General features: G+C 44.0%; 1 protein-coding gene across 5 annotated transcripts; it reads left to right on the forward strand.

The window, feature by feature from the left end:
• Positions 1-13,869: 13,869 nt before the first annotated feature.
• On the forward strand, positions 13,870-240,900 carry LDB2 (LIM domain binding 2). 5 transcript variants are annotated; one of them, XM_083458404.1, is made up of 10 exons: positions 14,959-15,073; positions 99,676-99,785; positions 111,333-111,373; positions 183,236-183,408; positions 193,380-193,502; positions 196,410-196,493; positions 227,303-227,426; positions 227,936-228,084; positions 231,262-231,404; positions 238,847-240,900. In XM_083458404.1, the coding sequence occupies exons 1-9, from the start codon at positions 14,999-15,001 to the stop codon at positions 231,364-231,366; spliced, it is 984 nt and encodes a 327-aa protein (XP_083314530.1). In that variant the 5' UTR covers positions 14,959-14,998; the 3' UTR covers positions 231,367-231,404; positions 238,847-240,900. The 5 variants fall into 5 exon arrangements, with proteins under 5 accessions (XP_083314528.1, XP_083314529.1, XP_083314531.1 ...); XM_083458406.1 differs by lacking the exons at positions 14,959-15,073; positions 111,333-111,373 and adding an exon at positions 13,963-14,295 and having other exon boundaries at positions 99,676-99,778; XM_083458402.1 differs by lacking the exons at positions 14,959-15,073; positions 111,333-111,373; positions 231,262-231,404 and adding an exon at positions 13,870-14,295 and having other exon boundaries at positions 99,676-99,778; positions 227,936-228,090.
• The last annotated feature ends 47,458 nt before the right edge of the window (positions 240,901-288,358 follow it).

A 288,358-nucleotide genomic window follows, 5' to 3' on the forward strand; every position in this document is an offset into this window, starting at 1 on the left:
GTGTGGTGGAGTGTCCTTCTTTGGAGGTCTTTAAGCAGAGGCTTGACAACCATATGTCAGGAGTGCTCTGATGGTGTTTCCTGCTTGGCAGGGGGTTGGACTCAATGGCCCTTGTGGTCTCTTCCAACTCTATGATTCTATGAAATTGTTTCCCATCTCTCCTGGGTCAGCATCCACCTCCCACTTGCCTCTGTCATGCGCTTGTCATGTCCCTGATGCCCTAGCTATGAAAATGACCTACAAACCTAACATAAAAGGATTGCTTTGCTCCTTTCCCTGCTTCCGTGAGACTTGTTAATCTAAAGCGCATTCAAGGCACATTGAAAGCACACGACATCCCTGGAAGAATCCTGGGAAATTCAGTTCCCCCTCACAGCACCACAATTCCCAGCCTCCTTAACAAACTACAGTCATGGGCTTTAAATGTTTGATGGCTATTCTTTAAATATCCATGGAGTGGATCTGCCAATTGTTTTCATCCCTGGGCCCTTCTACCTGTGTTGTAGGTACCTGCTGTAGGCCAGTTCAGTGTACCGTGTTTTTTGCTTTATAAGGCTCACTTTTTCCCTCCTAAAAAGTAAGGGGAAATGTATTTGCATCTTATGGAGCGAATGCAGGCTGCGCAGCTATCCCAGAAGCCAGAACAGCAAGAGAGATTGTTGCTTTCACTGCACAGCGATCCCTCTTGCTGTTCTGGCTTCTGAGATTCAGAATATTTTTTTTCTTGTTTTCCTCCTCCAAAAACTAGGTGCGTCTTGTGGTCTGGTGCGTCTTATAGAGCGAAAAATACGGTATTTAGCCAGTAGCAGAAACAACTGCTTCTAAAATATCTTATAAAATAATGCTACAGGTGACTGAAAGTTTGAACTAACAGCTTTGCTCAATGCCTTGCAAATGCTACCATAAATACGGTGGACGCTCGGGTTGCGAACGTGATGCATGTGGGAGGCATGTTCACAACCTGCAGCGTTTGCAACCCACAGCGCCGCATCTGCACACGTGCAGGTCGCGACTTAGCACTTCTGCGCATGCACAAAGTACAATTTAGTCCTTCTGCACTTGCCGAGAGCCAAAACGTGGAAGTAACCCGTTCCAGTACTTCCAGGTTTGGTGCAGTGTGCAACCCGAAAACGTGCAACCTGAGGTGTCTGTAACCCAAGGTATGACTGTACTGATTTTGAAATGGCCATAGGTCTTCCTGTGCTCTCTTCTCTGCTGGTGCTCACTAGACCTCCCTGTTTCACGCGAGAGCCAGTGTGGTGTAGTGGTTAAGAGCGGTGGACTCGTAATCTGGTGAACCGGGTTTGATTCCCCGCTCCTCCACCTGCAGCTGCTGGGTGACCTTGGGCCAGTCACACTTCTCTGAAGTCTCTCAGCCCCACTCACCTCACAGAGTGTTTGTTGTGGGGGAGGAAGGGAAAGGAGAATGTTAGCCGCTTTGAGACTCCTTAAGGGGAGTGAAAGGCGGGATATCAAATCCAAACTCTTCTTCTTCTTCTTCTTCTTCACAGTTTGCTTTGTTTCCCACTACCATTTAAACTACCGCCATGACAAGTTCTGCTAGCGCACTGCAGTACAGGAATTTCCCTGGGTGATGTGGGTAAGAGTCCTTCTCATATTCTGGCACATCACTTAACAGGAATGTGCTGCTGGAGTTATGGGAAACTGGTTTTCTTTAGGATGCAATATCAATGAAAATGGCATTAAATCTTCTCAGGCAGAACCCTAGGACTATTGAATATGTTTGTGAGTTGCGCTTAAGTTCAAATTAAGACCTGAAACATAGTGGCCTGCTTTATCTAGCTTGTGTGAGTAAGCCCTATGTCATTCAGCTATAGAATACCACATTGCTACTTCCCACACAACACAGCTGAATCAGATTTCCTGCAATTTCACTGTGTTTTTTTTTATTATTTTCCCTTAGCAACTCCTGAACTTCTATTTGAGCATTAATGTAATGTGAGAGTAGTTGCTATTGAAGAGAGACAGAGGGAGGGAGGAAGGAAGAGAAATGGCCATCAGCTCTATATGTTGACTGCCCGCTGTGTCCTTCATGACAAGTATTTGGAGGAAAATACCTACTAAATAAGTCTATACTTTAATAGATGTTGTTTTGAACAATTAGACTAAATCTGCAGTGCAGTTTTACACGTGATCTGATTTGAGAATGCAGTCCATGCTATATTCCAGAATACAGTGGTACCTCGGGTTAAGTACTTAATTCATTCTGGAGGTCTGTTCTTAACCTGAAACTGTTCTTAACCTGAAGCATCACTTTAGCTAATGGGGCCTCCTGCTGCTGCTGTGCTGCCGCTGCATGATTTCTGTTCTCATCCTGAAGCAAAGTTCTTAACCCAAGGTAATATTTCTGGGTTAGTGGAGTCTGTAACCTGAAGCATCTGTAACCTGAAGCATATGTAACCCGAGGTACCACTGTACTGGTGGTCCAAAACTAAAGAGGCTCACTTTTTCCTTTTGCAGGAAATATCAACGGCATCAAGAGATGCTGTCAAAGAGTCAACATCTTCTTCAGTCAAGGAGGAAGGTGAGAGGTGGGGACCACTGGAGGAGTGTGGTAGCAACCACAGCATATGCACACCATTGGAATGGCAATGCCCATCAACTGTGCCCCCCCACCCCCATATTTTATGGCTGAAGTGCACACATTAGCACTTACGTCATATGCATTGTGCTCCCACCGCCAGTTTTGAAGCCACATACACATGATGTTAGGCGCAATTCATGCCCTTGGGTGTAGCCAGGATCTATGCTGGGGGGGGGGACGCGGGTGGCGCTGTGGGTAAAAGCCTCAGCGCCTAGGGCTTGCCGATTGAAAGGTCGGCGGTTCGAATCCCCGCGGCGGGGTGCGCTCCCGTCGTTCGGTCCCAGCGCCTGCCAACCTAGCAGTTCGAAAGCACATCAAAGCGCAAGTAGATAAATAGGGACCGCTTACTAGTGGGAAGGTAAACGGCGTTTCCGTGTGCGGCTCTGGCTCGCCAGAGCAGCGATGTCACGCTGGCCACGTGACCTGGAAGTGTCTCCGGACAGCGCTGGCCCCCGGCCTCTTGAGTGAGATGGGCGCACAACCCTAGAGTCTGTCAAGACTGGCCCGTACGGGCAGGGGTACCTTTACCTTACCTTATGCTGGGGTGGGGTGGGGGAGGACACCCACCAGCCATTGTCTGGCTCTGTCTAGCAGATTTGGAATGAAATGTCTCAACAACAGTTGTTTTAAATGACTGTATTTTTCTGTCTATAAGACGCCCCCATGTATAAGACACCCCCTATTTTTGGGGGACTCAGATTCAAGAAAATCCATCCTTGGCACTATCCATGTATAAGACGCCCCCTAATTTTGGACATTATTTTTTAGGGGGAAAACCTAGTCTTATACACTAAAAAAATGGGGTACAGTGGTACCTCGGGTTAGATACGCTTCAGGTTACATATGCTTCAGGTTACAGACTCCGCTAACCCAGAAATAGTACCTTGGGTTAAGAACTTTGCTTCAGGATGAGAACAGAAATCGTGCTCAGGCGGCGCGGTGACAGCGGGAGGCCCCTTTAGCTAAAGTGGTGCTTCAGGTTAAGAACAGTTTCAGGTTAAGAACGGACCTCCGGAACGAATTAAGTACTTAACCCGAGGTACCACTGTACTTTCTTTTGACCCCAAGTGCTCAAAAAAATCTGTCAAAACTCTTCTACAATTTCTACTTTTAGTTAAGTATTTTTATTTATTTACTTGACTCTTGGGGGGAGCCGCCCCCTGCCATCCCCCGGCTATGCTCATGCCCATGTCAATCCTGTGTAGTTTCTTGAGAAATACTGCTGCTTGGTGGGAGGTTTTCTCAAACCATCTCTGATCTGGATTCACTTCATACTTGAGAATGGTGTGTACCAATAGATTACGTTGAGGTTTCCAATCTTCATTTTAAATTGTTCAACTATACTTCATATATATTATTCAGTTATGATTTCACGTTAATTCATTTTTTGATATCTATATTTCTGTTCAAAAGCTTTTTCGTTTCCCTGTTTTCCTCTTATTTGTACACTGAACTTTGCTTTGGTTTTGCCCTTATAATACACACCTTTACTTTAACCCAAAAATTAAGCTGATAGCTTCCACGTTATTATATATTCAAAACAATTCAGCAAGTCTAAAAACTGATAAACTAAAATAACATTTATCAGTCTTGTTCAGTATACTAATCAGTGTTTTTCAGAAAATGTCATTTGTTCAAATTTAAGTCAAAATTTAAGGTATGTATTATAGTTATATAATGTTTACGCACCAATTTGCTAAGTCTCAAATTCTGTCTTGCTCTCTTTAGCATTTAAAAAATATTTTTACTCTCCTCACAATCTCATACAGCCTCTTTATTTTTGTCAGGGTCCAATTCTATTTCTAATAGACTTGACTCATGTGTACTTCCTTTTTTTTTTTTAGAATTCACTTCAGCAGACTCCATTATTTTTCAAGCTACATTTGCAATCTCTATTTCCAGTTCACTTTCCTTTCAACTTTAAGTGCACAGTTTCTACTAAATAATAATCACCACAAATTGTTATAATCCAGCAGTGCAGTTTTAATTCTCTTTCAGTCCTGTTTTGGTCAGCTTCTCTTTCTTGCTAATTCACTTACACTTTTATTTTTTTAAAAAATCAAAAATCAGGGCAATCTTTCACAGCCTTAACTCCCAAGACTTCTGTCACTCTTAATCACATTCATTCCCATTCAATTTAATTTAATTGTTCAGTTTAGACATGTTTTAAACTGTATGGGTGATAATCCAACATTGCAGAAATGGATTTATACTTGTCCCCTCTGCAAATACAGTGGTACCTTGGGTTACATACGCTTCAGGTTACAGACACTTCAGGTTACAGACTCCGCTAACCCAGAAATAGTGCTTCAGGTTAAGAACTTTGCTTCAGGATGAGAACAGAAATCGTGCTCTGGCGGCGCAGCAGCAGCAGGAGGCCCCATTAGCTAAAGTGGTGCTTCAGGTTAAGAACAGATTCAGGTTAAGAACGGACCTCCAGAACGAATTAAGTACTTAACCCAAGGTACCACTGTAATCTCCAGAGGTTCCCCCAGCACCCCCCATTCTGAGCAGACATGTAGAAGGGGGGCTGTTGAGCCAACGATGGGAAGGAGAAGCCCCATTAGGAATCAGTGAGAGTGGGCAGCCCCAAATGAATCCAGCCCATGGATGGTCCAGGAATCAGCGTGTTTTTACATGAGTAGAATGTGTCCTTTTATTTTGTGGGGCATAGGAATTCATTCATTATTTTCTCCCAAAAAATATAGTCCGGACCCCCCACAAAGTCTGAGGGACAGTGGACCAGCCCCCGCTGAAAAACTTTGCTGAGATGACCCCTCTTCTATATTATAAATTCCCCGATTGCACAGCAATAACTGCTGTTATTGCACTGCCCTGGTTTTATTACACGATAAATTTTGCACATGTTGCATTCAATGAGGGTGCAATCTGTGTACATCTATACACAAAGAGCTGCGCTGCACACCTGTACTGTGATTCACATGTGACTTCTAACGTACACCCTCTCACACAATCACTCATATACGCATAGAGAGAGCTTGTACCTTGCGTCATGTGTTATTTGCATAAAGGTAAAGGTAAAGGGACCCCTGACCATTAGGCCCAGTCGTGGCCGCTCATCTCGCTTTATTGGCCGAGGGAGCCGGCGCACAGCTTCCGGGTCATGTGGCCAGCAGGACTAAGCCACTTTTGGTGAACCAGAGCAGCGCACGGAAACGCCGTTTACCTTCCCGCCGGAGCGGTACCTATTTATCTACTTGCACTTTGACGTGCTTTCGAACTGCTAGGTTGGCAGGAGCAGGGACCAAGCAACGGGAGCTCACCCCGTCGCGGGGATTCGAACCGCCGACCTTCTGATCGGCAAGTCCTAGGCTCTGTGGTTTAACCCACAGTGCCACCTGCGTCCCTTGTGTTATTTGCATAGAAACTGATTATTCTTGTACCGTACTTCTTAAGAGAATAATTTTCAGTGTGGGGAATTGTTTGCTGCTGTTTTTCTATTGCCCTTGTGTGCGCACGTCCATGTGTGCCAGGAATTTGTGCACTAGCCTTGAACCAGCAACTTTCCCATGCCCTCATCCCTCCATCTGCAAATGGGGGTGATGATAATATGGATACACCTTAGAGACATAACGGGATCAAACATGTGAAGTACCCAGGGTGTTCAAATGAAAGCTCTCCATAAATGCTAAATTATGATTAAATTCATTCATTATTTCAAATGGACCGTTTCCCTTTCATAACATAAGCCAGACTTGGGGTGGGGGTGGGGTGGGGACTTGTGCTCAAAAGTTCTGGCTAGTTGGGTGTTTTGTTTTGTTTTGTTTTGTTTTGTTTCTGTTTTAACCCTGCTGGTTATTATACTGTGGCAATCACACAGGGCCCCCGGACGTTTCACAGTCTATTGGAGCCAATTTGATTCCCTCCCTCCCTCTCTTTCTTTTTTCTTTTCCCTCACCTCCTGCTATGAGGCTACATTTTAACATTTTAATGTTGTCTTTTAATTTTGTTTTTAAGTTGTAATCATTCAACTTGTTATTATTATTGCTTGTAAGCCGCTCTGAGCCCGGCCTTGGCTGGGGAGGGCGGGGTATAAATAAAAATTATTATTATTGTTGTTGTTGTTGTTATTGACCCTGTGCCACCACTGCGGTCGCTTTCTTCGCTGCCACCACCCCGTTTCTCACGGAGACACACGGAGTCCAGACAGTTGTTAACATAAACAAATGATCAAGTTTATTTTTAAAGGCAGGAAAAAGCGTATGGATACAGTTTATTTTTCTCGTGTCAGTTTCCTACTCTTAGTTCCTAACAACTCCAAACTGATCATTCCAACTACAGTGGTGCCCCGCAAGACGAATGCCTCGGAAGACGAAAAACTCGCAAGACGAAAGAGTTTTCCTTTTCTGAGCTGCTTCGCAAGACGGATTTCCCTATGGGCTTGCTTTGCAAGACGAAACGTCTTGCGCCTTTTTTTAAAAAAACCGCCAATGCATTCCTATGGGAAACCGTCAATACACATTGGTGCTTCGCAAGACGAAAAAACTTGTAGAACGAAAAAACTCGCAGAATGAATTAATTTCGTCTTGCGGGGCACCACTGTATCTATCTGACTCAGCCTAACAATTCCTCTCACTCTCTCACAGTACAACTCGACCAACCCACTGCCTATTCCACCCTCTTCCTTCTCCAACACCCAAGCCTCAACTCCCAACTGACAAACCTCAACTGCCTTTTTCAAAACCTCCCACTCTATCTTTTACTCCCCCCTTGCATTCTCACTGGCCAATCACATCACACCCATTTTAACCCTTTCCTTGACCCCTCCTAGGAGGCAAACCCCACATTCCTCCCCCCTTAAGAAGATTGACTCAGGAGGGATAACTTTACCTAGTTATTCTCCTGATCAGTCAAAAAGGCAAATAAACATTTCCTCACCTGTCATTTCACCCTTCACATCACACCTAACATTTGTACATCAAATACTGTGTTTTGGTAAAATATACATATATACAAAAACCTGTTACATGTTAGGTATTCAGTTAACCTTCAACTGCAGGTCTTCTGGACAAGGCATCTGCGGCGGTATTCAGGGTCCCGTTCACATTTTTAATCGTAAAATTAAAGTCTTGCAGTGATAGGGCCCACCTCAACAACTTACTGTTGGTCTTCATTGACCTCAGCCACATCAAGGGTGAATGGTCAGTTCATAAAGTAAAAGTTCAACCCCAGATGAACGGCCTCAGCTTCTGTAATGCCCATACGATGGCATTATACCAATAAGATTCCTTGGAGCATATCCAGGCTTCATTCCACAGAAGAATATCTAGGCTCTCCTACGTAATCCAGCCCCTACTTTGCTGATTTCCCTCAACAAGCAGTTTATGTTCTTCTTCTTCAGCTTTGAAGGATATTTACCAAATTCATATTTCCACCTGGATCTGAGCCACGGATGAACCCCCTTTGCAACTGTCACTACTCTTAATCTGTTGCTCTGGCCACCTAGACACACACGCACAAATCCTGGGGGGCTAGAGAAGATCACCTCCGCTCACCAGGTCAGATGGTGGACAGGGATTGTGGCCTGGGTTCCTGCCCAAAACTGTTTTTAAACCAGCCAGTTTGCCCCATGGAAGGTGGGCAAATTATACAAAATTCCTATAGGACTTTTATGCACAATAGAATTTTTTGATTCATTCCATTATTTTGCATGCAGATATCTGATGGGATAGGGACGCGGGTGGCACTGTGGGTTAAACCACAGAGCCCTTGAAATGCGCCAGAAGACTCCCAAGTCTAGGGGTGTCCATAGCAGAAGATTAGACAGGACATTTTGGAAATGGGGCTGAATGAAGAATGATCCAATATAGAAACATGAGCTCCAAAAGAGAAGATTCACCTGCAGACGGAACAGCAGGTGCTTCAAAGTTCTGAAGAAACATTGGGGGGGGGGGGGAGTTGGGCCCAGGGTCAAGGTGGGTGGGTTGCCATGGTGACAATGGCCTGCCCTCCTTTGTGACATCTTCTGCTTCTCCCTTAAAAGCCGTTAACTACAGGCGTCCATTGTGGGTTCGTGAGGAGAGACAGAGAGAGGTGTGTAGGTGCGGTAAGCAGAGGTTTTGGATTTTCTTCTGATTTTGACTGCTTAAATAGGAGGCGGAGCCAGCATCAACCATGAGGTCAGTTCCAAACCTTCAGGAAGAAGGAGGAAGGTTCAGCGGACTTGTTCTTCGAGGAACAGAGTGGCTCAGACGACTGAGAAGTGCAATGCAGCTCAAAAAAAAACAATAAAGTGGCCCCGCTCCAGCCCAAGGAGCAGCCTCCAGTTGTGACAAAGCTCTTCAAGAGCTTTCCAGAGCTCGAGAAGGCAATAGCCCGAAACCGGGCCCGTATTAGGCCAGCACCTGAAGAAGAGGACATAATTGTAGAAGATCTGGAATGAGTTGCCGGCGTGACGGGTCAAGGGAAGGTGCTTTGGAAGAGTTAAAAGGGAGTAAGGGAAGAACAAGGGAGGTAAGATCGAGGTAACCCTCCAGCCTCTCCTGAGCTGCAGAGGCTCAGGGCAGAGAGGCGGAGGGAACTAAGTTCCCACAGGAGGAGTGCTCGCCTCCAGACCAGGAGAGGGGAGTCACCAGAGGATCAGGGCCGCCCTATGCCTCGGGGCAGATAAAAGCCGGCCAGTCCCAGTCCCAAGTTGTGGGAGCAACATTGTTGGTTGCTAGTTCCTGCCTGAACCCTGTTCTGCTTTCCTGCCTGAGCTCCTGACCCGCCCTGGCTCCCTGCTTGCAAGCCTGTTCCTGACTTCACCCAACTCCCTGCCCTGCACCCAGCTTCAGCTACTACGGACTGCCTCCACATTGCACCTTTGGCTACGGACCGGACTTGGACCTCGCCTCTTGGGTAACCCACGGGACCAGGACAACGGGGAAGGAGGGAGAAAGGATTGAAGAGAGGTGAAAATGGCGGGGACAAAAGGCTGACTGCTGACTCACCCTTACTGTGTGAGGAAGAAATCAGAAACAATGGGGGGGAAATTAGGCCCTTTGGAGATGATGTCTATTTCTTTTTGTGTATCTTGTTGGTGCGTAAGCATAAATAAAGGAAAAACAATATGTTTGTCGGGTTGTTTTTTGTTTTATTATGTTTTTTGTATTCTCATTTTTTATTGTTACCTTGTGAACTGCCCTTTGATCTTTGGATGAAGGGCGGTATAGAAATTTAATAATGAATGAATGAATGAATGAATGCTCTCCCCAGGGAAACATTCATGGCACCCACACTGTCAGCCTCAGATACCAAGCTGAGAAAGATGTAGGCTCATTAACTGATATTAGATTAATATCATTAACTGATATTAGATTAATATCTGCTATGATGGTTTATTTTGTTCAATTAACTAGCACAAAATACAAAATCTAGAATCTAATATTAATTTTCTTCTTAACTATAAGGATTTTGGTCAATATATTGAAAAATTGCACAGTGCTAAAACAGACCAGTACATGACCAGTACTAATTAACTGATCAGGAATAGGCCTGCATAGCCTGTGTTCTGGTATTTGCAACCTATCTGGACATTATGTTAAATATATTTTTTTTTAAATTATGAAAAGTCCAGTAGCACCTTAGAGACCAACTAGGTTTGTTCTTGGTATGAGCTTTTGTATATATATATATATATATATATTTGCTTTCGTATATATATGCTTTCGTAGATTTTCACGGGTACAGGAATGCAGGTTTTGGTGTCCTCGGGTGTCTTCCCGTGTAAAAGTTGGGGTGTAGTAGAAATATATATATTTCTACTACATCAGACCAACATGGCTACTTACCTGAATCTAGAACTAAGTATATTCAGAAATGGATAGTGAACAGCACTACCTTGGCTCTTTGCAGATACGGGATCCTTTTACTTCTAGTTGCCATGCCGCTGCGTTTGCTAGCTGAGTTCTTGCTCCCACCACACCTCCAAGAAGTACAGTGGTGCCCCGCAAGACGAATGCCTCGCAAGACGGAAAACCCGCTAGACGAAAGGGTTTTCCGTTTTGGAGGTGCTTCGCAGGACGAATTTGCTATGGGCTTGCTTCGCAAGACGAAAATGTCTTGCGATTCCTGGGGTTTTTCCCCCGCTCCCTACCCCCTTTTTCTAAGGCACTAAGATGCTAATAGCCTTTTAGCAGCTAATCCGCTAATCCCTTAAGCCTTTAATAGCCGCTAAACCGCTAATAGCGCTAATCCGCTAATGGGCTTGCTTCGCAAGACGAAAAAACCGCTAGACGAAGAGACTCACGGAACGGATTCTTTTCATCTTGCGAGGCACCACTGTATTTGCTAAATTTTTATACATCTTCGATAGTCTTGAGGGGGTGAGGTACCATTTGTGCTGCATCTTGAACATATTAAAAATGCCATGAAATGTTAACCAGCCAAACATTTTTGCCCGTCACCTAAAGATATGAAACAAAGGCACCCAGGCAAGACTTCCTGAGGAGATCATTCCTCAAGTGGGGAGCCACTGTGGAAAAGGCCAGTTCTCTTGTTGCCGCCCTCTGGACCTGTCATGTAGGAGGCACACAAAGAAGGGCCTTAGATGATAATTGCAGGGTTCAGGTCAGTTCATATTGGGAGAGGTGGTCCATTTCATGAAGCAGTATCTATTGTTTTGTGACTGACCCTGGAGCTCCTAATAATCTGCACACACCCTGTCAAATCCTGTCAAACTCTTCCCGACCATGATTCTCTTCCACTTGCCTATCCTGACTCCAACCCCTCCTCGCCAAGCCCTGATTTTAACTTCATCTCCTCAGACAAGGGATCTCAACCTTTCCCCTGAGGATCCTCATACATTGTTATAAGTGGGGAGGAGAGAACTCTTGGCCATGTGCCCCCCAAAAAACTTTCAATAAATTACGGTATTTCAGGTTGGGTATAGGTTGAGTCTATGTCCATTCCCTCGTTCTGTTGCTCTCCAACCACCATTGCCTACTCACCTACTCAAGAAGTGAATGAGCAGATGACAACAAATGTTCTTTCTCCCTTGTCCACACTTGCTTGCTCCCTTTATCACTGAAGGAAAAAGCTGGAGGAGCAAACAGGTGGTGATGCCAAGCAGCAATAACTCACAGTATGATGACCATGCAGTGGGAGGGTCCTTGTTCAAGTGCCCAGCAATGCCCAACAGTGGCCTGAATCCAGTTCTCAACCTGTGGGTCCCCAGATGTTGTTGGGCTACAACTCCCATCATCCCTGACCACTGGTCATGCTGGCTAGGAATGATGGGAGTTGTAGTCCAACAACAACTGGGGACCCACAGGTTGAGAAACACTGCCCTAAGTTAAAATCTCAGCTCTTCCTGCTTGCACCAAGTTCTACTTCTCAATTACAAAATTGCATGAAATAAGAATGTTGGGGAATGCTGGAGAATATGGCATTCTGAGTCCTATTCTGAGAAATTCCTTGCATATAAACCCTGGTGTCTAGGACAGCCTAGGACTTGCCGATCAGAAGGTCGGCGGTTCGAATCCCCGCAACGGGGTGAGCTCCCATTGATTGGTCCCAGCTCCTGCCAACCTAGCAGTTCGAAAGCACATCAAAGTGCAAGTAGATAAATAGGTACCGCTCCGGCGGGAAGGTAAACGGCATTTCCGTGCACTGCTCTGGTTCATCAGAAGCGGCTTACTCATGCTGGCCACATGACCCGGAAGCTGTACCCCGGCTCTCTTGGCCAATAAAGCGAGTTGAGCGCTGCAACCCCACAGTCGGTCACGACCGGACCTAATGATCAGGTGTACCTTTATCTGTGGTGGTCTGGGGGGCAGGGCAAAGGGACCGGACCGGAAGTGAGCAGTCTTCACTCCAGTCCACTCCTAAAGAATAAAAGGCGACTTGCACTGAAATCAAGCATCGCAGTTTGCCCCAGAGCATCACCCCCCTGAGCCCTCCCTGTACTTGTATATTTTCTTTTCGGCTCACCTTTCCCTTTCTAGGTTCCTGGGCGATGGTTGCTGTCTTTCGGAGCAGGGAAGGGATTTCCCCTGCTCCGCGTGTTTTCCCTTCCCCATAGCAATTGTCACAACTTTGGCGGTTTTGGGTCTTGGGCGGAATCCTTTAGCCCCATATTCAGTGAGGGGTTGATGTGGCGAGTCATCCCTTCTGCGATATCAGGTTCCCCATCAAAGGGGTCTTGAGGGCAGCAGGGCAGAGCAAGGTGGGTGCAGCACATCCCGGGTGTCATCACCTAGGGGGGTGATATTCGGCTCGCCACCTGCCTACCTCCTGCCTACCCCAAAAGCTCAACAGCAATGACAATCACAGCCAGTATTTTTATACAGGGGTACCTCTGGATACAAACGGGATCCGTTCCGGAGCTCCGTTCGTCTCTAGAAACAAACGTAACTAGTGACGGCACGTCTGCGCACGTGCACGCCACTTTTCACCGCTTCTGCACATGCGCGTGACGTCATTTTGAGCATCTGCGCAAGCGGCGAAACCTGGAAGTAACGCGCTCCGTTACTTCCGTGTTGCTGCGGAGCGCAACTCAAACGCGCTCAACCCTAAGCGCATTTAACAGAACGTATAGTAGATCGCAGTCCCTTGGGAGCACAACTGGATTTCAATGGGGGGGGGGGGGTGCGTGACAAGAAATTTTCTGCACCGGGTACCACCTGACCCTGCTACGCCACTGGAGGGGAGTCTCTGGCCACAAGTGCACAGCTGTGGGTCACAGTCCTACGCCACTGCCCTCAGCTGTGGGCAGTGGCGTAGCGTGGGGGTGCAGGGGGGGCCGGCCGCACCGGGCGCAGCATCTGGGGGTTAGGGGGTGCAAATCCACGGGTTAGGGGGCACAAATTACTTGCCTTGCCCCGGGTGCTGACAACCCACGCTACGCCACTGGCTTTGGGGATAAAGCGGGCCAGCTGTGTAAATGCAGGTTGTGCAGTCTACACGCCCAGGTTTCGTACATGTGAAATTGCACAAAGTTGTGGCCATTTTAATCCCGCAGAAGATGCTGTCCTGTGTTTTCCTCCTGCCTCCCTGAGGGACTGCGCCTGGGCAGGCAAATCGGGAAACAAGCCAACAAACTTTGAAGGGGCAGGATGCGTCTCTCGAGGCACGTTTCTGCTTGGGGTTGCGATTGTACCGTGTGTGTGTGTGTGTGTGGTGTTGTTGGCGACTTGGCTGGGTGGGGAAGCCGGGGGAGCGCCGACCCTGTTGCCCCCCACCCAGCCCAGTTCCTCACAGGAAACCTCCTTTTGTGTCACCCTGAGGAGAAAAAGAGAGAGGAAGGGGGGGGGCAAAACCCCGCGTTGTTTTCGCAGGAGGCGGACAGGAAATGACCCCTTCTCCGCCGACGGCGCCTTGAAAAACAAGCTCCCCGCCAGTCTCGCGCCAGCCTCGCTCCCCGCCGCCCAGCCTCGCCGGGCTGCCCGCCTCGCCTTCCCCTCCCCGCCCGCCGGCCTCGCTCGCGCTCCCTCCCCGCGCAGCAGCAGCAGCAGCCGCCCGCCCCGCGCTTCCCATGTGCTCGGCGCGGCTGTCGGCTGCTGCCGCCGCCGCCTCCCGCGCGCCCTGAGCCTCGCCGGCGAGCGGCGGCCAAGATGTCGAGCGCGGCGCCGCACGACCCCTTCTATTCTTCGCCCTTCGGCCCCTTCTACCGGAGGCACACGCCGTACATGGTGCAGCCCGAGTACCGGATCTATGAGATGAACAAGAGGCTGCAGACTCGCACCGAGGTGAGTCCCCTTCTTCTTCCTCCTCCGGCTGGGGAACTCGGCGCGCCGCTCTCCGCCCGAGGGGCAGCGGCGCATCCCGGGCACTGGAAGGGGCCACCGCCGGCTCCTCTGCGGCGCAACTCTTCGCAAAAAAGCGCAGGCTGCACGGTGGGGGGAAATGCAAGGCAGCCCACGAGACGGCTCGCTTTCAAATGCCCCTTTTGTGCAAGCGCGCAGGTTTGGGCCAGGTAACCTGACCTCTCTTTTTTTTGGCATTTGCAATCGCAGCGTTCTCGAGGTGTTGCGTGCATTGAGGGAACGTGTGTGTGTGCTGTGCGCGCGTGTTTAAAAACAAACAAACCACGTTTCGGCGGCGGTGGATGTTACCTGTACTTCTTCCCACCCTGGTTATCAGCACCGAGCCTACGAAGGCAGAAAAGAAGGCTGGAGTTGGACAAACTTATTGCCTTATGCTGATGGCAGATACACACAGACCCTTCCATGTGTCTCTATTTTCCAGGGACGCCCCTGATTTAGAGAAGCCGTCCTGGTTTCTGATTTGATCCAGGAATGTCTTGCTTTTCCTTAGGATGTCCCTGTTTTCACTGGAGAAATGTTGGAGGGTAGGGAGCCATCTGATGGAAATCCTGTACAGGGAAGATTTTTTAAAGAAATGTTTTATTATGTTGGAAGCCGCCCAAAGTGGCTGGGGCAACCCAGTAAGATGTGTGGGGTACAAATAGCAAAATTATCACTAGGGAATGGGACATCCCTATTTTCATTGGAGAAATGTTGGAGGGTATGTATGAATGAATGAGGTTTCTATTTTTCTGTTAAGGGGAGGAATAAACAGTCCGGCATTTCACCCCACAAAGGATAACAGAAGCTGCATCCAGTGTTTGTCTTGCTTTGTAATGTAGAATCTGCTGGTTTTGTACCACAACATGAGTGTTTGTGTGCCCCTGTATGTGTGTTTGACTTGAGTGATGCATAGCTGAGTAGAGAATCTCTTCACTGAAAAGAAGAATAGAAACATTAGGTTTGTCTTTCATCTAAAGCTAAAGCTGCTTCTCTTAATCAAATGATTCAAAGAGGTCATAATTCCGGGGTGTTCTTACATGAAGAATGCGTGGGGTGATAAATCTAGTAGGAGGGCTACATTTCTTCCCTGTGTGCCTTCAACTATGCACAGCTACTTTTTTTGTTTTCCTCAAGTGGTTTCTTTGAATGGGCTCAGCTGGGGAACAGAACACTTCAGAGAACTCAGACTTTGGGAAGTGAAAACGGCGACAAGGTTACTGAATAATTTTGGCGTATTTTGTGAGTTCGGCTGGTGGTTATAATAGCATAACTTTTCAAGGGATCCCAAGGTTGTTGTAAAAGAAGCATACTTCTTAATTGTTCACTGCAGCTATAGACTGAATGTATGGGATCCAGGTAACAAGATGTAACCTGCTTTATGATTGGTGAATTGGTAGGCAGCAATTGAGTTCCAAGCACTAATAACATTATTGTTTGGATTACCCTGGTCCTGCCCTTTATGTTTTAAACTGAGGTTGTGTTTTCCGTTTTGACTCTGGTTGTTGCTCCTGCAGTCTAGTTAATAGTTATTAGGTTGCTGGAAGCTTGCAAGAATGAATGCTTTAAGAAGGTGACTTGCTTTAGGATGTTGTTTGTCAGTGTTCCTTGAATTTTTATGAATCGCCTCTCAATTTTCCCTGAAGTTAAATTCTGATGTGATTTCGGGGCAGTCCCTCTGACAAATTTCAAGGGGAGCAAAAGTAGTTCTGAAATTTCTCTGGGGTGTTACGCACAGGATAGCAGACTCTCCACTCCACCTCTTGGCTTCTTAAACTATAGTTTAATTATGGAAATTAAGATCAATTTTGGCTGCTGCAGTTTTCCATGATTGTAGCAAGTTTGCTTGAGTAGACCTACCCTTTCTTATGCTGGGTGAATGTTGTTGTTGTTGTTTAATAGGACTTGTAGGAAGAGATTTACCTGTAATTTGATTCATGAGAATTGATTCAAACTAAGACAGTGGCTGGCTTAATTTGTTTACTGTGTCCACAGGTGTGTCACTTTGTATTTAGGGGATGATGATAGTTTATTCTGACTTTCACAGACTTCTTAAACTTTGCCCTTCCTCTTTGTGGGATTTGAGGTTTACCACTACATCTGTTCCCATGAGCATGCAACTATAAAGAAACAAAGGAAAAACCTGACATGACATTCCCCGCCCCCCAGTAAATGTATATTCAAGATCATATCGGTTAAACTGAAGAACCTAGGAGATACTGCCCAGGTCATGAGGAAGTGGACTCAGGTCTGTTCTGTTGTAGCAACTTCACATTGCAGTCCTATATTAAATGTGTAGATGCAATGAAAACATTCTGGAGAGTCATTTTAATTTTGCATCTAGTAGTGACTCTTTAAGATACACTCAGCAGCTGTTTCTTCCATGCTAAAGAATTCAGGGTACAGTGCCTAGTAAATAAAATACAGGAGTTTTTATCAGTATCTGATCTGATGTCAGCAGTAAATTCGGTTAGAGAACTCATTGTATTTTCTATGGCAAGATAAATGTTTGTCTTTTAAAAATGAGTATCTGCGCATTCATTTTATAATGGGAATTCTCCCCTGGGATTTAACTTTGGTGAATTTCTCAGAAATCTATGAGCCTATTTTGAAAGACTGACAGAACCCTGGCTGAAATTCAGCCTCCACCCTGGTTTTTATGCTGGTTTTTATGTTAAATAATGATAAAGTGTCTTTATCAAATATCAGATAGCAAAAGCCAGCATGCATACTTCTGGAAACAAAGCTTTCTGAACCCCTGTGTCTTTTTATTTTGGGTTTCGCTACTGGCAAATAACGTGGAACGAAATCTGGCCAATGATACTTCATACTTTTCCTTAAAGTGTGTGCCAACACGGCTTGCCACCTAACTGATGTGCTAAACAATGGTCATAAACTCATTCCCCCATGGTATGTACCCTGTTCCTGACTTCTGGACTGCCATATACCGTATTTTTCGCTCTATAGGACGTACATTCAGATCATGACATCTTCTCTTGATAAGGGCAACAAACCCAGGTTTGCCACAAAATAGTCACTCAGGAGTTAGCTGTAGCCAATTTCACTTCTGGAAAATAACACATTTTGTTTGAAATATTATTTAGGTGTATATCTAAGAATATTTATATTTGCGTTTATCTACACACACACGACCGTATTTTTCTGTCTATAAGACACCCCCCATGTATAAGACACCCCTTATTTTTGGGGACTCCGATTTAAGAAAATGGGAAGAGATAGACCCGTGTATAAGATGCCCCTAATTTTTGACATTATTTTTTAGGGGGGAAACCTAGTCTTATACACGGGAAAATACGGTATATGCTCTTAAAACGTATACTCCTAAAAATGAAAAATGTGAAGAGCTTCTGCAACAGTTTGCCATGGTGATGAGCGATTCCAAAATATTACCTGCAGGGTCAAGAGCTGGTGTAGCTTTATGCCTGAGGTGTGGAACTGGAGAATCGCCAGGTTGAAGCCTGTCTCTGCTAAGTACTTACAAGATGATCTTTAGCAGGCCGTTATTCTCTCAGCCTTGATGTTCCCATCCCACACGCTCCACTGCTACATGTGGATAATAACTGATGTCATTAGAATTATAGAACCATAGAGTTGGAAGGGACCCTGAGGATCAACTAGTCCACCCTCCCTGCAATGCAGGAATATGCAGCTGTCCCTTATGGGGATCAAACCTGCAACCTTGGTGTTACCAGTGAGCTAACCAACTGAGCTTTATAGGTTTGTTACAAGGAAAAAAGATGGCATTTGTGAAGTGCTTTGAACGCTGTATAGAAGTAAAGAATTGTGATTAAGAAAGAAGTTTTAGCGATCTGTTTTAGCTAAGTATGGCACTCTTCTGAAAATTCACGGGGGCCGATTTATTCATGCCTTGTCCCCTGACAAGTAGTGCCTCTGCTCTTCATTGTCATCAAGGATTCCTCCACACCAAAGTGGGTTTTGTAGCACTGAGACTTACCATTTGTAACAGTGAGCGTAGAATTCTGGGAACCTGTCCTACAAAGTTGGACAAAACACCTGAAAACAAGGTCAGCTGGAATCAACAGGACTGGCTTCAGCCAAAGGACTTAGAAAGGAGATAAAGTTTATATTTCCTCCCCAATGTTTTAGATTTAGGGGTTTTTTTGGTGGGTATTCCCCCCCCCCGGGGGGGGGGATGTGGAATACATCAAATGAAGTATTTGTGTTTTTAATCTTTGCGATTAATTTAGCTAAACAATTTGGACATTGACATTGCTGTAAGCCCACAACGTGTGTGAGGGTTATGTTCTGGGAATCATGCCTAGAGCCTAAATCATGTATAGTCAAAACACATTGGGTGCAGTGGTGGGTGGGACTGGCAAATTCTCCCCCCTCCCTGACACCAGCCCCATTTCTGCCTCCTTAATTTTTATTTTTTATAACAAGCACGTAAAACTGAATGTGCGCAAGTTAAATGCACACAAGTTTCAGGTATACTGTAGCAGGGGTCAGCAATCTTTTTCAGCTGTGGGCCGGTCCACCGTCCCTCAGGCCATGTGGTGGGCCAGACTACTTTTTTTTTGGGGGGGGGGATGAACGAATTCCTATGCCCCACAATAACCCAGAGATGCATTTTAAATAAAAGGACACATTCTACTCATGGAAAAACACGCTGATTCCTGGACTGTCCATGGGCCGGATTGAGAAGGCGATTGGGCCACATCCGGCCCCCGGGCCTTAGGTTGCCTACCCCACTACAGAGGAATCCCTCTTTATGTAGACACTCTGTTCCCGACTGCTATGCGTGTCAGCCCGTTGCACCCCTCCCCCTTTCAGCACTGAAAACGGCTCATGAGTGCACAGTTGTGCGTGACTTGAATGCATGTGAGTTGGGACTTGCCTGTACTTGATATAAATTGAAGAAGAGTAAGTATTTTGCCTATATAGTCGTACCTTGGTTGACGAACGCCTTGCGACTCGAATGTTTTGGCTCCTAAATGCCACAAACCCGGAAGTGAGTGTTCCGGTTTGTGAACGTTCTTTGGAACCCAAACCTCCATGGCTTCCGATTGGCTGCAGGAGCCTCCTGCAGCCAATCAGAAGCCACACCTTGGTTCCATGTTTGGACTTCTGGAGCAGATTCCATTCGACCTCCGAGGTACCACTGTATAGGAATTTTACAAAGGTCTGCTGTCCAGGCTTCACAGGAGACTTGCAGGCTGTACTAACAGGAAGTTGGACCTTGATAGAGGAAATGCCGAACTCGCTACAAATTATGGGACCACTTGTCCACTAATGCGATCTTTGCAGCTCTCCTCTGGGCATCCTTGCCGTCTAGAGGGAGGTGGGTGGCGACCAGGAGAGCATCTTCTATGTGATAGCATCACATCTGTGGAATCCTCTCCTCAGGGTTGCTCATTTGGCACTGAATGTGACAAGCCTGTAGGGAAAGGGCATGGTTCAGTGGTAGACCGCATGCTTTGCATTTGAAAAATCCAGGGTTTAGTCTCATGCATCCCAAAGTAAGGCTGGGAGCAATCCCATCTGAAATATTGGAGATCTGCTGCCACAACACTGGCCTAGATGGTCTGATCTGGCATAAAGCAGTACCCTCTGGCTTCAATCCACGTTTTGCTTTCACGTCATTTTGTTGTCATTAGATTTTATGTTCAAGTTACCATATTTTTCCATCTATAAGACACTCCCATGTATAAGATGCCCCCTATTTTGGGGGACTCAGATATAAGAAAATGGGGGGAGGTGGCCCCATGTATAAGACGCCCCCTAAATTTTGACATTAATTTTTTGGGGGAAACCGAGTCTTATACACGGAAAAATACAGTATATCAAGAATTATGCCATATGGAAGAATAGCAAATAAATGGCTAACATAGATCAACAAATGAGAATGTTAATTCTCCAATCCAGGTGTGTGTGTGTGTGAGAGAGAGAGAGAGTGAAGGGTTGATTTTTGGAATGGTTACACTCACATCTTAAGACTATGCAACCACAAGAAGACTCTGGTGGATCAGACCAATGGGCAATCGGATGTAAAGCAAGAGTATGGCCTTGCATGCCTAAGATTCATTCTTCTTGTATTGCGAATAAGCTCACAAGAACTGCCAGCCTGCAGTTGTTTTACTAGGCTGCTTAAAAGCCTGCTAGCTTGCATTTCCACACTGGAAGGAAGAGAACCTTCTCTCCCCAGCAGTCACATGGAAACACAGGCGGTAGCCACTGATAAAAACATAAATGCTTCTACCGACCTGGTACAGGATTCCTCCTCTTCACTTGCATGTCAGCAGTTACCAGATGAGTTGCTAAATGCTAGACAGGCTCACACGTTTCCTCCTGCTATAGTTAAGTTTGGCATAGAGGGGAAATCTTTTGCTAGCCACTGTTCCAAATTTTATAAACCCATTAGTAACGTTTCCCCTGAACTAAAAAACCCCCACAAGTGCTTTAATTTAGGAATCTCCCTTATACTGACCCATGCCATTGGTCCTGCCCTATGTCCCCATTTAAAGGGCTGACCAGTTTGCTGTTGCTCATGAAAAATCTGTCTGGGTTGTGTGTGTGTGTGTGTGTGTGTGTGTGAGAGAGAGAGAGAGAGAGAGAGAGAGAGAGAGAGATCTTGGCAGTCCATATTTTCTTCTTTCTCATTGTTTGGTCAGCATTTTTTACAGCTGTCTTTCTGATAGGATTTGTTGTTGTTGTTGTTTAGTTGTTTAGTTGTGTCCGACTCTTCGTGACCCCATGGACCAGGCACTCCTGTCTTCTACTGCCTCCCGCAGTTTGGTGAAACTCATGTTTGTAGCTTCGAGAACATTGTCCAACCATCTCGTCCTCTGTCGTCCCCTTCTCCTTGTGCCGTCCATCTTTCCCAACATCAGGGTCTTTTCCAGGGAGTCTTCTCTTCTCATGAGGTGGCCAAAGTATCGGAGCCTCAGCTTCAGGATCTGTCAATCCAGTGAGCACTCAGGGCTGATTTCCTTCAGAATGGAGATGTTTGATCTTCTTGCAGTTCACGGGATTCTCAGGAGTCTCCTCCAACACCATAATTCAAAAGCATCAATTCTTCGGCGATCAGCCTTCTTTATGGTCCAGCTCTCACTTCCATACATCATTACTGGGAAAACCATAGCTTTTACTATACGGACCTTTGTTGGCAAGGTGATGTCTCTACTTTTTAAGATGCTTTCTAGGTTTGTCATTGCTTTTCTCCCAAAAAGCAGGCGTCTTTTGATATCGTGACTGCTATCACCATCTGCAATGATCATGGAACCCAAGAAAGTAAAATCTCTCACTGCCTCCATTTCTTCCCCTTCTATTTGCCAGGAGGTGATGAGACCAGTGGCCATGATCTTAGTTTTTTTGATGTTGAGCTTCGGACCATATGTTGCGCTCCCCTCTTTCACCCTCTAATCTGCAGTAATAAGCTTGTGGTGAACTAAACATTCTTAATTTGGTCAAGGCGGTGGCATTGTTTTGTTTATTTCGCTCAGGATTGTAGGACTTTCCTCCCCAGCAATTCTGTACTTGTATTTTCAACATTACCGTATTTTATACGTTTAATCAATGGGAGTTTATTGATCTCAGTTGGACCTCTCTAACAAGAATCAGATTTCTCTCCAAACTGAAAATGAGCAATTTGAAATGTTCGTAAATTCTTTCCTACCACATTCAGAGATTTTTTAAAAAAATAAATCGTAGCGGTATAAGTATGTTATATAGACTGAAAGGTAGTGGAAACTGGTTTTTCTTTTTTACCTCTGCATTCTAATCATGCTTGTTTCTGGAGTAATTCAGAAGCTAACAGTAATAACGCCACACTTGCCTTTCCAATTCCAGTACGTTTCATTGCAGTATGTTTGCATTTCCGCAACTTTTTGAACTTGCCTCCCCTTTGAATTTGCCTTTCCTGACAGTAGTAGCTTGTATAAGATAAAGCACACAATCTTTGAATTGCCTAGGCTTATCCCTCGTTGTACGAAGACTAGGCGGATTCTAGGAATGGGATTTCTCAGATCTTCTATTCCAAGGCTTTAGAAGTTAGTCCACGCAGTTGGGTTTTTTTGTGTGTGTGCAGCAAATGTGTGTGATCAGTTTGTGCACACAACCTGCTTGCCTGTGTAAAAATAAATTTTATTGTTGTCAGAATACACTCCATAGTGTGAGCACTGCTACCCTAGGACTCAGAAGAACCCATTTCAGAAGCTTCAGTATGGCCAGGCTTCCCTGCTGAGTAGGATTATGCGATGGCTGGTGTGCTGACACCTTTCAGTGAAGGCAGAGCTTGCAGTTGGAACACAGCTGCTGCTCTTATATCGGGATTGGGCTGGATCTAGACCCATCGATAAAGTGTTTCAGGAAAACACGTTCTAAACTTCATTAAGGGAAATCACATTGGCGAAAGACGGGACTCGCCAGCGCCACCTGGTGTCACAGTGTTATAACACATATACCGTATTTTTCGCTCTATAAGACGCACCAGACCATAAGACGTACCTAGTTTTTGGAGGAGTAAAACAAGAAAAAAAATATTCTGAATCCCAGAAGCCAGAAGAGCAAGAGGGATTTGGCTTCTGGGATTGTCGCTCGAAGCCTCTCCCGGGCTCCCCCTGCCCGGAAGAGGCTGCGCACGGCTAAGCCAGAAGCCAGGACAGCAAGCAGGATCTGGCTTAGCCACGTGAAGCCTCCACAGGGCTGCGCAGCGCTCCCTCTCTCTGTTCTGGCTTCTGGTATAGCTGTGCAGCCTGCATTCGCTCCATAAGACGCACACACATTTCCCCTTACTTTTTAGGAGGGGAAAAGTGCGTCTTATACAGCAAGAAATACGGTAAAGTGCTTTTTCTTTGCCAATGTAGTTTGAGTCCTTGGTCTAAGTCTGACTGTTGTTGAAGAAACAGCGGAGCTTTGCTCTCTGTTGGTATTCAGACTGTCGCAGAAGGTAGACTCGCCACAGAGCAGAACAGGGGGATTATTATTAGTATAATTAATCAATGAATTAAATTTGTATACACCTTTCATCCAAAGATCCCAGGATGGGTCACAGCAGACTGTGAGAACATCCAATACTTTTACTTATTTATTTGCTAATTTAGCAGCTAGAACATGTTACAGAATTTCAAGGAATTTATGAATTAAAGTTACAATTCAACTGTGATGGCAGTATTAGTATTTTTTTTAAACAGCTGCTACGGCTTAGTTTTTAAAGATGAAAAGTACCCCGAGTTTATGTTTGCCTTTTATTCTACAGATTTATTCTGTGTTCTGATTCCATCATTGTGAAACTAAAGCATCTTCATATATGGCAATGTTAAGGCTGGAATAGCATATTGTTACATAGAAAGGTGCAATATTTTCTCTAGAGTGGTCATTCGTTACTGCTGTGTTTGTTGGATGGAATGTGGTAACACAGCCACCCATTTGTTTGTTCTTGTTCACGTAATAAGTGGTTTAGCCTGACTATATACATATGGCAAAAATATATAGTATAACACGGAATGGAGAGAATGGATCCTCTACAGGTGGAGGATTCTAGTTCTGAGTGCAGCTCAGTGTTATGGTTTTGTGGGTCCCAAACCTCTCTAATCCCTGGATCCAGCAAGTGTTAAAATCTAAGTCAAGTTTATTTATTTAGTGCTCTCACCAGAGCAAAATATGTACTTCTTAATGGTAAGACAGCCACATGTGGATTATGTGGTTATTCCCCCTATGTTTGGCCCAGTTGTAGTGATTCTACACAGTGGATGGACACTGTTATGAATGATTCAATAAGAGTTACCGTATTTTTCGCTCTATAAGACGCACCAGGCCACAAGACGCACCTAGTTTTTGGAGGAGGAAAACAAGAAAAAAAATATTCTGAATCTCAGAAGCCTGAACAGCAAGAGGGATGGCTGCGCAGTGAAAGCAGCAATCCCTCTTGCTGTTCTGGCTTCTGGGATAGCTGCGCAGCCTGCATTTTCTCCATAAGACGCACACACATTTCCCCTTACTTTTTAGGAGGGGAAAAGTGAGTCTTATAGAGCAAAAAATACGGTATGTTGTGAACTGCCCTGAGATCTGCGGATGAAGGCCAGTATACAGAAAGAAAGAAGGAAGGAAAGAAAGAAAGAAAGAAAGAAAGAAGGAAGGAAGGAAAGGTGTGCAAGTAAAAGGCAGAATTTTTTTTTTTTGCTTAACAGAGTTCGTCTTGCATTGATAACAATGTTATAGGTTTCTTTAAATGCTCCCATTTCACATTGTGGAGTATTATATGTTTTCGTTTTCTCTGGAAGATAGCATGTTGGGATCTTATCATTTATTTCTAATATTTTCTTTTTTGGGAAAGATGTACAAACAGAGCACAAGTATATTCCCTTAAGCAGACTGCACAGCCACTGATCCTTCCTTAGTCTCCCAAAGATGCCCCAAGGATCCAATTTTTTAATTTATTTATAATCTCAGTTTTATACATTTCAATAACTTTACAGTCATTTTAACATTTCAAAATTTGACTTCCTCCCCCCTCTTTCTGCGGTTCCTTAATTTATTTATTTTTATATTTTCTGCATGTTCCAAATTAACTTAATTTACTCATTTTTCCATCTACTTTAAATATATACTCTTATAAAACTGCAGGTTGTTACAATGAGCCTGCCAGTGCTCTTATCTGTTTACAGTTTATTTGTAAATATTCAATAAACCATCTCCATTCTTTTATAAAAAGTTTGTTATCTTATTTTTCCGCCATTTCTGCATAATCCATAACTTTTTGTATCCATTCTTCTTTCATTGGGACTTCTTCTTCTTTCCAATATTTGGGCAATTAGCATTCTTGCCACTGCAGTCACATACATGAATAAATTTCTGTACAGTTTGAGTAGTTCTATTCCTATAATTCCCAAAAGGAAAGCTTCTGGATTTTTTAAAATTATTTTTTTACAAACGTTATTTTAAACACCTTTCTCAATTAATTATATATCATTTCCTAGTAAGCTTTTACCTTACTACAAGACCACCAACGCCCCAAGGATTCTTCTGCCAACTCACACCTAAAGGAAGACTGGCACCAAACTTTGCCACCTCCAGTTAGCCATGCTAAATCCGATAGGTATTGGATTCCAAGGACTGGAGAGAGATTTCCTGTAATCTCAGACTATCAACATGCTGCTGTGAAATCCCTGATCTTGTGTCGGGCAACATTGTAGGAATGAAAATAGATCCGTTTGCAGTAATCAAGAATCTCAACAGTGACATGAAATTCTCTCTTTGCTGCAAGTGGGCCCTCAGTTCTGTATGGCTGCTACTGCAAGGTTGTTGCTGGTCTTCTGAATTTATCCCAACACACTATAGTGTGTATACCCAGTACGGCAACCTTCACTATTGGTTTCTTTCCAGCAGTTTTGGACCCCAAACAGCCAAAGGGTCACCAGTTTGGTGACTGCCACAATACAGGAACTTCAGTTTCAGCCTGAAGTTTGACAATCCGCTAACCATTATGTCAGGGAACTGCCATCGGAGCTGGAGGCGGAGAGGAGGCTCCAGAGGGATGCCGGAGAGGGTCCCAGTAGGGAGAGAGGCAGCCCATCCGCTGGGGAAGGAAATCAGCGTAACACCAGTGGAGAAGGGGGGCAGATGGGGGAATCGGAGAGGTGGCTCCAGGACTCCTCGCCGGAGACCAGTGGAGAGAGCACGGGTACTCCGCTGCCCACAACCTCCCTGCGCAGAAGACTTCCGCGCAGGGAGAGTAGGAGAAGACTGGGCGTCAAACAGCTTTTATGCTGGAAAAGGTTCAAGAAACGCCCACTGACGGATTCTGCCAGCGACTGAGGCAGCCACGAAACTTGAGGCTGTCCAGACAGAAAGGGTTCAACCAGGTAACCTAGCCAGGAGTGGCGGCAACTTACGCACGAGCAACCCCTAGAACCATTACACATTACTTGCATTTCGAATAAAAGGTATCAAAATTCTTACATCAGGCAACTGGCAAAAATGCAGAGATTAAACAAGGACTAGCGGCGAGGGAGGGGAATTATTCATAAAGTCACAGGAGGAATCCATCAGTGGCTGTTCTGTGAGAAGAAAGAATTGAAATCTATCAAGTATGCTAATTATTCTGAATTAGGTTTTTGCTTGAATATACTTGGCACCTCAGAAGCCAGCAAGTGGGCTTTTGTTTGTCCTCCCCCCAGTGTATTTTTATAATTGCTAAGTAGCATAGCAAGAGGACATTAAATGAGTAGATTAGGGAATAGAATATTTTCTCTCCCTCCCCCTTTTAGGTCCAGTAAATTGGTTAATTTATTGATCATATATGCTAATCCCAGAGAGATTCTTTCTGAGCGTGCAGAGCTTTGGGAGCCAAAACTGCACCCGTGCGCACAACAGCCAAATATCAACACAAAAATTTTAGTGAATGGAAAGATTCTGAGGGGGCAAAACACCCGAAAGCTGCCCCATAATAATTCAGTGGCATGGACTGTTCATTGGCCAAGTGGGCAAAAAACTACCAGGTAGGTAAGAAGGGTGACTCGAACAGAGTTGCTGGATAATAATAATAATAATAATAATAATACAATCATACCTCAGGTTAAAGACGCTTCGGATTAAATCTTTTCAGGTTGCGTCCCGTGGTGACCCAGAAGTACCGGAAAGGGTTACTTCCGGGTTCTGCTGCTCGCGCATGCGCAGACGCTCAAAATGACATCATGCGCAGAAGCGGCAAATCATGACCCGCGCACGTGCAGACGTGGGTTACGTTCTGCTCGGGTTGCGAACGGGGCTCCGGAACGGATCCTGTTCGCAACCAGAGGTACCACTGTAATAATAATAATACCCCGCCCATCTGGCTGGGTTTCCCCAACCACTCTGGGTGGCTTCCAACACATATAAAAACCTAACAAAACATCAAGGATTAAAAACCTCATGATACAGGGCTGCCTTCAGATGTCTACTAAAAGTTATATAGCTGTTTATTTCCTTGACATCTGATGGGAGGGCGTTCCACAGGGCAGGCGCCACTACCGAGAAGGCCCTCTGCCTGGTTCCCTGAATCTTCACTTCTTGCAGTGAGGGAACCACCATAGGCCCTCGGAGCTGGACCTCGGTGTCTGGGCTGAACGATGGGGGTGGAGGTGCTCCTTCAGGTATACTGGGCCGAGGCCGTTTAGAGATTTAAAGGTCAGTGCCAGCACTTTGAATTGTACTTGGAGCCAGTGTAGATCCCTTAGGACTGGTGTTATATGGTCCCGGTCAGTTGTTCCCAGTCACCAGTCTAGCTGCCGCATTCTAGTTGCAATTTCCAAGTCTACTTTCAAAGGTAGAGCGCATTGCAATAGTCCATCCTGCAATACACAAAGAGACAGAGAGAAAAGCTTGTAAGAGAGGGAGCGAAAGATTGAGATTCTCTCTGTATAAAGCACCAGCTCATCTCTTCCACATTGAGAAGCTATTTTTAAATGCAGGACTGAAAGAGAGAGCTGCCCAAAGATATTGATGAAGAATGTGGCCCCTCCCTCCAATCCCCAAAAGGCAGCAGCAAACTAACCCGGACATAGCGTGAAACATTTTAAAAGGAAAGCCCTTGCTAAGGGAAATTCCAAGGCAAACGGAGCTCATTGTCCCCAGATTGCAGGTTCGAAGGGGCAGCTGCTGGAAAAGAGAGACTTATAGCACGCCTGCTGTGAGAGCTCGCAGGGAAAGCTGCAGGTCAGGTTCGCTTGTGCTGCCCAGAAGTATTAGGTTGGGTTGAAACTCGTAAAATAATTTATAGAACAAACCTGTGTTGCTAAGTAGCCCCTTAGACCTACTTCCAGACCAAAGCAAGCATTTAATTGCATGCAAAAGCCTCATGCACTATCAACTTGTTTGCCGACAAGTTGCACTATTGAAATATTCGATAGCTAAAATAAATAGATAAACTTTGCGCAATTCCCCCTGTTACTTCCCTCTTGCAATATGCATATCCTAAGGTGTATACACAGTTTGTGGAAGGTGACAGTGAGGTTGTAGAGGTGTCCCATTTCTCCCCCCCCCCTCCATTTTTAAAAATTCATTTTAAAACACAAATAAAAAACTCAGACAGAAAAGACAAACAATACGAACAAATTCTTGTCATATCCTAATTTTCCAAACATTGTTAAGTTGGCTTCCCCAAGTCCAACCTATCTGATTTTCATTTTACTTCATCTTTAGTAGTTTACATATATCATAATTTCTAACCATCTTTTTTTAAAATCATACTTAAAATAACTTCACATTTTATCACTTACAAATAATTCTATTTTAAAATACCCTATCTTCTACTTCTAACCCTGCACCCTATATCCACTTCCAAAGCTATTCTAAGGTTTAAATATTAACATATTTTTTTCAAATATTCCTTAAATTTCTTCCAGTCTTCTTCCACCGTCTCTTCTCTCTGGTCTCGGAGTCTCCTGGTCAGTTCGGCAAGTTCCATATAGTCCATCATCTTTATCTGCCATTATTCGATAGTTGGTAAATCTTGTTTCTTCCAATTCTTCGCTAACAATATTCTCGCAACTGTTGTGCCATACAGAAAAACAGTAACATCCTTTTTTGGGATTTCAGCCCCCACTATACCAAGTAAAAAAGCTTCTGGTTTTTTAGTAAATGTGTTTTTCAACACTTTTTTCAATTCATTATATATATATATATATATATATATATATATATATATATTTAAAAACAATATTTATTAGTTTTCCAGCAATTTAAACACTACAAAACAAAACAAAACCAAAAAGAACAATACAATACAATACAAAGACACTACATAACACTAACACATTAAACTAACAAAACCAAACAAAAACAATTTAAAACACTCAAACAATTTCAATATCTTGTCTTTCATTCACTTATTTCACCGACCTCCTCACACCTCCCTTTTTGTATTCCAATTTTGTCAATTGTTTCAGCAATTCCTTTCCATCTTCCTCTGTTTTCTGTCCTATAATTATCTTAACACATTCTAACCTTATTTTTCCTTTAATATTCTATTAATCTATTTATACTTAAATCCTTATAACTTTTCTACTAAAGCCATATAACTTCATTCCAACATTCTTTTAACATTCATTAATTTTGCAGTATTTCTGTAAATAATCTTTAAACTTTTTCCAGTCTTCTTCCACCGACTCTTCTCCCTGGTCTCGGATTCTGCCAGTCATTTCCGCCAGTTCCATATAGTCCATCAACTTCATCTGCCATTCTTTTTCAATTCATTATAAATCCTTTCCCAGAAGTCTTTTACCTTGGGGCATGTCTATCACATGTGGTAAAAGGTTCCTTCTTTTTCTCTACATTTCCATAGAGGTGCCCCCATTTCAATGGGGTTTGCACTTTCGAATTTGCCTTGCAATTCTCTGTAATGTGCAGGGATTCTGTAGCAGTTGTTCAGGGGTTCGTTGTAGAAAGTGTTCTGTGAAGATGGGGAGTTTGAGAACCGTTGCCCTTGCGCAGAGCTTTCAAAGTGAAATGTGGCAACTCTAGGTTGCAGGTGACAGTTGTTTGTTGGGAGGAATGACCCTAGGGAAAAGAGTAGCAGCCACACCCAACCTATGTGGGATCACTAAATTCTCTATATAGGGCTGTACATGTCTTATATCAGTAGAACTTAGAACCATAGAATTGTAGAGTTGGAAGGGACTACGAGGGTCATCTAGCTCAACCCCTTGCAAAGCAGGGATCTTTTGCCCAACGTAGAGCTCAAACCCACAATCTTGAGATTAAGAGTCTCGTGTTCTGCAGACTGAGCATCGTTTGGTGTGCCCAGAGCTTGCTGCAAGAACCCTCCTATCTGTATGAAATTGTCACTTGAAAATGGTGGGACTGCTGCCCTCCCACATTGTGATCTGGAGACGTTGAAGCAGACACAACAGTTGTGTAGAGAATTTCAGTAGGTGTGGCTTTTTTCACTCCTGCTTACCAAGCTGATCCTGAAATTGCATTTCCTTGTCCACAGCTGGCAAAGGTACGGGGAGCCTGGCTTTCTTTGCATCTGGCTGTGCTATGCTGGAGGCAGAAAGCAAAATATCACCTGATTTTTAATTGGGGCGTGGGTGGCGCTGTGGGTTAAACCACAGAGCCTAGGGCTTGCCGACCAGAAGGTTGGCGGTTCGAATCCCCATGATGGGGTGAGCTTCCATTGCTCGGTCCCTGCTCCTGCCAACCTAGCAGTTCGATAGCACGTCAAAGTGCAAGTAGATAAATAGGTACCACTCTGGCGGGAAGGTAAATGGCATTTCCGTGCGCTGCTCTGGTTCGCCAGAAGCGGCTTAGTCATGCTGGCCACATGACCCGGAAGCTATACGCCGGCTCCCTCGGCCAGTAAAGCGAGATGAGCGCCGCAACCCCAGAGTCAGCCACGACTGGACCTAATGATCAGGGGTCCCTTTACCTTTACCTGATTTTAGGCACTTACCTGGGGGACACCATCGTGTTACACAGTTTTACCTTTACACACAATGTTTGTGTGTTCCGTGGCAGTAGATGAAAGTTTCCAGCATTGAAGCATCATCATTTGTAGCACCTTCCAATATGGTAAGAATTGTACTATGTCCCTGCTGCTAACCCAGGTTCCTGGTGAGAATTCTCCTGGGGGGATGCTGCAGACAGCTGCAGACATGGAACCATTTAAACACGGAACCAGGCAAAACATACAGAGCTGACAAAGTCATCCAGTTTGGCTGTCTCGTTCACTAGGGTGCCAGCCTGTATTCTTCATTGTGACACTGCTGCTTTTGAATGCCTATAAATGTTTGCATCGCTCCACCTTTCTCTAGTTTTAGGGAAATGGTGAAAAAGATCTGCCTTTAGAAATACTTTGAATTTGTGGCAGCTGCTGATCTTAAATTGAGCTTTGGTTCTGTTTTTAAGGTTTGGCTGTTTTGATTTGCATGTGTCCCTGTGCTTTGTACCTTGCCATGGGCAATTAGTAAAGCGGAAACGCAATAAATAGAATTGGCTGTGTTAACTGGGGGGTGCCTGGATAGAGATTTGGGAGGTGAGGGAGGGAGGGTAATAGACCTGATAAAGGACAGGGGAGAGGAGAGCAAAAATAAACGCTCCCTTGAAATTTAGTAAATGCTATCCTAGACCCTTTAACAACTTTTGGATCATGTTGATCCCTGTCATAAAAGGAGATGAATTCTGTTCATCAACATCTTCTGGAGAACTTAATTTTAACAAACATGCATTAAATGCAGCATTGTAGGAAAAATTCAAGGAGCTTTTCCCTTTCCTTTAGAAAATATGAACAGTGCTATCAATGAATTGGCAAAACACTCCTCTGGATTTTTCCATCCAGCTCTGCCTGTACACTTGTTCAAATGGGATTTGGAAGGCTACGTTGCTGATTTTGCATTGGCAAATGATCATTTTTGCCAGTCTTATAGCCTGCCCTCCCTCTGCTGCCTCTCTCCCTCAGTTTTCTCAGCACAGCATCCAGACTCTCAGATATTTTTCAGCTTATTTCTAAGGCATCAGCCAGAGTAGCCTGGTGCCTAGCTGCTAGGGGAAAAGGCAAAATTCAATTAAATGCCTAGCTTCTTAGAATGGGGTTCAGACTTTGACTGGTAGTATCTACGGCTTGTTGCTGGTGCCTTGGCAGACCCACAGTCTCTGCAATATATCAGGCAATAGACACTGTGGAATTTTCTGTGAAGTTAAAAATAGATTTTAGAAAATAGAGTCCTAGGAGTATGTATGACTTTACGTAAGATAAGGGAAACTAACAAAACAAGCTGATGGTTGCAGTAACAGTTTTGAATGCATTATTGAAAGGGAGTTTATGGTTGAATTTTACATTTTCACAATTATGGGGGAGGAAACCTCCTCCCAAAATGATGCAGGGGCTTCAAGGATAACCTTTGATAGGTCTAATGCCCCCCTCCCTTCCACAAGTTCTCAGTGTGGCTTGCAAATAATTAAATCAAATTAAAATATAAACACTGAAGCAACACCATTTATAAGAGAAGTATATACACAGCAGTTTCGTGGAAAGCAGCTTTCTGTCTTGGTTAAAATAAATTTTGTCGAGCTATCAAATGACCCCGGTGTAAAGTTGTATTGCTTTTAATCACAGAACTAATCAACTGATCAAATAATGCTACACTTTTACATATATGACATTTGGGGCTGTTTTAATGAACATTGTTTTGGAAATCCTTCTACGTTTATACAGATGATTTTACAGCAAAACTTTGGAAAATTGCTCTGACTTCAAATCCATTTTTTTTACCTTACAAGTCTATTGCTAATTCATTGATCGGCGCATTTCACATTGCTCTCAATAGAAGAGAAAGGGGCTGAATCTAAAGAAATTGATGTGCATATGTGAATTAGTAGCATAATTCGGACACCATAGCTAAATGTAAGAGTTGCTACTTCTACCAGAGGGGTGTATGTGTATGCAGAACAGCCAGTGTTAATTCATTCACATTAATTCTCTTAAACGTATAAAAACTGTAACTATTCACTGACTGAAATGGTCACGTGGCAGTTCTGCTAATAATAATGATTTGGATTTCTTTGCACTGAGCTATCATTCTGCCAAGATAATACAGTGGTACCTCAGGTTACAGACGCTTCAGGTTACAGATGCTTCAGGTTACATACGCTTCAGGTTACAGACTCCGCTAACCCAGAAAGAGTACCTTGGGTTAAGAACTTTGCTTCAGGATGAGAACAGAAATCGTGTAGCGGCAGCAGGAGGCCCCATTAGCTAAAGTGGTACCTCAGGTTAAGAACAGTTTCAGGTTAAGAACTGACCTACAGAACGAATTAAGTTCTTAACCTGAGGTACCACTGTATACTCATTGAGATGGAATTGCCAAGATCATAACCAAGCCTGAATGTTGCCATACAGCTGTGGTTCAGCCACCTGGAGACCACACTGCTTGATGAGGTTCTGACATAACCTTTGTGGCTTCCTAGTAAGTAGACATTCAACCAGCTGTAAGTAGTTTGAATCGGGACCTTTAATGATTGTGCCTCTAAAATGTATGGCAGTTACACTTGTGCATTTTGGAGGGGTTCAACAGGGTAGGGGATACCTATGGCATACCTATAAAAGAGAAATGGGTACATTTCTCATTTTCAGGCATCGTTCAGTCTGGTGGTTTGCAAGGTTTTTGCACTAATTGTACCCTTTTCACATCCCTTTACCTGCTAAGTAGTTGCTGCACCCTAGCCACAAAACCTCTGCATATTGCAAAGGATTCTTGGCGGTTTTAGGGTATCGTCTCAGTTCCCGTAAAGCACTGGCCAAGATTTCTGGACCTTGCTGTTAAACAGAGAGAGCATAAACAGAGAGAGCGTCCTAAACATGCTATGGCTATGTGTTACAGGGAAGTACTATTACCAATCTTATGTTGCGCACAATCTAAGATTGCACAAAACTTCCACTATCTATTTTTGATGAAAAGCAGCCTCAAGAGGTTCTTATTCTGAGCAGGGGTGCAAATGGAAGGGAGAGGGTGTTCAGTCCCCTTCCCCACAGTTGCTTTTCCATTCAAAATCAGCCTTCCAAAACCACTTTCTTCTTGCAAGGTCCCAGATGAGTTTTCACCTCAGTAAGCATCTGAAATCCAGGCAGTGGGGTAGTCATTTGGGAGGTTTTGAGTAGGGAAACAGGTTATGGGCAAGGGTTAAGTAATCTGTCTGCCACCATTCACAAAGCCTTGGGGCTACGTTGTCGTAATCATAATTATTATTTAAAACATTATCATAGAGGCTGCATTCCATGTGTCTATGCTCTAAACGGCCTCGGTCCAGTATACGTGAAGGAGCGTCTCCACCCTCATCGTTCTGCCCAGACACTGCGGTCCAGTGCCAAGGGCCTTCTGGCGGTTCCCTCGCTGCGAGAAGCCAAGTTACAGGGAACCAGACAGAGGGCCTTCTCGGTAGTGGCACCCACCCTGTGGAACGCCCTCCCTCCAGATGTCAAAGAGAAAAATAACTACCAAACTTTTAGAAGACATCTGAAGGCAGCCCTCTTTAGGGAAGTTTTTAATGTTTAATAGGCTATTGTATTTTAGTGTTTTGTTGGAAGCCGCCCAGAGTGGCTGGGGAAACCCAGCCAGATGGGCGGGGTATAAATAATAAATTATTATTATTATTATTATTATTATTATTATTATTATTAGGTAAAGGTAAAGGGATCCCTGACCATTAGGTCCAGTCGTGGCTGACTCTGGGGTTGCGGCACTCATCTTGCTTTGCTGGCCGAGGGAGCTGGCGTTTGAGGGAGCTGGCCAGGTCATGAGGCCAGTATAAGTAAGCCGCTTCTGGTGAACCAGAGCAGCACACAGAAGTGCCGTTTACCTTCCCGCTGGAGCGGTACCTATTTATCTACTTGCACTTTGACGTGCTTTCAAACTGCTAGGTTGGCAGGAGCAGGGACTGAGCAACGGGAGCTCACCCCATTGCGGGGATTCGAACCGCCGACCTTCTGATCAGCAAGTCCTAACCCGCGTCCCATTATTATTATTACTATGTGCAAAATGTAGTTCCTCCTTCACTGAGGAGCCCAGGATTCTTAAGAACACTGTTTGAAAATTACAGTACTGACCAAGTCAGAAATGGACTGGTTGATACTAGCTCCGTTGTCTGTGCCAAGGCAATTTCACATAGGCTCTGATGTTGTACAAACACTGGGGAAAGAAGGCTTATTTTACGAGAGGATGTGAACAAGAAGCTGACATAGTTTTGCAGGCGATTAGCAATCCTTGGTGAGAAATCTGGTGTAATCGAAGGAAACTTGACATTGAGATAGGGGAAAGGAGAATTTGTGTATTAATGAGCAGCGGTTACTTGTTGGCCTCTGAGCGTTGAGGAACAGAAGCTGTGTTTTTATGGATATTGAAACGTTTCTAAACAATTGCACAGCATGGAGAAAGAGCACAAGGTTAGAATTCTACCTGCAAATGCTAGTGTGTACATTATGGAAGACACTTGTAACACAACAAAATACAATGCGCAGGCATGTACAGAATGAGCATGTACAGAATCCACCAATGTGGATTGGTGTTTTTAAATTGTAATATAAGTGACAACTTGACCTGTATGTTTTATGAATGTGAAACATATTTGTGACATGTTTGTGCCTTTATTTGCTCTCTTCATAACTTATTTCTGAAACATTGTAACTTTTGCTACAATTTTTGCTCATGTCTTGTTTTAAAAATTGTCATACTGTTAGTTTTTAATTTCATATACCGTATTTTTTGCCCTATAAGACTCACTGTTTCCCTCCTAAAAAGTAAGGGGAAATGTGTGTGCGTCTTATGGAGCGAATGCAGGCTGCACAGCTATCCCAGAAGCCAGAACAGCAAGAGGGATTGCTGCTTTCACTGCGCAGCGATCCCTCTTGCTGTTCTGGCTTCTGAGATTCAGAATATTTTTTTCTTGTTTTCCTCCTCCAAAAACTAGGTGCATCTTGTGGTCTGGTGTGTCTTATAGTGCAAAAATAAATTTAGTTGCTATTAAGTGGAGAAGGAAGAGTACAACTTATTTCTGAAACATTGTAACTTTTGCTGCAATTTTTGCTCATGTCTTATTTTAACAATTGTCATACTGTTTGTTTTAATTTCATATAATTTAGTTGCCATTAAGTGGAGAGGAAGAGTACAAATGTTGCAATAGATCAATGAAATAAACAGTGCTTAACTTTCCTAGTCTTAACAGACTTGGAAACACCATGCGGTGGGAACTTCAACCTCTTCATGATCTCCCAGGCTAGTTTACTCCACAAGGTAAAGCCCTTCACGGCCTAGGACCCTCGCACCTACGGGACCGCCTCTCCCGGTATGCCCCACGGAGAGCCTCAAGGTCCATAAATAACAAGACCCTAGTGGTCCCAGGCCCTAAGGAAGTTAGATTGGCTTCAACCAGAGCCAGGGCCTTTTCAACTCTGGCTCCGGCCTGGTGGAACGCTCTGCCTCATGAGACCAGGGTCCTGCAGGATCTGATTTCTTTCTGCAGGGCCTGTAAGACAGAGTTGTTCCGCCTGGCCTTTGGCTTGGAGCCAATTTGATTCCCTCCCTCCCTCTCTTTCTTTTTTCTTTTCCTTCTCCTCCTGCAATGAGGCTACATTTTAATATTTTAATGTTCCATTATTTTAATGTTGCATTTTACTTTTGTTTTTAAGTTGTAATCATTCATCTTGTTTTATTATTGCTTGTAAGCCGCTCTGAGCCCGGCCTTGGCTGGGGAGGGCGGGGTATAAATAAAAAAAAATTATTATTATTATTAAGGTTGTTAAGATAAAAGGATAATCCCAAAGCCGTGGTGGCTCCGGAATACAGGATGGGAGACTCATTAGGATCCTGAGATCAGCAAGGGAGAAGTGCTTTGAGAAGCTGGACCATAAACCAAGAAAGCTTTGCTTTCTAGTTTTAACTAGGATTGTTACTGACCACACTTGGAAAAAAAAATGGATGCCAAAACGGTACTCAAACATCCAAAACTGTATTGTATTTGATATGAAGCTTGGACTGCATTGTTGAACTTGTCACATAACTTGACCATCTTGCACAGGTTATCTGGACAGAGTACATTCCTAGTTAAAAACTTTTACTGATGATCTTTTGTTGGAGGCTTCAAAATTTTGAAGCTGGCGTTTGCTGCCCAGATTAGTGGAATATAGATGTGGTAAATACAGTAGATGGTCTCTTATATTGATTTTGTTAATAAAAAAATCCCTTATGCATACATACATACGCCTTCTCAGTAGTGGCGCCTGCCCTGTGGAACGCCCTCCCATCAGATGTCAAGGAAATAAGCAACTATCCTATTTTTAAAAGACATCTGAAGGCAGCCTTGTTTAGGGAAGTTTTTAATATTTAATGCTGTATTGTTTTTAACACTCGATTGGAAGCCGCCCAGAGTGGCTGGGGAAACTCAGATGGGCAGGGTATAAATAATAAATCATCATCATCATCATCATCATTATTTACATTTTTATGTCTGTCTGTGCATGCGTCATTACAACATCAATACAGTGGTACCTCGCAAGACGAATGCCTCGGAAGACGAAAAACTCGCAAGACGAAAGAGTTTTTCGTTTTCTGAGTTGCTTCGCAATACGGATTTCCCTATGGGCTTGCTTCGCAAGACGAAACGTCTTGCACCTTTTTTTTTTAACCGCCAATGCGTTCCTATGGGAAACTGTCAATACGCAGTGGTGCTTCGCAAGACGAAAAAACTCGTAGAACGAAAAAACTCGCAGAACGAATTAATTTCGTCTTGCGAGGCACCACTGTATCAATGTGGAAAAAGCCCTTTCTGTTTCTTTCAAGGTGCTTCCTTGAAATTTCCCTCCCCTTTCTATCATTACAGAGTACCTATAATGTTAACCATGCAGTGTGCATGAACTAATGCCTATGGCTAAGCACTGTTTAGTAAATCACATATCAGATCTTTCTTATCTAAAGCACCTTTAAATTTGGGTTGTGAGCATACTGCTATTAAGCGATCTGTTGAATTGCTTAATTCTTAATGGGGGAAATGTGATAAAAGCTAAACACATTTCTGATGGCAGAAGTTGTATTACTCACTAGTGACTCATAGCTGTTCCCCCACTCCCCCCACCCCAATCTCTGAAACATTCACCACAAATGTGGAAAATACACTGAGCTAATTGCTAGGAAGTGTGCGCACAAACACCCTACCTCTGCCACTTTGAGATGCAGCAGGAGGAGGATGGTTATGGATTGAATCACTGAAGCGATTCTGGATTCTATGGCTCTGCCCATCTCGTGTATAAGCTTTTGCATGAGATTCACTGGTTATGCTAGGAAATGCTACTGTGCCAAAAAAGAACCACTATCGAAAATAGTGCTGCGTTCATCAAGTCTAGATTCTCATAAATTTGCATAATAGAGTGCAAAAGGACTTGTGTTCATATGGACAGGTTCTTGTCGATTCCTGCAAGTCATGTGCATGTGTGGCCTCACATTCTGGAGAATAGAGTTGTCTGGCTCTGGATATATCATGGTAGATTCAAAACAGTGCTGATTCTTTTTCTGGAGTCCTCTACTGGGGCACACATACAGTTCCTTGCCATGGTAAAACACCACATAAAAAGGAATCTTGTTATATATAATTACGTCCAGAAAAAAAGAATTTTGCTATGTGCTGCTATCTACTTTCGGAAGCACTCTTAGTGCTAATACAGTGGTACCTCGGGTTTCATACGCTTCAGATTACATATGCTTCAGGTTACTGACTCTGCTAACCCAGAAATAGTACAACGGGTTAAGAACTTTGCTTCAGGATGAGAACAGAAATCGTGCTCTAGTGGCGTGGCAGCAGTGGGAGGCCCCATTAGCTAAAGTGGTGCTTCAGGTTAAGAACAGTTTCAGGTTAAGAATGGACCTCCGGAACAAATTAAGTACGTAACCAGAGGTACCACTGTACAGTGAATCAGTGTTTTTGCAACTTTCTCTTCTTTACACAAAAGCTGATCTGTGGCACAGGACTCTATGGGTGTTGCCAAGTTAGCAAAACGTGATACAGTGAGATCCGTATGGAACCAGTCCAACCTGGAAACGTACCCGGGAGGACCATCTTGGGGTTGGGATGAATTAAACCTGTGCGTGTGCTAATTTTATAACGTATTTCATTCCAAAGCCGAAATATGAACTTGCCTTCTCGCTGCATGTGGTAAACTGTGCCAGATGTTGCACACCCCCCCCCCGTATGTTAATTTCCAAGTGTTTTCCTTTCTCTCAGAAGAAACGGATGCACGAGGGAGTGGTGCTAAGTGTGCTAAGGACTCTGTTGCCATAGGCCTCTCTCCCATAAAGCCTTTAAACCCACACTCCTAGTGAAAATCCTCATGTAAAGCTGCCAAGTGAGTGTATTTGTGTGTGAGGACACCTTTGTTACCTAGTGTCTTCTTCATCTGCCACTAGAGCCAGCAGCTAAGAGAGATCATAGAATCATAGAATCATAGAGTTGGAAGAGACCACAAGGGCCATCAAGTCCAACCCCCTGCCAAGCAGGAAACACCATCAGAGCACTCCTGACATATGGTTGTCAAGCCTCTGCTTAAAGACCTCCAAAGAAGGAGACTCCACCACACTCCTTGGCAGCAAATTCCACTGTCAAACAGCTCTTACTGTCAGGAAGTTCTTCCTAATGTTTAGGTGGAATCTTCTTTCTTGTAGTTTGGATCCATTGCTCCGTGTCCGCTTCTCTGGAGCAGCAGAAAACAACCTTTTCCCCTTCTCTATGTGACATCCTTTTATATGGAGAAGCAGGCAAGGGATGAAGCCATCAGAATGGCAGCTAGAATACCTGATAAGTAAGGGAGATACCTTTGCTCCAAGCAAGTCTTGGCCTTTTCTTTCTTTTTTTTAGTGCATTCTGAATAGATTGTGGTGCTGTGGTCTAAACCACAGAGCCTAGGACTTGTTGATTAGAAGGTCGGCGGTTTGAATCCCCGCGACGGGATGAGCTCCTGTTGCTCGGTCCCTGCTCCTGCCAACCTAGCAGTTTGAAAGCACGTCAAAGTGCAAGTAGATAAATAGGTACCGCTCCAGCGGGAAGGTAAACGGCGTTTCCGTGTGCTGCTCTGGATTGTCAGAAGCGGCTTAGTCATGCTGACCACATGTACGCCGGCTCCCTCGGCCAATAAAGCAAGATGAGCGCCACAACCCCAGAGTCGGTCACGACTGGACCTAACGGTCAGGGGTCCCTTTTATCTTTAAATAGATTGTAAACCACCTTGACAGCTTTTGTTAGTATGTGGGTGTACAGTCTGACTTTGCCACAGCTGCCCTGTAAGGGAGTCCAGTTATAGAATAGAACCATTGAATTGTAGAGTTGGAAGGGAGCGCATGAGTCATCTAGTTGAACCGTTCCCTGCAAGGGAAGCATCCATGACAGATGGCCATCCAGCCTCTGCTTAGAAACCTCCAAGGATGGAGAGTAAATCACTTTCTGCACTTTCTTCTTCTTCTTCATCATCATCTTCCTCTACTACTACTACTACTATCACTTTATACTCTTCTTCTTCTTCTTCTTCTTCTTCTTCTTCTTCTTCTTCTTCTTCTTCTTCTTCTTCTTCCCTGCCTGATGTGCTCTCAAATGCACTTAACATCATGTCTGAATTTGGTCCTCAAAAGAAATCCTCAACTATCCCTTCTTCGTTTATGGTTAAATGCCTGTTATTCACCTTTAAGCAGTTCTGTGTGTGTGAAAAGAATTCCCATATTGTATCTTCATTGTATATAATTCCTGTTTAGATGTCTATGGCCTTGGTTCACAGAAGCAGATACCACAGGATATGCCTACAGTCACAGCCCGATGATTGATAAGTCCTCCATTGAACTTGCAGACCTTTTCCTTCTTCTCTTCCCGCTCTGTGTATCTTTTCCTTTTCCGTTTGACGACATCATGTGGGACTAAATTCAGAATTTTCGTCATTTGCTCTTTTCAGCTATTTAAGTTTGGCAATGAAGGGAAGGGTGGGTAGATAAATAAATGTGTGTTCTGTTCCACTTGGTCTCTTGTTTAAATGTATGTTGTTTCCCCCTTCATTTTCTTGAACTTCCTTGGGAAAGAGGAAATTTGAGGGACAGGCTTGCTGGATCGGGAACATGATTTGGTAAACATGTGTATAATATGCAATTTGCTTGAGTCTGCTGCCTCTCCTCTTCACTGTGCCCTCCTTTCACTCCTTCCCTCCCCCAGCAATCTCTAATACAGGAATAACAATTCTGAGCGACATTGCAGAGCTGTTAAGATTATTGAAAAAATATATGTGAAGGACTGTGAACACTCGATGAAGCACTAGTCAACGCTAACCATATATGTGCATGCATGAGAAATACCGTATTTTTCGCTCTATAAGACGCACCAGCCCATAAGACGCACCTAGTTTTTGGAGGAGGAAAACAAGAAAAAAAACATTCTGAATCTCAGAAGCCAGAACAGCAAGAGGGATCGCTGTGCAGCGAAAGCAGCAATCCCTCTTGCTGTTCTGGCTTCTGGGATAGCTGCGCAGCCTGCATTCGCTCCATAAGACGCACACACATTTCCCCTTACTTTTTAGGAGGGAAAAAGTGAGTCTTATAGAGCAAAAAATACGGTAAGTGTAGTTACATTCCGAAGCATCGTCAAAGATTCTGCTGTGGGTGTTCATTCATGTTGCTGAATGGTAACACAAAACAATCATTTATTCAAAAATGGGACATGTTAAAGAAATATTTACAAAAATATAACAGTGGTGTGACACCTATGGCTGCATTTGAATGACCTCTGTATAAAATAATAACAAAGAAATAAGGAAAATTGGTATGATACGTTGTAAGAATGTATTAGAAAATATGAAAAGATGAAGGTAATAATCATATGTACATTCGATATTAGAAATTTTAAATGTACCGGGAGTTGATGGGAAGTCTATCACACATTAGTAAGAACGTTGAACAAAAGAGACTGTATAAGATTGAATCAATTTTTATTTGTATATTTACATAAGATTACTTACACAAGATTGTTTTTGGTTTATATGAGTTTGTTTATATGAGTATGAAACTTAATAAAGCATGGAAAACTTAAAAAAAACAAAACTCTTGCAATTCATCTGCCATGTGCACGTAAGTTGCTTTGCAGAACGGCAGCCTAGGCTGTTAAGCATGAAAGTTGCCATTCTGTGCATTGAGTATCCTTCCCTTGATGCCATCACTGTCGCTTGAGGTTTTTTGATGACTTGGAAGCTGTGTATATAGTTCTTGTGCATTTTTGTTTGTACTCTCAGAGCACCTCGGAGTATGAAGTCAAGGGATACTTGGTTCACCTCAAAAAGCAGTGCTAAAAACAATATCTCTAGAATGGCACTAGCATTATATGTTTTGATGAGTAGGAGATTGTGATTAGTTAAATTAGAGTGAGCCAAACTCCCGATCATCTATGGCGGTGGGGGTTTAGATGAGATGGGGACACCCCTCTGGCCAGCCATGCAAAGTTCTGCTGACATGGAAGAGTCCCTGACTTGGGGAGGCCCCTTCCGCACCCATTGAAAACATGCAGCAAGAGGAAGACGACGACTTTGGATTTGATATCCCACTTTATCACTACCCCAAGGAGTCTCCAAGTGGCTAACATTCTCCTTTCCCTTCCTCCCCCACAACAAACACTCTGGGAGGTGAGTGGGGCTGAGAGACTTCAGAGATGTGTGACTGGCCCAAGGTCACCCAGCAGCTGCATGTGGAGGGGTAGAGACGCAAACCCGGTTCACCAGATTACGAATCTACCGCTCTTATCCACTACACCACACTAGCAAGGATGTAGACTTTTCCTCTCCCCACACTGCCGTTCTGCCCTACAAGGCCGGATTTAGGTTTGATGAGGCCCTAAGCTACTGAAGGTAATGGGGCCCTTTATATGTCCAGCTGTCCTTTGTCAGCAGCAAATTGTCACTGTTTTTTGTGTTGAATATATTCTATATGGTAATTTATGGACCTAATAGGTATCTAAAACTATTTGCACATAACAAAATACGTATCTTGTTGAACTGAAATACAATTAAGAAGAAGTATATTAATAGTGAAATAATTATTAAGCTCTAACTTAAAATGATTTTTTATTCATAACAAACTTAATAATGCAAACACATTGGCATTTGGCAATAACAAAGGTTCCTTTAGAAACACATATTTTCCCCTTTCAATTTTTTTAGGGTCCCCAAGCTACAGCTTGTTTTGTTTATACAGTGGTACCTCGGGTTACAGACGCTTCAGGTTACAGACTCCGCTAACCCAGAAATAGTGCTTCAGGTTAAGAACTTTGCTTCAGGATGAGAACAGAAATCGCGCAGCAGTGGCGCAGCAGCAGCGGAAGGCCCCATTAGCTAAAGTGGTGCTTCAGGTTAAGAACGGACCTCCAGAACGAATTAAGTACTTAACCCGAGGTACCACTGTACGTAAATATGGCACTGCTGCTCTAGCTGGCACGGGCTCTGGATACAGCGATGCCTCTGGTACTCTGCTATGCTACCTGCCAGGGGTTAGGATGCTACCAATAAACTGGAAGTCTAATTTGGATCAGCATCACCCCTAGGGACAGAAGGGTCTGCCAATTTCTGTTTTCTCACCTTCTCATTTTTCAAGTCTTAAATTCCACTTCCCACATTTGTAACACATTGTGTGTTTTTTTAAAAAACAAATCCTTATCAAAATTCATCAGTAGTGTGCGTTTTGCCTAAGAAACACATCTAGCATGCCATTTTGACTAATGTGCACATATTTGCAAGCAACTTCCCCTTATATACTTGATTTTTTGGTGTTGTTCTGACCAATATATTCATATTTATTCACACTCTCCTGATTATGTGCATTTTGGTTGGCTGGCTAATTACACAGCAAAACTTGGAGAAGTGTGAATTTCAAAGGATAGCAGCGTTTCTGTTTGCATATTGTTTCATTTTAGATGAGACCTGAATCGAATTTCTCCCTCAACCTCAATCATTGTCCCAAGTGAGAAAACAATACAGATGTGTTCAGTATCATACAGGAATTAATATAATGAGTTTACATTTTCTAACATCTGGTATTGTATTAGGCAAGCCAAGAGATAAACTTGCAAGATAAAAGGAGATAAAGTTTGAATCAGTCTTCGCTTGTATAATTTTTTACTAACGTAGCTAATACACAATAGCAGGTTCTGGTTTTTATTTTATCACCCTTGAATATATTCAGTTGCCAGTCCCAGATTGTTTGAGCGGCTTGATTTCAAATCAAGAATTAGTAACAAAAATTCTGTAATGCGGAGCAAACTGAGATCAAGTGGTCTAAAAGTGGGTGCTACCAAACTTAATGGCAGAATGGTTATTTAAACTCAAATCTCCCTGGTCTCATGCATGCACTGTATACATTATGTTACACTGCCTCACAGGCTGCATTAGCAGGGTGAGGGAGGCGGGTGACATTGTGGTCTAAACCACGAGCCTCTTGGGCTTGCTGATCAGAAGGACAGTGGTTCGTATCCCCACGACGGGGTGAACTCCCGTTGCTCTGTCCCAGCTCCTGCCAACCTAGCAGTTCGAAAGCACACCAGTGCAAGTAGATAAATAGGTACTGCTGTGGCAGGAAGGTAAATGGTGTTTCCGTGCGCTCTGGTTTCCATCTCAGTGTTCTGTTTTACCAGAAGCTGTTTAGTCCTGCTGGCCACATGACCTGGAAAGCTGTCTGCAGACAAACACCGGCTCCCTCGGCCTGAAAGCGAGATGAGCGCCGCAACCACATAGTCATAGTCAAATGATACCCGAGGGATTATATTTTTAAATGTATGGTGCAGAAGGATGGAGAGAAGGAGAGGGAGATGGAAGTGCAATAAAGTAAAAATAAAGTTAAAAGGTGTAGTATGTAGCCTCTGCTATCGTAACTGTCTCTGATGGAAAGAGCATAATTATGACACGGTGTGATAGTGCACTTAAATTCATGAAAAGATAACAAAAAAGCAAAAGGAAAACAATGAGCTAGTTTTCTGACCATCAGGAAACACCAACAATGGTCCCACCTTTTTCCTGTGACTTACCCAGAGTTCCTTCCAGGCAATATGAATAACTGATAATACTTTGACCTGAACTGAACTGAGTGCCAAGTGGAAATTGTTTTTTAAAAATCACATTTCTATCTGATCAACACTGGGTTTTGGCAACACCCTTCCCTTTCTGCTTTGCCCTGCAAAGAAAAGCACAGTTGGCCAACTTACCGGCTCCCTTTGTTTTATATTTTTGTCTTCCAGCTAAAATCCTGAATGCCATAGGTGTGTACTTTTAGGAAAGAATTTCCCCTATTTTTTTCCTCATGGTAATCTTTATTAGTTTTGTAATTACATACTATACATACACATATTACATTACATTTTACATTTATACTTGCTTCTAAGAGCTGACTTCCCTCCTTCCTTCTTCTGGCTTTTTTATATCATCTCTAAATTTTTTGCATTGTCTTTATCCATTTTGTGTATTGTTCTTCTTTTTCCCCTTTTGTCCATATGGTGTCTGTATACAAATAAATCTTTCTGTATAAACGAATCTTGTTGTTTGTCTAACTTCATTTACAAATACTGTTAGTTACCTTGATTGCATTTTACATCTTAGTTCATATTGTCATTAATGTCCAGTAAAATTTCTTTTTATTTTCCCATTATGAGCTTTGTTTCCATTCTACTGATTTCACTATTTCACCTTATCCTATGACATAAATTTTCCCCATTTCTTTTTGGAATGTTTCATCGCCCTGTTGTCGAATTTCCCCCGTTAATTTGCCTATTTCTGCATATTCCATAACCTTGTGCTGCCACTCTAGTACTGTTGGCAATTGTTGCTGTTTCCACACTTAAGCCAGCAGTAGCCTCCCTCGCCGCTGTTGTTGTGTATAGGAACAATTCCTGGTCTTTCTTATCAATATCCTCTCCCACCATTCCCAACAAGAATGCCTCTGGCTTTTTCAGAAATGTATACCTAAAGATCTTCTTTAGTTCATTGTATATACTTTCCCAATAAGTTTTCACCTTGTCGCATGACCACCACATGTGAAAGAAACTACCTTCTTTCACCCCACACTTCCAGCAATTCTTGTTTCCTGTTTTATACATCTTTGTCAATTTAATTGGCGTGAGGTACCATCTATACATCATTTCAAACAGATTTTATTTTAACGATTACACGCTGTAAATTTTAGCCCAGTGTTCCATAATTTTATCCACTTCTCATATTTAATGTTGTGGCCAACATCCATTGCCCATTTGATCATGACACTCTTAATTTCTTCATCTTTTGTGTGCCATTCTAATAGAAATTCTTAAACCTTAGACAGTATTTTGTTATTGTTTTGTATTACTGCAATTTCTAATATTGATTTTGTTTTTTCAAAACCTCTTTTTTTTTGTCTCTTAAGAAAATGTCGTTCATTTGGTGGTATTCCATCCAACTTGATAGTTTATCTTTTAATTCTTCATAACGCCTGATCTTAATTACGTTATTTTCTTCCAACAGCATGTCTCTATATGTTAACCATTCTCCTTTCATATTTAATCTTTTCACTGAGAAGGCTTCTTGGGGTGACAGCCACCATGGTGTCTTCCTTTCAAACCATTTCCCCTATTTTTCAGCATGCAAGGAGCTCTCCCAACAACTAACAGCCTGATCTTACGCATGTTTAAAAAGGTAAAGGTACCCCTGCCCGTACAGGCCAGTCTTGACAGACTCTAGGGTTGTGCGCCCATCTCACTCAAGAGGCCGGGGGCCAGCGCTGTCTGGAGACACTTCCGGGTCACGTGGCCAGCGTGACATCGCTGCTCTGGCGAGCCAGAGCCGCACACGGAAACACCGTTTACCTTCCCGCCAGTAAGCGGTCCCTATTTATCTACTTGCACCCGGAGGTGCTTTCGAACTGCTAGGTTGGCAGGCGCTGGGACCGAACAATGGGAGCACACCCCGCCGCATGTTTACTGAGAAGTAAATCCCATGTTGCCTGCTGCTACCTGCTGTGAGGTCATAGCATTGTACCCTAACTACAATAAAACACCCAATCACAAGCATTAAGAAATATTTAGACTCTTGCTGTCCTGGCCTACTGTCTCACCAAGTTAGAACTAGGAGACGTCAGCCTTGTGTATGGTTGCCCCATGTGATGAGTTACCTTGAGCCTCTCCTTGAGCCATCATTTATTCCCACGTTCTGGGCTAGCCACATCCATCAAGGCTCCAATATGGGGAGGAAAAGCTACAAAAGACCTCCTTTTGTGTTGGGCCTTTCTCTGGGCTACAGCAGTCTAGAGACTGGCTTTGTACTGGCTTCTGGCCTGATGAATCGGGTCCTGGCTCCCAGCTCTGACCTGTTTTCTAACACAGAGTGGCATTGGTGGAACTTAACTCACAACCACTAGGAACCCGAGTCATCCAGAGACTGGGAGAAATGAAGGAAGTGGAACTGAACGGCCAGCTTAACAATTATTTAATCATTAGCGTGTTTAGAGGCACCTTTCTTTAGTGTGTCCAAAAGCTTTCTAAACAGAAAACCTGCTCATGCATTATCTTGTTGCACTGGTAGTATCTAGCAAGAAGGCAATATTATTTTTAGTATGTGTAAAATTTCAGAATGTAAATATGATTCTTCTTTGGCTATCAATTATATTGACCCAAGTTGTGGTTTTCAATATACAGTAGTCACAAAATTATTATTATTATTATTTTTAAAAAACATAACTTTACTTGTGGACCCTTCTCTTGTAATAGAGAGAATGGAGCTTGCTATCTTGTTCAAAACTCAATTTAATCTCGGTGTTCTATAAATAAGGGACAATAATGTGAGTCCCACTGGTTTTCTTGATAGTAAGAGCCAAAGTATACATTACACTAATACATGAGTCATGTCCCACTGGTTTTTTATTATTATTATTATTATAGATTTTCTTGGTTTACAAAAGTACATGCCTTGCCTCTTTTTTCAAGTTGTACAGTCTTTTCTATAAGATGAGCTACATTTGTTATGAGACATAATATGAGTGTTGAATACAGTATAAGGTCAGGAAGAAGAGGGAGGGAAAGAAGGGGTGGTAGTGAACTTAATATTTTTTACAGTGTACATGTGGGGTTTTGTGTCAGCGTCAATTAGATAGGTTCTCTTTCTATTTGCTTGTTTCCTTGGTAGTGAGTCAGGTTGGGGGCCCAGGGTATGGTTGGTTGTCTGGTTGGCTGCCAATGGGGTTTGTTAGCATGGGGGTGGAACTTGTTGGGTCATGTAAGCCAGATTAATTCATATGCTGTTGGTGGGGTCTTCTTGTTGTCTTGTTGGGCTGTGTATGTGATAAAGGGGAGCCATACCGGGGTGAAGGCATCCTCTTCTATTTGTCCCTGTGTCAGTTTCGGTTTATTGGTTAGCTTTTCTAGTAAGGCTGTTTCCCATGTGATTTGGTACCACTGGTCCATGTTCACCCCTGACAGGTCTCTCCAGTGTCTGGCTATGATCCTTCTGGCTGCTGAGAGTAGGTGGGCTCTGTATACTGTGAGTGGTCATTATATACAAACTACAGTGGTGCCTCGGGTTACATACGCTTCAGGTTACATACGCTTCAGGTTACAGACTCCAGTAACCCAGAAATAGTACCTTGGGTTAAGAACTTTGCCTCAGGATGAGAACAGAAATTGTGCTCCGGCGGCACGGTGGCAGCAGGAGGCCCCATTAGCTAAAGTGGTGCTTCAGGTTAAGAACAGTTTCAGGTTAAGAACAGACCTCAGGAACGAATTTTGTACTTAACCCGAGGTACTACTGTATACATTACACTTGGACATGAGTCATGGTAGCTAGGTGGCAACTCTTGTACAGGAAGAAACACTTCCAGAGGAGGCAGTTGAGTGTGGAGACTGCCAGGAGTTCAGCCTATACTCGAGGACCCTGGCAGAGACACATGCCCGACTGGCATGTTGTCTCCCTCCTGGTCAATCGTTCAGGAGCTTCATAAGCTTTCTTCTGCCCGAACATCACAGCGACCGATGCCAACTGACACCGGCACACTTAGGGATCCGCAGAGTTTGCGCATCATGCACGTGACAGACCTCAGCAACTCAGCATTTTGGCTAATCTACTTTATTTACATATAAACACACACGGAGCACTGCAACATGGCTCCCTCTCTCTCTAGCTTCAGACAGCAAAGAGAAAAAGAACAAAGGGCAATAGTCCCACTTCACGGAGCACAGTAACACAAACAACCTGTCTCCGTCACTTCCCACTCTGTGGAGTCAAAACATGCACCGTCATGTGAAAGACAACAATCCCATGGCTGCAATCATAGATCAGGAATTCTAACAGAGATGTGAGAGGAAAGCGCTTGATTTCTGCCCACCTGCTATGCACCTGCTCCAAAATGATGCTTTGAAGACATGAGTTGAAGCTAGAGTGAGGGGAGGCTCTTGGGAGAGCAACTCTGAGCAGGGCAACAAAGGGTAGGGAAAGGGTTAAGCGCCCCTTTAAGTTGCTTAATTCTGCTCTCAACTCCCAACCACCCCTTTGGGAAGCATCCTTTGCTGTGCCAAAAACGGCAGTGTGCTTACCACTCTTGGATGCCGTTTGGCTGAAAGTGTGCAGTCTTACTCCCTGAACCAATTACAGTGGTACCTCGGGTTAAGAACTTAATTCGTTCTGGAGGTTTGTTCTTAACCTGAAACTGTACTAAACCTGAGGTACCACTTTAGTTAATGGGGCCTCCTGCTGCCGCCGCACAATTTCTGTTCTCATCCTGAAGCAAAGTTCTTAACCTGAGGTACTATTTCTGGGTTAGCGGAGTCTGTAACCTGAAACTTCTGTATCACTGTAAGCTTATTCAGATGCCTGAAAGCAGAACACAGGGATATGGCTGGCAATATGGTCCCATCAGCCTCAGCCAGGATGGCCAATGGTCAGGGATGATGGGAGTTGTAGCCAGGTAACATCAGAAAAGCAGGTGCATGTTCTGTGCCAAGTGAAGAGATGCCATTTGAAGCAAGCACTGTCTCCTGCCTTCAGCTTTCAGCACAGAAGTCATCAAAGTAAACCTGTTTTATTTAGACATCTGGAAAATGTACTTTGACAAAGATCCACCTGATGACTGTCAGTGTCTTTTATAAAGAGATTTTCAAATCAAAGATTCTTTAAAACCATCGGTGTAAATCATACCATCTTTATGACAGACTTTTCCTTCTCCCAAGCTGCGGTTTGGATTGTTTAGTCACAATATTTGTTTCTATACAAATGAATTTCTTACCATCAGTACAAGTGAGTGGTTTGGGATTGCTAATTTTAAAAGCTGCTCAAAGAGGTGGACCATAACTTTGCCCTGTCTCTTTGTACATATGTTCACATATATTTTATGTCCTCCGTGGTTTTTTGTTTTTTTGAGCTATCCTGTAATAAAGCAGCAAACTTTGCACACACTGTCACTGTTACTTTGCTTGTTGTTGTTTAGTCATTTAGTCGTGTCCGACTCTTCGTCACCCCATGGAACAGAGCACGCCAGGCACTCCTGTCTTCCACTGTCTCCCTCAGTTTGGTCAAACTCATGTTTGTAGCTTTGAGAACACTGTCCAACCATCTCATCCTCTGTCGTCCCCTTCTTCTTGTGCCCTCTATTTTTCCCAACATCATGGTCTTTTCCAGGGAGTCTTCTCTTCTCATGAGGTGGCCAAAGTATTGGAGCCTCAGCTTCAGGATCTGTCCTTCCAGTGAGCACTCTGGGCTGATTTCCTTAAGAATGGATGCGTTTGATCTTCTTGCAGTCCATGGGACTCTCAAGAGTTTCCTCCAGCACCAGAATTCAAAAGCATCAATTCTTCAGCGATCAGCCTTCTTTATGGTCCAGCTCTCACTTCCATACATCACTACTGGGAAAACCATGGCTTTAACTATATGGACCTTTGTTGGCAAGGTGATGTCTCTGCTTTTTAAGATGCGGTCTAGGTTTGCCATCGCCTTTCTCCCAAGGAGCAGGCGTCTTTTAATTTCGTGACTGCTGTTACCATCTGCAGTGATTATGGAGCCCAAAAAAGTAAAATCTCTCACTGCCTCCATTTCTTCCCCTTCTATTTGCCAGGAGGTGATGGGACCAGTGGCCATGATCTTCGTTTTTTTGATGTTGAGCTTCAGACCATATTTTGCGCTCTCCCCTTTCACCCTCAATAAAAGGTTCTTTAATTCCTCCTTACTTTCTGCCATCAAGGTTGTGTCATCTGCATATCTGAGGTTGTTGATATTTCTTCCGGCAATCTTAATTCCGGCTTGGGATTCATCCAGCCCAGCCTTTCGCATGATGAATTCTGCATATAAGTTAAATAAGCAGGGAGACAATATACAGCCTTGCCGTACTCCTTTCCCAATTTTGAACCAGTCAGTTGTTACTTTGCTTACAACTTCCATATTGGGATAAAGCAGATGTCTTCAGCTTCTTCAGGATGGGATCACATCTCTGATATTAGACATAGAATTCCCAACCCCGGTATACTGCTAATAGACATTTGCTGAGGATAAACAGTGAGATGCAGGAACAGACTTCTCCCTCCCTTTTGCTTTTCGCAATTGATGGCAAATGCATAGTGGCTTGGGAATAATGAATATGCCTGTTTCGTATCAGAAAGGCAAACTGAAAGCATTTCACTAGGAAAATACGTACTGCGTTGCTACAATGTCAGTGATTAGAATGATTTCCCTCTCTTTTAAAATTAGTACGGTTGTGTGTTAATGGTATAACACTCTTTTATTTCCCCGGTACTTCTCTAATTTTATTTTTTAATTATTTAAAAAATGAATCAGAAGTGTTTAACTAGGGAAAAGCATACACACTTTGATAAGATGACCAGAAAGGGATTATTTTTTCCTCTGCCAGCCTGGCTCAGAAACTGGGAATGAGCTGGACTGGGCAGCAAAGTGTTTGAAGAGAAGGTGTGGAATGAGAGTTTCAAGTTTCTACCACCTGTACTCCCAATTTTAATGCAAATATTAGACTCTACCCACCACTCTGGTTTAGTCCTTGATCACGTACCAGTTTTATGCATTTTTATGTCCACATGATATACGCATTTAATAAATAAACAGGTCTTTGGAAAAAAAATTGGCAGATGCTATGACCCTGGGTGCCCAGAGGTCAAAATGGCTGATGCCAGTGTCTGAGCCAGGTTTTCAGCCTTTTGACTTTTAAGAAATGCTGCCTCCTAAAACTTGCATTGTGTTTAGAGTCCTAAGGTGAGCTGTTGGATCCCTTTCAACTGTATGCATTTTTGGCATTTGTTCTCAAAGATCCCCTTTGCTTAAAGCCGTTGAACTTTATTACCAACAGAAGATGATCTTGTAAATGTTGCTGTCTTACCTATCTTATCCTCTTCCCTCTCTGAGGAGGAACAAGTAATGCTGTGAACATCATCTACAAGAGAACAGGGCTGCCAAATCTCAGCTGTTCTATTTAGTTTGCCGAATATTAGTAGCTTAAATAAGAAGTATTAAAGGAAAGAATAGCACTGCAAAGGTGTGTCCACAATTACAAATTCTCAACTGGACAACCAATAAATCCTCTACTGAAATCCAAATCCTAGCCACATGATAGAAAACTATGGGGAATGAGCTTTGTGGAGAGGGCAACATTAGCTAAAAATTCCATTACAAAGCTGTATTGCATGGCTCCCCTTTATCACAAACACATCCCAACAAGACAACAACAAAAGCCCACTGACAGCATACAAATCAATCTGGCTAACTTGACCCAAAAATTCTCCCTCCCCCCAAAACACACGCAAAAAAATCTCACTGCAGCCAACTAAATACAACCAACCATGCCCTGGCCCAGGCATAGGCAAACTCTGCCCTCCAGATGTTTTGGGACTAAAACTCCCATCATCCCTGCCCACTGGTCCTGCTAGCTAGGAATCATGGGAGTTGTAGTCCCAAAACATCTGGAGGGCAGAGTTTGCCTATGCCTGCCCTGAACCCCCCCCAACCTCTCTCACTACCAAGGAAATACAATAAACATGCAAAAAGAGAACCGACCCAAATGATGGGCGGCTTCCAACAAAATATTAAAATACAGTAGTCCAAACATTGAAAGCTTCCCTAAACAGGGTTGTCTTAAGATGTCTTCCAAAAGACTGGTAGTTATTGTTCTCTTTGACATCTGGTGGGAGGGCGTTCCACAGGGCGGGTGCCACTACTGAGAAGGCCCTCTGCCTGGTTCCCTGTAACTTGGCTTCTCGCAGTGAGGGAACTGCCAGAAGGCCCTCAGCGCTGGACTTCAGTGTCTGGGTAGTATAAAACCCCCACATACATACCAAGTATAAACCTTGCAAACAGATACTACCTCAGAAGTAATGCTTTGCATACTTGTACCTACCTATATTAGGGATGCGGGTGGCGCTGTGGGTTAAACCACAGAGCCTAGGACGATCAGAAGGTCGGCGGTTCTAATCCCCGCGATGGGGTGAGCATGAAGTGCAAGTAGATAAATAGGTACCACTCCGGCGGGAAGGTAAACAGCGTTTCCGTGCACTGCTCTGGTTCACCAGAAGTGGCTTAGTCATGCTGGCCACATGACCCGGAAGCTGTACGCTGGCTCCCTCGGCCAATAAAGCGAGATGAGCGCCGCAACTCCAGTCGGCCACGACTGGACCTAATGGTCAGGGGCCCCTTTACCTTTACCTACCTATATTATATTTGCAGTGTAAAAGAAAACAAAGCCAACTTTTGTAAAGAATCTCTTTCTGGTCACCTGGAGGCAATTTCTACTCACAACGCATAACAAGGCAGGCGGTTGTTTACAAGTTTGCATTAGATATCACCTCATGGTACATGGGACACGGGTGGCGCTGTGGGTAAAAGCCTCAGCGCCTAGGGCTTGCCGATCGAAAGGTCGGCGGTTCGAATCCCCGCAGCGGGGTTCGCTCCCGTTGTTCGGTCCCAGCGCCTGCCAACCTAGCAGTTCAAAAGCACTCCCGGGTGCAAGTAGATAAATAGGGACCGCTTACTAGTGGGAAGGTAAACGGCGTTCCGTGTGCTGCGCTGGCTCGCCAGAGCAGCGATGTCACGCTGGCCACGTGACCCGGAAGTGTCTTCGGACAGCGCTGGCCCCCGGCCTCTTTGAGTGAGATGGGCGCACAACCCTAGAGTCTGGCAAGACTGGCCCATACGGGCAGGGGTACCTTTACCTTTACAAGGGACATGAGAAGCAGTCAGCAGCAAGAAATGTTTACCACCTAAGCAATGTGGGCTATTTAATAAGTGGTTTATTTGCCAGGCATAAATAAATTCTGGGTTTTTAATTGTGGTCTTTTCTGGCGAAGTAGCTTGCAGGCTAGTCTGCTTCACAATGTCTCTCTAAGCATAGTCTGGATTGTGGGTGGAGAACTTGTGGTTCTTCAAATTTTGATGGACTCCAACTCCCATCGGCTCAGCAGCATGGTTAGGGATGATGTGTCAGGGATAGGACTGAGGAGGAATGGTGGGAACCGCCCCCCCCTTCCTGAGAAGAGGAGGACAGCATAGATTCACAACAGTGGTTTACAGAAGGTTCAGAGGCTGCAGAGCGGAGAAGCTGGGAAACATTGGGAGATGGGCAGGAAGAAGAGAGACTGCTGACAGACTCAGTGCCTTTGGAAAGCGTTCCAGAGCCCCCTTCTCCCAGGACCCGGCGTGCATTGAGAGTAGTAGAACAGAAAGCTCAGAGGCAGAAAGCACAGATCAGCCGGCGCAGGGATGATGTAGAATAGGAGAGACCAAGGGGGTGGGACTTTACTCAGAGCATTATATGAGAGGCGCCACCACCCGTCTCTCTCTGTGAATATTGAATAAAATATCATGGTATGTTTTCCCATTTCTGGGTTCCAGCTGTGAGGGAGAGGGATCGAATTCCCCGAAGCCTGACATGATGGGAGTTGCTCAACAGTGTATGAAGGGCCCATCTCCGGTATAGGAGGTGAAAAATCTGTTGTGATTGTTTTCAGTCACAGATTCATACCATTGTAGAGTTCGAAGGGACCCTCAGGGTTCTATAGCCCAACCCCATGCAATGAAGGAATCTCAGCTAAAGCATCCATGGTTCCATCATTGTCTACCAGCCCAGGCTGCTGGACTGCGAGACTCTGTTTGTTGCGCCACCGTTTCATGTCATGCACAGGGCTGTCCCTATATATGTTGGATAAGTACAACTATGTTTGCTTCTATGCGGTTTTTTCCAAACCTGTAAAATCCTTACACTAATCTTCCCATGTCTCGCTGGCTATTTGGATTGAGCTACAAGTCCAATCTAGTTTAATACAATATTTAATCAATCCAAAATTGCGACAAAATGTCAGCATTTCCCCCCTCAACATTCCATTTCCCTCCAGTCCATGTGACTTAATTTGCTTTTCTGAAGTCAAAGGGGGGGGGGGTGTAGAAAAGAAAATGCACAAGTTTACATGAAACCAGCTTGTTTAACTGTTTACAGCAGCAACAAAATAGCCGGGCAAATAGCTTAGAACAAAAGCCTCCTCTTAAAACTGCTTGCCGAAAAGCTGAGATTAAATTTTAAACTGCGTTTGCAGAACCTGAGCTATTTGTATGAAGCTGTCTGTAGGAAAATGTTGTGCACCAAGAGAGAGGGATTTTTAGTGCATGCAATTGATATTGCCCCTTGCATAACAATTTACCTGCGATTGCTGCTGCTGAATATTCATAATGCACAATAAGGCTCTTCCAGTGTGAGATGCCATCAAGCCCTCTAGCGTTTTGTCAGGGTAGATAAGTCTCTCTCTCTCTCTTTTTTCTGATTACCCCTTAGCATCATGAACTAATATCACAGTCCTGTTCTTCAGTTATGCCTGCTGGATAGGAATAGAACCATCTCTAAATCCCTTGGCACTGACCAGCCCAAGAGATGCCATAGAAAATAACGACAGTAATACTTTGCATTTTATACAGTACTTCCCAATGTTCCAAGTACTTCACATACTGTATTTTTTGCTCTATAAGACTCACTTTTTCCCTCCTAAAAAGTAAGGGGAAATGTGTGTGCGTCTTATGGACCGAATGCAGGCTGTGCAGCTATCCCAGAAGCCAGAACAGCAAGAGGGATTGCTGCTTTCACTGCGCAGCGATCCCTCTTGCTGTTCTGGCATCTGAGATTCAGAATATTTTTTTTCTTGTTTTCCTCCTCCAAAAACTAGGTGCGTCTTGTGGTCTGGTGCGTCTTGTGGTCTGGTGCGTCTTATAGAGCGAAAAATACAGTACATTATCTTGTATTACAACAACCACACATTAGTCCCGTATTGCAGATGGGAGATTGAGAGAGAATAGCTTGTCTGAGGCCACCTAGTGATAAATGATATCACCAAGACACATATAACTGGGCACAGAAAAAGGAGTATTACTGACTTCTCATGCTCACCTGAAATAAGGGGTAAGCATTGGCTCCCAAATCCGGAAGTTTGTTCTTCTCCGCTACAAAAGGTGAAGGCAGTGTCTGAAATTAGCCAGGCACCAGGTGCATTTTGCACCTGGCTATTGACCACTTGCGGCTGGGTGAAGATGCCAGGGTGCCAGGATGAGACCTGACATCTCTACCAGCTGGAAGTACACGCCTGGGGATCATTGGATCTGGACTGTTTTCACACACTGAGACCACACCCTGTAGAATTCTGTCTGTTTTATTTTATCTGCACAATCAGAATGAATTTCAGGAACCAAAACGCTTTTTCTGTGCAGCCTGGCCAGGAGCAGTGAACGATGTTGTAGTTAATTGCTGTCGCTTGTCTTCACTCCCCCACCCCCACCCCACCGCCCTGCTAACAGTTGTGAAGAATATTCTTGCATTACGAATGGTCTGCATCACCATTAATAAACATAGGTAGAAATAGGACAATATCTATGTGGCCTGTCCCTGGATCAAATGACTTTTCTTCTTTAAGTTTGCAAATTTCTGAACCTAATCCACCGTTGTCCTCTGAACCAGACGGATGTTTAACTGAGAACCAATCATTTGAAAAATAAGACTTTAGCGCTGTCTTGCCGAAAAATGGCAACTAGACATTCCATTTAGGTGTCTGTAACTTTGGCTTAGAGGGACGCGGGTGGCGCTGTGGGTTAAAACACAGAGCCTAGGGCTTGCCGATCAGAAGGTCGGCGGTTCGAATCCCCGCAATGGGGTGAGCTCCCATTGCTCGGTCCCTGCTCCTGCCAACCTAGCAGTTCGAAAGCGCGTCAAAGTGCAAGTAGATAAATAGGTACTGCTGTGGTGGGAAGGTAAACGGCATTTCCGTGTGCTGCTCTGGCTCGCCAGAAGCGGCTTAGTCATGCTGGCCTCATGACCCGGAAGCTGTACGCCGGCTCCCTCGGCCAATAAAGCGAGATGAGCGCCACAAACCCAGAGTCAGCCATGACTGGACCTAATGGTCAGGGGTCCCTTTACTTTTACCTAACTTTGGCTTAAGGAGCCATTTGGCACCTTTATACACCTGATCCCTCTGGGATCAAAGCCCCCAGCATAATATGGACATGTAACAACTATGATTCTATATGTTGAATTTTTGTGCATGTTGGTGTAAGAGCAGGTCAGCAAATTTGCACCCACCTACTTGCATAGTGCAGGATAAGCACAACGCCATAACGTTTCCCAGAGCTGGAGCGATAAAGGCCTCTGCTGGAATACGAGGGTAGCCAATGTCGGTTTGCAAGCCCCCTCCATAGAGGCTGGCCCCTCTCACTGTCCTCGGAGCTTGCTTACCGGTAACCTCCAGTGTGGTGTAGTGGTTGAGAGCGGTAGTCTTGTAATCTGGGGAACCGGGTTCGCGTCTCCGCTCCTCCACATGCAGCTGTTGGGTGACCTTGGGCCAGTCACACTTCTCTGAAGTCTCTCAGCCCCGCTCACCTCACAGAGTGTTTGTTGTGGGGGAGGAAGGGAAAGGAGAATGTTAGCCGCTTTGAGACTCCTTAAAGGGAGTGAAAGGCGGGATATCAAATCCAAACTCCTCCTCCTCCACCTCCTCCTCCTCCTCCTCCTCCTCCTCTTCTTCTTCTTCTTCTTCTCTGGCTGATATCTCGGACAGACCAGGGAGATTTTGATAGGAGACATTTTCCCAAGCGTGGGTAAAATGCACAACCCCTCCCTCCTGCTTCCGCAGGGGAAAGAAAATAAGTCAGAAATCTATTTACATGATGTTTATTTCTAACATTACAGCACTAGAGAAAAAACACGTCCTTTCAGTTCAGTTCTTCTAGCAAGTCCGATAAACTTCCTGAACATGCGCACACAGAAGGTTTCAAGTTACACTCTTCACAAAGACTTATCCAGACTGTGAACGTCCTGGGAAACTCTTCTTTCCCACAGATAGGCGCATCATGTGATGTCAACAATCTGTGTGTCTGCAGCGGTGATGTTTCCATATACTGACAGTCAATAGAATCTCCTTACCCCTGCAAGTGAAGGAGGGGGTGATGAGTTAGTTTCTGACAAACTAGCATACATAGGATCAGGAAAACCCATAGGCCAAATACTTTTTTCTTTTTTCTTTGATAGGGTTCCTACTTTGTGCATATTTGGATGAATAAGACTGCCTGCATTGTTTGGGCAGCGCCGTGAACTCCTGCATCTCTAAATGCACAAGTGCTACTGCTGTTTGAATCAATTGCTTCTCCAAAGCAAAAATCCTGCTGGTTGCTGCTGCTGCCTAATTATGAGGATTGTGTTAAGTTGCAGGCTGATGGCTAGTGGCAATAAATCCTCGCTGCCTGGCCTGCTGTTCCCCATCAACCTCTGAACAAGCTACTAGAGTATTTGGCTCTCCACCTCCCATTTTGGAAGCATGCCTAATTATTCAATTGTGAAAAACATTAGTTAATCTAATGTACATAGTTTTAAGTACTGCCTATGTTTTGAGACATGGGGATGCAGGTGGCGCTGTGGGTAAAAGCCTCAGCGCCTAGGGCTTGCCGATCGAAAGGTCGGCGGTTCGAATCCCCGCGGCGGGGTGCGCTCCCATTGTTCGGTCCCAGCGCCTGCCAACCTAGCAGTTCTAAAGCACTCCCGGGTGCAAGTAGATAAATAGGGAACGCTTACTAGCGGGAAGGTAAACGGTGTTTCCGTGTGCGGCTCTGGCTCGCCAGAGCAGCGACATCACGCTGGCCACGTGACCCGGAAGTGTCTCCGGACAGCGCTGGCCCCTGGCCTCTTGAGTGAGATGGACGCACAACCCTAGAGTCTGTCAAGACTGGCCCGTACGGGCAGGGGTACCTTTACCTTTACCTTTATGTTTTGAGACCCATTATTCCATTATGCTGGCTGTTCTAGAAGAAGAAGAAGAGTTTGGATTTGATATCCCGCCTTTCACTCCCCTTCAGGAGTCTCAAAGCGGCTAACATTCTCCTTTCCCTTCCTCCCCCACAACAAACACTCTGTGAGGTGAGTGGGGCTGAGAGACTTCAGAGAAGTATGACCAGCCCAAGGTCACCCAGCAGCTGCAGGTGGAGAAGCGGAGACGCGAACCCGGTTCCCCAGATTACGAGACTACCGCTCTTAACCACTACACCACACTAGAGCACATGGTTCTGTCACTCCTTCCTAGAAAACATTGTATGTGTGTGTGTGTGTGTGTGTGTGTGTGTGTGTGTAAGATTGAAGCAATGGTACTTGGCTTTTCCCCCCAGCTAGTTTTCTTCTTCATTGCTAGCATCACTTCAGCCATTAAGGGATCAACCAATACGATGATTACCAGATGCACCTCGCCTCTTTCCTTTTATCTCAGATGAGAAAAAGAAAGTATCAGGAATCACGTTGCACTAGTCTGGCTGCTGAGCATGTATACAGCTGCCTGCCACTTTGTCTGATCTACAGACCCACCCCCTGGCGTTTCCCAGTTAAGGGCTTAGCAGAGGCCAGCTAAATTACATCACTGAAGAAAGCTACAAGTGGAAAACATGCAAATTCAGTTCTTCCCCTCTTCTGGCAAAAGCCCTGCATTTATAAGCCTGATTACATAACCACGGAAAAGGTGAACAAGGCAGGCTAACATGCAGATGGAAAAAAATATTCTGAATCCCAGAAGCCAGAACAGCAAGAGGGATCACTGCACAGTGAAAGCAGCAATCCCTCTTGCTGTTCTGGCTTCTGGGATAGCTGCGCAGCCTGCATTCGCTCCATAACACGCACACACATTTCCCCTTACTTTTTAGGAGGGAAAAAGTGAGTCTTATAGAGCAAAAAATACGGTAACTCTGAGCCAGGGATCTTGGTGTGTACCCTTCCAGCACGAGTGGGGAGGAGCAAAGTGGCTGAGATTGACACATTCAGGGGAAACTTTTATTTCTTACCTATGCTTTACTGTGGCATGTGAACAAGGCTTCAAATGGAAGTGGCCCATTCACACCCTAACACTCTTTCAGCTTCTGCCTTCTGGAAGAAGGTACAGGGTTATAAAGACTAGCTGCCTGAGAAACAGTTTCTACCCAAATGCGATTTTGGTTTTAAACGCAGTGTAAGGAGTCTCTATGGGAGTTTATTGTATTTAATTATGGGGTATCAAAGTTTTAGGGGGCTAACCAGGCTGGGATAGCAGGCTTGTTGGTTTTTGAATGTTTTATGTAGATTTTTCAATTTTGTTGTTCTGTATGGGACAATGACAATAAAGATTATCGTATCGTATCAACACAGTAGAACACTAGCATTTAATTCTTCTGCATGTATACCCTCAGCCTAAAGCATTGTACTTGAGGCTGCAGCAGGACCACAGCTTTTTCATCATCCCACCCCAAGTTCTACTAACAATGCAATTAATAGGCTCTCCACCCTGCACTTATCACAGTGGAAAACCTCTCTGGTTCCTAATGTCAATCAATCTGTTAAGATAAAGGGGCTGAGATCTCTGTGAAATTTAATTGTTCTTTTTTTAAAAAAAAATAATATGTATTACTTTTCCAACAATTTAAGCACTACACAAAAAAGAAAAAAGAAACAATACAAAAAGCAAAAAATAAAGAAGAATACAATACAATACAAAGACACTACATAACACTAACACATTAAACTAACAAAACCAAACAAAGACAATTTAAAACACCTCAAACATTTTCAATATCTTATCTTTCATTCACTTATTTCAAGGAGCTCCTCACACCTCCCTTTTTGTATTCCACTTCTGTTAATTGTTTCAGCAATTCCTTTCCATCTTCCTCTGTTTTCTATCCTATAATTATCTTTACACATTCTAACCTTATTTTTCCTTTAATATTCTATTAATCTATTTATACTTAATTCCTTATAACATTTCTACTAAAGCCATATAACTTCATTCCAACATTTTTCTAACATTCATTAATTTTACAGTATTTCTGTAAATAATCTTTAAACTTTTTCCAGTTTTCTTCCACCGACTCTTCTCCCTGGTCTCAGATTCTGAAATTTAATTGTTCAAGGAGTTCCAGGGACCTTTGTGCCTTTTATGATCACAACCTTGATATTTTTTGTTTCGCTTGTGGATACTTTTAGTCCTAGCTTTTACAAAAATTACCTATACTGGTAATTAATTTCTATTTCTAAATTAATTTCTAATTGCGCAAAATGTTTTGATACTGTGTTAAACCTGCCTGCAATTCTCTGTTAGATGTGCTGCTTGATTTTTTTTATTCCCTCTCTTAAATCTGTTTCAGGTTTTGTTTTTGTCCTAAAAAATAAAATAAAGCCAGATTGCAAAGGTTATTAAAACATTCAAATACAACTTTGAACACCTGAGTGCCAAATCGTAACCTGTCGTTTTGTATTTTGGAAGCCTGGTTTTCCTCTTTTTGTCAGCAAAATGTGAAACTAAACTACCAGTGGCGATGAGCTTGCCTGCTTTAATGCTTTCTCATCACAATAATTTCACTTGGCTAATTGAAATGCTTCCCTCATACAGTCTCTGTAGAGCGGGAGACTGATGAACTCTCAAAACTCTTAACTACGAGTTCAAATGCAACCCTGCAAAGCCAGGGTTTGGAGCACTGGACTAAGATCTGGGAAACCAAGGTTCAAATCTCCACTTAGCCTTGAAGCTCACTGCGTGACCCAGGCACTTTCTCTCAGCCTAACTTACCTCACGGGGTTGTTTGTGAGCATAAAATGGAGAGGTGGGGAACAATTTATGCGAACTTGAGCTCCTTGGAGGAAATGTCATAAAAAAATAAATAAGCCCTACACATAGGAGTAAAATACAGTACCTTGGTTTTCGAACAGCTTAGTTCTCAAACGTTTTGGCTCCTGAACGCCGCAAACCCAGAAGTGAGTGTTCCGGTTTGCGAACCATTTTTGGAAGCCGAACTTCCAACAGGGCTTCTGCATCTTCCAATTGGCTGCAGGAGCTTCCTGCAGCCAATCAGAAGCCGCACTTTGGTTTTCGAACATTTTGGAAGTCAGACGGACTTCCGGAACTGTATGACTGTAATGGAATTTGCTCCTTAGTAAGTGTCACCCCAAATAATCACTTCATTTTTTTAAAAGCACTTCAGTTTTTCTTCAGAGACGCATACACCAAAACTATACAAGCCGTATGTGTCTTGTGTTGGTTTTTGGTAATTGGGTTAAAGAATAAAATGAGGATTCCCTGGATGCCTAGATCCAGGTTTGGGGGCAAGTGGTCTTGGGTGAGAGCCCCAGCAGAGATTAGAATCACAAAACACACAGCAAAGTATAGCATGGAAATATAGGCTTCTAGATCTCAAACATTAAAAGCTTCCCTAAACAGGGCTGCCTTCAGATGTCTTCTAAAAGTCTGGTAGTTGTTTTTCTCTTTGACATCTGCTGGGAGGGCGTTCCACAGGGCGGGTGCCACCACCGAGAAGGTCCTCCGGCTGGTTCCCTGTACATACTCAAATTTCTGCTGTAAACTGCTCCTTCCATGATGTATGTATAATATGTTGGGAGGCAGTCTCCCTTTTTTTATTATTATTCCATAAACATACTGGACAGCACACAACAATAAAAACTATACAGGGTGCAGGGGACATGTGAATGGAATTATATAATTATAAAATGAAGTGATTCGCAATTGCACTGCACAGGGTACCTTTTAATAACCTAAGATAATGAAAAGGGAATCCAACTCTGTCACTAAGCAAGCCACAAGTGCAGATAATTTTGCATAGGTTTGCAAGCCGCCACTTGTCTGATTGCCTATGGTGATGAAAAATCAGTTCCAGGCAAACAAGAGGATAGGCTGGAGAATAGGTGGTCCTTGTTTTCTTCTTTTTTTCTCCATTAATGTGCCACTGCTGTGTCCTGGCTGGTACTCCAGTCAACCCTTTTGCATTCCTAGCAACTCTGATCAATTTATTTCCGAAGTTGGCTCTGACTATATCGGTATACTGTATTTTTCACTCTATAAGATGCACCAGACCATAAGACGCACCTGGTTTTTGGAGGAGGAAAACAAGAAAAAAAATATTCTGAATCCCAGAAGCCAGAACAGCAAGAGGGATCGCTGCGCAGTGAAAGCATCAATCCCTCTTGCTGTTCTGGCTTCTGGGATAGCTGCGCAGCCTGCATTCGCTCCATAAGACGCACACACATTTCCCCTTACTTTTTAGGAGGGAAAAAGTGAGTCTTATAGAGCAAAAAATACGGTATGTCTCTGGTGAACATTTTGAATTGCCGTCAATGTTTAATAACATTTACACTCGCACGGAATCAGAGGAGCTGCCATTGAACAGAAAACCAGTCTTTCTTCTTGATTTCCAATGCCCCCCCCCCCCCCGCAAAATCCCGTGGTCCTTTCATCCTGACAGAAGTGTCACTTTGTCTGGTTTCGGAGTTCAGGGTCTAAAGCTCTGTTTTATTTTGCTGCTTGTTTGATTTAATCTCATCCTTTCCCCTCTTCGAGGACACAGAACGCTGAACACAAAAGGGATGTGTGGAATCTCTAATTGTACTATTAGGCTGAATACAAAACACCAGAAAACTGTATCAAAGTGCAGCTAAATTGAAAGCTAAATATTGAATGGAACAGAGCCGATTAGGGTGCAAATATTCTATTTTCTCATTAATTGCGCTTTGCTATTAAAAATTCTGAGTAATTAATCAACCTCGTAACCTTAAAAAGGAGAGCGAACGTATTACTGTATGTTATTAATAATTAGCTTATGACTGGATCACATTTTATGAAATTGGAACTGTAACTACTGCCTCTCAGCGGGGGGTTCTGTATAAATAAAACCGTGCGGTGTTGACGAAGCGGGTGCCGAGATGTTTCTGCAAATCCTAATCATACTGGAAGGTTTTTGTTTAAATAAATACAAAAATGTTATCAATTAAGCCATTGCAGGAAGGAAATGGAAATCAAGCTTGGGCAAAATGCATTCTAGAGATCCTGAAGAGTTTGCTGAAAACCATTAATCTGCTTTTGTCTTCTTTGCTCCCCTAGACATTGGCCCACTGTTATGTACGTATTTATGAGTATCTGTTTGGCTTTGGTTTGAGGTCATCATCATCATCCTTTTTAATGTGTATACCGTCTTTCTATCTTACAATACTCAAGGCGGTTTACAAGCTGAAGAAACAAAAAATTGACATCTGATAACAATCCAATGCAATACTAAAATGTACAGAACTTTAAAATAAGCAACCTACATCAAAAAAGTAACATTCAACAATCATTAGAATAGTATAAAATAATAATATCAACATATGAAAGTTAAACAGAAGGGTGGGCAAGGCAGATCCTGCTTACAAATGCTTTCAAATGCTCTTTTGCTATATTGCATTTCTAATCTTAGAGAATCATGATGGTTTTAAACATGGTCAATGGTGAGTAGGAATTGTCTGCAGGGGACCAAGTAAGAAGGCTTTTATGGAGAAAGTTGGCACTTTTTTCTGTGGAAGATGATCACATCTAGTCCACCTCTGGCAGTGCAGGAATCTGTAGCTGTCCCGTATGGGGATCGAACCTGCAACCTTGGCGTTATTGATGCACATAGAGACCTATAAGCTCAGCTAACTAGCCAGGCTAGAGGCCTTGTGCCTCTTGTTTCTTTGTAGTGCCTTGTCTTGTGCTAGGAGCAGCTTTACTCCCAAGGTTGTAAACACATTCCTAAGTGTCTACATTTGAAAAGGAGACGTGCTCTGCTCAAATGTCCTAACACCCTCAGGTAGAAAGGAATGCAAAGAGATCACGTGATAATATTCTATTTCTTGTTATATTTCTTGTTCTCTGTAAATAAAGTTGTAAATGTTTATTTAATTCCTCCTAATGAGTCTATTTTGTTTTGTTTTGTTTCTGCTTGCTCAATGAATAGGCAATGAAGGAAAGACCATACATGGTATAATTAGTACTGTGTTGTAACTTTAGATTGGAGGAAGTTTATGCATATGTACAGTGGTGCCTCGCAAGACGAAAAGAATCCGTTCCGCGAGTCTCTTCGTCTTGCGGTTTTTTTCGTCTTGCGAAGCAAGCCCATTAGCGGATTAGCGCTATTAGCGCTATTAGCAGTTTAGTGGCTATTAGTGGCTATTAAGGGATTAGCGGCTATTAAGGGATTAGAGGCTATTAAGGGATTAGCGGCTATTAAGGGATTAGCGGATTAGCTGCTAAAAGGCTATTAGCGGCTTAGTGGATCATCTGATAAGCGGCTTAGATCAGCTGTCAAGCGGCTTAGAGAACAGCTGTTAAGCGGCTTAGGGGCTGGGGGAAAAGGGGGGGAGGGAAAAAACCCCCGCAGAACTCGCAAGACATTTTCGTCTTGCGAAGCAAGCCCATAGCAAATTCGTTTTGCGAAGCACCTCCAAAACGGAAAACCCTTTCGTCTAGCGGGTTTTCCGTCTTGCGAGGCATTCGTCTTGCGGGGCACCACTGTATTGCTTTAATAGGTAACAGCTATGTATATTAAGGAGGGCCGACCCTTTTGGGGTTTTGCTCAGCTTTTGGAGAGTGATCCCACTGAGCCATTATTGCTAGCAATAAACACCCTTTGTTTTCTCACCGCCGTGTGGAGATTTCCTTCAGCATCAAATGTTGATTTTTGCAACATTTCCAGCACCATTCTGTAACCTGTGGGTAGGCAAACTAAGGCCTGGGGGCCGGATCCGGCCCAATCGCCTTCTGAATCTGGCCCGCGGATGCTCCAGGAACCAGCGTGTTTTTACATGAGTAGAATGTGCGCTTTTATTTAAAATGCATCTCTGAGTTATTTGTGGGGCATAGGAATTGGTTCATCCCCCCCCCCCCCCATATAGTCCAATCTGTGTTTTTGGTTTTTTTAAAATAATTTTTATTGATTTTCTTTTCTCATAACAAATGTTCAGTGTCATCATTTAGCATCCATGTTCTAATTTCCTCCTCTCCGTTGACTTCCCCCAACTTCCATTTCTGGTTTATTAGACCAAATGTTACATTCTGCTGTTTATACATAATATTCTATTATCACTAATTATATTTCTTGTTCTCTGTAAATAAAGTTGTAAATGCGTATTTAAATCCTGCTAACGAGTCCATTTTGTTTTGTTTTGTTTCTGCAAGTGTGTTGTAAAAGGTTCCCATTCTTTTCCAAGGTCACTATTGTCCTTTTCGCACAGTTTGTCCATTAAATAGTCCTCCTGTGTTTGATAAGATAGTCAGCTGTTGTGCAGCTGGCCTTGTGGGCTGGGCTTCTAGTGCCTTAAACATGCAGGGAAATTATTTAACTAGGAAGCCATGCACCCACGTGCATTAGCAGAGTGCTCCTAATCTTCAGATGAGACTTTTCAATTGATTGCAGGTGAGTAGTGGCGACGGTTCTCTGGTTAAAGCTCTATTTTGGAAGAGTTTCATTTGGAAAGTGAGCCCAGCAGCCGCTCATTTAGAGCATGAACTGTTTGTCGATACTGACAATTAGTGAAGTAAAGATCCCATTGACCGCACAACAAGAATCGATAGGCGTTGTACTTGTTAAGTTATTTACCGCAGAGTGTATTAAAGCTTGTAGATTTCCCATAAATCCTTTAAATCTCCGCTGCCAAGTGAGACCCTACATGCTTCCACTACATACACATTTATGGTTGGGCACGATTGATAGGGTGGTTTTAGTAGACCAGGAGCTCCCAGATCCTGACCTCTATTTGAGGAATGTTACTTTTTCAATAAGGGACGGGGGTGGCGCGGTGGTCTAATCCACTGAGCCTCTTGGGCTTGCCAATCAGAAGGTCGGTGGTTCGAATCCACGCGACGGGGTGAGCTCCCATTGCTCTGCCCCAGCTCCTGCCAAGACCAAGCCTACTGGCTGCTGGATAAAGACCAAGCCTACTGGCTGCTGATTTGCTCGGGTATTCCTGGCTGGTGTCTTCGTTTTTTGTCCAAGGGAGCCCTCAGATTTCTCTGTTAACAACAATGAAATCTGGAATAGGCACAGTTTGATTGTCCAGTGGTTAAAGAAAGCAGTTGTGGGCCTCTTTGGGCCTCTTTAGAAAACCAACACCTGTTTTTAGATTACCACCATCTGCCTGTATAGCTGCTTGCATTTTACCTTTTCAACCTGTATGTATGTTTGTAAGCAAGCAGTTGCTACAAAACACAAGTAGGTCTTCTATATGCTCACCTTCCTGTAGCAGAATCTTGAAACTGCAAAAACCTGGGTAACAGCAAATACATGCGTTTACTTGGCTCACCAAAGTGAGGAGCAAACATAACAAAGCTGGTCAAAATTGGGAGAACCCTGGACGCTGTTATAAGAAAAAACTTTTCCTTTTTCCTTATGGGGTATCCAAGAGGCCGTATAGAGTCCTTACGTAGGTTCCCTATCAGAAGGAGAAAATAACAGAGGCCAACCAGAGAATATTGAGAAGCAAAGCAGCTAGTAAGCCTGATCTTTATTAAACTGTTGCAACAGGGTGCTCCCCTCACCCCACACAGGGAGGGAGGAGAGAAGCCCCGAACAATGGTGTGCAAGCCCTTATATAGACTTTTGAAATTGCCCAGCCTGTAGCTCAAGGCCACCCCACAAAACATCACAGAAGGAAGTGTTCTCCAACAAAAATCCTGTTTGTTAGGATACCTGATGATGGCCACTGGTTGCTCTACTTGGGCAGCCTGGCCATTCTTTTGTGATGGTAAATACTTAGTTCCTGAATCCAGGTCACGTTGTTGTTTAGTCGTTCAGTCGTGTCCGACTCTTCGTGACCCCATGGACCAGAGCACACCAGGCACTCCTGTCTTCCACTGCCATCCGCAGTTTGGTCAGATTCATGTTTGTAGCTTCGAGAACACTGTCTAGCCATCTCGTCCTCTGTCGTCCTCTTCTCCTTGTGCCCTCCATCTTTCCCAACATCAGGGTCTTTTCCAGTGAGTCTTCTCTTCTCATGAGGTGGCCAAAGTATTGGAGCCTCAGCTTCACGATCTGTCCTTCCAGTGAGCCCTCAGGGCTGATTTCCTTAAGAATGGATGCGTTTGATCTTCTTGCAGTCCATGGGACTCTCAAGAGTCTCCTCCAGCACCATAATTCAAAAGCGTCAATTCTTCGGCGATCAGCCTTCTTTATGGTCCAGCTCTCACTTCCATACATCACTACTGGGAAAACCATAGCTTTTACTAAACGGACCTTTGTTGGCAAGGTGATGTCTCTACTTTTTAAAATGCTATCTAGGTTTGCCATTGCTTTCCTCCCAAGAACCAGGCGTCTCTTAATTTCGTGGCTGCTGTCACCATCTGCAGTAATCATGGAGCCCAAGAAAGTAAAATCTCTCACTGCCTCCATTTCCTCCCCTTATTATTCATACACAAATACACCCTTAAGACAGGATTTGTGAGCAAAGAGACAATGGGCAGGTTTTCCCCATTTGCCTACCTTACTGCAGAGGAGTATTTGAGGTCACTGAAAGACTGAAAGAATCAAAATGGCTTCAGGATTGCTCTGTTGTACTATTTCAGACATGTGGTTTATATACTTATGTATGTGTTTACCTTGTACATTTATGAACATTTAATTTTTATATATAAGAAATTAGATTTCCTATAACAACACTTAGCACATTAGCAAAATCTGAGGCCACCTGATTACCTCTGAAAGCTCACGACACCATAACCCAGTTCTAAGAACTGACGTTTGTTCATTTACTGCATTTCTTTCTTTAAAAAAAAAATTAACACTTTCAACACACCAAATTATCAATCCAAATAATCAATTGCATTATTTTCCCCCTTCCCCCATCCCTTCCTCTCCCCGCCCCCAGGATTTTCCCCAGCTCCCCTCTCTGATTTCTTTGCACATATTGTTCTCTGCATGTTAAAAAATTGTACATATCCTTGCCTTATCTGTCATGTGTTCAACTAATAAATTTGTGAATATTTATTCAAAACCTGTCAAGGAGTCCCAAGTCATTTTGTTGTCTTTTTAGGTAGTTTGTAAAAAGTTCCCATTCTTCCTTGAAGTCACGATTGTCCTTATCACGCAGTTTATATGTCAATTTAGCCAGCTGAGGAAACCCCAACGAAAGAACAGTGGCAAGAGAAACTGATGAGCTGTGCATTTACTGCATTTCTTAACTGTCTGATAACCAAAGTTTTCTGGGTTGTTGGCAATAAAGGTTGAAAGCATAAAGCAGAACAATTCCTAAAAATTCAGCAGAGAATAGTTTAAAAGTGCTAAGGAACAATAACACGCTTTCTATAAAGCCTGAAAGAATAAGGAGGTATTCCCTTCGTGCTGCAAAGGTGACAACTTGGGTGCTGGGCATGCCTGTCTGGAGATGGAATTCTACAGCCAGGGTGCCACCACTGAAAAGTCTTCACTGGCCACCCAGCTCACCTCATTGCTGCTCTGTGACCTGTCAAACTGCAGGTCTACATTCAAGTAGCTTCCTTACACACAAGAGCATTCCAAACCATGAACCTCCACTCCAGTTCAAGGTGGCATAGTACACTCTCAGACTATCCAGCTTTTCCTGTTTTCCAGGGACAGTTCCAGAATTACAGCAGCTGTCCTGGTTTCTGATTTGATCCCAGAATGTCCCATTTTTCCTTAGGACACCCCTATTTTCATCAGAGAAATATTAGAGGGTATGGAGTTATCAGACCCCCAAGCCACCTGAAGGCAGCCCTGTATAGGGATTTTTAAAAAAATGTTTTATAAAGTGGTGCCTCGCAAGACGAAATTAATTCGTTCCGCGAGTTTTTTCGTTGTGCGAGGTTTTTCGTCTTGCGAAGCACCACTGCATTTAAACACTAACAATGGCGGGGAGCGGGGGGAGAAGCAGGGCAGCTGCCGCAGCCGGTACCTCAGACTCACCCGCGCAGCTGCTGGAGGGCGGCGGGGCTCAGGAGCGCGACTCTGGCTGCAACGCTGGCTGCTGGCGGCAACGGCTCCTGAGGGGAGCGCGCGAGGGCGGTGGGCAGCGGCGCGAGGCAGCCGGAAGGTGGGAGGGAGCCGGAAGAGCCGTCAGCAGGAAGGTGGGAGGGAGCCGGAGGAGCGGGGAAGCGAGCGTGCGTGCGTGCAGTGACCGTCGCCATAACACGAGAGGCAGGGCCGTTTTGTCTAGCGAAGCAAGCCCTTAGGAAAATCCGTCTTGCGAAGCACCTCAGAAAACGAAAAACCCTTTCGTCTTGCGAGTTTTTCGTCTTCCGAGGCATTCGTCTTGCGGGGTACCACTGTATGTTGGAAACTGCCCAGAGTGGCTCTGGCAACCCAGTCAGATGGGTAGGGTATAAATAGTAAAATTGTTGTTGTTGTTGTTACTAGTATTATTACTACTACTACTACTACTACAGAACAGGACGTCCCTGTTTTCATCAGAGGAATGTTGGAGGGGAGCTGGTGTAATTTGTGAATTAGCTAATGAATTACCTAATTTTTGCGAGGTAGTATACCCCCCCTTTTTTTTACTACAACGTTAATCAATCTGTTCCTCTGGATAGAGTGCATTGTTCTCCAAGGTCGTATTTTTTTAAAAGTACTGTTTGGAAATCTGCATTTTAAAAACCATGTATAAACAAAAAGGTGTTAAAAGTGCTAATGAACACAAGGCAGATGCTGTTTCATAATATGTTAGCTCCTAAGGTTAAAGCTTTGCCTCATTTAAATTAACAGAAGGGTTTGGGTTATTGTTTTTTTAAAAAAGCTATTTACTTCACAACAGCTAACACTGCATTTCCAAATAGCAGCCCTTCCTGGAATTCCCCCACCCTCCCCGGTTTCTATGCAGACAGCAAGTAATGGTCCTCTTCTATCTCAATAGTTTATCATGGGTCTCTCAGCACACAATAAGAGATTCTTCCGTCTGTGTTTGGGGTTGCAAACTGAGAAGTGAGATAAGGAAAAGCAGTCGGAATGAAATCCTCCCAAACAAGTGAAGAACAGCCATTTCTGAATGAAAAACAAGGTAGCTCTCAGCAACAGATAACCCAGCCTAGCTCTGATCTTGACAGTCTCTGACAGGGTTGCTAACCGAAGGGCAAACTCCTTTAGTGGTTCCTCCATCATATCAAGGCTCAGCCTTTCTCGTTACTTTAACCAGAGCTACACTGGTCCAAGTGCTTGTCAGACTGGTATGCTGCAGCAACGTGGCTGTCTTTGGAGTCAGGCCGCACAAGTAGATTATTATTTATCCTTATTATTTATTAAATGTTCACACTGTCCTTCACCCTTATATCCCAACGTAAATTCACAACATGAATTGGCATGTGAGTTGAGGGGTTATCCAAAGGACTTTGTATGTGGTCATCAAGGCAATGCCATTAAAGTGCACTAAAGGTAAAGGGACCCCTAACCATTAGGTCCAGTCGTGGCCGACTCTCGGGTTGTGGCGCTCATCTCGCTTTATTGGCTGAGGGAGCCGGCGTACGGCTTCTGGGTCATGTGGCCAGCATGTGGCGAACCAGAGCAGCACATGGAAATGCCATTTACCTTCCTGCCGGAGTGGTACCTATTTATCTACTTGCACTTGACGTGCCTTTGTACGGCTAGGTAGGTAGGAGCAGGGACTGAGCAATGGGAGCTCACCCTGTTGTGGGGATTCAAACCGCCGACCTGCTGATCGGCAAGTCCTAGGCTCTGTGGTTTAACCCATAGCACCACCCATGTCCCTAGTGTGGTGCATTTGCCCAGTCGCTGTGTCTGCTGGAGGTCTAGAGATGTGGCCGGTTCAAGCATTTCCTTGAAACTGTGGCTGCTGAATCTGTGGACATGGGCAGGAGGATGCACGCCAGTCCTGCCACAGTATCCCTCTGCCCATTGCCCTGCCCATTCCGTCCCCGGCCTTCAGCATGTTGAGCAGTGAAGCTCTCTGGGAAGTTGTGCATGCTTGAATTTGAGTCCTCTTGTAATTGCGAAACTGAAAAAGAGTGTTTTCATCCCTGATGGGCTGGGGAGGGGCTGGTTGTGCTGTCCTAGCCATGCTAGGAGAACTGTCTTGCGAAATGCAAGGTGGTTCTTTTAAAAAGAGATTCAGAACCAATAGAAAACACAAGTGAGTGAGAAGATTAAAGATTTTATTCTAAACAGCGAGCAATACAGTGGTACCTCTACTTACGTTAAGAGCCAGTGTGGTGTAGTGGTTAGGAGCGGTAGTCTCGTAATCTGGGGAACCGGGTTCGCATCTCCGCTCCTCCACATGCAGCTGCTGGGTGACCTTGGGCTAGTCACACTTCTTTGAAGTCTCTCAGCCCCACTCACCACACGGAGTGTTTGTTGTGGGGGAGGAAGGGAAAGGAGAATGTTAGCTGCTTTGAGACTCCTGAAGGGGAGTGAAAGGCGGGATATCAAATCCAAACTCTTCTTCTTCTTCTTCTACGTTCACCTCCAGTTACATATCCTTCGGGATACGTACGCGGCAAACCCGAAGTATTTTTCTGGGTTTCACCATGCACACATGCACCATGCACTAAAGGGAAGGAGAAAACATCAGCTCTCAAGGAGCCCAGGAATTCCTCTTAACTGGTGTCCAAACAACTTACGCATCAGTCAGAGCTCTGACTTTACTCATTGGCAAAAGATACAGAAAGGCCGGAGTGGCCAGGCTGGCTCATTCACAGAAATCACTTAGAAATTTGCCTGTACAAATTTTCTCCCTAGGAGGGCAAGAGAATCAGTTTCTTTTAAAATGGAAGCTCAGAGTTTGGTGGCTCTGTTGAGGCCTCTACATCAGTACTCCTTGTGGTCGCATGTCAGTGTTATAATACATAAGGTAAAGGTAAAGGTACCCCTGCCTGTTCGGGCCAGTCTTGCCAGACTCTAGGGTTGTGCGCTTATCTCACTCTAGAGGCCGGGAGCCAGCGCTGTCCGAAGACACTTCCGGGTCACGTGGCCAGCGTGACAAGCTGCATCTGGTGAGCCAGCGCAGCACACGGAAACGCCGTTTACCTTCCCGCTGGTAAGCGGTCCCTATTTATCTACTTGCACCCGGGGGTGCTTTCGAACTGCTAGGTTGGCAGGCGCTGGGACCCAGCGACGGGAGCGCACCCCGCCGCGGGGATTCGAACCGCCGATCGAAAGTCCTAGGCGCTGAGGCTTTAACTCACAGCGCTACCCATGTCCCATTATGCTATTAATTATTTCTCTTGTTTTAGGGAAAGTCAATTTAAGCATTTCAATTAGGACTTTAGAAAACTCTCAGTCCCTCCTTGATTCTGAATTGCCTGATCTCCTTTGCAAGGTGGCACTGGTGTGTCAGCAATCTGTTGTTCTTTTCTTTCCGATTTGTTGTCTCGGTTCAGACCATTGCAGAGGCATAGTTTGCTACGGTGCACAGCTCACATACTTCTGTTACTTATGTGCCTGCACATTTATGCTTTGATTGAATCAAGGCAGAAAAAACAGTGTCCCGCTGAGAGTATGCGATCACATCAGGGTTCCTTTTTGCATAGTATATAATCAGCGCACACAGGCAGTGGTGCACATCAGTAACCTGTAAGAGAGAGAGGGGAAAAAATGACAGCTGAATTGAAAACTGTGGCAAAGTAAGCATGCACCAATACAGATATTAGTTTAAATGAAAAACCAGTAGACATGCGATTGCCTTTGGTAGCATTGCACGTGCTAAGTTTTTGCAGTTTCTCACAAAAGTCCACATGGCACCATGCAATCGAAGTTCTTTTGCGGTAAAGATTGGTTATTTATCTATATAGAGAAAGTAAACACACATGCTAATCCCTTTTTCTTGGCAACAAGAATACTGCTCAACAGAAATGAGACCTTTCAAGAAGTAGCTATTTTGCAAGCTGACAACATGATAGAACAGCTAGAACTTTATCCCCAGCTTTTAAAAGACAATTAATGTTTTTAAAAAGAAGGAAAGAAAGGGAAACCAGCACTGAAGTCCCATTAAAGCTTTAGTTAAAACTGCAAAGCCAGAAAATTCAAAAGATCAAGTTTGTAATTCTGTCTTTAATTCCTCTTCTTGCAATTATGCACTTCATCTCAGGAGTCCTTAGAGCAGTAGGTGATCTTGCCTAACCTGTAATTTCCATTTACCTTTGCACAATGGGTAGGAAAAGGACAAACTTGATTTTGAAATTCCTTGCTGTTGTAGGCTTCAAGCAGCCAACGTCTGCTATTAAAATGCCCTTCAAACAACTATGATCCTGTGCTTTTGGAAACAATCTAACATGCCCAGGCACTGGTTATTATTTGCTTGAAGCTATTAGCAAGGTGGATGGACTCATTAAGCTTTGCTTTTCAGCTCTGATGGGAAGCACTTTTTCATTTTAATAACATGTTACAAAATAAAAAAAATAAAATATATTGTTAAAGTACCATGGAATTCAACTGCTACTTAATTGCCCCCGTTACCAGAATCTGCATGGTGCATGCATTGAAATAGCGAACATGTGGCTTTTAGTACATTTTATTTTCCTTGAAAATACATAGCTTTTCCTTTCTCCAATCGCCTACAAAGTGTCAGAGCAGGGTTTGCCAAAGTAATGCCCTTTAGATGTTGTTGATCTACAAACCCTATCATCCTATGATGGCTGGGAGTCTGATGGAAGTTGGATTCCAACAGCGTATGAAGTGCACCCTCACATTAAACTCTAGGGAGTCTTGGGTTCAAAATGGAGCTCAGCCATTAAACCACTAATTGCCCCCTCATATGCATGCTTACTTAAAAGTAAGCCTCGTGTGTTCAGGTCCTGCCCTTGAATCTGGAGGCACTTGGATGAAAAAGTGGTACCAAAATAAGAGATGAAGATGAAATCTCTGAAGGAATCAAGGTATGGAAGAAAAGGCTGCTATGAGAAAATTGTGTTCTGAACTGTTACTTTCCTCTGAGTGGTTATTTACTTATGTAGAATATTTTCATCCTAGATTTCCAGAGATAGTGTAGCATTTGTGACTAAGAAACCAACCTTTGAACCAAGAGGTCTACAGTTCAAACATTATCTCTGCCATGAACACACTAGAGAAGACACCAGAGTCTTGTGGCACCCTTTAAAGACCAACAACTCTTATTATGACAAATGCTGTGAAAGATTAGAGCTTCCATGAATGTTTATTCCATAATAAAATTTCTAAATCTTTCTTCTCTGACTTGATACTGATGAGAGAATAATGTATCCGCCTTGCAGATAACACAAGTGTTTGTTGTTGTTGTTGTCGTTTAGTCGTGTCCGACTCTTCATGACCCCATGGACCAGAGCATGCCAGGCACTCCTGTCTTCCACTGCCTCCTGCAGTTTGGTCAGACTCATGTTTGTAGCTTCGAGAACACTGTCCAACCATCTCGTCCTCTGGTGTCCCCTTCTCCTTGTGCCCTCCATCTTTCCCAACATCAGGGTCTTTTCCAGGGAGTCTTCTCTTCTCATGAGGTGGCCAAAGTATTGGAGCCTCAGCTTCAGGATCTGTCCTTCCAGTGAGCACTCAGGGCTGATTTCCTTCAGAATGGATAGGTTTGATCTTCTTGCTGTCCATGGGACTCTCAAGAGTCTCCTCCATTACCATAATTCAAAAGCATCAATTCTTCAGCAATTAGCTTTCTTTATGGTCCAGCTCTCACTTCCATACATCACTACTGGGAAAACCTTAGCTTTAACTATACAGACCTTTGTTGACAAGGTGATGTCTCTGCTTTTTAAGATGCTGTCTAGGTTAGTCATTGCTTTTCTTCCAAGAAGCAGGCGTCTTTTAATTTTGTGACTGCTGTCACCATCTGCAGTTATCATGGAGCCCAATAAAGTAAAATCTCTCACTGCCTCCATTTCTTCCCCTTCTACCTTAATACCTAAACGGGGTGGCACTGTGGTCTAAACCACTGAGCCTCTTGGGCTTGCCAATCCAAAGGTTGGCTGTTCGAATCATGTGACGGGATAAGTTCCCATTGCTCTGTCCCAGCTTCTGCCAACCTAGCAGTTCAAAAGCATACTAGTGCAAGTAGATAAATAGGTATTGCTGTGGTAGGAAGGTAAACGGCGTTTCTGTGCACTCTGGCTTCTGTTACGGTGTCCCGTTGCACCAGAAGCAGTTTAGTCATGCTGGCCACATGACCCAGAAGGAGATGCTATTCTATTCTGCATCAACAGAAATCTAGTGTCCAGGTCAAGGAAAGTAATAGTACCTTGGACTATTTTGCCTTGGTCGGACCACCACGGGAATACTGTTTGTATTTCTTCGCATCACAGTTTGAGAAGGATATTGACAAACTGGAATGTGTCCAGAGGAGGGCAGCCAAGATGTTCAAGGGTCTGCAAACCAAACCTATGAGGAATGGTTGAGGGAGTTGGGTAAGTTTAGCCTGGGAAAGAGGACACTGAGATAGCCATCTTCAAATATCTAAAGGACCCGAATCAATGGCTTCAAGTTATAAGAAAGGAGATTCCGACTGAACATCGGAAAGAACTTTCTGACAGTGTTAGATAGTCAAACAGACTCCCTCCGGAAGTTGTGGACTTCCTTGGAATTTTTTAAGCAGAGAGGTTGGATAGCCATCTATCATGTGTGCATTAGTTGAGATTCTTGCATGGTGGGGGGTTGGGCTAGAAAACCCTCAAGGTTCCTTCAAACCCTACAATTCTATGATTCTACAATTCTGTTTGTTTGTTTTTGTTTTTAATGTACCCTATTTTTTGCCCTATAGGATGCACTTTCCCCCCTCCAAAAACGAAGGGGAAATGTGTGTGCGTCCTATGGAGCGAATGCAGGCTTTCCTGAAGCCTGGAAAGCGAGAGGGGTCAGTGCGCACCGACCCCTCTCGCTCTCCAGGCTTCAGGAAGCTATCCGCAAGCCTTGGGAGCCCGGTGGGAACTCCCGCCTGGCTCCCAAGGCTTGCGGATAGCAGCCTGCTTATGAAGACCGGGTAGCGCTTCGCAGCACACCCAGGGCTTCGGGCAGATATCCGCAAACCTTGGGAGCCCGATGGGAGTTTCCGCCGGGCTCCCAAGGCTTGCAGATAGCAGCCTGCTTCCCGAAGACCGGGGAGCACTTCGCAGCGCACCCAGGGCTTTGGGCAGATATCCACAAGCCTGGGAGTTCCCGCCGGGCTCCCAAGGCTTGCGGATAGCAGCCTGTTTTGGGGCTGGGGTCGGGGGAAGCTCGGGCTTCCCCCGCCCCAGCCCCATGCCTGGGGGGGGGGGACATATTTTTTTTTTCTTTATTCCCCCCCCCCCAAAAGAAAACCTAGGTGCGCCCTATGGGCCGGTGCGCCCTATAGAGCGAAAAATACGGTAAATTATAGTCAATAGAACTTTTGGGTACGTTTTACAGATTGTGAAAATGTGAAGCCAGCATTTGATCCAAGTTTGTGCTTGAAATTTTGGGCCTGTCATTAATTGCCTTCCTGAGCCAAAGCTGTGTTTTGCCTTAAAGACAGCAAGCATTTTAAAAAGTTCATACCACACTTCTGCAGAGTGTGGCAGAAGGTGTTAAAGAAATATTGTTCTACCAGGGAGATGCATTTCCCCCTCAAACACCAGGCAAACTGCCGTCCAGCATGCTGAGTAACTGCCTGCAAATAATTAGGCCAGGGTGTTGGGAAAATAATATCTAAAATCTCAAGTAGACTCTGGTGTTTATAAATCAATACCAGCTGTTCCTGTTTATGTAATAGCTTGTAACAAAACAAGAGGAATTAAAAAGATTATTTGATAATGCGTGCACCCAAGTTTTAGTCAGCTGCAAATACAAAGCAGACAATGTACTGAGGCTAAAAAGAAAAATGTGTGGCCTGTCCTATAGACTGGTCTGTAGCTGTGTTAATTTTGATTATAATACCTAGAGCAGTGGTTCTCAAAGTTATTTCTCTGGGCCACCCTTTCAGAATAAAAATTTGCTTGCACCACACTGTTTTTAATTTTTTTTGAATAACAAATGCATTGGAAATCAAAATGAATCAACGCCTAGCAGTGCTTGATTTATAACATAAAACGCCCTACTTTATAATATGATCATGGATAAAACAATCCAGCTTACATAAGAACATGAATCATTCCTAAAATATAATTATAAATGAGTCTACTCCAGCAATCTGTTTGAACGAGGATTTTGGATCGCAGCTCGGATTGTCCTCGGTCTCACTTGATGCTCCTGCTCTCATTTTGAAATGTTGTTTTATCTACCTGTGTTCTGCAAATAAAATAATAATAATAATAATTTGATACTATACTGTACTACATTGAAATGTTTAAATGCTTCTTTGATTGTCCTTGAATCTTCCCACCATACTTGCCACGCACTCTGGCCACAGCCCTTGAGAACCACTGGCCTAGGGTGGTGCAATCAAACAACAACAATGACAATTTCATTTTTTTTTAAAAAAAATATTTATTAAATATTTTATAGTTATGAAAAAAGAGACAATAAAGAAAAACAATACATAAATTCAACAAACAATACATCAACAATAAAAAGATACAATACAACAATACAATAAAAACAAAACAAAAACATTTAAACACACATCCAAATTTCATGTCTACATCTTTCATTTGCTTATTTCCTCGACTTCCTCGCACCTCCCTTTTTTGTATTCTAGTTCAAATTTGCTAATTCAACAAATCCTTTCCTTCTTCTTCAGTTTTTGTTCTATAATTTATCCTAACACAATTTAACTTTAAATATTCCACTTTAGCACATTTACAATTAATATTCATATAGTTCTTAATAACACTTCTGCTAAAACCATATAAGTTCATTCCAATATTCTTCTAACATTCATTAATTTTGCAATATTTCTGTAAATATACTTTGAATTTTTTCCAATCTTCTTCCATCGACTCTTCTCCTTGGTCTCGAATTCTGCCAGTCATTTCCGCCATTTCCATGTAGTCCATCAGTTTCATCTGCCATTCTTCCCGGGTGGGTAGCTCTTGTGTCTTCCAGTACTTTGCAATGAGTATTCTTGCTGCGCCAAAGACAATTTCAAGTTGTCAGAATTCAGAATGCAAGCAGTTCAGCAACATCACGTGAGCAACTGGTATAGGGAAGGGCTAAGAGCAGAAACTGCACCCAGGACTCAGCAACCTTTTCCAGCCGTGGGCCAGTCCACTGTCCCTCAGAACAGACCAGGGGCCGGACTATATTTTGAAGAGAGAGAAAAAAGAACAAATTCCTGTGCCCCACAAATAACCCAGAGATGCATTTTAAATAAAAGCACACATTCTACTCATGTAAAAACACGCTGATTCCTGGACCGTTCGTGGGCCGGATTCAGAAGGAGATTGGGCCGCATCTAGCCCCTGGGCCTTAGGTTACCTACCTCTGTGCAAGACCCAGCACATCTCCAGTTCACATCATCCATCTTTCAGTGCCTGGATTTAGACTCTGCCTCCTGCGGCTTCTGCCAAACATATCGCTCTGCTTTCCTTTGGACCATATCAATGAGGTTGCCATCCGGACAGCCCCTCCACACACACTGCCCAGGCTTGCACCCTGGGAGACCACTTTGGTTCCGCTAATGCAGAAATTTGACTTCATCCCTGGAGGCGCACTCCATTGGCTCTCCAGACAGACAGATGCCAAGAGCCGCAGCTTGGAAAAGGATTTTGAGCACCAAGATTCCCAAGGATTGCTATTTCCTGTGGCTCCTGGTAAACTAAAGGAGAAAGGTTGCTTTCTGCTGCTCCAGAGAAGCGGACATGGAGCAATGGATCCAAACTACAAGAAAGAAGATTCCACCTAAACATTACGAAGAACTTCCTGACAGTAAGAGCTGTTCGACAGTGGGATTTGCTGCCAAGGAGTGTGGTGGAGTCTCCTTCTTTGGAGGTCTTTAAGCAGAGGCTTGACAACCATATGTCAGGAGTGCTCTGATGGTGTTTCCTGCTTGGCAGGGGGTTGGACTCGATGGCCCTTGTGGTCTCTTCCAACTCTATGATTCTATGATTCTATGTTTCTAAAGGTGACACACCTCAACTTTGCTGCTGCTACTCGGATAGTTTCAGCAAGGGGGCTAGATGCATAGCTGTCAACTTTCCCCTTTCTTTAAGGGAAATTCCCTTATTCTGAATAGGATTCCTCGCAATAAAAGGGAAAAGTTGACAGTTCTGGAGATGTTCTGGAGACAGCTGGTTGTAGAGAAAGGGTTGAGGGTATTGAGCTATTTCAATTGCGCAGGCATAGGCAAACTCTGGCCCTCCAGATGTTTGGGACTACAATTCCCATCATCCCTAGCTAACAGGACCAGTGGTCAGGGATGATGGGAATTGTAGTCCCAAACATCTGGAGGGCCAGAGTTTGCCTATGCCTGCACTTGCGCTTCTTTATCTCTTTATTCATCTTTTGCAACCTTGAGAAGACGACCCGGCATTTAGATAACGCAAAAAGAAAGATTCAAAACACTGTTTTATCAATTACTGCTAATCGGGCATTCTGTAAAGGGATTTAGTAAACAAGCAGAATGTATTTGATATTTGACACCATTTGACACTTTGTAAAGATTACCAAACTACTGGGCGGATAGGGAGAAGAAAGGATTCCTAATGATTTGCTTGTTGTTGTTTAGTCGTTTCCGACTCTTCGTGACCCATGGACCAGAGCACGCCAGGCACTCCTGTCTTCCACTGCCTCCTGCAGTTTGGTCAAACTCATGCTGGTAGCTTCGAGAACACTATCCAACCATCTCATCCTCTGTCGTCCCCTTCTCCTTGTGCCCTCCATCTTTCCCAACATCAGGGTCTTTTCCAGGGAGTCTTCTCTTCTCCTGAGGTGGCCAAAAAAAGTATTGGAGCCTCAGCTTCAGGATCTGTCCTTCCAGTGAGCACTCAGGGCTGATTTCCTTCAGAATGGATAGGTTTGATCCTCTTGCAGTCCATGGGACTCTCAAGAGTCTCCTCCAGCACCATAATTCAAAAGCATCAATTCTTCGGCGATCAGCCTTCTTTATGGTCCAGCTCTCACTTCCATACATACTGGGAAAACCATAGCTTTAACTATACAGACCTTTGTTGGCAAGGTGATGTCTCTGTGTTTTAAAGATTTGCTAGTCAAGTGTAAAAAGCAATGGCTTCATGATATTGGTAATCAAATAACAGTATCTCAGTGGAAACGCAGCCTTCAAGCTGCAGTAGCAGTTCATATGAAATCATATGTCTACAAGCTCTGGTTAGATGGTATCTTGCCATGAAACAGATACTATGATGGGCATAATATGGTGATAAAAGTGCTATAAGAGATATTGGTTATTGCCATTGTTGGAGATCTTGCTATAAAATTCACTGTTGGGGAAGGGGACATGCAAAAATGGTCGCAGATACAACACGCTATACTTTCTTAAATTTATTTTATTTTATTTTAATTCTATACCGCCTTATACCTGAAGGTCTCTGGTTGTACTTTCAGGATATCTGGAGTGGAGGGAAATGAAATGCCTTTGATATTAATATTTCACCTAGAAAAGAAACAAGGTGCTAGAAAAGAAGACATATCAAATTTCTGAAAGGGCTTAATGGTTGCCAGTACTATGGTTAACGGATGAATTAACAAAACTTATTTTGTAGGCTTAGCAAATGAAAAATACTTTTGAATTGTTTTCACCGAATGCGGGACGTGTTTCTTTTAGAGGAGAATCAATTTGTAGATTATCAAGTAGCATCGAGCGGCTCCCACACAGTCATATTATTTGTACTGTGTCATGAAATGGAAATTGTAATCCTATTTTATTTCAGTAAAAAAGTGGGGTTTTAAAATCATGGTAAATTCCTTTTTTGAAAACCTTCTAGCATGATTCCTGTGCTGGACCAAACGACACCGAAGGAAGGTTGCTCTTATTTATTTACTATTCGGCAGACTTCTAAAGGTAAAGGTGAAGTCCAGTCACGAACGACTCTGGGGTTGCGGCGCTCATCTTGCTTTATTGGTCAAGGGAGCCGACGTTTGTCTGCAGACAGTTTTTCTGGGTCATGTGGCCAGCATGACTAAGCCGCTTCTGGTGAACCAGAGCAGTGCACGGAAATGCCATTTACCTTCCCGCTGGAGCGGTACCTATTTATCTACTTGCACTTCTTGGTGTGCTTTTGAACTGCTAGGTTGGCAGGAGCAGGGACCGAGCAACGGGAGCTCACCCCGTCACAGGGATTCGAACCGCCAACCTTCCAATTGGCAAGCCCAATCAGTGATTTAGACCGTCTGTGGGCCGGATTGAGAAGGCAATTCGGCCGGATCCCGCCCCCGGGCCTTAGGTTGCCTACCCATGGACTACGATTCTGTGATTCTATGATTCTATCATCATCATCATTTTCAACATCAACATCATCATGGCAAGTATAGGGAGTGGGTTTGTGGAGAGCTTGCTTTGATCCTTTGATTAAACTAATGTACATTAATGGATCTTGATTCAAAGAACAATGGCAGTGCTTTGCATTTCTGTTGTTTGGGTTCCTGTCTCCTAATACTTAACATCCTTCAGCAGTGGTTTACAAAATAATAATAATGTAAAAGGGAAAGCCTTACCAAAGAGGAATGGCCAAACACATTTCATCAAATGTAAAGAAATCTCACGTGAGTTGAGCTTTCCTGCTGATTTTAACACATCTAGGCACACCTTGAGGCAGTAGGAGACCACTGCTGTGGTGAACTGACATTTAAAATTTCATGTGATGTTTATGGACCAGGGCGAAGTTCCAATAGAGCCTGAGACATAATGTAAAGAATTACTATTTTAAAAATATCCTGCTAAAATCTGAACTCTTGTGATCCTACATCTTAATTATGTAAGTATTTGGTAGCAAAAACGTCCTTTTCGTGTTCAGACCCAGAAACCTCCCCCCTAAATAAATTCACACAAATTTTGGTTTTGGTTTTTGGCAGAATTTAGGTCACAACTTTATTGATTACAGAAAGTGGCTGGTTGCATAGGCTCTGGTTCGACTAGCTCCCTGCCATGCAGGTAGCTCTGACCCAGGGTTCCAGCACAGGTCAGCCAAGGGTGAATACCTGGATAAGCAGAAAGCCAGGAACAGGCTATCTCCGCCACCCAAATGTCCCCCTGGACTCAGGCACGGGCACAACCCCCTCACAGGGTTGACCAAACCATTGAGTCCCTGGATTCCTTTAACGGAGCACCCTTCACATAGGGATGGCGAGAGCGTTCTCCCATCCCTATCACCTGAACCAGAGCCTATCTGCAACCTTGCAAGTTGTGATGATTTGCTACGTGGCAGGTGAAACCCAAATGGCAACAACCAGTCAGCCAAGTGGGGAAAATTCCTGCCGTGCTCCTTTCCCAACGACAGACAACACACGATAGCATAGCAAGGTCAAGCTCAAAGCCCTAAAAGTCGGGAGAGGTGGGCATGTGTTCTGAATGCACGCGCCGAAAGAGGAAGCTCTGGGTCACGAGCATGGGCATAAATAGGTCCCTCGGACCATTTGGACTGCGTCCCATTGGCCAGTTTACACTCAGCTATGAGGGACCTACCAATTGGGTGTTGTGGCTTACCAGTTGTACCCACCCACAACACAGGGTGTCGGTTTCCAGGTCTCACCACAATACACGCCCTCTTTAAGGGAGGACCTTAATGATTTACATTTGGCCTAGTATCATTTGTTAAAATGCCCTAGACGTTTTTCATGGTTTCTCGCCCTGGAGCAGCGAGTAACTGAACTTTTTTGGTAAGTAGTTTCTTGGGCTGCCGCTGTGTGAGTGGAAAGAGCTGAAGGATTTTGTGCATTTCAGTGATGGTGATAACTGCTAAAGTGGACACTTGTTACAAGACAGCTGTGTTTGGCTAGAATTTTAAGTTATTCATTAAAACATAGTTTTCTCTAATTGCTTCAGTGGCAGCCAAACTCTACCGGATGGAATGTGAGAGCAAACAGATTTGTCTCACACTCCATCTTGATGTTTGTTTTCTTAAATGGGTCTGCCCTCCAGGGACACTCATAGAAATTTCAGGAGTTTGCAGTGGGTTATAGTATTTAACAATTGGCTTCTGTGAATGGAGGGCTCTCTGATGCCTTTGACTTTACTGTTATGACCCCATGTTGAGAATATAACGAGCTGAGGCCCCACTTAGTGGGGGCCAGGGAGACTGTTGCCCACCATCTTGCCAGGCTTCAGATTACGTGTGATTATTCCCTAGGATCGACTATATTTTTGGTTAATTAACCTGTTTTTCTTTTCATGGTGAGTGACTTTTGTTACACACATGGCCAAGCTGGAACTTCGTGGATTTTGGAAAGCATTTTGGCACTTCCCTTTTCAAGATTTTCAACAACCCTTGTGTCGTCTTTTCTTCTAACCTCGCCAGTTCACGGTGCTGTCACCTAGTAACACCTGAGGGAAACCGCAGAATCCTACAGGCTGTACTCTGCCCATATGATGGTACCAGTAGACAAAATCCTGCAGCCCGCACGTTCTATGTAAATCGAGCACGTTGAATCATTTGCCTTACTTTGCATAATTCATTCTGGTTTTCCTTATCAAGCAGAGTGTAAAGCTATTCAGGGAACAAAAGCTCCGCAGTAGCTAGTCATAATCTTACTTAGCCACCTTTCTGGCTTTTGAGATTTCAACCGGCATAGCCATGCTGGTTAACTCCTTCTTGAGCATATTTTCACAGCTATAAGGACCAGAAACTAAGGATTATTATTTTTTGAACACAATGTAAGCTGAGAATTGACATAGGAAACTGCCTTATACCAAGTTGGGGTATTTGTCCACTTAGAGTTTCAGATAGGAGACTCTCCTGGTCCTACCTAGGGTAGCTATACCACTCAGCTTTGGCTCATTGCAGGAAGTAACTATACTCTGAATTCTACACCTGTCAGGGACTAGGCAGAGAAGGAATGGTGGAGACCGCCTTCCCACCCTGACCCTTCCAGGGAAGAGGAAGAGGAAGGCAGTATAGATTTACAACAGGTTTGCGGGAGGTCGCAGCTCAGAGGCAGATGAGGGGAAAAGTTAGAAGATCATGGGAGAGCCAGAGCAACACCCGGCTGACACGTTGTCATTAGAAAGCATCCCAGACCCTTCATCTCCCAGAACCCGGCGAGCCTTAAAAGTAGAAGAGCAAAGAGCTCAAAGACAGAGGGCATGCAGCAGCACCCGTAGAGGAGATGATGAGAATGAGGAATGAAGAAATGGGGTGGCGGGTGGAGATTCACTCGGGACAACGCCATTATCCAAGAGGCTGGGTTCTATAGCCTCTCTGTGTAAATATTGAAATAAAAAAGGACGGTAAGAAACTTTTCCTTGTCTTTATACTTTCCTGGGCAACCAACCAGGAGCTGCTGACAGCATCTTGATAACACCCAAAACTATACCCTTCTTTTGTTATAGTGTATGAAGGGACGCGGGTGGTGCTGTGGGATAAAGCACAGAGCCTAGGACTTGCCGATCAGAAGGTCAGCGGTTCAAATCCCCGCGACAGGGTGAGCTCCCGTTGCTCGGTCCCTGCTCCTGCCAACCTAGCAGTTCAAAAGCACGGCAAAGTGCAAGTAGATAAATAGGTACCGCTCCGGCGAGAAGGTAAACGGCGTTTCCGTGCACTGCTCTGGTTCGCCAGAAGGGGCTTAGTCATGCTGGCCACATGACCCAGAAGCTGTGGGCTGGCTCCTTCGGCCAATAAAGCGAGATTAGCACCGCAACCCCAGAGTCGGTCATGACTGGACCTAATGGTCAGGGGTCCCTTTATGAAGCTGCTTTTAGTTGCCAACCAATAATAGGAAAGTGAATTTGGAAGCTACAGCTTTTTAGGGAAAGGATATGTGGTGCACATCTGTTATTAAGCCTCACATCACAGCAATTTAATAACTCTTCCTTGAAACATGTTGAATCCTAAGATTTTGTTATCTAGTGTTATCTAGTGTGAGCTGACTTCATGGAGTATATAGGCTATAGATGGGGCTGTGAGTTTTCCTGCAGAAATTGAGGCAAAATGGAAAATCAGATTAGACCCAGCTTAGGTGTCCCACTGTGTGTCATGGGAAGTTGTGAAATGCCAACTCTTATCATTGTGTTAATTTGTCAGTTAAAGTGGCAGGTTTTTTATGTTCACAACTGTTTGTTAATGCTTCTCAGCATGCAAGTGTTCAGAACAGCATGCTAAACTCAGTGGATAACACCGGCTTATAGATACACAAAGCAGAGTCACACCTGTGCAAATTGAACTCTAAATTACTACTTCACCACAAATACTGGGTTGTGCTTCCCCCATTTGATCTGTGCAGTGGGGGGGGGGGGTGTCACATTATGGAAAGGGAGAAGTTGTAGCTAGGAGTTTTTTCAGTGGGCTAGACTTGAAAGCTATGACTTGTGCTGGGAGGTTCTTTTGAAATAATTTACCGTATTTTTTGCTCTATAAGACTTACTTTTTCCCTCCTAAAAAGTAAGGGGAAATGTGTGTGCGTCTTATGGAGCGAATGCAGGCTGTGCAGCTATCCCAGAAGCCAGAACAGCAAGAGGGATTGCTGCTTTCACTGCACAGCGATCCCTCTTGCTGTTCTGGCTTCTGAGATTCAGAATATTTTTTTTCTTGTTTTCCTCCTCCAAAAACTAGGTGCGTCCTGTGGTCTGGTGTGTCTTATAGAGCGAAAAATACGGTACTTATGAAAGTGTAATGGTGAAATGGGCTTCAGGTATTTTTCAAATTTTTGTGTGTGACAAATATTCGAATTAACATTTGAGTGCTTTGAGATATTTCCAAGCAAATAATCTAACCATGCAACAGTATTCCCTGACACCAGGACAGCACTAAATGTTTGCAGCGTTTGATTTTTTCCTACACACACACACACACACACACACACACTCAGGGGAGAGGGAGCATTGTAAACAGAACTTGATTCTTTCCTCCCTCTCTTTTTCTTTTTTTTGCAGAGTGGCTGCAATTCATAGCATTTTCTTCAAAACCTTTTTTTTTTTTTTTTTGCTGTGATCTTTAACAATGACTTCCTCAAATAGCAACTCATGTGAATAGACACTATGGCACCTACAGAACTGCAGGCTGTCTAGGGAAAATCTCTGTGCCATATTCCATGGGTACCCCCACTGCTTCCACTCATGTAGACAACTTTTGCAACTGACAGCTCTAGGTTTAATCAGAGGGAATGATTAAGGAAAGTTCTTGTTGAAGTCACCTCGTCGTCTCCACCTTGTCTGTTCAGTTTTCTTTTCTAGTTCCGCTGGAAAGGAAGAAAATGCCAAGCATTCTGCTTCTGCTTTGATGCCATGGGCCCACACATTCTCTTCTGTCAAATGAACATTGCATATAATTTGGCTTTTAGTGCCAGTTGAGAAGAACACAAGCCCAAAGCTGCTTTTTTCCCCATTCATCATAACTCCCAAGCCTCTAGTCCTACAGCCTTCTGATATTTTGCAGGTTATTTTTCTGGCTGCACCTCTGTGATATGTGCCATTTTCATAATAAAACTGCCGCTTGCAAAATTGATGGAGGGGGAGCAAATCCATTTTTAATGATCCCCCCTCTATGTTTTTAGCTGTGTTTATTTTATCTGTAAGCTGCAATGAGTCCTTGCCAGGGAAATTAAGGTAAAGTTAAAGGGACCCCTGACTGTTAGGTCCAGTCGCGGACGGCTCTGTGGTTGCGGCTCTCATCTCGCTTTATTGGCCGAGGGAGCTGGCATACAGCTTCCGGGTCATGTGGCCAGCATGACTGAGCCGCTTCTGGCGAAACCAGAGCAGTGCACAGAAACACCGTTTACCTTCCTGCCAGAGCAGTACCTATTAATCTACTTGCACTTTGACGTGCTTTCGAACTGCTAGGTGGGCAGGAGCAGGGACTGAGCAACGGGAGCTCACCCCGTCGTGGGGATTCAAACCGCCGACCTTCTGAGCAGCAAGCCCTAGGCTCTGTGGTTTAACCCACAGTGCCACCTGTGTCAGGGAAATTGGCAGGGTATAAATAAGTAAATAATAAATAAAATCATGCACTCCCACCAACCTGGCACAAAAGCTCCTGGACCTGTTTGTCTGTAATTTGGCATACAATATTCACTTAGGTGGGGTTAATATGCCTGCAAATTTCATGCATTTCCGTAAGATGGGAGAAAAATATGGCCATTTTTATTTTCCCAAAGTGACTGGGATAAGCATGAAGCTTTATTTTTCTGAATCTGGATTTAGACTCTGAGCCAAGTTGGACAGCCTCCAAAGCATTTCAGGCAAAATCTTACTCTATTCCAAAGCACCAAAGTAAGACTGCAGTGCTATGCCCACTTACCTGGGAGTAAACCCCAGTGAGACTTACTTCTGGGTAATCATCTATGGGATTTCATTGTAAATGTTGTAGAAGATAAGCTAATAGCTTTATAAACCTGGTGACTTCACTATATGCTGTCTTGTAATCTTGGAGATGTCATTTTTGATTACAGTTCCCCCCAGTTCCTTTCTAGTCCTGTTCTATTCTATTCTACACATATGTGATTTAAAAACAATAACATCACCTTCAGTCCACTGGGGGAAAGGCACACCAAATCAAAAATAGCTTGGTCTGTGACATATGCTTTCATTTAGCAACTCAGGTTATTGTTGGTTCCGAGTAGCAGATAATTCATTCTCCTCTTGCCCTGAATTGTAAGGAGTCAAAGCGTATTGGAAACCAACCTTTCTTCAGTGTTGCCCATCATATGTCTATCTAGATGTATGGCTTCGTAATAAATAAAGGCAGGACTCTGTGGTATAAGAGAGGTTGCATTGCTGCCAAGAATTCTGTGCATTTTGTGGAGTTGTCCCTCCTCCTGTGTAGTCCTACTCATACCATGTTCTGACTCAGTTTCTCACAAATCAAAACAGATAAAACCTAATTCTCAGCATAATGACATGTTGCAAGCTTAACAGGTGCCATTGGGGGTAGATAGGTAGAGTAATAACCCTTTTTGTTCTTACATTAGGCAGTTTCACTTTAGTGGATCTAGCAAAACAACAGGGCTACATCATGTGTAGGCAAACTAAGGCCCAGGGGCCGGATCCAGCCCAATTGCCTTTTAAATCTGGCTGTGGACAGTCCATGAATCAGCGTGTTTTTACATGAGTAGAATGTGTCCTTTATTGAAAATGCATCTCTGGGTTATTTGTGGGGCCTGCCTGGTGTTCTTACATGAGTAGAATGTATGTTTTTATTTAGAATGCATCTCTGGGTTATTTGTGGGGCATAGGAATTCGTTCATTGTTTTCTTCAAAATATAGTCTGCTCCCCCCCCCAAGGTCTGAGGGACAGTGGACTGGCTCCCTGCTGAAAAAGTTTGCTGACCCCTGCGCTACATCCTCCCTACGGTTGCATTTTAGATTTTGCCATTTGGAAGATTTCCTGTTTGAAAGAGACTTAGCAAACCTAAGTGGGAATAAACCAAGAAAAGGCTATTTTGTGCATTTTTGATACTTCTTGATGGCATGTTCACCATGCCAGTTTATCAGTCGCAGGAAAGTATTACCGTCTCTGAATGTGCAGAGTGTCTGTTCCGGAAATATGTTCCATTTTTTCCATTGCATTATAGAGTACTGCTGCAGTAGTTTCCTTTGCCAGAATATGGTGATGCAACAAGCCAGATTGCATGTAATAAGATTATTTACTCCCTGAAAGGGTAGCTTGTTTCAAGCACTTGATTATTTCTCTCAGTGGTATTCTTTTTAAAAATAAAAAAGTTCACACAATACTGGAGGTTAAGTCTTTAATGGGTTGATTTGTCTAAATGTCAGTGTAATCATACTGACATTTCCGGAAACATAAATCCCCATTGGAATTGCCTTTTTGGGGTAAGCACACAAATAGGGCAATAAAGAGACAGCCATTCTCTGTTTTCATACCAGGTATTCACACGTACAGTTATTCTCAACAAGGAAGTTCAGTTTTGTTACCACAGTGACTAGCCATTCATAAACCTAATCCCTCAAAAGGAATCAATTCCTTTCTTTAAAAATCATATAGATTAGGCACTATTGCATCTTGCGATAATTAATTTAAGTATTCATTGTTGAAGAAGTACTTCGTTTTTTTCTACCGGTAATATTGTCAATCCATTTCACCAGGTGATCCCAAGCTGTTGTTTTAGTTTACTAGTGAGCATGCACACAGAATTACATGCACAGAGAATTACAGGCGATATCTCAGAGCGCTTTGAGAGACTTCATATAGTGCCGATTCAGGATTTTGTTTCTCTTTTTTAAAATGAAACCTGGAACCATCTTTCTTGCAGAAAGCTCAGATGGATTCCAAGTTGGAACCTAAACAAAAATGTAAGTTAATTAATAAGGCACTTACAAAACTGGTGTTGTGCTCTGAGTATCAAGTAGATTTTCTGGCAAGAAACTGGATGAGTATCGTTAAATAGAAAACACATTGCTCCTCACGCCAAGCCTTCAGATCTTGCTGCCTGTTTAAACAGACATTGTTCCAGAGATGGCATCTAGCCATTCTCCAAAACGATATAAAGCAAGCACTGGCACTCAAGCCAAACCATATCAAGAGATATGTGGAACAATGATCAGCAGGAATATAATCCAGGCTTCTGCTTCAGATTTTGGGATAGGCCCCAAAGATTTCAGTTCACGTGTGATAAGGGATAAGTTTCAAAGGCTTGCAGTTGGATGTACTCAAGATTGAATTGCGTGTCAAGGACCCCCAAGACACCCCTGAATAAAAACACAGTTCACACATCATTTTTGTTTTGGTTTTTGTCATAATTTTGGCCACAACTTTATTGAATTACAGTATGTGAGTGGTTGCTTAGGCATTGGTTAGCGACTATCTGTTCCCACTTGGAGGTAGGAACAGAACTGACAACACCTGTGTGGAAGTCAGTAAGGGTAAACAATTTTGGGGAGAGAATAAAGCTGGGTGCCAGGCTCTCACCTCTCCCCAAATGCTCCCTGGGGCTCTTGCGCGGCCCTAGCCCCTTGTCAGGGATACGGACAAAATCATGGCGAGCCCCTGGATTCCTTTAATGGAATTCCCTTGCAGCAGCAGCATTGAAGGGGCAGGCACAGCCAACCCTTACCCCTCCACCAACCAAAAAATTAAACAATGCCTAACCGCAACCTTACAGGTTGTGATGATTTGCTACGCAGTAGGCAAACCCAAATGGCCCCAGCAAATCAGCCAAATTGCCTACCTACCAGGACCCTGTCCCAAAGCAGACGACCCCATGACAGGCATAGCAAGGTCAGCACCAACAAACCCTAGGATCATGGCCACTGGTCCCATCACCTCCTGGCAAATAGAAGGTGAAGAAATGGAGGCAGTGAGAGATTTTACTTTCTTGGGCTTCATGATCACTGCAGATGGTGACAGCAGCCACAAAATTAAAAGACGCCTGCTTCTTGGGAGAAAAGCAATGACAAACCTAGACAGCATCTTAAAAAGCAGAGACATTACCTTGCATCAAAGGTCCACATAGCTAAAGCTATGGTTTTCCCAGTAGTGATGTATGGAGGTGAGAGCTGGACCATCAAGAAGGCTGATCGCCGAAGAATTGATGCTTTTGAATTATGGTGCTGGAGGAGACTCTTGAGAGTCCCATGGACTGCAAGAAGATCAAACCTATCCATTCTGAAGGAAATCAGCCCTGAGTACTCACTGGAAGGACAGATCGTGAAGCTGAGACGCCAATACTTTGGCCACCTCATGAGAAGAGAAGACTCCCTGGAAAAGACCCTGATGTTGGGAAAGATGGAGGACACAAGGAGAAGGGGACGACAGAGGACGAGATGGTTGGATAGTGTTCTCGAAGCTACCAGCATGAGTTTGACCAAACCGCGGCAGGCAGTGGAAGACAGGAGTGCCTGGCGCGCTCTGGTCCATGGGGTCATGAAGAGTCAGACATGACTAAACGACTAAACAACAAAAACAACAACGGGTGCGCACAGGGACCTATATAGCCCCCCTATCAATCAAATAAAATTGCAACCATCAATTTTCCCCAGCAACATTTGGGGTGCCCAATCAAATTTATGGCCATCCAAACTAACCCACCCAGCAACAGGGGATGTCATGGTTGCTCCCACCGCAGCACGTGCTCTCCATGAAGGAGAACCCGTGTTGCAAAACCAAACTAAAGCAAAAAACATTAAGAGCATTTGTTGTAGTTGCTTTTTAAAAATATATGTATACTATACCTCTATGAACCATAGCTCTTGACACAAGTCAGTCATTTACCCTTTTTAAAAGTAACGTTACTGAGACCTTTGGCATGCATATTTCACCACAAAACTAGCTTCTCTTACACATTGGGCTCTGAAATAACGTTTATACATGTATACCTCCCCCAAACCCAGTGCTTATTAAAATCCACATTTGTTTTTATTCTAAACAAAACATAATGATAATTCTTGAAATAGTCTGGCCATTTTCAACAATGCAAGAGCCAAGTTAAGTGGAACAGAAGCATAGAATTATGGAATTGTAGAGTTAGAAGGGACCTCCATCTAGTCCAATCCTTGCAATGCAAGAATCTCAGCTCAAGCATCTGTCACAGATGTCCCCCCAACCCAAGAAGGATACCCATGATCATATTTCCCGCTTTTAAAACAGAATAGGAGAGCACTCCGATCCACAGTGCTAGGGCAGGAGGCACTTGAGATTGTTTCCCCATGTCATTTTCGTGCTGAAAATTGCCATTCTCTCCCCAGGATTATTATTATTTATTTGTAGGGCAAATCATACAGATACAGTGGTACCTTGGTTCTCGAACAGAATGTGTCCCGGGAGTCCATTCGACTCCCAGAACCATTCGAAAACCAAAGCGCGGCTTCCGAGGGCTGCAGGACCAATCGCAAGCCGTGCCGGATGTATGGTTTCCGGAAATCATTAGAAAACTGGAACACTCACTTCCGGGTTTCGATCGTTTGGGAGCCGATTTGTTTGGGAGCCAAGGCATTCGGCTTCCAAGGTACGACTGCACCACCAACAAGGGTTGCCCCTCACATAGTGCATCAGTAGTAGCCTACTCGGGAAATCACCAAACGTGACCTTCATGGTCTTCAAGACCTTTTGCCTTGGCCTCATTCAGCAAGTGGAAACAGCCTTCTGCATGTAGATACACACTGGAAACATATCTGCCTGTATCCTGGCCCCAAAGAGGTGATTGACTGTGTCTTTTCAGGTACAGTGGTACCTCTGGTTGCGAACGGGATCCATTCCGGAGGCCCGTTCGCAACATTAAAAGAGCACAACCCACAGCGGTGCGTCTATGCACGCACGGGTTGTGATTCACCGCTTCTGCACATGGCGTCATTTTGCACGTCTGCGCATGCGCGAGCGGCAAAACCCCGAAGTAACCCTTTCCAGTACTTCCGGGTCACCGTGGGACGTAACCTGAAAGAACGTAACATGAAGCGGACGTAACATGAGGTATGACTGTACATTTAAAGTCCCCAGTTGTTACCCATGACTCACAATGAGAGCATGATTGCAGTAAAGAGCTCTTAAAGAGGCAACTTCTTCATATTATACATTAAGCTGAAATTGCAAAAGAAAAAAAATATGGGGGTAATTTAACAGTTTTAACAGTCAAACTTTATATCAGCAGTGCAGAGTAATTCTGCATCATCCAGGATTCAGACGTTGCGAAATACGGTAACAATGAAATCCAGCATTTCTCTAAAAATCCTCTAAATAATTTTTATTTGAAGAAAATTCATGACAGAAAATAAAAGGAAAAAATTAACATGGACTGAATGGAGTGCAATTTTTACGGAAGAAAAACTGACGTCTAGTAGATGTCAAAGGTCACTGGTCACTTCTCCTCTCCTGACCCTTCTGTCTAGTTTCTTCTGCTCTTTCCTTCCTTTTGTCCTCTGCTTTAAATGCATTTTTAAAGTACTTTTCAAAGTATTAATTTTTTGGTCCATTATTTCAACGTTTGAGAGCAGGAGTGTGCTATGTGAAAGGAGTGTTGCCATGGTAATATCTCATTATTGCTGAAATGGAAAATAATTACTTTGCCAAAATCCCAGGTAACCTGTCAGTGCCTGAGCTGAGGGTGCCTGGGGGGGAAGCCTTGACTCTTTGTTGGAAAAGTGGAATTTTAAAAACTGTCTTTCCTCCTTATAATTATACTTCCCCACCCACCCCGCTTTGGTTGCCTACACCTTTTGGCTCCGAATGCCATTTGGCATCCTGGCAAAATTCAGAACATATGATTCTAATTTGGAATAGGCCTTCCCTACCGAACTTTTTGCAGTCAACTGCCTTCAGTTTCTCTTCTTCTTCTTCTTCTTCTTCTTCTTCTTCTTCTTCTTCTTGATTTAAAGCATGCTGAAAACATCTGACTAAAAATCTGGGATGGCTTTCAAATTGCAATAGAAAATGGATGTTTATACTTTTTTCCATGTAGAACTCCATAATTGAATTAGTACACTTTCCAGCCACTAGAATTTTTATATTTATACATAAATGAAAGCAAGAAATACATGACTTGACCAGAAGCCATGTGAAGCCATGTGAGTTTGGTTTCCCCTGGGGCAGAAGTTCTCAAACTCTTCTGCCGCACCACAACTTGAAGGCTGCTGTACGGTTTAGCAGACCACTTACTGATTTTCCCTTTGCATCAGTCAAACCTGTGCCATATTACAGAGATCCTGAGCTGCAAGTCGGGGCCTTTTTAGCATTTTTGATTAATTTGATCTTTGTCCTAATGAACTTGTTCTTAATTGTGAGGGTGTGTAGGTGTGGAAACAAATCAAATCAAGAGCAGTACCAAATACATATACTTTCGACTCTTCCACAATCACAGTTTGATAACCTCTGCCCAACAGTTTTCGTTTTTATTTTTATTTTATAATAAATATTTTTATTGGTTTTGACAAAAACAAATCCAAAATAAGAAAAAGAAAAAGCTTTACCATATCCATATACGAGATTCTCTTTTCTGGTCTTTTGGGATATCGGAACCTGTAATTCCCAACAGTTCACAAAGCCCAATCAAACAGACTGATTGACTCTGAGAATCTTCCGGTTGTCTGCAGGACTCTGACTAGCTGAAAGACCCACACCTTAAGAGGTTTAAACTCTCTGGAAGTTTTGAAGCCATGGTTTGTGGGGCAAGGATCAAGTTTATATTGCAAACGGAATGGCTAGTGGAAAGATATGCAATACTTGCTTATTTTTAGCACCCCTCACTTTATTTTATTATTTATTTATTTATTTTATTTATTTGTCAAATTTCTATACCGCCCTTTGTCCTAGGATCACAGGGTGGTTTAACAATATAAAAACACAAAAATATGACCAATAGCCACATTGTTACTTTAGGAACACGAAATGTATAAGTTGGTTTGCCCACAAAATTATAATGTTTGGTATATCAATGGCACCTTTTATTCAGTCAATAATTGCAAATTGAAATTACCTTTTGAATTGAACTGCAAGGAACTAGCGTCTCTTTGGTTTTGCCAACTTATGAGGATCAGGCAAAAAGCAATAATAAAAAAGAACCTATCAATATTATACTAAAACAAAGAAAACTAATATGCATTTTGAAAATCATTATTTTTCCTTCAGCGTTAAGCAACCACAAAGCACCTATTTTCATTCAAAAGTGCTGGGAAAGACTACATGAAACTTGATCAGCCTCAGAGCATCACTATCAGTTTCTGTTTCCTCATATTTGTTACCGTATTTACCATGGACTTCTAAAAATTGAAGGTTTACCTGGACTGAAAAAAGCTTCTCTACCTTTTCGCACTAGACAGCATTTTAAAAAGTAGAGACATCACCTTGCCAACAAAGGTCCGTATAGTAAAAGCTATGGTTTTCCCAGTAGTGATGTATGGAAGTGAGAGCTGGACCATCAAGAAGGCTGATCGCCGAAGAATTGACGCTTTTGAATTATGGTGCTGGAGGAGACTCTTGAGAGTCCCATGGACTGCAAGAAGATCAAACGCATCCATTCTTAAGGAAATCAGCCCTGAGTGCTCACTGGAAGGACAGATTGTGAAGCTGAGGCTCCAATACTTTGGCCACCTCATGAGAAGAGAAGACTCACTGGAAAAGACCCTGATGTTGGGAAAGATGGAGGGCACAAGGAGAAGGGGACGGCAGAGGACGAGATGGTTAGACAGTGTTCTCGAAGCTACAAACATGAATCTGACCAAACTGCGGGTGGCAGTGGAAGACAGAAGTGCCTGGCGTGCTCTGGTTCATGGGGTCACGAAGAGTCGGACACGACTGAACGACTAAACAACAACACCTTTTCGCATGTCAGTTCATTTCTTGATTTGAACATTTCCAAACATTTTATATGCTTCAGAAGATGGAAGAACCTAAAGCAGATGAGAAGCAGAAGGAATCAGAGGCTGTGTTACGGCGTTTCCGTTCGCTGCTCTGGTTCGCCAGAAGCGGCTTAGTCATGCTGGCCACATGACCCGGATGCTGTACGCCAGCTCCCTTGGCCAATAAAACGAGACGAGTGCTGCAACCCCAGAGTTGGCCACGACTGGACCTAATAGTCATGGGTCCCTTTACCTTTAAGATTTTTGGGGGGAAATGAGGGAGGAATGCTTTCTCATTTGATTTTTTCTCCTCCCCACCCCCAGGCCTTCACACCTGTACCCACAGCATCACACATTCAGAATGAGGTGCAGAGGTAAATTCATTGATGCCATCTAGTCTCTTAGATGCCCAAAGAGGTCTGCCACCAGCAGGAATTGTAGAATAGTCTTAATGGCTGCCAATACTCTAGTTGGATGTTCAACTTTACGGTAAAGTCCTTTTTATGTAAGCCCTCCTCAACTGTTACAATTTTAATAGTTTAAATATATGTGTACAGTTTGACTTCTATCATTGTTTAAATCAGGGGTAGTCAACCTTTTTATACCTACCGCCCACTAATGCATCTTTCTTGATGGTGAAATTTCCATACTGCCCACCAGTGCTCGATGGAAGGACTTGTGCCGAAGAACCCGCTACCGCCCACCTAGAATCCTGAAACGCCCACTAGTGGGTGGTAGCGACCAGCTTGACAACCCCTGGGTTAAATGTTTTAAAATTATTTTTATGTGAAATGATTTACAGTCATACCTCATGTTACGTCCGCTTCATGTTACGTTCTTTCAGGTTATGTCTCGCGGTGACCCGGAAGTACCAGAGAGGGTTATTTCCGGGTTTCGCCGCTGGCGCATGCGCAGACGTGCAAAATGACGTCATGTGCAGAAGCGGTTAATCACAATCCGCGCATGCACAGACGTGCCGCTGCGGGTTGCGTTCTGTTCATGTTGTGAACGGGCCTCCGGAACGGATCCTGTTCGCAACCAGAGATACCACTGTATAATGAATTGAAAAGGATGTTTAAGATAACCTTTGTTAAGAGACCAGAAGCTTTTTTGCTAGGCATTTCAGGTCAAGATTTGCCAAAAGATAAGAAGAAACTATTTATGTATGCCACTACAGCAGCTAGGATTCTACTAGCCCAAAGATGGAAAACTGATAAAATACTAACAAAGGACCAATGGAAAGAAAAACTGATAGAATATGCTGAAATGGCAAAGCTAAGTGAAAGACTTAAAGATAAGGAAAATAGAGACTTTAAAGAAGACTGGGAACCTTTTACCTTGTATTTACAGAAACAATGTAAGGAAATGGACTCACTAGCAGGGTTTGACTAAAAACACTTACAACCAGCAAAACAATTGTCGAAAATATAAAGATGAGGTTAAAAGGATAAGAATATAACAATGGTTAATGTAAAGATTATTATACTTAGTGACAGATAACAAGCAGGACAAGTTAATACGTTACAAACCAGAAAGGGAAGTTGGGGGAAGTCGTTGGGAGTGGGGGGGCGGCAGCTGGGAATTTATTTTGTGATTATACTATAAGATGTAATCTTGTTAAAGATGAAAAACCCAATAAAAATCATATTAAAAAATAAAATTATTTTTATGTTTTCACTTTTATGTGTAAGCCACCTTGAGTCCCATCACGGAAAAAGGGGCGTAAATAAATATAACGACAACATTAACAACAACATTGTCCGAAGCAGATTTGGTGGGGTGCGCGGTTAGTCCTGTCAGGCAATGTTGGATATCACTGGTGCTTTTTTTCTGGGGGTGGGACGTGGGGGGACTCATACCCCTAAACATTTTGTGAATCGAAGTTTGGCCTCATTGAGGGGCAGCATTTCAATATGAGTAGGAAAATGAGAGTACCCCTAAACATTTTTTTAAGGGGGGAGAAAGTTCTGGATATCACCCATATACTTTGTGTTGAGAGAGAGAGAGTTTTTATCTCAAAAGTTTGATTGACAATGCACTGTCCAGATTTAGAAAGTTTATGCTTCGAAGCTGATCTAGGGTTGCCATATTTCGAAAAGTAAAAACCAGGACACCACAAAATTGTTGAGTTTTTTTGTTTGCTTTTGTTTTTTTAAAACAAAATGTTTCCTTTCCCCTCGGATGTCAATTGAAATCCCGGTAATGTCCGGGAAGATCAGGATGTATCACAGCTCTAAGCTGATCAGGAATTATTTCACTGTGGCTGTCTTCTAAGATGGAAGTGAAATTCACAAAGGAAAATAATTGTCTGGAAATAATTTTTTTCTGAAGGGTGTGTGTGTGTGTCATTAATATTCTTTTCTCAAGGGAGCCAATTAGTAGGGAAAATCACTGAATTTGGGATTCTAATCTTGAGATTATCATTGTAATTTTCATTGTTTTTAAGGGGCAGTGGGGTGGTTAGGTCTTGGATGCAATAATTGCAGAAGTATGTGGTTGGTAGTGGTAGCAATAAATTATTATTATTATTATTATTATTATTATTATTATTATTATTATTTACTAGTAGTGATAAATAATAACTGTGGGGGGTTATTTTGTTTGTTTGATACTATGTTATATATTTTTGTGTTTTTATATTGTATAATCACCCTGTGACCCTCGGATGAAGGGCACTATAGAAATTTAATAAATAAAAAGAAATAATAGTACTTACGATGCTGATAACACCATTTAAAGTGTTATTACAGTGTTAGTGTAGTGCTTATTCTAGTGTGATTGTACATTATTCGGTGGCAGATTATTTATAAATGTAAAATAAATAAAAGTTAAAAGTTTTTTTCAAAAAAAAAAAATTACTTAGCAACCTTACCTTATGCACCACAGGAACAGATCGTGGGGACAAAGTGATATGGTAGAACTGATGGTGTGAGGTAATTTTTGTGGAAACAGCAGCCAAGGCTGACCACTTGTCATACAGTTTTTACAATCCTGGGCAAAACACTATGTGACCAGGCTTAGCCAAAAATTAAGCCAAACTTTGAAGTTGAGGGATGCCAAAAATTGGTTGAGTTTGTGTCTTAAATTGTGTTTTGATTTAATGCAGAATCCCTGTTTTACGGAAGGTGCTTATTTCTACACGTTTGCAAATGAGATTCTTCTTTTCAATACCCAGCCATACTGAATTACTGGCAATAGTTTTTCATAATTTTCCTTCGCTGAGAATATATTTTAAAAAGAAAGTGCAGGGGGGAAAAGAAGGCAGATTACAAGTGATTTCTTTCTGTTAAAAGAATGATTTCTTCCCTCGTAGGACAGTGACAACCTCTGGTGGGATGCCTTTGCAACGGAGTTTTTTGAAGATGATGCAACCTTAACTCTTTCATTTTGTTTGGAAGATGGACCAAAGCGATACAGTAAGAGGCAAATGCATTATAATATTCACTTTTGCTCCGTTGTATTTATACAGTCTCAGAGGGCAGCTGAAGCATGGCACTGTCATGACATTCTTTCAGTGTGTATTGAGTTGCAAATAATAGCTTGCCGTGGAGAAGAGCATTAGACTTCAACTTTAGAGCATGGGACGCGGGTGGCGCTGTGGGTTAAAGCCTCAGTGCCTAGGGCTTGCCGATCGAAAGGTCGGCGGTTCGAATCCCCGCAGCGGGGTGCGCTCCCGCTGTTCGGTCCCAGCGCCTGCCAACCTAGCAGTTCGAAAGCACTCCCGGGTGCAAGTAGATAAATAGGGACCGCTTTATAGCGGGAAGGTAAACGGCGTTTCCGTGTGCGGCTCTGGCTCGCCAGAGCAGCGATGTCACGCTGGCCACGTGACCCGGAAGTGTCTTCGGACAGCGCTGGCCCTTGGCCTCTTTGAGTGAGATGGGCGCACAACCTTAGAGTCTGTCAAGACTGGCCCGTACGGGCAGGGGTACCTTTACCTTTTTACTTAGAGCATTAGACTTCAACTTTAGACTTCAACTTTTTTTGCTCAGCTACGAAGCTAACTTGGGAAAGTCACTTGCTCTTAAACGGTGTCACAGGTTTGAGAATAAAATGAAACAACCCCTTGGAGGGTCGGTGGGATACAGATGAAACCTTTTGCTCAGAAAAATAGGCATTTTGAAATACATACTCATGCTCTGATCGTCGTCTGGGGCCTTGTGCTAAATCCTCTGGATTGCCTGGCTGACCACGGCCCATTGCTATACTGATAAAGACCTGGTAGTTGTTTTATTTACATCTTTAGTTTTAAGATTTTGCTGTCTCAGTCCTTTGTTAGTTTTGTGCTGCTGAATTTTCTTAAATGGATATTGTCAATTTGTTAATTTGAATATCTATTGGATTTCATTTTGAGTCTCTTCAGAGAAATGGGTATGATAGAAAAATATAAAATAAGCCTTCTTTCTCTTTTTTGGGGAGGGTGTGGGGCACTGTGCTAGGGAGATGTTTGATTAAACGGTTACCTGGGAATGATTGAGCATAGAATACCATACCCTCCAACGTTCCTCAGATGAAAATAGGGACATTTCTCACTCTGCTGCAACTGACCCTCAGTCCCCCATTTTTTGCCCCCTCAGCACAGCGTTTCCTATCAGAAGAAGGGGGAGTCCACCACCAGCACACCAACGGGATATGGCACCCCCCCTACACCGTCCTGAGAAAACTCATTAATCCCCATTTTGTTTGGTTTTATTCTTTGGTAGATTTACAAAAAAGAAAAGCATTCACCAGCAGATAAATTTTAGAAAGGGGCAAGATTAGACGGTGATGCATACAGTCACACCTCAGGTTACAGCTGCTTCAGGTTGCGTTTTTTTGGGTTGCGGACCGGCGAAACCTGGAAGTACTGGAATGGGTTATTTCCGGGTTTCGTCGGTCGCGCATGCGCAGAAGCGCTAAATCACACTTTGCGCATGCGCAGAAGTGCTGGATTGTGCAGATGCGGGTTGCGAACATGCATCCCGCAGGGATCACGTTCACGACCCGAGCGTCCGCTGTAAAGCATTTTTCAAAAAACGAAAGGTGGACTCATTTTGTTCCGCACAGCTCCTCCTCTCTTTCCGCCCAGGGTATCCCTGCCCTCTGCCTCCACCTCAGAGCCAGCGTATCATGCGAGGGCCGATTGTGGTGGCATCAGCCTCTCCTCCTCTTCACCTGCTCTCCATCAGCCACTCGGATCTGCCCAAGAGAGGAGAACGGCAGTGGTGGCCATGGAGAGATCAAGGGATGCTGCCGCTGCTACTGCCACTCAGGACAAGTGCTGACTCATTTTCCTCCCCAAGTTCGGCAGCGGCACTGGAGGGGGAAATAGGGGCATTCCGGGATCAAATCAGAAGCTGGGATGACTTTTATAGTTCTGGGACGCTTGGAGGGTATGGAATTCTGGAAGTGAGTGGGGATTTTGAGTTAGAAGAATAGGCCTGCATAATAATAATAATAATAATAATAATAATAGTAGTAGTAGTAGTAGTAATTTATTTATTTATACCCCACCCATTTGGCTGGGCTTCCCCAGCCACTCTGGGCGGCTTCCAACAGAATATTAAAATAGTGTAATACATCAAACATTAAAAGCTTCCCTAAACAGGGCTGCCTTCAGATGTCTTCTAAAAGTCTGGTAGTTGTTGTTCTCTTTGACATCTGGTGGGAGGGCGTTCCACAGGGAAGGCGCCACTACCGAGAAGGCCCTCTGCCTGGTTCCCTGTAACTTGGCTTCTCGCAGTGAGGGAACCGCCAGAAGGCCTTCAGTGCTGGACCTCAGTGTCCGGGTAGAACGATGGGGGTTGAGACGCTCATGACAACATGAGCTGATATTGGTTTGTAGAACCTAAAGCAGGCATCCCCAGACTCGGCCCTCCGGTTGTTTTGGGACTACAACTCCCATCATCCCTGACCACTGGTCCTGTTAGCTAAGGATGATGGGAGTTGTAGTCCCCAAACACCTGGAGGGCCGAGTTTGGGGATGCCTGACCTTACATAGGTGCCTCCTGTTCTCCCCTCATGTAATTCTGACCCTGAATCCATCTCTGCTGCCAGCCCCCTTCCCAGCCACCCACATATTGGGTGTGCCTGCTATAAGGGTGGAGGCTGCCTGTGCAAATTAAAAGCAACTAGGATTCTGAATTGTGTGGGCAGCTGGTGAATTCTGAATTGTGTGGGCACACAGCAGGCACCCCGCTTCGGGCATTTATCCCTAATATCCATAGCATGAGCACACAATGGTAGAGCAGGATCAGCAGACACAACACAGTTGCGGTTGTGTGAGGAGGAGAGAACAACTGAAGAGGACTCTGGGCCTGTTGGGCTCTGGGGGTCAAATCCTGTTAGGCTAACGCTTGACTGACTAATAAACTTTTGGACTTGTTAAAGCTTGCCGCAAGCTATGCAGAAAGAATTGGTTCATTGCTAGTTCTGACACAAATGGAAGAACCCAATATAATGTCAGCAAAGAAGCAAATATGTTATTGATGGTCCAAGAAGGTAGAACCCCTGAGTGAGGGGTGGCGAACCTGTGACCCCCCTTGGATGTTGTTTGACTACAACTCCCATCATCCATGACCACTGACTGTGCTAGATGGAGATGATGGTGAGTTGAAGGGCATTTGAAGAGCACCTTGTTGGCTACTCCTGATCTAAATTCGGGTCAACAGATGCCCCCACCATCAACAGATGTTGCAGGAATAATTGACCTCAAAGCAGGGAATTATGGGACATAATAATAATGAATAAATGTAACTGATAGAAGTAGTTATGGAAGGGAAGGATACAATTAGTAGCTCTTGTAAGGAATAATTAGTTAACATTTTTGTTGCATTTGAATCACCAAACAAACAGAGCCATAATTATGGGCATATTAAATACGATTTGCTTAACTATACATCTGTAAATAACACACACAAACATAAGTATTTTTTTTTTTTATTAAAAAAAAGGAACATGAACAAGAACACGGAAGCATCCATTGGCATTGTCGGTCCTCGTCTGAATTGAGCTTCCCCAGTTAAGGAGAAAACAAAAGCTGTACAAATCGCAACAACAATTTGTTCTTAGATCACCAGCTCTCAAGGGGGTCTTGCAATTATTTCATCTTTCAGTCAGGGCTTCGGTTTACAGGCTTGCTCTGTTTTGAACTCTCCACATTTAGCAGACAGCACAGTCATTAGAAATTAGTTGTGGCGACAGGAATCTTTTTTTACTCTTTGACAAATTCTTTCGTATGTAGCGGCCCTGTTTTGCAGAAGCACAGCCCCGTCCAATCTAACTGGACATTAATTGCTTTTTTACTGATATATCTTTGCCTCTTAGACTGATAATACAACTAGCAAATTTGATATCTGACAAGTTGACTCAACCTAATTGGGACAGATCAGCCACTACCAGTTTTGCTGGAGGCTGTAATTTGAAGGTCTGTACAGTTATCACTTGCTTTGAAACGCGAGAAATAGTAATTCTGTCAACAATAATCCTTTAAATGGTGTTCATAGTAGCTTTTCCTTTGGCTCCTCCGGAAAGAGGCAGCACTTGTCAAATAAACACCCAGAGATAACTGATAAAATGAATTAAATGTGTGTGGGTGATGCAGTGACAGCCAGTCACTACAAGAAATGTAAGAATCTTCCAAGATGTTGAACTCAAAACATGAAGGTGTTGCAGGTGGGAGAGAGGGAGAGAAAAGAAACGAGGATTGTTCCGACTGAATGTGTTGGAAAGTATTTGCTGCACGGCTTTGTAAGTTTTTAATCTGCCTTGTTTCATGAGGATGTGAATCAGTGAAATACTTAAGTCATAGCAACAGAGCGACTCTGCCACTGCTGCCCAGACTTACTGCCCAGAAGGGACTGTTCTTCCTGTTGGGATACTGCTAGGGAGACAAAGTCCATCTTGACCTCCACGTCGTCTCCGGACGTCCATTGATCTCCCTTAGACACGCAGTATCAGCAATTAGCGACACGAGCTCCAGAAATAGCTTCCCACATTCCAGAGCCGATGCACGCTCTTATCAGCAGATAAAGCACAGCGAAAGATACAGTCAGGAGAGCATGATTTACAAGTTTATTCAGCGTTGATCAGAACAAAGAAAAACATGACTGCCTGCTTGATAGTTTCCGGCAGAGTGAGAGAAACGAAAGCAAAGACACAACATAAACATCCCGTGAAAACAGGAAATACGCAGACTCTGTGACTCAAAGCCTGCTCCCTTTTAAGGTGGAACGGAAATATCCTAACACTTCCACCCAGCTCAAGCAGCCTTTCCTAGCACTTGGGGGCCAGGCACCCCTCGACCCCTTAATGCACCTGCCCTAGATGCAGGCAGGCACAAGCCACCACTTGTAGTAGCTATCACAAATCTCTGATATGGGGAAAGGAATGGGAGCTTCACTGGATCCAGCGGCGGAGCAAGCTGATTGGGTGCCTGAGGCGGCACATGTGCCCTGCGCCCAGGGGTGGGGCCAGCCGCCCAGGTGGCCAGCCGGGCAGGACGCTCTGTGGGGCCTCCGAGGTGTCTGCCTGCCTCCTCCCACTCAGCCACCCTACAGCTGATGGGGAGGCAGCGGGCAGACCATTTATGGCAGCGCAGAACCTGCAGGTGCCCAAGCCACTGTGTCACTCCCAGGTGTGCTGGTCCCGGGGAGTTACCGTGCGGCGTGGTCCAAGTCCAGTCCGAGGTCAAGGGTGTGGTATGGAGGCTGAAGCAGGGTCCAAGGCAAGGAGTCAGGTGAGGTCAGGAACTCTGGCAGAAGAGCAGGATAGGGTGCCGGCAGGAACAGGTTGCCAACAATGTTGCTCCCGCAACCTGGGACTAGGCTGACCGGCTTTTATCTGCCCTGAGGCACAGGGCGGCCCCTGTCCACAGGTGACTCACCTCTCCTGGCCTGGAGGTGAGCACTCCTGCGAGAACTTAGTTCCTTCTGCCTCTCTGCCCTGAGCCTCTGCAGCTCAGGAGAGGCTGGAGGGTTACTGGACCCAGAGGCAACCTCACCTTCCCCTGACAGGGCTGGGAGAGGAGCACCTGCAGGCAATGGGTCCTCCATGACCTCAGGAGCCAGAGCAGACTCAGCTGATGCCTGCACCTGAGGATCCAGCACAGGTGAGGACCCTTCAGGTTCAAGCCCCACCCCGGCTCAGCCGGTCCTGGAGGCGGGGACTCCTGTGCAGGCTGGGATTCCTCAGGTTCAGCCTCTGAATCAGATTCCCAGGCCATCACACCAGGAGAGACACGTGGCTCAGGCGTGCTGCAGGCCCCGTGGTGAATGTCGCCTGGCATTTTGTCACCCCCCTCAGTGATGACACCCAGGGCGGACTGTCCCCACCACACCCCCTTCCTGTGCCCCTGACTGGATCCTAAGCTGGACCTGCTCATAATAATAATAATAATAATAATAATAATAATAATAATAATAATAAATTATTTATATCCCGCCCTCCCCAGCCAAAGCCGAGCTCAGAGTGGCTAACAACAGTAAAATAATACAGCATTCTAAAATCAATTCATTATAAAATCAGTTCAAATCGAATTAATGGCAACCATTGGGCTAGAGTTCTGTGAGGATTACAGAAGGAAAGGGGGGGGGGTCAGACTGTGCCTTGGCCAAAGACCTGGTGGAACAGCTCTGTCTTGCAGGCCTTGTGGAAAGATGTCAAGTCCCGCAGGGCCCTAGTTTCTTGTGACAGAGAGTTTCACCAGATCGGGACCACAGCTGAAAAAGCCCTGGCTCTGGTTGAGGCCAGCCTAATCTCTCTGTGGCATGGGACCTCCAAGATGTTTTTGTTTGAAGATCGTAAGTTCCTCTGTGGGACATACCAGGAGAGGCGGTCCCGTAGGTGCGAGGGTCCTAGGCAGTATAGGGCTTTAAAGGTTAAAACTAGCACCTTAAACCTGATCCTGTATTCCACCGGGAGCCAGTGCACTGGGTGAATGTGATCCTGCAGCGAGGACCCCGTAAGGAGTCTCGCCGTGGCATTCTGCACCCGCTGGAGTTTCTGGGTCAGTCTCAAGGGCAGCCCCACGTAAAGCGAGTTACAATAATTCAGTCTGGAGGTGACCGTCGCGTGGATCACAGTGGCTAGGTCAGGGCGAGAGAGGTAAGGAGCCAACTGCTTAGCTTGGCGGAGGTGAAAAACAAGTTCTGGGGACTCAATTTGGGCTTATTTTCTGGGCCAGCCTGGGAACTGGAGTGGCAAAATGACAAGGTTTTCAGGGGGCCCTCCTGCCCTGGGGCATATGAATGGCAGGGTTGCAGACAGAATATTGGGGACAGAATATCCCACCTCCCCATTAAGTCCTGATGCTGCCTTGACAGAATTTGGACTGCATCTTAACTTGTCAGTGGATAAAAACATTTTTATTTTTACAATTTAAATAAGTTTTGTTTTTTTAAAAATAATAATAAGTAAAGGTACCCCTGCCCGTACGGGCCAGTCTTGACAGACTCTAGGGTTGTGCGCCCATCTCACTCAAGAGGCCGGGGGCCAGCGCTGTCCGCAGACATTCTGGGTCACATGGCCAGCGTGACATCACTGCTCTGGCGAGCCAGAGCTGCACACAGAACGCCGTTTACCTTCCCGCTAGTAAGCGGTCCCTATTTATCTACTTGCACCCAGGGGTGCTTTCGAACTGCTAGGTTGGCAGGCGCTGGGACCGAACAGCGGGAGCGCACCCCGCCACGGGGATTTGAACCGCTGACCTTTCGATCGGCAAGCCCTAGGCACTGAGGCTTTAACCCACAGCGCCACCCGCGTCCCTCTAAAAATAAATAAATAAATAATAATAATAATAAAATAGTACATGTTTAAAAAGGAACCATGGAGAAAAATATCATGCTCTTTGGTTAAGCATTATAAACGCTACAAGAACTCATGCATTGTATTTAGCATTGTGGAATTTCTATGGGTACTATAACCTAAGAGATTCCATTCTCTATATCACCAGCGCCTAGATATTTGTATGTTGTTATGTTATGTTATGTTATGTTATGCTATGTTATGTTATGGCCTTCAACTATCAGAGCTCCGCAAAATACATAGTTCTCAAATTGTGATTTTTTTTAAAAAAGCCTCTGAAAATGTAAAGCAAAGACATTTATTTTCCATCTCCTCCACAAACACAATTTTGCTCAGGAACTACTTGTACAGTGCTTCAGTGATCTAATTCTTAATTTATATATGACTTAAGAACAAAATAAGCTTATTTATTCAGTAAATTCCATATAGGACTTCCAAATAGGGGCATGTAGGATTGCAGCCTTAGTTGTCATGTTTGTGATCTCGGTTAGTATCCTTGTATAAATACAGGGAGAGTGAGATCTGTCTGTTTCTAAGCAGAGCACACAGACGTACCTTCTACACAAGCATACACCATTCATGGCCCCTGAAGGACCAGGTGCGTGGCCTGGGAGTCATTTTGGACTCACAGCTGTCCATGCAGGTGCAGGTCAATTCTGTGTCCAGGGAGGCTGTCTACCAGCTCCATCTGGTACGTAGGCTGAGACCCTCCCTGCCCGCAGACTGCCTCATCAGAGTGGTGGATGCTCTGGTTATCTCCCCCTTGGACTACTGCAATGCACTCTGTGTGGAGCTACCTTTGAAGGTGACTTGGAAACTACAAGTAATCTAGAATGCAGCAGATAGACTGATAACTGGAAGTGGGCACCAGTGGCTCCTGGTACATTTCTAAGCACAAATCAAAGTATTGGTGCTGACCTTTAAAGCCCTAAATGGCCTTGGCCCAGTATACCTGAAGGAGTGTCTCCACCCCTATCATTCAGCCCAGACACTGAGGTCCAGCTCTGAGGGCCTTCTGGCGGTTCCCTCCCTGCAAGAAGTGAGGTTACAGGGTACCAGGCAGAGGGCCTTCACGGTAGTGGTGCCTGCCCTGTGGAACGCCCTCCCACCAGATATCAAGGAAATAAACAACTATCTGACTTTTAGGAGACATCTAACGGCAACCCTGTTTAGGGAAGTTTTTAATGTCTATAAGCCGCCTAGAGTGGCTGGGGAAACCCAGCCAGATGGGCAGGGTATAAACATCATCATCATTACATCTCTCTCTCTCTCTCTCTCTCTCTCACACACACACACACACACACACACACACACAGCACCAACTTGAGCAAAACAAAACCTTCAGAAATGCTCCTCCATAGGTGAAGGGGGTGCCTGTCATCTCCCCACCCCCCAATAAAAAAAAGTTACAAGGCCAACACAACTGATGCCTGCCTTCAAGAAAATCTGAGACTGGGAGACTCAAATCTTGGGCACTGAATGTTGCACTTTGCTCTGCCATATATGTTCATTTAGGTAAAGGTAAAGGTAAAGGGACCCCTGACCATTAGGTCCAGTCATGGCCGACTCTGGGCTTGAACACTCATCTTGCTCTATAGGCTGAGGCAGCTGGCGTTTGTCCACAGACAGCTTCCAGGCCATGTGGCCAGCATGACTAAGCTGCTTCTGGCGAACCAGAGCAGTGCACAGAAACGCCATTTACCTTCCCGCCGGAGCAGTACCTGTCAGGGAACTGCCATCAGTGCCGGAGGGAGAGAGCAAAATCCAGAGGGATTCCAGAGAGCATCTGGGGATTGGGAGAGGCAGCCCATCTGCGTAGCATCAGTGGAGAAGGGGGGCAGATGGGGGAAGCGGCGAGGCGGTCCCATGACTCCTTGCCGGGGACCAGCGGGGAGAGTAGAGGTCCTCCACTGCCTACGCCCTCCTTGCGCAGAAGGCTTTCGTGCAGAGAGTAGGAGAAGACTAGGCGTCAAAGAGCTTCTTTGCTGGAAGAAGTTTAAGAAATGCCCACTGACGGATTCTGCCAGCGATTGAGACAGCCACGGGTGAGTGGCTGTCTGGACAGAAAAGGTTCAGTCAGGCAACCCAGCCAGGTGTTTGCACCGGCTTACGCACGAGCAACCCCTAGAACCACTACAGTACCTATTTATCTACTTGCACTTTTTGGCATGCTTTCAAACTGCTAGGTTGGCAGGAGCAGGGACCGAGCAACGGGAGCTCACCCCGTCGTGGGGATTCGAACCGCTGACCTTCTGATCTGCAAGTCCTAGGCTCTGTGGTTTAACCTACAGCGCCACCCACGTCCCATATGTTCATTTAGATAGCTGATTAAAGGTGAAAGCCAAATCCTTTTTTGAGGTGGCATCAAGGCCTTGGGCTGACCACTGCGCCAGCTGCTGTCTGGCACAATGGGTTGCCTCTCTCCCCCTCCCACCATTTCCATGCAGGGTTTGGATTGTGCCCAAACCCATCTCACCAATTCTTTTACCGACTTGCCTTCCCATGTGGACCTCTGTAAGTTGTCTCATTCATATCTCATTGCAGAGGGCTGCAAGGAATAAATTATCTTCCAATTTACCACCATCTACATCAGATCCCTTGAAGTTGATTTTTACTGCAAGCCACTGGAAAAGTGACCATTTCAATGCCTCAATTTATCCCAAAAAATTATTAGAAACAAAAGCCCCTCAGCAATGGATACCCATATTAGCTTTCGGCAAAGCACTCCCTTCACAACTCCAGACTCTCCATGGTTAAATGGAAATAATAGCGATTCATTTTGGTGGATTGCTGGGATAAATGAGAAATTATCCCATGGCTTAGGCAATGTTTTCCTAAACAATAGATCTTAAATGTTAAATCATTGCCTAAACACAATTTTACTTCATTTGTTGCACTCTGGTGGTTCAAAGAAATAATTATGTATGCAAAAAAGGACCTACGATAAGGTACGGAGAAGAAATCTGCAGTTATCCCAATAATAAAACATCATTTTTCATGGAAGAAAAACATGTTAAGAGTTTCCTAATCATTGTACAAGAGTAAATGCTAGACTCTGATCCACTGTTGACCAGGTCCTTTGTTTCTCAGAGACAAAATATTTCCAGAACAGATAAAAGAAGCAAGCTTGATTGACAGTCCTTAGCAGAGTCTCATCAGCTGCTGTGCTGACAGTGTATTGGTGTTCATTTTGCTGATGTGGTGAGGGCTGACAGGTGATTGACAGCCCAAGACTGTGGAGACGGGAAAAGATGAAGCATGCTCAGTAAGAATAATCTGCAGTGTTTGTGCAGCACTGCAGAGAAGAACAGGGAAGGTAGCAATTTCAGAGCCAGTTGGCAGAACAGAACACATGCCCACAAGTGCTGAGAATGAGAGTTTGCAAAGAATTTTCCCCCACCTCCCCCCGCAGTTGTGTTTTGTGAGTTATATTTTATTGTAGGAACTATAGGTTATGTAACACTCTCAGCGAAACACAAACAAGATTAATAAATTGCTAACAATAATTTCCATAGCAATTGCTCAGACATTTCTGATGCTGCTTCAACACATTGCAAACGTAGCAGCGTTTTTTGTGATTGTTTTGACTGCGCTATTAATCTGTTTTCTGATTTCTGCCACATAAGCTTGAAATTGAAACTAGCCAGCAATTGGAATCAAAATTTGGATGTGATTTCCTTGTAAAGATGAGAATCCTGTTAAACAGATACGTGTCACACATGACCGCTAAGAATGTAATGTTTCTTAAAGCACAGAGATGCTAGTCTCGATGTTTTTCATGTCACGTTTTCATTGGTACTTAGAAAATTTGTAGAGCGACACCCCCCAAAAAATCTACCCCCCCCATCCACAGGTAGTTAATTGGAAGGTACATTTTATCAGTTTTCAGGGTGGAATTGAAATTCTTAGGATGATTTCAGAGAGACATGCTTCCCATGGCAGGACATGGCAGGAGTTTCCTCTCTCTTTAAGCTGCTTTTAGAAGAAAAGAAAGAAAATCAAGTATTTTTGCCGCTGCCTGTTCTGCCTTTGGCAGCAGCCGGGTGTTTCTTGCCTGCTATTTCTGCCCTCAGATTGCCCCTGGGATGACACTATGTGATGTAGGGTTATTCTAAGGGCAGTCTGGCAAAGGGCCACTGGGCAGCCACCGCCATAAATAGCGGTAAAAATACTTTTCTTTTCTTTTCACAGTTTAAAGTGGGGGAAAAGAGACAGAGGAAACAACTGCTATGGTAAGTGCACCTCCCCAAGCCATTCAGGGAATGCCCGCACCCTAAGAATTCCACCAAGATTTCGAATACTTACATTTTCAGAAATAAATGCTTTGTTTTATAGCGGATGGTTGTCAATTTCATAAGAGGGAGTGTAATATACTTTGCATAGGATACCCAATCATTTAGCTACAAGTCGATCAGGGCATTCAAGTGAAATATATTTTCCAGTCTTATCCCTTGTGTTGTTGTTGTTGTTGTTGTTGTTGTTGTTGTTGTTGTTGTTATGTGTGTGTGTGTGGCAAGACACAGGAGCAGTTTAATGTTTTCGGGTCTCAAAGCACATTCTCAATAGTACCAAAACAGCATGCTTGCTCTTTTCTGCTGCCATGAATGTGCAGTTTGTGGTCGTGTCCAAGGGAAGGGTATTTTTAAGTTTCCCTACACAAGCCCCATATATAAATGGCTGGGAGAAGCAACTGCGCCCCTGCATTGCTCCCATTCATTTCAAATTTGTGTCTTTCATCAGTTTTAGTTTTCAAAGGAATGTGTGAAACCTCCCCTTTTATTTCCTTGACTAATGGCTGCATCATCACAATGATCTATATTGGCTCCCAGTACGTTTCTGAGCACAATTCAAAGTGTTGGTACTGACCTTTAAAGCCCTAAGCAGCCTCGGTCCAGTATACCTGAAGGAGTGTCTCCACCGCCATCGTTCTACGGGGACACTGAGGTCCAGCTCCGAGGGCCTTCTGGTGGTTCCCTCACTGCGAGAGGCCAAGTTACAGGGAACCAGGCAGAGGGCCTTCTTGGTAGTGGCACCCGCCCTGTGGAACGCCCTCCCACCAGATGTCAAAGAGAAAAACAACTACCAGATTTTTAGAAGACATCTGAAGGCAGCCCTGTTTAGAGAAGCTTTTAATGTTTAACAGACCATTGTATTTTAATATTTTGTTGGAAGCTGCCCAGAGTGGCTGGGGAAACCCAGCCAGATGGGCGGGGTATAAATAATAAATTATTATTATTATAAAGTGGTCCCATGCATTGTTCATGAGGAAGAAGCAGATGTTACACTTCCATTGGGATTTTCCTCAGTTCCTCAAATAATTATTAGTGCCCATTCTTCTCATTTCATGGACAGACACTTATTTTATCCCCCCCCCAAAAAAAACCCCTGTACATATGCCCCTCCAAATAAACATAAAATAAAAACAGCTGTGGGGGAAAAACAACTTAATTGTGAGTGGTTTCTTATTTAAGGCACTGACACTTACAGGTTAGCTATTGCACCAAAGAGTCAACTAGTAACTGGGGTACTGCATAACATTATCACCCATGTTTGTTCCCGTGGTAGTGCTTAAACTCAAATCTTTTCCGCAACTGCAACCAGGCACCTTGCTGCTGTTTGAAATCACCCACTCTTTGGACTTCTTCTACATCCAAATCCAATTTTTCTTAATGTATACATGCATCTTAATCCTGGGGAATGCAGATGCTTGCCTTCAGCATCTGAAGGCAAGGCATATTCTGGGATTTCCAAAGATCTCATACCAGCAGCCATCGTTCTTGCTTTCTGTACCTGCTTCCATTGTTGGACAAAACCATTGCAAGTCTCTGCCACTCATTTTCTGTCCCTGTTACATGACAAAACTGTTATCTGACATTCCTTGCATAATTTTCTAGACAGAAATTGCATTTGCCAGAAGTAATAAATTGCTACTGTTTCCAGGGATAGGCTCGTGCCTATTCCTTTTCATTTCAGCAAAGTCCCAATAATTAAACATCACTCAATAATTACTACATGGCAGAATAATTCCTCCTTTTCTACTTTTTGAGGCTATTTTCTTTGTGTTCCTACTTATCCTCACCCCCATTTTTTTTGCCATGTTTTGAGATAATTGCTGTGCAGTCTGTGTTATGCGTTGCATGCATAAAGCTGGAGTCTTTGAAAGCCATAAAAAAGAAAAGCTGAGTTTTCTTGACCCCTTGCTGTTTTAGCAGTTGCCTCTTGTAGTAATCATATCACAAATCCATCTATAGTGTTTATTTGTTTCAAACATACTGCTAGATCCTTCCAACCAACAGAATCTAAGTGTGCCGGGGCATTAGGAAAGAATTAAGGGTGATTGCCTAGCTCTTCCGATTCCCACATTGGCTCCTGGTATCATGTTTTCTAGGTGGCAGCGTACCCCATCATTTGCCCTTGAATGGGTACACAGTCCCTGCCCAACACCTTCCCCCTAAGGCATTCTCAAGGTTATACATGAATTAGTTAGCCTTAAGTTGCTGTATGCTGTGAGTGCACATGTTCAAAGGGATTGGTTGAATGATGGGCAAGACCATGAACTTAATGGAAGAAATAGCTAGGCTGCCACTTTTCCAATCAAATTATGCTAATAGGATTCAGCAAGGACTGATGCCTTGCAACGGGGAAGGCTGGAGTTGGGAACAAGCTGCCTGCTTTGTATACCCAAGGCAATAGTCCCCTTGATTCCTTCTGGCTACGGAAGGAATCTTGCTACTGAAGGAGCTAAAACTGGGCTATTCTTGGCTTGAAGAAGCTGGGCTCATAGTCACCAGTTGTGTGCAGGGAGTAAGAGCAAAACGGTAAATTAAAAGTCTCCACTTCCCTCAGAGGGTGGCGCTGTGGTCTAAACCACAGAGCCTAGAGCTTGCAGATCGGAAGGTCGGTGGTTCGAATCCCCACGACGGGGTGAGCTCCCGTTGCTCAGTCCCAACTCCTGCCAACCTAGCAGTTTGGAAGCACGTCAAAGTGCAAGTAGATAAATAGGTACCACACCGGCGGGAAGGTAAATGGCATTTCCATGCACTTCTCTGGTTCGCTAGAAGTGGCTTAGTCATGCTGGCCACGTGACCCGGAAGCTGTACGCCGGCTCCCTCGGCCAATAAAGCGAGATGAGCGCCGCAACCCCAGAGTCATCCGCGACTGGACCTTACGGTTGGGGTCCCTTTACCTTTACCTTTACCTTACTTCCCTCTTACAGGAGCAGCTTATGGCCTACATTGGTCATATACATGTGTGTATGTGTGTGTACTGTGTGTGTGTGTGTACACATACACAAATGTTATACACATACACAAACACAAATATCCTAAAATATACATACATACCTTCTTCTTCTTCTTCTTCTTCTTCTTCTTCTTCTTCTTCTTTATTGAATTTATTTATTGCCCTTCATCTATAGATCTCAGGGCAGTTCACAACATAAAAATACAAGATAAAGACACAAAATAAACAACAATAACAAAACAAAGCAATATCTCCACCTTCCCACCCTCATACAGACATATGGATTGTATATTTATTTTAGTAAAGGAAATAATGTGTGTTCCAGTTTTTTGGAAGCAATATATATTGAAACTATTCAATAGAGGAGGGTGTTTCTCTCTCCAATACATCTTTTCCCTCACTCGGTTCACTATAATACCACAACTACACACATCCTTATCTCTGAAATACCACAGTATGTCATTGCAGCAACCAAGTGTCAAGATTCTAGTTCTTGGATCGATTAGTTTAAATTTCAAGGAGAAAGCTAGGGTTGAATCAAGCCTAACGAGAAAACAAAACAAAAACAAAAAACACCGACACAGTTTTCTCCACATCAAAAGATGCTTGTCATTGCATTGAGCAGATATCCTTTTTTGAGCTTTATAGTTCTTTGTTTCAGTTTCCAATAAAGGGGGAATTCAGTTGGCACGGGGCAGGGAACATTTTTCAGCCCGAAGAACATGTTGCCTTGTGAGTAACTTCTGCCGTCTGAATGCCAGCGATGGGCAGGGCACAGACAAATTTGGACAGAGCAATGGGTGTAGCTGTTGACTTTTCTACAAGAGGCTACATTGCAGCCGCATGTTTCAACGCTGCCCACACCTCTGTCCAAGCAAATGAGAGGCATTCAAGAACACTTTCCAACCTGGCAAACATATTCACGGAGGAAATAGCATGAGGGCCCTCAGTCCACTATCAACATGTCAACTGTGTTCCTCCGATTTTGGCAGAGAATAGAGGCCAAAATTTCCAGGCACAATCCATGCTGGGCAAATTTGGTGTGGCCACAAAGCAGCAAATTTCCTCCCACATCTTGGCTCCTGTGGTGCCTCACAAGAGGGAGAGGAGGGAAGAAGTCTTTATAATGCCCCCCTTCAAGAGTTGGGGGTCATTTTGTCCCACAAGCTTCCCACCCACCCACTCTTGGGTTAGAGCTGTCAGTGAGTGACCTGGGTCACTGGTTGACAGGGCAGGAAAGAGTTTTCCCCCTCTCAACCTGATTGGCCCCCGGTTGGGGCTGTTTTATAATAATTCTTATTAAGTTTTCAATTTCACATTTCAAAATAAACGTTTTACAGACATATCCAACGACTTACCTTCTTCTCTTTCCAAGGTTCGTTTTATGTATCATACGTTCCTGCATATTTTACTATAACCATTCAAATCAGTTTTCCACTTTTACATCCATCAAAAATTATTTACCGTACCCTGTTGAGTTTATCTCAATGCTGCTAGTGTTTTCAGCTGGGGCTGTTTTGCCTCAGTGAAACCTTCTGGCTGCTTTCTGTTAGGAGGAATAACGCTGTGTATGTATATGGGCAGAAATGGCACTGGGCATGTAGTGAAAGGGGGTGGTGTTTCACCATCCAGGGCCTGAGGGGAGGATTAGACATGGCATGACCCATGCTCAGGTTGGGGTCTCTGCCTGGCTGGAACCCTCCTAAATCAAATATAGGAACTTAGCTACTGTCTTGGTGAGCTCCTGGTCTCTCCCCTGTAATAAGAAGCACAAAACCTCCATCTCTGGTTTCCATGTTGGAATACATAGATGGTCTAGAAACTGTTGGCAGAGATCATCATACATTTTGCATTTAAGGGCCATGTGAGCTAGCGTTTCCACCAAGTGGGCATCGCATGGGCAGATTCTATCTCCTGCCAAACCCGTAAACCTACCCCAAAGGAGGTTAGAAGGATTAGAATTGAACCTAGCCAGCGAAAAAGCCCTTCTTTCTTGTGGATTAAACAACAATTGTAAATAATTAAGATTATATTCCTGCGCCCAAAAGAGTCGAAAATAAAGAGGGGAGCATGTTTTTTCCGCAGCTGAGATCAGTTCCTGGCGATCTATGTCCCACAGCCTAGTTTTTAACATGGTCTTGGCGACTGGGAAAGCCACAGGGCCCAGGAGATACTTTGAAAGTCCAAGTTGCCGTATCTTTGTGCAAAACAGTTGTAGCCCTGGGAAAGGGAAGGAGTCAGGCAGAACTTCGCTGAGTAAGGTCTCTTTGTCTGCTGAAAAACAGATGCTTAACCAGCATAAAAGAAAACTCGCCGAGGCAACTATCTCTAGCTTATGTCGGCCTCCCTCTAAACACAGGGCTGCATAAGGTACACATCGTGGGATATTATTATTATTATTATTATTATTATTATTATTATTATTATTATTATCTGAGCTTCAGGACACCTTGAAATTCTCTCCTGACTGACGAAAATAAAGGTCTGCACTACCAATGATAAATTATCGTTGTTGCTGTTGTTACAGTGAATTTATTAATTGCATTCTAAACCACCATCTCAAGGTGATTTGCACATAAGGTTATTAAAAACAGTTTAAAAACACCAAAACAACAAATAAATTTAAGACAATCCTGAAACTGTAACAAGTGGACACTCATGGTAAAGACTCATATATCCAGTTGTTTCCAGAAGCTGCAGATAGTGGGTGCCTGTTGTAGCTCATAAATGTTTTTAAGAAAAACGAAACACTAAAGAACTGTTTATTTAATCTCACACATTTAAAGCAAATTATATTTGCAGTCGCAACCAGATGCCCCGGGGCTTTATTGCAATGCATCACACGTTTTGGTTTCATTTATTTACATCTAAAGCAGTTGACGAACAGATCAATATTTTGGCTATGCGTGACTTTTTCACATTTCAAATACCTCTTTTTAGATGTATTTCTCTTTCAAATACAAAATAAATACACCAGTTTTACAAGTGTGGCTTCTTATGTTCCTTCAAAGTGTCCATACAATATATTTTTTTCCCTCTTCAAAAGGTAAAACTCCCTAAAGAATGACAGCTATTTGTTGGGCTCGTTTATGATTTTTACTGCCCACCCAAGATGTGTAGCTGGTATACAAATAACAGCAAAAATAGGTCCCCAAGACCAGATAAAATGCAAACAGATATTACAAGAATAACAGGAGGATTAGAGTGAAGTTATTCAGAGGACAGGAAGCAAACAGTGAAACAGTGCTAGTTATTTAATAGGCTGTGGACTTTTTAGAAAGCTGCTTATTAGAAGTGTTTTTATAGCCATTGCAGCAGAGCAAAGTTGTAAAGAGGGAGCTTTCTGAAGAATATCAAAGTGGCGCTGTGGATGTTTAAAGGGAATGCCTCCCATTACAGGATGCTGTTCATTGGATTTCTTAATTGCTCTTATCATCCATGTGGATTCTGCAAAGACACAGAAGCCCTGGACAGACATTGGAAATGGGAACGCAAGGGAAAGGAGGTTATGCCTGCTAGTGTACCCCATGTGTAGGACACTTTGTGTGTACAGCCTCTTGTACAAAGTCTCTGCACACGGAACTTAAACATGTCAGTTTTGCTGGGTACAGATTGTCAGGGAACTGCCATCAGTGCTGGAGGGAGAGAGCAAAATCCAGAGGGATTCCGGAGAGCGTCCCGGGATTGGGAGAGGCAGCCCATCTTCTGGGGAAGAAAATCAGCGTAGCACCAGTGGAGAAGGGGGGCAGATGGGGGAAGCGGTGGGGCGGTCCCATGACTCCTTGCCAGGGACCAGCGGGGAGAGTAGGGGTCCTCCGCTGCCTACGCCCTCCTTGCGCAGAAGGCTTTCGCGCAGAGAGGGTAGGAGGAGACTAGGCGTCAAAGAGCTTCTTTGCTGGAAGAAGTTTAAGAAACGCCCACTGACGGATTCTGCCAGCGATTGAGACAGCCACGGGTGAGTGGCTGTCCGGACAGAAAAGGTTCACTCAGGCAATCCAGCCAGGTGTTTGCACCGGCTTACGCACGAGCAACCGCTAGAACCATTACACAGATCTTTGCTAACATGGCCTATGCACTCTGAGCTGTATATTCAGGGGTCCTCAGATGCATGGAAGTCAGGATTAGAAGTGCAAATCCATTCCACTCCCCACCCTTCTGCATTTATTTGTACCATGTTTAAACATCTTCGCAGTCATGCTGATTCTGATCAGATGAAAACATTCTGAAGTTTCAGATTCCAGCCCTTGCAGGCTTCTAGCTCCTCAGGGTAGATGACTAGTTAGGCTGATCTTCTATTTCTAAAGACAAACCCACCTTTCGATGACCTTTTTGTGGCTTTTGTGGCTGAGACAAGACGAACGAGGCGCCCAACTGAAACACAGAGCACCTCGAACTCCAGAAAAACAATTTACAAACAAGTCAAGTAATATTGATAGGATGTGTCATAATTTTGAGATAGGTGTTGATGCACAGACTTGAGTCTCTTAATGGCTCCTCAGATCACCCTGCAAAGCTCACACAAATCCTTTCCAGTTTCACTCCTGGAATGTGTGACAGGTATACAAACCATAGGTTTGGGGAGAGGCGCCATATCTCCATGAAAGACTACAAGCATGGTATGTGGAAAGTTCAAAGTTCAGTCCAGAGTATCTCCAGCTTAAAGGATTTCAGATAACTGAACTGAGAAAGTCCTTCTCAGCTTGATACCCAAGCTAGCTGCTTCTAATCAGAACAGAAATGACTGAGCTTGGGATAACAAGTGTTTGGCTCAGAAAAAGTTAGCTTCATGTGTTGATAAATGATCTGTCTATTCATCCATCCATCCATCCATTCATCCATCCGGAAATTTTGCTCTTCATTTGTTTTTACCCACCCCAACCCATACTTTGTTGTTGTTGTTTAGTCGTTTAGTCATGTCCGACTCTTCGTGACCCCATGGACCAGAGCACACCAGGCATTTCTGTCTTCCACTGCCTCCCGCAGTTTGATCAAACTCATGCTGGTAGCTTCAAGAACACTGTCCAACCATCTCATCCTCTGTTGTCCCCTTCTCCTTGTGCCCTCCATCTTTCCCAACATCAGGGTCTTTTCCAGGCAGTCTTCTCTTCTCATGAGCTGGCCAAAGTATTGGAGCCTCAGCTTCACGATCTGTCCTTCCAGTGAGCACTCAGGGCTGATTTCCTTCAGAATGGAGAGGTCTGATCTTCTTGCAGTCCATGGGACTCTCAAGAGTCTCCTCCAGCACCATAATTCAAAAGCATCAATTTTTCGGCGATCAGCCTTCTTGATGGTCCAGCTCTCACCTCCATACATCACTACTGGAAAACCATAGCTTTAGCTATACGGACCTTTGATGCAAGGTAATGTCTCTGCTTTTTAAGATGCTGTCTAGGTTTGTCATTGCTTTTCTCCCAAGAAGCAGGCATCTTTTAATTTTTTGGCTGCTGTCACCATCTGCAGTGATCATGGAGCCCAAGAAAGTAAAATCTCTCACTGCCTCCAATTCTTCACCTTCTATTTGCCAGGAGGTGATGGGACCAGTGGTCATGAGTCTCCTCCACACCATAATTCAAAAGCATCAATTCTTCGGCGATCAGCCTTCTTGATGGTCCAGCTCTCACTTCCATACATCACTACTGGGAAAACCATAGCTTTTACTATACGGACCTTTGTTGGCAAGGTGATGTCTCTACTTTTTAAGATGCTGTCTAGGTTGGTCCATACTTACCGGCTCCATTTCCTTGGAAGTGGGTAGGATAGAAAGAAATAGGTGCTTAAATGAAGACCATTTAAAAGAATCACTCAGTTGTCTCATTTTGGTCCTAGATGGCACCATCTGTGAAGGAAACCAAGACCAGGAGGGAAGGAAAATTTGCTAGTGAAACAAAACCAGGATTAGCCAAATTCTCAAAAGTGTTATGCTGATGGAATCACACTCGACCTTCAACCAGCTGGGCAAGATGAGAATTGAAGTGTAAGCAAGTAGACAATGGTGACAAAAAACAAGTACAGTCATACCTCGGGTTGAAGTAGCTTCGGTTGAGCATTTTCGGGTTCCGCTTCGTGGTGACCCGGAAGTAATGGAGCACGTTACTTCCGGGTTTCGCCACTCGCGCATGCGCAGACGCTTAAAATGGCGTCATGCGCGTAAGAGGCGAATCACGAACCGCGCACACGCAGGTTACGTTCACTTCAGGATGCGAACGGGGCTCCGGAATGGATCCCGTTCGCATCCAGAGGTACCACTGTACTCTTCCACTATAAATCTGTTGCCAAACATGGTGGCAGGGCAGAATGTCAACAGAGTTTCCTTTCCTTTATTACAGCAGAAGGAGAGATGGATTGATTGCATTAAATACATCCTAGTACATGATGTAACTGGTAGTAAAACAAAGCTATGCAAAAATAATCATATTACTAGGGATGGAAATTCATGCCATTATTTATTTCTAGTTATAATCACAGTATCCTGAGTTGAAGATTTCACTGACCTTGGTGGTAATAGTTCTAAACAGAAAGGCTTGTGGCTATATCCATTGACTTCTTCGACGGACTGCCTGCCTTTACGTGTGTTCTGGATCTCAGCTGGCTGTCTCACATATATTCCACCCTCACCACCTTCCCTATAAAATAAAGGTTATTGTAATTATGTAGCATTTATCATCTTGTATTAAAGTGATGCCCTCCCCTTCACACCATGGCATGCTCCCCAGATTGCATTTTATAAAAAAGTGCATTGTGTAGGCATGAAATTGTAAATGAGAATTACTGAGTTTTGGAGAGCATAGCAATTCAAATTATGTCAATTTTTTCCTTTCATGCAGTTTTGAACAATACATTCTAAGGTTATACAAGAAAAAGAGTTAGAAGCCTGGGGTGGGGAAAGGTGTCTCTTGAAAGGCTGTTTTCCATGCACTAATAACAGGACATAATATAACATGTATAGCAAGACACATTACCTTTTATCACATATTCAGCAAAAGTACATATCTTTCTTTCTTTTGTATTTCCACCTATTTGAGAAATCATTTCTGAGCATTGGTTGTTTTGCATTGTTGCATTTTGGAAATGACACCGTTTGATATGTAAAGCTAGAATAACAGAACTGAGACTAGAATAGAAAAGAAAAGAAGGAAGGAAGGAAGGAAGGAAGGAAGGAAGGAAGGAAGGAAGGAAAGAAAGAAAGAAAGAAAGAAAGAAAGAAAGAAAGAAAGAAAGAAAGAAAGAAAGAAAGAACCAGCTTCTCCATGAACTAATAATAGAGCAAGATGAGTCAATAATGCTAGGGGGGGAAATATCTTATATGTTCTGTAGTGTGAAAGAGCAGTATCAGCTATAGGGTTGTGTATAAAGGAGAGAGGTTATTGCAAACTAGGAAAAACCCAGGATAGTTTTGTGAGAAGTGCTTCTGAAATGTTCTTTTTGCAAAGTACCAAATGAATGAATTAGAATTGTATACAATACTAGCAAAACGAAACAATCTGCTTCCACAAATTGCTCTTTGAAACGATCCATGATACCTTGGTGGTACCATCAAGTGCTTCTGTTAGTTTTTTGTGCTGGCATTTTTAAAAGAAGTTTAAATATCTGTGGTTACTGGTCTTCTTCACACCAATGTGGGAGGCTCAAGGCTTTTCTGTTGACCTGAAAACAAAATATTAAAAGAGAGCCTGTTTTGGTATAATGCATAGAGCTGGATTTGAGGCTGGAGTGGGGGCTGAGGAGCAGTGAAGCTTACTGGGTGTCCTTGGTCCAATTGCTGCCTTTCAGCCTGCGAGGATAAAGTGGGGGAAATGTCCTGAGGTCCTCAGAAGAAGGCTGGCAATAAGTAAATATTATCAGATTTACAAATAGTTGCTTTTGCTTTGACAGATACTATTAAGGAAGGCTTTTATGGAGTGAGGGAGGCATTCAGAATAATATCTCTCATACATTTCACTCTTCCCTCCTGTAGGTGAGTCAATTGTCCTAGCACCAATTTTTTCAGAAGGGATTACACAGTGCGTTGCCTCACATTCAGTGAAAGCGTGAGATGGAGTGCCCATCTGAAATCAGTGTGTCCATTTGCCATGTCCATTGGTCAGTGGCGGTGCAATTATTATTTTATTTTATTTTATTTTACTGTTTACCTTCCCACTGGAGTGGTACCTATTTATCTACTTGCACTTTGACGTGCTTTCGAACTGCTAGGTTGGCAGGAGCAGGGACCGAGCAACAGGAGCTCACCCCGTCGCAGGGATTCGAACCGCCGACCTTCTGATTGGCAAGTCCTAGGCTCTGTGGTTTAACCCACAGCGCCACCCGCATCCCTAGGATGGGTTAGAACCACATAAAATTACCAGTAAAAGCACTCATAACATCCAGTCCACAGAAGGACACAGCTGTTGAAATATCAAAATAGAACAACACTGATAAAAAAACATTTTAAAATGCATGGTGGCTCTTTCCTTGCTGCATGAGGCTGACTGAATTTATAACCTTCAAAAGGATGAGTAAATAAATAAGTTGTAAGTTGGCTCCAAAATGAAATTTAGAGTTGGTACCAGCTGTAAAGGGCAAAGGACCCCTGGACGGTTTAGGAGGATACAAGGCTAGGCTTGCTCCATAGTGGAATGTTGCCCCTGGCACCAGAACCCTCACTATAGATTCATTGTCCCTTAAAAAATCAGCAATCTTTACATAAATCTACCTTGCTAAATTTCTCCTGGGATTTTAGGGCTCCAAATTTAGCAGTTGCCATGATCATCTTGGGATTCTGTTTGCCAGTAAGTGTATTTACAGAATTGGTGCTACAAGTAGTCATACGTGGATTCACACAGGATGGGAAGATGTTAGTTCATTGAGCTAAGTTCTCTGGCAAAGCCTTCTGGAGCGCTGGAACAGAAATGCAAAATTTGAAAAAGTACAAAGACTGGAGTTTGTCTTCTGTGGAAGTACAGACTTTCAAATGTCTTAAAACAGATAAATTTTCTGGGGTTGAAGCAATGTTGTACTGCACACTTGCAGAAATATTTGTGTGTGTGTATGTGTTTATCTCTAGATAGGTAGGTATGTATTAGTTTACCAGGAAATTCTCTAAAAAAAGGCTGTAGGGGGAAAATAGTAATGCAATATTAATTAACTATTTTATTTTAAAAGCCCTGCTTCCCCAGAAGATAATACACATTCTGTAATTTATTTATTTATTTTTAAGAATTGTTTCTGCCACAGTATATCAGCGAAGGGAAAGCTTTTTTTTTTTTTAAAAAAAAAAACATTCTGGACTGCAGGTGTAGTGTAGAAAAAAATATTGAAGGAAACTTCAAAAGGAGAAAATGTGCTGCAAGCAAATTGTGAGGGTACATGTGCAAATCCATTATCTGCAGTCCAAGATTCCCTTTTCTCGCTTGGGGTAGAAACCAGAGTGAAACCCGAGGCATAATGGAACTGTGGACTAATAATAAGGTAGGACTGGGGGAATTCATTCATCATTAGTAAAATCCTGTTTCCAGAAAGCTTTGTCTGTAAGCTGATTCGTTTGGATTTTTGAAGGATCGCAGTTGTCCTTTATGCAGGCGGTGCCTTGCTCTTTGTTGATAAACTTGAAATTAGAGTACTTTTACCATGCAATACTGTGGGACGTGGATGGCGCTGTGGGTTAAACCACAGAGCGTAGGACTTGCCAATCAGAAGGTTGGCGGTTCGAATCCCTGCAACGGGGTGAGCTCCCATTGCTCGGTCCCTGCTCCTGCCAACCTAGCAGTTTGAAAGCACGTCAAAGTGCAAGTAGATAAATAGGTACCGCTCCGGCAGGAAGGTAAACGGCGTTTCCGTGAGCTGCTCTGGTTCGCCAGAAGCGGCTTAGTCATGCTGACCACATGACCCGGAAAAACTGTCTGCAGAAAAACGGCGGCTCCCTTGGCCTATAAAGCGAGATGAGCGCCACAACCCCAGAGTCGCCTGCGACTCTCCTGGGTCCTTTACCTTTCAGTGCTGGACTGCTGTTGTAATGATGCATTCGTGTTCATTTTTGTTGCCATGTTGTGAGATGCTTTGGGCACATTTATGTGGAACATTTATTTATTAAAAAATAAATAGCTAAAATTCTGTGAGTGACCTTGGGTTGGGTGGGCGGGCAGTCTTTTCTGCCAGAAGGTGCCTTCGAAATCAACTGCAGCTAACTGTGCATAGGACTCCTTTCGTCGCCTCTCCCGATTAATAGGGCAAAATCAGAACCAATTTCTTTGGGAATAAATACCCCACTACCCTTCTCTGTATTCTAGCTAGAAATTTAAGGGCTGGTGTCCCAATGGAAGATTCTCTCCCAGGCAGAATAGATTTTTCCCTTGCCATGAAATAATAGGAAATTATTCCCCCTCTCTATGATTTCTCTCCTGCTGCACTGGCTGCTTAGAGGTTTAGAAGATTCACCAAGCTTGAAGTGACACATTTAGCATCACATCTAATCAGGCCCTGATTTAAAATGATTACCCTTGTTGGATTGTTCCACTGGGTGGCGGGGGACACTGTTCTCAATTTCACATATAAAGAGGGAGGAATAGAAAGTCAGTGTGGGGTAATAGTTAGGGTGTTGGACTATGATCAAGGAGACCAGGGTTCAAACCCCCCCTTTGTCATAAAGCTCATTGGGTGACCTTCGGCCAATAATGATAATGATGATAATAATAATAATAATAATAATAATAATAATAATAATAATAATAATTTTATTATTTATACCCTTCCCATTTGGCTGGGTTTCTCCAGCCACTGCGGGCAACTTACAGCATATATAAGGTAAAAGAAAAGGACCCCTGACAGTTAAGTCCAGTCGTGGACAACTCTGAGGTTGCGGTGCTCATCTCGTTTGACTGGCTAAGGGAGCCAATGCTTGTCCGCAGAGAGATTTTCCGGGTTATGTGGCCAGCATGACTGAGCCGCTTCTGGCGAATACAGAGCAGCGCACGGAAACGCCGTTTACCTTCCTGCCAGAGCGGTACCTATTTATCTACTTGCACTTTGACGTGCTTTTGAACTGCTAGGTTGGCAGGAGCTGGGAGCGAGCAACAGGAGCTCTCCCCGTCGCAGGGATTCGAACCGCCGACCTTCTGATCAGCAAGCCCTAGGCTCTATGGTCTAGACCACAGCACCACCCGCGTCCCACAGCATATATAAAACATAGTAAAACATCAAACAATAAAAACTTCCTGATACAGGGCTGCCTTCAGATGTCTTCTAAAAGTTATGTAGTTCTTTATCTCCAACTCTTCGCCTAACCTACTTCCCAGAGTTATCGCGAGGATGAACTGAGGAGGAGAACAACGTATAGCACCTTGAGTTCCTTGGAAGAGATAAAAGAAAGAATTTTACTTCAAATATTTCTACCTGGAAATAAATTTTCAAGATTTGTTCTTGCTCTGCCCCTCCTTTCAAACCAGATAGGTAAAGGACACATTTAAATGGGTGGCTAACAGTTTTATTATAGCTTATTTGTGAAACATCTCTCTTTTTGGCCCAATATAATGTCGCCTTTCATAGAGCAGGAGCCAGTTTAACACACACACCGGGATGAGAATCACTTCTGTGGTGGAAGCAGCAAGAAACTATAAGGCATTATATGAGCTGAGGGGCTGGGTAACCCAGTCAGATGGGCGGGGTAAAAATAATAATAAAACATTATTATTACTGAGTGCTTCAGACTTAGGTTTCACTTTCATGATCTTTCCAGTGGAGCAACCAAGACACACCATGATAAAGCAATTTGACACATGCTGGTTTTATTTTTATTTTTACACACACACCTTTTAAAGGGATATGTTCAGCATGCAGGATGTGCTAAATTGGGGACTCCCAAGTCAGCTCCCAAGTAACCATTTTGGTATCCAGACCCAGCAATTTGGGTTTCAAATCAGGGGTGGCTTATACAGTTACAAGGCAGGATAAGACACAAACTAATGAACACTAAGTTCTTATATAGCTTCGCATCAACTTTTCTACCGGTAATTAAGGTACTGTAACATACAGGTGGTTGTGAATTTCAAATGGGACCTGTGTGCTTTTTTCCAATGCTTTTCAGACAGAATCGTTCCTACCTGTCAAGCATAGCTTCATACCAGGAAAGCAGAAGACGAGTTTGTCATTCAGGCTAATTGGACTTGTGTACCATTATCCTTTTCCTCATGTCATGCAAGATGTTCTAGAAGACAGAAGTCTATTGGAAATTAACCTAACAAGTGTGAATTACCTTGCCAAGATTCTAGTCTTCCCCTTGCTGTGGCTGATACAGACTGAATCTAATTCACCTCTGTTACCACATCATATTAAGCCGATGTCACTTTTATTTTACCTAGTTTTTCATTTATTTGAAGTGACTGCATAAAAATAACAGAGGGCCCAATTCATCTGTGGACAATAATTTTGGAATTGTGTGTTTAATCTTGCCATGGTTTAAATTTCACACACACACCCACACCCCTGCTGTAATTTAAATGTTTGCATCTATATTATAACTTTGAACTCTTTCAGCAGGTGGAATCTTCTTCGGAGGAGTGAAATGTTTGTTTTGCTTTTTTTCATCTATGCTGGACGGCCAGCAGAAAAAACGTTTTAGAATAACTGAAGATGGTAAAACTGTATATAGTTGAATGGATAGGCAGGCAGATTTTTAAGTGAGCTGCTCTGAGTCTTTAAAATATAAAGCTGCACTCAAGGTTTTGCAACAGCGATAAAAATGCAAATTTAAAAGGGCCAAACTAGATGAGACAGTGGGAGATCAATAATTGCATCTCTATTTAAAGATCTATAAAACTACCATTATATCAAATGATCAAAACAATTCATTAAGTATTCATTACTAACTGGAAGAGAGCGAAAAACCGTTTGGCTAGGAGTTGACAACAGTGAATCGAGCCCTTTGGAGGAGCCATGGAAGGATATGAGGCTGGTCCTCAGTCCCAGGTATAAGCTAGAGACCAAAGAGAAACACCCTCTGGCCAAGATGATAAGTTGAAAGTAGCAAAGCTCGCTAAAGACTCTCCTCCCTGGAAGGAAGGGGAGTGGTTGTGGGCGGGAGCTCGAGCACCGCCCCTTGCAGGGGGCAGCCGCCCCCTGCTTTCCCAGTTACCTGGCTGGCGCCAATCGGGAGCCGGCAGGGGGCGTGCCCAGGTGTTCTGGTCCTCCCTTCTAAAGAGAACTGTTTGGCACGGAGCTCACAGTTGTATGGCCATTGAGAAAATCAGAAAGACATTGAACCGGGCCGTGTCCCGTTGGGTGCGCTGTCGGAATGGCCAAGTTATCGTACATGACCGTATTCGGATTGGCAGCATGGCTTTGTACTGGGATGACGGGGTTCATCTCTCTGACCTGGGGAATGACTTGTGGCTTGACAGCATCATTGGTAGTATTAGGGATTGGTTGCAGCTGTGAGGGTATTGGCGGCGAGCCTATGGCTCGTGTGGTGGTTAGGCATTGGATTATTGTGTTGTGGTGTGTTGGAAGGCTAGGTGTGGCCATCACCTACGCCTTCAATTTTGGGTATTCCGTTAAAGGAATCCGGCGGTCGTGTATTCTGTCCGATGCCTGCTTGGCGGGAGGCCATGGCACGACCCCCGGTGGCATCAGGGGAGAGCCTATAGTTGTATTAGCATCAACAGGCTCCGCCTTCTGGTGATTCAACCCCTGTGGTGGACATCCAATGCCTAAGCCAATACCTTTTCACTGCTGTAACCAATAAAGTTGTGGCCTTTTCATGCCCATAAACCATATATCACGTGTCCTGGTGTATTCATTTCTTCTTCGCGGGGGTCGGGTCCTCGAACCACAATTAAGCAATTGTAGTCAAATCAGAAGCAGCAGTTCAAACTGCAGTGGAAGGTGGGGCCCATCTTCAGGATCAGATGTTAGCAGGAATGGAATAAAACCCTCTGGCCAAAGTGGTGAACGACAGCTATAAAAGCTCTTTCCACGGGCACAAAGGGGATGGGCCAGATTTGATGAAGTGAAGGGCTGGGAGGGCCAACCAAAATTTTTTTAGGGTTCAAGTTGTTAAGCCACAGGGGCCGGATAAAACCGACCGGTGGGTTGGAGATTATGTCCCCAAAACAGACTTTGGGCATGCCTGGCATAAGATCGCGAACATGGCATTGATTTGAATTGTACCCGTGAAGCTGTTTTCTGCCCCATGGATGAAAATATGTATTCCTTTCATATTTATACACCCCTTAACAGTAGTTTCTAAGGAGCGAACACTGAGGTTTGCGAAATATAAAACCAGATAAAAATTAACCACTAAATCAGTACCTGCATGTGTTGCGCAGTGTGTACGTTTCTGAGGCTTACTGTTGATTTCTGCTTTTTATTTAAAAAGGGAGTCACCCACTGAATGTGGGAATAAGCACCCTGCCCCACATCCAGTGGGTAACAAAGGATAGGGAGGTTTCCTGGTGCCTGGTGCTGAGTTCATTGATCACAAGGCTAAGGCTTCCTCCATCCAAGGCTATCAGACAGGATGAATACACACCCTTTTGTACGTATGATAGTGGGAGAGATTGGTGTCTGGATTACAGTGGTACCTCGGGTTACAGGCGCTTCAGGTTACATATGCTTCAGGTTACAGACTCCGCTAACCCAGAAATAGTACCTCAGGTTAAGAACTTTGCTTCAGGATGAGAACAGAAATTGTGTGGCGGTGGCGCAGCGGAGGCAGGAGGCCCCATTAGCTAAAGTGGTGCTTCAGGTTAAGAACAGTTTCAGGTTAAGAACGGACCTCCAGAACGAATTAAGTACTTAACCCGAGGTACCACTGTACTTCTGGAGCAGGACGTTATGAGTTCCTGCCTTCTGTCTCCGTCCCAGCTTACTCAAAGGTTGTTTGGTACCTTTAATAAAAGGACTGAAGATAACATTCTAATGCTGTCAGTACTGGACTTTCTCAAGATTTCCTGACAAGATGGAGATGAACCCAAATATTTGCTGTGGTGATTCACTGTCTTACAAACTCCCTAGGGCAGTGCTATAAATCAGAACTGATGCCAGAGGTCTTTGCGCTTTGTTATTTTAGGAAATCCTCAAAACAAACAAGCGTAAGTTTGGGTGTGTGCTCAGCTGTGAGGTTTTGTGTGTTCCTTGAGACGACGGTGCTCCCCGGAGACAGAGCAAGGCATTAGACACATTTAACTTCTTTTTAGCTACAGCCGTGTCCTCGTGTGTGTGCACACTCGCGAATGGAGTGTGTATATTTATCAGCTCTATTGGAAAGGCTTCATTTGATTTGTGCAGGGATAATAAGGAGAGACCAGTGAGCTGATTTCTATAGTCTGTTCATAGCTTAAACAAAGATCTGGGATTTTGAGGATAAAGACTGACTGAAATACAGCAGATTATGCAGCTTTAGTTTTGCAAAGATTCATTAAATTTCTCTCTGCGCCGCATTGTGGCCCCTCCCCTCCATTGCTATTCTAGATAAGAATTTTGAGCTTCTAAAATAAGAGGTATTTCAGGACTATCAAGCTGGCCTCTGCTACCTTCCTTAACTCTTTGTGCTTCGGCAGAATATAACAATTGTGCCGTTCTGAAAAGCGCGTGAGGTGGGGTTCTCTGCTGCGATTGAGGACAAGTACGAATATCTCATGTAAGCCTGAACAGAGATCTGTCTTCCGTCTGGGAATTTAAAACTGAAGTTAGCCTTGTCCTGTTGCAAAGCCCTCCCGCATTGCAAGAACCACCTCATTGCTAGCTTGTCTCAATGATCACCTTTCAAGATAATTTCTAATGCAACAATTGCTCAGTTGTAACTCATTTGTAAAATGTCAATTCCCCCCCACCTTAGCCATAGTGTCATTTGTACTTATGAGCGCTCCATCTGGATTGCAGGAGTGTAAATGTTCCAAAAATGCTATTGGCAACGCTTGTGACTTACCGTATTTTTCGCTCTATAGGACGCATCCGACCATAAGATGCACCTAGTTTTAGAGGGGGGAAACAAGGGGAAAAAATGTCTCCCTCTCTGCGCAGCGCCCCTTCAGCTAAGTGGCAGGAGAAAGGGAGCCCCTTCCATTTCTCCTCCCGCTTCGCTGAAGGGGTGCTGCGCAGTGAGGGAAAGCAATGCGAAGCCTCCAGAGGCTTCAGGCGGCTATCCCTGAAGCCAGGAGAGTCTTGCTCTCCTGGCTTCGTGTTGCTTTCGCTGAAGCCATGGAGCCTGCATTCGCTCCATAAGACACACACACATTTCCCCTTAATTTTTGGAGGGGGGAAAGTGCGTCTTATAGAGCGAAAAATACAGTAGCTAAAAGTAAGAATCCTTTCTTCCCACCCTCCCCTACATTTTAAGAATTCTTTAGCACTTCCTCACTGGAATTTAGTGTGAAAAGTCTTTCAATTTCCCCACATCTTGGTGGACTTCGTTACGCAGCAAATGTGGGCTAAAATGCGCGGTAGATGCTATGGTAGCCGGTGATCTGTATGGACTTACTTAGGGCAGATCGCATTATGTGTAACAATGTTAAAAAGGGTCAGATAATCTGTAAACAGAGTCAAAGAGAGGTAATATGTTTGTATCTGAGCCTTGACTAGATTAAGGCAGATTCTCTGGGTGCTTTATCAAGTGACGTGGAATGCATGTTTTGTACCAGACACCATTGCAAATATTGTGTAACAGATTTTTTTTAAAAAAAATCCTTTATTTGGAATATGCTTCCTGAAGCTTGACCATTTAATCTAGTTGTTCTGTTGTCGTACATCTTCCTTTAAACAGATACCATCTTGCAATGGTACGTTTCCTGGTTGCCAGTTGCTAAGTTGCTACCACAAATCAATGCAGCAACGATACTCTCATCCATATGGTGACAACATCAAATAGCTTTACGTGAATTACCGTATTTTTTGCACCATAACACCCACTTTTTTCCTCCTAAAAAGTAAGGGAAATGTCTGTGCGTGTTATGGAGGGAATGCCTACGGGTGCCTGCGGATTTTCATCCTCTAAAAACTATGTGCGTGTTATGGTCGGGTGCGTGTTATAGAGCGAAAAATACGGTAAAAAACCCGATGAGGGTAATATTTCTAAAAGTGAAGCTACTTGTGACGTAAGAACCTGGACGGCAGTCAGGTCACCTGTCGACTTCACTATTGTAAGACGTTGTATATTTCTATTTAAATTATAGATGTTATAGCTATATTTGTATCTAGACTAATCTGATGGAAGACAAGACTTCACCCCCCGGAGGCGCATTCCATTGTCTTTTGAAACAGACGGATGCCAAGAACAATCTAGACATGTAAATTAGCATATGCAAATCAGTGTGCTTTTTTACTTTGTGCTTTGGTGATGTGGACATGAAACTCCTACACATAAGCCTGTGTAACATGATTAGAGTACAGGAATTACATAAGTACCGTATTTTTCGCCCTATAGGACGCACTTTTTCCCCTCCAAAAATGAAGGGGAAATGTGTGTGCGTCCTATGGGGCGAATGCAGGTTTTCGCGGAAGCCTGGAGAGTGAGAGGCGTCGGTGCGCACCCACACCTCTTGCTCTCCAGGCTCCAGGAAGCTATCCACAAGCCTTGCGCACCTGGGGGGAGTTCCCCTGGGCGCGCAAGGCTTGCGGGCGGCAGCCTGCAGCGCGGAGCACGGGGCGCCCTTCGGAGGACGCCCCATGCTCCGCGCAAGCGTCAGCAAGCCTTGCGCACCGGGGGAGAACTCCCCCCGGCACGCAAGGCTTGCGGGCGGCAGCCTGCAGCGCGGAACACGGGGCGCCCTTCGGAGGACGCCCCGTGCTCCGCGCAAGCGTCAGCAAGCCTTGCGCACCGGGGGAGAAGTCCCCCCGGCGCGCAAGGCTTGCGGGCGGCAGCCTGCAGTGCGGAACACGGGGCGCCCTTCGGAGGACGCCCCGTGCTCCGCGCAAGCGTCAGCAAGCCTTGCGCACGGGGGGAGAAGTCCCCCCGGCGCGCAAGGCTTGCGGGCGGCAGCCTGCAGCGCGGAACACAGGGCGCCCTTCGGAGGACGCCCCGTGCTCCGCGCAAGTGTCAGCAAGCCTTGCGCACCGGGGAAGAACTCCCCCCCCGGCACGCAAGGCTTGCGGGCGGCAGCCTGCAGCGCGGAACGCGGGGCGCCCTTCGGAGGACGCCCCGTGCTCCGCGCAAGCGTCAGCAAGCCTTGCGCACCGGGGGAGAACTCCCCCCCGGCGCGCAAGGCTTGCGGGCGGCAGCCTGCAGCGCGGAACACGGGGCGCCCTTCGGAGGACGCCCCGTGCTCCGCGCAAGCGTCAGCAAGCCTTGCGCACGGGGGGAGAAGTCCCCCCGGCGCGCAAGGCTTGCGGGCGGCAGCCTGCAGCGCGGAACACGGGGCGCCCTTCGGAGGACGCCCCGTGCTCCGCGCAAGCGTCAGCAAGCCTTGCGCACCGGGGGAGAACTCCCCCCGGCGCGCAAGGCTTGCGGGCGGCAGCCTGCAGCGCGGAACACGGGGCGCCCTTCGGAGGACGCCCCGTGCTCCTCGCAAGTGTCAGCAAGCCTTGCGCAACGGGGGAGAACTCCCCCCCCGGCACGCAAGGCTTGCGGGCGGCAGCCTGCAGCGCGGAACACGGGGTGCCCTTCGGAGGACGCCCCGTGCTCCGCGCAAGTGTCAGCAAGCCTTGCGCAACGGGGGAGAACTCCCCCCGGCGCGCAAGGCTTGCGGGTGGCAGCCTGCCGCCCGGCGCATGGGGCGCCCTGAAGCAGAGCGCCCTCGCGCCGGGCAGACATTGGCCAGCCCCACAAGCTCGGGGACAGCGGGGAGGCGCAGCGCCGCCATCCCATTGTTCCCCGACCTGGTTTTGGGGGGGAAATAAAGGGAAAAAATTTTTTCCTTTATTTCCCCCCCAAAAAAGTAGGTGCGTCCTATGGGACGGAGCGTCCTATGGGACGAAAAATACGGTAACCATCTGCCTGAATTGCTTTTAGTTGCCCACATGCCCAATAGCTGAAGTGTAATCACATATTCTATTCTATTCTATTCTATTCTATTCTATTCTATTCTAGCCTTCCTTGGAGGTTTTTGAGCAGAGGTTGGAAAGCTGCCTGTCATGAATACTTTAGCAGAGATTCCTGCTTCTCAGGGGGTTGGACTGGATGACTTGCGTTCCCTTCCAACTCTACTATTCTGTGTTTCTGTAACTCACTTTTCGGCATCAAGATGGGTCCAAAGTGACTCACAAAAATAAATGAGATAAAAATATGAAAGCACAGTTCTCATCACAGGTAACAAAATATGAAAGAAGTCACAAAATACAAAGAAACGGCAACAAATAACAGCCCTTGTGAATTTTGCAGTGGACAGCATCTGTTCATATGTCATCTGAATTATTAGAGTGTAGATTCATCATACAATAAATAATCTGGATAGGAGACATGTGAGGATGTGCCAGCTACTGTACCACTTGAAGATGAGCACTGGTTCATGTAAACAAAACACTGATTTCCCAAAGTACAGTAATACCTCTGTGAACGTCTGCCTCGTCTAGCGGTCATTACAGCAAACGTCTGTGGCAAACCCGGAAGTACTGGAACGGGTTACTTCTGGGTTTGCCACTCGCACATGTGTTGTTGTTGTTGTTTAGTCGTTCAGTCGTGTCCGACTCTTCGTGACCCCATGGACCAGAGCACGCCAGGCACTCCTGTCTTCCACTGCCACCCGCAGTTGGGTCAGATTCATGTTTGTAGCTTCGAGAACACTGTCTAACCATCTCATCCTCTGTCGTCCCCTTCTCCTTGTGCCCTCCATCTTTCCCAACATCAGGGTCTTTTCCAGGGAGTCTTCTCTTCTCATGAGGTGGCCAAAGTATTGGAGCCTCAGCTTCACGATCTGTCCTTCCAGTGAGCACTCAGGGCTGATTTCCTTAAGAATGGATGCGTTTGATCTTCTTGCAGTCCATGGGACTCTCCAGAGTCTCCTCCAGCACCATAATTCAAAAGCGTCAATTCTTCGGCGATCAGCCTTCTAAGCTCGCACATGTGCAGAAGCACTAAATCACGCTTCGTGCATGCAGCGCTTTGCCCAGCATCCTTTTTGGCTAGCATCCGGGGCTCCGGAACAGATCCTGGACGCAAAACAAGGTACGACTGTATACTAAATCCCCACTCATGTTCTCCTAACCCTGAATGGTCCTGATATACTTTGAAGGAAGCTGGTAAAATGTAGGCTGCATGAGGTAACTGTTAGGTGGATTTGTAGCTGGTTAACTGGCTGAACCCAAAGAAGGCTCACTCATGATTCCTGGTTGCGCTGGAAAAAAGTTACACAAGCTGAGCGCCGCAGGATTGTGTCCTGGGCCCGTTGCTGTTCAACATTTTGATAAAAGACTTGGGTGAAGGTATTGAGTGGATGCTCATCAAATTTGCTGATGACACCAAAATGGTAGAGGTAGCTAATGCCGCAGAAGGCAGAATCGGGATTCAAAATGACTTTAACAAATTGGAAGAATTGGGCCAAACTAACAACAATGGAAATCAGTAGGGACAAATGTAAGGTTCTGTACTTAGGGAGGAATAACCAGGTGTGCGCGATGAAGCAGAGACATCTCCTTGCCGACAAAGGTTCATATGGTTAAAGCTATGGTTTTCCCAGTAGTGATGTATGGAAGTGAGAGCTGGACCATAAAGATGGCTGAACACAGAAGAATTGATGCTTTTGAATTATGGTGCTGGAGGAGACTCTTGAGAGTCCCATGGACTGCAAGAAGATTAAAACTATCCATTCTTAAGGAAATCAGCCCTGAGTGCTCACTGGAAGGACAGATCGTGAAGCTGAGACTCCAAGACTTTGGCCACCTCATGAGAAGAGAAGACTCCCTGGAAAAGACCCTGATGTTGGGAAAGATTGAGGGCACAAGGAGAAGGGGACGACTGAGGACGAAATGGTTGGACAGTGTTCTCGAAGCTGCTAACATGAGTTTGACCCAACTGCGGGAGGCAGTGGAAGACAGCAGTGCCTGGCGTGCTCTGGTCCATGGGGTCACGAAGAGTCGGACACCACTAAATGACTAAACAACAACAACCACCAGTGTTCAAATATAAGATGGAAGATGCCTGGATTGCCAGTAGTACGTGTGAAAAGGATCTAGGGGTCTTAGTAGAACTACAGCCCCCAGCCTTCCCAATAAAGGAGGGGTGGCTATTTGAATGCATATCAGTCTGTGGAATGGATGTGCCGTCTGTTTTCTTTGCTACCTTGCTTTTAAAATCCTGTTCATCCTTTCTTTGTTTAAAATAAAAACTACAACAATTGCAATGCTGGGTGTTTTTTGTTTTAGTTTTAATTATAATGACACTTAATTTTTAATGCACAACCCTATTAGTGAATGTTAACATGCTGAGTGTTTGCTATTATTAAATCTTTTAACACAATATTTATCCTTTCAAATGATCTCTACCATAGTAGCACAAGCCGAAATAATTCAGTCTAAAGTATTGTAGAAACAAAGCACCCCTGCAAATATGAACTAATTATGCACATATTATTTGAGGGTTAAAAAGAGCAGTTTATTTACATTATACTCTTCTTAATTCTATCCACTGTTTCACAGTTCAGTTCAGAGCATCTGTGAGGAAAAACTGTCAATGCTCTGACAATATGCGCTTGATTTCTGGTTGGAACACTTCAGACAGCTATCTTGTGAAATCATTGAGATGACAAGACTCTAGAAAACAGCGAGAAGATGTGTTTTTGACATTATTTTTTATTAACACTGTCAACACAATAGTTTTGGTTTTTTAAAAAATGTTTTTACTGTGAATGCAGAAGATGGAGGGAAACAGAAACAGAACAATGTATGGAATGAGGGCGGGGAGGAGTGTTTTTGCCTTTAAAAAAAAATCAAATATTTTGGTCAGCAACAGTTTAACTTTAAACAGAAGGTAGTAAGCTTTAACAGCACCCATCTTCTGAATTTAACCAGACCTGAGGGGCCAAAAACACCACCCACCACCCATCAAGAAATTCAAGTCGTTTGCCCAGCTTCCATTTATCTCCCGAATAGATTAGTGGGTTAGAGTGAAGTGCTCTTAACACAGTGGTGTCCAAACTTTTTTCAAAGAGGGCCAGATTTGATGAAGTGAATGACCGTGAGGGCCAACCAAAGGGCCAACCAAAGTTGTTAACATCAAACATTAAAAGCTTCCCTAAACAGAGCTGCCTTCAGATGTTTTCTAAGAGTCAGGTAGTTGTTTATTTCCTTGACATCTGATGGGAGGGCGTTGCACAGGGCGGGCGCCACTACTGAGAAGGCCCCCTGCCAGGTTCCTTGTAACCTCACTTCTCATAATGAGGGAACTGCCAGAAGGCCCTCAGAGCTGGAGCTCAGTGTCCAGGCTGAACGATTGGGATGGAGACGCTCCTTCAGGTATACTGGACTAAGGCAACATGAGTTGCACAAAATGGAGTTGCATGTCCCATTTATCCCACCTTAGAATCATAGAATCATAGAGTTGGAAGAGACCACAAGGGCCATCGAGTCCAACCCCCTGCCAAGCAGGAAACACCATCAGAGCACTCCTGACATATGGTTGTCAAGCCTCTGCTTAAAGACCTCCAAAGAAGGAGACTCCACCACACTCCTTGGCAGCAAATTCCACTGTCAAACAGCTCTTACTGTCAGGAAGTTCTTCCTAATGTTTAGGTGGAATCTTCTTTGAGGGATCTCACAGGATACCTTACCAGGAGGCATGCAAAATCCTGGAATCAACAGCAGGTGAGAGAGGATATCCTTTGTTTTACTTGCCTCATAGCACAATCCCACAAGAACAACTGGGGATGGGTAACATCTAGTTACAGCTTTTTACACAGCACTTGTCTTATATTTTCGCCATCTTCCAGGCATTTCCAGGAGCTCAGCCACCTTATTTTCCCCTCCCCAGGGGTCGCTGCGGCAGCTCTCAAACCCCAGGCTTAAGGAAACTCACCATCGAGCTATTCAACTATCACTAATCTTAAAATGTTTAAAATAAATAAATAAGGGAGATCAGAGTGAAATAATTTAGTAACCCACAGAATTCATTTGGTTTAATTTATGCTAATCACAGCCTATTGGTGGTTCTGGCAGATAAAATAAAGCTGGTGGAGAAGATTGCATTGAATAAGCTGCAACAATTAACCCTAGAAATTATCGCTGGGAAAGTGGGTTCATCTTGTTCCTGAAAATAATATGGCCCGTAAATTCCGTTAATTGCTGGTGATTAAAGTATTGATTAAATGCTTAGAGTGGAAATTATATGTATATAATTACATCTATGTATATACTTAATCTAAGATATTATTTACTTGAGTGTGTGGATATATATATATACCAATATTTCTATTTGTATAGAAACCATATCATAATTCATAAGTGAATTAATTGCTATTGCATCTCTCTCCCACACACATACACACAACCTTGGGATAGTTAGTTGTCAAAGTGAGCCAAAAAAATGTTACTCACTACATTTATATCCTTCCTTCAGGATGGTATACAGGGGATCTTGCAACCCAGTTTTATTCTCAAGACAACACTGTGTGAGTTGAGTTAGGGCTCATAATAATAATATTATTATTATTTATTATTTGTACCCCACCCATCTGACTGGGTTGCCCCAGCCACTCTGGGCGGCTTCCAGCATATATAAAAGCAATTTTCAACCTTAAAAACCTTCCCTATACAGGGCTGCCTTCAGATGTTTCCTAATTACTCATCTCCTTAACATCTGATGGGAGGGCATTCCACAGGGTGGGCGCCACTACCAAGAAGGCCCTCTGCTTCCACAGTTGACTGTCCTCCACTCTTTCCAGGCATGGGTTTTTCTTTTTCTTTTTCTTTTTTGCTCCGGAGCTTCCCCCAGGAAAAAAAAACCTGCTCTTTAAAGCTAAATTGGAGCAAACCAATTCAATTCGGGAGCAACCCTGAACTGATCTTTGCTCAGATTGAGCGCAAAAGAGTGGGTTTTTGCAGTGAAAGCTTGTGGCAAACAAACTACACAACCGGACATGGAGCATTAAAGCTCAGAGCTGTGGCAGGAAAGAGCAAGGCAAAAGATAAGCATGGATAAGTCCTTAAGATTAGCTAGCCTTTTGAGCTTGAACTCATCTCATTGGCAGTCATTCACCACACTTGCTCAGGAAGTGGTCGGGTAGGACTAATGGATGACATCTGATATTCAGAACTGGGGGCTGATCTAAACTCAGAAGAGCTTCCTAGCCCAGGCATATAAATTGCCTCTCTGTACATAAAGTAACTCCCTAAGACCCACAGGGTCAGTTATAACACAGTTTAGATCTCTTGCAGGATAAGAAGTTAAATAAAGGGGGAAAGGATTTTGGGAGTAAAGAATGATGAGAAAAAGAATTGAAGGAGAAATTTAATTGGAAAAACAGTTGATTAAAAAATCTAGTGATTACCAATATGATGAAAACAACTATGAGTCTTTATTTACTTAAATAATGTACACCACTCATATCACAATGGGGGAAAGCTAGATTTGTACATTTTAGGAGGAATCTTGACAGTTACAATGATAATATTAACTAAGATAAACTTTCTGTGATCAACTAGAATATCAATGTTACTATTTATTTATTTATTTATTTAGTCAGTCAGTCAGTCACTTTGTTTTGCCCAGGGCAAACCAAAGTGAAACACACACACACACACACACACACACACACACACACACACACAGTAAACCTCACATAAGTACATTAAAACCAAGAGTAAAGGGAAATACATTTTAAAAATCCAACACACTGGGATGGCAACAATTAGTGCTGGAATTCATTTGGATAAATAAAAAAGGGAGAATTATGATGAAAAAGACAGAAAGAGGGGCTTAACAGTTCTACATGAAAGGTGATATTGCACTGCTAACTGAATCAATTAGCTTTTAGAATGTATGGCAGATCTGCACACATTATCTAAATTTGAGAGAAATTTGGTGAAGGTCCCATTACATAAAATATTGCAGGGTGAGAGCAAAGTTAGATTGAAATATACAAAACAAAATTAATTGATTTCAAACTGGTTCAGAATTTGGGATGAATGCAAAAGGCTGTTGAGCCCCAATAACGATAAAGAGATAAGAGAAGATAATTGATTTTAACAAATGAATCTAGTGTGTTCAAAAAGTAAAGGAAGTTTAAAAGAAGGAAATTCTATCATCATGAATACTTTCAAATGTAAATAATTATCTGAGAATTCATCAGCAGGTAAGAAACCTAACAGAATTTGAGAAAATACTAATGTAGAAGGTGGATTGCTTGCTGTCAATGATATATAAGCAGCTGCTTAAATATAATACTGAACCTGAACAGGTGAAGGAATTCATGATTAAAGAAGCAAGTCATGAGAAAGAATTTATATCCTCATGGTGCTAAGGGAAAACTTGTTGGAGGGGAATCTTACAGGTTTCTCTAAGTATGAATGTAAGAGAAGATATCAGTATGCTGATATTAACACAGCACAGGGAATAAACAGAATAAATAAGAATTATTTTAGTGATTGCTGGAAATGTCAGGAAAAGAATGGAAATTATAATGTGATTGGACTGTCAGTTGGTTAAAAAGGGGCAGGGCAGGAAAATGTTTAAGAAGTTTGGAAGAACTATAGGATGTGAGATTGTGTTAGAACTATTGTTTTTTTTTCTTATGTGGACAGTTCAGAATATAAGAAAGACATTTCATATATGTTGTTAGCAGAAAGAGCACTACATACCAGTAAGTGGAGAATGCAAATGGTAATAACAGCAAATGAATAAATTCATAAATGCTGGGATTGCATTAGTAGTAAGATTGACCATAAGAACAAAATAAAAAAGATAGCTTTTTAAAAAGCTAGAAGCCATGTATTGATTATTATGAAGTAAATGTGTTACTTTCACACATTTAAAGATTATTTTGAATTATTCTGAAAGGACTGAGCAAATGTCTTAAATTTTAAGGATAAAATCTTTTTATTTAAGCAGTGGATTGCATCTCTATTCATGTTGTACTCTGTGTTCTTCTGTTGCACTTACAGTACGTTATACAATATACGTTATACAGTACGCTATACAGTGCTATTTTTCTAGAAAATGAGGTGCTGGAACTCACAATGAACACCACCCTCATTCTCTTATAATGGCAATGGCATAGCTGTCAATTTACAGATTTGAAAATAAGGGACCAGCAGCCTCGAAAATAAGGGACCAGCAGCCAAAATAAGGGATTTTAGTCAACTAGCTGAAATACAAAGTTGAAAGGGACCAGATAATTTGGGAGAGCAGCGCCGGTTTTTAGCCCTTCGTTTCCAGAGGTTGCTGCTCAAGACACCAGCTGATGAAACACTGCAATTAAATAACTGCAAGCAGCAACCACTTTTCGTGTAAAACAAAGTCCAAGCTACGAAGATGCTGCTGCAGTTCTGTATCTTTTCTCTCGTGCTCCATCTGCAGCTCTCAGTTCCATCAGGCAGGGCAGGAGGAAGGGGGGGAATAGTGCCCGAAGTAAACCCACAGATCAGACCATCTATGCTAGTCTACCACTACAAATCTATGGGAGAAGCACTTGGTTAGCCCTTGGAACACCTGCCCGCGCCTCTGCCTCCTCCTTCTCCTTCTCCTCCTCCTCCTCTCTCTGAACTGCTTTCTCCATGGTTGCCCTCGCTCTCCTCTCAAGGCTCCTCAGTCCTGGCAGGGAGGGGCTCCCGGGGGCCGAGACTGGTGAGAGGAGGCTGGAGGGGGGCTGGCCGGGCACCCAAGCAACACAGTTGGAGCCTCCCTCCTCCCTGGCTGGCAGGGAGGGAGGGAGAGGAGCTACTTCCTTTGAAACCTGGGAAATTTAAGGGACATCATCAATAAGGGACAGCAGCGGGACACGGCGCTGGGATAAGGGACTTTCCCGCAAAATAAGGGACGGTTGACAGCTATGGGCAATGGTGCCCACCTGAGAGGTGCCAGAACTGAGTTCAGCTTTAAAAAAGCCATGCTTTTGAAATGTATCATTAAAAAAAAACTTTCTGCATACTGTATAGAAAACTAACACCAGGAGGAAGATGACTACACTAAATCCATCTCTTTAATGTTCTAAAATTACAAGTTTATTTTGTTCTATACGATTGCAGTAATATAGCATTTATAATAGATTAACTGCCATGGCTTCCCCCCAATTAATCCTGAAAATTTGTAAGAATGTTACGAATTACAGACACCCCATTCACAGAACTACGAATTCCAGGATTCCATGGGGACAATGAGAGAATATTGAGTCAGTTTAAACCAGTGGCATAGACATCACTTCCTATTGCAATTTTTGCAATGCTGCAATGTGTATAAATTCTGTGAGCATTCTGTAAACGATCAACTCAATTCACCATTTGAAAGTTTGACAACATTACTAATTACTATCCAGAACTTAATGATTAGTTTAGGATATTACGTTTGTCTTAGGTTCTTGAAAATCATACGGACAGTTCGTAGGGTTGTTTCTAAGTATTTGCAAGTCAAAGGCGGAAGGCTGCAAATTCTTTCTACTGTCGAAACCCTCCTAGCTCAGGCTCCTTTCAGGTAAAAAAATAAATAAATAAGGAAAGGAAAGGAAAATTCCAAACTAACAAGAGCTTCACTTTCTGCAGTGATGTGCTTGGGGGGAAAACTGTACTATTTCTTTCTAAGGCAAAAACGAAAAAATTAAATTTGTATGAATGTCATAAATATTACATGTGCCAGGGTACCAGGAGTACCTGTAGTTCTCTGGTTTCTGAGGGTATTTTTTAAATTAACCCTTTTGTACATCTCAGGATTTTGGCACAAAGTATATATAAATATTCACATGCTGGGACTCAGGGATATCCTCTTTGAAAAACGCATTCATTCATATGAGGGGGAAACAAGTACACTGTATTAAATATTCCTCTTTCGCTGCTGAATCTTGCAACTTTCAACAAATATTAATTAAGCTTCACTCTATCTGTTCTTCCCCTGTTACAGAGCCCTGTTATTTTATTTTTTAAAAAACTACTTGTCTTAGCTGAGCGTCGTATGTTGTTGAAAGACTACCATATCACTAGTCCCATGTTAGTATTTCCAGAATCGTAATGAGATAACATTTCTAACTACATTTCAGAGTTACATTTTGGAATAACTTTTTGCTCTTCTTTCCTGGTAGTCAACTCCCTGTGCGAACACCATGGCAGTGAAAACAAGCCAACTACAGCTAGTAAACCATTCTGAACTAGATTTTCTTTTCCTTCTTTTTTTGTTTGGCTTGCTACAAATTCTGGGCTTGACCTAATTTTTCCCAGAGCTTGGTTTCCTGCGGTGCACATGCTCATTTATTAAATCCCATCTTCATCCCTAGCAAATAAGTTTGACAGGTTTTTCAAAGTCCCGCAAAATCCCTCCACCTGGGGACAATGGTTTCATATTACATGGAAAGCAGTAGAAAAACCAGGGCACTTTCAAGAGCATGGGTAGGCAAACTAAGGCCCAGGGGCCAGATCCGGCACATTCACCTTCTAAATCCAGCCCACGGACGGTCCGGAAATCAGCGTGTTTTTACATGAGTAGAATGTGTCCTTTAAAATGCATCTCTGGGTTATTTGTGGGGCCTGCCTGGTGTTTTTACAGGAGTAGAATGTGTGCTTTTATTTAAAATGCATCCCTGGGTTATTTGTGGGGCCTGCCTGGTGTTTTTACAGGAGTAGAATGTGTGCTTTTATTTAAAATGCATCCCTGGGTTATTTGTGGGGCCTGCCTGGTGTTTTTACAGGAGTAGAATGTGTCCTTTTGTTTGAAATGCATCCCTGGGTTATTTGTGGGGCACAGGAATTCGTTCATTACTATTTTTTTCAGAATATAGTCTGGCCCCCCACAAGGTCTGAGGGACAGTGGATCGCCCCCCTGCTGAAAAAGTTTGCTGACCCCCATTCAGGAGTCTGAAAACAACTATTCCCTGGGGGGGGGGGGGAGACCGCTTAAAATGTTACAGCAAGTGTCACTGGAGCTAATCATCATGGGTTAGCTTCCTTCTACAGTGGTACCTTGGTTCTCAAACGCCTTGGTACTCAAAAACTTGGAACCCAAACACTGCAAACCCGGAAGTGAGTGTTCCGGTTTGCGAACTTTTTTCGGAAGCCGAACGTGCTCTGTTTTGAGTGTTACACTTCCGATTTGAGTGTCACAATTCCAGTTTGAGTGCCACACTTCTGCTTTGAGTGTTACGTTGAGGTCTGCCTGTTCTAGCTATTTATTTTGCGTTTTTGTTTTTGCGGCTTTTTTGTTTTGTTTTTGTGACTATGTGGAACCCAGTTCAGCTACTGATTGATTGTGTGACTGCGGTACATTGTTTATTGATTTCATTTTATGGATCAATGGTCTCTTTAGATAGTAAAATTCATGTTAAATTGCTGTTTTAAGGGTTGTTTTTAAAAGTCTGGAATGGATTAATCTATTTTGCATTACTCTCTATGGGAAACGCACCTTGGTTCTGGAACGCTTTGGTTTTGAAACAGACTTCTGGAATGGATTAAGTTTGAGAACCAAGGTACCACTGTAATGGGCTGTGAAAGCATTTTAAAGCTCACAACCACATTAGCGAGGCAAACCATTCAAGGCGAAACCAAAAATCATCACCTCAAGCATGAAACTCCCAGAGTGGCTAGGCATACTCTTTGTTTTTTGAGGTTAGGCCTCATATTAAAATGCGGAGCACATTTTCATCTCTCTGTATTCAGGGAATATCTAACAGTCCATGGAAATGACCCCTTCATGAATTTAATGAAGTCAATTTGGCCCATGAAGGCTTCTGCCCAAAATACAGTGGTACCTCAGGTTACATACGTTTCAGGTTACATACACTTCAGGTTACAGACTCCGCTAACCCAGAAATAGTGCTTCAGGTTAAGAACTTTGCTTCAGGATGAGAACAGAAATCGTGCTCTGGCGGTGTGGCGGCAGCAGGAGGTCCCATTAGCTACAGTGGTTCTTCAGGTTAAGAAGAGTTTCAGGTTAAGAACAGACCTCCGGAACGAATTAAGTACTTAACCCAAGGTAGCACTGTAATTGCCCTACAGGTTTCCGGTTCCTCCCCGCCTGAAGGGAGGCAGCTCCCCTCAACACCACAGGGAGACACAGACGAAGGAAAAGAGAATGATAGGAGTTACCGTATTTTTCGCTCTATAAGACACACTTTTTCCCCTTCAAAAATCAAGGGGAAATGTGTGGGCGTCTTATGAAGCGAATGCAGGCTCTTTGGCTTCAGCGATAGCAATGCGAAGCCTCCAAAGCGCAGAGGGAGAGCTCCCCCCATGCTCCGGAGGCTTCGCATTGCGTTCGCTGAAGCCGCCTGAAGCCCCCGGAGCACAGCGCAAACTCCCACTGCACTCCGGGGGCTTCAGGCAGCTATCCGCAAGTCTTCGGCGCGCAGCAAGAGTTCCCGCTGCGCTCCGAAGGCTTGCGGATAGCTGCCTGAAGCCTGGAGAGCGAGAGGGGTCAGTGCACACCGATCCCTCTTGCTCTCCAGGCTTCACTTCCCTGGAGAGGCGCTGCACAGTTTTCCCTCTCTGCGCAGCGCCCCTTCAGCAAAGCGGGAGGAGAAATGGAAGTGGCTCCGTTTCCCCTGCCGCTTTGCTGAAGGGGCGCTGCGCAGAGAGGGGGAGAAATTTTTCCCCCTGTTCTCCCCCTCCTATGGTCCGGTGTGTCCTATAGAGCGAAAAATACGGTAACTCATTTTCTGAAATTCCTCCCATGGATGGGAAGAAATGGCTTCTTCCACAGATCGTCTCAGTACCTGGCTCTCGCTCCAGCATGGAATGTGGAGGGCAGGGAGGCGCTGGATGCAAAAAGCAATTTCAGACCACCATTCAGAAGCAGATGTTCTCCTGTTATTTGGACAAGATGCTCTTGACAAGATGCAATCGTCAGAACTGCAAACTGTTCAGCTGCATTGATTTGAGGTTTGAAACGGAGAAAGGATTTCATTCTGTGTGGGAGGTGGTTGGCGGAGAGGGAAGCCTATGGCTATTGTTGATTCTGAGCTTTTATATTTATGATTCAGCAACCCTCTCCAAACGTGTGCTCTAAAAGATATACAAGCGAGGATGGGTTGTTGCATGGATAACATTGACATTGGAAGAATAACTGAAGGTGTGTGTGGTTGAAAGAGATGGAACGGGGGTGGGGAGAACTTTATGACTCCCACCCCCACTGAGAGCCAGTGTGGTGTAGTGGTTAAGAGTGGTAGACTCGTAATCTGGTGAACTGGGTTCGATTCGCCGCTCCTCCACATGCAGCTGCTGGGTGACCTTGGGCTAGTCACACTTCTCTGAAGTGTCTCAGCCCCACTCACCTCACAGAGTGTTTGTTGTGGCAGAGGAAGGGAAAAGGAGAATGTTAGCCGCTTTGAGACTCCTTAGGGTAGTGATAAAGCGGGATATCAAATCCAAACTCCTCCTCCTCTTCTTCTTTCTTAAAAACAACAAAAAAGAAAAGAGACACAGAGGAGTTGAGATACCATCTAAGAAGAAGAACACTGACCAAAAACATAGTCATAAAGATGAAAGGAATTTGGGGCTGTGGACAAAACCGGCGCTGGGGTAATGAAGATGGTGATGAATCAAAATGAAAGTGCTGGCAGATTGTCTGCGGCTGGGCTTGAGTTCCCCCTTCCAGGCTGAGGCAGCTTTGAGTCTTTGACCAGCAGGAAGGAGTGGATTATTGTGTTATGTTGTGGGTTGACATAGCAGACGACACAGAGATTTCTCCAAAGCAGCTTTTTATTTTGTAAGCTGGAACAGAACTAAACTGAGGAGCTCAGTCAGCCTGTTTATATAGAGCTACAGAACAATTGTAACTGTTGCAACATTCTAAAACTATCCAATCACTGAACATCACTTTTCGATCCTTCATTTGCATACAAAACTATCCAATCACTAAACGTCACTTTTCGATCTTGCATTTGCGTAACTATCTACAATATCCCCCTGCTGGCCCAGGGTGAGAACTTCAGTACATAACATATTGGATTATCGGAGTCTGTTGCTTGTCAGGATGGAAGTATTATGGGATGGAGCTATTGAGAACTCTTGAGGAAGCATTGGTTTTCTCACCTACTTCACCCCTACCATTAAGAAGTAGCTTCGTCAGGCAGCAGCAGCGCCAGGCTTAGGGCAGTGTGGGCGCAAAACAACAACAATGCCTATATTTATTTGGGTATCTACTGAGAAGATCAATTTAAAAAGCAACTGTACCAAAAATGAGTGATTGTGAAAATAATAAATATTTAGTGGGTTCCCGGACCGCCCGCGGGCCGGATTGTGGAAATTTTTGTCCTCGCTCAGGGCACCGTCTTACCAAAGTCCGCTACTGGCAGCAGGTTATGGCATGTGAGAGAGGCCTGGCACTCTCCTCTCTGTGCCATCCAGCTAGTCCTTTGCCTCTTCATCTTGTCTGCTGTCTTCAGAACTGGCGGAAGATACTGTTCCATCACCACTGTTGATTTACTTGTCAGTCCGGTTGGCTTCTGGGGAATGGGGCCACATTGTCATGGACCTCAGACCTCTTAGCTTCAGTTAAGTTGTCCGCCAGCTGTCACCATAAGACCACCTCAGAGCCATCTTGTCTTGTGGAAAGAGAGGTTTTGTAGTTAGCTGGTACACTATAATCTTGAAAGGTTATGTATATACATAACCTCATGTTATGTATAGAGTCATACCTCATGTTACGTTTGCTTCATGTTACGTTTTTTCAGGTTGCGTCCCACAGCGGTCCAGAAGTACTGAAAAGGTTTGCTTCCGGGTTTCGCTGCTTGTGCATGCGCGGTAGTGCTAGTGTGGTGTAGTGGTTAAGAGCGGTAGTCTCGTAATCTGGGGAACCGGGTTCGCGTCTCCGCTCCTCCACATGCTGGGTGACCTTGGGCTAGTCACACTTCTCTGAAGTCTCTCAGCCTCACTCACCTCACAGAGTGTTTGTTGTGGGGGAGGAAGGGAAAGGAGAATGTTAGCCGCTTGGAGACTCCTGAAGGGGAGTGAAAGGCGGGATATCAAATCCAAACTTTTCTTCTTCATCATCATCTTCTAAATCGCGCCGCGCACCTGCGCAGATATGGTGCTTCACATTGTGGGCTTTTCATGTTTCGAACGGGCCTCTGGAATGGTTCCTGTTCCCAACCAGAGTTACCACTGTATAATGGTTGTTAACAGCTTTGATATTTTTTATGAAACAGTGGTATATAAGTATTTCTAAAAATAAAGTAAAATAAAATGATCTACCATCCAGTTCCACATGTTCCTTCTGAGGTGGCATTTCCCTTAACTACCCACCCCAAGGCTACTAAAAAAAATAATATTGTTTTTAGCAGGGAAGAGATCTAGCTTAAAAAACAAAACAAAACCAGAAGACCATATAGTTTGTCTCTGTTGTTTTACTGTATATTTTAAATTTATATTTATTGTATTATTGTTGCTAGTTCGTTTGTTGTAACTGATTACTGCTGCGTTGCATTTTATCATTTTCTGCACGGCCCTGTACTCCGTCAGAGGAAGAGTGGCATATAAATTAAACAACTAGTACTGCTACAAATTTTATGTTAACTGCTTTGTGAGTTTTGCCTGAAAAGTGACTATCGCAAATAATAAAATAGCAATTCTGAGTTAAATACTCCCTGATTTTCACATTTTAGACTGTTTTTAGAGCTGATGTGAAGATATCTTTATTACATGTCCCAGCTATCCTTTATTTCAAAACCCCCCTAAATTGCCACCTAAAAGCAAATCCTTTTGTGGCTCCTTAGACCAACACCTCCCTGTTTGCTAATTCTGCTCTCCCTGCTCCTAATCGACCTAAGAGATGAATGCTTAATTGCAAGCTGAAAATGTGGCATTTGCAGAATGATTCCCTTCCCTGTAAATGTCTCCACTGATACTGTTTGAAACTCATCTCCATATGTCTTTACTATCTACTAACAACAGAGTCCTGCAGCAGCTGCTGCCTAAGCAGTTTCTGCCTTCCTTTTTTAATAAGCAGAAAGCAAGTCTTGCAGCTCATTTCCCCAGTAGTGTAGTATTAAAGAGAGAGAAGGGGGGGGGGAGCAGCAGCAAACAAGGGCACAGATTACATTCTTTTAACCCCTTGCTGACTTGCCTTCCTCCACCTCTACCCATTTTAATTCTATAATTTGGTTTCCAGTCATTTGAGCTGGGAGACTTTCTGCTACATTTCTCCCATCTCCCTCCCCGCACCCCAGGCCTCCAGCAAGCAAGAAGCAGCTGTCAAGAGCTTTGCATTTCTTGCCACATTTCAGCTACTGCATTTTAAACTGGATTTTCTTTTCGGAAGCATGCAGCGGCCATGGCAGAAGGATGGGATCTTTTCGAGCCCTGTTTGGGAGTTAGGGGAAGGGGGAAGGGAATGGCGGAAGGCTCCTGATCTGGGTATATCTGAGATGAGTGCAGACGCATGCACACATGCAGGGGAACCTTACGTTTTCGGAGGCTTTGAAATGAATGCATGTAGCTCAGGAATTGAGACTGCCTCTCTCACTTCTCCACGGAATAATGTTCAAACAGGACTTCAGTGTATTTGCATGAATGAGGGATGACACTTTTTTCCACAGTAGCCTATCACACTGGTAAAGTAAAGGTAAAGGGACCCCTGGCCATTAGGTCCAGTCGTGGACAACTCTGGGGTTGCGGCGCTCATCTCGCTTTATTGGCCGAGGTCATGTGGCCAGCATGACTAGGCCACTTCTGGCGAACCAGAGCAGCGCACAGAAACGGCGTTTACCTTCCCGCCGGAGCAGTACCTATTTATCTACTTGCACTTTGACATGCTTTTGAGCTGCTAGGTTGGCAGGAGCAGGGACCGAGCAACGGGAGCTCACCCCATCGCGGGGATTTAAACCGCCAACCTTCTGATCGGCAAGTCCTGGGCTCTGTGGTTTAACCCACAGCGCCACCCGCGTCCCTATCACACTGGTAAAAAGCAGCAAATATTTATTGATCTTGGATGCTTGTCAAATGGAGAGCGACAATTGACTCTGGCATTCAGGTGTTTCTGAAAATGAGTTAAGTTCCTTAGCCACACTGTAGTGCATGGGTGGGCAACCTAAGGCCCTTGAGCCGGATCCGGCCCAATCGCCTTCTCAATCCCGCCCGCGGACGGTCCGGGAATGAGCGTGTTTTTACATGAGTAGAATGTGTCCTTTTATTTAGAATGCATCTCTGGGTTATTTGTGGGGTATAGGAATTCGTTCCTTATTATTTTTCAAAATATAGTCCGGCCCCCCAAAAGGTCTGAGGGACAATGGACCTGCTAAAAAAGTTTGAGGACCCCTGCTATAGTGTGTTGTCACACGGCTATTTTTAGATATACTGTGCAACCTCACAAGTAACCCTACAAAAGTTAATAGCCCATACATATTATTGTAAGTTATTTCTGTTATATAGACGTCCTGGGGCAGGGTGTGTGTGAGAGGTGTTAGGGGAAGGTTGGCACCTCTGATGGGGGGACACATTGTGCTCTTTCTAGGTCAGTTTGTCAACCTTTGGTCAAAATAAGATTTTAAAGATTTCTACTGAGGCAGAAAGGGACACGGGTGGCGCTGTGGGTTAAACCACAAAGCCTAGGACTTGCCGATCAGAAGGTCAGTGGTTCGAATCCCCATAACGGGGTGAACTCCCGTTGCTCGGTCCCTGCTCCTGCCAACCTAGCAGTTCAAAAGCACGTCAAAGTGCAAGTAGATAAATAGGTACTGCTCTGGCAGGAAGATAAGCGGCGTTTCCGTGCGCTGCTCTGGTTTGCCAGAAGCGGCTTAGTCATGCTGACCACATGACCCGGAAGCTGTATGCTGGCTCCCTTGGCCAATAAAGCGAGATGAGCGCCGCAACCCCAGAGTCGTCCGCGACTGGACCTAATGGTCAGGGGTCCTTTTACCTTTTACTGAGGCAGAACACCCAGGAGGTTTGATAGAAAATTAAAAAATTGTGATTGGGCTAGCTAGGAACATTTCTCAAGGAAGCCTGTTGTTTCACACATGCCTGTGTTATGTAGTTAAAAAGACCTTCATTAAAACTAGCAAAAAAGGACTTCCGACTATCAAATTTGACCCACCTTTTCAGTGATGTTCTTGTTCAGGCAAAATAAGGAATTTTGGAGAAAGCTAGAAGTTTTTTGGGGGAGGCATGGTGAGGATTCCCCCCCCCCAATAACCATGTTTTGTAATCTTCCAATGACACAAGAGTCACAAAGCAGACATGCCATACACGTTATATTGTCCCTGTATGCATTGGCCCCTGTTTTCCCATTTTTCTTAGATTCCTTGAAGTCTTTTGACCTGGTTCACAGTCACTTTAAGTTACAGTTAAGCTCACCTGTGGCTTAAAGATGAATATGCAACATGCTGGCAAAAAATCACAGCCAGTTTGCTTCTCTCTGCACTCCTGGTTCTTCTGCACGACCAGAAGCTAAGATGTGCTTTTGCTTAGGATTCTGTCCCATTTGGGCTCGTGGTTTGCTTGCCCTAGACAAACCACAAGTGGCAAGCCGAGAGCAAATCTTGGTTACGCCTCATGGAGATGTGTAAATTGGAGAGGTGGAGGGGAGACAGGTTCAAAAGTCCTCAGATCACTTCCAACCCTTGTTGGCATCGCCTGCTCCTGTGGAGCTCTCCGTGGTGCTGCCTTATTCCCTTGTGGGGTCAGAGCAGCCTCCTTGCTTGCCAGGCAGAATTGAAATGAACAAACAGGGGTGGCATCCACTGTTTCTCTGTCTCACCAGCAGCAGCACCTCCTGAGTTTGAAAGGAATAGGCTCAAATCAGGCACTTGATGAACCTACTAATTTATTATTTCAGTCGTGACCTGTTCTGAAGGGTCATGATACCAGAAACCTGTTGAACCTAAGCAACCCAGTCAGATGGGCTGCTTCTTCTTCTTCTTCTTCTTCTTCTTCTTCTTAGCCTTAAGTGTTGCAGTGCTGCGATGGGAAGCCCAGGCACACTGAGCTCCCTCAAGGAAAGGAAAGACATGAAGGTTATTAATAAATAAATAGCCTTTTAACTAATTTGAAACTATAAATAAATAGCCAGAAAAAATGGTGTACTACTACCCCTTTTTAAAAAGAAAGAAAGAAAAATATTGATCTGTTTGCGCTGGCTTTCATAGACCTGTTCCTGAAAGGATGGCATAGAAATTTCATGGTACCCCCATAGTCTCTCTTTGGTGATGACTGAAAGCATTGTTGTGCAGTTCCCCTTCAAGGGTCTACTTCTGCAAAACCTTTGCAGTGCCTTCTGTGCAGTGCTCAAAGAGCCCAGCCATCTGCTTTCCTCATGAAAATACGACTCCATAAGCCAGATGGATGTTTTGTTGCTACTACTCTTATTATTCACCTGGAACCTTTAAAAACTGCTGTGCAGTTTGAATAGTTTGAGAGTCGTGAACGTTGCACACTGATGTCTGTATGTGCCTTACTTCTGCCATAATCTGTGTATTTCCTCTCTCTCCCAGAAGTGGAAATATGGCTGTTGCTGTGCTGGCATCAGAATAATCCATTGTCCTTAATCCTCAGTAACAGATTAATTGCTAACATTAGAGCCCAAAGCTATTCTGCACACACACACACACACACACACACACACACACACACACACACCTCTTCCCCTCCCCCTCCTTCAGCCAGCATGCTATGAGCTTTGAATAGATTTTGTGTCCTGGGCTTCAAATGGGTAGAAAACAGTTCAACTTTGCAAAAAATAAAATAAAAGGGTCGTGGTTTTTTTTTTTTTGAGATTACTGACCTGCCCAGGTTTGCATGTATCTGTTTGTCACATGGCAACTTGAGCATAAAGTGGGTCTGTTGATTACTTGCTTAAAATAAAATGAGTATAAAGAAGTTGACAGTAAGACTGAAATGATTTTGCCAGGAACTTGCAGGGCATAAGCTTCATTTATACCTTCAGGCACGGTTTTTGCCATTTTTTCATCACCTCAAACCTGTGACAGAGATTCAGCTGGGTAGGAGGTCTGGGCCAAGTTCAACCCGTGAGATTCATAGCTGAGTGGAAATTTGAACCCGGTCCAACTCTGGCGCTTTGCTTGCCACGTTACGCAGAACCCGTTATTGCAGTCGGCATACAGAGGTACCTCAGGTTAAGAACTTAATTCGTTCTGGAGGTCTGTTTTTAACCTGAAACTGTTCCAAACCTGAGGTACCACTTTAGCTAACAGGGCCTCCCGCTGCCGCCGCACCGCCGCCACGCAATTTCTGTTCTCATCCTGAGGTAAAGTTCTTGACCCGAGGGACTATTTCTGGTTTAGCGGAGTCTGTATGCCTGCTCCTTGATCCAGAGAAATTGCCGCTTTCCACCATAACTTCCCTATTCTGAGAAACTAATTCTTCTCTCTGATTTTTAAGATCAGTATTTTAAATATATATTTATTGGGTGCATTTCTTTTGTATTTAGATACAAGGCGCTTTCAGGTAACCATTTTTTAAAAGAAAAATATTGTTTGCTTGCCCGTGGTTAGTGATGATAACAGTAATATTCAGAGGATGATGTCCAATAGTGGCTGACAGCCAGTATAACTAACTCTTTCTAGAGCAATGGAACTTTCCCTTCTTATCCTCTCTCCTTTCCACCCCTCCAGAGGGTCCCCCAATCTTGCAACAATAAGTAGGGGAAGATTATTTTCTCTCTCTTTTTTAAAAAAAAATAATATTTATTAAAAGTTTTATAGTTACAGGGAAAAAAAGATATAGAAAAAAAACAAGAAATAAAGAATTAACAAACAATACATCAAAAATACAAAAAAAACAAAAAAAAACAGTACAACAAAACAACAAGAATTTTTTTTAAAAACACATCCAGATTTCATTTCTTTATCTTTCATTTGCTTGTTTCCTCGACTTCCTCACACCTCCCTTTTTTGTATTCTAGTTCAAATTAGCTAATTCAGCAAATCCTTTCCCTCTTTCTCAATTTTTTTTCTATAATTTATCTTAACCCGGTCTAATGGGAAGATTATTTTCTCGTCCAAAAAGCTGCACCCACTCCAAATTAAATTTCAGCTACTGCATCACTTAAGACAAAATGCTGGTGGGGAAATACCTTCCTCGCAACTATTTAAGGAGAAAATTTGGATAGTTCTGAGGACAGTACTGCGTGGATATGTTTGTCACAAGGTAGTTTATTTAGTGGAGCAGACATTCCTGCGATAAGTCCCTTGTGGCCAGTTCAGACTTGCAGACCAAGCTAGCGATGTACTTTTTTCAAAGGAAGGCCATGGTAGGTGATGTGTCTCTCCCTACGGCTTTGTAGATGGGGTTGCAGACAACGGATTAGATCCTCAGCCCGTTTAAGTCACCAAAGATCTATCAGCTGCTGTGAAGCCAACCTGACTGACACTAAACAAGGGAGCACTCTCATTATTTCTAGGGATCAAGACAAACTGCACGCTCAAAGGTTTTCCTGGGCCCTGTGACGGGATGAAATGCAGGATTCTGCCTTAGCTTGCTTTGTATGGTCCGGTACTTCTGCTCCTGTACAGTGTGCACAGGAATGTTTTGGTATTTCAGGACAGGAAGAGAGGAAGTGCAAAATCAGTGGAGAGTTTTGGAATTATTTATAAGCTCCCAACATACCGTATTTTTCGCTCTATAGGATGCACTTTTCCCCCTCCAAAAATGAAGGGGAAATGTGTGTGTGTCCTATGGAGCGAATGCAGGTTTTTGCTGAAGCCTGGAGAGCAAGAGGGGTCGGTGCGCACCGACCCCTCTCGCTCTCCAGGCTTCAGGAAGCTATCCGCTAGCCTTCAGAGCACTCTGAAGGCTTGTGGATAGCAGCCCGAAGCCTGAAGCCCAGGGAGCACAGCGCCAACTCCCGCTGCTCTCCTGGGGCTTCAGGCAGCTATCCGCAAGCCTTCGGAGCGCAGCAGGAGTTCCCGCTGCGCTCGGAAGGCTTGCAGATAGCTGCCTGTTCTGGAGGCTAGGGTTGGGGAAAGCTCGTGCATCCCTCGCCCCCAGCCCCGCAAGCTCCGGGAGCGGCAGCGAGGTTGCACGCAAGATTGCCGCCGCTCCTGGACCTGTTTTGGGGGCTGGGGTCGAGGGAAGCTCAGGCGTCCCCCACCCCAGCCCCATGGCTAAAAACGAAGCCAAGTCAGCGAGCGGTATCCATCCTACAATCTCCTACAATCACATGCAGGCGCTTAAGGCCCAACTGCATGTCTGTAATTAGTTTCTGTGTTTCACTTTTCAATACAAATTCTCAGCATGGCTCCCAGTACAAACTGAAAACAACCATAATCGGATTAAATGAACTAAGTGACAAATCATTACAAAGCAGAAAAGCAACATCAACAGATAAAAGCAAAGTTTAAGAAACGCAGACCAGAAAGTCAAAGGGAAATAAAAAAGGGGGTTCTAGGTGAACTTAATGGGGCAGAAAGTTTCAAAGCCAAGATCTCTCTCTCTCTCTCTCTCTCTCTCTCTCTCTCTTTCTTTCTTTCTGAAAAGCAGCTTCAGGAGATGGCTGTTTGGAAAGGAGAAATGTCAATTAAGGAACAGCCCTCGCTTTGTCACTTTTTGGTCCAAATCTTGTACCTGCTTTTTCTTAAAAAAACAAAACAAAATTCTATTCTATCATGAAGTTACTCCTCACTCACTTAACACACAACACAGGCTAATATTCATTCATTCATTTTTTTTAAATTTCATACAATTTAGATAGTTGTGCCAGCTACAACACCTCTGTTCTCCTTTCTTATGGTTCTTCATCTTTAAACTGAACAGATCAGGCAGCCATTCAGCAGGTGATATTTTTTTTCATACAGAGATGCTGTCCTCTGTAAATTAGGACATATGACCACTCTAAGAATGAGCTACCTTACCTCATTTTGAAGTGAAGTAATATGCATTATCAACTAAGTAGTGGGACCTTCTTCAAATCTTTAAGTCCAGAGTTTATAATTACCTAACTGTGCCGCTTATAGATAATATTCTGTTTTGCAAATTGTGACAGGGAGGCATAACAAGTTCGCATAAAAAAATGTTTACAGTGGTACCTCGGGATGTGAACGGGATCCGTTCCAGAGCCCTGTTCGCATCTTGAATGCGACAGCACGTCTGCACACATGTCGTGTTTTGCCGCTTCCATGCATGCGTGTGATGTCATTTTGACTGTCTGCGCATGCGCGAGTGGCAAAACCCAGAAGTAACGCGCTCCGTTACTTCTGGGTCGCCGTGGAGCGCAACCTGAAAATGCTTATCCTGAAGCATATTTATCCCAAGGTATGACTGTACAATGAATACGTAAGAGAATGAGAAACTTGCAGAGACTTTATGGAATTGGTAGAGTTGTCCACAGTAGAGCGGTGAGTTGAGAACCATCTCTAATGTTCTGATTATTAACTGTCAGGCAGCCAAGGAACCAACCCCCATGGCAGGTTGCCAGGAATGGATAAGAGAAGGGAAAGTCTTCACCATCTGCTTTTATTCAATATTTACAGAGAGAGGTTTGGGAATACAGTCTCTTGGAATAATGGCGTTGTTCCGAGTAAATCTCCACCCCAGTTCTCTTCCACTTCTTCATTCGTCAACACTACCAACACCCCACTACAGCTGCCACTTTGGGCCACCTGTCTCCAAGCCCTTTGCTCTCCTACTTTTAAGGCTCGCCAGGTTCTGGGAGATGGAGGGTCTGGAATGCTTTGTCCCTTCCGCCTTTCTGTTCCTGCTCTGTCCCTACAACTCCCATCATCCCTAGCTAACAGCACCAGTGGTCAGTGATGATGGGAGTTGTAGTCCCAAAACATCTGGAGGGCCAAATTTGCCTATGCCTATTGTAGGCCTTTGAAACACCAGGAAAGTGGCAAAACCCTCTGTATTCTCCCCAGCAAACTGTTATCAGATATGATATTTCGTATTGTCATTTAAATATTGTTTAAATTTTTTTATTGTTAGCTGCCTTGAGCAGTCACAAGAAGAAGGATTGGGGATCATGTATGGTGGTGGGAAAGAATGAGTTGATTTTATTTTGCTTCATTGCGAATCAGTTGTTTTTTAAAAGGTGAAATTTATACTTTTTAGCTCAATTTCATTTTTAGTTATTTTGCTGCTTGGATTTAGTGGATTTAATGGATTTTCCTTGCATTTTTTGCAGCTGATTTTTATTTGGCAATGTTTATTTTGATGCTGATAAGGATGCTCTATTTAGTTACGTTATATAGAACGTAGAAATTCTCTCCTTTTTGTTTTGGTATTTGCTGTTTAAGATGTTTTAACCTATGTTGTAAACGGCTTAAGAGTTTTGCTTAACTACGAGCAGTATATAAATGGTCCAAATAATTTTATTTTATTTTATTTTAAAAATCATCATTGTCACCCCATTTTTTCAGCTGAGGAATATTTCCCTTCTAAATTACATACAATTTTTGTATCTACTACTTTTGAAGTATGGGTACTTAATTTATCTGTATAATTTTTCTGAATAGTGATTACAAGCAGTATATTTTAGAATGAGTAAATAAATCTATTATTTATTATTTGATTGGGATTATCAGGTGTTGCCTAAAGAGTACTTTTAAGATCACATCATTTTGTCCATGGAAATCCATATTTCACTGGATGCCGGGCTGCTGCTGAATCTGGCATTCCTTGTTTGAATTGCCTCCTCTCCTGCGTAATATAAAGAATAAAGTAAAGGTAAAGGTACCCCTGCCCGTACAGGCCAGTCTTGACAGACTCTAGGGTTGTGCGCCCATCTCACTCAAAGAGGCCGAGGGCCAGTGCTGTCCGAAGACACTTCCGGGTCACGTGGCCAGCGTGACATCGCTGCTCTGGTGAGCCAGAGCTGCACACGGAAACACCGTTTACCTTCCCGCTAGTAAGCGGTCCCTATTTATCTACTTGCACCCAAGAGTGCTTTCGAACTGCTAGGTTGGCAGGCGCTGGGACCGAGCAGCGGGAGCGCACCCCGCCGCGGGGATTCGAAACGCTGACCTTTCGATCGGCAAGCCCTAAGCGCTGAGGCTTTAGCCCACAGCGCCACCCGCGTCCCTAATATAAAGAATAATGTATACCTTATATTATAGCAACATTGCATTATTTCTGTACTACCCCTTTGCCACATCCTTAGCTGCAGATGGTATGTGTGGAAGAATTTGTAATGTGGAATAGGAGAATGATACCTCAACGTGGGGTAGTCAACCCCTTCACATTATAGATGAGAGGAAGAAAATAGGGTTTACCGTATTTGGCTCTTAAAGCAATCTAAATATGGTATCACAGTACAAATATGAGCATGTTTTCACTTTATATTTGTAATGGTTCTAGGGGTTCCTCGTGCGTAAGCCGGTGCCGACACCTGGCTGGGTTGCCTGAGTGAACCTTTTCTGTCCGGACAGCCACTCACCCGTGGCTGTCTCAATCGCTGGCAGAATCCGTCAGTGGGCGTTTCTTAAACTTCTTCCAGCAAAGAAGCTCTTTGACGCCTAGTCTTCTCCTACTCTCCCTGCGTGGAAGCCTTCTGCGCAAGGAGGGCGTAGGCAGCGGAGGACCCTTCCTCTCCCCGCTGGTCCCCGGCAAGGAATCATGGGACCGCCTCGCCGCTTCCCCCATCTGCCCCCCTTCTCCACTGGTGCTACGCTGATTCTCTTCCCCAGAAGATGGTCTGCCTCTCCCAATCCCGGGACGCTCTCTGGAATCCCTCTGGAGCTTGCTCTCTCCCTCCAGCACTGATGGCAGTTCCCTGACAATATTCTTACCAGAGCTTTGTTGGACTATAAGTGAATGCAGACATACTGTACTTTTGGATTTAGGCTAAGCTTATTGCTCTTAGTTCCCACTGAAATCAATTGGTTTTAAGGCGAGTCATGATTTAAGTTCAACTGTCCTAATCTGAATCCAAGCCATACTCTTTCAGTATCCCTTTCACTTCTTTCATCTACAGAGGGCAGTTTGCAAGACTTTGATAGGCGTGCATCAATTTTTGTATGTGTAAGATGATCTACAATTATACATTGGCAAAGATAGCTGAGGAAGGAAAAGAAGATAAAATGTGTGGGCGTGCTAAAGTATACTGGTTGATATAATACTGTGTTGGGTGCAATATTATTGAGGTTGCAACTGTGGGTATATGGAAGTATTAGGCTTCTGGGGGCTGTAGCAGATGCACAAGCTTCTGGCAGCTTCTAACAGGGTCTTAGTGGAAAAGAAGCCCATAATTCTAATTATGCTTAATAGTTAGCATAATTATCTGGCTGCAGAAAATCAAGACAAAATGTTCTCTAGGATGAAAAGTCATGAACCTGTGTAGGGTAGTGTTATACCTGAATCAGTCAAATCTCTTCAATCTCCGGTAACTCCTCAATTCATTGGTAACACTGGTCAACAACAAATTTGTTGTCTGCGTTTTTTTCAGTTGATTTAGGACGAATCTGATGCGCTGAATCCAAAAATCACATTGGTTTTGCTCAATCAGGTCAAGTTTTTGAGCTATGGCCACATGTCTTTTTTAGGTTTTTGCTCACATGTACACCTGTGTGGAGCATTTTAGAAGACGTTGGTGGGGGTAAAATGCCATGTCGAATAATTGTTTTGATTGGAAATGATTATTTTAATGACAAGAAGTATTCAGGTCTGTCAGAGCTGGCTCCGGGTCCCAGCTCACCAAGGACCAACGCTAGCCGATCGTACAGTATCAAAGTCTTTATTGAAGAATAGTCTCCATTTACAAGTCTCAGCGTCCCAGCCCTACGTCTGGACTTTAGACCGGCGAAGCTCTGTCTGGATCTCCACCCCCTGTGCACCAGCTTAAGACTCTAATCTTACTCCACCTCTTCCTTCTCTCTCTCTTCCTCTGGGTCTTACTACCCCCCGGGGTCTCATTCCTCCTGGACTCTTCCGACGCAGAGCTTGACCCCTCTGACTCCTCCCCCTCTCTTCGGCGGGCTTTAGGACCTGGCTCCCTACCCGGGCTGCCCACCTTGCCGCCCTCCTGTACATTTGAACTTGGCGCGCGCGCGCGTTTTACTTTCCGGATGACCGTTTCCTCGCTCCCTGACGAGGGTGTGGTCAGTCCTGCCTCACGTTCTCCCTCTGCCTGCGCGCTCCCTGATCCCGATGCCTTGGACTCCTCCCCCTTACTGCACTCTGGGGGGGACGCTGGTCCGGATTTCCAGCTGCTACTCTCTGAGTCCCCTCTGGCCCCTTCTTCCCGAGGTGTCCCCCTGGGCACTCCCCTTGCCCTGACCATGGGGGCCCCTTTCTGTGAATCCTCCGAGTCACTGGAGAGACTCAGAGACCTCGGACTACTGTCGCCGCTGACATTTCCTTCCGACTCCTCCCCCTCGCTCTCCGTTTCTTCCCTCTCCTGTGACTCTGCTCCTGAACCCCTGACATCCATCCCCCCCTCGAAGCCCCCCCTTCCCCCCTCCCCTTCCTCCGGCGGGGGTGCTGGGTGCTCCGTCGTTGTGGGGGTGAATGGTGGATACAGTTCGTCCCCCGTGGCGTGCATCCAGTTAGAGAAATCCGGCTCGTCCTCCATGTCTTCGCCGACCTCGTTCTCCTCTGCTTCCATCTCCGTGCCGCCATGCTCGAACCCAACGTCCTCCCCCATCACGTCCATGTCCCTCTCACCCTCGTTCCCCTCTGGGTCCGTTGCCTGCCAAGGGCCCCTCAGCCACCTCTCCTCTCCTCGATTGTCCCACCAAAACGAGCGGTCTGAGGCAAACCCCGAGGGCGAGCCCTCCGGTGAACGTGTTTCTAATGCTGGTTCTTCGTCCGAGGTGAATCCCTGGAACGTGCTGGTAGAAAGCGTGGGTGTGAAAAGCCAGACGTCGAAATACTCGGCTGGCATGGGCCTGTGTGGGAACAAGGCATGAAACTCCTCTTTGAGGAGAGGCTCGTCCAGGGCATAGTCCGGCACCCAACTGTTGGCGCTGGCCGGGGTACCTTCCCTTGCGAGAAAATATTCTACTCCCTCTTCCCCCCATCTCGAGTCCAAAATCTCTGTGACCTGGTTGATGGGTTCCCTACTTGGCGACTCCCTCCTTGGGGGGATCTCCTTATACTGGTCTGGTGCCGTGCCCTGCGCCTGAAATCGGTGAGGTGCTTTGTAGGGCGTGAGCACCGACCTATGGAATACTGGGTGCATTCTGGATCCTTCCGGAAGTGTCAACCAGAAGGCCACCGGATTGATCTGTGCCTCAACTAGGTAAGGTCCTAGCTGCTTATGTCCGAGTTTCTTCTTAGCTAAGGATCTGGTCGGCACTGCGTGGGCCGCTAACCACACCCAGTCTCCCACCTGTATGTCTTCACCAACCCTCCTGTGCTTGTCAGCCTGCAGTTTGTATGCGTGCTTTGCCAGCTCTAACTGCCTCCTAAGCTGCTCGTGGACTTCCTGCAATTCCGCCGCCAAGACTTCCGCTGCCTGTGGCTCCCCCTCCCCCAGTCTCTCTAATCCCGGGAAGGTTCTGGGATGCCTCCCGTTGTTGGCGAAGAACGGCGTCACCCCTGTGGACACGTGCTTCGTGTTGTTGTAAGCGAACTCAGCGAGCGGCAGGTAGTCCACCCATGTCGTCGGCTGTTGATTTGCATAGCATCTCAGGTACTGCTGCATGACGGCGTTGACGCGTTCCGCTTGTCCGTTGGTCTGCGGGTGTCTCGCCGACGCTAGGTTGATCTTGACGTTCAGGAAACCCATCAGCTTCTGCCAGAAGCTCGAAATGAACTGGCGCCCCCTGTCGGACAAGATAGACCGTGGCAGTCCATGCACTCTGAAGACGTGGTCTATGAACAGTTTGGCGGTCTGTTCTGCCGTGGCCACCTTCGCGCACGGAATGAAGTGGGCCATTTTAGTGAACATGTCCACCACCACTAGCACTGCCGTTTTACCCCTTGAGCTGGGTAAATCCGTGACAAAGTCCAGGGCCACCCTCTCCCACGGTTCGCTCGGAGTCTGCAGCGGTTCGAGCAGTCCCGCCGGAGGTTTGTGCACTGACTTGGCCCTTTGGCAGGTGTCGCACCTCGAGACGTACTCCGCGACTTCCCCCCGCATCTTGGGCCACCAAAAATCTCTGGCAACGAGGTCTGCCGTCTTCTCCTTGCCAAAGTGCCCGGCGGTGGGTGCGTCGTGTAACTGCTGCAGTACTTTCGCCCGGAGGTCGTCTCCCGGTACATAGAGAGCTCCTCTGCGGATGAGCAATCCGTCTCGTACTTGGAACTCGTCGTCCTTCACCGTGCCCTTGTGCACCTCCTCCATCTTGGCTTGTGCAAAGGGGTCCCCCTGCAGTGCTCGACGGACCGCCTCCAAGTCCACGGTTGCTGCAGCGCACGCCCACGCTTTCGGAGCGAAAATGTGCTTGGCCGCTGCTGGTGCCGCCTCTTCGAGGTATTGCGGCTTCCTGGACAGTGCATCCGCCATGATGTTGTTGTCGCCTGGGATGTATTCTATCCTGAAGTCGAAATCCGCGAAAAATTCCGCCCATCTGATGTGCCGCTGGTTTAGGAATCTTGCCGTGCGCCAGTACTCCAGGTTCTTATGATCCGTGCGAACCTGCACGGTGTGCTTGGCCCCGACGAGGAAGTGCCGCCACGCCTTGAATGCTGCATGAATGGCCAGCAACTCCCTGTCCCAGATGGTGTAGTTTTGCTCCGACTTGCTGAGCTTCCTAGAGTAGAAGGCACACGGTCTCCAGTCCCCATGCGGGTCCTCCTGCAACAGTACGGCGCCCACGGCTCTGTCTGAGGCGTCTGTTTCAACCCTCAGCGGTTTGCTGGGATTCACATGCAGTAGCTGCCCTTCGGACGAGAAGAGACGCTTAAGGTTCTGAAAGGACTGCTCCGCTTGCTCCGTCCAGATGAACTTCTTCTTCTTAGAGCTGAGCGTGTCAGTAATGGCCGCCGTCTGCATCGCGAACCCCTTGATGAACTTGCGGTAAAAGTTGGCGAACCCCACAAACCGCTGGACCTCCTTCCGATTGCGCGGGCTCTTCCAGTCCAACACTGCGCGAACCTTGGCGCTGTCCATGGCAAGCCCCTTGTCCGACAGCTTGTAGCCCAGGAAATCCACCTCCTTCCTGTCGAACTGGCACTTCTCCAGCTTGGCGTACAGCCGATGCTCCTGCAGTCTCTGCAGAACTTCCTTGACGTCACCTTCGTGGGTCTCCTCAGATTCTGAGAATATCAGGATGTCGTCCAAGAAGCAGATGCATGTCTTGTAGAGGAGACCCGCCAGGACGTGATGCATGAAAGCTTGAAAACAGTGGGCGCCATTTTGTAAACCGAAGGGCATAACTCTGTATTCATATGTGCCCAGGGGCGTGAACATGGCAGTCTTCCACTCGTCTCCTTCCCGTATGCGAATCAGGTTGTACGCCCCTCGCAGATCCAACTTTGTAAAAACGCGTCCTTTCCTCGCCGTCGCCAGCAGGTCATCTATCTTGGGCATGGGAAAGGCCGCGGGCTTGGTCTTTGAATTTAAGAGCCTGAAGTCTACCACAAGTCTTTTTTGGGGCGTGTCCCTTTTCTTCACAAAGAATACAGGACTGCCCCCCGCTGCCTTCGACTCCCGGATGAAACCGCGCTTCAAGTTGAGGTCTATGAACTCCTTGAGCTCCTGCAGCTCGTCCTCAGACATGGAATACAGTTTCCCGGCTGGCAGCGTCGCTCCTGGCAGGAGGTCAATCTTGCAGTCATAGGACCTGTGGGGAGGTAGCTTGTCCGCTTCCTTCTCGCAGAAAACGTCCAAAAACGCTGCGTACTTGCGCGGCACTGCTTGCAGCGTGCCTAAGTGTAGCTGCGGGTCGTCCCCTCCTTCTTCCGGGCTAGGAAGGATGCAATGTTCCGCGCAATAGGAGGAGCCGAAGGTCAGTTGGCGCTGGTACCACGCCAATGCTGGGCTGTGCCTGTGCAGCCAACTCATGCCGAGGACTACAGGCGTGTCCGACAGGTGGGTGACATTAAAGCTGATGACTTCTCGGTGATTTCCAATCCGCATCACCATTGGTTGCGTTTGTTGCACCACCTGCCCCCCTAACAAGTCCCTGCCATCCACCGTGACAACGTTCAGGGGCAGCGTGGCTGGTAGCAGTGGTATATTGTGCTGCTGAATGAATTCCAGTCCTATAAAGTCAGCGTTGCTGCCGGAGTCAATGGTGATCGGCACCTCCAGAGTGCGTCCATTGGGCAGTTGGAGAGACGCTGTAAGCTGCACCACTGGTTTGGGTGGGAGGGGGTCTGTGGGTTGCAAAAGTGCTGGGGATTGTTTCATTGACTTGTCTGGCTGGACCCCAGTGCCTCTTCCTCCAGCCAGACTCCGTCGTTTAACTGTTGCTGCGTTTTCAATTGAGCTGCTTCAGCGACTGTTGCCGAGGCTGCAGTGTGCTTGTGGAGCCTCTGGGGACACTCTTTCGCCATGTGTTGAGCACTGTCGCAGATGTAGCACTTCCTGTTCCCTCTAGGAGGCTTCGTTTTGGCTGCTCCCGGTGTTAGGGCTCTGTTAGCTGACTGAGCCCTGGCACCTCCGATCTCCATCGGCTCTTCTCCCCCTCCCTGCGAGGGTGTGGAGTGCGCACGCGCTGCTTCTCTGGGAAAGAAGGGAGGTGCTCTGGCTGGTGCCCTTCCCCAACGCCCTTCTTCCCTGTTCCAAGGACGTTCTTCCAGATGCACCCCGATCTCCAGAGCCCTCTGGACTTCCTGCTGGGTGCTCCTTGGTCTCTCCCCTCTTCCAATCTCCTCTTTTACATCTGCATTCAACCCCTCCCAAAAGAGGTCTCTGACTGGCGCAGAATCTTTTTCCCACCCCAGGGCATGAACCAGTCCGAAAAATCGAGTATGGTACTGCCGCACGCTGGTTTTGCCTTGTTTAAGTCCATGTATGTCCCTCCTGGCAATATCGACGTCTACCTTTGACAAAAAGCATGAGTCCATTGCTTTAATAAAAGCCTTCGCATCTTGGAGCGCTGGATCATTGTCCCTCCATAGATTCCGCAGCCACGTTTTGGCTTCCCCATGCAAATGGGACAAGATAAACCCCACTCTCTCTCTCTCATCTCTAAAGTCTTTGTCAAGGAGATCCAGCGCAAACAGCAGGTCTGCTCTGAAGTTGGGGTACTGCTGCAAACTCCCGTCGAAATGCGATACAAGGCTGCCTCCCCTTCTCCCCAAGCCAATGCCTTCTGCCTTGGATCCCGTTTGCCCCTGTTTAGAAAGCACGTCCAACCTGGCCTGGAGATCCCGGCAGGAGGTAACCATTTCCTCCTCTCTCTTCCTGGATGCAATTACCTCCGTGCTGAGGTGCGTCACCGCTTCTTGCAGGGCTTTTATCTGCTCTTCCGTCGTCATCTTGCCTGAGTTTTGTGAGCTCTGTAAGCACCCCTCCTCTGTCCTCGCTGCGTCGACTCACGTGGCGAGGTTCTTGGTGCCAAAATTTTAAAATTGAGACAGAGCTTACTGTCAGAGCTGGCTCCGGGTCCCAGCTCACCAAGGACCAACGCTAGCCGATCGTACAGTATCAAAGTCTTTATTGAAGAATAGTCTCCATTTACAAGTCTCAGCGTCCCAGCCCTACGTCTGGACTTTAGACCGGCGAAGCTCTGTCTGGATCTCCACCCCCTGTGCACCAGCTTAAGACTCTAATCTTACTCCACCTCTTCCTTCTCTCTCTCTTCCTCTGGGTCTTACTACCCCCCGGGGTCTCATTCCTCCTGGACTCTTCCGACGCAGAGCTTGACCCCTCTGACTCCTCCCCCTCTCTTCGGCGGGCTTTAGGACCTGGCTCCCTACCCGGGCTGCCCACCTTGCCGCCCTCCTGTACATTTGAACTTGGCGCGCGCGCGCGTTTTACTTTCCGGATGACCGTTTCCTCGCTCCCTGACGAGGGTGTGGTCAGTCCTGCCTCACGTTCTCCCTCTGCCTGCGCGCTCCCTGATCCCGATGCCTTGGACTCCTCCCCCTTACTGCACTCTGGGGGGGACGCTGGTCCGGATTTCCAGCTGCTACTCTCTGAGTCCCCTCTGGCCCCTTCTTCCCGAGGTGTCCCCCTGGGCACTCCCCTTGCCCTGACCATGGGGGCCCCTTTCTGTGAATCCTCCGAGTCACTGGAGAGACTCAGAGACCTCGGACTACTGTCGCCGCTGACATTTCCTTCCGACTCCTCCCCCTCGCTCTCCGTTTCTTCCCTCTCCTGTGACTCTGCTCCTGAACCCCTGACAAGGTCCGATAGTTCTGGGTGACTATGTTGAAAAGGGATCAGTTTTAAGTCATAAAACCTCGAAATCTTCCATAAATTGGTGTGGCAAAGCATAAAGTTGGGGGATCAAAACTAAGTTAATGGAGCAGCCACCCCACGAAGTATCCTGATCTTCAATCAGCATGTCGTCCTGTAGCTCATTGTGATGAAATTCCAGTGCCTATCTTCAGAGAACTTCCTGACATTAGTGATGAAGATGCCTCCAGAGTTGAAGGACATGAAGAAGTGGTTCTTGAAGATGATGCTCCACATCCATTTTCCCAAAAGGAGTTGAATGATCTAGTTCGTGACCTCAGCTTGTCAAAGGACTCTGCCGAACTGTTGGCATCCAGATTGAAGGGGGAAAAACCTCCTCTCTGACAGTGCTCGCATCAGCTTCTTCCGCAACAGGCATCAAGAGTACCTCCATTTTTTCTCGGAAGAGAAGGACTTGGTGTACTGTGCAGATATTGCACAGCTTCTGCTCAAGCTTGGAGTGCCACAGTATGAACCCAAAGATTGGAGACTGTTCATTGACAGCAGCAAGCGATCAGTGAAATGTGTTCTGCTACACAACAGCAACCAGTTTGCCTCTATACCCCTGGCTCACTCGAGTACACTGAAGGAGAACTATGAAGTGGTGAAGTATGTGCTGGAGAAAATTGGTTATGATCAGCATAAGTGGTTTATTTGTGTTGACCTGAAGATGGTGAACTTTTTGTTGGAACAACAGTCTGGCTTCACCAAGTACCCATGTTTTCTGTGCATGCGGGATAGTAGGGACTGTGCTCAGCATTACACGACGAAGGACTGGCCTGTGCAGAAGGAACTGGTGCCTTGCAAAGAAAGGAACGTCATCAATGATCCTCTGGTGGACAGAGACAGAATACTCTTCCCACTGCTGCACATCAAGCTCGGCTTAATCAAGCAGTTCACCAAGGCTCTGGACAAGGATGGTGACTGCTTCACTTACTTGTGCCAGGCTTTTCTAGGATTGATCATGGAGAAGTTGAAAGCTGGCATCTTTGATGGTCCTCAGATCCGTCAGCTCATCAGAGATCCAGAGTTCGGAAACTCAATGAACGAAGTGGAACTGGAAGCGTGGAAGGCATTTGTTCTGGTAGTGAAGAACTTTCTTGACAACAATAAGGCCAGAAACTACGCTTACCTTTATCAATGCCCACCATTCAGTTTACAGTAAACCTGACCTGATGGAGAGAAACGGATGCCATTTCCTGATTCAGCAGTGTAAAAATACCCTAAACCAGTTGTAGAAATCTAGACAACATTCAAAAAGTAAAAAATTGTTGCCCAGTGTAATCTTCAGTCAGTCACTGGCATGTTGACTTAATAAGACAGTGCAAACATGCAGTTTCCTAGAGAGAAGCTGGTCCTCTTTGCTGCTGTACTAAATCTAAACACTAAAGCAAACTTTGACTTAGTTTAGTGCAGTGAAACAGCCAAAGGGACATGGTGCCCTCACATTTCCAACATCTCACTAAACCAAGGTTTGGCTTAGCACATTGTTGGGGTACAGCCGGTGTGCCTCAACCCTAACTTACTCCGCAGAACTTTTCTGAAGCTAAAATAAGAAAAACTCAATTTACTCTGAGGCGCTTGGAGTATGGATGGCATAAAAAACGTGACAGATATAGATAGGTAGATCTAATAACCACATGAAAAACACCGATTCTGAAATATTGCTTAACTGAAAGCACCAGTTGTCCATACAAATGAAACACTTCGCAGGATTGAGATCAGTTTGTTTTGTCTGTCGTCTTCCAAATGGTAAGGACACTTTTCATCCAGGGGCTGGTTAAAATTGCATGTCGATGTCCCCAAGCCACCCCCTAAATAAATCACAAGTTACACAGAATTTTTGTTTAAGGTTTTTGGCATAATTTTGGCCACAACTTTATTAAAAGACATAATGTGAGTGGTTGCTTAGGCGTTGGTTACGACTGTCCCCACCCCAGGACAGAACTGACTTCCGAATTCCAGCAAAAGCCAGTAAGGGAAAATAATATTGGGGAGAGAATGGGGCTGGGCACCATACCATCACCCCTCCCCGAATGCTCCCAGGGGCTTGCACGACCCTAGCCCCTTGCCGGGGATACAGACAAAAGCATGGCAAACCCCTGAATTCCTTTAACGGAATTCCCTTGCAGCAGCAGCATTGGAGGGGCAGGCACAGCCAATCCTTACCCCTCCACCAACCAAATTTTAACCAATGCCTAACCGCAACCTTACAAGTTGTGGCGATTTGCTACGCAGTAGGCAAAAACCAAATGGCACCAGCCAATCTGCCAAATGGACAAAACTCCTACCAGGCCCCTGCCCCAAAGCAGACAACCCCATGACAGGCATAGCAATGTCAACGCAACATCCCTAAAATTAGGGAGGGTGGGCAGGCGATCCGATGCACGCAGCAAAAGAGACTGAAAAAAGCTGCGTGCCAAGAATATATGACCTTCAGGCCAACCCTCTAAATGGTAACATCAAAATCTCCCCAACAACCCAAATTGGCCCAACCACAGTCATGGCCATCCAAATGGTCCCATCCTATAACGAAGAGGGGGTGTCCTGTTAGACACCACCACAATGCGTGCTCTCCATGAAGGAGAACACGTTTTGTCATCTTTCATCACCCATTGATTTCTTTAGCCCAGGTTGGGGTGCTTTCTTAAACCCTACTTAAATTGGATATTACCATCAACAGGAATAAAAGTTGTATCCAAGTACAGTGGTACCCCGCAAGACGAATGCCTCGGAAGACGAAAAACTCGCTAGACGAAACGGCCCTGCCTCTCGTGTCATGGCGACGGTCACTACACACGCATGCTCGCTTCCCCGCTCCTCCGGCTCCCTCCCACCTTCCCGCTGACGGCTCCTCCGGCTCCCTCCCACCTTCCGGCTGACGGTTAGTGCCTCACGCTGCTGCCCACCCCCCTCGCGTGCTCCCCTCAGAGAGCCGTTGCCGCCAGCGCCTCTCTTTCCCTGGAGTCGTGCTCCTGAGCCCCGCCGCCCTCCAGCAGCCGCGTCGCACAGTGGCCACAACGCGTGGGTGAGTCTGAGGTACCGGCTGCGGCAGCTGTCCTGCTTCTCCCCGCCCCTCCCCGCCATTGTCAGTGTTTAAATGCAGTGGTGCTTTGCAAGACGAAAATACTCGCGGAACGAAAAAACTTGCGGAACGAATTAATTTCGTCTTGCGAGGCACCACTGTAGTAGCTTCTTGTGAGATAAAGTTCATGGTTTTCTTTTCTTGGTATACACTTGGTATATGCCTTCTTTCTACTTTCCATTCCGTTAGCAAGCCAGCCCTGAATAAGGCAACGTAATAAACAGTTGTCCCAATATGTCCAGATGCGGAAGGAGCTTGAGCTATTTGTGCGCAATGTTTTGTGACTGGGACACGGCATGTGCAGCATCCCTAATAGTCCACCTCCAAGACTCAGCCATCTTCAATCAGTCATTGCTGCCCCTGGGAGCTGCTGCTAAAACAGTGTGTCGCAGCCAATCGCAACACTTTACTTCAAGCAAATTTTCACAGTTCTTTGGCTCGAACTGCTGGCAGCCTTCCTAAAGACTCTGAGGAAATAATTCCACAAAGTGGCATAAATTAATGTGACTAATTAACATGATGTTAATTATTTGTAAATTGTATGTTTGGATACACATTACTTGAGAGGCATATGTTACGTTCAATGTTTACTGAAACAAGCGACTGCTAATCGCGTCTCCTGAGCGTTCTTTTCAACACACTAAGCAAACAGAGGCCTTTTTTCCAAAAACTAAAATGGGACCCTGAGGGTGGTTAGGGGTACATAATGAACTGTGGTACATAAGGAAAGGAGCAACTAGAAAGTTATCTTTTAGAGGTAACTGTAATCTTTACAGTTGCAGGTAGGTAGCCGTGTTGGTCTGCTGTAGTCGAAACAAAATAAAAAAACTCCTTCCAGTAGCACCTTAGAGACCAACTAAGTTTGTTATTGGTATGAGTTTTTGTGTGCATGCACACTTCTTCGGATACACTGAAACAGAAGTCACCAGACCCTTATATATAGCGAGAGGGTGGGGAGGGGTATTGCTCAGAAGGGTGGTGGGAATGGGTGATTGGCTGATGGGTGCGTAGCTGTCAACGTTTCCCCTTTTTAAAGGGAAATTCCCTTATTCCGAATAGGATTCCTCGCAAGAAAAGGGAAAAGTTGACAGCTATGGGTGTGGTAAACCTGTTGGCGACTGTTAACGACTGCAATTGTTTTTACAAGGGGCGAGAGGGCTAAAAATAGCTTTATCATGTATAATGAGATAAGAATCCAATGTCTCTATTCAGACCAGGTCTCTCCATGGATTTTAGTTTGGTAATAAGTTGCAATTCAGCAACTTCTCTTTCCAGTCTATTTCTGAAATATTTTGAGATCTTGTTTAGCATGTCCTGGGAGATTGAAGTGTTCTCCTAGTGGTTTCTTTGTCTTGTGAATCACAATCATACCAATCATATCAATAACAAACTTAGTTGGTCTCTAAGGTGCTACTGGAAGGAATTTTTTTTATTTTATAATCTTTACAGTACAGTCATACCTCGGGTTGAAGTAGCTTCGGGATAAGTATTTTCAGGTTGCGCGCTGCGGCGACCCGGAAGTAACGGGGCGCATTACTTCCGGGTTTCACCGCTCACGCATGCGCAGACGGTCAAAATGACGTCACGCGCATGCGCGGAAGCGGCAAATTGCAATGCGTGGACGCGGGTTGCGTTCGCTTCTGCATGCGAACGGGGCTCTGGAACAGAACCCGTTCGCATCCAGAGGTACCACTGTATTGGATATTGCATGGCTGCAACTTCCAGGATGAGTAGATTTCTCTGGCCTGTACGTGGTTTTGTGGCTCCCTACTTACTCAAGTGAAAGAGTTTTCCAGGGACAACTGCTATAGGAAAATATTGAGGACTTACAGACTTTAGGTGCTTCCAGAAAATTTGTTTATTGAGTTTTCATCATAGGTCCCCATCTGCATTATGCATTTAAAACAGTATCATCCCTCTTTAACACTCAGGTAGTTGCAGGGGTCAGCAACCTTTTTCAGCCATGGGCCGGTCCACCGTCCCTCAGACCATGTGGTGGGCTGGACTATATTTTGAAAAAAAAATATGACAGTAAGAGCTGTTCGACAGTGGAATTTGCTGCCAAGGAGTGTGGTGGAGTCTCCTTCTTTGGAGGTCTTTAAGCAGAGGCTTGACAACCATATGTCAGGAGTGCTCTGATGGTGTTTCCTGCTTGGCAGGGGGTTGGACTCGATGGCCCTTGTGGTCTCTTCCAACTCTATGATTCTATGATTCTATGAATGAATTCCTATGCCCCACAAATAACCCAGAGATGCATTTTAAATAAAAGCGCACATTCTACTCATGTAAAAACACGCTGATTCCTGGACCGTCCGCAGGCCAGATTGAGAAGGCAATTGGGCCGCATCCAGCCCCTGGGCCTTAGGTTGCCTACTCCTGGTTAAGAGTGTGTGGACCTCATATTTAACTCACAATTCCCATATTTCCCTAGGAAGAGGGATTAATCGTTAAGCCACTCTGAGAATTCTCATTAATTCCACTTTAGGTGAAATCTGACCAGAAAGTGAGTGATGTAAAATCTCTTTGAAAAACTCAACTAGCTTTAGCAGAACTGTTCAGGCCTCTTTGAACATTTTTGGGATGAGTTTCCCTTTCCATGCTACGTATTATTTTGTGGTCTGATTTCAACATAGCTACTTTTCCATTGTGGGAGATGGGCCGGTGGAGGGGGTAGGGGAATAATATATTGAAGACAAGCTGAAACATCTCATAATCTATTGCCATTCATTAAAGATGCACTACCAGGCTGTGTTCTGTCTCACAAGCAGCTATTTCAAAATACAAGTTCCCAAAGAGTTGGAAGAAATCTCAGAGGTGCTGTTTTTAATGGCTCTCCTAGATGTAAACAGAGCAGCTGGAAAGAATCTATCTACCATATTTAATAACATCTCCGTTGGAAGTCTACAGGCTGAACAGTGGGATGTTTAACAGAATGTGTGTACAGTTTGCATGGCGTTCGTTTCTAATATATTTTAATTATTGGCAGCTTATTTTGGTATCTGTGAAAATCCCATGCCTTCTTTTGCGAGTAATTGGAACTAGGATGAGGTCCTTTTCAGCTGACGTCAGGCCACTTTGAATCATAGAACTGTAGAGTTGGAAGGGACCCTGAGGATCATCTAGTCCAACCCCCTGCGATGCAGGAAAATGCAGCTGTCCTATACGGGGATCGAACCTGCAACCTTGGCATTATCAGCACCATGCTTAACTATCCAGGCAGTTACATGTTCACTGACTTGTCTCCAGCTTGCCAACACTAGTCGCTTCTCTACAGGGCCACTTCAGGCTGAAATGAGGGGAGGGAGTGTTTTGTTTTGTTTTTAAAAGATTCCCTGACATACATGTCTCCCTCACTGCAATAATAATAATAATAATAATAATAATAATTTTTTATTTATACCCCGCCCTTCCTGGTTCAGAAAACCGGGCTCAGGGTAGCTAACAACAAATTTAAAACAATTGTAATACAACACAGAAGCAGCGTAAAATACAGTATAAAAGCATGAATAACAATAAAATTCAAAGTTCAAAAATCAATTGGGGGGAAATCCATCCAGTAAACATTAGATAGTCACCAGGGCTAGCTGGCTGAATTAGTCCTACTTAGGCCAGCGAGGAGGCCAGGGGAGAATTAGCTGTGGGGTCTCAGAGTGGGTAATCTTCATAAAAGGGGAGGGGGAGGGAAGAGAAGGGAAATAAAAGATTAGGCTGAATTCGAATTAATGGCCAGGCTGAATAGCTCTGTCTTACAGGCCTGGCGGAAGGAGGTTAAATCCTGAAGGGCCCTGGTCTCATGGGACAGAGCATTCCACCAGGTCAGAGCCATCACTGAGAAGGCCCTGGCCCTGGTGGAGGATAGTCTGACTTCCTTAGGGCCCGGGACCTCTAAACTATGGTTATTCATGGACTTTAAGGTCCTCTGCGGGGCATATCAGGAGAGGCGGTCCCGAGAAGTGAGGTTACAGGGCCTTCTCGGTAGTGGCACCCGCCCTGTGGAACATCCTCTTATCAGATGTCAAGGAAATAAATAACTATCTGACTTTTAGAAGACATCTGAAGGCAACCCTGTATCGGGAAATTTTTAATGTCTAAAGTTTTACAATTTTTTATGTGCTGTAAGCTGCCCAGATTGGTTGAGGAAACCCAACCAGATGGGCAGGGTGTAAATAATAAAATTATTACTGTTATTATTATAACTGAAAAGGGATAGGAGATGGAGTAGGCACAGGCTACCAGCCTACACCAGCACAGTGGCTGGAGAATACCAGGTTGCGCACTCTGGCTCCTGTCACCCACCTAGCTACAAGTTACACACCCAACAGCTTTGTACCAGCTGTTGGAGCAGTTAAACTGTGCCACATGTATAATCTGAATTACAGTAGTACCTCAGGTTAAGTACTTAATTCATTCCGGAGGTCCGTTATTAACCTGAAACTGTTCTTAACCTGAAGCACCACTTTAGCTAAAGGGGCCTCCTGCTACTGCTGCGCTGCCAGAGCACAATTTCTGCTGTCATCCTGAAGCAAAATTCTTAACCTGAAGCACTATTTCTGGGTTATCGGAGTCTGTAACCTGAAGCGTATGTAACCTGAGGTACCACTGTAGCTGAAAATCAGTCCAAAATACTGACATGGAGTAGGAAACTTTCCAGTACCGTACTCTTTTATGCTGGGGAAAATTTTCCGCTTTTAGACATACATTGTGGGGTTTTTGGTAAAAATTAATAAGTAACACAATGAATAAACACAATGCAAGTTAAACTGAGCCTCTGGAATGGAGATCTAAAATCAAACTTGTAATTAACTTTTTTTTTAAGGTGACTATCCCCAGGAGGTGGATTTTTGATTGTGTGCACCTTTTCAGAAATGCTGAAATAGGTATTTTAGCAGGTTTCAGTGCCTTCATCCCGCGCCTACAAAATCAAAACTGTAAGAAAGATATATGCTATTCAGATGTCAAGCCTTTAAATATGTAACAGTATTCAAATAGAAATAATCTGAAGCTTGGAAGTGTTTGAATATGACATTTAAACCACACTAAGTGCACTTTATTGATTTTTCTTTCCATTACAGTTCAACTACTTTTGGCTGTTGGAAAAACTTCTCAGATATTTATACTGCACCTAGCATTAACATGGCATGCCTTTTTTTGTTTTCTTTACTCATTTTCCACATGCAAATTATGTGTCTGCTGCATTTATCTTATGCTCTATGTACTCTGGGTATGTTCAGCAAACATGACTATCAAGTAAAATGTGAATTGGCCCTATCTCAGATATTATACCTTCAGCCAGTGATGGGCTACCCTGACCCCCACAGTTTAATTCATAAATAGTCTCAGGAAATTAAAATATTCCTCCAGAATATCAGAAGATATTCCAAACCATTACAAACTGAAATCAGACTGATTGCACTTGAGGCTACGATCCTTAAGCCACTTACCTGAGAGTAAATGTTCTTTCTCTCTTACTTGTTACTGATGCATACCAGTGCATATGAACATTGATTAAATATCAATATAAAAGTGAATTTTGATATGTTTGAATAAGTTTCATTTTGTGATTTAATCACTGTACTCATGCTCTGGCACACATTAGTAAGCAGAAAGACAAGAAAATTGTAGCCAATTGCTCACATGCCAGCTTTGAAATTAATTGGATAAATTCTTTCAAATAAATTTAAAGACCGGCAGAGTAGGATGTATGAAAAAGAAACAGAGAATGAGAACTGATTTGGGAAAAGTTACCCATCAATTACTTGCCGTTTTTTGTTTAAGGTTTTGCTTCTGTAGTTTGGTAACACTTTCTAACCATGTATATTTATATTCTAAAAGCTTTATTGAAACAAGCATTTCTCAGTTCAGGATAAAGTTCACAAAGGATATATTTGGACCTATTAAAATCAAATGCATATCATCTGGGGGTAAGAAACTGTTTGCTGAAATCAAAGTTGAGTAATCTTTGCAAACTGCAGTGTTTGGCTGCGGGAACAAAGTGTGTGTGTGTGCGTCTGTTTGTAATCCTTCTGTTTCGATTTTCCACATCATAGGCAAAACCATCTCTGCAACATCAGTGAAAACAATTAACTGCCGACTGATGAATTATTGCACCCATTTTGCTTCACACCACAGGACATTATAGGAAACATCATCAGCACTTTGAAATTCATTCTCACATTTCTCAAAGGAAGATGATGACAAATGTAGTAACACTTCAGGGAATATCAAAACCTTGCTATTTCGTTTTAGAATCTGGCTTATCAGTGAAATGAAACATTGACACAATGATATGGTCCAATGATATACCTTTCATTCATATTGAAATATGTTCATCCTATTTTCCTTTTCATTATTTAAAACCCCATCCACAATAAATTAGATAAGAACTGCAGTGCTTTGTATGCTCAGAAGTGGTAAAAAATTATTATTATAGTAATTAACCACAATAACGCTGCTACTGCTTAGCATTCATTGTAGCACTCTCGAATGATCAAAGCAGGTTGCATTCATGATATTATTTAAAAATACTGTAAGGTAGCCCAGAATTATATGGGTAAAATGCTGCCCAGCAGAGTTCTTTCAGGTACTTCTGAGGTTTGCTGACTCCCGCTGTAGGGGAAGGACTTGCTGTAACCAGCTAGCTGTACATTTTGAGGATAAACTTGCTCAGCTTCCGAAAAACCTTGATTCTACAGTTGCATCCGTTCCTGTTGAAGTGCCCGGGGTCACAGCCTGCGATGTGTTGTTGAACACTTTATTCAGTTTATTCAAACTGATGACGTGCACAAGGTGTTTGTAGATCTATGACTGATCACATGACCCCCTTGATCCCTGCCCCACTTGCCTGGGGATTTGACTGGATTACTGCTGGATTACTGCTAATGCACGCTAGGTCTGTCATGGGCTGCTTGATTCACTCAGGATCAGGCATGGTTTGGTGGCCTGGAGGCAGAAGAATCAGGAGGGGACAGCTTGAAGGGGGTTCTCCTGTTGCAACACTATCCTGACAAGATAGGAGTACTGTTTTTGGGGGACAGGAGACGGGCAGATGGGGAGGACTCCCTGGTCCTGAATGGGGTAACTGTGCCCCTGAAGGACCAGGCACACAGCCTGGGAGTCATTTTGGACTCACAGCTGTCCATGGAAGCGCAGGTCAATTCTGTGTCCAGGGCAGCTATTTACCAGTTCCATCTGGTACGCAGGTTAAGACCCTACCTACCTGTGGACTGTCTTGCCAGAGTGGTGCATGCTCTAGTTGTCTCCCGCTTGGACTACTGCAATGCGCTCTACGTGGGGCTACCTTTAAAGGTGACCCGGAAACTACAACTAATCCAGAATGCAGCAGCTAGACTGGTGACTGGGAGCGGCCGCCGAGACCACATAACACCGGTCTTGAAAGACCTACATTGGCTCCCAGTACGTTTCCGAGCACAATTCAAAGTGTTGGTGCTGAACTTTAAAGCCCTAAACAGCCTCAGTCCTGTATACCCGAAGGAGCGTCTCCACCTGCATTGTTCTGCCAGGACACTGAGGTCTAGCACCGAGGGCCTTCTGGAGGTTCCCTCACTGCCAGAAGCCAAGTTAAAGGGAGCCATGCAGAGGCCTTATTGGTAGTGGCACCTGCCCTGTGCAACGCCCTCCCACCAGATGTCAATGAGAAGAACCACCACCAGACTTTTAGAAAACATCTGAAGGCAGCCCTCTTTAGGGAAATTTTTAATGTTTAACAGACTACTGTATTTTAATACTTTGTTGGAAGCCGCCCAGAGTGGCTGGGGAAACCCGGCCAGATGGGTGAGGTATAAATAATAAATTATTATTATTATTATTACAGTGGTGCCCCGCAAGACGAATGCCTCGCAAGATGGAAAACCCGCTAGATGAAAATGAAAATGTCTTGCAAGTCTTGAGATTTTTTTTCGCTCCCCACCCCCTTTTTCTAAGCCGCTAAACCGCTAATAGCCTTTTAGCAGCTAATCCGCTAATCCCTTAAGCCTTTAATAGCCGCTAATAGCCGCTAAACCGCTAATAGCGCTAATCTGCTAAGCCGCTAATAGGGTTGCTTCGCAAGACGAAAAAACCGCTAGACGAAGAGACTCGTGGAACGAATTAATTTCGTCTTGCGAGGCACCACTGTATTATTATTATTATTACTAAATGTTTGAGAGGAGAAAGCAGATCTGCTGGCTCTCCCCACTGCCCCTCTTGTGGATCACAGAGCCTCACCTCATGGGGGGAGATGCTTCAACCAATTAGTGAGAGGGTTTGAGCAGGAGGAGGTGGTGGCAGAGCTGGAGTCAGAGGGACAGGGCACAGTGTTGCCGCCACAAGCCAAGTGGTTATTCTGCAGCAGCCCAGATAAAGCATGTGTTTGCATGTGCATCGCTCTCCTAAGGCGGGAGAATCTCGTGGATGAGCTCTCCCTGATTCAACTCAGCTCGGCGGGAGGAGTGTGACACCTGTTGGGACAGCTTCCTTGTTTCCCTTCAGTTCTGCATGTCTCGCTTTGCTCATGCACCTTGGAGACATGAGTTCTGGACCCTGCATTTGCTGCAGAGCCTGAAGGATGACCTCTTCCTTACTCTCCAGTAACAGCCACTGTTGTTACGCTTTGGGATGTGAGCACAACAGCATGGCTTGTCTGGAAAGAACAGTTAGTCAGGAATCCTGCTGTTCAATTGGTTTGTTACTGGCCAAGTTTTACAATGAGCATATTACAAACAGCTTCGTACTAGTTTATTTGAATGATTGCCTTGTCCCATGTGTGCCTAGTCAAGCTCTTCAAACTTTTACAAGTGCCACATCAAGTTTGCTCAACTTCTGTTAGGAGTCAATTAACATTTAGGCACCCTTGCTGCAGTTTTAGACACCTGTTAAAAAACTTTTTAAAAATTTAAATCAAGCCTATCCAGATATATGTGGTGGTATTGAACTAAGTTTTACCCAGACTCAGTCCATTGAGATTAATGTTAGGTTAATTAATGTCAGTAGATCTACTCTGAGTAAAACTTAGTTGCATCAAATCAAATCAAATCAAATCTGATTTGATTTACAGTTGAATACCACATATAATTTAGTATATGGTTTTATGTCTGTTATTGATATATGACCCGGAAGCTGTACGCTGGCTCCCTCAACCAGTAAAGCGAGACGGGCGCCGCAACCCCGGAGTCGTTTGTGACTGGACCTAACGGTCAGGGGTCCCTTTACCTTTACCACATATAATTTAGTATATGCTTTTACGTCTGTTATTGATATAATTATTTTATATTGTTTCATGTATACCACCTAGAGTTTTTTATGAAGTAGTTTATGCATTATTCTAAACAAAATCTGCCAATTATTTTTTATTATTATTTTCAAATATAAACCCAATTACACAAATTAATTTCAAATTAATGCAATTTCGTTAAAAGGCTTCTCGCACACCGTTCTTAATGGGTCTTTATTCTTATTCATTTCTGTTACATTCCATTTTTCAAAATTATCACATAATTAATAGCTGCGCTCTTCATGATTTCTATTTGTGTTATACTATTTAACTTCCAAAAAAAGGCTCCAGGTGAGGAACAATAGCTTTTTCCTTTTCATCCTGCCTGCGCCACATCCAAAAGTCAATTGTTAGTCTCTTGGCCTTTTGTGGCTCCCTGAGGTTTTCCTTTTTCCTGCAGCATTTGGGGCTGTCTCCTTACTCCCACTGTTGTATTCCAGCCTGGTTGGGGCGGAGCTGCAACTTCAAGGTTAAACCCTCTTCTTTCTCCGGCTCAGCTCCTTCCCATAACACTCAAGCCATTCCAAATCGACAACAGCATATCCCTCCCTTCTACTGGCACCGAGTCAACAACTTCCAGAGATTTGCTATTTATTCCTCCGGCTGAAAAGGTAGTGATGCCATTCCTCTTCCAACATCCAAAAAGCCCTCCTACCGCTTTCCTTTCACCGCTACCGTAGCATTTTGCCTTTTTTAAGAAAATACAGTGATACCTTGGTTTACAACCATAATCCGTTTTGGAGGTCCGGTTGTAAACCAAAACAGGTTGTAACCCAAGGTTAGTAAAACTAATATATGAGAAAGACTCATGACATTCAAAGCAAGATATGTCAAGCCTTGATTTGTTCTACAGGTGAAACTCGAAAAATTTGAATATCGCGGAAAAGTTCCTTGATTTCCATAATTCAACTTAAAAGGTGAAACTAATATATGAGATCGACTCATGACATGCAAAGCGAGATATGTTTGCCTTGATTTGTTAACATTGTGATGATCATGGCATACAGCTGATGAAAACCCCAAATTAACAATCTCAGAAAATTAGAATATTCAAGGAAATCAGCAAAACAAAGATTGCAAATGGGGCAAGATTGGACCTCTGAGAAGTGGAAGCACATCTCGCTTTGCATGTCATGAGTCGATCTCATATATTAGTTTCACCTTGGAAGTTGAATTCCTGAAATCAATGAACTTTTCCACGATATTCTAATTTTTTGAGTTTCACCTGTGTGTGTGTTCCATTTAATATTATACATTCACGCCATCCTTATCCACTTTACCGCTTTGGCTCTTTGGAGCCTACAATAAGTGAAGAATCATCATTCATTCCCTGCAGACACTGTTGTAGCTGTGGCAAAACGTGCCCGGTCTTTACTTACAGGGTTAGGTGAGATTTTGAGTTGCTTGTCTCCTGGCACTCAGGGCCAGAGCCTATGAGCTAAAGAGTGATGGTCGGTGGATCAGGGGGGTGGAGTTTGGTAGATTAGGGAGCCTAGTGACAGCAAAAGATAGTACCTGGTCGATCAAGGGAAGAATCTTCTGCCACTCCCTCATCAGCGACTTTCATCTTGAGAGATCTGTGTTAATGCCGTGGTTACGAAGAAGGTGTTTCTTTGATTTGGTATCCTGCGCATCTCAGCAAATGAAAATCGATATCAAATGACAGGGCAGAAAATAATTTTCCTATATGTAGGGAGATTTGCAAGACAATTTGATGATGTCTCTACGGGTTATAGGTGAATTCAGCGAAATGGCACCTGATCCGTTTTCTATACCTTTGCATGCAAAATGTACAAAAGGAGCCAGCGTGGTGTAGTGGTTAAGAACGGTAGTCTCGTAATCTGGGGAACCGGGTTCGCGTCTCCGCTCCTCCACATGCAGCTGCTGGGTGACCTTAGGCCAGTCACACTTCTCTGAAGTCTCTCAGCCCCACTCACCTCACAGAGTGTTTGTTGTGGGGGAGGAAGGGAAAAGAAGAATGTTAGCCGCTTTGAGACTCCTGAAGGGGAGTGAAAGGCGGGATATCAAATCCAAACTCTTCTTCTTCTTCTTCTTCTTCTTCTTCTTCTTCTTCTTCGTCTTCTTCTTCTTCTACTCCGTAGCAATGGGATGCTAATATTTCAGGGCCTTTTATTTTAATAATTACACCAATATAGAACTAGTATTATTTCTTATGCTTATTGTTTCTAATGGATGTAAGGAGAAAGGGGGACAGTATTCTTTTACCTCCTGAGATCAACTATCAGAAATGTATACTTTTTCTTTTTATAAGCCACACAAATGTATTTAATTCTATCAAAACAAATTCAAGGTTTTCTGTCACATGTTAACTGTACAAGATGATTAGCATGAAATTTAATTTGTGCTGATTAGCCTTAGGGGATCAAGGAATTAACTTGATGGGTTAATTTCATGTTTGTTGTATATCGCAAAAAAGCAATGTATGAATCTTTTAACACTTTTGAAATACAAATGCGTGTACACTGGACTTCTGGTTTCTCTCCCCTCATTAAATTATACACTATAGAGGTCACACACAGAAGTTTTAATGAGGATTGCAAGGGACTGTATTTGTTTGAAATGTACAATGCTTAACGAACCATATCCAAGTTCTTCAGTTTGCCTGCCTAGTATGCAAACATTTATTTCTGCTTTTGCTTCTTTGAAATATTTACACCCCTCTTACTAACTGAAGTTCTCAAGGTGCGTCGCAATATATTTAAAATGCTATAAAAAAGGGACAATCAGGGTTTCTCACTGAGCGAAGCTTCCTTACACAGACTGCTGCAGGTAGAAGGTTTACTGGGGTTGGGGCAAAGGTGTATACCAGTGATGGCCAAACTCGGCCTTCCAGCTGTTTTGGGACTACAATTCCCATCATCCCTGACCACTGGTCCTGTTAGCTAGGGATGATGGGGGTTGTAGTCCCAAAACAGCTGGAGGGCCAAGTTTGGCCATCACTGGTGTATACAAACCTCCCCCCATCTCCATTCTCACATCTTCCAGCTGCCGTTCTGCTGCTGAATCTCCTCAGCACTCCATTGCTTAACCCTCACTGAGGCAGATGTTAGAATACCAGATGTTAGAATACCTCAAAGGTGGAACTTCCTCACCTGGGCTGCTGCTCTTGCCGTCTCATCAGACATGCACCTGATTGGGCATGCACAGAAGTGCACTTTATCTATAAACTCTCTCTACCTGTGGTAGGACTTAAAAGTAACCTGGGTCTCTATAGTAAAGTCCGATGAAATATTACATCAAACCCTGCATGCAATGATGTTAGATTATGTCCACCTGCTTGGTCAGTGGAAATCTGCTTCCACAGCAGGACATCTGGTTCCTCATCTCCCACCAGGGTGGATAAAAAAAATCAATGGTTTTTTTAATTTAATTTTTTTTAAAAATGTGGTTTTTTAAAATTTAAACCAGATTTTTTTTATTTATTTAAATCGGATTTTTAAAATAAAATGCTTTTGGAGGAAAAATCTTTCTAAAGGTAGTTTTCTGTTTAAGTTACATTATAGTCCAAAGGCTTTTCGTCAGGAAATAAGGATTTGTTTTAAGTTTCTCATGTCTGCTAAAACTCAGCCTAAGTTGTTTTTTTAAAAAAAATATATATTTTAACCACATTAGTTAACAAACATGGATAAATATGCTATAATGTTATTGTTTTAGTTAAATAAATTGTTTAAATTGTTATTAAGGAAATTATTATTTTTCTCCTTCCAATAAAGTACAGCAGAAAAGTTGTCCAAATATAAACAAAAATTTCATAATTACGTGTCTTAGTATAGTATAACCAAATCAGTAATTTTGGGTATAACTGTAAAAACTACTCTGAAAATTTATTATTCCAAAGATGAAACCTTCATCTGGTTGTAAATATTAAGATTATACCAGCAAGAATGAGTCTTTCTGTAAGAAAATGATTTAAATCAAGTCTTACTGACTAGTGATTTAAATCGTGATTTAAATCAAATCCACCCTGTCTTCCACCAGCATCATCTGCTCCAGAAGGTCCCCAACCCATCACAAAAGTGTCCACAGATGGCAATAAGGACTGTAATTTTACAAGGGACAATAAGGGATAGCAGAATGGAGATGGAGATTTAAGTCAAGAGCAAAACCTCCACCAATACTATCCCCATTGAGATAGTATCAAACTATGGTGGTTTTTTGCCTAAATAAAGTGATCCTCTAACAGATGGAATAAACCCATTTGTGGCCCTGGGGAAAAAAATTATCTGACAGGCAATGCATACCAGTCACAACATGTGGAATGATTAACCGGCTTTGCTATACAGACTGGACAATGGAGGCCAGAAAATCCAGCTCTACAATTTTCTAATTTTACCTAAATTATTTAGCCACATTATTTGTTTTCATGCTAAAATGCATTGTCAATTGCAAATTCTCTCTCAAAAAATATATAAGGGCCGAATGAGTATTTTAAACAAAATATTTAATATAAATAAGTAAAATCTTAATTATTCTAAAAAACTATTCCATTCTAAAATTCTACAGGTTGTCTATTATTACTTAATGTTTCTCACTTAATTTTAAGAATAAGACATATTTAGGGACACCTGGAAGGATCCCTACATAGATGCCTGACTCTGACCCAAGGCCACAAACCCTCCTTCTGCAGCTTATATTTATTTCTTCACCTATTGCTACTACTGTTACTAGGTATTTGACTGCCTTTTAGGTATCCCAATATTTGAAAATTTGAAAATCTGATATACCTGTTCGGGGCCCAGTGAAAGTCTAGACGGTTCTATTTCATTTGGAATGGTTTTACTTGTTGCTATTATTGAAACGGATTTCTTATTTCTTTAGGTAGGTAGGAAGGAAGGAAGGCGAGGTGTAGAAACAATTTTTAGCAGACCCAGAGCCAAAACCCAGCAATTAGGGGTGCATCTAGGGGGAGAACTGATCACCTCTCAGCAGATTCTGGGGTGGAGCCTGGCTTCGATTCTGGATTTGGTCACCATGGTGGATGACCTGTGCTGGGAAAATGACGGGTGGAGCCAACCCTACTAATTTTTCTGGACCTCTTCTGGACCTCCATCATAATATCCTCTTGGACCACATGTCAATATGTGAAGGTCTCCAGTTTTTGTTGTTGCAGGTCTCACTCTCCACAAGGAACAGTGTAGCCTGTTTCTTACTGGTTTAATTGGAATCTGCATAAAGTTTTGATCAGATTTTACCATTGTTCTAGTAAATGAACGACTTAAAAGTGTTCTGTCTAGTGCCCTTTGCTCATGTGCTTTGTATTTTCCCAACAGCCATTGGAAGGACCCTCATTCCTCGTTATTTTAGCACTGTCTTTGAAGGAGGTGTGACAGACCTGTATTACATCCTAAAGCACTCAAAAGAATCATACCACAACTCCTCCATCACAGTGGACTGTGATCAATGCACCATGGTCACTCAACATGGAAAACCAATGTTTACAAAGGTAATAGGAAAGATTAATATGAAACATGAAATTGTTGTTGGGTTTTCAGTGTCCCTTTTCAGATTACATTAGAGATTAGTAACTGGTGGTTTGGTGGGGGGTTTTTTTATCTGTGGATGGCAGAAGTGATTCCAGATATCTTGAATTTTAATTTGCTAAAACTGAAACACCATTGCAGTTGAAGTTCTGTTAAATAATACCAGAAAAAGAACTTATGTGAAAATTCACAATATTGTACACAAACTTGAATCTTCAGTTCATTTCTGATTTATTGCTTATAACCATAGGTCATTGGCATATAAAGAAAAGATGGGCATAATATAGCTATTAAGATAAGAAATAAAACAAAATTAATTAAGTGCAAATCAGTAAAAACCAAAACCTGGCAGTCAAGCCAATGAATGAAATCACGAGTCCAACTCAACCAATTATATAATACAGTTATATAATTCATATTTATATCCATCCAGACAGTTATAAATAAATAGTACTTAGTCATTAACATCAGGTAGAATTCAATGTTTGAACATTATTATTTTTTTTACTGCATGACTAGATCCTTCGTCATGAATCACAAACTGGGAGAAATCACAAGTACTTTTTATATTCCAAAAGAAACACAACACTGTGCAACTCATATATAGCAAGAAAGCCAGTGCTCCAATGGTGTATGAAAAGCGGCCAATAGTCACACATAAAAGGTGTGTTCATACAGGCACCAGATTTTCATGATCTACTTCTTTTTTTATTTATTTTAAAGAGTCACATTAATTGGGCCACCACACATAGCATGTGTTCATATTACTGCCTTGTAGACTTTGCACAGACATGTTGTTTACCAGTGTAAGAGCAGGATGCTGGACTAAACGGGCCTTTGGCCTGATCCAGCCATGCTGTTCCTATGCTGGATTCCAGTTCCCATCAGCACCAGCCAGCATGACCAATGGTCAGGGATGGTGGCTTAAAGTTTGGAGGGCCTCTGCTACAGCAGCAAAGTAACGCAGGTAGGGTTTTGCCCCCAGGCAGTGTGAGAGGTGAAACTATGACATCTCTCATCATAGACCACCAGCATTATCCAGCGCATGTCCCTTGCACCTTCTTCCAAATTAAGGATGGCTCCAGGTGTTGCAGCCAATACAATTTTCTCTGAGGTTATGTTCCAAAGCCAAAATGATGTATAATCCAAGCACATTGGCTTCAGTGGCAGGCGGAATTGCCCTTCCCCTTTTCATCCCCTTTTTACATGTTTAAATTTTTGGTCACTCGCATAAAACTGAATGTACACAAGTTAAATGCACATAAGTTGCGAGTTACCTGTAGCTGTCTTTTCTCAGGACTCTGGAATTTGGTTTGCGTGCTAGTAATTCACTGCTAGCAATCTGACATTGGCAGATCATTGGGCTTACAGTCTTCCCATTGCAACCATCAAGTTTTAGGATTATGCTTATGACCCACTCCATCTAGCTCTGACCTATGGCATGGTTCTTGAATCATCCATGTTACTTCCATGTTTAGCTTCCAGACTGAATAGCACCAGCCTCAAGATTATGGCCCAGTTGACTTAATGCAATATTTCATAAGAAATTGGTTCTCTGGAATGTTTAACCCTCGATTAATAGAATAGTTGAATAGATATTATCCTTCAATGGCCAGGCTCTGAAGTTTCTCAGGGAGCATAGATTTCCCTGTCCCCACAGATCAGAAGATAACACCCTGTTTTATGGGCCTTCTTTTACCAATGTGAGACCAGTTTAGGCAGGGCCTCTGCTTTAGAGCATTTTTTCCAGGGGGACAGACCTATCAAGCCATGTTCTGCCGGCTGAAAAGACTCCCTACCATCACATTCTTAAACATTCTTCTTTGTTCCTATATGGTGCCATCCAAAATTTCTGAAATTATTTTCTTGTTTATTTGCACCTATGAAGCTTCTATATAGACAGCAGTTTTTAGCATTCTTGTTTTGCATGTTAATTTCCGTGTTCCCTTTGGGAGTGAAAAAGCACCAAATAAAATAAAATAAGATAAAACAATAATAATGAACTTCTGCTGCATAGGTCAGCATGTTGTCTTCTCTTTAGTAAATAACTACCCAACTGATTGAAGCAAAACTAAATTGGGCTTTGGGTGGGTGGGGGAAGAATCTTTCCAAAACAAAGTGTTTAGAAAATTTCAGTGGTTCATCTCAGCACCTGAAATGTAGCCTAATTTTCCCCATAGAGAATGGCATCATATTAGATTTCGTAGCATTCATGGAAGCAATATTGTTTCAACCTGAAAAATGGCATATTTAGCCTATAGCAGCCCCAGTAATGAAAGATGGAGGCCACATTTATGGGAAAGTTCTCCTGTTCCAATAGCATTGAAATGAATAGGGACCACCAAGTCCAGCATTCTTAGCAGTTACGCTGGAGACAGGCAAAGGGTATAAAAAACCAAACCAAATGAAAGTGGGTTGGAGAAATAAGTATTGCTTCGGCAACTGTGCTGAATTTTCATGTTCCAGCATTTTCAAGGCGAAAACTGCCTACCGTTAGCACAAACAGCAACAAAACTAGTTATGGAATCATAGAATTGTAGAGTTGGAGGAATCTTTTGCCCAATATGGGTCTCAAACCCACGACCCTAAGATTAAGGGTCTCATGCTGTACTGACTGAGCCATCTTGCCCCTCAGTTCTCAGTTTTGTGTGTGTGTGTATGATTTGCAACCCCCAAATAATGCTGCTTCGGTGCCTTTTTAATGCCTTTTTTTAAAGCTATGTAATTCCAGCTAATAGATAATGTAAACCTTACTGCCATGCTCCTCTCAATATATGGCGGGCTACAGGATTCCAATCTCTGCCCCTGCACCCAAACACTACAGATAGACTAAAAGGTCAAAAGAGTCCATACACACCTAGAGTTGTACAAGTATAGGAGTCATTCTCACCTTCTGGAGAAATATCCAGAAACTGGTGGCAGACCCTGTGAGTGGTCACTATCTCACTTGCCTCCAGGTCTTCGGTTTAGTGATGGCGTCATGGCACCACATGCCAAGGCCCCTGGCAGGGGTGGAATCTACCAAATATGAAGAAAGTCCAGGGTTGCAAGAATAGGGCTGCCATATGCCCGGAATTTTCCACACATAGCCAGGATTCGTGCTTCAAAAACAGCATCCAGGCAGAATTTTCGGAAACCAATTAAAATGTCCGGGGGAACCCATATTGGAAGTTTTGAATTTTTGGTGAATTTCTGGGGAAATTGCCGTATTTTTTGCTCTATAAGACTCACTTTTTCCCTCCTAAGAAGTAAGGGGAAATGTGTGTGCGTCTTATGGAGCGAGTGCAGGCTGCGCAGCTATCCCAGAAGCCAGAACAGCAAGAGGGATTGCTGCTTTCACTGCGCAGCGATCCTTCTTGCGGTTCTGGCTTCTAAGATTCAGAATATTTTTTTTCTTGTTTTCCTCCTCCAAAAACTATGTGCGTCTTGTGGTCTGGTGCGTCTTATAAAGCGAAAAATATGGTACTCCATCCGTCTGTCCACCCAAAAGAAAGCTCAACAACTTTTGTGTCCAGATTTTCACTTCTTGAACTATGGCAACCCTACGCAAATACATTTTTTCAAAATGAATTCCCTCATTCCTATTCACCTCTAATTGCTTTCTACCATGTATACAACACTTCTTTTGTCTCACTGTCATTTTTGGTCAAAAGGGTTCACAGGCTTCTGATTTTATTTCATTTTTAACCCTGCATAGCCTTTTTACTAGAATAAATGGTAAGATGAGTTTCCACAGCGTGAAGTGTAACGCCTGCCTTCATGTTTAAAACAACTGTCTCTTTCCAGCCCTATCTGACTTTGATGGCATGGTAGAAATGGTTTTTATTTAAGGCTAGTGACGCTTGTGTTTCCTTATAGCAACACGTAAATGCATAAAAGATCAGCATTGTTAAAATTGTAATAACAGCCCGTGTGCGTAGCTGAAATATACTTTTCCCTCCCGCGCATTCGAATCAACAGTCTGTGTCTCAGTCCTGGACATAACACCAGTGATCAATTTATGTTCCTTTACCTTATAAAAAGTAAATGAGCACGTTACTTTTATGAATTTACACAAACCATCTATCAAATAAGGATTTTGGGCAGATATAAGAAACTCTAAGCAGTAAAAACTGAAGGTCAGGGAAGAATTTATTACTTTGTAAAATTTACATTTTGTGCAATAATAATAATAAAAATAATAAAGCTAAAGTGATGCTGTTCTCCCTCCTGGTGGTGGAAGTTGCAGAATCTTTGACAATTAAGCAAGACAAAGAAGGGGTTAAAAAGCTACTGGTTAGTTTGAGAAATGTTCTTTTTTAGTTTTCTTTCTTTTTTCCCCTGGCCTAGTCTGGAGTTGCCACGTGATCTCCTGAATGCCTGCCAGCCTCTTTCTTGTTGATCCTCCAGAGACCATCTGTGCTGGGGGCATTGATTAGAGTGTGTCTGCCGGGATTACATCTTTTCTGTTGCCATGCCAACTAATCAGCTGATTTTGGTTACCACAGAAACAAAATGTCAGAGCTCACAGCACGGTAACATGAATGCAGCACAACAGAGAATGTTTTCTTAATTGGAGACCTTTTCATTTTGGATTTTATAGGAAAGGCAGTTTTGGGGGCAGGGAAGGAAGGCAGCTCCGAGTGAGATTTTGGCTTAATTGATTAGAGAGAAATAGTTTGGTTTAGAATTAGAAAATTAGAAAGTTAAATATCATCACATAGTGTGTTTGTTAGCTGTTACGATCTGTGAGTGTATGTGATCTCTTTAATAATGGTCATACTTGAAATCATACACCATGGCCATGATCCATTGATTTTTAATGTAGGTTTGCCACAACCCAGAGCTTCTATTTCTTTTAAATCTGTGAGTTTTCAGTAACTGTTGGGATAGGAGACAGAACTAGGTCTCATCACCGGGTAGGTACAAAGGAAGAGCCAGAAAACCAACATCCACATTCACTATTGTGACTCACACCCTTAACCTTAATGAATTTCTGGTCCTTTCAAAAAAAACAACAACCTAAACTAGCAGGCACCACCATATTTAACAAATTCTGGCAAGTTAATGGCATGTGACTGTATGAGCCTGAAATTTATTTTCTTACTAAATACAGCAAGAGAAACTCATTGAACAGGCTTGTAGGGTATACACGGTGACAACTACAGAGGGAAAACCTTATAAGGTTTTCAGAAAATTGCATTTTACACTTTCCTAGATACTGTCTCGTTAAAGGAAAGTCCCTGAGCACATGAGCTCTAGGTTTTAAACAGTATGTTAATGGTATTCAAGCTACAGGGAGATCAGCCATTGCACTGAAACTTTAGACACTAAACAAATGTACCATTAAAAAGAAAAACTGTGGAGAAATTGTGGATCATTTTCTAACAGTGGCTTTGTGCAAAATGCAAGTGCTGCTTCTTACACAGGGCCAAGCCAATTCCTCCTTACCTATCCCACCTCCCTGTGCAAAATCCTATACTATTCCAAAGGCTCCTCAACTGTCAGGGAGGACCAGGGTCAGAGGAGGGGGGGGGGATGAATTTCCTGCTATGTCCTGTATAATATTTGTAGGTATAAATAAAATTCACATCATGTCCAATAATTGTCACTGTTAGGCAACTAACATCTATCAGAATTACGAGCAAAAGCGATGGGAGTAAATTTTCCATCTAAATATTTGATGTGAAACTATGTAAGGTACATTTGGTCTGCTGAGTTATCTAGTCCAATATCACCCAATGGCCAGACAGTAAGCCCATGAATGGCCACTCGGCCACCAGGAAATGTATACTCAAAGGCATGCCTATGCCTCTAAACCTGGAAATCCTGTCCAGCTGTCATGGCATATAGCTGTCGATAGACCTATCCTCCAATACAAAGCCATCAGATCTTGTGGCAGTGAATTCTGTAAGTTAATTATGCATAATATGAAAAAGTACTTTGTCTATTGAATCTACTGCCAATCAATTCCATAGTGTGTTCCTGAGTCCTAGAAGGTTAATCAAAGCTCAGATCTTTTGTCCAGTGTCCACCACTCATTTATAAATACCCTCTGCTCTTGTGTATTTTATTACTATTCACTTGCAGTATTCATAGCTTGCTCTTGATAGAATATTTCCAGTCCCAGGGCAGGGGACAAAGTAATAAAAACAAACAAACTGAGAAACATAACAATACACAACAATTAGGTAAAGGTAAAGGGACCCTTGACCATTAGGTCCAGTCGTGGCCGACTCTGGGGTTGCAGCGCTCATCTTGCTTTACTGGCCGAGGGAGCCGACGTACAGCTTCCAGATCATGTGGCCAGCATGACTAAGCTGCTTCTGGCGAACCAGAGCAGCGCACAGAAATGCCGTTTACTTTCCCGCCGGAGCGATACCTATTTATCTACTTGCACTTGATGTGCTTTCAAACTGCTAGGTTGGGAGGAGCAGGGACCGAGCAATGGGAGCTCACCCCATCGTGGGGATTCGAACTGCCGACCTTCTGATCTGCAAGCCCTAGGCTCAGTGGTTTAACCCACAGCGCCACCCGGGTCCCAGCTCATATAAACAGGTCCAATAAATAACAAATTGGCAATTCTGTCACAGGGTAAGCAAGCAAACCTATGATGACAAGAATCAGATTTTCAATTCAAGCAAATACCTAGGTAAAACAAACACAAGATGAACAAACAGATTAAACAACCTATGGTCTTGGCAACACCTCCCTCTCCTTGTTTCATGTATGGTAGCCTGCCCCTCTGTCCCTCGCACGTAGAAGGCCCCACTCTGAGCCAATGGTCTCTCCCTCTGTGGCTTCTGAGAAACATAAAACTTTCACCCACACTCTGCAGCTTATCCAGGCCTCATCCTGAGAGGTCTGAATGGTTGGCCACAAGCATCCACAGCGAGAAACTCCCAGAACAGAAGAAAAACAGACACACATACACAAGAAAAATTGCAAACAATTGTGGCACGTTTTTCCACCCTAGAAAAACTTTGGTAGCAAAGTCTCCTTGCTTTAACAACTCTTAAATATACGAGAGCCCTGTGCTCCTTAGCATCTGATCACGCTAGCCATCATATAGAGTTGCTAGTTCCCCCGGACACTCAAGGGGCAGGAAACTAAGGGGTGCTGCTTCCTGGGTCAGGAAGTGGATCCTGGTAATCGGGAGACAGAATGAACATGGGATTTAAGATAATTCTGCTTAGGCTGGTATTTAATCGTATCTTAATTTGGGGTGTCATATGCATCCCGACTCTTCTGCAGATGGATGGTTTTTATTTGTTAAATAATTAAAATAAAAACAGCCCTAGTGTACAACAGTAGAGGAGAATTGCTTTGGGAACAAGCAAAATAAAAGCTCTGGGAAATACCTGAAGCCAAGCGAGCCCTGGTTTTGCTGTCAGGATCTGTCAGTGGAAGAACACTGCCTCCTGTCCAAAGAGAACGCTTTTATTCTTCCAAGGTAGCCATAATAGCAGACCTGTGCTTTTGGGTACAGCAGAGAGCTACTTACTGTATGAGCAGCAGCTACAGATTCCTTCCTGTTATAAAAGTCGCTTCTGTTTTTATTTTATTTTATATATTATATTTGTATACAGCCCTTCATCCAAGCATCTCAGGGCAGTTCGCAGAATAAAAATACACAGTAAAAACATAAAAGCAAGGACCGAAACGAAACAAAGCAGTTCATATTTCTTGGAGTTGCAGCTCCTTCACACTGTTCTTCTTGTGGTTCTCTTGCTTTTCTTGCTCAAGGAGGGCGTGTAACTTCAAGGAGGAAGACCCAATGACTGTCAGTGGATGCCCTCCTGAGGCATAGGCCATAGCAGACATCAGCCCTAGTTCTAGAGCAGGGGTCAGCAAACTTTTTCAGCAGGGGGCTGGTCCACTGTCCCTCAGACCTTGTGGGGGGCCAGACTGTATTTTGAAGGGAGGGGGTGAACAAATTCCTATGCCCCACAAGTAACCCAGAGATGCATTTTAAATAAAAACACACATTCTACTCATGTGAAAACACCAGGCAGGCCCAGCAAATAACCCAGAGATGCATTTTAAATAAAAGGACACATTCTACTCATGTAAAAACATGCAGATTCCCAGACCGTCTGCGAACCAGATTTAGAAGGCTATTGGGCCTTAGGTTGCCTACCCATGTTCTAGAGACCTGCAGTCAAAGATTTGGAGGGACTGGCTTTGTTTTTTTCAAATAAATATGTGAAATTTCATCCTGCCTCATCTCTGCAGCTCTTGGACCTGTGTGGCTCTCTCAACCCTCTGGAGTAGCTGTGGAGCTCAGCCAACAGTGACTAGAAACCCTTCTACTTGCCCTACTGCTTTGTGCTATTAGGGCAAGTCGCTCCCAGAAACTTCACCAACATCATTACTACTACAGCTTTTAATGCAGATTTTTTTTAAAAAAAAAAAAAATCACACACACTGTAATGGCCAGATTGGTATACACCAGGCCTGTCGATCGTGATCTACCAGTCGATTGCGGTCCCTCCTGGTTGATCCTGTTCTCTCCCCCTAAAAAAAGCTCAACAACTCTGGTCAATCCAATGGGTAGATCATTCCCACTTTATTTATAGTGGGAGTAGATCACAGTCTCTTGGAAGTCGGAGACCCCTGGTTTACACTAATTAATACGTTTTTAAATATTGCCACAAACAACAGGGGTGCTTCTGTAAGATACGCCATTCTTAAATTACCAAATCAGGTTCCAGAATTTGTCAGGGCTCCAAAGTAAATAAATGTTCCCTTTGAGTATGTCCTTCTCTGAATCTCCCCACTTCCTGTTCCTGATCAGCCGCTGGTTCTGCCCTAGAGCCACTTTGAAAAGCCAGCCCAGGACACAGAGAGAAAATGTGCCATCATTCCTTTCCTATATCCACAGGTCCCTCCAGGCTCTTCTTTCGCCCCTCATTAGTTCCATGGTTCGCCCATCTTACAATATCCCTCGCTATGAGGCATCTGACCTATAAAAGGATTATCTGTCGGGTATGCTATAAATTCTCCTCTGGCTCCGATTGTAACGTGGGAGAAGAATTCAGGGGCAGCTTCCCACCTGCCATGGTGAAGTCCCCATTTCTCACACAGGGTCCCTGGACATTTCACCGTCTATTGATCCCTGTGCCACCACTTTATTTCTCACTGCCACCACCTAGGCCCTACCTGGTACAATACTGAGTCTAGTCAGGGTTAATTGGAACATAAACTTCCGTTTATTTATTGCAATTTAACAAGCGTGTGGTTTCATAAACGGTATCGGTCAGTTACAATCATGGGGTGCCTATCCAAACCTATAACTTCCACTACCTGCTCTCCCTCACTAAACCACCTCTCAGATATTTACTCGTCTCCTAGCCCCTAACTGTTCCTGACTCAGCTTATTTCGCTACACTAACTCAACCTACCCACAGACTCTATCCCAATTCACTCCCCCTCCAACCAAACACCCAACTCCCAACGAACTCCTCCCTTCGCCCCTCCCAGACCTGGTTTTATAGTCCCTCTGACTCCACCCCCCTGGGTTCCGATTGGGTAACCTGTTTAACTATTTCACCTCCAGCATCTCCTCACCCCATGATGCTCCTCTCCACCAGCAGAGAGGAACCTGCACATCATGCTACCCCACCACCCACCATCAGCGCCAGGGGGTTAGAATTGTGCCCTTTATGCCATTAATCAGCACCAGCCATTTTGGAGGGAAACAAAAAATAGGATTTAGATTGCACAGAGCTATAAAATCCACAGCCTGCTATTTTAATTGTTCATTCTTAATTCCTCCCTTTTTCCAGAGGGGATACAATTTCCCCAATAAAGCTGAATAACAAAGTATATTGGCATTTATTTAGCTTGCTTAGGACTGTATTTTGTTTGGTTTCTTTTAGTTTTATAGAGGCTCCTCAAAGAAGTGTGTGTGTGTGTTTGTTTATTTTCCTTTCTTTTTCTTTATTTCTCCTAGGTGTGCACAGAAGGACGTCTTATCTTGGAATTTACATTTGATGACCTTATGAGAATAAAAACCTGGCACTTTACAATTAGACAATACAGAGAGTTAGTCCCTCGCAGTATTTTAGCCATGCATGTAAGTAATTGGCTAAAATTGCTTTTTTTTCAATCCATTAAATTTTGACTAACAATCCAAACCCACCATTTGCTGTCAGAGCCAGTTATCTTAGAGTTATTGTAAACAAGGATGTTATGTTGGTGTGTCACAAACATTTGTGGATGTAAATAAATAGACAGTGTCTCCCCAACTTAAGCTGATGCACACTTTCTTTCTGAATTAAATTCGGAGGCACATTTCATTCTTATATCCATTAAAGTTATTTTTAAAGAATAAGAATACACCACCTTGGGTTTTATTTTATTTTATTTTTACATTTTTGGGGGCTCCATCTGCACCATACCTTTAAAATGTACCACTTTAAACAGTTCCCTCAAAGAATCATGGGTACTGTAGTTTTTTAAGGGTGCTGAGACTGTTAGGACAACCCCTATTTGCCCCAGAGAGCTACAACCCCCATATTTCCCTGGGAAAGGGGGGATTGATTCTCAAACCACTCTGAGCATTGTGAGAATAGTTAACAGACTACAAACCCCAGAATTCTTTGGGGAAGCCACAGCTATTTAAAGTATGGTCACCAGATTTTTTTCCCAATGAATCTGGGGACACTTTTTTTTTATCTGAGTAGCAACAGGGAGTCAGGAGTGGGGATGGTGAGGCAAAAGACCCTGGGCCCAAGCACACATGCATATTGTATAAAGGTGCACCCTATTGAAACATAAATGTGCAGTTTTTTAAAAAACTGGGCAACAGTCCCGAACCTTCCCCAATCTCCTGTCCCCTTTCTCTGCCACATTTGTCCAGTTTTTATAAAATTGCACATTTATGTTTCACAGGGTTCGAAAGAAGGGCTTTGCGCCTTGCCTGGCAGAGAAACCACACGTCTTGCGCCCCTCCTGGGCAACGGCCGCCCACCGCAACTCCTGAGCCTCCCCCAATCTCTCACAACAAAGGGGGAAGGGGGCAGGAGATCTGTACCGCTGGATGTCCCTGGTTCCCCTTTGGCAGTGGCGGCAGCAGCGAGCAGCTCCTGAAGCCAGCCAGAGCCAACTGCGCTACCAGGCTGGCTCCGGGCTGCTGAGGCTGCCGCTGCCACGTTTCCCGGGGGGCAGATTTGCAAATCCGGGGACTGTCCCGGGGGAAACGGGGATGTCTGGTAACCCTAATTTAAAGTGGTACGCTATAAATGTGTTGTGCAGATGGAACCTTATTTGCTTGTTACACAGATGTCGGCAATCTCTGCATGAGTTACCTTTTGCCCAGCTGGGCTCCAAGGGTACATCAGCACATGTCAGAAAGAGTTTTGAAGTGCATTGGTTAATTGCATCCTTCTGAACTCTGCAGCACCCATATAGAGTATCGCCAGCATTGTCCCAACTGTTGCTCCAGGCCCATGTTACTCCTCTGTACAAAAAAGGGATTAGTCTTAGTTTGCTTCCTGCTTTCTCTTCCTGCACATTTCACATGCTTTCCGTTGGTGATACCATAGTAAAGTAAAGCGACCCCTGACCATTAGGTCCAGTCGTGACCGACTCTGGGGTTGCGGAGCTCATCTCGCTTTACTGGCCGAGGGAGCCGGCGTACAGCTTCCGGGTCATGTGGCCAGCATAACTAAGCTGCTTCTGGTGAACCAGAGCAGCGCACAGAAACGCCGTTTACCTTCCCGCCGGAGTGGTACCTATTTATCTACTTGGACTTTGACGTGCTTTCGATCTGCTAGGTTGGCAGGAGCAGGGACCGAGCAACGGGAGCTCACCCCGTCACGGGGATTCGAACCGCCGACCTTCTGATCGGCAAGTCCTAGGCTCTGTTATTTAACCCACAGCGCCACCCGCGTCTGGTGATACCATACTACACCAGTAGATGAATTCTAGCATCCCAACGTTATCTGCATGTTTGCTTTTGCTCTCGAGCATATTAATTAGGGAGTTTCTTTTTTCCATTGGAAATTTGTAAGGCTGTAACTATTTTTATAGTAGGGTCCCCCCCCATTTGTTTCACTAACACTTAGTTGCTATGCTACTGTGAGGTAATGTGTGTAAGAAACCCTTGAGGAGAATGGGAATTATTCCCGCAGTGGAATTCAAATCCTTGCTCTTGTGCAGCAGAGTAAGCTGAGATCCAAGAAAGTCCTAGTTCAAACCTTGCCCATACCATAAAAGAACTAATAAAGGTAAAGGGACCCCTGACCATTAGGTCCAGTTGTGACCGACTCTGGGGTTGCAGCGCTCATCTCGCTTTGTTGGCTGAGGGAGCCGGCATACAGCTTCTGGGTCATTGTGGCCAGCATGACTAAGCCGCTTCTGGCAAACCAGAGCAGTGCACGGAAATGCCATTTACCTTCCTACCGAAGCGGTACCTATTTATCTACTTGCACTTTGATGTGCTTTCGAACTGCTAGGTTGGCAGGAGCAGGGACCGAGCAACGGGAGCTCACCCCGTCGCGGGGATTCGAACCGCCAACCTTCTGATCAGCAAGTCCTAGGCTCTGTGGTTTAACCCACAGCGTCACCCACATCCCTTATAAAAGAACTAGAGTAGTGTCTTGTTTTGAGGTCATAAAAGAACTAAATGACCTCAAAACAAGACACTACTCTCATTTTTAGCCCCTTTACTCCAGTGTGGAGACGACAATGCTAGTAAGGTTTCCTGATATAACGACTAGTCTAAAGTATGATTTTCAAAAAAGCTTAGCAGTGCCATTGCTAATGACCCAGTGTTTGAAATGAAATGGGCACTGCACTCTCCTTCTCTCAGTGAATTAGTGTCTAATGTTCAGTATAAAATCTTGGATGCTTTTTATAAATTGGCAGCTTGCTTTCAGATAGGATTGCCAATTTTTTAAGCATGTCCTTGATTTATAATGTTACTGTTGCATTTCTTTCTCACATGAGCATGAGACTGTCTCTTTGTTTTCCGTTACAGGCACAAGACCCTCAGGTGCTGGAACAGCTGTCCAAAAACATCACCCGCATGGGTCTCACTAACTTCACCCTCAACTACCTCAGGGTAAGCTTACCATGAGCAATTTTTGAAAAGGTTACTGTCACAGCCCTCAGAAGCTCTTCTGTAGCCTAAAGACCATGTGAGTTCTGTCACGGCCCCTGCCCCATAATTTCCCTTCATTTTCAAACCAGTTTCCTGGGGAACCTGGGATCTGTTCTGCTCAGCTCCTCTTCCAGGGTCGTGTCTAGCCAGGTAAATATGGAACAGAAGTGAACAGAAAGAAGGCAGTCCCTTGAAGGTTGGGAGTAATGAAAACACTAGTTAACTTTGCCTGAGAAAGCATCTCCTTGGCGAAACACAACAGTATTTCAAAACTATAAGTCTAGAGAGACCTGCAGCTCAACATCTGGCTGATGATTTCAGATCAATATTTAGCACATCCACCCACACACCAGCTCTTGACCTCCTGCCCCTCTATTATTTTATCAGCCACGTATGGGAAGCGGTTTGCTATGAGTGCTGTCAGCCAGCAATGCAGTGCAGTTGTGGATGGAGGAAAATTCATCAGGAATTGCTTGGGTCTTGAAATCCATCAGGAAACAGCAGTGGAGGTAGGGGATGCTTCAGTTAGCACTGTGACAGTGTGCTGCTGCTGCTGGCTAGCTGGCTAGCTACCATCAATGCTATCCACAAGGTGCAGCAAGCCAGTTGTCGACCACATCCCCTGCCCACAACTGTGAGCAACGTCATCGTGTGCAACTGATTTTTAAAAAAAATAAAAGTATCTTAAGCCAGCCCTTGATTTCCAAAGCAATTCCGCACAGAGAACTTTAACATTAGCAACAACAGAGCTTAAAAACAAGGCAGGAGATATCAAAACACACCACCAATAGTTAGAGCAATTGTGAACAGCCTCAGGCACTAAGACCTGAATCTTCAGATGGTGCTGAAATTTCATAAGAGACCATGCCAGTTATCGTATTTTTTGCTGTATAAGACTCACTTTTTCCCTCCTAAAAAGTAAGGGGAAATGTGAGTGCATCTTATGGAGCGAATGCAGGCTGCACAGCTATCCCAGAAGCCAGAACAGCAAGAGGGATTTCTGCTTTTGCTGCGCAGCGATCCCTCTTGCTGTTCTGGCTTCTGAGATTCAGAATATTTTTTTTCTTGTTTTCCTCCTTCAAAAACTAGGTGTGTCTTATGGTCTGGTGCGTCTTACAGAGCGAAAAATACGGTATATCTCAGAAGGGAGGGGTTTCATCCATGCTTTGCCCCATGCTTTCTAGACGCAGGCCCACACTTTCACAGTCCATATCCGAGTAATGGTTCTTTGCCCCACTGCTTTCCCCAGGAAAACCCACTCTTCCATGTTGAATTGGAACAAGCAGCAATTTGGGTTTTCCATGGATTGCAGAGGGCGTTTCACCAGGACTTGCCTTCCTTGTGACTGGCCTATCATATAAGCAACAAATGGCCACCAGAGATCTTATAGAATTGGAAGGGACTTTGAGGATCTTATCGTCGAACCCCCTGCAATGCAGAAATATTTAAAAGAGAAGGGTTTTTTTGTGAGGAAAGTTGTAGGGCAGCCCCCTCCCCCAGTGCCGGATTTATGTATAAGCTAAACAGGCTATAGATTAGGGCCCCACTCTCTTGGGGCCCCCCAAAAAAATTAGAGGGGAAAAACCTGGATGTACATTTCTAAAATATAAGATGAAATAACAAATAAAATAAAACCTTCATACAGAAACAGTGTTGTGTAGGCTCCTATTTGTTATGTGTAAATGGCTTTAGATACCCATTAGGTCCATAAATTACTGTATGACATACAGTGGTACCTCGGGTTAAGTACTTAATTCGTTCTGGAGGTCCGTACTTAACCTGAAACTGTTCTTAACCTGAAGCACCACTTTAACTAATGGGGCCTCCTGCTGCTGCCGCGCCGCCGGAGCACGATTTCTGTCTCATCCTGAAGCAAAGTTCTTAACCTGAAGCACTATTTCTGGGTTAGCGGAGTCTGTAACCTGAAGTGTATGTAACCTGAAGCGTATGTAACCCGAGGTACCACTGTATATTCAACACAAACAACAGCAACAATTTGTTGTTGACAAAAGACGACTTATAAAGGGCCCCCATTACCTTCAGTAACTTAGGGCCTCACCAAACCTAAATTCGGCCCTGCCTCCACCCACCCCTTCCCCCAAAAAAACTTCAGGCATGGACTGGGAAAGTGCAGACTTGTGCCTAGAAAACTCTGAGGAAAATTAGTGTAGATGAGCCTGGAGAAAACCCTCCCCAGTGCTTCCACATAGCAACGTTCAGCTGGGCTTTATGGCTGAGTTAGCCTCGCTTTCTCGGTTACTCAGATGCTAAGCTTGGTTATGTCTAAAGAGGGCCATGGTGAGAAGGCAAAACTCAGTTCTTAAGGCAGGAACACCATTCCAAAACCATTTCTCCTTTCTGGTCCCTTCCCCGAGTTTGTACTGCATTGGCTATAATGTGTTTATGGTGGTGGAAAAACGAATTTTCTCCCATTGCAGTTTGATCCTTGCAGAGCGTCTGAGGGTTGCTCTTTTACACGCTAAGGATGTTCCCTTCTCTGGTCTCGCCATGTACATACCGAAATGTCAATTTTGGGTTCGTGTGGCAGGGTTTAAAATGCAAATTGTCTTCAGGTGCAGAATACTGTGAAGCAAATGCAAAATGGCAGATTAGCTAAAGTCTTAAGATATGCCAAATAGATTGTAAAAAAAGAGAAGGTACAGTAGACAAGTCATAATTTTAGCAGCACGTGCAGCTCCATGAGCATTAACGATCCATACTCAATTCTAGTTGCTTTGCATGGTCACCTTCTATGTCCCTATTAAAACTGGAAAGCAAGAATTAGAGAAGGGTGGGATTAGCAACCTTAAGGCATCTTTAATCCTAACTTTCCCCAGTTGAGGACTGAACTAGGTGTTCATTCTAGATGTAGACTTGGAACATAAAGGTAAAGGTACCCCTGCCCATTTGGGCCAGTCTTGCCAGACTCTAGGGTTGTGCGCTCATCTCACTCTATAGGCCGGCAGCCAGCGCTGTCCGCAGACACTTCCGGGTCACGTGGCCAGCGTGACAAGCTGCATCTGGCGAGCCAGCGCAGCACACGGAACGCCGTTTACCTTCCCGCTGGTAAGCGGTCCCTATTTATCTATTTGCACCCGGAGGTGCTTTCGAACTGCTAGGTTGGCAGGCACTGGGACCAAACGACGGGAGCACACCCCATCGAAGGGATTCGAACCGCCGACCATGCGATCGGCAAGTCCTAGGCGCTGAGGTTTTACCCACAGCGCCACCCGCGTCCCTTGGAACATAGCAGGGGGCAAGACCTTATTCAATGTGGGTGTGTATCTAGGGCAGGCATAGGCAAACTCCAGATGTTTTGGGACTACAACTCCCATCATCCCTGACCACTGGTCCTGTTATGTAGGGATGATGGGAGTTGTAGTCCCAAAACATCTGGAGGGCCGAGTTTGCCTATGCCTGATCTAGGGGATGACCTATCTAGGGGAGAAGCAGATGATGGACCTCAGTGTTAGAATAGTCTCCGTGTCACAAAAGGACCTCACAGGCTGGGTAATCAGAAACTTAGATAAATGCAATACCATTTATATAACGGCAGGGGTGGGCAATTTCTGGGATTCTAGCAACTTCCATCAGACCTACCCAGCACGATCATTGATCAGGGATGATGGGAGTCTTTGTTCAGCAACAGCTGGAGAGCCTCTGGTTCCCTGACACAGGGCTACATAAACATGGAGGGGAACAGATAGTGAATTTGGAGGACTGGGGTTAAGGTAGTTGTATATATTTTGGGGGCAGGGGAGGCAGCGATTTCATTTTATGTACTTGGAAGCAAACAGTCTCCTCAATTGACATACACAAAGCTATATCCTGCACAGAAGCGATTTTAAAAGTCAGCACTTCACATTATTTTAGTCAAATATTTTTGACTTGTTAACATTGTTTAATATGCTTTTAAATAGGTTTTTAAATTTATGCAAATAAAAGGCATCAAATTTTCTTTCACTGCATATTGCATATTGCAAATGTTGGTCATAATCCTTAAGAAAAATTCCACTGATGGCCAGAACAAATCATTTTTATTCTCCAAGCCTAAAGTAGTTAACTATGCAGAAGCAGAGGCAGCCAACCGCAAAAGCAATAGGAGATAAACTTTGGTTGCCATAGGGAACTGTTAAGCAAGTGTAGACTATAGCCTTCATTCTGTATCTACAATACAGTTGTGTACACTATTTTTGAGACAATTATATCTGGGAGCATTAAAATTTTTATTTGGGGTTGTGCATAATTTCTAAAATATGAGGTGCTCCGTGGACATCATATTCTTTTAACTGGGAACCCCATTCACCTAATCATAGGATGCAGAAATAAATGAAGAAGCAAGCATTATTTACAGAAAGGGGGTGGGGACACAAAATAATAATAATAATAATAATAATAATAATAATAATAATAATAATAATTTATTATTTGTACCCCGCCTATCTGGCTGTGTTTCCCCAGCCACTCTGGGCGGCTTCCATAAGACCAAAAAGACACTAATATGTCATACATTAAAAACTTCCCTGAACAGGGCTGCCTTAAGAGGTCTTCTGAATGTCAGGTAGTTGCTTATCTCTTTGACATCTGATGGGAGGGCGTTCCACAAGGAGGGCGCCACTACCGAGAAGGCCCTCTGCCTGGTTCCCTGTAGCTTTGCTTCTCGCAATGAGGGAATCACCAGAAGGCCCTTGGCGCTGGACCTCAGCGTCCAGGCAGAACGATGGGGGTGGAGACGCTCCTTCAGGTATACTGGGCCGAGGCTGTTTAGGGCTTTAAAGGTCAACACCTTGAATTGTGCTCGGAAACGTACTGGGAGCCTATGTAGGTCTTTCAAGACCTGTGTTATGTGGTCTCGGCAGCCGCCCCCAGTCACCAGTCTAGCTGCTGCATTATGTATTAGTTGTAGTTTCCAGGTCACCTTCAAAGGTAGCCCCACGTAGAGCACATTGCAGTAGTCCAAGCAATGGACTAAGCCCCTAAAACCATTTTGAAAGTCATTTCAGGTGTCAGCAGAACCACCTGCTGCCCCATAAACAAAAAACTAGCCTCCCCGTTTTGCCATTTGCACAATGAGTGGTGGTGAATTGGGGGTGGCTGTTTGAGCCCACTCCTAGGAGAAAGCAATGTTCCTAGTCTGTAGCCCCTGAAGGTTTTGGCAATATTCCTTCAGAGCCCCAAGGTTTTCTCAAAATTCTTCTTTGTTAAGGAGGTCTGAGGCTCTTGTCATTGTAAGGTTCTTGAGAAGCTTAATTGTACAGATTTTATCTCTATCCGAAATTTTCTGGACAAGGTTCCATCTCCTCAGGGTTTCTTCAGTGTCCAGAACTATGTGGTTGTTCTATTTCCAGTCCTCTATTTTAACCGTCCTCACTTTAAATCTGCCTCTTCGTGTTCTTTGCTGCTCTGAAGTTGTGTTGATGTTATTCCTTCTTCGTTGTTCCAGAGTTTGCAGCTGCTGCTTCTTGCTTCTCCTCCAGCACCGCACCCCTTGCCTTCTGTGCAGGTGAAGGCTGAGTTGTCCTCCTCAGGCTGCTTTTGCAGCCCAGCTGTGTATACATCCAGCTGTATCTGATCTAGTTAGGTGCAGTCAGGGTTTGTGACAGTCTGTTGCTTAGGCAGGGTGTGACTAAACAGATGCATCTAAGATGGGTTATCTAGGTTGTAGATAGTACCCCCAAAAAAATTCAGAGCCCAAAACGTAAGAAAGTTAATTCATATATATTTCTAAGGGAGAACCTGAGCTAGAGGGAGAATGAGATTGTTGTTGTTTAGTCATTTAGTCGTGTCCGACTCTTTGTGACCCCATGGACCAGAGCACGCCAGGCACTCCTGTCTTCCACTGCCTCCCGCAGTTTGGTCAAACTCATGCTGGTAGCTTTGAGAACACTGTCCAACCATCTCGTCCTCTGTCATCCCCTTCTCCTTGTGCCCTCCATCTTTCCCAACATCAGGGTCTTTTCCAGGCAGTCTTCTCTTCTCATGAGGTGGCCAATGTATTGGAGCCTCAGCTTCAGGATCTGTCCTTCCAGTTGAGCACTCAGGGTTGATTTCCTTCAGAATGGATAGGTTTGATCTTCTTGCAGTCCATGGGAATGAGATAGCTTGGAGCAAATCAATGGAAAGGGTTTGGAAATTGATAGGATTTGGGTTTGGGGTTTTTACAGTGATGACTCCACGAATGATCTTTCCTGCTTTTTTGACACCAGTGTAGTTGGGAAGCTATGCTGGCAAAAAAATATAATTCCAAGAGGTAGAATTGCTACAGCAGAAATAAAGCTGTTTGTTAAGGGCATTAAGGATACACAACACAAGCAGGAATGAAATCTATTGCCATTTCTGAGGCAGGCTTTGATAGGCAGGATATTCTGAAGGGTGCAGAGGTCTTGGTTTAAGTTGGCCCCCAAGACAAGGTATATTGTGTAGGAGAACCCAAGCTGATTAAAGGTGAACTCTGGAGGTCAAAATTAAAGAGGATGACACTGAAACTACAGATGAAAAGAATCTCTGAAGCATTCAATAGAAGCAACCAAGAGAATAAGAAGGTGCAATTTCTGTCCCCACACACTCCATTAAAAAAAAAATTCAAAGGCAACAAAATTGTGAGAAAGGTCTGCTTTACTGTTACTATGGATCCATGTTTAAGATAGCACCAAATTTATTTTAGAGAAGAGCATAAATCAGAACAACAAACTCTTAGGTTTCAATCCTCAGGAACTTTCTTCATAGGATTGCACTGTTAGAATATTTTATGTAAGGCTCAGTTTCTCTAGGACTGGCACAAATCCCACATTTTTCTCTAGATTCAGGGCAGTATGATTGATAGAATTCCTCATTTTATTTTCATGTTTATGGTAATCAGGTGAAGTTTGGACTTTCTGGTGCAGGAAGGTTAAGGTGGTGAGGTTTGAGCCAGGAAGTCCCCTACTTCAAATCTTACTTCAGCTTAAAACTCATTAGGTATCCTTAGGTAGCCCATTAAAGGTAAAGGTACCCCTGTCCATATGGGCCAGTCTTGACAGACTCTAGGGTTGTGCGCCCATCTCACTCAAGAGGCCGGGGGCCAGCGCTGTCCGGAGACACTTCCGGGTCACGTGGCCAGTGTGACATCGCTGCTCTGGCGAGCCAGAGCCGCACACGGAAACGCCGTTTACCTTCCCACTAGTAAGCGGTCCCTATTTATCTACTTGCACCCGGGAGTGCTTTCGAACTGCTAGGTTGGCAGGCGCTGGGACCGAGCAACGGGAGCGCACCCTGCCGCAGGGATTCGAACCGCAGACCTTTCGATCGGCAAGCCCTAGGCGCTGAGGCATTTACCCACAGCGCCACCCGTGTCCCTGATTAGGTAGCCCATTACTCTCCGCCAATTGACATATTTAATGTTTAAGGAGGCAGGGTCTATGTAGCAGAGACTGGGCCAGTGCAAACAGGTACTGAGCAGGAAGAACCAGCCGTGTATTGTGGGTTTTTGATAGGATGTTTAATGAGACTTTTCCCCCAGCTGCCATCTAGGTTGGCAACCCCTGTGTTACGCCATGTCTTATTCTCACTGAGGAGTTAAATCAGTTCTGCAGGTGGACAGATGAACATGACTGAATGTATCCACGTATAATTACTCTTTTTAAAAAGCCCCGTATACACTCACTCCACGATCCATCCACCTTTAGCCTATAGAGGTACATTTCAAGCTCAAGTTTGCATTTCCACTAGAGAATTAGACCCCCTTTTAAGCGTCTTGATAAATTACTTTGAAATCATGGGTGTCCCGCTAGTTCTGCTTCTATACCAGGGGTCAGCAAGGCTTACCGGCCATGGGCCAGATCACTCCCACGGAGATAATCCGTGGGCCGGGCCAGCGCAGCACAACACCGGAAATCGCTTCTGCGTATGCCCAGACACCGAAAATAGCACCTGCGCAGAAGCGACTTTTGGTGTCTAGGCATGCACAGAAGTGATTTCTGGTATCTGCGTGTGTGCAGATGCAATTTTTGGCGCTGCTTGGTGTGTCCCTGCGCTGGTTTAGCACAGCACGTAGGGGACTTGCTGAGTGGGCGGCTCGGTTCTGGTGAAGCTCGTGGGCCAGCAAAACAGTCCTCGTGGGCCAGATTCGGCCCATGGGCTGCATGTTGCTGACCCCTGCTCTATACATTACATTAAATGTGTTTTCGCTGGTTATAATTGGATTATAATTAGAACTGGTCATGTCTCTTTTCTTTAAAAAATAAGGGGGGTGGGAGGGCTATCTGAGCTAGGACTATAGTGGAGTAGAAGGGGGAATTCAACCCTTCCCACCCCCACCCCCCAGCGCAGATAGGGAGAGGGTCAGCACACAAGAGGCAGCCAGAACAGTTTTGTCCCCTTGTGCCGTATGTAAGGGATTGCTTTCACTCTGAGCTGGAGAAATTCCCACACGAACATCGCTGGCGGTTTATGCAAATTAAATTGATTTTGGAGTTTGGTATTCAAGGCCGTGCTTCCACCTTCTGCAGCAGTGAAACATTTACCTGCCCCAGCGGCCCAACTGGCAGGGGCCTAGACTCCGTCTGCAGTATGTATCACCAAATGAGGAGACACACAGAATCCTGAGGAGGCAGCAAGGACTGTAGCGCTTCAGACTGCATGCTTAAATTTCCACTTGCAGTGTAAACTTTGTAAGAAGTGCTGAATAGCTCAGTGTTGCACCCGAAACCTAATATGGAAACAATCAAGATTTAAATATATTTTACCAAAGAATTGGGTGGTGTGTTTTTTTCTGGTGTGCTAACTAGAGTAGCATATTGATTAAAAAACTAAAGCTAAACGAAAACATGGGACTGAATCCTATAGTAGAATCCTAAAGTAGTGGCATCAACTGCCCCTCTTCAAGCAGCTGGTTGGGGCGCTGCTTTTGATTTCTTTGCTACATTTTTTTGAAGGGGGACCTCATTGCCAATTAAAAAAAAACAACAACCTGTCATATGAATAAGAGTGCTTCCACCCAAGGCTGCTCCCTGATGTGCTGGTTTTCCATTTATAGATCTATGATCACTCACCAACAGTCTAAAGTGGAACACTCCATTCTAGCAGCTCAGGATTCTTAGCAACTTATTGCATCCTCAGTTCTGCAGCACCAGCCCTCTCACATGTGGAGTAGATAAACCTAGAGCAGGGGTAGGCAACCTAAGGCCCGTGGGCCAGATGCGGCCCCATCGCCTTCTCAATCCAGCCCTTGGACGGTCCAGGAATCAGCATGCTTTTACATGAGTAGAATGTGTCCTTTGATTGAAAATGCATCTCTGGATTATTTGTGGATTATTGAGGGACGGTGGACCGGCCCACGGCTGAAAAAGGTTGCTGACCCTTGACATAGAATGTTGTCCAAATAGCATTAGGCGCAAAGCACTGGAAGAACAGTCGTGCCTTGGTTCTCAAAATTAATCCGTTCTGGAAGACCATTCCAAAACCAATGCGTTCCAAAACCAAGGGGCAATTTCCCATAGAAAGTAATGCAAAATGGATCAATCCATTCCAGACTTTGAAAAACAACCCCTAAAACAGCAATTTAACATGAATTTTACTATCTAATGAGACCATTGATCCATAAAATGAAAGCAATAAACAATGTACTGCAATCACACAATCAATCAATCAGTAGCTGAACTGGGTTCCACACAGTCACAAAAAGAAAACAAAAAAGCCGCAAAGACAAAACCACAAAATAAATAGCAAAAGCAGACAGACTTCAGTGTAACACTCAAAACGGAAGTGTGGCACTCAAAACGCAGCACGTTCGGCTTCTGAAAAAAGTTTGCAAACTGGAACACTCACTTCCTGGTTTGCAGTGTTTAGGTTCCAAGTTGTTTGAGAACCAAGGTACCACTGTATATTTGAAACTGGCCTTCTGAAATTCTTCAATTTTCCTCTTTTTCTGAGGCTATGACTGCTTCAGTATTGCAACATTTGAAGTTAAATTTTATTAATAGAGTTCAGCCCGGCTTCTGTTGAAGTCAATGAGAATATTTCCTCTTATCCCAATGTCCCCACAGTTAGTCATTCACTCTGAAGTCTTTTGTACCCACAAAAATCCAATTTCTTGAAATTAATTTCACCACTCCCTTGAGCTATTTTCTCACTGTGGAAATGCCATACCGCATGCAGGCAAAAGAAAAGTTGTTTTTATTATGCATTTTATTTTATTTTTTGTAGCAAGGTAAACATTATTTCAATTTAGTCATAGATTTCTGGCTCTGTGGTGAGCCCAAAGCAATGAATAGGAGCTTTCAGGATTCGTGAAGAAGAAAACAGAATTGTTACTGCGAGTGGGGTGGGTGGGAAATGTAACTCATCTAGACCAAGAAAACAGATTTAAGAGCAGAAAGAGAGCGTAGAGGGCTGCTTTAATTAACGGTCCACAGCCTCTTTTTCTGTTGCAGATCAGACTGTTTCACATAAAATATGTATGAGGGACATTAAGTAACTCCTAAAGCCATCCCATCTTAGACCGATTTTATTGTATCTTAAAAACAAGGGATGGTTAGTCCTGATCAGTACAGTGGTGGCCCGCAAGACGAATGCCTCGCGAGACGGAAAACCCGCTAGACGAAAGGGTTTTCCGTTTTGGAGGTGCTTCGCAGGACGAATTTCTCTATGGGCTTGCTTCGCAAGACGAAAATGTCTTGCGATTCCTGGGGGTTTTTTCCCCCGCTTCCTGCCCCCTTTTTCTAAGGCACTAAGCTGCTAATTGCCTTTTAGCAGCTAATCCGCTAATCCCTTAAGCCTTTAATAGCCGCTAATAGCCGCTAAACCGCTAATAGCGCTAATCTGCTAATCCGCTAATGGGCTTGCTTCGCAAGACGAAAAAACCGCTAGACGAAGAGACTCACGGAACGGATTCTTTTCGTCTTGCGAGGCACCACTGTAGTTGCATGGAAAAATCTTTAATAAAGCACTCAAGCAAACATGTAAAACCTAGGTCTGCCAGGTCTGGGTGTTTCTCCTGGTGTTCCCAGGTTTTAGCCTTTGCAAGTTCTCCAGGACTGGTGAGAGTTTTTGCTCTTAGCTCTTCCCCCATGCCTGCTGCATCCATTCTTCAGCTTCCAGTTATAGCCGGGCTATGCTGATGATGATGATCCATCAGGTGCCATTCCCTGTGTCCACTGAGGGTCTCTAGTTTCCACCCAGTCCGCTAGGGGAGACACCCCCTCTCTCCATTTTCCTTCTCCCATAAATCTCAGAGATTGGCAACCTAAGCTGATGTAAGGCTCTGGGTCATTTCTGATGTCTAACATGTCTAACCCATATCACCCTACTGCATTCCACATAATTCAGCTCTTTTCAGAGCCAAGAAGCCACAAATGTCAAGCCAGCTTCTTCTTAACATTTCAATCACCCTAGGTATAATTTTAGTTTTTAATGTAATAATAATAATAATAATAATAATAATAATAATAATTTATTATTTATACCCCACCCATCTGGCTAGGTTTCCCCAGCCACTCTGGGTGGCTTCCAACAAAGTATTAAAATACAGTAGTCTGTTAAACATTAAAAGCTTCCCTAAAGAGGGCTGCCTTCAGATGTCTTCTAAAAGTCTGGTAGTTGTTCTTCTCTTTACATCTGGTGGGAGGGCGTTCCACAGGGCGGATGCCACTACTGAGAAGGCCCTCTGCCTGGTTCCCTGTAACTTGGCTTCTTGCAGCAAGGAAACGCCAGAAGGTCCTCGGCGCTGGACCTCAGTGTCTGGGCAGAACAATGGGGGTGGAGATGTTCCTTCAAGTATACTGGACCGAGGCCGTTTAGGGCTTTCAAGGTCAACACCAACACTTTGAATTGTGCTCGGAAACGTACTGGGAGCCAATGTAGGTCTTTCAAGACCGGTGTTATGTGGTCTCGGCAGCCACTCCCAGTCACCAGTCTAGCTGCCGCATTCTGGATTAGTTGTAGTTTCCGGGTCACCTTTAAAGGTAGCCCCACGGAGAGTGCATTGCAGTAGTCCAAGCGGGAGATAACCAGAGCATGCACCACTCTGGCGAGACAGTCCGCGGGCAGATAGGGTCTCAGCCTGCGTACCAGATGGAGCTGATAAACAGCTACCATAAACACAGAATTGACCTGCGCCTCCATAGACAGCTGTGAGTCCAAAATGACTCCCAGGTTGCTCATCTGGTCCTTTATTTATTTATTTGGGATATGCAAGGGTGACCTGCAGCCAAATGTTGCAGCACGGAGTGCTCCTTCGACTATTCCACGATGCTCCATCCCATTCCATCTCTGTGTGGTCCTCCGCCCTCCGTAGACATATAGCATAGCCCCTACAGAAAGGAGCTGAAGCTCATAGTTAGTGAGGAGGGAGCTTAACCCAAATTCTGAGTTTGGATAACACACTAAGCCCTACCTTAGCTTAGTTCAGTATGGCACAAGAGTCAACAGGACCACAAAGCAGCTGTGAGCTGCAGTCCTGGTAAACCATAGTTTGGCCCACCAACTTGTTAGAATTCCTGTTCCATGACTGCAGTCATAGGATTGTTGTCTTTCACATGACGGTGTATGTTTTGACTCCACGGAGTGGGAAGTGATGGAGACAGGATGTTTGTGTTACTGTGTTCCGTGAAGTGGGACTATTGCCCTTTATTCTTTTTCTCTTTGCTGTCTGATGCTAGAGAGAGAGGGAGCCATGTTGCAGTGCTCCATGTGTGTTTATATGTAAATAAAGTAGATTAGCCAAAATGCTGGGTTGCTGAGGTCTGTCACACAATGCTGTGCAAACTCTGCGGATCCCTAAGTGTGCCGGTGTCGGTTGGCATCCGTCGCTGTGATGTTCGGACTGAAGAAAGCTTATGAAGCTCCCAAACAATCAACCAGGAGGGAGAAAATATGCCAGTCGGGCATGTGTCTCTCTGCCAGGGTCCTACTCAAGTGTAGCCTGAACTCCTGTATGAATCTGGCTTTGAGAAAAGCAAGACATGATGGTCCCTCACCAGTCATCTTAAGTCACCATTGTCCTTAATTTATATACCACCTTTCGATATTACACAAGGCAGTTCACAAGCTGAAGAAACAGGAAAGATCACGCAACTTATAACAACCTGTTCCATTCCAAAAAATGTCATAATAAAACTGTAACTTTTAAATAAACAGCTTATTTCAAATAAGGTAATATTCAATAACCCATTAGAATATAATAGTACACGATAAGATTAAATATCAGCAAATAATATTTAAACAGAAATTCACACTTAACAGTTACAATAAATAATTTCTAGAGTATAATCAATAAAAATAACAGCAAGTTACAGGGAATGAATGAATGAATGAATCTTTATTTGTGTCAGCCATCGACCATAGCAATAAAACAACAATACAATATACAAAGAATAGAATTAAAAATAAAAAGGGAATATATATATATATATATATATATGCAGGTTTTGGTGTCCTCGGGTGTCTTCCCGTGTAAAAGTTGGGGTGTCTAGGCGACGTTTCGACGAGGTCTCACTCGTCATCTTCAGGCTGGTGCTTTCGGCTTCTTGTTACTGGAACAGAGCAGGATCTCAGTGTTTGAGTTCCTATAAATACTGTTGAGGAGGTGTGGTGTATAGCCTCCAATGTTCTGGGCAGAGAGGAGGTTCCCAGGCTAGTGTGCCTTTTCTTCTTTTGTTCCTTAATTACTTGAGGGATATCTTGAGTGATTTCTTGAGTGATTTCCTGAATCCCACTTAGGTGGGTCATTAGGTGTGGATTAGTTGCTAAAGCCTTCGTGTCTTGAACTCTTGAACTTTGTGAAGAGTTTTTCTGAGAAGATGGCTGTACTGCACTTGGTTGTGCTCTGGCTTGGCTTCGTGTATAGGGGCGAGCTGTGGTTTTGTGGCCTGTGCCAGCCAGATCTGTGTAGGGATTGCAGGGGGGTGCAGCATCCGGAGGTGCCACCCTGGTTTGGCTACTGGATGGTGTCTGTAATTTATCTGTGGAGAGGGTCTGGGTTTGGGTCTGGTGTGGTTGATTGGTGATGGCGTTCTGTGTGCCTCTGGATCTGGTGTCAGATTTTGTGGGGAGGGCTAATTTCCAGATGTCTGGCAAGCGGGATGTGTCGTCACGCTTGTTCATGTTGTGAGGGTGTTTCTCTATCTCGATGGCTTCACACAAGTGCCCATTAATGAAGCCTTGACAGCCATTCAAAACAAATACAATCCCCCCGAATACATCTTGGACCTGACCAACCACTGCCTAACCAACACGTACTTCATCCACAATGGACAAAGATACAAACAGATAGAAGGAGCACCTATGGGATCACCCCTCTCACCGGTCATCGCTAACCTGTACATGGAACACTTTGAAACCAATGCTTTAGACAAGTCAGAACACAAACCCAAACTTTGGCTCAGATATGTTGACGACACCTTTGTAATTTGGCCACACGGGAAGGAAAAACTGGATAGCTTCCTCACACATCTCAACAGCCTACACCCCAAAATACAATTCACTATGGAAATAGAAGCCAACAACCAACTTCCCTTCCTTGACGTCCTAATCTACAAAAAACCTGATGGCTCCCTAGGACACACTATCTACCGGAAAAAAACACACACCAACCGCTACTTACATGCACAATCACACCACCACCCTGCACAAATAAACTCCGTAGCCAAGACTCTCATCTCCAGAACCAAACGCCTGGCTGACGAAGACCACTTGACAACTGAGTTACAGAATCTCTCAAATGTGTTAATTGCCAATGGATACCAGCAAAACAGGGTTACGAAGCTAATCCAAAAAGAAACACCCCCCAAAAACCAAGACACAGAAGAAAACAATGGCATAGCCCTCCTTCCTTATATCAAGGGCACTACAGATAAAATTAGCAAAATCCTCCATAAACACAATATCAAAACAGCCTTTTGCACCAACCAAAAAATAGCCAATATCCTCAGAAACCCCAAGGATAAAATTCAGTTGGAAAACCAAGGGGTCTATGAAATACCCTGCAAAGTCTGCCCAGCCACGTACATTGGACAAACAAACAGACGAATAAATGCACGGATCGCAGAACACAAGAATGCCGTCAAAAAAGAAGAAAAAACTTCCTCTCTTTTCCAACACATGAAAGAAACAGGACACGAAATTAATTTTGCAGATTCCAAATTGCTCTTTAACATGGAACATCACCACAAGAGAATAATCATGGAAGCCATCGAGATAGAGAAACACCCTCACAACATGAACAAGCGTGACGACACATCCCGCTTGCCAGACATCTGGAAATTAGCCCTCCCCACAAAATCTGACACCAGATCCAGAGGCACACAGAACGCCATCACCAATCAACCACACCAGACCCAAACCCAGACCCTCTCCACAGATAAATTACAGACACCATCCAGTAGCCAAACCAGGGTGGCACCTCCGGATGCTGCACCCCCCTGCAATCCCTACACAGATCTGGCTGGCACAGGCCACAAAACCACAGCTCGCCCCTATACACGAAGCCAAGCCAGAGCACAACCAAGTGCAGTACAGCCATCTTCTCAGAAAAACTCTTCACAAAGTTCAAGAGTTCAAGACACGAAGGCTTTAGCAACTAATCCACACCTAATGACCCACCTAAGTGGGATTCAGGAAATCACTCAAGAAATCACTCAAGATATCCCTCAAGTAATTAAGGAACAAAAGAAGAAAAGGCACACTAGCCTGGGAACCTCCTCTCTGCCCAGAACATTGGAGGCTATACACCACACCTCCTCAACAGTATTTATAGGAACTCAAACACTGAGATCCTGCTCTGTTCCAGTAACAAGAAGCCGAAAGCACCAGCCTGAAGATGACGAGTGAGACCTCGTCGAAACGTCGCCTAGACACCCCAACTTTTACACGGGAAGACACCCGAGGACACCAAAACCTGCATTCCTGTACCCGTGAAAATCTACGAAAGCATATATATATATATATATATATATATATATATTTAATACCCCTGAACCCAAGATCTCTTTTCTGTTTATTTACCTCATGTTCAGATTCTCATCATAGTATATGTGTGAAATGCACATTTTGTTCCAGTGGCCGTCACTTTGTACATACTTACAATGAATCTCTTCTGTCACTTTCTGACTATCAGTTATTGCTGAATTCCTCCCCCCCCCCTCCTTCTGTCACACACTGTATTTCACTGATAAGTTCTTTCCCCCCAGCCTGTAAGGGAGTATCAGAGAAGATAAATTGAGCTACACCTGCAGACTTGGGCTTTGCATGTTCTTCTGGTTCAACAACCAATCTTGAAGTACTTCAGGGAATTTGTCCATCCTCTCGGCTAGCTCTCTGCCCAGGGTCAGAACATAGCATTCATCAAACTAACATATCTGGACGGGGGGAAAGCAGTCTGCTAACTTCAGGGGAAACGGTCTTGTTTTTCCATGCTGCAAGAACCAAACCTGATCCTCTACTTCATGTAACAATGAATTCGTGTCTTTATTGACTCATAAAAGAGAAGGAAGTTATAGTTAACTTCCTGGTGTGTCTTCCTGGTGAGTGATAATGGTGATTTGATGTGCATAGGTGTGGTTTGCGTGGCAAGGTCCTGAACCCTCCCCCATTGTAGAATAAAGACACTTGACACCAGAATATAGGTTAATGGGCTGAAAAAGGCCACAACTTTATTGATTACAGAATGTGAGTGGTATTGGCTTAGGCATTGGAACCAATGACCATATCTGACTCCTGCCCGCCTGCCGGGAGTCTAGTAAGGGTTAACCCTGATAGAGGGAGCCTTGTTGATGCACATCAACTAGGAATTCCCCTAGGGTCACCAATAGGGGTCGTGGTATGGTCCTTGCCCCTGTCTGGGCTTCGGACAAAGGACACACACCCCAGATTCCTTTAATGGATTACCCTTGAAATAGGAGGGGTAGGTGATGGCCGCCACCTCCCTTCCCCTCCAACCGAATACTCCAATGCCTAACCGCCACCCAGATTCATCCACTGGAATTGAAGGAAGGGGCTGTAATGGTAGATAAACTGCAAGATCTGATGCTAGACCAAACACTCTGGAAAGTACAGTGCCCCTACTTAAGCAGTCACCGCTGCCAGGCAGAGACAACAGAAGCAGAGGGAGTGATTAAACGCCACTGTACCGAGTTATAAACCAGGGTTATAAACCTGAGTACTCACTGGAAGGACAGATCCTGAAGCTGAGACTCCAATACTTTGGCCACCTCATGAGAAGAGAAGACTCCCTGGAGAAGACCCTGATGTTGGGAAAGATGGAGGGCACAAGGAGAAGGGGACAACAGAGGATGAGATGGTTGGACAGTGTTCTCGAAGCTACCAGCATGAGTTTGACCAAAATGCGGGAGGCAGTGGAAGACAGGAGCGCCTGGCGTGCTCTGGTCCATGGGGTCACGAAGAGTCGGACACGACTAAACAACAACAACATAAACCAGTAGCTCTGAATCGGTTGAGGAGGAGCCGTAGTCTCACCTGCTTCTGGTCCTCTGATGCAGCAGTGTTTTTAGGAGTACCTCAAGGCTGTATTCCAGATTGACCAGGGAATGTTGAACCAGCAGGCTTTGCTCTCCCTAACAGCACAAACCCATCACTACGAGGAGCGTTCATTAAAGATTTCCCCTGACGTACTTCCCGTGGACTGAGACAAACGAAACTGGGCACAGTTATTAGTCCTTCTCTACATAGCTACCAGAAAGAGTCACACACTTCTTCCATCACTTTATGCAGCTGTGGAGACCCTGTCTGCAAAAATCCACAGGTTGCGTCAGAAACCATGATTTGACCTCAGAAATCAGCATTTCATCATCTGGAAAAAGCTTGCCCAACGTCATGGTTGGAAAGAGTTGGCAGTCCAATTGTTGGGAAAATAAGGGGGTGAAGAAGGATTTCATAGCTACAGGACCGCGCTTTTGTCTGAGCATCATGCGAGCTGTGAACCGGGGCGTTATACTGCAGGAGGCAGACACCTTTGGTCAGTATACCACACCTTTCAACTGTGATGGCCTTCTACAATTTCTGCAGCTGTGAAGCGTAGTATGTCCCGGTAATTGTGGTACCCTTTGCCAGGAAATCCATCATCACTACTCTGCGCTGGTCCCAAAAGATCGTGATCATGACTTTGCCCACTGATGGTTGGACATGTGCCTTCTTTGGAGGTGGTGAGGCAAAGCGCCTCTGGGATTTAGTCTCATGATGGACCCATGTTTCCTCCTGAGTAATTAGTCTGGCAAAGAAGTCATCATGGTTTTCATAACACATGACCAAAAGAGCCCATGAGCATGTGACTCGTTCCTACTTCTGGAAAGGCGTCAACAGCCAGGGAACCCATGGTGTGGACACCTTTCTCGTATGCAAATGATCATGAATGATTTTTTCTGCAGAGCCCACACTGATCTTGACATCTGCAGCTAGTTGGCAAATGGTTATGCGGTGATCCTCCAAAATGGCGCCCTCCACTTGCTGTGGTCACCCAGGAATGGGAGCCGTTCCACCAAAGTCTGACCACACTTGAACTGACGATGCCAGTGCTTGACTACGTCAAACAATAAGACATCTTCCCCATAAGTTCAATGAGATGAACGTCTCCCTTGGTGTGCGCCCTTTCAAGTACAGGAACCTGAAGACCACTCTGCATTCAACTGGTTCCATTATCAGACGTTACTCCACATTAGTACCAGTAACAGAGAAACTGTTAGGAGTGCAGAGCTACAAATTACCACGTTACCTACGGAGAGATGTAGCATTATACATGTGTAATTTCATCCTCCTACGATAACCGGAAGTGGGTCCGGGGAAATCTTTAATAAACAACCCTCGCAATACATTTTTACTTGGGCTTCTCACCCGATCCCCTGCACTAAATCCTTCTACTACTACTTCTTCTTCGTCAGGCAGGGATTGTATCGGGGGCAAGTTTGTATTCATATATCTGATATGATTCAGTGGAAGAGAAAGGTAGCAGGAGAGAGAGAGAGAGAGCCATAGTCACTTGGAATCCTCCTCTTTCTGTCTAGCTAATTCTTTTGCCTGCCAGTTCCCCCTGGATTTAGCGATGACGGGGGGTGGGGGGGTGCAGAGTTCATCCAGACTGCTGTACAGGAATATGTGGTCCAATAAAGTATTCAGTAGCAGCTTCAGTCTCTGCCTGAAATTCTAAGCAGAAAAATAAATGTCCATTCTGTTTGGATGTCTGTAGCGGAGTTTCCTTCTGCACTGTGCATTAAGGAAAGGCCTGCATGTTAAAATATCCTCTTCCAGGCTATAAACCAATATTTTTTTCTTCTAGATTGGAGTGTCTTTTAGAAGTGTACGGAACCCAGCCTATTAGATTGTGCAAAACAAGCAAAAATGAAATATCCTCTGGCTTTGTTATGAGGTCATAGAAGGCCGTTAAGATGTGCAGCTCTCAGTTTTCATAGGGCAGGGTTTTTTGCAGAGGTGTGCACCTACAAATCACACATTAATTTCTTAAAAATAGTCTGAAATGTAAAATAAACAATCTGATGCTTGGGGAAACCCACATACTGCATTCATTGTCATGTGCATTCAAATAATAATTTTTCCCCCACAAGGTTTTTAGTTTTGGATTGAAGAACTGTATTGATATTATTGTTGTAAGCATAATATAGGAGTGAGATCAGCAAATGGTGTTTCCACCAGAAGGGTGCTCTTGGCTGCCAGCTTGCAAAGGTGGTCCAGTACAAGGCATATCAGTACTGGAAAACACTACTGACAAACAGTAGGATTGCAGCTTTGGTGGGGATGATTCATGGCTGTAAGCATTAAATACTCTCCTGCTTTAAAATCATTAATCCCTACTTCTTTCAAATACATTTAATTAAAAAGTTCCATTTTCCAGTAATTGCTCTTTTATTTTATGTAACCTCGAAATGGACTTCTGTTGCAGTGTAACTGTGTTTATGTAAACATCCATCTGGCCACAGGGCATGAATCTAGAGGTTTGTAATGAAGTAGAGGAGATTAAGAAACTCTGAACTTACGTCCTTTTTAAAACAAAAACCAAAGAGCGTTTATGTTTGCTTATAACTATACAGCCAAGCCAAATTCCAGGAAAGTGAGAGAGAAAAAGCTCATGGTAGAGATAAGATTTGAACCTGTGTCATCCAGGCCTGATGCCGTTGGGTGATGGCAGTGAGTCTGACTCGGGATCCAGTGGATCCCAGGCAAGCTCAGCCCTGTCCTTGGAACACCTTGCGTTAGCCATTTTGTTACTCTAGGTGTTGGTGCATTCATGGTTTTAAAGATTCGTCTTTCTTTCTTTCATTAAAAAAATTCATTTTGTTTTATGAGACGTATGTCGTTCTCATGCTGCTTTCTATCTGAGTGAGGACTTCTTTGATGTAAACCATGGGTAGGCATGGGATCTGGCCCAATTGCCTTCTCAATACAGCCCGCGGACGGTCCAGGAATCAGCATGTTTTTACATGAGTAGAATGTGTCCTTTTATTGAAAATGCACCTCTGGGTTATTTGTGGGGCCTGCCTGGTGTTTTTACATGAGTAGAATGTGTGCTTTTATTGGAAAATGCATCTCTGGGTTATTTGTGGGGCATGGGAATTCGTTCATTTTTATTTTTATTTTCAAAATATAGCCTGGCCCCCACAAGGTCTGAGGGACAGTGGACCGGCCCCCTGCTGGAAAAGTTTGCTGACCCTATTTACATTGTAAACAGATTTGGTGAAGCTGAAAAATGCCAAATCACTTTAAAAAAACAACAACCACATTTATCAAGGGCTTGGCAGCTTATTAATCATTCCTTTAGAAAATCTGTTTTTACTTGCAGGGCTTTGACGGCAAACAGTACTTTATTGGTTAAAGGCCAGGGCTACATTTCACTACCACATTACTAGCCAGTGTAGTCCTGTGCTTTTCTGCCATTTATTAATGCAGCAGGTTTCCTACAATTCAGTCTAAAAATAGAACCGGTTATGTGAATTACATGACATTTGTGCCTGAGCTGAAGTGAAGAAATGAGATTATTTCGTATGAACCTAGAAGCAGGTTACAGAAGCAGTTGAGCTTTGCCTTACATTGTTACTTCTTCTTTTTTTACATGATTGCAGGCATGTATATTATACTTTAAGTTGCAAGCTTTAATCAGTTTAACTGATAGATGAATCAACTAAACTTCAGTTGATTAATTGACAAGGCCCAGTTTCATCCATTGAGCACATAATTTCATCAGAGGGCTATCATGATATTCATGATAAATGTTAGAGACTGTTTTGTTTTGGTGCATTATTGTTAATGTGAGATGAAAATGAAAATATTCATGATAGATGTGACTTATTCCTACTGGGTGGTAGTTTTTTTAAAGTTATCTTACATTTCATATGTATAACATTTACATGTTTTTATTTATGTATTTATTTTCTTATTTAAGTATTTGTATATCACTTTTCTTAAAAAAATAATAATCAGAAAGCAGCTTCTATAAGTCCTACAGCAAAATTAAAGAATAAAAAAATGAAATGTCAGCAATAAAACAATAAAATGCAATAAAAATCCTATTATATAAACATCATAGAAGAATTGAGCAATATTAAAATGTAAACATACATACCGTATTTTCCGCCCTATAGGACGCACCGGCCCATAGGGCGCACCTAGTTTTTTTTGGGGGGGGATAAAGGGGGGGAATTATTATTTTTTTCCTCAGGCGTGGGGCTGGGGCGGGGGAAGCCCGAGCTTCCCCCGACCCCAGCTCCCAGAACAGGAAGCTCTCCGCAAGCCCGAGCTTCCCCCGACCCCAGCCCCCAGAACGCGACCCAGAGCGATGCCGAAGCTGCGTGAAGCTTTGGCATCGCTCTGGGAGCTTGCGGGGCTGGGGGAGGGGGAAGCGCCTCCCTGCTGTGGGGGGCCAGATAGTCCTAACCAATGCCTAAGCAACCACTCACATTCATGTATGTTAATAAAGTTGTGGCCAAAATTATGCCAAAACCCTTAAACAAAAATTCTGTGTGATGTGTTCTTTATTTAGGGGGGGGGTGTCTTGGGGACCTCAACACGCAATTCATCTTTTATGCGATGTGGGTGCAGAATGAGTGCATTCCACCTTTAAAGTACGGCCGTGTGTGCAGGTCCTGCCTCCATGCTACAGATGCTCATCTGAGGAGAGTAATTTGGACCCCCAATAATCCTTCAGATCAAATCCACAGCTTTGGGGCTGCATTTGGCTTGAGGGAGAGGTCACAATTGGAGCACACCTGTTGAATCCCCTGTCTCTCATGTGCCTGTAGAGCGAGCGCATTTCATCGGAACGTTTTAAATTTGCCAAATTTCACTTTGCCTGAACGCTTTGAAGTGTACTTGAATTATTTTATTTTTTTATGACTGTCATTTGCTTTGGATCGGTGATGACCTGAATCAGACGAGCGGCTTTCTGGGAGTCCTTCCGCACTTCAGCAGGCTGCCAAGGACACACGTCAAAAGTGACAGTGGGAGCGTTTCTATAGTCCGAGTGGAAAGCTGCAAACAGATAAAGGTCTAATTGTTGCACAAATAGGAAAAGCTGGCAGTTTGCATATCAGAAGCATCAGGTGCTAGGATTTGAGTCAGAACTGCTGAATAGCGGATTGTTTGCCTTTTGGAGGAACTGAGAGGAAGGAAATGTCACACACGGACACCATGTGACGGGAAACAGCAAGCAGGGAAACCAACCTTTTTCCCGTGCTGTTTCCTTTAGATACCGTTTGCCCGGGAATCTCTGATAGGTCACAAAACATTTCCAAAAGGGAGTAGAAGAAAGCTTTTAAATCTGCAAAGGTAATCAGGCTGCCATCGCTGAATGGTGATACTTTGAACCAGCTTCGTATAAGAAAGGAGAGCACTGGTTGTAGCAAATTTAAAGGACCAAAAGCAAGTTTAAATAAATATTATCTGGGGACCAATAAATAAGCTTCTGAATTTTGCATTCTGGTCAGACTTACATTGCTTGTATCAGCCAAGTCAACAGTAGGTTTCAGATTTAGGGCTTAATTCCACAGAAGAGTCCCTATTGTCTATGCAAGTGATCTGAGGTTCAATTCCAGATATCTCTAGTTAAAAGGAAGTCAGGCAGCAGAGTGAAGACATGGGCCTATTGGACCATAGGCAATGCACAGCCTGAGGGACACTTGTCATGTTCACACTTTAAATCTCCAGATCATGTACACCATGGGTAGGCAAACTAAGGCCCAGGGGCCAGATCCGGCCCAATCACCTTATAAATCTGGCACACAGGCGGTCCGGGAATCAGCGTGTTTTTACATGAGTTGAATGTGTCCTTTTATTTAAAATGCATCTCTGGATTATTTGTGGGGCCTGCCTGGTGTTTTTACATGAGTAGAATGTGTGCTTTTATTTAAAATGCATCTCTTGGTTATTTGAGGGGCATAGGAATTCGTTCATTATTCCTTTTCCAAAATATAGTCTGGCCCCCACAAGGTCTGAGGGACAGTGGACCGGCCCCCTGCTGAAAAAGTTTGCTGAACCCTAATGTACACTTAAAAATCTTATGTGTAGAACATCAAAGTACATAATGTGGAGAGGCCTTTATGATATGTTACTCCCATGCCCCAAAACACTGTCAGTCTGTCTGTCTGTCTGTCTGTCTGTCTGTCTAATATTTCCCTCTGTCTCCCAATCTATTTCAATTTATGCATAAAACACTCAAGGTGGGGGGGGGGTGAGAGAGAGAGGGAGAAATCATTTCCAACCATCCGTTCCATGCAGCAAAATCCAGAACTCTATAATATCATGTAATACAATTATACATATCTAATCTGGTTGTGATATTAACTACTCTGTAAGGTAGGTCAGTATTTATATACCCAAACTGCAAATTCAGAACAGGGATGAAAGAGTGGGTAGCTATGGTCTTGTTTCTTTATATTTTATATATTTTACGCTTTCTTACCTCACTTTTCCAACTCCCACAAGCTGTCCAATGCCGCTTACAACTAAAATACTAAAATATAACCATACAGATTTGCTTTTCCAATAGCTAAACAAGCATTTCAGCACACAGAGAGAAGGAGAGAGAGAAAAGGAAAAGATAAAAACAAATCAGGCAGCAACCAGGCCTTGGGGCTTGTCAAATTGAAAAGCTTTCAGGTGATGTTTAAAGATGGTCAGCATGAGAACCAAAGAAACCTGGATGAGGAGTTTCACACTGTAGATTCTGCTAAAGAGAATACATTCTCATGTGCTATCATTAAAACTGAGCCTCAAAAGGCAGTGAAATGCAAAGAAGGGGGCTCTGCTGATGAAATATATGGATTGATCGACTGGTTCATAGTAGGGAAGATGGCACTTAAGTATTCAGATCTCAACCTCACACAGATTAAAAAATGGTAGCCAACTCTACAGGCCTGGAATTGGAAGCCAGCATTGTTGGAATAAAAACGTAGGAAACTGATTCAGTCAGAATTCTCACTGCTGCATTCTGTCCTAACTGAAGTTTCTGAACAATTTTCCAAGGTAGTCGTACATAAGGTGTGCTACACTCATTTGATGATCTGAGGTCTGCATACGTCAAGCCACCTCTATTCCAGGAATGGATACCTAAACTGTATAAGCACACCCCTGGCCACAGCTACTACCTGGCTATTCAGGAACACTCGAAAATTGAAAACCTTATAGATAGATATAGATAGATATATCTTTATTGTCATTGCCCCCTTCGGGGACAACGAAATTACTTGACTGCTCCATAAAAACACTAATTAAACAATATAGTAAAATACAGCAAGGGAGATTAGATGACTTTCAGAGTCCGGGCTTCCCATTCAGGGCCGAGATCGCTCTAGAGAAGAAGCTGTTCTTAAGACGGCTCGTTCTTGTCTTCATCGTCCTGTATCTCCGTCCCGACGGCAAGAGCTTGAAGAGACAGTGACCAGGATGCGATGGATCTTTTACTATGCCCAGTGCCTTCCCATGGCACCCATGGGAGCCAGTGTGGTGTAGTGGTTAAGAGCGGTAGTCTTGTGATCTGGATAACCGGGTTCGCGTCTCCGCTCCTCCACATGCAGCTGCTGGGTGACCTTGGGCCAGTCACACTTTGAAGTCTCTCAGCCCCACTCACCTCACAGAGTGTTTGTTGTGGGGGAGGAAGGGAAAGGAGAATGTTAGCCGCTTTGAGACTCCTTAAAGGGAGTGAAAGGCGGGATATCAAATCCAAACTCTTCTTCTTCTTCTTCTACCTTGTGGCATAAATCTGCTCTAAGGTGGAGAGTGGGCAGCCAACAATGCTCTCTGCTGCCTTAACAACCCTGCACAACCCCATCCTGTCCTGGGTAGTACAGCTTCCGTACCACACACATAAGCCATAAGTGAGCACGCTCTCAATGGCACAGTGATAGAAGGCAAGCAGCAGTTTATCATTCAAGGGGAGCGTTACCACATGAAAAACAGACTGAAGCCCATCCCTGGATCAGCAATTCTCCTGACCAGTAGAGTCTCTGTCTTGTATGGCTTAAGTTTCAGTTTGTTGCTGAACCTGACCAGAGCAAATAATTCAGGGCAGTGGCTGTCTCCCAGACATATGATGAAAACGAGTGATGGGGGGGGTATCCTATTTTCCAGGGGCAGTCCCAGATTTACAGAAGCCATCCTGGTTTCTGATTTTATCTTAGAAGGTCGTCCCCCCCACCCCCCATTTTCATCCAAGAAACGGCAGAGGGTATGGTGTTATGTGGCCCCTGAACCAAGGAGATAAGTAACTATACAACCTGTAGAAGACATCTGAAGGCAGACCTGCATAGGGAAGTTTTTAAATGTTTTATTATGTTTTTAGATCTGTTGGAAGCTGCCCTGAGTGTCTGGGGCAATCCAGGCAGATGGGTGGGTTATAAATTTTATTATTATTATTGATGTCTCTGTTTTCATTGGAGAAATGTTGGAGGGTATGATGGCACCGTACTCCAAATTTCCAGATGGCCTCCCTCAGTGGTTTTGTGCAAATATTAAAGAGCATGGAGGGCAGGAAAGAATTCTGCAAGCCAAGCACCACTTTTGGAATCTACCCTCTATGAAGGACTGGAACCAAGTCCTTTTGCAGCCAATGTACAGTAGGATAATTAATATAGTCTGAGAGGTTCAGCAAATCAGAGTCCCTCTACTTACTTTCTGGCAAAGATTTCAGAGTGGCCAATGCCATTTCAGTCAGAAAACTGCACTTGAAACTGTAGAAGTAGATGTAAATTCTGTCAGAACCATCTCAAGTTAGAGTAGCCACTACATACTTGAGCATGTTGATCTAACATGGGGCATTGGAGAGCTAGCGAGATTCATAGCAAATATTACGACGGAGGTAAGATTTTAAACTAGTGTCTTACCAGCTACAATATACAAGCTATTTTAAAGTTTAAATTGAAGCTTTCAAAATGCAGTTTTAAGCTTAAAGTGCAGTTTGAGGATAGATGCATGTTAAATCCATACCCTCCAACATTTCTCCGATGAAAATAGGGACGACCTATTCAAATAATAATAATAATAATAATACTCCGCCCATCTGACTGAGTTGACCCAGACACTCTGGGCATCTTCCAACAGATCTAAAAACATAATAAAACATAGGACATTAAAAAACTTCCCTATACAGGGCTGCCTCCAGATGTCTTCTAATGGTAATTTCATTACTTATCTCCTTGGCTCGGTGGTCACATAATTCCATACTCTCGAACATTTCTCTGATGAAAATAGGGACAGCCTAAGGAAAAGCAGGACGTGGGTGGCGCTGTGGATTAAGCCACAGAGCCTAGGGCTTGCCAATCAGAAGGTCGGCAGTTCAAATCCCTGCGATGGGGTGAGCTCCCATTGTTCAGTCCCTGCTCCTGCCAACCTAGCAGTTCGAAAGCACTCAGTGCAAGTAGATAAATAGGTACCGCTCCAGCGGGAAGGTAAACGGCGTTTCCGTGTGCTGCTCTGGTTCGCCAGAAGCGGCTTAGTCATGCTGGCCACATGACCCGGAAGCTGTACGCCGGCTCCCTTGGCCAATAAAGCGAGATGAGCGCCGCAACCCCAGAGTCAGCCACGACTGGACCTAATGGTCAGGGGTCCCCTTTAAGGAAAAGCAGAACATTCCAGGATCAAATGAGAAACTGGAATAGTTTCTGAAAATTGGGGACAGTCCCTGGAAAATAGGGGCACTTTCGGTCTGTAACGCCTATGCTAAAATTTAGAGTCTAGATGGCTTGTTAAACATCTATCTGTTTCCACATTCTGTTTGTGATGTACAGAATAGATAATAATCAGTGGTTTAGTCTGAGAAGGTAATCTTAAATATTTCTCTGAACTCTGGTTTAGAGGCTTCAACCATCTGAAGTCACATGTATTTATTTTATTTATGAATTGTTTCCCATGAGACACCCCAGAGTGATTTGCAATGTATAAATTTATAAAACAGTTACATATAAACAGTTAAAACGGTTGTGTATATGAAAACAATTTAACAACTATATTTATTTATTGATATAAACAATTATAAACAGCACGCACATAGAACCAACTCAAGTCCAACACAGTTACCAACTGGAATGAAGATCTCCATCTTTATTCCAGATTCTGCAAAGACATTAAAGAATATTTTTGCCTGGAAAATAGTCCTTCTTGGGGCAATTTTGGTGTAATGTAGTTTGCATCCCTTATTAGGAAAAACTTCATAGATACACAATCCATACACTCTTATTGGTATGATCCAGCTCATGCACTGCCAGTAGACTGCATCTAGTTTAAGCAATATACAGAATTTTTGATGCTTTTTTAGGATTTAAGGGCTGTTTGCATTCTAGGTTTTCAATTTAACAACTTACAGGATTTTAAGGGGAAAATAATACTTTCAAGAAATACGCTGAATATACTTGCCATATGGCATGCATATTACTTTTTTAAAAACACACTGTATTCCTTGCTTAAAATGCAAAGGCCAACCAAAATGAATTAGCTCACTTGAAAGTAATTTGCATTTATCTTCCACCATAACAAGCCAAGTGAGGGTTTAGGTTCCTTAGCTGAGTTATTTCTGCCACCTGGTGCCCAGAACTGGTAGAATTACAGATGTAAAGAATGTGTCTGATAGAAATATAGGAATGATTGAAGACAACCAAAATATGAATGAATATAACCAACAGAGAATGTAAATATTAGTTGTGTGCTCCAAAAACTGATCTATGCTTATATGAAATCCCAGCTGGCTACAGAAAAACTAGCAGACATAATACATTGCAAGATTGATCTGTTTATTAATTATAACTCCAGACCAGAGCTGGACATTTTTATTATGGCAGCAAAATGTTTCTGTATATAGATCTGTAAATAAAAGTTAGTACATAAACTTGGAGATCTGGGTTATTTTAGGACAACCTTATTATCTGAGTTTCGCTCGTGTGATATGTTTGCTAATCATAAATGGAGCATTAAAAAAAAATGTTCGGCAACAGACAGGGCAAAAAACACACAATTGCTATAAAAATACAAAACTGGCGATCCAACACTACAACCATACAATCTAAATTGAAAGAGAAAAGTCCGCAGCAAATACTAGGCAACATTTCTCAAGTGAATTCTCCAAAGAAGGATTGCTGTGAAGTACCAAACTGATTTTTCTGGGCAGCCCTTTCCAGAAATAGGCTCCCTCAGCTCAGAGGGCCTAGGTAGTCACCACCTACCTCACCTCAGAATATGGAGGCACTCATACCTGTTGAATGGGCAGCTTTCTGCCAGAGAAGACCATCTTTTGAATCCCAAGACGTTAGGACTTAGGGCAAAACAAATGTTGCAGAATGAGGGTCAAACCCTGAGGTGGTAGCATAGATTGCACCATCACTTCAGGTTGCAGTTGGGAAACCACCTTTAGTTATTAGGTAAAAAGAAAAGAAAAGTAGATTTCTAGATGTTTCAGAAAAGTTCAAAGCAGAAGATCCCCCCCCCCACCCATGAACATCCAGGGATGCTCTATTAGGCTGAAATCCTCCTCATAATGGGTGAGTTAAAATCTGAGGCTGGTGAACAATAGCTGGAATGGCTAGATAATAATAATAATAAATTTTTATTTATACCCCGCCCTCCCCAGCAAAGACTGGGCTCAGGGCGGCTAACACCGAATATAAATACAGTAAAAACGTTCAAAACAAAACAAAAAAACACCAGACAAACAGTTGATTAAAATATAAGTTAGAATACAGTTTAAAATGCAGCCTCGTTTTAGTGGTAGCCTATAGATCAAATCCATAAGGGGAGAAAACGTCAAATATTCACCAGGGCCAACTATCCATGCTGGTGCTACACGGGCCAGCAAAAAGAGCCGAGTGAAAATTTATATGCAAATCCCATATAAGGGGTTACATTAAAATAAATAAATAAATAAATAAATAAATAAATAGGGGGTGGGGGGTGGGGGGTTAGACTGAGTCCAGCCCAAAGGCCCTGTGGAAAGATATCAAATCCCACAGGACCCTAGTCTCTTGTGACAGAGCGTTCCACCAGATAAGGGCCAGAGCTGAAAAGGCCCTGGCCCTAGCTGAGGCCAATCTAACCTGCTTGGGGCTCAGGACTTCCAAAGTGTTGTTATTTGTGGACCTTAAGGTCCTCCGCGGGGCAGGAGATCCCGTAGGTACGAGGGTCCTAGGCCGCATAGGGCTTTAAAAAGGAAAGAAAAACGAAGCCCTCTTCACTCCCTAGAACCCGCATGTTCCTTGTATGTGTGAGCCCTGAGCAGACCAGCACCTCCTCGCTTCACCCCACTTCTGGTGTGCTCACCCTTCTGACATCCGTGAAGTTAGAGTGGGAAGGACGGTAAAAGGGGGACAATCAGAGAAATGGAAAGAAAGAGAACTGGGAAGACGGAGGCAAGGAGTAAAAAGATGGTGGAAGCTAATTATAGAAATAGGGCTGGATAGGAATGGGAAAAGGAAGAGTCTTTCAGGGTCAGAGAAGGGAGTCGCATAGCAGAATGAATGGACAGATTGCAGAGGACTAAGACTAAGGGGACAGACTGAGGAATGCAGCGTTTCTGAAAGCACAGGTTGCAAACAGAAAGAGATGCATAAACCTGTGTGTAACAAAAAGTAAAATGAAAATTGTAGGCAAGGAGAAATAAGTTAGGCTTGAGATATGAATATGTTATATTCTGTATGTTTCCTTCCATTCTTTATACACCTGTACAACAGATTAGCACAGGTTACGGTATTCTCCAGGAGATATGCATTTCCATAAGGAAAAAAACACCTCCCAAATAAATTTATTAGAACCAACCAAAATGTCACAAAATAGGGAGCAAGCATTTGAGTTTCCAACAACTCTTAATCTGTTAAGATGTTGCACAAAGCTGGAAAGGGGGGGGGGATAAAAAGCAAAAAAGTTATGGCCATAGTGTCGGTTCTTAGACTCAGTTCCGATATGAAAACTGCAGACTATAGAAGTCTCCATGTGTCAGCTTGCACAGCTAGAATTCTGGGGCAAAGAAGCAATGGCTACCGCCTGTTTTTGAAAGCGCAAGCGCTGGCTATTACCCCAACCTCATCTGCTCAGAATACAACTCAAGCCAGAGAAGAAATTGAGTTGTCCTGCTCACCTCATATTTGACGCAAAGCTGCATTCTAGATTCCTGAGCCCAGAAATGTGAGATTCAACAGCGTCACTGCTTGAAATGCATATCACATAAGTCTCTGTTTAGCAGAAAGCATAGGAGCCAGAGACTAGGGCGATAAGCTGAGTTTCAATTCAGACTAGAAGTATGTTTTTCAGCAAATGCAATTCCTTTTAAATTTGCTTCCCTGCCTCCTTTCTTTTTGCAGTTGTGTGTAATATTGGAGCCAATGCAAGAATTGATGTCAAGGCATAAAACCTATAATTTAAGTCCTCGAGATTGCCTGAAAACATGCTTGTTTCAGAAATGGCAGAGGATGGTGGCACCTCCAGGTATGAACCTGTACATTTCCCATAGACCTTTGAGAGAGTCCTCGCCACAGAAATGTTAGCTCTGGCCAGATCCGTGTCGACCCATCACTTGGTCAGCTAACACTATGCATTGCCAGATGTAGTAATTAATTGGCTTAAGGTGTCAGGATCAGGTCCCCTTTGGCAGCAGAATCAGCAGCAGCCATTGTCCCAGTGGAAGATGGAGGATGACTGATGGGTGTCTGTGAGGAGAATCTGCTCTGAAGAGGAGCTATGAGGTGAACGACTCCACTTCATACCACCTCAGGGAGCTATTTGGGTTAGAGATCTATGAATGGTTAGAATTCTCTATCGGAACCATACCCCGTAATTTAAATTTGCTAACGTGTTCTAGGCTAACGTGTCCAGTGTTTAGCAGATTCATTAAGCACGTGGGAATTTTAAACAGAGAATGCCGTTGCTTGTCACTCTCATTTCCCTGCACACGCTGAGAGCTGTCACTCATTTTCTCTCCCGTGTGTCTACTGTAGCAGAGCCTACAAGGCAGCCAGCAACCAAACGGAGGAAAAGGAAAAACTCCACCAGCAGCACGTCCAATAGCAGTGCCGGGAACAACGCCAACAGTACCAACAGCAAGAAAAAGGCGGCGGCAGCTGCAAACCTGAGTCTTTCAAGTCAGGTACCTGTAAGTCTCACCTTCCTATTAGGCCTCCATATAAGATGACAACCACACACACACACACACACACACAATTCACCTAGGCCAAGAGCCAGGCAACCATAAAATGGTTTCTGCATGTGTACTGCACATTTTAGTCCCCCCTCACTAAACGGCATTTCTGTATTCAGCCCAGAAATGCTTCCATTCACTTCTCTGTAAATGAGGAAAGTAAAGCTGTTAAATGTAAAGGCAATTCATAGGCTGCAGATGACCACTTTGTGCTAGAAAAGTGGCTAAGTCAGTGGCTCCTGATCCTAGACAGTGCTGAGTACAGTGGTACCTCAGGTTAAGTACTTAATTCGTTCCGGAGGTCCATTCTTAACCTGAAACTGTTCTTAACCTGAAGCACCACTTTAGCTAATGCGACCTCCTGCTGCTGCCGCGTCGCTGGAGCACAATTTCTGTTCTCATCCTGAAGCAAAGTTCTTAACCTGAAGCACTATTTCTGGGTTCGCGGAGGCTGTAACCTGAAGCGTATGTAACCTGAGGTACCACTGTGTTGTGAAAATTCTGTTCTTTGCATGTGCCATATACAGTGGTGCCCCGCAAGACGAATGCCTCGCAAGACGGAAAACCCGCAAGACGAAAGGGTTTTCCGTCTGCAGAGGCGCTTCGCAAGACGAAATTCCCTATGGGCTTGCTTCGCAAGACGAAAAATGACGGGAAAAAATGAATTTTTTTTCCCCTCCAAAACCCCTTATTCTGAATCGCTAAGCTGCTAAAAGCATTTTAGCAGCAAAACCGCTAATCCCCCACCCCTTAAAAAGCCGTTTTTAGCCCTTAAAATGTCAATAGCGCTAATAGCGCTACTCCGTCAATGGGCATGCTTCGCAAGACGAAAAAACCGCAAGACGAAAAGACTCCCGGAACGGATTCTTTTCCTCTTGCGAGGCACCACTGTACAGGTGTTCCTGTGAACATTCAGCAACAGGCTCTGCTGTCTGAAATTTCCCCAGGGGTTACCCAAAAGTACTTTTAAGCATAGCTTTGGAAGCATAATCGCTAAAAAATCACTTAAAACAAGAAAGTCGAGATTATCAGGGAAGTGTTTGCTGCACCTAGAGCTATGTTTTTCTTGCCTGAAACTGAGACACATCTGCACTCCTGGCATTACTGGTCAGCCCTCCTTCTCCTTCCAATTAGTCAATGATTACCCCCCCCCCCAAGAGACACGAGTGGTGCTGTGGTCTAAACCACAGAGCCTAGGACTTGCTGATCAGAAGGTTGGCGGTTCGAATCCCCACGACGGGGTGAGCTCCCATTGCTCGATCCCTGCTCCTGCCAACCTAGCAGTTCGAAAGCACGTCAAAGTGCAAGTAGATAAATAGGTACCACTCCGGTGGGAAGGTAAATGGTATTTCCGTGCTCTGCTCTGGTATGCCAGAAGTGGCTTAGTCATGCTGGCCACATGACCCGGAAGCTGTACATCGGCTCCCTCGGCCAGTAAAGCGAGATGAGTGCCGCAACCCCAGAGCCGTCCACGACTGGACCTAATGGTCAGGGGTTCCTTTACCTTTACCTTTACCCCCCCCCCATGACAAATTATGAGAAGAGAGTCTCCTTCTTGCCAGTGATAGCTGCAAAGGTATGCCGCAACAACAACAACATATTATTTATACCCTGCCCATCTGGCTAGGTTTCCCCAGTCACTCTTGGTGGCTCCCAACAGAATATTATTATTATTATTATTATTAATAAAAATAATAAAGCGAGAAAACATAAGACCAAAAAGACACTAATATGTAATACATTAAAAACTTCCCTAAACAGGGCTTCCTTCAGGTGTCTTCTAAAAGTCAGATAGTTGTTTATTTCCTTGACATCTGATGGGAGGGCGTTCCACAGGGCGGGCACCACTACCGAGAAGGCCCTCTGCCTGGTTCCCTGTAACTTCTCTTCTCGTAGTGAGGGATCCGCCAGAAGCCCCTTGGAGCTATTTCCCAGTGTCAGGGCTGAACGATGGGGGTGGAGACGCTCCTTCCGGTATCCCCATGAGGAGCCTGTTGGACAAAGAGGACATTTCAGACATCTAGGAAATAATCTGATCATGGAAGAAAATGACTTCCCAACCCCCATCTAGGAGCTTCAGAAAATGAAGCTTTAGTTCTTTTTAAACAATCTAAGCCTCTCCCAAGATTTTGTTTGATTTACCTTCTATAATGAATATATTGTGGAAACTCTTAAGTCAGGTTTGCATCACACAGTGGTTGACCAACTCCATGAAATGTGTTGCTCTTTATGAAAAAGCTTTTTAAATTTTTTAGTGCGTTTAGAAACTGATGGTATTTTGAACTGTTGCCTGTTGTCCCATTTAGTTGGTTTGTCCTTCACTTGTTCCTTGATGCCCTGGCGTTAAGCCCTTTGATATTCCCCATTACTGGTCTGAGCAGGTGCCCCAGTCTCAATCAACTCCACATCCTCAGCTGTTTTGTAATCAAAAGCTGGCAACTATTTCCCCCAGATGTATATTTTCCATGCTCCAGGGATTAGGGACCTGCTGTTTGAATCAGTTTGTTTTAGGTGGGGGATAACACTAAACATTACTTGGAAGAGGCCATTTTCAAGTTCATCATCCGTACACAGATAGTGATTTTAAAAGTAGAATGGAAACATAATAATATTGATTATATTCATGAATAATCCATTCACCTTACAAGGTGGTTGGTTGTGTGCCATATTTACGATGCACCTGCACATTCTGTTTTTTATAACTCAACAAAGCTGCCATGGGGTTGTTTAAGGGTAAAAACAAAGAATTTTATCCACAGGTGTGGTAACGTAGAGAGTTCCAGCAGTACAGCTGCCTTTGGCCACACTAAAGCAAGCACAGCCTTCAAGTGGGGTCTTGCTCATAGCTGTCAACTTTTCCCATTTTTCAAGGGAAATTCCCTTATTCCGAATAGGATTCCTTGCATGAAAAGGGAAAATTTGACAGCTATGGTCTTGATGTGCTCCAAATTTTGCAAGCATAGAGCCACCTGTTCGTACACTGACTATTGCTGTTTGTAACCATGAAATGAGCAGATGTAGCTGAATCTTGCAAGCTGCTGTGACTAGCCCTTAGCTGTGTGTGTCCCCTGCAAAAGAAAGCCCTAGGGTTTAATTCTTGGATTCTGCTTCTCAATCCATGAGCAGGAGCTAGGAGCACTCCAACGCTGCAGCCTCAACCCTGGGAGGGATGGAGCCTTGTGTCATTCGACAACAGTAAACCCTACTGGCCAATTTAAGGAGAAGCATTGAGGGGCTGTAAAAGGAGTCACTTCCAGTCCTCTTCAGAGGTTGGTGGCTATTGCACTAGGGAGTTGAGATGACTTGGTGTGGAATTAATTGGCGGGTGTCTTTGGCATTGCTTTCCAAGGAGCAGAGGGTCCCACTGTGGGGCAGCAACAATGCAGCTAAGCCAAAGAAGTGGACGAAACTTCACTGAAATCAACTGGAACATTGAAATCCAGTTGATTTCAGGAGGACTTGACACAACTGGTTTCTCTGGATCAAGACCACAATGTGTTTTTTTCTCTTTCTCTCTCTTGATTGGTACATGGAATGAACACAGGGCATTTGCATCTTGTAGCGAAAGCTTTGCTATCTTTATAAGATCATATGCCAAGATGCAAAATAAAGCTGTGGTGTAGCTCCAAGGTGGACAATATAATCTAGCTAATGCAAGTAACCTGCTGCCATTGATTGTGGAAGTTAATAATACAAGTGGTTAAAATAAATCCTTCCGATAACCACTAGCAGTTGACAAGTTATGAAATGATCTATTCATTTAGTGGTACGTTACCATTCAAGCGTCCCTCAAAACTTTTGATTGTAAGGTAAAAAGGTAAAGGGCCCCTGAGTGGTTAAGTCCAGTCGAATTTGACAATGGAGTGTGGGCCTCATATCTGCTTTCAAGCTGAGGGAGCTGGCGTTTGTCCACAGACAGCTTTTCCGGGTCATGGGGCCAGCATAACTAAACCACTGCTGGTGCACAGAGGCCCGTGATGAGTTCCAGAGTGCACAGAAACACTGTTTACCTTCCTGCCAGAGCGGTACCTATTTATCTACTTGCACTGGCATGCTTTTGGACTGCTAGGTTGGCAGAAGCTGGGACAGAGCAACAGGAGCTCATCCTGTCATGTGGACTCGAACTGCCAACCTTCTGATCAGCAAGCCCATGAGGCTCCGTGGTTTAGACCACAGCGCCACCTGCTCCCTTGGTTTTGATTATGGACCTTGGCGGTGCATAAATGCTGTGGTTTTTGAGCTGTGTTCTCCAGAAGAGCAGTAATGACAGACGTGTCTCTGAAGGAACTTGCCCATCCATCTTCCCCTGCAGTGTGTAACCACAGGAGAGTGTTGGTGTGACCTCTCTGGCACACTCGCAGTTGCTTGCGAGGGGCCTAGTTAGACTGCCAGGACTGCACATGAACTTTGTGTGCTTCAGAACTTCCTGGGCAGTCTAGTCAAGGCAGAAAGAATTCTCGGAAGTTCGGAAGTTTGAAAACCACTGCATTCATGTATCACTGTGGATGAATAATTCCATGTTTTCCCTCATAAGTTCTTGAAAGGGCCTCCTGAGTGGGCATAGCTCCAGCTGCTCTCCAGCCTCAGTACCCACAACCTGCCCCACTCCAGAAACCCACAAAATGAGACATGACTGGCAACAATTTCTGCTAGATAAGTGAGCAGTTGTGTGCCCTACCCTCCACCGGGTATTCTGTATGGACTAAACTGGTGGTGATGCTCACGGGCCTAGGTGCCTTCAAATGGGGATTAATACCAGAAACACCATAACCAGACACTGGAGAGACCTGTCAGGAGTAAGTATGGACCGATGGTACCAAATAGTATGGGAAACAGCCCTACTAGAAAAATTAACCAATAAACTGAAACTGACACGGGGACAAACAGAAGAAGACACCTTTTGTGGCTCCCCTTTATCACATACACAGCCCAGCAAGACAATGACAATAATCCACCAACAGCATACAAATCAATATGGCTAACCTGATCCAAAACACCCACCCACCCCACTCACACACGAAAACAAAGATCACCACAGCCAATCACAAACCAACAACCATACCCTAGGCCAACCCCAACCTCTCTCACCACCAAAGGATTATAAGTGAACAGCACAAGCAACGCTGACACCAAACCCTACATACATTAAGCATAATAGAAACACCGCCACCCGACCCCCACCCCACCCCATCTTCCCCCCCTCCCCCCCCAATGTCTCAACAAATGAAACTGATTTGTAAAAATGTTACATGGAAAAAATACAAGAGACATTACACATACTTCTGTAAAACAAGAAATTAATTAATTAAGTAAGTAAGTAAGTAATAATAAATAAATAAATGGGGATTAATACCATGCCCAAGGAATGCAGAGAGATAAATCACAGACTGAACGACTCTGTATGTGGTTTACAAAAATTAATTAACAAATTACGACATTTTGACACCTTCTGATACATGAAATCTTAATAATATGTACAATGCCCAAATAATAATGACATGCGCAACTCAGTATCTCAAAGACAGTCAAAATATTCTTGAAATAAGTCCATGAGAACAACTCTATATGGATACTTGTGCTGGCATGATCCCAATGGAGCTCTGAGAACGAGATACTCAGATTTCGATCTCTGTTTTGTGAATCTTCTGGTTGGCCCGAAAAGGAACTCTAGATTACAGTATATATAGCATGTGTATAAGAACCTCATTCAATGCAAACTTCAGACAATGACAAAAATTCTCAGCATAAGGAAAACTCAATGCATTATTACACGTGCATACAAGGGCAATTCAGCGCTCCACTAAATAATTCAGCTCCAACCTTAGAATGGCACTGTGGGGATTAGGCAAATTGATGGAGCCACAGAGCTATGAACCACAAAATCAAAATGAAGCCTCTCTTCTGCTCACCGAAAACCAGTTTCCAGGGCAATAGCAGGAGAAGGCAATTGCCTTCAAACTTTGTTTGAGAGGACAGCTACTGTTTGAAACAGGATACTGGACTCCAGCAAGGCTCTTCTTATGAAGGCTCTTCTTATGCAAAGAAGTCCTGATTCACACTGTACTACCCTCTCTCCTTTTTTTTCCTTCGTTTTTTTGTAAATAATTTTTATTCAATTTTTCCAATATAAAATTTATACAATTCATACATCTTTTTTTATATCCATTCTCTTTTTTGACTTCCCTCAACTTGACTGATACTCCTTCCCTTCTTAATTTCTTACACATTTCTAAAACCTTACTTCTATTATTTTTATAAATTAAGTCTTATTTTACTCATATTCTAACGTTTCTTGTTACAGAGCTTCATTAAGGCTTACAAGCGTTATTTGATTTTCACTTAGTTTGAGCATATACTCTGTAAACTTTTCCCAATCTTCTATAAATCTCTGATCTCGTCGATTTCGGATCCTTCCCGTCAGTCTATCAAGTTCTGCATAGTCCATCATCTTCATTCTCCATTCTTCTAATTTAGGTATCTCCTCTTGCTTCCATTTCTGAGCCATCACCCTCTCTCCTTTTTTGAGAGGGAAGGATTGTAGAAGACCTGAGTCATCTGCCTTTAAACACATGGACCTCTCACTTTTGTTTGTCTCACAATTCCTTTTCACTGTCTTTTTATATACGGTAACCCCCCCCCCCCCGTCCTTCTGATGAAGGGCCAGCAAAAAAATCATCATCATCATCATCATCATCATCATCATCATCATCATCATTTTAATGCGACAAACCATGTGTTTTTAAATATTGCTCCATCTATCGGTCCTTCTAGGTTTGTTAATTAATTTTCAGGCCTCCCTCTGATTTCCTACCCTCACGCCGCAAAAATAAAAGGGGGGTTTTGTTTTGTTTTTAAACTATTTACGAACCTTCAATCTTGAAATCACATATGCTAATATTGTAATTAATTCTAGATATCCTGAATTTTAGAAGTAAGCCACCTCCACCTTGCAGTAGTTTGCAGAGAAAAGAAGACCACGAAAGCAACTCAGAATCACTCCTTTGTGATGCTGGTTTGGTCCTTGCACAGAATTTTCTCTTCTCTCTGCATTGAATCTCTCTACAAACTGTTGCAAACTGGTGGCAAGGCTGTACTTTAATTAACCACACCCCCTGTTTAATTAGTTGTTTAGGGTTTTGCTGTTGAAAATAATTTTGGTAAGATTTTTTTTTTAAAAAAAATACTTTATTTACCTTGAACACATTTTATAACATACAAAAGAAAATACCCACTTGCCCCCGGTGGGACTCTCTGCCTCTGTCCCAAGACACCCACAGTCTAAATGTCAGCAGACAGGTTGGCAAAGAGGAGAGGGAAGCAAAAGCACAGTTAATATCTCCAAGTGGAGAGAAACTTTCTTCTTCTTTTTTCATTTTTTTTTATTGATTTTCCAAAATTTTAAAACAAACAAACATAAATCTTAATTATACTTAATCCAATCTTAGTAACCTTGTTACGTGACTTCCTCAAATCCCCCAGCTGAATTTCAATGTATATCATTGTAACAGTTTTCCAAAACTAATTTTTTCATAAAATTAACTTAATCACTTAACATCTTTCTTTTCATTTTAAATTTAAACATGTTCTTCTCTAACATTGCATATTTAAATCCTAAGCCTATCTGGCATTTGCAAGTTTTTCCAATTAAGTTATCTTAACATATTTGACTAAATACTCTTTGAATTTCATCCATTCCTCCTGGTATTCCTCCTCCTTCTGGTCGTGGATTCTTCCGGTCAGGTCGGCCAGCTCCGAAAAGTCCATCATCTTCATCTGCCATTCCTCCACTGTTGGGACTTCTTGTGTTTTCCAATTCTTAGCTAACAAAATTCTAGCTGCAGTTGTGGCATAGAAAAACCATCTAACATATTTCTTGGGCAATTCCAAACCTGTTATTCCAAGAAGAAAGGCCTCTGGTTACTTAATAAATGTATATTTCAACATTTTTTTCAATTCATTATAAATCTTCTCCCAGAAGTTTTTCACCTTGGGGCAGGTCCACCACATATGATAAAAGGTACCTTCTTTTTCTTTACATTTCCAGCATAGGTTATCACTATTATGATATATCTTTGCTAATTTTACAGGAGTTAAGTACCATCTATGCATCATTTTCATAATGTTTTCCTTTAACACTGCATGCAATTAACTTGGACCCCCTTCCTCCACAACCTTTCCCAATCTTCAAACATTATGTCCCGCATCTCTTGCCCAATATGTCATTACAGATTTAACTTGTTCATCCTTTGTGTGCCACTCCACACAAGTTTAGACAAGTTTTTAACTTTTGAGTCCAACAACTCTGAGACTGGTTTTTCCGCTGGAGATATCTGTGGGGTTTTAGGCCTAGAGGTGGCACGTCAAAGATGTACTGACTGAGAAGGAGTTCAGGACATAAAAGGGCAAGCTGGGACAATAGGTAGAGTTCTTATAGATAATACTAGGATGTTCTGAGGCAGTTGGGGCTGACAGAATTGGTGGGAGATTCAGACACTATAGCATTTACAGATGAATTATTTTCACCATTCGGTCCCTTGCAGGGCTTGTTAAAATGTCTGTGTACAAATCTGAACTTCAGCGAGGGCTGAATCACAAGAGGCTTGCCAGCGACGTTGCGCCAATAATAATAATAATAATAATAATAATAATAATAATAATAATTTATTATTTATACCCCGCCCATCTGGCTGGGCTTCCGCAGCCACTCTGGGTGGCTTCCAAAAAAATTATTAAAATACTGTAATACATCAAACATTAAAAGCTTCCCTAATCAGGGCTGCCTTCAGATGTCTTCTAAAAGTCTGGTAGTTGTTATTCTCTTTGACATCTGGTGGGAGGGCGTTCCACAGGGAGGGCGCCACTACCAAGAAGGCCCTCTGCCTGGTTCCCTGTAACCTCACTTCTTGCAGCGAGGGAACCACCACAAGGCCCTCAGAGCTGGACCTCAGTGTCCGGCCTGGACGATGGGGGTGGAGACGCTCCTTCAGGTATACAGGACTGAGGCCATTTAGGGCTTTAAAGGTCAGCACCAACACTTTGAATTGTGCTCGGAAACGTACTGGGAGCCAATGTAGGTCTTTCACGACCGGTGTTATGTGGTCTCGGCGGCCATTCCCAGTCACCAGTGTAGCTGCCGCATTCTGGATTAGTTGTAGTTTCCAGGTCACCTTCAAAGGTAGCCCCAAAAGATATGCCCCATAGATAAGTCCTTTCCACTGAATGCTGTGGTTAGGGAATCTCCTTTAAGCCGTGAGCTCCAGAAATCCCTCTGGTTTCTGTTTGGCACTCTGTCTTAGTACTCCATGCTAGCTAAGGATCAGCAGAAAACCATCGATGTGCAGTTGTACTTGTGGTTATCTGAAAGGACTGTTTGCTCTCACAGCAGCAATGGGACAGATCCTTTTCTTCTTGCCCCTTCCGGCTTTTGACAACTGGTAGCTTCATCGGTGTAATTATAATTAGCGTTCCTGTCTTCCTTTTCATGGTACCAGCTGGACAGATTGGTCCTCTCATCGCACAGATTGGCAGCAGCATTGCCTACACACAGAGAGGTGACAAACACACCACAAAATAGCAGATGGCAGATCCAGGGCTTGTTGGCAATCAGGGTTTCTTTTTCCTTTTTGCTAATTACTTAATTAGTAATGCAAATTGTCAAATCAGTGTGAACATTGTTTTTGTGGGTTTTTTTTAAAAAAAACGCTCTACCTAAATTAATTACCATAATTAAGTGGTGAGATGTCAAGTGGGTTGCTTAGGGATAAGAGGTGCTGAGTTCTGTGTTCCAATGGTTGGTGCATTCAAAGTAGCATTTGTGAGCTTCATTTTAGCTGCCGTAGTCAATGGCTAGAGAAATAAAGCAGAGAACCTCTAGCATAATCCATCTGGAAGTTCTCCTCCACAAGCCCCCTTGAAATGAATGGGAGTATACATGAGGACAGCAACGGCTCCTCTTCATTTCAAGGGTATTTTGTGTGAGGGAAACTTACAGATAAAGTGTGCCTTTAATTTGAACGTCTAAGTGTTGACACTTCACTCCTTTGTTGCTTGAAAACCACAAAACCTGAAATAGAAGTAATTTACTGAATTGGAAAAGGGTCGCTGAAATCATTTTAAGCAACTGTTTAAATCCTTTCAGTGAAATATAATTTTTTTTTTAATGCACATTTTTTCCAGCTGTTACCTGCTATTGTCTGTATTTTGAACTTGAGGGTTAACAACAGACAAGAGATCTGAGCGGTAACAGAGTAGAATCCTACCACAAGTTTCTACATGCATAGGAAGAACACTTTGTTCCAATTTTTTTGTATAATAATTTTAGTCCATTTTAATTACAATAATTCAGTAGTTGCCGCATTAACACAATACCGAATCAAAATACAATCGAAAGAGCCCATTATCCCAACCAAATTAAATAATTTTGGGTGACTTCCCGTGTGCTGGGTTTCAGGGTACAAAGTTCTCATTTATTTCAGGTTCCATAATCTTGCTTAACCCAATTCCAACGGTTCTGATCTTGATCCTTTATTTCACTTTGTTCCATTTTTGAGTCTTACTATTATGAAGGGCACTGTACCAGTGCACTATATCAATGGGGCTTGCCTTCAGGGATGCTTCTATGAAATGGGTCACTGATAGACCAATGACTATGTTAGGCGTGGGCTTTTTCCCCAGACATCTTTATATAACAAGTTTTGGGTGCTTTCCACAGGATGTGATGGTAGTCGGTGAGCCAACGCTAATGGGGGGAGAATTTGGCGATGAAGACGAGCGGCTCATCACAAGGCTAGAGAACACGCAGTATGATGCAGCAAATGGCATGGACGATGACGAAGATTTCAACAATTCACCCGCGTTGGGGAACAACAGCCCGTGGAGCAGTAAAGCTCCTGCAAACCAAGAAACCAAGCCTGAGAACCCAACACCTCAGGCTTCCCAGTAAGTTGCCTGAAGCAAGTCACCGTTACTATATCGCAGCATCCTTTATGACGACAATAACTCCCAGTTTTCAACAGATATAGAACCTATTTCTAAATGTGTACAGCTCTATCTCTTTTTTTAAGTTAGGAAAATAATTTATCAGCTTCCAGACAGGCACCTTGGAAGCTCTTGCACATGACATGATACTGACACTGACCTCAGTGGAAAGAACTGAATATGTAAGTAGCACCTCATGAACATTGATTAAGACTCACATTTCAGTGGAATATTCTTCCCTACTATGACCCCCCCCCCTTTATCCTTTAAAGGCCATATCTAACAGAAGACCATTAGTGATCAGGATCTATTGGCCGTTTTAAAAACATGGTGAACAAAATACATCCTCTTTTCCAACTTGCTCCTGAGGAGGGGTGTGTGTGTGTGTACCTTGGATCTCAAATGCCTTGGTTCTTGAACAAATCAGCTCCCGAACAATCGAAACCCGGAAGTGAGTGTTCTGGTTTTCAAACGATTTTTGGAAGCCAAACGTCCGGCGTAGGTTCCCGCAGCTTCCGATTGGCTGCAGGACACTACTGCAGCCAATCAGAAATTGCGCCTTGGTTATTGAACGGTTCCGGGAGTCGAATGTACCTCCCAGAACGAATTCTGTTTGAGAACCAAGGTAGGACTGTGTGTGTGTGTGTGTGTTTACACACACACATGCAGTTTCCTTCCCAGGTTAGCCATTTTAAAGGGAGGAAACAAGATAGGATGGAATTTCGTTAAGAAGAAAAGCTGTGCCCTAATAGGTTTTGTGTTTAAGACCATGAGAACAGTGTCCATGAGACCATGTCCATGAGAACAGTGATTCTGCCTCTTAAAAATATGTTGCATAAAATGTACAAATATGAGCTTCCTGGACTATCAGTGTTACAAATCCAACCGCCCACACATTGCTTGTTACAAAGTACAATTCATGAAATAAAAAATTATAAGGCCAGCAATATTGACTGATCGGAAGGAAATTGAAATCTGATGCAGACTTGGTTCTGATCCAAAGAAAATTGAAATCCCACGGAGGGGCTGTTCAGCAAACAGCATCCTTTAGACAAAGATAACAGGTGAGATTTCTGTCATGGGCTACGTGCATGAAAATCCGGCTGCTGGGTGGTAAAGAGGAGGCAGCTAGGGATATAATGGATTATTGCTCTTACCCAGATTGGGGCCTGTGCTGCTTTAGTGGTCCCTGGAGAATTAACTTCTTAATTGTTTCCTGGCACAAATTGAGGCTCTCTCTAGCCTTGTTTCTTCCCCTCGTTGGTGCTGCCCTCCATTTTTTATTCTAGCAATTTTAAAAGCCCACTGCTTTACATTAGCAAATGATTACAAAAGCACCAAGACAGCTAAAAATGTAGTTTTGTTTCATCAAAGACCGGAGGGGGGAGGGAATTGTGTGGAGAAAGACACCCATTCTATATGAGAGTTTATGCTTTGTAAAATTGCTGTGGAACTGAATTTTGAAAGCCATGTAATCCATTAATTTTGTGAGCAGTTTAAACAAAGACTATTTTTTGTGTTTTTATTATATCTTAAGTTTATTTTGTTGTTCTTTCATGCGATATTTCTTGTATAATACTTTTGTAAAGCCCTCCAAACTAATTTTTGATTCCAGTATATTTATGTGAAACTTTATAAAATAAACTAATTTTTTTTTCATTTACATATTAATATGTTCAATTCATCATGTAAAAAAAAAAAAATACAGCGAGTCAGTGTGTTATACGATACAACTGTATTTTATGTATGCTTTGCCAATATGTGTGCCAATAAACTGTGTTAACAGAAGGGCTTTGTGTGCTTCCTTATCAACAGAATAAAGTTAAAGGTACCCCTGCCCGTACGGGCCAGTCTTGACAGACTCTAGGGTTGTGCGCCCATCTCACTCAAGAGGCCGGGGGCCAGCGCTGTCCGAAGACACTTCCGGGTCACGTGGCCAGCGTGACATCGCTGCTCTGGCGAGCCAGAGCCGCACACGGAAACGCCGTTTACCTTCCCGCTAGTAAGCGGTCCCTATTTATCTACTTGCCCCCGGGAGTGCTTTCGAACTGCTAGGTTGGCAGGTGCTGGGACCGAACGACGGGAGCGCACCCCGCCGCGGGGATTCGAACCGCCGACCTTTCGATCGGCAAGCCCTAGGCACTGAGGCTTTTACCCACAGCGCCACCCGCGTCCCTTTTATCAACAGAATACACACGCGTTATTTTACCAGGGTGAAATATTTGAGCCACCCATTTTCGTTTTTGTATAGCACATGTTTCTTCTAATGACTTTTATGAACTTACGGAAGAGAATCAACCATTAAAATGTGAATTTATAACAGTATTACAAAAAATTAGGATGCTGCAGAGGAAAGTTCAGAGAACTCTCCGTGCGTTTGTCATTTGAATTCTACTCAATATTGATCCACAGCAGATTCCAATGTATAGTTAGCAGAGTAAAAACTTAAACACGTTACAGGATTCCCAAAAAATAGACCAGAGGCAATTGTATTTAATCCAGCAGAGCTTTACTGCTGCTGAAGGCAAATGAGCACAATGGTCACAAATCCAATACGTTCAGGATTGGCACTGTCCATAAGAAATCCATTTGCAGCAGACTTAACTCAAACTTAAAATAACTTATTGTAAGTCTAAACCTTAACGCTAAGCGTACCATGTACAGAACACCACACCTGAAGGAAAAGAGATAGAAAGAGAAAGTGAAACTCTGGCTCCTTCTGGCCTTACTTTTATAGTCAGCGAGACCTTTGCAAAAGAGATAAGCCAACCAGTTTAAGCCAGCTGTACTCAGCTTCTCTGAAGGAATATCCCAAACATCATGAACTTTCTGCTTGTTTCTTTCATACAGAAAAGCTTCCAGAACCCTCTTGAATTAAGTAGAATAGGAAAGATCTCTACACATCAGATCAAAAGAAATGCAAACTGACAGCATAACTTATATGTAATACAGGGTCATGAATTGAAGCCACACAGTGGATTTGCAAAGGACTTACATGTGAAGTCCAATGTTTATAGGTCTCAGTATATCCTGGTTGTAGCCCAGATGATTTTTCCTTCGATTTTTAGCTTGCTTTTTAGGTTGATTCCAAGCTTGGGCAATCTCACACATCCCCTGGTCAAAAGCAGGGACTGGAACGAGGCATTAATGGTTATCCATAATGTGGCAGTATTGAGTTTGCATTGGATTGCAATACATTGTATTGTATTGCATTGCATTGTATTGAGTTACAGGGAACCAGGCAGAGGGCCTTCTCAGTAGTGGCACCCGCCCTGTGGAACACCCTCCCACCAGATGTCAAAGAGAAAAATAACTAACAAACTTTTAGAAGACATCTGAAGGCAGCCCTGTTTAGGGAAGCTTTTAATGTTTAATAGGTTATTGTATTTTAGTGTTCTGTTGGATGCCGCCCAGAGTGGCTGCGGAAACCCAGCCAGATGGGCGGGGTATAAATAAATTATTATTATTATTATTATTATTATTATTATTAATTCTCGTTTTCTATATGTTACCTGCGTGACAACTTTGTGAGGTTGGCCGGGCTGAGAGACAATGGCTGACTGGTGACTTTAACCCTAATATCACAGTTCCTAGTCGACTTAGCAACCTTCCACCTTATTCCCTGTTCTGGAAAGAAGATGCACAAGTAAATAAGCTGCAAGGAGGAGAATAATCTTTTCCCATAGGTTTGGGCATTTGTGGAGGCCCTTGTTAAGAATCCTGTGTTGCACCTTTAAGATTAAGTATTTCTGGCTGCAATTCTGTACATCCTTACCTGGAAGCAATACCTGTGGACTCCAATGAGCCTTTCATCTGAGTAATGTATAGCTTTGGGGGCATGAACCTGCACTAGAAATTGTGGCAGCAATTCTGAGACAAGGTAAGATGCTTAGTTAGGTGTTAACTGGAACGTTTAAGTCTCCAATGTTTCTTTGCAAAGGAGGGGGAGAGCGAGACAATGAGAACAGGTGGAGATCTCAAAACTTTCCTCCCAGCAGAGAAGCAAGTGTGACGGCAGACACTTCTGCTGAACCAATGTTCAGTACAGTGGTGCCCCGCAAGACGAATGCCTCGCAAGACGGAAAACCCGCTAGACGAAAGGGTTTTCCGTTTTGGAGGTGCTTCGCAGGACGAATTTCTCTATGGGCTTGCTTCGCAAGACGAAAATGTCTTGCGATTCCTGGGGGGGGGTTTCGCTCCCCACCCCCTTTTTCTAAGGCACTAAGCTGCTAATAGCCTTTTAGCAACTAATCCGCTAATCCCTTAAGCCTTTAATAGCCGCTAATAGCCGCTAAACCGCTAATAGCGCTAATCCGCTAATGGGCTTGCTTCGCAAGACGAAAAAACCGCTAGACGAAGAGACTCACGGAACGGATTCTTTTCGTCTTGCGAGGCACCACTGTAATCCACTTTTCAGTTTAGTTACGTGCTACATTTTTGTACAACTGCAGTGCTTAAGTGACTACGGGATCTTTGCAAGGAAGAGAACCAGAACTATTCACATTCCCGTGACCTCATTGGCCATGCCCCTATGACTTCTTGCATCCTCTAAGCTTAAAAAACAAAACTTTAAAATTCCACAAAAGTAATTCCATGCCTTGTGGCTCAAAAAGCTGACTTCTGAGATCGGTATGAATAATGCAAGTTAAGCAAATCTATATATTTATCCTATCTTACATTTGTAAAACTTGTTCTGCTCATTGAGAGGTCTAAAGCACTATGCAGATTCTGAAGCTGTGCCCTACTGGGAAGCTTACCCGGCTTCTAAGTTTTCATCAGACATTCATTGCCCCTACATTTCCAGGCTTATTTGCAAACGCAAAGGATAGCATATTGATTTAAAGCAATCAAGACAAGTTGAGATTGGCAGAAAGTTGAGTTTGCCACATTCCTCATGTTTTCTAGAGATAGAGGCAAGGTTTGGGTACGTCTTGATTCTAAACAAAACCGTTTGCAGGGTATTTCTGTTCTGTGTGTTCCAGGGGTGCTTTCATTCCGGAGGGAGCCAGTGTGGTGTAGTGGTTAAGAGCGGTGGACTCGTAATCTGGTGAACCGGGTTCGCTTCCCCGCTCTTCCACATGCAGCTGCTGGGTGACCTTGGGCCAGTCACACTTCTCTGAAGTCTCTCATCCCCACTCACCTCCCAGAGTGTTTGTTGTGGGGGAGGAAGGGAAAGGAGTATGTTAGCCGCTTTGAGACTCCTTCGGGTAATGATAAAGCGGGATATCAAATCCAAACTCTTCTTCATCTAATTTCTAAGAGACAAGCTGCACATTATGTAGATTGCAGTGGGTCGAAAAGACGTGAGAATTCTGGATTTGCATCACTTCAGAATTCAGGTGGAAAGTTAAAAAAAAACTTCCCAACAATAAAAACAGCACCATCACAAACAAATCTGCATGTAGAAATCCAGAAGAACAGAGCTCCCTTGTCTTTGTACTCAATACTTTGGTTGTAGAAATTGTTGTAATTGAATCCATAAATAATAAGCATTCTTCAAGCCTAAACCCTGTAGGCCACATTAAGTGTGGTGTAACATTCTTTCAAAAACAAACATATTTGAACCCATTCACAAGAATGGAGCTAAATGTCAGTAATAGGTGGGGGAGGGGAGTGAAAATTACTTTATCAGCTATTCTAACCTCCACCCCCACCCCAATAAATTATTAAATCCCAGCCCAAGCCCATTAATGGCTCACCATTAACAGGGCAGCCATGAAACCATTCCAATTATTATAATCTTTTCAAAGGCTAATAATCTGCATGTGCACACATTTAGGAAACTGTCTTTTATTATGCATTATGATGACTCACGACACCTTTTGAATTTTTAAAAAGATTTAAAATGCAATGTTGCCGCTGCACTTACATTTCAGGGAGGCTGAAAATGTGGAAACGTAAGAACTTTTCGAAATCAACCTGTAAAAAGACTCTGCCATCCTTCCATAATATATCGGTGATTAGGGGCCGACGTATTTAGATGTCAACTTAAATTTAGGTGCCCGAGACAACCCCCCTTTGGAGGTAGAAACTGAATTAGCAACCTCACCCTTATGAATCATTGTTCTGAACTTCTGCACAGACACAGCAGGTCAAAAACCAGACTGAGGAATATGCAGGAGCAGAGTGGAATAGCTCAGTCGTAGAATACCTGCACTGGGAGCAAAAGATTCCAGTTTCCGTTCTTATTATCTCCTGCTAACAAGATCCCAACCAACACCAGCACAGCTCAGAAAGACCTTGCACCTGAGTTCCTGCAGAAGTGCTGGACACCTTTTCTGATGCAGTTGGAGGAAGCACAGCAGCAGCTATAGGTGCGCCCAGGGCTTTAATGTGGATGGAGTAAAGGAGATGCTTCATTCTGGTCTAGGGAGCCCACCCTGAGCTTCAAACCCTCTATTGTGAAGTGGGGAAATTGAGATTATATTGTAAATAATGCTTGACTGAATCAATGGTGTTGTCCAGGTCACATGAGGCTTGCTGTGGAGCCAATCAGAAGCAGAGTTGAATGTCACGAACCGCATTCTGAACAGTGAGCTGCTGGCACAAGCCCTCATTTTAGCATACCATCCAAAATGCTGCACTCCCACATGACTCTCGTGATGTGCACAAGATTGTGGCCCCAAATACACACATTTGTGGGGCATGCACTAGGTAAAGGTAAAGGTATCCCTGACCATTAGGTCCAGTCATGACCAACTCTGGGGTTGCAGCGCTCATCTCGCTTTATTGGCCAAGGATGCTGGCGTTTGTCCGCAGACAGCTTCCGGGTCATGTGGCCAGCATGACTAAGCCGCTTCTGGTGAACCAGAGCAGCGCACGGAAATGCCATTTACCTTCCCACCGGAGCAGTACCTATTTATCTATTTGCACTTTTGGGCGTGCTTTTGAACTGCAAGGTTGGCAGGAGCAGGGACCGAGCAACGGGAGCTTACCCAGTTGCGGGGATTCAAACCGCCGACCTTCTGATCGGCAAGTCCTAGGCTCTGTGGTTTAACCCACAGACCACCCGTGTCCCAGGGCATGCACTAGTGGTGCCCTAAAATCCATGCTTTGGGGTGCCATGCAAAATTTGAGCCCCCCCCAAGCACTTTTTCAGGGTGAGATTGTGGCGCCCCTAAACACGTGTTTTGGTGCTGTGCTTTCACGCCAAAAAATGGGATGTCCCGACAGTTGAGGGCTATGCATTTAGGAAGGAAGGAGCTGGGAGGCCCTCTTCAGGCACAGAGTATCAGAGTTGTGTGGGTGAACGTGCTGTCGCCTCGCCACACCCCATTCGTGTAACCCCCTTCACCTGCAGGGCAAAGTTGTGAAGTGTGTGGGCGTGTGCTCCTGTAGTCATGGAGGATCCTGAGCACCATGGAAAAATATGGGTCTAAAACGTGGGAAGTAACCTTGGGCAGCAAGGAAGTTACTGTATTTTTTGCTCTATAAGACTCACTTTTTCCCTCCTAAAAAGTAAGGGAAAATGTGTGTGCGTCTTATGGAGCGAATGCAGGCTGCACAGCTATCCCAGAAGCCAGAACAGCAAGAGGGATTGCTGCTTTCACTGCGCAGCGATCCCTCTTGCTGTTCTGGCTTCTGAGATTCAGAATATTTTTTTTCTTGTTTTCTTCCTCCAAAAGCTAGGTGCGTCTTATGGTCTGGTGCGTCTTATGGAGCGAAAAATATGGTACCTTTACTTTTGGTAATTCCAAGGTAGGCTGCTTCCTAGCGTAGAGGCAGAAGTACACAGCCTACTCAATTTCTTTTGTAGATTTCCTGCAACGATACTTTTGTGCTGCCTGATGGCACTTCTCTAACGCAAGGTTTCTTTTCCTTTCCCCCCCGACATGCCGACACACAAAGGATAACTGAGGAATTTCAAGCAAAGAGTTCAGATTTTGACCACAAGAGCTTTTTCCGGCAAGCAGAGCTTCATTATCTCTGTCCAGGCTAGCATTTGAGTATACACAATTATGTAACATTTTGGTCATGCTTGCAATTTATGGACCTCTGGTGGCAATATTTTCCAGCTATATCAACTCATTGGGTGGCGATGTGCCAACTCAGAACCATTTGTTTGCAATATCGCATTCCACCATTGTACATGTTGCCACAGCTGTGGCTTATCCAACATGCACTCTGACTGAAGCAGAAGAAAATATATAAATGTCCCACAAGGGAGCAATTGCTCAAGTATTAGTCATCGGGCAAAGTCCTTTATTCTTCATTTTTATGGCAAGATTACTCCATATAAACGCTTGCCCAAGTTTCAAGCCATTTGGTTGTTATTTGCAGGAATATAGTGGCTTGAGCTTTGGTTACAAATGGACAATTCTTGCTTACAATTTAAGTCCATGATTGCACCTGCTACATTTGCCCCAAAGAAAGATAGCAGTCCAGAATGGGTGCGTGAGCACAAACATAAATTCTCTGGGCCAAGTTGTAAAACGCCCCTCTGTCATGCAATCCCTTGGCTGTTTTGAAAATTTGACGAGGAGAGCTTTCTTTTTTTCCTTTCTCCTCCTGTGATGAGGCTGCATTTTAATGTTTTAATGTTGTATTTCACCTTGTTTTTTAAGTTGTATTTCAATCAACTTGTTTTTATTAGTGGTTGTTAGCTGCCCTGAGGCAGCCCTTGGCTGGGGAGGGCAGGGTATAAATAAAATTATTATTATTATTATTATTATTATTATTATTATTATTATTATTACTCCCAGCCCATTCCATCTTTCGAGGTGGTGGCAACTCTGAATGTGTTTCGGGTGAGGGATCAGAGATTGCAGTACACAGTCTCATTTTGGGTGCCAAGGAGAGACTTTGGCCTGAAGTAAAGTTCAGTTTCTTTAATTTCCAAGTACTGGGATGAACTCTGGTAATTATTTTCTAATATGTTTTGGGACAGACACCCACAAGAAGGGGGGGGGGCTAGACTCTCCATGCAGCAGAGGTCAGATGGCCTCTGTCAGGTGTGATCTAGTTGAGTTTCCTTCATTACAACTCTACAGTTCTGTGATTCCACACCATGTGGCAGTGAATCCCAAGTGTGGTGTGAAGGAATACTTTCAACATGTCTTTGCTGTCCATCTCTTTCATAGGGTAATAATAATAATAATAATAATAATAATAATAATAATAATAATATATTATTTGTACCCGGCCCATCTGGCTGGGTTTCCCCAGCCACTCTGGGCGGCTTCCACAGAGACCAAAAATACACTAAAATGTCACACATTAAAAACTTCCCCGAACAGGGCTGCCTTCAGATGTCTTCTGAATGTCAGGTAGTTGTTTATCGCTTTGACATCTGATGGGAGGGTGTTCCACAGGGCGGGCGCCACTACTGAGAAGGCCCTCTGCCTGGCTCCCTGTAGCTTTGCTTCTTGCAGTAAGGGAACCACCAGAAGGCCCTCGGCGCTGGACCTCAGTGTCCGGGCAGAACGATGGGGGTGGAGACGCTCCTTCAGGTACCCCTGAATTCTAGTGTTCTGACTTAGGGAGAGTTAAGAGGGCGTTTCTCCCTGCTATCAACTCTATTCCTAATTGTGCAAACCTCTTCCATGTTCCTCCTTAGTTGTTTTTTTTATATAAATCAAAAGCCTGAAATGCTTCGGTGTATTGTAGCTTTCAAATACTAATTCTAAGAGGTCACAGCAACAAGCACAGTGAGAGAGCAATTGGCATAATATACAAATGCCAATGCCAACCTATGCTTTTGAATCAAGCCTGCTTGCTTGTCTCGTCCCTTTCCGGAAATGGCCAAAATATTGTATTTACTCTTAACTAAGTTCTTTGGCAAATTCTCCTCCTTCGTCCCTGTCTCCGAGCCTTGACACAGCTACTCCCCTCATCTCTATGCTAATTTGGCTATGTCTACTTCAAAGAGAGAAAGTGTTTATTAAAAACCGCCCACTCCCTTCTCTGTTCAGAACCATCTTCTTATTTACCCATGAAGTTAGGGGAAAGCCGAACAAAAGGACTGTTTCTTTTATGAGCTGTTCTCTAGGTGATCAAAGGCAGCCATTTAACCAACTCCGACGATCAAAGACTGTCCGGCTGACAGCAGTGAGCGGAAGACTCTACCAAGTCCCTCCAACACATGCATAATTAAATAATAGTTCAGCATTAAACATTTTGATTACAAATAGGTGGGGGATTTTATTCTGATGTTCTCTTCACCTCAGTGGTGCTGAATTTCTCCTCATCGCCATATTAAATATCTTGATTATGCATCGAGTAGTAATCACCATCAAGGAGTAATCAGGCATCCACATTCCACGGTTAGCTTATATTTCACCAGCCTGAAACATCATCTAATAAATTGCTAGTAGCATGCTAGTAGTCCGTGGGCCGGATTGAGAAGGCAATTGGGCCTGATCCAGCCCACGGGCCTTAGTTTGCCGACCCATGGACTATACCGTACCAGCAGGGAGAGTTTTGTTGTTTTGGTACTGATACAGAATCCATGTCCACTTTTAATACTAAAGCTCTGGTGGCATGTGAGAAAGTGCGTGAGCCCTGCTTTGCTGTCCAGGCTAAATTCCAAGATGGATAATTAAATTCTGACTGTTTACACCTCCCCTGGCACTTTGTTTGGCTCACATACTCTAAATTTTCCTCTTTAAAATATTGCCTAGTACTGCAGAGTGGCTGCCTCTGTTGCCAGTAACTAGATTTCAGCATAGCAATTTCCAGGCTGTATCATGGCAATATGTGAAATGATTCCATATGCAGCTAAGCTTTGGTCTGTGGGAACCCCCTAGAAAAGGCATTATCTATTTGCCCTTTCCTTGATACAAGTTGAACTTCGCTAGAGAAATGCAACAAGGTTGTTGTTGTTGCCCAGAGAAACAAATGGAGTGCACCTCTAGGGGTGAATTCAAACTGCTGAAGAACCAAAGTGGCTGCAGAGACCGGAAACTTGTAGCTGCTGCCTCCCAAATTGTTTTTGCTGTGTCAGTAGCACCAAAGTGACCTCTCCAGAGCTCAAGCCTAGGCAGTGTGTCTGGAGGTCCTGGACTGCCCAGACAACAAGGCCTTGCTGATGTGGTCCAAAGGAAAGCAGAGCAATACATTTGGCACCAGCTTGGCTGCAGAAGTTGTGTGTTGAGGTCCCCAAGCCCCCCCCCCCATAATTCACACATCACACATCAATTTTGGTTTGGGTTTTTGGCACGATTTTGGCCACAACTTTATTTAAATATATCCAAGTGAGTGGTTGCTTAGGCATTGGTTCCAACTATCTGTCCTTGCCCAGGGACAGAACTGACTTCCGGATTCCAGCGGAAGCCAGTGAGGGAAACAATTTTGGGGAGAAAATGAAGCTGGGCCTCAGTCCCTCACTTCTCACCCTCATGCTCCTGGTGGCTTGCACGGCCCAAGTCCGATGCCAGGGACAAGGACGAAAGGGATGGCAAGCCCCTGGATTCCTTTAACGGAATTCCCTTTCCGTACCACCATTGGAGGGGTAGGCACTTACCCCTCCACCAACCAATTTGAACCAATGCCTAACCACCAGCCTTACAAGTTGTGGCGATTTGCTACACAATGGCACCAGCCAATCAGCCAAACGGACAAAATTCCTACCAGGCCCCTGCCTCAAAGCAGACGACCCCATGACAGGCATAGCAAGGTCAAGCAAACAACCCCCCAATACAGGGAGGGTGGGCGGGTGATCCGGTGCAAGCAGCCAATATTTAAAACCTCTGACCCCTCCTTCAAAATTGGCAACAAGCAATTCTCCCCAGCGACCCGATTAACCAATTCACTGCCTGGATCACTCCGCAAATCCACCCAGCAACACTGGGGTGGTTTGTATCCCCCACCGCAACACGTGCTCTCTGCTAGGGAGAACACGTTTTGCCAGAAGCAGGCATACAAGGCAGCGTTCAACCGTCTTAGGGACTCCATTCTGGATTTGTGTATGGTTTATTCCTTAGCCTTTTCTCCTCTCAAAGATGTCCTGCAAGACCGCAGGTAATAACAATAAGGTATTCACCAGTGCTTTTTTTTCCTGGGGGATACACAAGTGTACGCAGTACTGGCACCTTCCCCCGCCCTCAAATGTTAAAAGTGTGGCACTTACCGTAACAACTTCATGGTGAATACTGGCACCTTTTTTTCTAAAGAAAAAGAAAAAAAAAATGGGGCACTGTTCATCATGAATATTGTGTTAGCCAAATGTCCATTGTTATGACAAACAGAGTGTTGTGTTGATAGGTCTATACATCCTGGACTAAGAATGGCTACAATGCATCTCCAAAATCTCATGGAAAACTGGATGACATGGTTCCTTTTCCATACTGTTCTCTGGCTGTGGAGTGGCTGGCAGTCATGACATCAGGCAAACATTGCTTTTCTAAGCACTTTGAGCTCTTGCTTAGTTAATGATGAACTGATTGATGTCTCTCTGGTGAGTGTTGTAACCTTAGATCATGTGGTGAAGGTATTGAGTTGCAAATCTCCACTTTGAAGGGAGTTGGCTGCTTCAGTCTCCCTGAACACCACAGGGAGAACAACGTAGGGAAATGGCTCTCCAAGAGCTGCAGTTGCCTGGGGCAGGCTAAAGCAGTCTAGAATGGGAGAGAGGCACAAGACATTGCGTGGATATTCTGAATGTATCATTTGATGTATTCTGTTTTATTTTGAAGAGTTCTGCTAGTAAAATTTGAACAATATTTTCATGGGTCTGGACAATGTTTCATTTCTAAAAAGGAGTCAGTTTGCATGCATCTAGTCGCTTCAGACTGCACAATACTAATATCTGCAACACAGCCTGCAAAACACATTGCATGCATAGGCACACCGACAAATCCAGACCTTCTGCAGAAACTCTTTTAGCCAGGTCAGTGGAAGGCAAAGCAGAGAGTCACAGTGGGCTGCAGCTATTCTGGAAGATGTATGTTTCAGAGTGTTCCAGCCTTTACTTAGGAACCTCAAAGGGCAGCAAAGCATTGTGGGGCACCCTGACTCTAGTCCTAGCTCTCCTGGCAATATTGCCTGTGCACGACTTTCCAGACAGGGTTGTATTGAAACTCATGAAAAGTGAATAAATGGCATCGATTTCTCATTTATTTTCATCAGGAGGAATTTTACATATGGCGCTGTGGGTTAAACCACAGAGCCTAGGACTTGCCGATCAGAAGGTCTGCGGTTCGAATACTCGTGATGGGCTGAGCTCCCGCTGCTTGGTCCCAGCTCCTGCCAACCTAGCAGTTCGAAAGCACGTCAAAGTGCAAGTAGATAAATAGGTACCGCTCCAGTGGGAAGGTCAACGCCATTTCCGTGTGCTGCTCTGATTCGCCAGAAGCGGCTTAGTAATGCTCGCCACATGACCCGGAAGCTGTGTGCTGCCTCCTCGGCCTATAAAGAGAGATGAGCACTGCAACCCCAGAGTTGGCCACAACTGGACCTAATGTCAGGGGTCCCTTTACCTTTACTAACAAACCAAATAAAAATAATAATCACATATTTGCCATTAATTGTTTGGAATGCACGGGGCAGTAAAAGACAGGAAATGCTGGAGCCTCACTTTCATTCGAAGGAGCTTCAAGGAAACACATCTTTAACTGATCAAGGGAGCTCCCGGGGAATGTTTTCGCTGAGATGCATGAATCTGCAGTACAAGATATAATGATCCTGTTACTAGGCAGGGCGCCAGCTTTCCTAGGCTCCAAAAAGAAAAGATTTAGGCTTTAATGCTGGAAGTTGTGTTAGCCCCAAACTTCCCTAGACATCACTCACAGGGTGTGTTGAATTGGACTGACCTCCTCCTGTTCGGTTCCTCTCTCCCCTGTGCTGGTTAACAAAGAATAATTTTAAATTATTATGATCCTGTCCTCCTTCAACATATATAACTCTGAATTTAATCAATGGGAAGGGGATCTACTTAAGGAAAGCTGTTCACCATCTGCCATTGATTGTGAAGACCCTCACACAGCACTTTACTTATTTATACCAACATAAATCAGAAGTTACCTTCAGTGAGCCCTTGGTTTAACTTGGGAGCCCCAAAACCTGTTTTCAATATCTGGTCTCAGCCATGGAACATGCAAAACAATAAACTAAAGTTGTCGTGTAAATGCCAGGCACCTTTCCCAGAAAAATCACAGTCCACTGCCATTCATATTTATGCTTATGCAGTCCTCAGATCTGGAACTGGCAGCCTCAGGCTGAAACCTAGTCTGGCAAGTTGCTGGTGTGCTCAAGATTTGGAGCACCCCCAGAAATGGAAGCAGGCTGGGGTATGCAAGGCTGAACCTTGCAATTGGCAGGCAGTGTGAATTGCCTGGATTGGCCAGGCCAGGCCCTATATTCTTAATGCATTTCTGGCTGAGGTTTCCAGCTCCTGCCACTGATGTTGAGTAGCCTCAGCTGGAGAGCACAAACTTAGTTGGTCTCTAAGGTGCTACTGGACAATTTTTGTATTTTTTAATATATTTTATCATCATCATCATCATCATCAATACTTGTCTAGATGGACCAATGGTCTGACTCAATATGCCAATGTGGTGTAGTGGTTAAGAGCAGTAGACTCATAATCTGGTTATGTTGCCTGGTTGTGGCAACTAATGCAAAAAGAAAGAAAGAGAAAGAACAGAGGAGGAGGAAGAAGAGTTTGGATTTGATATCCCGCTTTATCACTACCCGAAGGAGTCTAAAAGCGGCTAACATTCTCCTTCCCTTCCTCCCCCACAACAAACACTCTGGGAGGTGAGTGGGACTGAGAGACTTCAAGGAAGTGTGACTGGCCCAAGGTCACCCAGCAGCTGCATGTGGAGGAGCGGAGAAGCGAACCCGGTTCCCCAGATTACGAGACTACCGCTCTTAACCACTACACCTCACTGACAGTACACAGACATATTGAGTCAGACCATTGTTCCATCTAGACAAGTATTGATGATGATGATGATGACGATGACGCTGAAATATATATAAAAATAAAAGAATTGTCCAGTAGCACCTTAGAGACCAACTTTGTTTCTGATATGCTGATGATTAGCATATGTGATGAGACAGGAATCCAATATCTTTATTAAGACCAGGTCTCTCCACAGTTTTCAGTTTAGTGATAAGTTGTAATTCAGCAACTTCTCTTTCTCATTACATATGCTAATCATCTGCATACTATCCCTTGCTTTTTCCTGTAGGACTAATTGCAGTCGCTAACACGTCGTCAGCAGCTTTACCATATCCACTAAGTCAATCAGGACCAGGGCTGGATTTACGTATAAGCTAAACAAGCTATAGCTTAGGGCCCCACTCTCTTGGGGGCCCCCCCCCAAAAAAAACAAAGAAAAAAAACTGGATATACATTTCCAAAATATAAGTTCAACAATTACTTCGATAAAATGCATATTTTGTTGTGTGCAAATGGCTTTAGAATCATAGAATCATAGAGTTGGAAGAGACCACAAGGGCCATCGAGTCCAACCCCCTGCCAAGCAGGAAACACCATCAGAGCACTCCTGACATATGGTTGTCAAGCCTCTGCTTAAAGACCTCCAAAGAAGGAGACTCCACCACGCTCCTTGGCAGCAAATTCCATTGTCGAACAGCTCTTACTGTCAGGAAGTTCTTCCTAAGGTTTAGGTGGAATCTTCTTTTTTGTAGTTTGGATCCATTGCTCCATGTCCGCTTCTCTGGAGCAGCAGAAAACAACCTTTCTCCCTCCTTAGATACCTGTTAGGTCCATAAATTACCATATAGCATATATTCAACACACAAAAACAGCCGCAATTTGTTGTTGACAAAGGACAGCTGGACATATAAAGGGCCCCATTACCTTCAGTAGCTTAGGGCCTCATCAGAGAGAGAAAGAGAGAGAGAGACTGGATCTTTGCCCAGAAAGTCTAGTTTTGACCCTGGCATGGATCCCTGGAGCCAAACTCTTGCACAAAGGGGTGGTACTTTATTATACCAACCCAAATCCTTTCCTGCAGTGAAGACAACCTTTCCATATTGCCTTCCTCTAAATGTCAAAGATATATTTTCTGAATGATTTGATCCATTTGACTGGGACCTCCGGAGAAAAACTTTATGTTTTATCGTAGGCTGACGAGTCAGAAAGTTTTATTACTGAGGATTCAGAAATGCTTGACCTCATTTTCTGCAAACACTATATGCATGTTAGCTATTCTGTCCTTTCTATGTGAGAAGCATGCCTGATTAGAACATAGCTTTTCTGTCAATAAGAAAATTTATTGAACCACACCAGCAATGTGAAAGTGAAATATAGTAATAATAATAATTAAAAAATCAACTAATGAGTGGGGTGTGTGTTCATTAATTTAGTCCTATTGATTCAAAACAGAACTTTTTTTTTATATACTTGAGTTTATTTGGAGCCGAAGGAGACAGAAAGTCTGACAGATAGATATTGTTAAGCGTTTCAGGACTGTGATGGTGGTGGGGGTAGGCTGTCTGCTTAAGATCCCTCTAGTTCCTAGATCCAGCAAGTGCTAAAATATAAGCAAGGATTCAAATTGTTGAAAAAGCCAGACAAGTTTCTTGGCAATGGCCCTCTAAATATGGGCCATTAAGGTAACAAAGGAAGTGTCTCTGTGCCAGACTACAAATGGGGTGGCCCATTTGTGCTGGGATCAAAGGCTGTGGCCATGGGAGAAGAAAGGCCTTCTTAAGGTGTTAACCCTGTGAACCCCTCCATCATGGGCTCCGGTTGTATATATGTGTAAACAAAGTATATATCCGAAAGACACCACAGTCTCCACTGTCACTCATTCTGAGGAAACCCTAACCCTGGGTAAGCACCTGGAACCCACAAAATCTAGAACCCCTTGGAAAATGGGGTGTTATGCAATAATATATTGATTTTAGCATGTTATATCCTACTTCTCTTTATGACTAAATCCAAAACAGCTCATAACAAACTAAAAAATATTAAACAAGTCTGCAGTTCTCAAATCGGCAAAATTGTAAGCAGGTGTGAAAGGACCCTCAGAATATTAAAAAGATAGATACTTGATGTTTGGTATTCTGAAACGGTGGGTGGCTGAACTAATGGGAGGGCTGCAGTGTAGTGGCTGCTCAGATATCACTTGCCAATTTATTATTATTATTTCATTATTTATACCCTGCACATCTGGCTGAGTTTCCCCAGCTGCTCTGGGCAGCTTACAGCACATAAAAGATTGTAAAACATTAGACATTAAAAAAAATTCCCATTGCGGGGTTGCTTTCAGATGTCTTCTGGTCAGATACAGTGGTACCTCGGATTAAGAACTTAATTCATTCCGGAGGTCTGTTCTTAAACTGAAACTGTTCTTAACCTGAAGCACCACTTTAGTTAATGAGGCCTCCCACTGCCACCATGCCACCGGAGCACGATTTCTGTTCTCATCCTGAAGCAAAGTTCTTAACCCAAGGTACTATTTCTGGGTTAGCAGAGTCTGTAACCTGAAGCGTCTGTAACCCGAGGTACCACTGTAGTTGTTTATTTCCTTGACATCTGATGGGAGGGCATTCCACAGGGCGGGTGCCACTACCGAGAAGGCCTTCTGCCTGGTTCCTCTGCAAAGAATCTCACAAGTCCAGTTTCTGTTAACCGTTTCATTGGAGCTCATTTCATTTCAATTTATAGTCTGCCTCCGATGAGAGCTAAGGAGCTGCTTGCAGGTCGTACAAATCTGAAGTCATGCCCCTAACGAGAGGGGCTGTGAGCCGTGCTTTTCCCCAAGAAAAATAGGTGTCGCAACTGAGATTAAGAGCTATAATAATAATAATAATAACAATTGTTTTGTGTGTTCTGCTGGCACTCTCGGTTACCATGGCACACTGGTGAGGCACATCTTCTTCTTCTTTGGCGATCACTCATAGCCGAGTAAGATTGTCTTCCATACACATAGTTTTAACAATGAGTCCATAAGTGACTGTGAAGGCCAATTCTGGATCCACACGTCCTTCCACAGTGGGGACATTGGTTTCTGGGCGGGAGCTGATCACTGTGTGGATTTGCCAAGCGTGCCTTCCTCTTAGCATGTTTCTCCCTTGCGTTCTGAGTTTGAGTGTCTTCAAAGCCCATGACACCTTTGGTAAAGGCTGTTCTCCAACTGGAGCGCTCACAGGCCAGTGTTTCCCAGTTGTCAGTGTTTATACTACATTTTTAAAGATTTGCCTTGAGACAGTCTTTAAACCATTTTTGCTGACCACCAGCATTACGCTTTCCATTTTTAAGTTCGGAATAGAGTAGTTGCTTTGGAAGCCAATAATCAGGCATCCACACAACATGACCAGTCCAACAAAGTTGATGTTGAAGAATCATTGCTTCCACACTGGTGATCTTTGCTTCTTCCAGTACACTGATATTAGTTCGCCTATCTTCCCAAGGGATGTGTAAATTTTTTCGGAGACACCGTTGATGGAATCTTTCGAGGAGTTGGAGATGGCGTTTATTAGTGGTCCATGTTTCACAAGCATATAGTAAGGTTGGTAGTAAAATAGCTTTGTAAACAAGCATTTTGGTTTCCCTGTGAATGTCCCGGTCCTCAAAGACCCTGCACTTCAATCGGGAGAAAGCTGTACTTGCAGAGCTCAGGCGATGCTGGATTTTGGCATCAATGTTGGCCCTTGTGGAAAGATAACTGCCTAGGTAGGAGAAGTGATCAACATTTTCCAACATTACAGCACTGAGTTGGATTTGTGACACTGCAGAGGGGTTATTTTGTACTTGTTGGTGCAGCACCCTGCAAGACAAAAAGAGTGCTGTGAAGCATATCTTAGGATTCTCTGAAACAAGCAAGGTCCTTCCAAAGTAAGGTTGGTGTGGAAAGGCTTAACTGAAGCTAGAAAGATTGGACAAGCTGGGATATCAGGCAGTTGGGTGTGTGGGTGAGCTCTTTCTTGTCTGTTGGCATCAAACTAAGATAAATAACGTTCATTTTGGAAAGATGGCGATTAGTGCTGCACAGTTCCTTGAGGAATTTTGGCCTTGATACAAATGTAAACCTCTGGAAGTGTTGTATCTTTTCCTCTGTCTCCTGGCTTTTGTTTTCAGACTGTAAGCTTCTCTGAGCCTCTCAAATAGGACAAGATAGATAAAACAGATATTATATTAGCTTGCCATTTGGAAAGAAGACTCAACCTGTAGACAAATTTCTGTCTCTCTAAATCTGGTCATATGTAGGCATTAGGTCATGGGAGCGTTAAACGTGTAGAGAACAAGCATCAATTAGAGTATAATTTCAAATAAAGGAACTGAAGAAACTTCAGAAATGCTTCCAGGAAAATGGAGGACAATAATATTCCTCAAATAAATTATTCACTGAAATTGTACACTCTGCTTTAGTGATTAATCTAGAATAGAACATAAAATATTTAGCTATGTGCTTTTGTGGTCCACATGAAGGCTAATTGAAATAAGTTCCCTTTTTAAAGCACAATGAAGTAAATAATACATGCATACATACAAGCAATGGCAAAATGACTGCTTTTTAAGGTACAGGTGGAGATTCTATGGACCTGGGCCTGTAATAAATAGGATTGTTGGGTTTCATTCTGAGGAGACTCTGAGAGTCAAACTAGATGTGATGGAACACCTTCTAGGAGCCACAGGTAAAAGCTGATATCGTAGAGCCCAATCTGGCTGTCTGAGGAGTCTTCTTCTTCTCTTCTTTGGCAATCACTCATAGCCAAGTAAGATGGTCTCCCAGGAACACAGTCTTAACGGTGAGTCTGTAAGTGACTGTGGAGGCCAGTTCTGGATCCACACATCTTTTCACAGTGGGGACACAGGTTTCCAGGCAGGAGTTAATAATGATGAGGGTTTGCCAAGCGTGCCTTCCTCTTAGCACATTTCTCCCTTTCATCCTTTGTTTGAGTGTCTTCAAAGCCCATGACACCTTTGGTAAAGGCTGTTCTCCAACTGGAGCGCTCACAGGCCAGTGTTTCCCAGTTGTCAGTGTTTATACTACATTTTTTAGATTTGCCTTGAGAGTCTTTGAACCTCTTTTGTTGACCACCAGCATTTCCATTTTTTAAGTTCAGAATAGAGGAGTTGCTTTGGAAGACGATCATCAGGCATCCGCACAACGTGACCAGTCCAACAAAGTTGATATTGAAGAATAATTGCTTCCACACTGGTGATCTTTGCTTCTTCCAGTACACTGGCATTAGTTCGCCTGTCTTCCCAAGTGATGTGTAACAATTTTCAGAGACGCCGTTGATGGAACCTTTCGAGGAGTTGGAGGTGGCGTTTATAAGTGGTCCATGTCTGAGGAGAACCATCCACCCCATCAGATCAGCACAGAGACAAGTGTGTAGCAAGTCAGAGGAAGATTTTTGTAATCTTTCATGACATGGTGCCCTGTGCAAGCCCAAATGTATCCTCTCAGTTACGGATCTTCTCAATTTTACATCCCTTTGGAATCACCTGCAGCATCCCAAATCCATCGCTGGTGCCTGTGCCAATGAGGATTCCAGCAGTCTACTTTGGAGATGCAAGTGGGGTGAGATTTCCAGGCCTGCCCTTTCATGCAACTTCTCGTGTGCCCCAATCCTCTGATGAAACAGTCATAAGGCAAGATTTGAAGATGTGCAATGCCTGGAGAGCACCCCATAGGCTAGTGTATGAAAGGATCGCTACTCAGATGTTCTCTGCCTGGCCTGAAATTATATTTTTCTCTGTAGATCTGTTCTTACATAGCTCTTTGGTAAAGTACACCATGTCTAGCTGTAAATAAATTCAATAACCAAGAGGATGTTTTCCTCATGTATAACACTCAGATGATTACACACACCTTCCACAATCCATTTTTGAAACACTGAAGAAAAGAGCTGAGCTTCCTTATCTATTTTTCTTTTCATCTCAGAGGACAGGAACCTTGATGTGAAGGGTTGAAAAATCCTCGGAAGGAAATGTAAGCAAACAAGGCATTTACATTGATTACAGCAATGAATTCTAGAGTGGCTGACACAAAGGTGAGAACGAACTGTCAGCAACAGGCAGTGTACAATTTAGCGACAGCTTGGCAATTTTTCAAAAGTGATAAGAATAAGAGGTTTTCTTGATTCATGGAGAGGTAAATAAAAGATGTTTTAGCACTAAAAATGTCACTCAGAGTTTCACTGTTGACCCCCCCTCCCTCTCTGCCCCCTCCTCACTTTCCACAAACCCAGGTAGAGATTATCATGTAGAGTCAGACTCAAAGGAGCTGAGAAAATGGATTGCTTAGAAAAGGAACTGCATAAGATTCTAGGTTGATAGTAATCTTAAACCTGCACTCACTTGCAGGAGTTTGGGAAGGATAAAGCACAAGGGAATGTATTGTGAGTGCTTATCTACTATTAAAATTTTTCACCTATGATCCTTTTCTTTTACTTCTTTATTTTTTCTTTGTTCTTTTTTCTGATATCTTATCTTTCATTTCACTGCTTTATTGTGAATAGCATTTTATAGAGGTATAAATAACTGTAAATATGAAAAGAGACAAAATATTCTCTAATTTTTTCCCCCTTGGTTATATGTATTTTCTTTTTCTTTTGTATTTTTTTGTTGTAAATATGTATGTTTTCTAATTTGTACTTAATAAAAAAAGTTTTAAAAAAATTAATAAAAAAGCATAAGGGAATCAGTGTAGGTATGCCAGCTTTGAGGGCACCCTTTGGGCTTTGCCCGGCTTCAAATTGTGGTGGCGGGCAGCTGCAGAGTGGGCACTCATTTTTCTTCCTTCTTTTTCAGAACTGTGGCAATCACACAGGGTCCCCAGACGTTTAACAGTCTATTGATCCCTGTGCCACCTCTGTGCTTGCTTCCCTGCTGCCACCAACTAATTACTCTCTGGTAAAACACTGAGTCCAGTCAGTTGTTAAAAGTGAACCAAAAAACCCACAAGTTTATTTTACAAACATTAACAAGTTTATGGTTTCTCAGATAATATTCCTGTCAGTATCTTAACTTTAGTTTCTTTACTGGCTCTAAACCACAGAGCCTAGGACTTTCCAATCAGAAGGTTGGCGGTTCAAATCTCCATGATGGGGTGAGCTCCCGTTGCTCGGTCCCTGCTCCTGCCAACCTAGCAGTTCGAAAGCATGCCAGTGCAAGTAGATAAATAGGTACAGCTCCAGGGGGAAGGTAAACGTCGTTTCTGTGCACTGCTCTGGTTTGCCAGAAGCGGCTTAGTCATGCTGGCCACATGACCCAGAAGCTGTACACCGGCTTCCTCGGCCAATAAAGCGAGATGAGCACCGCAGCCCCAGAGTCGTCTGTGACTGGACCTAATGGTCAGAGGTCCCTTTACCTTTTTACCTTCCTAATACCTTCTGACTGATTATCTCAACTGTTTGACTGACTCCTCTTAACAAATTCTCTCACTCTCTCCCACCAGACTAGCCCAACCCACAGACTTTTCTTCTCTGTCTCTTCTAACTCCAGACTGTCTTCTCAACAACTCTAACTGTCTAAAAAACCTCTCTGCTTAAACCTTATACACAGTTATCTGTGCCCCCTGGGTTAACCCATTGGTTAGTCATTTTACAATTAGCTAACCCTTTCCCTATGAAGCCAGTATGATGTCACACACATAGGAGGGCAAACGCCACAGGGACATTTTTTAATTATTTGGATGTTGAACTGGCGACTATCAGCCCAGTGCTCTGGGCCTCTGAGACGTTCTGGAGCAATGAAGATGGCAGCCATGCTGGACCACTGTGCAAGTAAATGAAGAATCATAGAATCATAGAGATGGAAGGGGCCCCGCGGGTCATCTAGTCCAACCCCCTGTAATGCCAGAATCTCAGCTAAAGCATCCATGACAGATGCCATGACCAACCTCTGTTTAAAACCCTCCAAGGAAGGACAGTCCACCACCTCTTGTGGGAGTCCATTCCACTGCTGAACAGCTCTTGCTGTCAGAAAGTTTTTTTGAATGTTTTTTCAGAGTCTCCTTTCTTGTAACTTGAAGCCATTGGTTCGAATCCTACCCTCCAGAACAGGAAGAAGCAAGCATGCTCCCTCTCCCACATGACAGCCCTTAAGGTATTTAAAGATGGCTGTCATATCTCCTCTCAGTCTCCTCTTTTCCAGGCTAAACATACCCAGCTTCTTCAACCGTCCCTCATAAGCAGGGGTCCCCAAACTAAGGCCTGTGGGCTGGATAAGGCCCGAGGGACTCGTTTATCCAGCCTGAGATGACCCCTGCTGCCCACTGCCGCTGCCCGCTCTTACCGGCGCTGCGCGGCGCGGCTGCCCACTTCCAGGTCGGAGGAGCACCGGAAATATCTTGTGTGCATGCGCAAGCATTATTTCCAGTGCACATCTTGGTCAGAGGAGGCCTGTGCACATGTGCACAAGCTATTTCTGGTGCTCCTCCAACCCAGAAGTGTGTCAGAAATAGCATGTGCGCATGCGTATGGGCATGCGCTTCCCCGCCCTCCGGTCTGCCACGCGATTGGCGCTGGAGATACCGGCCCGAGGCGCAGTAAGTTTGCTGACCCCTGCTCATCAAGCTTAGTTTCCAGACCCTCGATCATCTTGCTTATGCTTATGATCTCTAAGGACCTCTTCTGTTTATATAGTACTTAATAAAGTTTCCTCACAGCGCTTAAGAAACCTGATCCAATAAGTTGAAAGATTTACTACTAGCTTTCATGTTCTTGTGGCATTATTGAGTTTAATGGGTTTCACTGCAATCCTGAAAGCGTTCACATGGACAGAATTCCCAGGGATGCCCCGGGGACTCTTATTGGCATGTATGCTTTGAGGAATCACCTTGGTTTTCCATGGCCCACTGAGCATGAATACCGCAAAATGCTCCTGGGCCTAATAGTCCAGCATGCCTTATTTTAACCAAAGGCAATGGATACGATTCCTTTGTATGAGCCTCAAGATTTTACAGGCATCAATATAATACTAAAATCACATGACACCACTGGGAATGAAATCATCATCATCATCATCATCATCATCAAACCTTTTATTGGCATCACATCCAAACATCCAAAACAAATCAATACAGAATTACCACTTCCCAGTGGCACAAAACATTTGTGGTACCTTTGGTTCCGGAGGCCCGTTCGCAACCTAAAAAGAATGCAACCCGTGTCTGCGCACGTGCAGTTTGTGATTTGCCGCTTATGCGCATGCGCATGATGTCATTTTGCGTGTCTGCACATGTCCGAGTGGCAAAACCCGGAAGTAACCCTTTCCGGTACTTCCGGGTCGCCGTGGGACGCAACCTGAAAATGCGCAACCTGAAGCAAACGTAACATAAGGTATGACTGTGTTTTGACGACAAAAAACCAAATAGAGATATTTAGCCACTAACTTGGTGAGCTCCTGATAATTTCCCAGTAATAGAAAATGTATGACCTCCAACTCTGGTTTCCATTTGGGGATACAGAGTTGATCTAGAAATTGCTGACGGAGATCAGCATATACCGTATCTTTTGCTCTATAAGACTCACTTTTTCCCTCCTAAAAAGTAAGGGGAAATGTGTGTGCCTCTTATGGAGCTAATGCAGGCTGCGCAGCTATCCCAGAAGCCAGAACAGCAAGAGGGATTGCTGCTTTCACTGTGCAGTGATCCCTCTTGCTGTTCTGGCTTCTGATATTCAGAATATTTTTTTGTTTTGTTTTCCTCCTCCAAAAACTAGGTGCGTCTTGTGGTCTGGTGCGTCTTATAGAGCGGGGGGGACGGACAGTAGTTTACAATTAAGAACCATATGTGTAAGGGTTTCCACCAGGTGGTCTTCGCATGGGCAAGTCCTTTCTCCTTCCATACTACCTGAGAACCTTCCCCAAAGGAGGTTTGATGGATTTGAATTAAACCTGGCCAGCGAAAATGCCCTTCTTTCCTGAGGGTTAAGCAGAAATTCAAGGTAATTCTGGTTAGTTTCATGTGCCCAAGCAAGTTGAAAATAAAGAGGGGGACATGTTTTCTCTGCTGCTACTGTTAGTTCTTGGCGTTCAATATCCCACAACCTAGTTTTGTTATAGCCTTGGCAGATGGTAGGGACATCGACCGCAATAGTTCCGCTGACAGCGCAAGTTGCTGTACCTTCTTGTTAAACTGTTGTAGCCCTGGGGAAAGAAAGGGGTCTAACAAAACTTCACTGAGGAGAGGATCTTTATCAGATGTAAGGCAGATGTTTAACCAGCATAGAAGAAATCTCGCCCAGGCGACAGTCTCTACCTTGTGTTGACCTCCCTCTAGACACAAGGCTGCATACGGTATACAGTGTGGGACAGTAAAAATCTTGAAGAGGAAAGCTGCCTGCACTCCTTCTACCACACTAGGAATGTGTGTGTGAGACAGAGAGACAAAGAGAAAGAGAGAGAGAGAGAGAGAGAGAGAGAGAGAGAGAGAGATCTGGTAGAAATCTGGTAGAACTTTCTAATGCAGTGGACCCTCCGGATATGAACTTAATCGGTTCCAGGGGTCCATACATACCCCAAAAAGTTCGCATCTAGAGGCGCCATTTCTACGCAAACGCGCTGCGTGATACAGCACTTCTGCGCACGCATGCATGCATGGCGAAACCCGGAAGTATACACTTCCAGGTTTGCCGCGTTCACAACCCGAAAGTTACGTTACCCGTAACGTAGCCCAAGGGTCCACTGTACAGTGGTACCTCGGGTTAAGTACTTAATTCGTTCCGGAGGTCCGTACTTAACCTGAAACTGTTCTTAACCTGAAGCACCACTTTAGCTAATGGGGCCTCCTGCTGCCGCCGCGCCGCTGGAGCACAATTTCTCTTCTCACCCTGAAGCAAAGTTCTTAACATGAAGCACTATTTCTGGGTTAGCGGAGTCTGTAACCTGAAAATACTTCACAGAAAATACTTTTGATTCATTTTCAAGATGGTGGGTGTACAACAATAACCTTCCATAATTTTGAATTGTAGAGAATTGTAGTTTTGATTCCTAATTTATCTTTAGTTCCTATAAGACAGTCCTGTCACCTAATATATTCTTCGGTATTTCTTCCTCTTCATAATTCTATTGTAACATTTGAGATTTTTTAGACAATCCAGAGCCTTTAATCTTGCATTTTAAAAATAAAAAACCCTATAACTCACAGCGCTCTTAAAAATTTTATTACATGAATTCAAAACCTGAATCTAAAAGCAGTTCCAAATATGAAATTTAACTTTTAAAAATTATCCAAATGTGATTTGGAACTGTTGATATGGGGGTCAGGCATCCATTCATACTAGTCTTGAGTCTAAATCAGGGGTCAGCAAACTTTTTCAGCAGGGGGCCGGTCCGCTGAATCTCAGACCTTGTGGGGGGGGGCGACTATATTTTTTTTTTGGGGGGGAGGGAATGAATGAATTCCTATGCCCCACAAATAACCCAGAGATGCATTTTAAATAAAAGGACACATTCTAATGTAAAAACACGCTGATTCCTGGACCGTCCGTGGGCCGGATTGAGAATGCGATTGTGCCGGATCTGGCCCCCGGGCCTTAGTTTGCCTACCCGTGGTCTAAATCAGCCTTTCTCAACCTGTGGGTCCCCAGATGTTGTTGAACTACAACTCCCATCACCCCTAGCTAGCAAGGCCAGAGCTCAGGGATGATGGAAGTTGTAGTCCCACAACATCTGGGGACCCACAGGTTGAGAACCACTGGTAAATGTTATGGGACTATAATTTGTATAGTCCTTTATGGGATCTGTACAGCACAGATGCAGTTAGAAATTTATCATTTCGTGCATTAATAAATGCTTAAAGAATAAGAAAGAGATAATAGGAATAAGAAGTCAGTCCTCATAATGTAGAGAAGTGGGGTTCTATACAAGTACTTTTAACACTAATAAATGATCTGCATAAATAAATGAAATGGTGAACACCATGGGCAATAAAATGGAAAAGCAGGTTCAATCCTCAAAAAAATACTTGTCTTCTCCCCAAGTTATAATAAATGACGGGAGAACATGACTGAATCTAGACATATATATCTAAAAACACTGTGAAAATGCTTAAAAAAATGTTTTGAAATATATATTGAATTTGCCATTAGGTCACCATCGCCATCTAGTGAAACATTTGTATAATGCACTTAAAACGCACTTACAACATTATATTTGCAGCTGTATAGCTGAGTCCCATGTTTATGTTGCGTTCATTGTATACATGAATAGAAATTATAGCAATTCAGCTTTCAGCTATGACATTGAGATAGTAGCACTGAAGCATGGCAGAATTGAACCAAGTTGGCATTCTCAATACTGCGGGTTTATTTTTAGCATTCTGTCCCTTTGGGGTTTTCAGACTGCATGCTAACGTACTTGAGAATCAACTCTCATGAAAAGAATGGCTCACCACCAACACTGTTAAACTGAGCAAAATTGCAGGAATCCAGGAGTGTTGATTTCTTTCGCTCTTTCTTTTTCGCAATAGCGGCACCTTTGTCCAGAAAAGGATTCAAGTGGCAATGAAAAGGGGGGAAGTGTGGAGATATTTTCTTTCCAAATGTATCCTGCGATTTTCAGAGAAAACTCATTTTTTTCTCTCTTTTTTGGGGGGCAGAAAAGCAGAGGAATTGCTTAGGTGCCACCCCTGCAGTTTCACTGGCTGTTGGGCGCTTTGAAAATGTTGACCTTGAAAAGAAAATGTTTACATTGTAAATGTAATAGCAGTACGAAAACTCTTCTAGAATTACGAATCCAACAGAGAGGGTGGGTGGGATAAGTAGAATAAAGCTTTTTTTCACTTTGAAAAGCTTAATGCATCAGATTATCATCATTGTCATCATTCACAGTGGGTAGAAGAATCCCTTGTACCTATTGGCACAATTGAGATGTAATGTCAAACACAGTTTGAGCTTCCCCCTCCTATTTTTCACTAGACATAGTTTGCCATAATGTCCAGATTAGCAAACAACGGTTAGTGCTTTGTCCACAACCCCTAGTTTGCAGACGCATTTCAAACTGTGTGCCACAGAAAACTGTGATTAGAGAAATACAGGGTGGATCTACACATGGGGGGGCACTATAAATAAGTAAGAAATTAAATCATTATAACAAAAGAAGAAAAAAACGCTATGGAAAATTGCATTGATTTTTTTTACTCTCCAGCGCCATCTGGTGTTGCATGTTTATAACGCATTCAAAACACTGTTTCTTTACTAATGTAGCTGAGTCCACAGAGCGTGGCAGAGGAAACTAGGACTGGAGAGGGGAGGGGGGATCGAATGAGACAGCAGACTTATTGGAAATAAATTGCATTGTAATGAGGGAATAGTTCTTTCTTCCAGAAAATATGATTAGGTTTGGGCTGTGTCAGTACAGTGGTACCTTGGTTTACGAACTTAATCTGTTCCGGAAGTTCGTTATTAAACCAACACGAACTTAAACCAAGGCGTGCTTTCCCATAGCAGCGGGGCACTCAATTTACAAATGGAACACGCTCAACATGTTCTGCTTCCAAGGCAAAGTTCACAAACCAAAACACCTACTTCCAGGTTTGCAGCGTTCTTAATCCAATTTGTTCATAAACTAAGCTGTTCTTAAACCAAGGTAAAGGGACCCCTGACCATTAGGTCCAGTCGTGGCCAACTCTGGGGATGTGGTGGTCATCTCACTTTATTGGCCGAGGGAGCTGGCGTACAGCTTCCAGGTCATGTGGCCAGCATGACTAAGCTGCTTCTGGCGAACCTGAGCAGCGCACGGAAACGCCGTTTACCTTCTCACCGGAGTGATACCTATTTATCTACTTGCACTATGACATGCTTTCAAACTGCTAGGTTAGCAGGAGCAGGGACCAAGCAACCGGAGCTCACCCCATTGCAGGGATTCGAACCGCTGACCTTCTGATCGGCAAGTCCTAGGCTCTGTGGTTTAACCCACAGCTCCCCCCGATGTCCCTAAACCAAGGTACTACTGTACTAATATGTTCAAATGACACATACTAATAGTAAACTGATTTAAACAGCATTTTAATATAAAATCCTACAACTGTCGCAGGAAGATACTAAGGGCCCAAGTTATGTCTTGTGGTATTATTCAGAACTGTATGGCCTAGGCAGCCCCTGGCATCTTTCTTATACTATATTATGCTGGTATTGTGGGAACTGTTGGAGTGTGACTTCTCCCTTTATTGCTTGATTCACATGGGAATGTCGTGCAGAAGACAAAGAGAATGGCGCTGCAGCTGTCTCTGCATTTTAAATGTGGAGGCGGGTGCTGATTCCAGGTATCTCTTCCAGAAAGGATGTAACATATTGTGTAATGATGGCAGCTCAGAATAGGAGCCAAGGTATTCTGCAAGTAACTGTACAGAGGAGAAGAATTTGTGTGGAAACACCAAGGAAGGAACGGGACGCGGGTGGCGCTGTGGGTAAAAGCCTCAGCGCCTAGGACTTGCTGATCGAAAGGTCAGCAGTTCGAATCCCCGCAGCGGGGTGCGCTCCCGTCGTTCGGTCCCAGCGCCTGCCAACCTAGCAGTTCGAAAGCACCCCCGGGGGCAAGTAGATAAATAGGGACCGCTTACTAGCGGGAAGGTAAACGGCGTTTCCGTATGCGGCTCTGGCTCACCAGAGCACCGATGTCACGCTGGCCACGTGACCCGGATGTGTCTCCGGACAGCGCTGGCCCCCGGCCTCTTGAGTGAGATGGACGCACAACCCTAGAGTCTGTCAAGACTGGCCCATATGGGCAGGGGTACCTTTACCTTTACCAAGGAAGGAATAGAAATTTAGAGCAGCAGCCACTTAATAATGTTGCTGGCACAGTTTTATGACTCTGTAAGGCTCCTTTATCGCACACACTAGTGTCCTGTCTACGTCGTTTGTAAAATTTGCAGCAGTAAACATTGCACACTGACTCACGCGGTGCAACTTATTCACCTGCCTGCCAGACAGCTCACAGTTCAACCTCTGATTCACACTTTCTGAAGCAATTCATGAACCAAAATACAGCCATCCTTCTCTGAATTTTGCAGTGTATTTCTCCAGCTGTGTAATGTGTACAAAAATGTATGTGCCTATGCCAGGATAAAGTGTGTGCAGGAATGCGTGTATTAGGGGAAATAACATACAAAAAGGCATTATAACGTTAGGGTTAGGAAAAATGCTTTGCAAAAATGTGAATTTGCATGAAAATGCTGCTGGATTTTTGAGAGGACTTGGAAAACCAAGCAAGCCACAAACTCATGTGGAAATGAACTTCCGAATGGAAAATGAAAAACCAAAACTGTCAGAAAGAAAAGTAAGAAGACTAATATACACACACGACAATCCCTAACTTGCAGACTCCAGATAGTGTATTGTTTCTTCAGCTATTGCATCTGAAATGGCAGTAAGGTGCCGTGAGCTTCTTTGTTATGTAGATTAAGCTACTGCAATTTTTAAAATAGAAAGCTTCTGAAACAGTGCAAAGGGAATCTGGAACTTTCTTACATCTGGAAATACTGTAGAAGCTGATGAAAACCGATGGCCACCTAATTCCTGTTTTTGAGAAGCATTTTGATGAATGGGAGGTGTAAAAATTGAGACCTGGGCCAGTCAAATCTTTAGCCTTTCTCATTGCTGTTTGAGCCTTTCTCTCAAATTAACTTACAGAAAAAAGAGACGATCTCTTCCTGGAATTGTTCCTGATCTGATAGATGGCATCACTGGCATCACTAACCTAACTTATAATGTAGGAAGTGTGCATCAACACCAAATCAAAACCAAATATCTTTATTGTGGTCCATAGACCCACAAAGCAGTTTCAAATAGCCCTGAATACTATTGTGTACTTTCAGCTTCCTTTTGGATTATGGTGCTGGAGGAGACTCTTGAGAGTCCCATGGACTGCAAGAAGATCAAACCTATCCATTCTGAAGGAAATCAGCCCTGAGTGCTCACTGGAAGGACATATCCTGAAGCTGAGGCTCCAAGACTTTGGCCACCTCATGAGAAGAGAAGATTCCCTGGAAAAGACCCTGTTGTTGGGGAAGATGGAGGGCGCAAGGAGAAGGGGACGACGGAGGACGAGATGGTTGGACAGTGTTCTCGAAGCTACCAGCATGAGTTTGACCAAACTGCGGGAGGCAGTGGAAGACAAGAGTGCCTGGCGTGCTCTGGTCCATGGGGTCACGAAGAATCGGACACGACTAAACAACAACAACAACTTTCAGCTTCCAATAGTATATTTTTGCTAGGAAGTGCCTCAACACTGTGTTGTAGGTTGTGTCAGTATATGAGAGCAACGCAGCTGCAAACCAGTAGCTTGTTGAGATCACATGATCTGGATAGCTGTGGGAAAGAACTTTCCCGGAAGTTTACAGGCTGGAAAAGTCTCTGTGAAGAGTGTAATTTAAGACCTTCTGTTTGCGTATGTACAGGAAGTTTGTCAGACTTGCTTGAAGAAGTTTGAAGTGGTCGGACATGATTTCTGTAGTGCTGTAAAGTCAGAAATAAAAGGATGTAAATAGATGTTTCTGACTATCTCCTTTCCCTGTTGGGAAGCAGCAAGGAGGGGGGGTGCATTTGCCCACACTGGGAAATGTCGCCTATCAAAATCTCCGTGGTCGGTCCGGGATGTCAGCCAGAGGAGGTTATCGGAAGACAAGCTCCGAGAGCAGTGAGAGGGGCCACTCTACGGAGTGGGCTTGTTTATCCAACAGGTTGTACTTTTTAAATCTCCAGGATAATAACATAACTTATAATGTAGGAAGTGTGCATCAACATCAAATCAAAACCAAATATCTTTATTGCTGTCCATAGACCCACAAAGCAGTTTCAAAACAAGATATAGTTAAAAAAACTAAACAGATACCGAGGTAGCCATCTTGTTATGTCCAGAGTGTGATGGTCTTTGTTTCTTGCGACCTCCGAAAGAAACTTTGCCACGGTCAGTGTAACATCATTTGACCTATCCTCCAGAAGTTGTTTAATATGGGAGGCTTCAGATTTTCCTGGCAAATTACTAGCAAGGGAATCAGTTGATCCCTTGCTTGCTCATACTGTCCACAATGCAGTTGGATATGCTTCATGCGATCGACGTCCTGAGAACATAAACAAAGCCTATTCTGGTAGGGGATGCCTCTCAGTCTACCATTAAGAACTTCCAATGGAAATACAGTGGTGCCCCGCAAGACGAATGCCTCGCAAGACGGGAAACCTGCTAGACGAAAGGGTTTTCCGTTTTGGAGGTGCTTCGCAGGACGAATTTGCTATGGGCTTTCTTCGCAAGACGAAAATGTCTTGCGATTCCTGGGGGGGTTTTCTTCGCTCCCCACCCCCTTTTTCTAAGGCACTAAGCTGCTAATAGCCTTTTAGCAGCTAATCCGCTAATCCCTTAAGCCTTTAATAGCCGCTAATAGCTGCTAAACCGCTAATAGCGCTAATCCGCTAATCCGCTAATGGGCTTGCTTCGCAAGACAAAAAAACCGCTAGACGAAGAGACTCACGGAACGGATTCTTTTCGTCTTGCGAGGCACCACTGTACATTTAATCTAGCTTTGGTAAATAAATGCTGATAGGTGGGTACAGACAAATTCCTAAAATGAGGCTAACTGAAAGTCGTGCCCGTATTGGATTCCAGCTGCAATTGGGCCACAGATTACATAAGATCTGGATCGCAGGACGCTATGTGTGATGTCCCAAAGCCTTTGCCTCAGGAATACAAGGGCGGTACTATGGCCCAGCTGATACAAAATGGGTGGTGACAGTCCAATCGAGGTGGCTTTTCTGGCCATAGTTTTCATGGGCTGATAAACTCCTCATTGGTTAGATGTACAACTAATCCCTTCCCCAGGCCAAATACTGAGATCTTAAGCCAGTATTTCAGGGCAGCTCACCAAGCATTAATATCAGTTCTTCAGCCCGTAGATTATTTTGTTTATAGGTTGGATATTTTACTGGGCAAAGCAGACTCGGTAAAATAAATGGTGATTCCAATGGGTCTGCTGTGCTCATGACTACGTTTGAATGCAACCCCTGACTCCAACATATGCTTTTGGTTGGTGGTAGTGGTCAAAATTACAGCTTTGCCTTCTCTCTCTCTCTCTCTCTCTCTCTCTCTCTCCTCTCGACCTCTTTCTAACTCTCACAGGAGCCATAAATGCCAGCAGTAAATATCCGTAGTCTCTGTAAACAAGAGTTCACGTCCAAGGTTTGGACAACATTCTCTATTCCAAATGGAAACCAAATGGGTGTTTTCTCATGGACCGCACTCCATCACCATAATATTTCTACAACAATAATTAAAACACATCTAAATCAATAAAATGAATGGCGATGTTTCAAATGTGAGCTCTGTGCGCCATGAATTTTATATAAGATCAAGCTGCTTTGTATTAGACAAGGGTACATTTTTTTAAAAGTGGATGAGCAAATGCACATGAAACTGCCGGTCCACCCACCTCTGCCTGCCTGGCAAAATAATATTCTGCTGTTTCCAAGCAGCTTTTCTGAGGGCCTGGGCCCACAGTGCCATCTTGTGGGAGACTGGTGTGCAAGTTTCATTTGCTTGCTTACGCTGTGACTTGACGGCTGCAGTTCCTGTTCAGTGAGACACCTTTGCTGGGTGGATAGGAGAGATAAAGAAAACAGTAATGCCAGGCCATGCCGGGGGTATGAAGATGCATAGCTGCTCAAGCTGTCACTCCCTTCTTTGGGAGGCTCTGGTTTGGTCTCAATGCCATTTAGGATATGATCATATTAAAATGAATCAGAAGCCTTTGTGGATGAGGCTTGTTGCATCGTCTGCTGGCTCTGTGCTGCTTTCGCTGGAGTGTTTAATGCTTGTTGGTTATGTAAGCTGCTTTTATCTTATTTTTTTCAATAAAACAAAAAAGGCAGTGTTAAGTTGTGGGTGAACATATCAGATGACACAGTGATTCTTCAAACAGCTCTTGTTTATTCACAGGCCCAGAACAGAACTGGGCTGAAGGGTTCAGCCAGCCTGCTTATATAGAGCTCCACTACAATGCAACAGTAACCACTTTCTGTAACTATCCAATCACTGAACGTCACTTTCAGTTCCTTATTTGCGTGTGTGGACCTGAGTGAAAACTATCTACAGTATCCCCCCTGCTGGCCCAGGGTGAGAACTTCAGTACATAACAGGCAGAACGTACAAGTGGGATAGCTCAGTCAGCAGAGCACGAGACTTTGGATCTCAGGTTCGAGCCCATGTTGGGCAAAATATTCCTGCATTGCAGGCGGTTGGACTAGATGACCCCTGTGCTCCCTCCAACTCTACACCTCTGTGGTTCTATATAGTGTGGGGTGAGTGGTTCATACGTATGGTTGCAATGAACAGGAATGATGCTTATTTGGGCATTTTATCTTGCTTTTTATCGGGACGCGGGTGGCACTGTCATCTAAACCACAAAGCCTAGGGCTTGCCGATCGGATGGTCGGTGGTTCGAATCCTTGCGACAGTGTGAGCTCCCGTTGTTCAGTCCCAGCTCCTGTTGGGTTTTTGACTATGTGCCATTCTGTGCAGCTTCACACAGAGTCAATTAAGCATTGTCCAAAGGCCAAGATGACTGAGCAGAAAGGAGTAATTCTGCCTGGAGATATGGGACATTGAATACAGCACTACTATTGGTTGAGGTCTCACACAGGCATGATGACTTATGACCTTACTGACTGGATAGTTTGTTGGTCAGTGTGGTGCTCTGAGAGTCGTTAGGAGTTTGTTAAGAGAGAGCTAGTTAAGATCCATTATGTTCTTGTATATCCTCATCAATCTTTATTACGGTCCAGAGACCCAACAAATCATTACAAAGCAATGCACAATTCAGACAGCCTACCTCCAGGTTAAACAAGCATTTTGTTCAGACTTAAAGATAGGGATCATTTGTTCTTGCAACCACCGATAAAAACTTTGCCACTGCTAATGTTCTAGCATTTGTCCGGTCTTCCAGTAGGAACCTGACATAGTGAGCCTCTGATTTTCCCGGGAAAGGTACCAGCAAGGGTAGTATCAGTTCAGCCCTGGCTTGCTCATATTTTGCACAATGCAACAAAATATGTTTTATGGAATCGATGTCTTGAGCACACGAGCAAAGTCTGTCCTGGTAGGGAACTCCTCTCAACCTGCCATCCAACACTGCAGAAGGAAAGACATTTAGTCTGGCTTTGGTGAAAAGCCTTTGATAGTTTGGTACTGTTAGGTTTTTAATGTAAGATGTTAACTTAAAGACATCTTGTATATAATAACTTGTTGAGTCTGCTGTAAATAATAAACACCTCAAAGTAACCAAGTTACTAGTAGCAGCGTTCTGGTTCCTGCTTCGTCCATCCTGCCTGCAACTGATTGCTTTCTGGAACTCTAGCTAAGGTCTGGCTTAGGTCCTGCAACAGGTCAAAGTTGCAAAACACCAATAGCTCCTGCCCACCTAGCTATTCGAAAGCACGTCAAGAGCAAGTAGATAAATAGGTACCGCTCCGGCAGGAAGGTAAATGGCCCGGTAGCTGTCTGAGGACAAACGCCGGCTTCCTCGGCCTAGTGAGATGAGCACGCATCCCCAGAGTCGTCCGTGACTGGACCTAACGGTTAGGGGTACCTTTACCTTTATCTTGCTTTTTAAGGGGCAAATAGTGTTATGTTGTGGGTGAACATATCAGACAACACAGCGATTCTTCAGACAGCTCTTGTTTATTCACAGGCCAGAACAGAACAGAACTGAAGGGTTCAACCAGCCTGATTATATAGAGCTCCACTACAATGCAACAGTAACCACTTTCTGTAACTATCCAATCACTGAACGTCACTTTCAATTCCTTGTTTGCATATGTGGACCTGAGTGAAAACTATCTACAGTATCCCCCTGCTGCCCCAGGGTGAGAACTTCAGTACATAACAAATAGTATAAAGGATGACCAGGCTAGTGATGGAACCATGCTGGCTGTGTTCGATCTCCACTGTTGAAGCCAGGGTGCTACTGGATACCAGTTGGTGGCAACTGTACTCCCACGGTATCCTTTGGCACCCTGAGCGACACCAAAATTTGGCACCTCCACCACATCTCGCCTTCCATTTTATTTCATAGTTGTGGCACCCCCAAGACTCCACATCTGGCCCAACCAGTCGCGCTCCCCTAGATCTGCCTCTGAGTAGACAAGCCGGATGGGGGATTCGCACAAATTCACTTCCCAGTCCGCCCAAATGAGCACTGGGAGGTTTTTTATGCGAGAGGGAGGCTGTGCAATTTATTTATTTATTATTACTACTTTCTTTCTTTTCTTTATCTTTTTAGAAATTTGGTGCACCTAAGAATTTTGCACCCAGGGCAACTGTCCCTACACCACTGGGCTGCTTTGCAGTTGACTGCTACCTAGAAGCAGGGTTTTTGTGTGTGTGTACATTGTTTTGTGCCTCTACAAAGTACAGCTGGGCAGTACAGTGGTACCTTGGTTCTCAATCTTAATCCATTCCGGAAATCCATTCCAAAAACAAAGCGTTCCAAAACCAAGGCACACTTTCCCATAGAAAGTAATGCAAAACGGATTAGTCCATTCCAGACTTTTAAAAACAACCCCTAAAACAGCAATTTAAGATGAATTTTACTCTCTAACGAGACCACTGATCCGTAAATTGAAAGCAATAAACAATGTACTGCAGTCACGCAATCAATCAATCAATCAATCAATCAATAAGTAGCTGAACTGGGTTCCACACAGTCACAAAAACAAAACAAAAAAAGAGCCGCAAAAACACAAAATAGCAAAAACAGACAGACCTCAGCTTAACACTCAAAACGGAAGTGTGGCACTCAAAACAGAGCATGTTCGGCTTCTGAAAAAGTTTGCAAACTGGAACATTCTCTTCCTGGTCTGCAGTGTTTGGGTTCCAAGTTTTTTGAGTACCATGCCGTTTGAGAACCAAGGTACCACTGTACTTAGAGCAGAAACCTCAGGAGGTAAGAGTGCTCTTATGTCTGGAACCCACTTGCAGGTTTCCTCTGGTCATCTGTTTGGCCACTATGAAAACAGGATGTAAGACTAGATATCCCTAAAGTTAAGGGTAAAGGGACTCCTGACCATTAGGTCCAGTTGCGGACGGCTCTGGGGTTGCGGCACTCATTTTGCTTTACTGACCAAGGGAGCCAGCATACAGACTCCGGGTCATGTGGCCAGAAGGACTAAGCCTGCTGTTGAGGGCTGATTTCTTGTCCTGTGATAAAAAGCCTTTGCTGAAATTGTGACCCCGGGGCTTAGGGATTTTTTCAAAAAAATCTTTTCCCCCCGTTTAAGTTGCACAGGGCTGATTTCTTGTCCTGTGATAAAAAGCCTTCTGTTTCGGCTGCCAAACCTTTCAGGGGACCATTTGCAAGCGTTTGGCACCATTTTTGAGTGAATTGCCAAAAGTCAGATTTTCCAAAAAATCTTTTTCCCCCTGTTAAGTTGTTGAGGGCTGATTTCTTGTCCTGTGATAAAAAGCCTTCTGTTTCGACGGCCAAACCTCTCAGGGGAGCATTTGCAAGCGTTTGGCACCATTTTTGAGTGAATTGCCAAAAGTCAGATTTTTGCTGAAATTGTGACCCCGGGGCTTAGGGATTTTTTCAAAAAATCTTTTTCGGCCCCTCAAGTTGTTGAGGGCTGATTTCATGTCCTGTGATAAAAAGCCTTGTGTTTCGACTGCCAAAGCATTCAGGGTAGCATTTGCAAGTGATTGGCACCATTTTTGAGTGAATTGCCAAAAGTCAGATTTTTGCTGAAATTGTGACCCCGGGGCTTAGGGATTTTTTCAAAAAATCTTTTTCTGCCGGTTAAGTTGTTGAGGGCTGATTTCTTGTCCTGTGATAAAAAGCCTTCTGTTTCGACTGCCAAACCTCTCAGGGGAGCATTTGCAAGCGTTTGGCACCATTTTTGAGTGAATTGCCAAAAGTCAGATTTTTGCTGAAAGTGTGACCCCGGGGCTTAGGGATTTTTTCAAAAAATCTTTTTCGGCCCCTCAAGTTGTTGAGGGCTGATTTCATGTCCTGTGATAAAAAGCCTTGTGTTTCGACTGCCAAAGCATTCAGGGTAGCATTTGCAAGTGATTGGCACCATTTTTGAGTGAATTGCCAAAAGTCAGATTTTTGCTGAAATTGTGACCCCGGGGCTTAGGGATTTTTTCAAAAAATCTTTTTCTGCCGGTTAAGTTGTTGAGGGCTGATTTCTTGTCCTGTGATAAAAAGCCTTCTGTTTCGACTGCCAAACCTCTCAGGGGAGCATTTGCAAGCGTTTGGCACCATTTTTGAGTGAATTGCCAAAAGTCAGATTTTTGCTGAAAGTGTGACCCCGGGGCTTAGCGATTTTTTCAAAAAATCTTTTTCCGCCGGTTAAGTTGTCGAGGGCTGATTTCTTGTCCTGTGATAAAAAGCCTTCTGTTTTGACTGCCAAAACTTTCAGGCGAGCATTTGCAAGCGTTTGGCACCATTTTTGAGTGAATTGACAAAAGTCAGATTTTTGATGAAATTGTGACCCCGGGGCTTAGGGAATTTTTCAAAAAATCTTTTTTCGCCGGTTAAGTTGCAGAGGGCTGATTTCTTGTCCTGTGATAAATAGCCTTCTGTTTCGACTGCCAAACCTTTCAGGAGAGCAGTTGCAAGTGATTGGCACCATTTTTGAGTGAATTGCCAAAAGTCAGATTTTTGCTGAAATCGTGACCCCGGGGCGTAGTGATTTTTTCAAAAAATCTTTCTCCTCCGGTTAAGTTGCAGAGGGCTGATTTCTTGTCCTGTGATAAAAAGCCTTCTGTTTCGACTGCCAAACCTTTTAGGGGAGCATTTGCAAACGTTTGGCACCATTTTTGAATGAATTGCCAAAAGTCAGATTTTTCCTGAAATTGTGACCCCGGGGCGTAGGGATTTTTTCAAAAAATCTTTTTCCGCCGGTTAAGTTTTTGAGGGTTGATATCTTGTCCTGTGATAAAAAGCCTTCTGTTTCGACTGCCAAAACTTTCAGGGGAGCATTTGCAAGCGTTTGGCACCATTTTTGATTGAATTGCCAAAACTCAGATTTTTGCTGAAATAGTGACCCCGGGGCTTAGCAATTTTTTCAAAAAATCTTTTTCCGCCGGTTAAGTTGTTGAGGGTTGATATCTTGTCCTGTGATAAAAAGCCTTCTGTTTCGACTGCCAAACCTTTTAGGGGAGCATTTGCTTAGGGATTTTTTCAAAAAATCTTTTTCCGCTGGTTAAGTTGCAGAGGGCTGATTTCTTCTCCTGTGATAAAAAGCCTTCTGATTTGACTGCCAAACGTTTCAGGGGAGCATTTGCAAGCGTTTGGCACCATTTTTGATTGAATTGCCAAAAGTCAGATTTTTGCTGAAATTGTGACCCCGGGGCTTAGGGATTTTTTCAAAAAATCTTTTTCCGCCGGTTAAGTTGCAGAGGGCTGGTTTCTTGTTCTGTGATAAAAAGCCTTCTGATTTGACTGCCAAACTTCTCAGGGGAGCATTTGGAAACGTTTGGCTCTATGTTTGAGTGAATTGCCAAAAGTCAGATTTTTGCTGAAATCGTGACCCCGGGGCTTAGGGATTTTTTCAAAAAATCTTTTTCCGCCGGTTAAGTTGCAGAGGGCTGATTTCTTGTCCTGTGATAAAAAGCCTTCTGTGTCGGCTGCCAAAACTTTCAGGGGGGCATTTGCACGCGTTTGGCACCATTTTCAAGGGAATTGCCAAAAGTCAGATTTTTGCTGAAATCGTGACCCTGGGGCTTAGGGATTTTTTCAAAAAATCTTTTTCCGCCGGTTAAGTTGCAGAGGGCTGATTTCTTGTCCTGTGATAAAAAGCCTTCTGTTTCGACTGCCAAACCTTTTAGGGGACCATATGCAAGTGATTGGCACCATTTTTGCGTGAATTGCCAAAAGTCAGATTTTTGCTGAAATTGTGACCCCGGGGCTTAGGGATTTTTTCAAAAAATCTTTTTCCGCCGGTTAAGCTGTCGAGGCCTGATTTCTTGTCGTGTGATAAAAAGCCTTCTGTTTCGACTGCCAAACCTTTCCGGGGAGCATTTGCAAGTGATTGGCACCATTTTTGAATAAATTGCCAAAAGTCAGATTTTTGCTGAAATTGTGACCCCGGGGCTTAGCGATTTTTTCAAAAAATCTTTTTCCGCCGGTTAAGCTGTTGAGGGCTGATTTCTTGTTGTGTGATAAAAAGCCTTCTGATTTGACTGCCAAACCTCTCAGGGGAGCATTTGCAAGCTTTTGGCACCATTTTTGAGTGAATTGCCAAAAGTCAGATTTTTGCTGAAATCATGACCCGCGTAGGGATTTTTTCAAAAAATCTTTTTCCGCCGGTTAAATTGCAGAGGGCTGATTTCTTGTCCTGTGATAAAAAGCCTTCTGTTTCGACTGCCAAACCTTTCAGGGGAGCATTTGCAAACGTTTGGCACCATTTTTGAGTGAATTGCCATTAGTCAGATTTTTGCTGAAATTGTGACCCCGGGGCTTAGGGATTTTTTCAAAAAATCATTTTCCGCCGGTTAAGTTGCAGAGGGCTGATTTCCTGTCCTGTGATAAAAAGTCTTCTGTTTTGACTGCCAAAACTTTCAGTGGAGCATTTGCACGCGTTTGGCACCATTTTTGAGTGAATTGCCAAAAGTCAGATTTTTGATGAAATTGTGACCCCGGGGCTTAGGGATTTTTTTAAAAAAAATTTTTTTCTGCCAGTTAAGTTGTTGAGGATTGATATCTTGTTCTGTGATAAAAAGCCTTCTGTTTCGATTGCCAAAGCTGTCAGAGGAGCATTTGCAACCGGTTGGTACATTTTTTGAGTTAATTGCCAAAAGTCAGATTTTTGCTGACATTGTGACCCCGGGGCTTAGGGATTTTTTCAAAAAATCTTTTTTCGCCGGTTAAGTTGTTGAGGGCTGATTTCTTGTCCTGTGATAAAAAGCCTTCTGTTTCGACTGCCAAACCTTTCAGGGGAGCATTTGCAAACGATTGACAACATTTTTGAGTGAATTGCCAAAAGTCAGATTTTTGCTGAAATTGTGACCGCGGGGCTTAGGGATTTTTTCAAAAAATCATTTTCCGCCGCTTAAGTTGCAGAGGGCTGATTTCTTGTTGTGTGATAAAAAGCCTTCTGATTTGACTGCCAAACCTCTCAGGGGAGCATTTGCAAGCGTTTGGCACCATTTTTGAGTGAATTGCCAAAAGTCAGATTTTTGCTGAAATCATGACCCGCGTAGGGATTTTTTCAAAAAATCTTTTTCCGCCGGTTAAGTTGCAGACGGCTGATTTCTTGTCCTGTGATAAAAAGCCTTCTGTTTCGACTGCCAAACCTTTCAGGGGAGCATTTGCAAACGTTTGGCACCATTTTTGAGTGAATTGCCAAAAGTCAGATTTTTTGCTGAAATTGTGACTCCGGGGCTAAGGGATTTTTTCAAAAAATCTTTTTTCGCCGGAAAAGTTGTTGAGGGCTGATTTCTTGTCCTGTGATAAAAAGCCTTCTGTTTCGACCACCAAACCTCTCAGGGGAGCATTTGCACGTGTGTGGCACCATTTTTGAGTGAATTGCCAAAAGTCAGATTTTTGCTGAAATTGTGACCCCGGGGCTTAGCGATTTTTTCAAAAAATCTTTTTCCGCCGGTTAAGTTGTTGACAGCTGATTTCGTGTCCTGTGATAAAAAGCCTTCTTTTTCGACTGCCAAACCTTTCAGGGGAGCATTTGCAAACGTTTGGCACCATTTTTGAGTGAATTGCCAAAAGTCAGATTTTTGCTGAAATTGTGACCCCGGGGATTAGGGATTTTTTCAAAAAATCTTTTTTCGCCGGTTAAGTTGAAGAGGGCTGATTTCTTTTCCTGTGATAAAAAGCCTTCTGTTTCGACTGCCAAACCTTTCAGGGGAGCATTTGCAAACGTAAACCACCATTTTTGAGTGAATTGCCATTAGTCAGATTTTTGCTGAAATTGTGACCCCGGGGCTTAGGGATTTTTTCAAAAAATGTTTTTTCGTCGGTTAAGTTGTTGAGGGTTGATTTCTTGTCCTGTGATAAAAAGCCTTCTGTTCTGACTGCCAAACCTCTCATGGGAGCATTTTAAGCGTTTGGCACCATTTTTGAGTGTATTGCCAAAAGTCAGTTTTTTCCTGAAATTGTGACCCCGGGGCTTAGGGATTTTTTCAAAAAATATTTTTCCGCCGGTTAAGTTGCAGACGGCTGATTTCTTGTCCTGTGATAAAAAGCCTTCTGTTTCGACTGCCAAACCTTTCAGGGGAGCATTTGCAAGTGATTGGCACCATTTTTGCGTGAATTGCCAAAAGTCAGATTTTTGCTCAAATTGTGACCCCGGGGCTTAGCGATTTTTTCAAAAAATCTTTTTCCGCCGGTTAAGTTGTCGAGGGCTGATTTCGTGTCCTGTGAGAAAAAGCCTTCTGTTTCGACTGCCAAACCTTTCAGGGGAGCATTTGCAAACGTTTGGCACCATTTTTGAGTGAATTGCCAAAAGTCAGATTTTTGCTGAAATCGTGACCCCGGGGCTTAGCGATTTTTTCAAAAAATCTTTTTCCGCCGGTTAAGCTGTTGAGGGCTGATTTCGTGTCCTGTGATAAAAAGCCTTCTGTTTCGACTGCCAAACCTTTCAGGGGATCATTTGCAAACGATTGGCACCATTTTTGAGTGAATTTCCAAAAGTCAGATTTTTGCTGAAATAGTGACCGCGGGGCTTAGGGATTTTTTCCAAAATCTTTTTCCGCCGGTTAAGTTGCAGAGGGCTGATTTCTTTTCCTGTGATAAAAAGCCTTCTGTTTCGACTGCCAAACCTTTTAGGGGAGCATTTGCAAACGTTTGGCACCATTTTTGAGTGAATTGCCAAAAGTCAGATTTTTCCTGAAATTGTGACCCCGGGGCGTAGGGATTTTTTCAAAAAATCTTTTTCCGCCGGTTAAGTTTTTGAGGGTTGATATCTTGTCCTGTGTTAAAAAGCCTTCTGTTTTGACTGCCAAAACTTTCAGGGGAGCATTTGCAAGCGTTTGGCACCATTTTTGATTGAATTGCCAAAAGTCTGATTTTTGCTGAAATAGTGACCTCGGGGCGTAGGGATTTTTTGAGTGAATTGCCAAAAGTCAGATTTTTGCTGAAATTGTGACCCCGGGGCTTAGCAATTTTTTCAAAAAATCTTTTTCCGCCGGTTAAGTTGTTGAGGGTTGATATCTTGTCCTGTGATAAAAAACCTTCTGTTTCGACTGCCAAACCTTTTAGGGGAGCATTTGCTTAGGGATTTTTTCAAAAAATCTTTTTCCGCTGGTTAAGTTGCAGAGGGCTGATTTCTTCTCCTGTGATAAAAAGCCTTCTGATTTGACTGCCAAACGTTTCAGGGGAGCATTTGCAAGCGTTTGGCACCATTTTTGATTGAATTGCCAAAAGTCAGATTTTTAGCTGAAATTGTGACCCCGGCTTAGGGATTTTTTCAAAAAATCTTTTTTGGCCGTTTAAGTTGTTGAGGGCTGGTTTCTTGTCCTGTGATAAAAAGCCTTCTGTTTCGACCGCCAAACCTTTCAGGGGAGCATTTGCAAACGTTTGGCACCATTTTTGAGTGAATTGCCAAAAGTCAGATTTTTGCTGAAATTGTGACCCCGGGGCTTAGGGATTTTTTCAAAAAATCTTTTTCCGCCGGTTAAGTTGCAGAGGGCTGGTTTCTTGTTCTGTGATAAAAAGCCTTCTGATTTGACTGCCAAACTTCTCAGGGGAGCATTTGGAAACGTTTGGCTCTATGTTTGAGTGAATTGCCAAAAGTCAGATTTTTGCTGAAATCGTGACCCCGGGGCTTAGGGATTTTTTCAAAAAATCTTTTTCCGCCGGTTAAGTTGCAGAGGGCTGATTTCTTGTCCTGTGATAAAAAGCCTTCTGTGTCGGCTGCCAAAACTTTCAGGGGAGCATTTGCACGCGTTTGGCACCATTTTCAAGGGAATTGCCAAAAGTCAGATTTTTGCTGAAAGTGTGACCCTGGGGCTTAGGGATTTTTTCAAAAAATCTTTTTCCGCCGGTTAAGTTGCAGAGGGCTGATTTCTTGTCCTGTGATAAAAAGCCTTCTGTTTCGACTGCCAAACCTTTCCGGGGAGCATTTGCAAGTGATTGGCACCATTTTTGAATAAGTTGCCAAAAGTCAGATTTTTGCTGAAATTGTGACCCCGGGGCTTAGCGATTTTTTCAAAAAATCTTTTTCCGCCGGTTAAGCTGTTGAGGGCTGATTTCTTGTTGTGTGATAAAAAGCCTTCTGATTTGACTGCCAAACCTCTCAGGGGAGCATTTGCAAGCGTTTGGCACCATTTTTGAGTGAATTGCCAAAAGTCAGATTTTTGCTGAAATCATGACCCGCGTAGGGATTTTTTCAAAAAATCTTTTTCCGCCGGTTAAATTGCAGAGGGCTGATTTCTTGTCCTGTGATAAAAAGCCTTCTGTTTCGACTGCCAAACCTTTCAGGGGAGCATTTGCAAACGTTTGGCACCATTTTTGAGTGAATTGCCATTAGTCAGATTTTTGCTGAAATTGTGACCCCGGGGCTTAGGGATTTTTTCAAAAAATCATTTTCCGCCGGTTAAGTTGCAGAGGGCTGATTTCCTGTCCTGTGATAAAAAGTCTTCTGTTTTGACTGCCAAAACTTTCAGTGGAGCATTTGCACGCGTTTGGCACCATTTTTGAGTGAATTGCCAAAAGTCAGATTTTTGATGAAATTGTGACCCCGGGGCTTAGGGATTTTTTCTTAAAAAAAATTTTTCTGCCAGTTAAGTTGTTGAGGGTTGATATCTTGTTCTGTGATAAAAAGCCTTCTGTTTCGATTGCCAAAGCTGTCAGAGGAGCATTTGCAACCGGTTGGTACATTTTTTGAGTGAATTGCCAAAAGTCAGATTTTTGCTGACATTGTGACCCCGGGGCTTAGGGATTTTTTCAAAAAATCTTTTTCCGCCGGTTAAGCTGTCGAGGCCTGATTTCTTGTCGTGTGATAAAAAGCCTTCTGTTTCGACTGCCAAACCTTTCCGGGGAGCATTTGCAAGTGATTGGCACCATTTTTGAATAAATTGCCAAAAGTCAGATTTTTGCAGAAATTGTGACCCCGGGGCTTAGGGATTTTTTCAAAAAATATTTTTTTCTGCCGGTTAAGTTGTTGAGGGTTGATATCTTGTTCTGTGATAAAAAGCCTTCTGTTTCTACTGCTAAAACTTTCAGGGGAGCATTTGCAAGCATTTGGCACCATTTTTGAGTGAATTGCCAAAAGTCAGATTTTTGCTGAAATTGTGACCCCGGGGCTTAGGGATTTTTTCAAAAAATCTTTTTTCGCCGGTTAAGTTGTTGAGGGTTGATTTCTTGTCCTGTGATAAAAAGCCTTCTGTTTCGACTGCCAAACCTCTCAGGGGAGCATTAGCAAGTGTTTGACACCATTTTTGAGTGAATTGCCAAAAGTCAGATTTTGCTGAAATCATGACCCCGGGGCGTAGGGATTTTTTCAAAAAATCTTTTTCCGCCGGTTAAGTTGCAGAGGGCTGATTGCTTGTTGTGTGATAAAAAGCCTTCTGATTTGACTGCCAAACCTCTCAGGGGAGCATTTGCAAGCGTATGGCACCATTTTTGAGTGAATTGCCAAAAGTCAGATTTTTCAAAAAATCTTTTTCCGCCGGTTAAGTTCTTGAGGGCTGATTTCTTGTCCTGTGATAAAAAGCCTTCTGTTTCGACTGCCAAACCTTTCACGGGAGCATTTGCAAACGATTGGCACCATTTTTGAGTGTATTGCCAAAAGTCAGATTTTTCCTGAAATTGTGACCCCGGGGCTTAGGGATTTTTTCAAAAAATCTTTTTCCGCCGGTTAAGTTGCAGAGGGCTGATTTCTTGTCCTGTGATAAAAAGCCTTCTGTTTCGACTGCCAAACCTTTCAGGGGAGCATTTGCAAGTGATTGGCACCATTTTTGCGTGAATTGCCAAAAGTCAGATTTTTGCTGAAATTGTGACCCCGGGGCTTAGCGATTTTTTCAAAAAATCTTTTTCCGCTGGTTAAGTTGCAGAGGGCTGATTTCTTGTTCTGTGATAAAAAGCCTTCTGTTTCGACTGCCAAACCTTTCAGGGGAGCATTTGCAAACGTTTGGCACCATTTTTGAGTGAATTTCCAAAAGTCAGATTTTTGCTGAAATAGTGACCGCGGGGCTTAGGGATTTTTTCCAAAATCATTTTCCACCGCTTAAGTAGCAGAGGGCTGATTTCTTGTTGTGTGATAAAAAGCCTTCTGATTTGACTGCCAAACCTCTCAGGGGAGCATTTGCAAGCGTTTGGCACCATTTTTGAGTGAATTGCCAAAAGTCAGATTTTTGCTGAAATTGTTACTCCGGGGCGTAGGGATTTTTTCAAAAAATCTTTTTTCGCCTGTTCAGTTGTCGAGGGTTGATATCTTGTTCTGTGATAAAAAGCCTTCTGTTTCTACTGCCAAAACTTTCAGGGGAGCATTTGCAAGCGTTTGGCACCATTTTTGAGTGAATTGCCAAAAGGCAGATTTTTGCAGAAATTGTGACCCCGGGGCTTAGGGATTTTTTCAAAAAATCTTTTTCCGCCGGTTAAGTTGTTGAGGGTTGATTTCTTGTCCTGTGATAAAAAGCCTTCTCTTTCGACTGCCAAACCTTTCAGGGGAGCATTTGCAAACGTTTGGCACCATTTTTGAGTTAATTGGTATTACTCAGATTTTTGCTGAAATTGTGACCCCGGGGCTTAGGGATTTTTTCAAAAAATCTTTTTCCGCCGGTTAAGTTGCAGAGGGCTGATTTCCTGTCCTGTGATAAAAAGCCTTCTGTTTTGACTGCCAAAACTGTCAGTGGAGCATTTGCACGCGTTTGGCACCATTTTTGATTGAATTTCGAAAAGTCAGTTTTTTACAGAAATCGTGACCCCAGGGCTTAGGGATTTTTTCAAAAAATCTTTTTCTGCCGCTTAAGTTGCAGAGGGCTGATTTCTTGTCCTGCTATAAAAAGCCTTCTGTTTCGACTGCCAAACCTTTCAGGGGAGCATTTGCAAACGTTTGGCACCATTTTTGAGTGAATTGCCAAAAGTCAGATTTTTTGCTGAAATTGTGACCCCGGGGCTTAGGGATTTTTTCAAAAAATATTTTTTTCCGCCGGTTAAGTTGTTGAGGGCTGATTTCTTGTTCTGTGATAAAAAGCCTTCTGTTTCTACTGTCAAAAATTTCAGGGGAGCATTTGCACGCGTTTGGCACCATTTTTCAGTGAATTGCCAAAAGTCAGATTTTTGCTGAAATTGTGACCCCGGGGTGTAGGGATTTTTTCAAAAAATCTTTTTTCGCCTGTTAATTTGTCGAGGGCTGATTTCGTGTCCTGTGATAAAAAGCCTTCTGTTTCGACTGCCAAACCTTTCAGGGGAGCATTTGCAAGCGTTTGGCACCATTTTTGAGTGAATTGCCAAAAGTCAGATTTTTGCTGAAATTGTGACCCCGGGGCTTAGGGATTTTTTCCAAAATCATTTTCCGCCGCTTAAGTTGCAGAGGGCTGATTTCTTGTTGTGTGATAAAAAGCCTTCTGTTTCGACTGCCAAACCATTAAGGGGAGCATTTGCAAACGTTTGGCACCATTTTTGAGTGAATTGCCAAAAGTCAGATTTTTGCAGAAATCGTGACCCCAGGGCTTAGGGATTTTTTCAAAAAATCTTTTTCTGCCGGTTAAGTTGCAGAGGGCTGATTTCTTGTCCTGTGATAAAAAGCCTTCTGTTTCGACTGCCAAACCTTTCAGGGGAGCATTTGCAAACGTTTGGCACCATTTTTGAGTGAATTGCCAAAAGTCAGATTTTTTGCTGAAATTGTGACTCCGGGGCTTAGGGATTTTTTCAAAAAATCTTTTTTCGCCGGTTAAGTTGTTGAGGGTTGATTTCTTGTCCTGTGATAAAAAGCCTTCTCTTTCGACTGCCAAACCTTTCAGGGGAGCATTTGCAAACGTTTGGCACCATTTTTGAGTGAATTGCTATTACTCAGATTTTTGCTGAAATTGTGACCTTAGGGATTTTTTCAAAAAATCTTTTTCCGCCGGTTAAGTTGCAGAGGGCTGATTTCCTGTCCTGTGATAAAAAGCCTTCTGTTTTGACTGCCAAACCTTTCAGGGGAGCATTTGCAAATGTTTGGCACCATTTTTGAGTGAATTGCCAAAAGTCAGATTTTTGCAGAAATTGTGACCCCGGGGCTTAGGGATTTTTTCAAAAAATATTTTTTTCCGCCGGTTAAGTTGTTGAGGGTTGATATCTTGTTCTGTGATAAAAAGCCTTCTGTTTCTACTGCCAAAACTTTCAGGGGAGCATTTGCAAGCGTTTGGCACCATTTTTGAGTGAATTGGTATTACTCAGAGTTTTGCTGAAATTGTGACCCCAGGGCTTAGGGATTTTTTCAAAAAATCTTTTTTCGCCGGTTAAGTTGTTGAGGGTTGATTTCTTGTCCTGTGATAAAAAGCCTTCTGTTTCGACTGCAAAACCTCTCAGGGGAGCATTAGCAAGCGTTTGGCACCATTTTTGAGTGAATTGCCAAAAGTCAGATTTTGCTGAAATCGTGACACCGGGGCGTAGGGATTTTTTCAAAAAATCTTTTTCCGCCGGTAAAGTTGCAGAGGGCTGATTGCTTGTTGTGTGATAAAAAGCCTTCTGATTTGACTGCCAAACCTCTCAGGGGAGCATTTGGAAGCGTATGGCACCATTTTTGAGTGAATTGCCAAAAGTCAGATTTTTGCTGAAATTGTGACCCCGGGGCTTAGGGATTTTTTCAAAAACTATTTTTTTCCGCCGGTTAAGTTGTTGAGGGTTGATATCTTGTTCTGTGATAAAAAGCCTTCTGTTTCTACTGCCAAAAATTTCAGGGGAGCATTTGCAAGCGTTTGGCACCATTTTTGAGTGAATTGGTATTACTCAGATTTTGGCTGAAATTGTGACCCCGGGGCTTAGGGATTTTTTCAAAAAATCATTTTCCGCCGGTTAAGTTGCAAAGGGCTGATTTCTTGTCCTGTGATAAAAAGCCTTCTGTTTCGACTGCCAAACCTTTAAGGGGAGCATTTGCAAACGTTTGGCACCATTTTTGAGTGAATTGCCAAAAGTCAGATTTTTGCTGAAATTGTGACCCCGGGGCTTAGCATTTTTTTCAAAAAATCTTTTTCCGCCAGTTAAGTTGTCGAGTGCTGATTTCTTGTTCTGTGATAAAAAGCCTTCTGATTTGACTGCCAAACCTCTCAGTGGAGCATTTGCACGTGTTTGGCAGCATTTTTGATTGAATTGCCAAAAGTCAGATTTTTGCAGAAATTGTGACCCCGGGGCTTAGGAATTTTTTCAAAAAATGTTTTTTCGTCGGTTAAGTTGTTGAGGGTTGATTTCTTGTCCTGTGATAAAAAGCCTTCTGTTTTGACTGCCAAAACTGT

The sequence above is a fragment of the Podarcis tiliguerta genome (assembly GCF_965153285.1).
Source record: "Podarcis tiliguerta genome assembly, chromosome: 9".
NCBI lineage: Eukaryota > Metazoa > Chordata > Lepidosauria > Squamata > Lacertidae > Podarcis > Podarcis tiliguerta.

Coding starts and splice junctions, on each gene's coding strand:
- LDB2 (XM_083458402.1), top strand. CDS start 14,161: ATGTCGAGCGCGGCGCCGCACGACCCCTTCTATTCTTCGCCCTTCGGC. Junction 196,494..227,302: donor TCACCCTCAACTACCTCAGG/GTAAGCTTACCA, acceptor TTCTTTTTGCAG/TTGTGTGTAATATTGGAGCC. Junction 228,091..238,846: donor GTCTTTCAAGTCAGGTACCT/GTAAGTCTCACC, acceptor TGCTTTCCACAG/GATGTGATGGTAGTCGGTGA.